This window comes from Cygnus olor, chromosome 3, assembly GCF_009769625.2.
Source record: "Cygnus olor isolate bCygOlo1 chromosome 3, bCygOlo1.pri.v2, whole genome shotgun sequence".
Lineage (NCBI taxonomy): Eukaryota > Metazoa > Chordata > Aves > Anseriformes > Anatidae > Cygnus > Cygnus olor.
In genome coordinates, this window is record NC_049171.1 from 112,169,007 (window position 1) to 112,457,364 (window position 288,358).

General features: G+C 42.1%; 3 protein-coding genes and 1 long non-coding RNA gene across 7 annotated transcripts; 2 read left to right on the forward strand and 2 right to left on the reverse strand.

The window, feature by feature from the left end:
• Nucleotides 1–1,041: 1,041 nt before the first annotated feature.
• Nucleotides 1,042–10,442, reverse strand: PROKR1 (prokineticin receptor 1). Its single transcript, XM_040553161.1, has 3 exons — nucleotides 9,546–10,442; nucleotides 7,364–8,032; nucleotides 1,042–3,363 (listed from the first exon to the last, which is right to left on the reverse strand). The coding sequence occupies exons 2-3, from the start codon at nucleotides 7,852–7,854 to the stop codon at nucleotides 2,667–2,669; spliced, it is 1,188 nt and encodes a 395-aa protein (XP_040409095.1). The 5' UTR covers nucleotides 7,855–8,032; nucleotides 9,546–10,442; the 3' UTR covers nucleotides 1,042–2,666.
• Nucleotides 3,370–63,910, forward strand: LOC121068127. 4 transcript variants are annotated; one of them, XR_005818636.1, is made up of 8 exons: nucleotides 3,370–3,907; nucleotides 12,633–12,704; nucleotides 12,834–12,946; nucleotides 26,971–27,013; nucleotides 29,015–29,219; nucleotides 34,504–34,725; nucleotides 61,430–61,607; nucleotides 63,791–63,910. It is a non-coding gene; the product is annotated as an uncharacterized LOC121068127 (long non-coding RNA). The 4 variants fall into 4 exon arrangements; XR_005818635.1 differs by lacking the exons at nucleotides 61,430–61,607; nucleotides 63,791–63,910 and adding exons at nucleotides 48,215–48,501; nucleotides 49,683–49,795; XR_005818633.1 differs by lacking the exons at nucleotides 61,430–61,607; nucleotides 63,791–63,910 and adding an exon at nucleotides 48,215–48,808.
• Nucleotides 63,911–72,186: 8,276 nt separating this feature from the next.
• On the forward strand, nucleotides 72,187–118,996 carry BFSP1 (beaded filament structural protein 1). Its single transcript, XM_040553140.1, has 13 exons — nucleotides 72,187–72,852; nucleotides 77,235–77,439; nucleotides 83,413–83,550; nucleotides 95,685–95,869; nucleotides 98,397–98,584; nucleotides 100,293–100,746; nucleotides 106,043–106,103; nucleotides 108,753–108,848; nucleotides 109,702–109,794; nucleotides 110,495–110,602; nucleotides 113,135–113,355; nucleotides 115,286–115,371; nucleotides 117,375–118,996. Exons 6-13 carry the CDS (start codon nucleotides 100,379–100,381, stop codon nucleotides 118,310–118,312), a joined length of 1,971 nt encoding a protein of 656 aa, XP_040409074.1. The 5' UTR covers nucleotides 72,187–72,852; nucleotides 77,235–77,439; nucleotides 83,413–83,550; nucleotides 95,685–95,869; nucleotides 98,397–98,584; nucleotides 100,293–100,378; the 3' UTR covers nucleotides 118,313–118,996.
• A 3,594-nt stretch (nucleotides 118,997–122,590) lies between these two features.
• PCSK2 (proprotein convertase subtilisin/kexin type 2) lies at nucleotides 122,591–223,592 on the reverse strand. The gene is made up of 12 exons (XM_040553141.1): nucleotides 223,211–223,592; nucleotides 204,419–204,523; nucleotides 176,165–176,278; nucleotides 174,387–174,495; nucleotides 172,080–172,117; nucleotides 153,222–153,298; nucleotides 147,167–147,255; nucleotides 144,271–144,446; nucleotides 133,607–133,822; nucleotides 132,195–132,295; nucleotides 129,466–129,693; nucleotides 122,591–124,915 (listed from the first exon to the last, which is right to left on the reverse strand). The coding sequence occupies exons 1-12, from the start codon at nucleotides 223,403–223,405 to the stop codon at nucleotides 124,429–124,431; spliced, it is 1,935 nt and encodes a 644-aa protein (XP_040409075.1). The 5' UTR covers nucleotides 223,406–223,592; the 3' UTR covers nucleotides 122,591–124,428.
• Nucleotides 223,593–288,358: the final 64,766 nt, after the last annotated feature.

A 288,358-nucleotide genomic window follows, 5' to 3' on the forward strand; every position in this document is an offset into this window, starting at 1 on the left:
TAGTCTTGCACTGCCCTGGAAGAGTTGATGCCGGGCACCACTTAGAGGAGTTACTGCTCTGCACCCTGGAGTAGTTTTAGTCTTGTGTGTAGAGCAGACTATTCCCTCTTACCCCAGGGGAAACATTGCCTTTTGTCCTGGAGAAGTTAATGGCTGCTATCCTGGGAAAAAGTATTGCTGTGCATGCAATTATTGTTTGGCCTTTGAGGAATCAATTCTTGCATGACCCCAAGGAGTTATTGCTGAACGCCTGTGAAGGACTTTTTTCCATCACAGCCCACGAGGAGTCTATCACCTCAAGGCCCTGGAGGATGCTTTTGAGAGCTTCCCTTTGGAATTTGGGGAATTTCCTCTTGTGGGGCACAGTGATATCCAAAATGTTAAAGCAACTTTTTTCCCCCTAGTTTTTGCTTGGCATTATATTATTTGGTGGGCATTGTGCTTTTTGTGATAACTCCACCTGTGGTGAATTCCCAGATGTGGAAAATTGTTGGTTGTATGGCTCTGCTCCCCTGAGAAGAGTCTAGGAAAAATAGGTGGAAGGAATATCAGGACACTAATAACAGGTAGTATTGCTAGCTACCCCCCAAATAGCTACTACAGTTTTCAGAAGATAAATGTGGGCAGATAGTTTCAGGAGAAACCATGAGATTTCAGGAGAAATCCCAACATTAAGGCTCTCGATGATGTAATACTGCAGGTCTCTGGTCCTTGTGATTCCTTTGGCAGGGTGGGAAACGAGTGGATTTAGTACTTTTCCCTATTTCCCTAAAAGAAGTCATTTAAAAGAATGATTTCAGTAATGGCTTTCCCAAAGAGAGGAAATTATGAGATCTCTCCAACATTCATTTTTTAAGAGCAGCTAATGACAAGAGGATTTGAGCACGGTAATGGATTTGAATATCCTTTTGCCGTTAAATTTAATTGGTTGGCCTGGCAGTTTTTCTTTAGCAGAAATTGGATAATTTGTGTTAGTCAGTTGGGTAGAAAAATGATGGCTAAGGGAAAAACAGAAAATAATTCAGAATGCTGATATCGACTGTGTGTTTACTGTTTTATTATCAGGGTTTGCTGCTCACTTAATATTCACAAGTAGACAAATTATTTACAAAAGCCATTTACTCCAAAAGTAGGTGATGCCACATGCTTTAAAACAGTAAGCATTTGTCATCACAATAGAAAAGACTTGATTTCAATACACAAAAGTCCATGATATTTTGTGTGTCATTCAAATGAGTATGTCTTACTGCTGCTGTCACCGGTTTTATCACAATTACCAGTTAAGAAACACTCATCCTGGAGCTGCACAAAATGAGAATAGTAAAAATGGCGTTGTGGGAGGCAATGCAGAACTTGCCTTGCGTTGTTGCCTCACATTTGACCAGACAATTTGCTACTCAACTCAAGCAGTGACCAGCTTGCTGAAACCTAGAGTCTGTCTCCATTGCTTGCAGTACAGATCATCTCCAGATCTTTGTATTATTTTGGCTCTACTTGTACTTTATTTTGAAGGTGTGCACAGACCTGGTGAGATCTCTAGGTGTGGATTTTTCCCACCAACCTGCTCTTCTTTTATGTGTGTCCCACTGAAAAGCAGGACAAGTCCCATGAGCACGAACTGAAACACCTGAAATTCCATCTGAGCATAAGAAAACCCTTTCACTGTGAGGGCTGTTGAACACTGGCAGCAGTCGCCCAGCGGGGCTGTGGAGTCTCCGTCCTTGGAGTCAGTTAAAGCTCTACGGGACACAATCCCAGGCAACCTGCTCTGACTAACCCTGCTGGAGCAGGGGGCGGCCTAGGCAATCTGGAGGTGTTGTTCACCACCTCTACGATTGAGTCTGTGATTCCATGAGGTGCTCAGTGACTCGTGGCAGCAGAAGCTGGCCGTAAGGTGCCTGGAGGTGAGAGAAGGGAACCAGTCCCTGTTACAATCCGTAGCTGTTCCGTTTCAAATACGTAACAAACAGAGTAACACTCTACAGAAAACTACAGGGCGGAATGCTGATAACAGATTCTTAAACCGGGTATCACATGAAGAGGCTTGAGGTTTTTGCTAGACTGCGAAGCAGTATTTAGCTTTGTAGGGAGTGTGCCTTTTGTAAGAGCATGCTACGCATTGGACAATAGAAAGCTGGTGGTCTGCAGACTGTGAGGAGCTTCTTCATGAGAGGTAAACTGAGAGGGTAAAGAGGGACGTGAAGCAAAATTGATTTTCTTTGCCATCCTCCCTATCTTGTGCGTCACTGAGCAGAAGGAAAAGGACACCGACCAGCTTAAGGGTAGAATGATAAGCTCACGAGAGTGAAAGGTTTCTATTAGGAAGAAATGAAGAGACATCATGGCTAGGAGCGGCAGTCAACTCTTCTGTCTTTGTAATATGTTTTAATGCATTCACAGACTTTTCTGTTCTCCTTAAGTTTTAAACAGCTCTAAAACGAGTGCCTACATCCCAAATTTACAGAAGGGTAAACTGACGCATGGCATCAGTCTGAATTGTGGGATTATACAGCAGTCCAGTAGAAGGGTTCTGGTGGAAACCCCCAGTGAGTTGCTTCTTCAGGCCTCTCACCAGTGGTGGGTATTTCTACAGAAGAGAGAGGAGCTTCCTTTTTCCTTTTTCCTGCCCCCCTTCAAAATATATGAGATTAGAAACTGCCTAAAACTTATTTCAGTTTTATGCAGTCTACCTCTTCTGTGACTGGCATTGCACTTGTTCTGAGGTCGAAATCTGTGCTAGATTTACTTCCATTGTACGTTGATCTCCATCTGAGCAACATGATTTTCTTGAAGTACTTCATGGTATTATTTTTTACAGTTACAAAACACATTGTGTTTATCATGCTGTTACTCATGGCAATGCATTCAACTATGTAAAAAGCGGTAAGGTAATGCTTCTCTTTCACAAAGATTGTGGGGAAAAAGTCACGGACAATGGTGAAGCCATAGAAGGGGGCCCAGCAGAGAACATAGGCAGTCAGGATGCACATCAGTACCATTACAGTTTTTCTTCTGCATCGAAGCCTCTTTCTGATCTGTTCTGTCTGAAATCCTGGTACAGTTTTAAACCAAAGCTCTCGAGAGATCCTGGCATAACATAAGGTCATTGTAATCACAGGTGTAACAAATTCGATGCCAAAGATGAAGAGGAAGTAGGATTTGTAGTATATCTGCTGGTCAACTGGCCAAATTTGACCACAGAAAATTTTTTCCTGATTTTTTACTATAAATAATACAGTTTCAGTAGCAAAGTATGCAGACGGGATAGCTACAAGTATGGAGACGATCCAGACCAAGGCAATCAGGATGGTTGCTGTTTGGTAATTCATGCGTGGTTTCAGTGGGTGAACAATGGCCAGATACCTAGAACAGACAAATACATGCAAAGTGAAGCCTGGAAACACTGTTAATCAGAGCACGCTTCAAAAAACAAGTGGACAGAATTAGGCAGAAGGAAATTCTGTGATTGTTAGACTGACATATTTATTTATAAGTGTTAAGAACAAAGTTGTTCAAAGTAGCAGTCTAGAACTAAGATCCTAAACCTGGACAGAAGTTCTGGAGAAAGTAGGTGAGGAGTCTGTTAAGACAGTGGGTACGTGACAATCTGAAAACATGAGTGTACATTTGGGTGCCTGAGGGTGGTTTTAAGAAGTCAGTCTTAAACTCCCATCTACTAATGAAATCAAACTGAGAAAACGATGTAATTTAATATCACGAACCTTTCCTTTTTTAACAGGGATCACACGTATGGAAGTTGTGGATAGACCAGAAGAGAAAGGGAGGGAATACTCCTATTACTGACAAATACATTTGCAGGAGGTAACACGATGTGCAGGTGGTGGTGTATCCGGGACGTGCCACGATACGGCAGCTCGAAATACTTTGGTGGACAGCACATGTACAGGTCAGAGTTTAAAACATGCATTAATATCCACCTAGTCAGGTGCAGATAAAAGAACAGATATGTAGAAGACTGTTTTGCCTAGACGTGTTTTGCCTATTTGAATAGCATTTCTTTTTAAACATACACAAGAGTGTTTTTATTATTTTCTTTGTTAATCCATGGGGTGAAGAGTTGAAGCTGATACTAATAATGGTTACAGCTGAGCATGTTTTCCAGCCACCAACAAAGTACTATGTATCCATTTTCTGCTCATGCAAATTTTTGTTTAGGTTGCTGGAGGTGACAATAGCTAATTAATCTTAAATATGCTGTGTTAGGTAATACGCCACCCTGGACAAGTTGAGTTAGGTGTTTGCAATCCTTACGGCTGTAAAGCTGCAAGAGGCACTGTGGTGTTTCATGAGGAAGTATGGAGAAGTAGAAGCACATTGCATGATCAATCAAGGACCCTCAATTCAGTTAAAAAGGGGCTAGGGCCAAATGTCATTCACTTGGTTGTTTTTTTCATTTATTTTTGTCTAGTTAGATTTGGGAGGATTTTTTTTTTTTTAAAGAAGCTGTAGATGTAAGAAGAGCTCTTGTTAGAGTGCTACCTCTACCCCAGAAAGATTAGGATGCTTCTGCTAAGAGGAATTTTTATCAGAGAAACTCCAGAGCTCTCAGTGTGATTGTGTTTGACACAAAGGACTGTTTCAAACAGTGGCATTACTCATTCATTCAGAGGCTTTTCTATCTGTATATATCCTATACATAGATAGCATCCGCAGGATGTACTTATTCTAAAATAAAATGGAAAGTCAGTGGAGCTTTTCACAAGCCAGATCTTGGAAGCAGATAAATTGTTCATTACTTTTAATACTGCAGGCTAGATGTCAAGGGACAGTAGACTTATTCAGCCTCATTATGGAGCTGGTAAATGAGTATTTTCAGATGGGGTCCTGGGGAAAGAAGGTGCTGGGATAATGTACGTGTATGCAGTTATAAGTATGCATATCAGCTCAGCAGAACGTTTGGCTGGATGAGGTAAATCTCTACAGTAGCGTCAGGAGGGAGCTTTTGTGGTGGCTTTCCTGGCTGTCATTGCCTACCACACTTTGGCTGCCACTGCAGAGTGGTGCTGGAGCGCACGAACTGGACTTAGATGAAACTGCCCTAAAGATGTGCTCCAACAATGTCCCTAAAACACACCAAGTGCCCATGAGCATTCATTCCAGGGGACCCAGCTAAAGTTAACCCCCCTGTAATATTTACAGTGTGGGCACTGGGCCCTTAGCACAAATTCTTGATCTTCAGACCCTCTCCTTTCACACTGCACTATTTTTTAAATATGTGTAATTCCTTTATGTTTTGTGCAAACAGACATCCAGAAAGGTGAGAGAGAGCCCTACCTGAGGAAGTCCTATAGGGCAGGATTACTCTCTCTATGCGGACAAACCATTTAAAATGACCTAAATAGGGGAAAAGTTTCAATAGTTAGCTACCCACATGACACAACCAACATGGAATGGTTGGTTGTGAAATGAATCAGCTTTCTCACTGTTTACCAGTTCAAAAGCTCACACATAACAGGCAATAAAACCAAAACAATGTGTTCTTACAACAAACTTCAGTGATTAATCATTTCCAGGGTTGTTTTTAAAGATGTGTGGGGAGATATGCTAGAAATCTTCTGATTTCCTAGCAGGCAGAAGGGCACAATGACTTGTATTACTTCATCAACCTGGGATGCAGTAGAAGGGCTTTCAAAAAAAAAAAATCAGAAGCTGAAAAAGATAAGTAACAGGAAATGGTAATGTGTAAATGACAATGTTTAGAAACTTAAGCCTGAGACCCCTGGGCTATGTAAAGGTTGTTGCGTTAGACACTGATTAAGGAATTGTTTCATAGGAGCTGGTTGTCCTTTCCCACACACACGGCAAAACATCTCTGAACTTCCATGGAGTCTTTCCACAGATTTTTGTTGACCTCGATGAAAGCTGAATCAGCTGTGCATGAGCTATATAACCCCCAGCAGGGTTAAACTGGTCCTGAGTTGTCTTTTGGGTCAGGTGCTAAAAACTAGGCAACATTCGACTAGAATATAAAATGGCGTGTAAGAGAAATTGAAGAAGAGCGTGTGTGGTGTGTGTGTAAATGCTATTATGGTGAACGGTGAAAAGTTCTTAAATGAATCATGCAGTGTGTATCTGATGAGGATATATGGAGATGTATATTATGTCCATACACAAAAAATGACTTATTTCTGTAAACAGTTTAGTCTGTAGGTCTCTGGCTTTCTGTGAATTTGTCATGTCAGACTTATGTCATCAAGAAGCTGATCCTCAGTGCTTGAGCCTGTCAGGGTCTGCAGTGCACAGGGCTAAGAGAACAGGAGTTGCAAGAAAGAATACAATTAAATGACATTGTTAAAATTCCTGGAGTGAGAGGCAAGCATAGAAAAATCCCAGGATCGCAGCTCAAAGCAGGTAGTGCAGGGTAGCTTTGTGTTCTGCTCACCCCATTATGAAGCGCTGTAAGAAAACCTCTGTGAGACTGCATTGGTGTAGCATTTTATCATTTTCTGGACGCTTCAAGCATCACTGTTTCATCATTAACATGGGTTCTGTAAATGACATTCGGATGTTTCCTGGCTCACTGCTCTGCCATCCTCAGAGAGGCATGTAAAGAGAGAGGAGCGTGTTTTAATGGAGCCACATCCTGGTCACAGTCACTGAGTATGTGCTACTGTGTTGGAGCATCCAGCAAAGACATCAGTACTATCAAATGGTTAATTTAGCGATTGTTGGGTTTGCTCAGTAGGGCATGACAGAGAATAATAACCCTATTTGGCAAGCTAGATAGAAGTCCTATCTTTTATTCTCTTTCACACCAAAACAAAAGCTGGGAAAAATACCTCACAGGGAGAAAAACATATCCTGTAAGGCAATAACCCTGTTAGGAAACTTAGCTGCTAAATTCTGTATTCACCAGTCAACTATTTCTCTCTCTGAAGAATATTTACTTCACTGTATGTAGAAAAGGTGAGACTGAGAAAGAAAAGCTGCATAGCCCAGTAGTAAAGGCTCCCTAGAGATACACAGTTCGGTCAGGTTTATATACTGCTGATGAACACCTTCCTGTCTGGACTACTGACTGTTTCTGATTTCTCTTTCTCCTCTTTCCTAAACTTCCTCCTACCACTGAGTCAGGTATATTTTTATGGAAAAGAATTGCTTTAATAAATGATCGTTCTTTTCACCCGAAAAGTTCAATCAGGAAATTTCCACTGAGTTTTCTTCAGGACAATCTCGTGACCACATGTGAGTAAGTTGCTATGAAACAAGATAGCCAGGTCTGCGTAGTACCTACCTTGATGTCAGCACATCCTACAGAGCAGCTGAGCTTGTTAAAGACCTGGAAAACGGGACAGGCAATGTCAGAAGCCATCTCCTTGTGCAGTCGTAGCAATCCACTTACCTGTCAACAGCTATAGCCAGGAGAGCATTGGTAGAAACGTAGAGGGAGACGGTGCGTAGGTAGTTGACTGAAGCACAGAGGACGTGGCCATGCTCCCAGGACAGCTGCCGTACCACGTAGTAGTCCATCTCAAAGGGGCAGCACACGATGGCAACAATAAAGTCGGAGATGGCCAGGTTGGCAATCAGCAGGTTGGTGAGGTTTCTCAGCTTCTTGTAGCGGGCAAGGGCCGCGATGAAGATGAAGTTGCCAATGCCACAGACCAGCATGATGCCAACAAGAGCCACCCCGATCACAATCTTGGCTGCAAAGAAGGTGCGTGTCTTGGTCATGTCGTCTTCGCTGTCCAGTGGCAGGTCGTAATCGCTGTAACTGAAATTGAAAGGGAAGGAGAAATTTCTCAAGGAGGTTAAGTCCCCATCGTGGAGATTGTAGATCGCAGCGAAGTTAATGGTAGCATTTGGATTATGTTCATCTTGCTCCATGGCCATGTCTGTCTTCTTCTGACACGTGGCTTGTCTGGCCCTTGGTTTGGGGTTAGAAATACCCAGGGTGTCAGGGCACAACAGTGGCAGGCAAGGGACCTCATCCAAAGTTTTCTTGTGAGCAGTGAGTCACCTTGTCTTTGTCCCCAAGAGACTATAGAGCAACAGCATCATTTATCTCTGTCTGTGGGAACAAAAAGAGTAAAACATTTCCTGAGAGGAAATTACAGCAAAAATACTGTGCTTGGGGGAAAGTAATATCCACCTGATTGCCCTGCGGCTCTGTTGCTGGCTGCACACAGTGGGAAGAAATACCCTGGGAAAGGATGCTTCAATTATCGTAAAATCCCTAGAGTTGCATAATACACTGGTTGTTACACCCGGCAGTCTTATTTACCCGATGAAATGCTGTTTTCAGCACAGAGTGAAATGACAGTATAGCAAAAGTGTACAATCCACTTCAAACTTCTGCTAGCCTTCAAGCCCACGGTACTGTCATCCTTGTGCAAGGTAAAAAAAAACTAAAAGGAGATGACACCTCAGTTTGTTGAGCAGCATCAGATGTCTCTCTTGGGCACAGCTTTTGCTTTATGCTAGTTGTCTCAGTCGGGACAATGTGATAGACAATAAAAAAAAAAGAGAACTGATGTCCTGGCTTATAAATACATTTCTTAATTAAGTAGGAGTTGCCAAGATCCAAGAAAAGAGCAAAGCCAGCACTTTTTTTTGGCAGCTATTAATTGAGTAGGGGGGCCCAGATTTTCAGCCAGCATAATCTATTACTGCTTCTCTCAAAGCAGTGGAGTCCTGCCAATTTGCATGGACAAGACGTTGTCCCATGAACCTGCTCGTAGGGCTGTGCTGTGAACACAAACCTGCTGTTCATAGGAACAGCAGTTCTGACAGGTTCTTGAGGTGAAAGGGAGAATCTTCCTCAAGCAAGACAAAAGTGCCTTGGATTTTTGAAGACAGGGAAGAACAGGCTTCCCCTTTTGTACTGACAGTTGTTCCAAACATTAAAAACGGATTTATTTTCCGCACAGAGGAAAAAATCCAATCTACTCCCTAATTTTTCCTCTCTTCTGTATCAAATCGATGAGAAGTCTGTCTTCTTGTGTCCTCCTCTGCTACATCTGGTAATCCTCCAACCAGACTCCCAGATGTCAGGACAGTCCCATCCCATCCCCCAGGAGAGAATCGAGGAGATTACTGCTTTTTCTGCATTACAGCAGTAACTCTTCAGGTCAGACACTCCTGAGCAATGCCTGTCGTGGCTACAAAGGACAGTCCTGCACAATTGTTGTCCTGCTTCCTTCCCTAGAACCACCCTCAGCCCCTGGTGTACCAAAGCTTAATAAATTTCTGAGAAAAACTCTGGTTCTGTCCAACTTCTGTCTCCACATTGCTTTTCAAACTGAGAGTTGCAGAACAACAGCATAACAGAAAGCCAAAGCCTGAAACTAAATAACAGTTCAAACAATTAACTGCTTTATAAGACATCCCCACAGCTGCCTGGAAATGTGAACGTTCATAGAAGAGAGGTGTTAAGCAATTACTTGGACACAAAATTGGTATGTTGGTCAAAACAAGGAGCAGTATCTGTTTCAGACAGGTTTCTCTGCAAAATACCAGGAAAGATCTTTAAAATAAATGAAAATAACCACCCACAAAGTGACATAACACCATCAGCTAACTACCTGCAGTTGCTCTCATCCTCTTCGAGGTGTCTGGCACTCTGGGTATAGCCTCCTGGTTCCTCCCTTGCAAATATGCTGCTGCCACTGGAGCGGAGAAGGGATTACTACAGAAGCAGCCAAAGGACTTCGCTGAATGATCATTTCTCTCCCAAGCAGGTCTGCCCTGTAGCTCAGGGGGAGGATAGCTCTGCTGCCTCTGTGTATGCATCTAAAGCCTTTTCTCAGTGGGAGGCACCTTGAAGCTGTCCGTGCATTTCTAATTTTAAAGAGGCAGTGCAGTGCAGAGACAATACAGCACAGCTCTCCTCACCCTTCTTTCCCCCCACTTTAACCCCCCTGAATGCTTGAATGGCAGAGCGTCTTTGTTACCAAATCTAAGCATGGAAGGTGTAAAAAACAGGTCTGCATTTGCTCTTTGAGTTGTGTCTGTGCTGGGCGGCAGCTACATCTACCTGCTGTGAAACAGAAGCAGCATACAGACCTCCCAGAGGAGATGAGGGGGAGGAAGAAGGGTGAACCCCTTTCCCAGGGACCTTTCTCTGTAGCTCTCTCCCCAGCTATTGTCCTTAGGGCTGCTGCTGTGGCAGCTTCAGCAGAAGGAGGGTCAAACATTGAACAGCCATAAATCAGAGGACCTCTGACAGCTTCCTTTGCCCTCTAAGGGAATTAGTCAGAGTGGAAAAGTGGCAGTGAATCCCTAAGGACTTGCTGTCCTTTGCATCCTTGTTGCTCTGAAGTGCTCACGCCCTGGGGAGCAGTCCTCTCGCTTCCCAGTTCTCCGGGGAAGAGATTCCCAATTCCTTCCAGAAAAGGAAGTGCACAGCAGATCTCCTGTCCTCTTCTGTACCTCCAGTCATATTCACAGTAGCTGACATTTTTCAAGGTGTGTAGCTGGGACACATTACATTGTCCCCAGTGGATGAGACTGTAGAAAGCTGTAGGCAGCCAGGAAGAGTGCAGAAGGTTTGCAGAGAACCTAAAATGTGATTTACAGTGCACACTCTTAAGACTCAGCTTTTGTGAGCTAGTGAGCACTTCTCTCTGGAAGAATTAACTAAAGAAAGCCATCTGTTAAGTACCTACAAATGTAAAATGTGTTTGGAATAAAAGAGCCGCTAATACATTTCTGCAGGACATTTCCAGGAAACCTGTGGAAGGCCACCTCCACTGTCTAGAGCCAGCATACATCATTAAGATTTTCACATCAAATACTTCATTTGGCTTTGTTTTGAATCAGTGTAGTAGGTGAAAAGCCACTAAGATTTGTTTAAAATACTGAAAGAGTCCAACCAAGTGAACAGTGAGGAAACTAGATACACTCTGTTGAATTCTATTACAATAAAATGTCTGAGTAAATAAAGGGAGAGACAAAATGAACGTACCTTGTACATCAGAACCAGGTCTAAAGCATCTCTAAAATGGGCCACATAAACCATAACTGTCCCTTAAGAAAAGCTGGTACACTAAAAGGAGCTTTTGGAAGCTTTACATTAGGAACACGCGTGTTCTCTTTAAGACTTGGTTCAGCTGTCTCCCATTAAGTTATCTAGTGAGTCAATCAAGTAACATGATACCCAAATATTTATATTCCTTTAGGCCAAAACCTCAGCTGCTGTAGAACAGTCTGTCCCTGTTGACTTGAGGCAAGTTGTCGCTGGAGCCCTGATAACTGCAGCCCCTCCAGATGTGCGCTTCATGCCTGGTGCAGAGCCTCTGCACAGCTGTTCATCCACTGTGCTCCAAATAATTGTGCTCAAGCTGTTTCTTAGAAAATACTTGCAATACTGTGAAACGATGTGAGTGGCATTTACTGTGCAAGGCGGGGCTTTGTAGTTACTGCACAGGAAGCGTTGAACACACAGCGAAACCCCAGGTCCCGAGAGCTACCCGTAAAGCCAAAGGGGCAGACTGGAGGCTAAAAGCTAGGTCTGGGGCCAGTACCTGGCCTGGTCACCTGTCCTACCACAGCAAGGCCTGGGGAAGGATTAAAGCCACAGGACATGTACGGGAGGATTTCCCAGCTGCAGATGCTATGAAATCTCAGAGGCCACCTTCCCAAAACGTCAGTCTCTGGTGTAAATGTGCACAAGGAGCAGCTCCCCGGGGCAGCCAGGCTGCAGCACGGCCCCAGAGCTGCCTGTGCTGGCTGGGAATTTGTTGTCCCGGCGCTGCCCAGACCAGGGGCTTTGTAGCCAACAGGTCTCCTCCTCGGAAGATGGCACAGTTTGCTGTGCCTGCGAGTGTTCCTTCCCCACAGCCCACACATGACCCCCGTTTATCACTCGGTTACACTCTATTGCATTTTTTTTCAAAGTCCCCATTATTTTGTAGAGTGCACGCAAGTCTGGTGGTGGATTTCTGCATATGAGTAGGTTTCTCCTTCATAGCTTTTATTGGGTGTTCCAGAAACTTCCCCCAAAGTGTCACCACATTTTAGCAGTGCATTTCCTGAGACCCCTGTTACAAGTCTGGCAAATTCGGTCTGAGAAACAAACAAACAAAAAAGTTGATTCTGAAAACTATTGTGTAAACAACTTACATTCCTGGGTTGGTTTGTTTGCTTTCATTAATATGTTCAGAGTTTGAATAGGGAAATTATTTACAGGCTAAATGATGTAAAAAAGATTGCACTGCAAAGTACTTGTTTAGGGGATTGCAAACAATGAATTTCTAAAACTAATATTTAGCCTGGTAACAGAGCTAAGGACTCTGGCCTTTTATTTTAAAACAGCAAACGCACCACCTATTGTCTAAATTTTCTAAATTGCTAAATAAATTGGACTCTGAGCTAGGTAATTAATCCTAGGGGACTTCCATAAGCTTTGCATAAATTATAACTGGAGTTTTACAGAGGTTGCTAATACAAATCAGTTGGTGAAATGCGACAAGAACCTGATCGAACAATAGCATCCTGCATCCTGGTGATGCTGTGGAAAAAAGAACAAAAGTTAGCAGCACGCATGGGTTACAACTGGCAGTGTATCTTTGCTCAGAGTCCCAGCCAGGTGCTCGGATGTTCCTGGTGTACTGGTATGGTCAAGAGGTCGCTAGACTTGCTTACATAAAGAGTTGGGTATATTTTTCTAGTGTGTGAAAACATGCTTCGTGGTACCAGAGGAAAGTGACTTTGGGATGGAGTCTGCCAAAATGTGCACACAGGTAATCCTGTGCTCAGTTCTCTCTGTGTTTGACCCCATTAATGGGTTGTGTCATCACGTTTCTTTCCTTTTACCACCTTTTTCCGCTTCCTTACTGAGCGTATCACTGCACTTCTCTTCTTCTGAACAGGGGCAGAGCTGCTGAAGGAGCAGTAGAGCAAGCTGTCAACAACCATACTGACACCCTGCGAAGACGGCTGTCACCGCTGTTGGAACAGCAGACATGGTGCTTTCATCCGAAAGGTCTTTTCCTTTCTGAGCTGCACAGGTTTCTGGGGACAGTGGCGTTCAGGCAGATCTCGCAGCCCAATGGCACAAGGTTTAGCAGGGCTGCACAGAGCTTGCTCAATGCACAAGGTGACCCAGGGGCAATCAGCAGCTTTCTTAACATTTAGAAGTTCCTCTCTTTTTACTTATTTCTTTTTTTTCACTTTTTAGTTCTGTGTATTTCCTGCTTCCATCATCCCTGTTCCTCATTTTGTGATCACATAAGATGGTGCTTGTTTTGCTCAGCTCAGGGTGTTGATCTGTGAGAAGCACGGCCCCTGCTCTCAACAGCAGCTCTATAAAAAATATAGACATAGATATAAGTAGTTTATGTTCCTAGCTGCTGCTAATCACCCCTTGCTAGAGAAGCTCATCTTACCTAAAATAAAAGTGACAGTATCTGGGGCAGTGCAGGGAGCAACCTAGGGACTGTGCCAAGTTTTGATGCAGCTATACTGTAGTGTGAATGGCCACAAAAATGTGTCAGTCGATAAGCATTCAACATTTGTTTAATTATTAGATATTACATGTTCTTTTTTCCTTTTCTTCTGTGTGTGTTAGGGTTTATTTGTGTTTTGTTTGTTTGTTTGTTTGTTTGTTGTTCTTTTTTACTTTGGTCTATGCCTGTTAAAAAAAACCCTTCTTTTGATCAGAAAGCCTCTGGAAGGCAAATGTTGAGTGCTTTTCTCCCCAAATTTTGCCTAGACACACTCATAGCTTGGTGATTACCGATGTCCCAGCTTTGGGCAGTGGTGGTAGGCAGCAACGTATATCCTTGCATAACAGCAAGGCAGAGGGTTCCTGAGGCTGTCTTTGCCTCTTACCAGCCAAATTTACCATCTTTGTTCTCTGCTAAGACTCTTCCCACTCCCAGTAGTCCCCATCTGCTCTGAGGGATTGCTTAATTTTAGACTAAGACTGTCAAACCCATTTCCAGAGATTCCTGGAAAGCCACGTCACTGCAAGTTCTGTTTGCTGTGTGACAGATGTACGAAAAAGCAAAGATCAGTACTTGGAAACTTCTTGCTAATTGGAGAAAAGGTCAATTTAGCCTCTTGAAATGTTTTATTTTAGCATTGGCCTCCAGGGAATGTTAGTAAAATTACTTGGAATTTCTAGAAAAGTCTTTTCAAAGTCAAGAACTGGAGATTTTAACTGGAAATGGGAAGTTTTCTTCCGCTTCTGCCTTTATGCCTATTGTACAAAAGAACGGTTATTAGGCTGGGCTTACAACTGCAATAGACAATTTTCCTTTATTTATAGCCATTGTTCTAACAGATTTAGTATGAAATAATATATAGCTCATCTAGAATAACAGTTTGGAAGGGGTTCTCAGAACTATATTCTAATTTATACCATTGCTCCCGGGCTGTACTGCATATACCCATGCAATTTCTGACAGAGGCCTGCCTGGCCTGTTGTTGTAGAAATTCTGTAATGCAGAGCTCGTGTCTTCTCATGGGGGACTGTTAAAAGTTTCTTAGCTGCACCAGAGGGAGCTTTAATGGTCCTGCTTTAAATTCTTCATTTTAATAGCTCTGATCCAGATCTAAGGTTTGCATTTGGCATCTTCCTCAAGAACTGGTTTACTTACACCCCATATTCAGGAGCCCTCGGATTTCAAAACATCTAAAAGGAGCTTAATATGTCCTATATCTCAGTCAAGCTTGTCACTCCTTCAGATTTTCAGAGATGGTCTTGTTTGGTTTGGATCTTTCTCAAAGATGCACTTAATGCATCTTCGCTTTCCGTGGGTGCTATGAGCTGCAGAATGTGTTTAGAAAGGAAGCAGCTTTTTAATTGATGTGTTTCACTGGGAGATACATCCTTTGGAAAACCTACCGACTTCTTTGTAGGCCTAAGGGGGAGAGGTCGGATGCTGCATTTCTTAAAAAATTTAACCCTCATCCATTACAGCTGCAGTCTTAGATTCAAGCTAAATTGTCACCGCTTCCCTTTGTCGCCGCTTTCTCTGCTGACAAAGCCTTTTGAATTGTATTCTCTTCAGCATCTCCTTTTTAATGCTCCTTTTATTCAGTGAACATCACTTTCTGTTGCCACAGACAATATCCTGCCCCTTCATTTCACCCCTTTTGAACATTGTGGTGGTTTTGCCATTGATATTTGTCACTGGCAGTTTGTCATTTCACCCTGGATTTTCATGTCGGGCAGAATGATTCCAAGGATTCCCTTTGCAATTCCCATAGCCCCACTTTACCTAAAAGACACCCTCCTTTTCCTTATGTCTACAATCTCAGCATAAACAGATACTTACAGACCAGAGCATGGTGCTGTGAAGCACTTTTACCTTTAGCAGCTTGCATCATGCAGTCTGGTTTATACTTAGGCACGTGCAGAGAGGGGTCCTTTCTGCTGCACGTCCCTGGCTTTACCCCACAGCAAGCCACAAAGTATTTAAGGCTCATCCTTCAGTCTACTGTCTGAATCATGTTTTGGTGCTTCATTAGAAAACAATAGTTCTTTTTTTCTCACAAGTTATTTGAGATTTAAATGGCCGTCAAGAGTTCAGTGTCAATCTGAGAAAGAGATTAACGTGCTGTGAAAGCCTTACTGCAGGTCACCTGTGCTGATTATTTCTGCACGCTCTTGAAATGAATTTGAGTCCAACAGAATAGTGCCTAATGGCAGCTTCATTTGAAGCGACTAAGAGCATGAAACCACAATCTTGGTGTCAGGATGAATCACGGAAAGCTGCTATCATACCTTATTTATGACTTGAAAAGGTTTTTATGGTTCTTCAATGCAGTGTCACAACTGCAGGGTCAAATCGGCCTTCTTCCCATAACATTTCTGAAGTCAGAGAGTGGCACTGGGGAAGCGATTGCGCTGACAGGAGATGAAAGCTATGCCTGTGTTTCCCAAACTCGCTGGAGTTGAGGCAAGTCCATCGCAGGAGGTGCCTGGCCAGGTTTTGACATGATGGCTGCGCCCACGCCGCAGGCGCTGGCTGCTGCGCGGATGGCTTGGAGCGCGACGGAGCAGGGCGTGTGCTGCTGCCTGCCTGTGGCTCCTTGCCCATGCAGGGGATGGGCGTTGGGGTCAAAAGGAGGTGGGCACTGGTGGGTGGGCAAATTAGAGGCAACAGGAGGTGGAAAGCGGCTACAGCCGTGTGGGAAGGGACAGCTCCCAGTTACAGGACTGCAAGGAAGTGAGGAGTGAAGTGTAAGTAACATCTGGAGAAGTGGCAACGTCTTGTAAGGTACACTGTGTAGGGACTATGGAGAATCACAGTGTAGCCAAACGAAGCCAGGAAAAACGTGCTGTTGAGCCAGAACTGCCATCTCAGCTCCACGGATTGATCAGCTAGAGTGTGATCTCTGAAAGTCTTTTAAAACGAAATACAGGCGTTCAGAGGCTGTTTGAGCACAGGCCTGGTGACTGGCGATACCAGAGTCAATTGTTAGGAGCTCACAGTGAGAAATAACATCCTGTGGCATATAATGCCCAGAGACCAGCATAGTAGATGTAATGCTATTTGGGAACCAGAGCATAAGTTAGCTGCTGTGGGGTACCCTCTGGAGGAGTTGCTGCCTATGTGACTGTGGAGGGAGGCAGGGGAGATAAGCAGGTAGCCCCAGCGGTGTGTTAGCTCCTGCTCTGGGGCTGCAGCAGGACGGCCTGCTGCTGGACAGCCTGCTACTTGCCACAGTGTTCTTCTGAGCAAATTTTTATTTAAATGCGATTGGAATTTTAAGCCCGAAGTTTTCCCAGAAGAGACATTTAATATAAGCCCAGCTGGCCTTTTTAGATGAAATTATTTATTAATCAATTTTTTGTCATTAGCCACCAGGAGGCACACCTGTAAAATCACTTTAACTATATAAAAAATTCACAGTTTCCCAGTCTCATAATTTATGTAATTTTGCTGCAGGGAGTTCGTTTTGAAGAGAAAAGGATGACAGATTGGATATTTGAGCACCACTCTCTCAAATTGTCACCAGATTCTTCTGTATCCAATCCCTTAAACATTTCCGTACCGCCAAAGGTTTCTGTCTTACCAATACAATAGTCTACCTTTTGTTGCTTTCAGAGATAACTCCGTTTTCCAGGTCTGTAGCTCCATGTTGAACCTGACACAGCCTTTAGCCAAAGATAAATACAGTGAAAGAAAGATGTTGAGGAGTTGTCCCCTCCCCTCTGGACACAGAGACATAAAGCAGTGTTCTTTCTGCCAGGGCAAATGGATTTTCTTGAGCTTTCTGCGTTGCTTTTTTGGGCAGAGGAACATTTTTTCTGCTTGCGTTTTTATTCTGTTTGGCTGATTGAGTTAAGAGGTCATTTGCTAAAACCCACAGGAAACTAGACCATGACTGAATTTACTTCAGCCCACTTAGTAGGGGAAGCACAGACATGATGGTGTGAAACACTGCGTGAAGGAGACCTTTGGGAGGCAAGGAGCCTACTCCTGTCCCCTCTAAAGACAAGCAGCTTCAAGTTACACCATGGAAGTCAGAGGGCCAGTGCTCCCCAGAATATCTCAACTGCCTCTTGTCTTCAGGGCATAATTTTTTTACAGTGAAACTTGGCATCCTGCAGCCCCATCTTGTGTAGATCTGACTAAAAAGATTAAGTCAGAAAATCTAACATCAGTGAGGTAGAAATGTGCCAGTCTGCTCCTGTGACATGAATGTTCCTCTTCAGCTGTGTTTGTACCAAGCATGGGAGAGCGTGGATATGGCTGACAAGACAGCAGCAGCAGAAAATCTTCTGCACCATTTCTTCTGAGTTGGGGCAACTTAGAGCAAAACTGCTCTAAGGTAGTTTCGATCATTTTAATGGTCGTTGTCTATGGGTTGAACCTTGGCATGGCTGGGCAAGGGTCAAACAAATTCTGCAGATAAAATCACAGGCAACACAAGTTGTTGGTCATTAACAACACTTCTGTGCTTCATAAAGGTGAACTATCGAAAAAAGATCTAATCAGGAAAGGATTAAAAATTAATCAAAGGAATTGGATTGCCTGAGGTTGCTCAGGGGTAGTAAACCTCTTCTGAGGTCCCACAGGCAGGGAAACAAGTTACTGCTAAGCTGGGTGGGGTGGAGGGAGGTGGAAGGGGGCTTTTCGGTTTAAGTGTTCTGTGGATGCTCTGGTACCATTGTAAATCTGGTGTAGATATTTTATGTTATGAAATGATAAATTTGAAGCCACATTGAAGCCCTCACTGCCTGTCAATGCCCGTTTCACTCCTCTGCCAAAGGAAGAGACAAAACCTGTCTTTAAAAAATTGATGTGATTTAAAGTTTAAAGAAAAGGTATTTCAGCTCCTGCATGGCAAATACAACACAATGGATTTCAGGAGTGAGTCAGATGTTCTTCATGGGATTATGTTACCTAATGCATAAAGCATAAAACCTCCAAAGCTTGAATTTCCCGTAAGTTTTTGCAAGTTGTCAATGCTGGATCAAACATTGCTGTTTATCTCCTGAAAGGTCAAATTTTACTTTTAATGGGAGGATGGCTCGCAGTTCCTAAAATATCATTTCAGTGATTCTGGTGGAATTGGAATTAATAGAGCCTGTCAGGCTGCGATACAAACAGCTGAAAAATCCCATCCCTTCACCATTCATCAAACAGTGAGCATGAATTTGCTGTGGTGCTGAATTCAGTATTCAGGTATTCATAACTTTTAAACACTGTCTTCTTTTTTTCCTTCTTTTGGTGGGTACAAATGAAGAATGAATGGGACAAGGCTTGTTGCACATTCCTCTCTTGTTCAGGGCAAACTACCAGGCCAAGATTTCTCAGAGCAGCTGGTGATGTTGGTCACCTTGAGGTGATCACTTCAAGGCAGGCAAAGGAAACGCACTTTGTAGCTCTAGCAATGTAGCCTCTGCTCTAAGCAGTACTGTTTGAAAAAAAAAGAAACAAAAATCACATTTTTAAATTAAGCTCCTAAAGCAGAGACGGTAAAAAATCACCCCCCAAAATCACACACATTTTTGCAAATGTTGATTCCATTCCAGTATCAGGGCTTTGCAGGTGCTAATGGCTCTCAGTGACCCTGACCAGCCTCACCTGGAGCCTCCACCTGCAGCCCCTACACATGGCCCAAGAGCCCAGTCTCAACTGAACCCTGAGCATGCCTCTGTGCCTCATGCCAGGCATGCTATAGCTGTGGCTGTCTCCTATTTCTTCTCTGTCCCTGTCTCCTGGATGGACCTTAATTTATGTTGTAGCCTTGCTTTTGGATTTATCTTGTGCTGTTCTGAATAGGCTTTGAGTTTTTGCCTGGAAAATCCCCCTTTGTTGAAACTATTGCTTTGAGAAGCGTTGTTTGGAAATGTGGATTTCATTCTGACTGTTATCTACAGACTCAAGAAAGACTTGGGTACCTCTTAGTTTCAAAGCAATCTCTTATGCTTTGTGTCCTGCTGTATGCTATGTTAGAAACAAATGTGAAGTAGCATGTATATGCTGGTTTTGGGAATGGCATTAAAATAGACAAGTGACAAAGTATTCTTATGGAAGAATTTGATGCTTGGTAAAAAAGAAATATTCAGTTATTTTTGAGATTAAGAGTTAGTAATGTTTTTTTTTCTCATGTATAAGGAAGCTTAGTAAAACACATTTACTTGATGTTGCTGTAATCTGGCATGTAATTTTGCCACAAGGCAAAGATTCATCCCAAATCAATTCAAAAAACTGCACAAGAAAGAAAGAAAATATACTAAAATATGTCACTGTATGTCTTGACATATGAATCAAATCCCTGGCCAAGGGCAGGGAGCAGAGGTCAGATGTTAGCTCTGCTAGTAGTGTTAGAATGTAAAGGTCACAGAAATTGATGGAGACTCCATCAAAATTGTATTTCTGATAATCTGTGGACTCTCATAGGTGGAGTTTGGGAATAGAATTTAAGAAGTTTTTTTCTTGGCTTGGTTACTGGTGGCTGTGGTTAATTTGCATGCTCCCTTGCTTTCCCACCTGTGAAATGAAAGGATAATGTCAGTGTCCTGTGCAGAATGTTTTAATACCTGAAGATGACAGGCACCATACAAGGCAGTTGTATTTTCATTTCTGTGAGCTGTTTAGTAAGTTTTACTCCTATTAAGTCTGTTACATGTAATAAGTTTACATTCCCCTTCGAGAAAGGAAGACATGTTCTTGGTTGTTTGCATGTTCAGGGTGTACTGTGTAACTGAGCCTGACAAATTTGTATTTGGGTGGTAATAGTAGCAACAATAACATTCAACATTATATATTTGGATTATGGTGAGGGATTTGTCTGTGGCTGGTGGAGCAAAGTAAGGTAAGGCTGGACAAGTCTTGATCTGGTGTGGGCACGATTGGCCTGTGTTATCCTCAGGAAAGAACATTTGGCCTAGAAAGCAGTGGCTTAGGTGAAATGAGGTTATATTTGGCAGCACATAGAAGTGGATAGCATTTAAATACAGTTTTTGGATTGCTGGAATATGAGAAAGGGAGATATTGATTGCTGGATGATACGCTGAATCAGACCAGTGTTGACCAACATATGAATCCATCTGCAAGCTGCTGGATCAGCAAATTCTGGCTTGTGCTAGGAGCTAGCATTTAAATTGATTTAACATTTATTTTCTAATAGCTAGGTACCACAGCAGCCAGAAATGTTTCTTCACTTGTTTTTCTATAATTATTTTGCCTGGGATAACAACGCACATTATTCTGTCCTGGAGATTGAATTTGCACAATTTGCAGTTGCTTCTGTAACTTTTTGCTTTTTTAAGGACTACGGAAGGAAATCTTCAGAAGCTGTTTTCTTTAAGCCCTTTGAGGTCCTTCAGAGTTTCAAATTATGTTTTTTTTTTTCTCTTTTTTTTTTTTTTTCCTCTATAGAAATAGCTCTTTAAATAGATTTATCCGTGGATGTGATGACTGACCCCTGGAATCACTGTAAATACATTAGGAAGTAATGACAAGATACTTGCAGATGTAATGTTGTTCAGCCTCTGGTAATATGGTGAGTTGCTGAAATGCTGTGATATAAATGCCAGGGATTTGACAGTGTTTCTTGAACAAAGCCATTGAAGAAGACAGCAAAGATGTGAATTAGAAAGGAAAGGGATGAAGATGCAACAGAAGGACCTACAGATCTAGAATATTGTTCTGCTGTGCTACCCTCAATAGAAGGCGATTTTTCTTTTTTTTTTTTTTTTGTACCCCCCAGAAATACTGATCAGGAAAATAGCATTCTTCCAGTTTTTTGAAATATAGGAATTAAATTACTTTGATTGTCTGCAAAAGAGCTCTGATATAGAGGAATTTGGCTGCCAGGAGAACAAAAATCAGCCTCAGGAGGAAAACAGAGCAAAACAAGCTAGTGGCTGGGGACAGATTCTGTTCTGGATTTTATACCTACTAATATTTTGCCCACCATCAGAAGCTGCCTTTCTAAAATGTCTTGCTGTGCTTTCATATTTCAGAGCTAAATTCACTGTTGGGCTTTCTTCTCCAGTAGGGAAGGCATATTCACAGGGAATTATTTATGTTTGGGGGGAGGAAATTAAAGAAGGTGTGTATCTTAATGTTAAATCTTATGCTCACTGAGCACCATTTTTACCATGAGAATAGCTTAAGCTAAAAACAACTTCGGACTGTTGAGGGCTTCTGTCAGTTTGCAACTTCAGGGCTATTGCAACACAAACCAAATTACAGGTAATTGTAAAAGGCAAGCTTCATTAGAGCCAAGCAACCAAAAAGACAGAACAGACTGAAGAAAGTCATCTGCTTCTGTTGGGCTTCTGATTAACTTGCTCATCTCTGGAGTATTGTTACAGATATTATGTTTTCACAATAGTCACTAGATGTAGCTAAAAACTCAACAGTTTATTAAGCCAAAAGCAATGTTCCATGAGAGCACTTCAGCTTTTGGCTGTGAGTAGTTTAATATGTTTGTTGCAGGAGCTCTCAAGGGTTTCATTCTTCGTGATAATATCAAAGTGATCTTGTGGTTGGTCCCTCTCCACTTGAGACCAGTTTTGCACCTTGCTGTAGGTCCCACCACACACAGGGTTTGGTAATCTTGGTGCTGGGCTCATCTGGTGGCTGATCTGCCACTGATGCTGAGCTATGGTGCGCATGCTTCATGGGTAGCAAACATCCCTGTCTGGGGGGGGAGTCAGAGTTGCTGTCCTCAGGCAGCATGAGGAAGGTTTTGGAAAGTCGGCAGTGAAATGTGTGCATTTCCGTGACTTCAGAAATCTGCACTACCTATGTGAAAGTGGAGGAGGAGTATAAAGTATTGGAAAAGATTTCCTGGGGAATGGATTTGGCTTTAAATAGGATGGTTGGTCACATAGCTGATGCTCCAACAAGTATTGTTGACATGAAGCAGTTTTTATCAATCATGTTTGATGGTGCAGAGTGGTGGTGATGCAGAGCTAAAGGTGGCTCTGAGCAGATCTGTTCCAGTATATAATGAATGATAAATGCTGCTGAATGCAGACAGTGTGGAAACTGTGTTTTCTCTTTCTTGCCAGAGCAAATAAAATAGTGTCCACAGAAACCAGACCACTGGTCTGTTGCGTTTGTTCAGCTTCAAAACTGGTAGTTTTATAAGCCTCTTTAGCATAGCACAACTATCCCTTTTTGCATTGAATCCCTGAGGTTTCCCTTGAATCACGCAGGTTTGCATGAGGAAAGATCTAGGTGCTCCAGGATGATTCCTCACAATTGCTCATCTCACTTTGCCTATTAATTTAACAGCTGCACTCTGAAAAACACGTCAGCAGAACAGGACAAATTAAGAAGTTTGGAAGAATGTCCCAGTCCTGATCAAGGAAGGACTAAATCTAATTCAGCCTCCCCATCTGTTTACGATGCCAAATAAACAGCTCTGTACTTCCAAAAAATATAGCAGGTCATAAAGAAACCATTTTGAAAAGCTGAATAAAAGAAATTGGAAAGTCGAGAAAATGACTTTTTGAAAGCTCTTCAATTGACAAAAGAAGCAAAAATCATAGAGCAGAAAGAGAAAATTGTGTAAGCATTATTAATCTCAAAGGGTGACTTGTCAGCAAGTGAACTGCACAGGAGATAAATGTGGACAATGGAAACTTCAATGTAGCTTATAAATGGGGACAAAATACAGTTCAGGCTGAAGTCTCAGAACCCCACTGGGGCAGATAACCCGCGACAGAAGTTCTCTTCAATTAAAACTCTTGGTGCGCTACAAAGGTGACCTTGAAAATGGCAATCAGAAAAGAGATTTTGTTCCTAAGGTGCTGATAGCTCTATTACAGGGATTGTATCTAATGGAACCAAATGTAGTATCAATCATGCTTATGGCTGGTGGCACGGCGCCAAGCGACTGATTGTAGCTTTTTTTCTGGTCATGTGTTTGTTCCCCAGCTCCAGAATGTTAGACGAACCATTTGGGGGTACGTAACAGCATTTGGCTTTTCTCTTGTGAGTTATTCCAAGACTTAGAAACACATCGAGACCAGAGTATAGGGGTCTGCAGTTCCGCTTGCAGTGCCCTCTCTGGTGGATTCTTAGGGGCACTTCACAGCAACAGACAGATCCCCGGTGTCCTCGCATCTGCAGTGCATTTACTCCTGTTTCCAATGATGGTGAGCACTACACTGGCAGAGCAGCAGCCTTCTGTCCTCAGCTGCTGCTGCTTTTTCTTGAACATAATTAAATAGAGTGCAGACATAGGGGGAATCAGCCTCTAGAGCCATATTTGCAGCTCTGAATTCATTTGCAAGATAAGAAAGGAAGTTTATAGAATCATTCCAACGCTCTCAGGAAAGATTAAGAAAATCCATGATGCTATGAAGTTAAAGCAAGTTGCACTCCTTCCCAAGGGCAGAGAGGTTTTTATAATGCTGTTGTATGCACCCTGTAAAATTAAGATAGTGTTGATAGACCTGATATTTAAAATCTCGCCAATATGTTATTCTTTTGAATGACTTTACTCATTTCCAACCTATATTATCCTCAGTACTGCAGATGATGGGTTTAACACATGGTGATCCTGAATATGCAGTAGTGATAAGGAATGTTGTAGGCACACTTACTATATTGAAAAGGTTGGTGTGGGGCTATGGGAATAAGGGGAGTGTTTGGTATGCTGAAGACTTTATCTCCATTTGCCTGTTTTCAAAAAGAAGGTTCAAATTTTCTTTGTACCTGAAAGAGGTTAAGGCAGGCATAAATGCCAATTCAGAAGACTTAATGCAGGTTAAAGAAAATGGAGATAATCAGCAAATAAAATTTATTCTCTTTCGATGGCATGTTTCTTTCCATGAAGTGTTTTCCATGCTATTTAGACACCTGGCTGCCTTGTGCTGACCATGTCACAGGCAGGACTCTCTTATTCTTACTGACACCTGGCTCTGCTGCTGTGTCCCTTCCTCCTGGATGAAAAGCTTGCTGCTCTCTTTCCTGCCTCACTGTTGGCTTGCATATGGATGAATTTAAAGTTAAATCTTGGCAGATAACATGGCCATCCATAATGCCTTGTCAGCAAGGCTTCTCCTCATGTTCCCTCACTTGACAGTGAGTAGTTCAAGCTGGTTGCCACTTGTTTCAGGTAGAGAGAGTAGTATTTGTCTTCACCTGTATTTGTGGTTTGATATTGTTCCCTACCTGGCCTGGAAGCCCGGTTTGCCTGGATGCTGCGTCAGGCTACAAGAGAAATGCCATTGGAGGGGATCTGTGCGAAAGCTCCGTGGGACTGCTGTCAGTTTTGTGTTTAATCCAGTTGCCCAGCAGTACACTTAGCACAATTAGTCACTTAGCGGGGCTGTGGGTGGAAGGACCACCAGTTGTTTGAGATCCAGTCTGTGCAGGGGCAGGGCAGACATGACCACAGTACTCAGACCTGATGGCTTTGGTCCCAGCTGCACAGCTGCGTTAAATGATGGATGGTCTTTTGTTGCATTTGTCTGTTCGGATAAGTATGATCATGTTGTGACGGTGCCATGAGCACACAACTGGCTGAGTGGTAAAGGCATGCCAGGGAAATTATGCATTGGGAAGCTGTGCATGTGGAAAAAGTGCCTGAGGGAGTCCTCTGAAGCCAATGTCAATCTCTTCTGGGCTGAAACGCCAGCAGAGCTTCTTAACAGGGAGATGTTATGTACCAGGATCAGAAAAGCTACCGCAAAAAGCAAACCAGGTACATGGGCTACCTGCTCCTGTATAGTTCCAGTTCTCCCCACGGGCTGTACACAAAGCATTGAATCTGGTTAAAGCTGTAGTTCCAAATCCTGCACGTTTAGTGTTTTCTGCCAGAAGGGGGAGAAACAGAGTCAGAGCCTCGCTGAGAGCAGAAGCCTTCCCGGCTATGCCAAAGCCACGCGTGCTTTTGTGTGCGCTCACCTGGGTGCCAAAGCCACCCTCCCTCAGCTCTGCCCGGGGTCCCTGCGTTCACTGCATCCCCGTGAGGAAACTCCCAGCCCTTCGGCTGTGGGAGATGAGGCAGCATGTGGGGTGTTTAAGTGTGATGATGTTTTTCTGTGTGAATTTAAGAAGCTTAACCTTCATCCCATTTAAAGTGTGAGGTGCCTATGTGGTTCTTCACAAAAAGCCTCAGTCACCTCCCTCAGCAGGTGTGTGTGACTTACTGCCAGGTAATTGCACCTTTTGTAACAAAGGTTGGTGACTCTAATCCCTGAAAATGCTGCTTTGGGAAATGTATTTCAGTGGAATAACTCACTGAACTTCTAATTCACTGAAATTGCGTACAGTCTATTTTGAACCTGATTTAGTGGATTGTTTGGAATGGTACATGTCAATTTTGTGGAGCCTGGTGCTGTAAGTCATTACTTTATGCGTTCTGCAGCCCCGTGAGTGCTCCCAGGGAGTGTTCACATCATCAGTGTAGCCATTTCATGCAGGAAGGATCTTGGAGGATCTTGTGAATTTCATTAAATGTAGGATAAGCTATTCAGCTTTTCCTTCGTTACTGTACTGTATAAGCTAAATGTGCCACTGCTGTGAGTTTTATCTTGGACACCAAAAATATCTCTGGTAACACTGAAGCAGGACAATTAGTCTAAAATTTACACTGCTTGCTCCTGCTGCTAAAAAGACTAAAGTCAGTGTCTCTTCTCTCTGTTAATCTGATCTGTGTATCTGCTGCCTCTCCAATTAGCTTTTTTCCAAAAGTTAATGAGAGGAAACATTTTGATTTCTTTCCCCTTGTAAAGATAAGCCTGTTCTGTGTTTTAGAGCTGCCATTGTAGATTACTGGACAGTTAATCAAAGCTGAGGCTTAACACTTCAAATCCAGCTGTTTTTGGCAGCAAATGCTAGCGGGTCACTAAATGCACTTAGCCTAGATTAATATGCCTTTGAGCAATTCTCTTTGGGGAGGAAACAGTTTTCAAGTTAGCATTTATCTTCTGTTAATCATTGGTTTTCCTTAGACTTCTGAGCTAGGATGGTTTTACAGCGCTCTCACAAACTGCCTGGCAGGTTGCTTGCAGCCCGTTAGACACTCAGGATATATTCTTATTGTAGAGGAACAGGGGCAAATCTTCAGGTGGCGTAAAGCCATTATTGATTTGTTGTATTTGCAAAGCTATGTAGTAGTCTCTATTCTTAACAAAACATATGGCTTTTACTTCTCCCTGTTTCATTACTGATATTTCTGGAAATGTGAACAGCAGAATAGGGTTCTGATTTTTCTGTGGTTCAGGGTTGTTCCCTGGAAAACTTGCTATCTTTGTTAGATACCTATCACTTAGTAAAGCCAAGTATGTCCTAAAATAAAATTTCAGCTTGTTAACAAGCGAGTATAGGCAGGGATTCAGCACTCACTCATTTCCAGCATTTGGGAATACTAAGGCTCACCTTTGTCACGTTTTATCTATGCTTATGAAGAGATAGGGTTAACACTTGGGTTGCTGTGCCAAAAGAGTCTCTGATAATTTGTTGGGGGAGGAGGGTGAAATTAGAGTACCAGTTTCTACCTTTTTTTTCCATGTTTTTATAGCTTTACCCTGCTACATCTTGCTAAATAATTCCTATTGCTCTTATTCCTGTACAGCTAAAAAGACCAGAGTAGTACAGCATGAAAACCACAGATAATGGTATGAGTCCTTTCTTCCTTTCCCATGTCTATAATATGAAATGTCTTGCTGCTCCCTGCTCAGCTGATATTGCTACAGATTATTGGAGTGAAAAGCTGTAAAATAGATCCTTGATGATGCATGTGTCTGAATTTAATGGTTATGAAGAGATTAACCTTGATCCAAGAGGAGTGACAACCTTGTCTTGATTTATAACAAGCAGTTATGATACTGGAGAGATTTAATTGTCTTTAAATGTTCTTTGTATATGTATTGTATTGCATTGGCTGCTGTGCTATTTGCAGAAAAATTGTCAGGATTTCTGTGAGTAAACATCTAGTGACCACCTCCAAAATAGATGGTTGGCTCTATCTAAATCTCAGTATGTATCTCAGTGGAGCATCCAATACAGATGTGTGATAGCCGCTCATGATATAACATCTTTCTGAAGGCAGGTGTATATATTCAGAGCAGCTAAGCTCTGTTATTACTGTTCTGACCTTTCTCTGAATAAATCTCACTTTTCAGAAACTCTAGGATTTCAATTACCTGAAATACTGTAAATGGCAAGAACGTTGTAAACTTGGAGGGGTTGTATACCTTAGTAGTAAACAGATCTTAATGAAAGAGAACATCTAAACACAACGTTAATGCTATGACAGCATATCTATTAATGATGAGTTTTGGAAGCATCAGAAGACACCTGTCTGTACTACTGCTGCCTGGCAGCTTGAATGTTCACTGAACTCTGATTTTAAGTGGATTTTCAATTTAAAAAGCAAAAATAACTTCAACAGGCTGTAACACTAGGCAATAGCATTTTATTTCAAAGCATAGCCTATTGTGCCATCTCTTCACAATTGAAAACTGCTTTTCTTTAATTCTGCATGAGTGTGCTGAGAAGAGTAGTAATAACTGAAGAATATCTTATTCTCCTCAGATATGATGTGAGAAGCTGTTATTAAATTTGCCATTTTCAAAAATGTCTTTTGTTGAAGCTTGGTGACTGGCAAATTGCTATAAAATAATACCAAACAGTTAGGAATGCCATCTAAAAATAATTTTATTGCTCTGTTCTCACACTTTGATTTAGCTTTTTAGCCTTATTAAAATGCAGAGGGCGAGGTGGCACATGTTTAAATTTGCATACTGACCCATGTTACCTGGGAATTAAATCAAAGATCAAGCCCATAGTGGATACGTATCATTTCATTTGCAGCGTTGTGAGTTACTAGTTGCACTTCAGGTGAGCTCACATTACAATTTCCCTCCCTTCTGGTAACATCAGTTTTCTTGGCAAGAGGAATTTGAAGTCACTGATTAGGTTTTTAACTTGGCTTTCCACCACCAAATGGATTTATCAGGACTGAAAGTCTGTTTCTGCTTTCTACTGTGAGATGCAGGGAGGAGCAGGAAAGAATAGTTGGGAGTTACTGGAAAATCATGGGTTTGTGGGGAGCCCTAAGGTACCCTCCAGATTTCCTGATGCTTGTAAGGGTCAGCATGTCAGAAGCTGTTATTTATGCATCTGCTGATAGAAAATCATTGAAGACAAGGGCATCCCTCAACTTCCTTTGTAGCTACAGAAGGCTCCCAGTTGTGCTGGCTTCCAACTGGAAAGTTCACTAAGCCTGATGACATCTGGCCGAAAGGCAAAGGATTTCTGGCACACCAAAGTTATTTCAAACACTGTAGCAGTGTACTGAAAACATCTCACCTACTTTTATATTTGCTAGCTCTGAAATAAGCAGACGTGTTAATACCTAAGTTTTCCTTATGCATTCTTCAGCATGGTTTCCTGAGGGTGGCTGGCCAGTATTTTAGTTCGATGTTTGATTTCAGCTTTCTTTGTATTATGTGGTTGCTCACTTTCCCTGTTAAGTAATTGACATGTGCTTCTCTTCACTGCCAAAATGTTGGTGTATCTCTTCCTTCCTGATCTTACTGCTCTTCTGTCAGTTTTGAGGTCCTTCTGCATATTTTTGCATCTTTGAGCTTTTTGCTTTTAACTCTCTCTTGCAGTTGACACCATCTGTATCACACTGCATAGAAGCAGTCTGTCTCAGAGCGGAGTGCTGAAGAGATGCAAGTGCAGAAAGCCAAATGAGCTCCCTCACCACTCACTTCACAGCCTGGTGACAGGAGGCCATGCCTGACAGGGATTTTATCCAGATGGAGACATCAGCTGACAGCATTGGATATTGCAGTTGTTGCACACCAGCAAGAGGTCAGTTCTGAGTTTACCTTTTTGGTTTCTTTAGAAAACGGTGATTGGGATATATTGGAATTGAAGGTGAGTTACAGAACATTGCTTTTCACTAGCACTTGAGTTGCCAATAACTCTGTCGTAGACCAACGCTGCAGAAAAGCAGTTCTGTGACTACACTAATGCTTCAGCTACAAGCTACAGGGGAAGTAAAACTGCAGACAGTCTGTCTACAGAAGGGCTATTTATGTTAGCATCCTTGGTAGTACTTAAAATTTTCTACATCAGAAGAAAAGCAGATTTTTAAAGGATGCACAGATGGGACTGTCTCACAGCTGGATGTAGGCACAGCACAGTGTGTTGGCAATTCTGCCCCCCCGTGCAGTCAACAGAACAGCCCCTGCATCCTAGGGCAGGGCGCAGCTGCAGCCATCGCGTCCCCCGTGGGCTGTGGCTGTGCCCAGCTGACGTGCCCTGTGGTGGGGACCCAAGGATCCCGATATCCTGGCCAAGGAAGGACATGGGTGATTGTGAGGTGATGCAGCTGCACAGTGTCCTACATGGGGGTCAGTGAGCCTCTCATAAGCCTTTTCCACTTGGCTGACCAGAGCATGCAAACAGTTCATGTTCCAAAATACTAGTTTTGTGACAAAACTCATGAAAACGGGAAGAACTTGTTTCCGTATCTACTATTTGTCTGGACACAAGCCTATATTTTCCCATTCACTTGTTCTGCTCCCTTATAATCATGATAATCTTTGAAGCTGACTGAACTGGATTGCTTGTGCCTGTGCATGGGAAGCCCTACAGATTTTTGCCTGGATTTGAATTTGAAGGGATAAGAAATTCATGGGAAAAAAAAAATCTTGTGGTTTAAGATCATTGATGTTGCAGGGCACATGATTCACTGGCAATCCCTGTTTTCTGCTAGGCTCTGTGAATTTAACTGTGAGTTTATAGGATGTGGCTGTGTCTCAAGAACAGTGTCTGCAAGAGATGGAAATCCAATCTGGAAATGGCCTGCTTAAAAATATCCTTGCCAATCTTGACTTCAGTAACTACGCTTATTAGTTCAGTTACTGCTGATGGGATTAGAGATGTTGCTAGTAGAAAACATGCAATTTGCGAGGGCAGCAGTGCTGTTAGGAGGAAGAGACAGCCGCAATGGGCACTGCAATTCGGGATTTTTAGTGTCGTTTGAGCAGTAGACCACCTGCCACAAAGCTTCCCTTTTAATCCATGTAGATGTTATATATTGGTGGGGGAGAATTTGTTTTCGTACAGAAAACATTCAAGATGAATGGACCGTCTTCACTAACTCTTATTAGAGCAGTAAGCAAGACGTTTCTTCATGGTCATCTCCTAACTGCTCCTGTACTCTTGCTTATCTGCCCCCACAGCTGTTAAATAACCTTTTCAATGTTTCACTTGAGCTAATCTGCAGCATACACGCACCAAGAGATGAGGTGCAGTGCCCTTACTGCCTACCAGACCTGAACAGATTGCATTTTGGCACGTTTCGTCGGGGCTGACGAGCCCCCTGAGACATGCTGAGAAGCAGCCCTGATAGCAAATTGATCCGGAATGGCAGCGTGCCCTCCTGTGCTCAGTTCTTGGCAGGCTTTTGCTGGGCTTGCTGGTCACCACGATGGATGCAGCCTCTCTTTGAAAGGGGCAAAAAGTAAAGATCTTTATTTCTAAAAGGGAGTGGGACTGCCTCAAAGGCACTTGAATATTCATTTCCTCTTGGTACTAACAAAGAACGTTGGCAGTGACTTGAAAAGTTCAGACTACACTCTGAACATCCCGCTTCCACTCCACAAAACACTAGATTTTTTCATTGTTTTGATGTTTTCTATTCAAAGCCTGTGCTTTTCCTACCTGCTGAGGATGCAGCTCGTGGATCATACTAATTTGCAGCGGAATGCGATAGCTTCATACCAGTTTGACTCTAACAACATCTCAACACCGATGCTGCTGAGCAGTTGTCATGCCATTGTTTGCACAGTTGTAAATTACACAACATTGTTCATTGCTATTGTAACGAGAGCAAATAGTCCAGGCTGTGGCTGCTGTGTATGTCTCATGTTTCTAAGGAGATGGGGCAACTTTCAAACCTAACATAGGAAAGGCTTCAGCAAAACCGACGGTATGAAAGACTTCATACAGAGCTGGGTGCTGTAGCAGTAGAGACCCAGCAGAGGAGCAAAGAGGAAATCCAGTTGTCTCAGGGGCCTGGCAAAGGCCAGAGCAGCTCTGCAGCCATTGCAGCATTGGCAAGGGTTGGTTTGTGACATACTCTTCCTTGCTAAAAAGGTGATTGGAAACAAGATGGGATTTCTGATATGCTCAAGTTGCTGCTGGGGCTGAGCTATGAGGACTGGAGCCAGATATGTAGGCTGAGAACTGGATTCAAGGAGGGGCACTAAGGGTAGAGAGGATGCAAAACAGAGAAGAAGGTCTTTAGAAATATCCCCAAGTATTAGACAATCAACAATGAGCATTTAATCATCTGGTAATGTGAATTTGTTTTCCCAGGGAGGCTGAATTTCAACACTTTGTCTGCCCAGCCTGATCTTTTGTAATGATCTGATTGCTTTTGATTACTTGAGATTGTCATGAAGGGCATGGATATGAATAACTATAACTTGAGTGTTTTGTCAGTTGGAGGAGATGATCTGTTTAGCTATGCAGGCAGAAGAGCAGCTCAAGTTTTCACATAATCAGCTGCTCAGATGCAGACAGCCTTAAAATTGTGTGCGTGCCAGATAAAGGCAGCTTGTTCTGCGCGTTTGGCATTTGTGTAGATTTTGCAGGCACGTGTGTGGTGGAAGAGCTACCTGTTTAATGAGGGGGACAGGAGTTACTGAGTTTCCTATGCTTTATTAAACTTTTTTTCTTCTTGGGGGAAAGAGAGAGGACCATCCTTCATCTGTTGACCCTGACGTTGTCTGACAGATGAGAAGTTTCAGGCCTTGCTGTTCAGAAACGAGTGTTTTCCAAACAGCACGGGCTGCCATGCTACACACTTTTGTCTTCAAAAACCAATTTTCTTCCGTAGTTAAGATGAGAGTATTTCAAGAAAGAATTCTCAGCCCTGAGGAAACTCTCAGGGCTTTCCTCTGCTAGGAAAATTCAGTGGCACAACGTAACCATTGGTAGCTTTCTAATCAGTGAGAAAATTATCATTTTAAAAAGTGATGTTTTGGTACCTACAGGCAATATCTTTATTATTATTTCCGCTGTTGTTTTTCTCTTGCTACTGCCTTGTTTCTTTGTTAACAAGGATAGATTCAAATGAGTTTATCCCAAGCTTTCAGCTGGTTTTACAGAGTGTTTGCATACAACAGTGAACCACTTTGGGCTGAAAGTCTTACCCTTCGGAATGAATAAGACTAGAATGGTGTGTGTGCTTTATTGTAGTTATCGTGCTATTTCTGTTGTTTTTCACTCTGAACATCCTTCTACTGTGAAGGATACAGTGCAGTTTCTTTGACTGCAATTAATGCCTTTTTATCATTATGCCAGAAACGTACCCTAGAATGATTCTAAGAAGATTTAAGCTCATTTTTATTGAAGTTTTTGTCTTCTCCACAATTCATGACTATGAAATGTACATGAACTGTAGGAGCATGCATCTTCTGCACTTAGACGAAGACAGCTTGCGCCCTTTGCTCAGCCACTACTGTTTTAGACACAAAATGGATGATAGGAAGGGGGGGAAGGCACGGAAAAGTTGGATCCCAGGAAATAAAACACACGTTAAAAGTAGTTTCTTTTCTCAATATACACTTTTAGTAAAACATTTGCAGGGTTTTTGACAGCCTGGAGTTCTTTGCACAGGAGAAGTCTGACTTATAACTGGATAAACATGTTACTACAAAAGAGAAAAGGCTGGGGAATCCTACTGTTTTGGTGAAGTCTTTCTGTGCCATCCATACATGGTTTAAAAAGATCAAAAAAAAAAAAAAACCAATAACAAACTGAATAAAGTATGAACAGAAAAGACACAGGCAAGACCTTTCTTTTGAACTATTGAGCCACTGTTACAACTACTCTGAGACCAGTCTTGATCATTTAGAGGATTGTGCTGCAGAAAGGCAACCCCCATCCCACCCCTCCATCCCCCCCGCCCTTTCTTTCTGGCAGAAGCAGATTGTGTGAGCTTGTAATTTTATTGATTTTCATTAAATAGCTGCTACAATGTGAGGAAACCCCTCAGAACAGGAGCTATACCCCAGAGGCAGGAGGGCTGGTGGTTTCTGGGGTACAGCTTCAGGATGGGGCAGTAATGGGGCATAGCAGCAACCTGTGTGCCCCATCAGGAGCCTATTGACATGGGTGCCTGGCACCATTTGGCAGGGGTGTCTGGATTTAATAAATTCTGAAATATAATAAAAATAATAATGTCTGAAGTGGCAGCTTAGGTATTCTGGTTTGGGGTTTTGCTTTTTTTTTTTTTTTTTGTTCTTTCATGGGCATTAAAAACTAGATGGCATTTTTGCAAACTGAGTAGCACTCGGTGTGGAAACACACTTGCTCATCAGTGAGGATTAACTCCCTGCTGAGCTGGCACGCTTTTCCAGCCTCTCTGCATGCCCAAGCGGGGTGGCCAGCCGTTAAGGGCAAGTCAGGTACGGGCTGTATGCTTTCCCATAGCTTTGAACGCATGGAGAGTGCAGCTGTAACGTGCACCTTGTTGCTGGAGGCAGATCTGCTGCTCCCCTTGAGGTCAGTGCAAACATGCTTCTGCAGGCTCAGTAATGTCAAAGAATGTCAGTGAAAGGAGTATTGCAGGGACTGAGGCACTGCCTTTTATTCCACCAGGTGATGAACCCGAAAAGAGGCTAGGTTTGCCTCTTCTGAATGTAACAGTTCTCAAATAAAAGAATATTGCAGCTTCTGCAACCCTGCTTGGGAAGTGCAGGAACCAATTTTAAACGACTGTTACACAATTTGGAAACTACTTTTTTTTTTAATGATAGGCTTGTGAAACTTATGAATGAGAAATGGCAAACTTTAATGCAGCCCCCGCATATTCTGCACAATCCCAATTACAAGTCTGTTTTTCCTGTAAGTCTTCTATTTTTCCATTATCATTCAAGTATGCTGCATGATCATATAATTACATACAGATAGGTGCCAATTAGTAGTAATGCTACAGCAGACCCTTAAGTCCGTTTCTGACATGCATTTTTCCACTGTAGACATTCATTATTGGCATAATTTTTCTCAGTAACACCTCCACTGTCTAAGTGACAGCAGTACAACTCACCAGTTTGATATTTCTGTTGCATCTGTACAGGAAAAACTGCTGGAAAAGACAACCTATTATTTTAAAATCAGCATTGCTGAGTTCCTGCCGTGTGAGTGTGAAGTTATAGCAGAAACTGGAATAAGCAACACAGCTGAAAGCAGGTCCACAGCAAACATCAAAAGCCAGTCACTCAAGAATCAGTTGTGGGGAGCACCAAAACAAAATACTTTGCCTGTTTGAATACCTGTTGGCACGTTTCTTGGCAAGAAGGTAAGAGTGTTTTTATATTAATTATAAACTAATCATTTGTTGCACCCTTACGTGTATTTAAATATATCCTGTGAAGAGTGCAAACATGATGTTTAATGAGTAATGATGGGATTCAGTGATGTGCTAACACTGCTCTATAAAACTGAAATCTCAACAACAACAACAAAAATTCTTCTCCAGTTCTCTGGTCCAAAATGCTTACTACTTTTCTTCTACTAGAGGCTTCTGAAAATATGAGTGTTCTTTATACAGGATATTGAAATGTGCTGGAACATGTGTTTTTTCCTCTAGTTATTTAGTAATGGTTGCCAGAGCAGTAGTAAACCTCAATCTGTTTGACATCAGTCATTCCTTCATAAGGCTGAGAATATTCAGGGGCAGAAATGTGTAAGATGTTTGTCACAGATGTGCCATCCCAACTTCTGAGTCAGCCTCATTTCAGTAGGCACAGGTTGTTGCCAGGAATACATATAGAGGTATAAAAGTTAGTTATAAAAGACCATGTGTTCTCAGGCTTTATTTGTACATCAAAAGGGTAAATAAATACTTCAGTTTGCTGGATGTCAGATGGATACATTTTATGCAAGAGCATCCAGAACTGTGCTGCTGACATGGGTTGTATGATTTTTCTTCCTAAGGCTTTTGACGTTTTATTTTGTGAATAATCAGGTAGCTTGACTGAAGATACAAAAAAATAATAGTTCTAGTAAAAGGCTTGAGGATGTCGTTGTGAGGAGGGTGCATACATAGAAATACTAATTACACTTCTTTTTGAATGAATATGTGTGAACAAAATCATTCCTTTCATAAGAGTGTCTAGTAGCAGAAGCACACAGGTTGTCAAAGTAAATGGATGGTTATGGATGTCATTTACACATTCTAAATGCTTCTCTGAGGTGAGTAAAGGTACAGAACAGCTTCTATTGGATACATTGCAGCAGATTCACAGGAACACCAAGGATAACCCTTGTAAAATTAGATTAAAAGCAGCCTGCTTTGAATACAGGATTGGTCTGATGCCCCTTCCCACCTTAATTATCCTATAATTCATGTTTATCTTATGTGATTCTGAATGTGAAATCAAATTATATCTAAAACAGCCCCATCACTCACCCAAGTGTGTCTAGATGCCTCTTTACTCTATCCTGCAGTTCTGCTGTGACACAGTTTCTTAAGTACTTGGGTAGGAAATAAGGGAATGTAAGTATAATGAGAGAGCTTCTGTAATTTCCGAGTATGATAAGAAAGCAAGAGTTCACAATGTAGTGCCCAAGTGTTGTAACCTAGTACATGCCTGAGTTTTCTTTATATCAGATGTTCCACAAAGTAATGGTGCTTGTGTAATGTAGGAAGGTGTTTTTTTTTTCTCAGATTGCATGTTCACTTCTGTCATATTGAGCCATAGCACCCTGCTCAGAGAAAATGTATTCTTGTGAGCCTTCGTTCGTGTGCCTGCAGCTTAGCTCCTTGTTGTGCAAACAGAAAAATGGAGAACCTGGAGGCAAACTTCGCTACATGTTAATGTAAGAACTGTGCTGAAATGTAGTAACGAAACACTTTGGAGTTAACAGATCTTTCCTAACACATCTAGTAACCCAGTCAAACATGGCATTTCCTAGGGGGAGAGAATATGTTGATGAATATAGCCTTCAAACCTGTGTAAGACATCCTGACTACTGGAGTGAATGCTAATTCTGCTTCAACCACAGCTGAGAAGTACTGCACTGGGTGATGGAGCACACTGATGTCTTAGCTCCTGTATCCATGTATGAAGTGAGCAGATTGCTTCACTCGTTTCTGGGGAAATGAGCAGATTGCTTCACTCGTTTCTGCGCCCATCCCTTTCTGTTTAGCTGGGGTGTGCTTGGGGCTTTTGCTGCAAATATACTCAGGACAGTCAGTACAGGATGCTGTAGGATAAGTCATATGTTGATACCGGGATAAGCTCATGTGGACCCATTTATTCTGTTCCTCGCAAGCCGCAAATTGCAGCGGGTAGTTTATTTCTGGCACCTGCTCCAACTCCTTTACCTCAGTGCTGTGTTGATGTCTGCAGCATCAACAGATCTGTAGTTGCTTTTGATGACATACCAGAGAGGAGCCCTGGTTTCAGCTGGAGACCACATAAGACAGATCAGAGTTGCTAAGCAAAAGAGGTATAGCTTCAATTTAAGAGGAAAAATAATAATAAGTAAATAAAAAATACCACTTGGAAAATAGTCAAATGCAGATTGCCAGTGCTTTCTCCACTGGCTTCTCAGGAGAGAAAACTTGCCTCCTTCCGTTCTAGTCACCCAACTTAACATTGGGTAGAGTCGATGTTAGGATATGTGGATGGCAGCTCTGTCATGGCACTGAATCTGTTACTTCACTGGGGGGTTTCCTGGTGGGCAGTTTCATGCTACATGAGCAAACTTCCTGTGACTTCAATAACAAATCACCAAATTGTTTATGTTCTGTGGCTTTCCTCTCATTACTCAGATTAGAATATATGGCTTCATAGAAACACATGTTCTTTGTTCCTTCCTAGTCCTACGCATTCCCGTTTGTTAAAAAAAATTCCAACAACACAAATCGGGGGGGGGGGGGGGGGGGGCTGTAATTTTGATTGACATATGGGAAGGGGTAGGCGGAAACAGAACAGGCACTAAACAAAAAGAGAGCATGAGGAAAATATTGGTCTCTTAATGAGCTGGGTAGTACTGAAGCAGACGAGGGACTGTGTGGATAAAGCTGAATAATTTACAGCAGTGGGTAGGATGAAGCATGTAAAAAAAACTAATCTGCCTTGAGTTCCTCTAGGTTAAACTTTGTGCTGCAAAGCAGCAGGCCTAGACTGGCATAAATTGGTGTGAGATGGGGTGTATCCCTGGTCTGATGGGCTTTCTGTCTGAATTATGTAGGCAGAGCAGAGCACACCTCTTGGGAGTAAACTTGGTTATAAAATATATGGTGTAATTACTTCCTGCAAGAGGAGCAGCTCTGGTCCCTGCAGGCTTAGCGCATCTGGTGATGTAAGGCTGGATCTTCTAGCCCAGCGTTTTCCCTTTGGGATAAGGCATGGCCATTAGTTGTCTCTCTCTGCACCTTCTGGCAGTCTTTTGCCAAGTGCTGATGGTGTGCCTGCCTCTTCAGTCATATCAGTTGCTGAAACTCATACTGGGTGGGGGGCAAGTTCTGAAAGCCATCTACAGCTCTGGATGGAACAGTTCCATTCAGTCTTTTACTTAGTGATTTTTGTGATTAATTCTTTAAGCAAATGTATTCGTTATCCTCCTCCAAAGAGATTCGAAGGAAACCCTGCTTGAGTTATGACACTTAGTTCTCAAAAAAAATAAAAAACATGACTTGTAGGGTTTTAACATACTTTCTATAGTAGTTCCATGGCTCTTAAGTCTATAAATACTACATTTTTCTTTGCTGAACATCTCTTCTTCCTAACAGCTTTGCTGAAACTTGAGTTTTTTCCAGTTCTGCTCTCAATTCTCACACACAGATCAAGCTCATGCTACAGTTCTTAAAACACCCAGGCACCTCAGTTGCTTTCCTGTCCAAAAAAAGCCCCCAAGAAAACAAACAACCAGGCAGGATAGCTGTCTGCTGACCACGGTTTTTATTCAGCCCTGAAGGTTTTATCTGTTCTTATATATACACAATCAAAATAGATGTAGGCACTTGAGGGGATTTTGCTCTTACTTGCCTGTGTGCATATCTCATGCCTTTGGAGCTCTCTATGATACTCTAGTAATATAAGGGACCTTCAAACATTACTGCCTCATTTTGACGGATTACCATAAAATAAATGGCTTGAGTGTAAAGAAGAATCAATTTTGTTGTGATTTTAGTGCGAATCAAGTCAGTGTAAACTCGTGGTAATCCTGTTCTGCTATTCACATTCATGTAGTCATTAAGAAGGGATTTTTTGTTTCCTAAATGGATTCTTGCAGCCTCCGCCCTAGGAGCCCAGATCCCAGGGTGCTGTGCAATTCGCTACAACACTGGGCCTGTGCAGTTTTCAGGGGAGATGAATTTTCTAGCAGAGAGTGCTGGAAAATAGTGGGATCAAATTTTGGAAGCTCCTTGTGGTGAGTGAAATATTTTTCTACTTAAAAAATCTTGCTCAGGAGGTTGTTGTCTCTGGACCTTTGTCTCCCTGAAAAATCAATGTAAGTTTTGGTTTCTTTCTAAAGCCCTTGGAGCAGTGTTAGGAATTCTGTGTGTGTTGGTACCAGAGTAATGAATAAGCTGGTCATCTTTTCTGTGCCTTGATGTCATCACTGCTGCTTGAAAGTTGTTTGATTCAGAGACAGGAAGAGACTCATTTGTACACAAGCGCTCTGGCTTGATAATGATTTTGGTATGAAGTTCTTGTTTGGGGAAAAAAAAAAAGGCAGAAGGTCAATTTTAGGTTGTCTATTTGAGCCATAATTTCTGGGCCAGTTTACCTGCTGCTTTGGAGGAGTGTAGCAGAATAAAAGGCAGTGGTAGAAGCTGTTCTATGTAGTAGGTGGACACCGTGTTTTTGTTGTGGCATTTGATTTTACGGCTTTGACAATAAAATAGCATTTCATTATCACAATGTATGGAGGACCCTATGGGCCTATTTTTAATACTGACACCGTTTGCTTCTGTCACAGTAAGAGCTGTCCTTTATATTTTAAGCAAGAAATAATATTCCTAGAAATTACATTTTAAATGATAGAGAACTATAAGCAGATTGAGAAATTGTTCTCTAAATCTTTCTACTTCTATGCAATAGAGTAAAAATGTAAAAATACGCAAAAAAAAAAAAAAAAAAAAAAAACACAATCGTGATCTCTCAACCTCCAGCACGGTATTCTCTACGGTGTAAGCTTCCACAGAGCAGCTTATTTTCTTCCACTTGGTAGTGAAAGTAAAGGGTTGGTTTAAATTAATTGTATAGAAAGCTGAAAAGCAAGCTCAGAGCTACTGGTACACTTATCCTGACTGTGGATGAAAACGGATTTTCAAACTTGAGAAAATAGAGTTTGCCAGGTTTGGTCCGAACAGCTCTCCTGGGCCAGTACCCTGCCTCCAAAATGCCTGGCTTCCTAGCCAGGAGTAAGAACCCTTCTCCACCTTATGTTTTGTCTTGTGTGTTTTTTCTTCTTCCTAGAGTCTGGCATAAGCAGTAAGCTGTATTTGCATTCCAGGACTTCTTTTTGTTCTTTGTGTTTAATACCCATAGATTTCACTTCATTATTATCATTCTGAAGATTAGAGTTGGAATGAGATTTGCTCCTCCTTTAAATCCCCTGTGTAATTCTTCATCTTTAGTGACATACTGAGGCAGGGAGTCCCATGTTATAACTAACCACTGTGAGAACAGACATTAGTGTTTTGCCTTTGGGGAGGGTTTGTGTGACCTGCAGACCTCATCTGTACCACATTTTTTCTCTTTCCTATATTCATAAACAACTTCTAAACAGGTGAGGAGGATAAAGCCACTGTCAAAGAACTAGTGTGTGTTTGCCTGTCTGCTCTCTGAACATCTGTTTGGTGGGGAAATGGGGGAGCCAGGCTGAATGCATGAATATCAGGCAGCTAAAAATCCGTTTTACATGAGCACGTTCTGTCTTGTTGGCTCTCTAGGTGTCCAGAGTCTGTTCATGTTTGCACATACCTTGTCTTGCAGAAGAGAAGATAGGCAAGGGTTGGAAATGCTGTTACAACCACTTGAATGGCCTTGCTCCACTGTGTCCAACGTTTGCCTGTCAGGATGCTGTTAAGAATTAGAGGGGTCAGAGAAAAGTTGAGGGATTAAATCGGCAAAAGAATGCTTCAGACTGGCCTGCAAAATGTGGGATGAGAAAAAGAAATCAGCTGAGGCTTATTCCTACTTGGATAAAAGGTGTTACCACCACAAGCAGGCTAAAGGTTAAAAACTGGATTACAAACAAAGAAATGTTGGTATCAGACAGCTATCAGTAGTTAAACGTACCTGTCTGTATCTGTACCAAGTGCTCCTGTGCATGGTTAGAAGTGACCTTTATTTTCAAGGAAAATAGCTATAATGTCACTTAAAAGTAAGTGCTGATATTAAGAATACTTCCACTTCTCCGATAGTTGCCTCAAAACACCTCTAGTCATATCTTGTATGAATTAGCCTCTGAATATCTAAATTTTCAAAAATGGATCTAACATTGTGCAAGGCTAAGATACAGACCAGTTTGCAACTGTGTTCATTCATTTGAAATGTCATTGTTTAAGCAATAAGCACTTCTTCCATCCTGTCTTCTATATGCTTTATAAGATAGTGTCTTTCACTTTGTGTTCACGTCGGGGGTTCATTATCATTGTGATCACAACAGTGATACCCTCTTTGTGTGAGAACAACAGCTGGCCGCAATGTTTCATGAGTATATGCAGTTTAAAAAAAAAGTGCAAAACAATGATTTCTATAGACCTTCCCCCTGCTTTTTATCATCTTTCAGAGGGCATTTCAATGCACTCCTTTCACATTTTCAATCCTTTATTTTTGAAGAAAGGAAATCAGTGACATTCTCTCAGTTATGGATGTGCTGAGCTGACTTTAGCCAGAAAACTGGTGCATCAGAGCCGCGCCAGGGGAGCTCTGCAAATCCTTCTCAGCGGCATCATTCTTCCACAAAAATCAAAACAATCCTCCTGATTTTGGAGACATCACTTCTATACTCCCTGATTTTAAACAAACGTGCTGCAGTGCTTTGACTACTGACTGTCCTCTCCACTTGGAGTTTTATCAACAGTCAGGAGAAAGATGCTAGCTCAGTAATTAATCCACTTCGCTATGATACTTGGCCACTTTGGGGAGAAAATGTTACTGTTTAGACTAAATGGGTTTTTTCTTAAACTGACTAGATTTTTCAAGAAGAAGCCAGTGCAGCTTCCCCAGGATCCACAGTGCACTAGAGCCAGCAGGAGGTTTTCTCCGACATAAATACTGTTCTAATCTTCTTCACACCAGCGCTCTGCTTGATATGTTTCTCTGGCTTTGGGTGGTTTGAAATCACCTTGTTTTTTCCTTCAAGTCTTTGCATGAGCCAGATGTCAGTTCTGGGAGGCTGCCCTAGTCACATTGTGCTTGTCTTGAATGCCATGTTCTTCTCTGTCAGTACTATGCTGGAAGATGGCCACAAAAAGTTGGGATGAGCATAAATATTCTCTGGAAAAAAAACCACGGAAGTATAGATATTTTGATCCTGATTTATGTCTATGGTAATGTTTGGGGGTTTTCTTTTGAAAATATATTTTAAGTTCATGATCTAGCACTGAAACTTCCACAGCTACTTAAGGAACTGCTTTAATGCCTTGTAGAGGAGTCTCAGAATCCCTTTGGGACTGTAGGGTGTAACACCGGTACCTCGTTCTCTAGAAGATGGCAGGTGACTTGTGTTGGCTTTCTGTAGTACCTTGAGATGGGGTAGTGACTGACGTCAGATGGCTGCAGTCTTCCTGTCTACACACCACTGATTTGACCTGCTCTGCATGTTAGGATCTTGATGTTACAAGTGCTAATGAATGACTAGGGGAAGGAAAAAAAAAGGCAGCAGAATAATGAAAGAAAGAAAGCTGAAAAAAATAAATGCCTCAGACAACATTTTATAGGGCAAAAAGTTGTAAAAAATTGATAACCTTTCTTGGAAGAAATGGGTAAGCAACAATTGCAAGTGTTGTTTCAAGTACATGGTCAATAAATTCAAGAGATTATTTTATTGGAAGAAATAATTTCAGCTATTTAGGCACCTTACTGGGGGTTACAGTATAAAAATACTTGCAGTATGCAAATGCACACACATGTGTGTGTATATATATATATATGTGTGTGTGTGTGTGTATATATATGTAAACTGGAAAGGCCTGCCAGATAAACAGCAGACACTGAAGAGCAACAAAAATAAGAGGATGCATGAACAATGGGAGGAAGATACCAGAGATTTAATGAACTAAAAGTAAAGCGTTTGATATAATTATATGAAGAACGCTTGTTTTTCCTCTTGTAATTATGATTGAATAATGAGGGCTGCAGTGTCTGCAATGAAATTGGAGAGTAAATAACAGCTACTTTCAAGAAGGGACATGATTTAAAGCATAGTATTTGATTTAAATAGTCTCTTTCTCAATTGAGGCACCAGGGAGAAAAAAACACAATCTGTTCAAGTCAGAGGGACCAGATCTCTTGTTAGTGTATGCACCAGTATCCTTGCAATTAATTTCAAGGCAGCTGTTTTGATTTATTCCAGCTATGTTGTGCAACAATCGTGGAGGCACTGGGCTGCCTCACTTGCGTGGAATTGCCATTCATGTCTGGGCTTCAATAAATCATCGTCAGGCATCCCAAATGAGGGAATGGGATTTGCTGTGTGGCCTTTGGATGGGAGGCTGTGGAGAGGGGAGAGGGGCCAGGCAGTCAGGGAAGGATGCGTTTCTCCTTTTCCTCCCTCTTCTTTGAGTCAAAACATTCCTCCACCATCACCAAGAGCAGGCTAGCTGAAGAGCAGTTACTGAGTAAGGTTCAGACAGCCCAGGGACTGCTGTACTGAGCAGTCAGTCTGGAAATTGCTGTGAGGTTGGTTTAATTACATAAAGATGCTGCTGTGATATACTAGGGTTGTTAGAGACCCAATATTCCCAGAAAAGAGGTTTGTCTTTAAAATCGAATGACTAAAAACAATTCAATTAAAGTTTTAGCACTTCTGGGAAGGGTTTTATGATGTAGCCAGAAACACTGGGTTTACTTCATCCTGATTCTTTGCCACCAAGCGCTGCCTTGTGGGGACTGATGTGTGCTCAGTGCCCCCCTGCAGCCCACACCACGCAACTTTGGCGCCTCCTGCACGGGTCCCAGCTGTGTCCCAGAGGCCCCACCAGTGGGGGAAAGCGGGACCCATCCTGCTGGTCCCTTGGGTGCTGCTGGACAGGCCTTGCCTAGCCTCCTTTTCTCACCTACACCTCGTGTGTGGTGGGTGAAAGTGGTTCCTCTAGCCTTATCCGCCTGTCGATTGGATGTCCAACCCTGAGCAGGCTGTCCTAGGCTGCACATTTCAGCCAAAAGTTCCCATCATCCCATAGCAGTCCCTGTCAGACAATGAAGATGGGAGCACTCCTGTGAGCTGGCTGACCCCAGGAAGGCAGACGGATGGTTTGGTGAAAAGGTCCAGCCTCAGCCGGCAGCGTGCTGCTGCAGAGCAGCTGAGCTGCACATGTCAAGATACCTTCCTGAGCCACTTGGGCTCTTTTCTCTGCATGACAGTAAGGTACATAGGAAATGGGTCTGTTGGAAGCTTAAATACTATATTTAATGCTTAACAGGAACAAGGTAAGGTTTTTTCCTTCAGAAATGTATGAATGGTATTTACCTCTTCTTCATTTCTAAGGAGGATGACATTTCTCCTAGGGAACTCCAAAGGCTGAAATGAGCTATTTTAAAGCTAAAACATTTTTCATCTTCAATCTACTTATCAAATGCCACTCAAATATAAGAAGCGGAAGGAGCGACATGCTGACAGTGAAAAACCTCCACCTTTCAAACCTCATGATCTGCTTAGTACCCAAAAGCTCCTCTGTCGTTCTGTGGCAGCACACAGCGCTGCTTTAAGACCGAACATTAGAATATATATATTTTTAAATTACCACCTCTTCTCCAGCAGAACAGGAAAGCTTTTAACCACTGTCACTGGGGCAGAAGGCAAAATCAATACCTACAATTCTTTGGCAAGGTGCAGCTTCTTTCACTTTGCTTTCTAGTAAATCAGAACCTTACAGCCATTTTCTTTTGCCAGTTCAGGATTTTAACATTTTCTCTCTTATGCAAGAAAATGCACTTAGCCTTACTGCAGATCAGGACAAAATAATGAGATTTACTAGTTGGATCCAGCCTTGCCATGGGTGTTTATGCTAGTAGTTGTGTCAGACTAGAGGTTTTCTATCTGACTGTGCTGGGAATTACAGCAGTTGAAAAGGTGTGTGTAGAAGCGAAGCTGTCTGTCTAGGCACCCCCTCCTCCCCTCAACATTTGCTCCTTTGGTGTTTCTCTGACAGCCCTTTTGTGGTGTTGAACTTTTGCATGAATGCAAGCTGGGAAGCTTGTCATCAAATGGGCTTTCAGTGTAGAAATGTTTGTAGCTAGAATTATCTAGATCCCAGATCATAAGGATTTAAAAGGGAGAATAAAAGGGATTTTTGGAGGCTGGAATATGTGGATTGTTTGCTGGAATTTATTGTGCTGATGAATTAATACAACTGCTATACTACGACTTAATGATAATACATGAAAATAACATCCTAATGAAATTTGAAGACCGCTTAACAGAAGTGATTAGTGTTGCAAATAAAAAAAAAAATTAGGCTTATGAACCAGTGATCCTAAGGCAACAAAATGAATATGTAAAATCTATAAAACACTGACTGTGCTTAAGGGCTCTCTGCTGGCTTTCTGGGCTCCTCAGGGTAGAGTTCTGGCCTCTGCAATCCTCCCGCTGTCAACACTACTAAGGTGAACAAACAAAGCTGCATTGCTATAACAGCGAAGACTGCTGAACATCTTTGTATTTCTGTGAAAGATATCCAGCAGGGCTAGCAAGTGTTAACTGGGTCCGATTTAACTTGAGTCCAGTCTGGCAGATCAGGTAGGCATGAGTGCATGTTGACACAGAGCTCTCAAAATAAGGGACATTCGTTGCATATGTTCCTGCATAGTGTCCTCATCTCCCTTCACCAAAGAAATGCCATTGACATGCTCTTTCCACTGATCTTCCCATGCAACAAAAAACCTTGAGCATTGCTGGGGGAAGCAAGTCATCTGAGCGTGCAAAAATAATATAGTGTGTTCTGTGGATTTGCATTTCATTCCCTATTAGAAAACCACTAGCTTTACTTTTTCTGAATGCATTTAAAATCTTTTTTTTTTTTTGACTTATAAGCACATTGAGGAGTATTTACTTACTAGAAGTGTAATGTGCTTTTGTGGTTTTCTATTATGACACCTGCCAAAATATTGAGAGTATTTTGAGTTGATATTTTTCACTTTTCCCAGCCCCAGCAGGAGGTATGCTAGTCCTGCTTCATACCTAGTTGTGGAGGTTCAGGGAAAGAATAACGTAAATATTTATCTACTGAGTAGCTATAGTATCCTCTATTCAGCACGAGCTGACCTTGATTTCTAAAATTATGTTTTAAAGAGATACATTTATCTGTTGTTGGTGTCAGTGCTTTAAGTACTTCTTCATCACAATAGCACCAGGGAGATGGTACTTTTGGCTTCTGTCAATGAACAGTTTAGCACTTTCAGTGAGTATGTGAAATCGTAAATGGCCTCTAGAGAAGCTACTTGTGTTCTTTAATTCTCTGATTACTCATTACCTTTTGCATGGGTGGAGCAGGCCCTAATGTCCCAGAAGGCAGGAGCACTGTGATAAGTCAGAACAGATTGTGCGAAATGCAGTAAATGGGTGCTCAGAATGGAAAGGTCAGAAAGTGTGATGCACTTGTGACTGCTGGCCCCTAAATTACCTTTGGAATTTCAGCCTCTGCATTGCTGAAATATGCCTTTTTCCATTAGCTGAACTGAAAGACCTTTGCCAGAATAGTAGGTGCCAGGGCTGTGCCAAATTCGCCGACATTATAATGCCAGGGCTGTGAATCCCTCTGGGTAGGATTTGGGGGTTTGTCCGTCCTGTGGAGATGAGGGCACTGGAGTCAAGTGCCAAAGCCCTGCTGAAGGAGGGGCTTTCTGGAGCATCCCTACAGTCAGCAGCTTTAGGAAACCACTCCTGGGCCTAGCGCTTTTGACGCTTTCCAGGAGCTATACGTAGAGACTCCAAAACCTGGAGCTACATCAAAGCTGTATGGCCCAGGACACTTCCCTGTCTTCTAATCCTATGGGGTTAAGGCAAAACCTGCTCCTGCCCTGGCCACAGCTTCTGCTTTTGTGTTGGGCTGGTTCCCAATCTGGGCAAAATTAAAACTGGGGTGTGATGTGTACCGAGGTGTGTACCTGGCAAGCAGCTTGGACGTGGTATTGTGAGGGTCAGGTGCTGAAAAATCAGGTGCAATGGAGAAGATCTTGCACATAAAACAGGAAAACGAATCTCCTTCCACTAAAACTGTAGCTCCCTCTGAGACAAGGAAATGGACCTGACTGGTGTGTAGAAAATGAGTTGTGAAGAAACATCCTTGCGAAGCCCTGCATTGCCTCTTCCCTTTTCAGCCAGTGTCTAACCCGTCACACAGGTTTGTACTTTAGCTGCATTTTGCCAGTTGTTCTTGCAGATAAATTTCCCCAGGGCTGCATGGGGCGAGGAGGAAGGAGCAGAATCACTTTGTTTTGATTCCTGTGATGTGCTAGGGGTACTGGCTGTGCCATGCTTTATGATACAGATTTAGAGTTTGATGGGCTGTAAGGCAGCAAAAGAAATGGGTTTGCAAAACCCATGTCTCCTTTGCACTCAGCAGTGCTTCTTTCCCCACCGGAGCAGGCAATGAGCAGGCTGTGTCCCAGCAGCCAGATGCAGGCAGCAAAGCTTTGCTCTACACAGATGCGTGGGCATCTGTGTAGGGCTCTAGTGTAAATCCTTCATACTTCTTCATTTCTTTCCAGAGCATCTAGGTTCCTCAGGCACTTAGTTGCCATAGTTTAAAAACAACAAAGCCATTTAAACCCCCCAGAACACACTGGCAATCGGTGTGATTCAGGGTCTGCTGTTTTTTTTGAGAAGGAGATCTGAATGCCTTAATCATTGAGGGCTTACCCAAACAGGTTCCCAATGAAGAGTGCCCTAAATATCCTGGCAGAACTGGACTGAGATGCTGAACAATGGACTCTCTGCCTAATATAAATCATGCCTTGGTTTTCCATGAAAAATCTAGAACATAAATAATAGCAGCCACAAAAATCAGGGAGCATTGTATCTCCCCGCCTTGCCCCTGCAGTATGTTCCCTTCTGGGTAAAGCAGCAGACATCCATTGTTAGCCACCGAGTCAGCAGTATGTGAGGAATCTGTCAGAAACAAAACCGTTCTGTGCCCCTAGCGCTGCCTCCAGTCCTTACTGCTGGCTCTGGTCTTCAGCAGACACGAGCATTTTGAGGCTGGAAGGGATGCTAACATTGCAGCATGGTTATTTTTGCAGGGCCATGCAATGTGTGGGTAGTTACGTCTCAGTGAGCGTGGATACACCAGCCTGGGAGTGCCCCAGGTCTGTAATGCCATGGTGTTGCAGAGAGGGGTTAGCTAGGGCCAGGTTATTTCACTTCTAAGCAATTTTACTTGTTTGTGTGTGTTTATTTCAGTTCAACTACTATACTTTTTTTCCCCCAGCTGAGCTGCTTGCTAGTACTGTGTTCAGAAATAAGTGTGCAAGTGATAGGGGGTCTTGCTGGGCAGTGGCAAGTCTTGAATCCCATTGAAGAGTCATTGAACGAAGTGCACAAATAATGAGACCTACTGTTCCACCCTGTATGTGCTATTAATTCATGCTTTGTCTCCCCAGGAAGCCAGACAGGCTGGTGTCAAGAACCAAAACCGTCCAGGATCAAGGACATCTTAGGCAAGTCTTGCAACAAGTAACCTTGGAATAAACCCAAGGCCTCAGCCTGGGCTTCCCTTTGCAGAGGGGAATTTCTCTGTGCTTCAGCTGCTGCATACAGAAGGTGCTTGTGTGGCCCATCCTGAGCTGGGGAAGGGGAAAAGAGGAATGTAACTAGCCTTTGCATCCACTGTAGTGGAGAAAGCCCGTGTTACGCTTGCAAACCATGTTTCTCTGAGGATCACTGAAAGGTAATAAATCCATCATTCATTGTAATTTGGGCAGATGTGTTACAGCAGCCGCCTGCAGCACCCTATCTCTGTGGAGGGAGCCGGGCTAATCTTTATAAAACCAGCTTTTTGAAAAGTAGGAATTATCCCTAGCTAACATAATATTTAGTTTCAAAACTGTCGCTCCTAGCAGATATCTGTTTTTTAACCATTCTATTAAATAAGTCCTTTCTCCTCTTCCATTTCAAATGGATTACTTTCATTAAATGCTTTCACAACTTTTTTTTACACAAATCAAAAGAGAGATCCTGGTTTCTTTGGAGACCTGTTAAACATCACAGACCACATATTTTTTAGTTTCATATTCAGTAATGTACTTTTGCATATTTTTAAGAGAGTAGGCAGAAGTATTTGCCTTACTTTATTATGTCTTTAATGGAAGTGAGAATTTACTGCTGAGCATTTTCATAAAATGAAAATAAAAAAAAATCTGACTAGGTTTAAACATTTTACTTTAATTCTGCTGTTTCTTATTTCTAACACTTACCTTCCTTTTAAATAAAATGTGATTTAAAAGCAGAAAGTAGAATTTGTCAGAAGTGTGAAGCTGTAGGAATAGTTTCTCTTCATAACGTAAAAAAAATTCAAATAAGAAATCCCTCAAAACTGAATTTCACCGGGATTAATTTTGTTAAAAAGCGATGAATACCTGTCAATAAAAACTATCTAGTAAGAAGGTAGAGACCAGAAAAAGTACTGCAACTTTATGCCTGTATGTATACCCCTTGTTTTCCCATGCATGTTTCAGGTGCAGTTTTCCGTGGGTAGGAAAAACTAGGGTACACCCTGCACCCTAAAACATGGGATCTGATGCCATTTGATTTAACAGGCTGTTGTAGCCCAGTGCACTGCTGGGGGTCTCCTTGGCCATGATCTCCACCCACGTAGGAGCACGCACCCTGTGCTGGAAGGGCCCCTGTCGCCCTTGGTGAGCGTCGGGTGAAGAGGTACGGAGCAGCACTAAATGAACTGACGAGAGCAGAGCACTTAGCTTTACCTAGATGCCGTTCGAAATTTCTAAGGTGTTGCAAAATATGAATTAATCTTTGCATTCACTGACTAGATAACTATTATTGCTATTACAAAGCCAGCACTGGATAAGAGCCATGGTACAGTTATTGCTTTTGCTATCTCTCTTCCAGATGTAGGACTTAGTCCTATCAAGTGGCAGCCTTCTCCATTAATGTGAAGCTTCATTTTGCATGGGAAAAATGGGAGATTTCAAAAACATTCATTGGCTGTCTAAACTGCTCCCACTGAAGTTCTGCCAACGCTATGTGCTTCAGAAAATTAACTGGAATGTTTTATACTTCGGGCGTTTTGGCCAGTTATGAAATAGGAAAAGAAAACACGAGAAGAAGCAACAAACTACATTGCCAACCCAAATGGGTTCAGCAAAAGTCTTTAGTTTATTTGTCAGTGCACTCTTTTAAAAATCTGTGACAGATTCATTTTTTATTTAAACAGGGCAGAAGAAAATTTAAGCTTCCAGTCCTTATGGCTCCAGGGAAAAATGTCATTATTTTTTTAGAATGGTTTGTTAGATGACTTTTTATTTTTCAGTTAATCTCGTGGCTTTTGGGAGGAGTTCACCTCTTGACTCTTCAGATCTGGTAATAACTGTGTCTGGAGAGGGACAAAGAAGCTTACCCGACTTCTTTGTCATCCCTGAAATGAGGCAAAGATGAGTGCTGCAGGGCTAAGACTGAGAGGCAAAATCAGGAAGATTGAAAGTGGATGTTTGGTCAAGTTTAGTCAATCTACCTGTATTCAAAATGAACTACATTAAATGCAGTAACCGTGTGATGGCTCCTGACCAAGGTTGGCTCTTTAATGGTAATCTAGACTTTAAGGGATTTGGTTTCTTACATCTAACGAGTACAAACAGAAATCACCTCCTCTGCCACATGTATGAGGAAATGGAGATGTCATTGAATAAATGGGTTTTGTGAGACTCTGCTTGCCTTTCTGCTACAAGAGTGTTTTGCAGCAGAGCTGTGTAACGATGAGTTAGAAGTGCTTCTCTGTTCTCTCCTTCTTCAGTTGAAATTCACTCCTTTGGAAGACAAGATAGATACAGCCCATATGGTGACTGTCCTATTCCAAGGCAGAACAGTACAAAAGGATCAACATTTACCTAAAGCAGCCCTGTTACTGGTTGCATCTCTAGTCTCTAGAAAGTTATCCATGTCTGGGTTGTTTTGCCCCTAAAATCGCAGGCTGTGTGTGCAAACAGATGGGGAAGTTTATATTTGTGCAAGTGGAAGCTTATTGAAGAATGGGGAAATCTACATTTTTTCCTTATATTTTAGCTGTCTGTATGACCAGGAGGCTGATTTTGTGTAACTAGGGGATGAATCTTGCTCCCATGTGAGTGCATGTACTAGACACTGCCACAAGCAGTGAATCCTGACGTGTGCAGGCGGCTTACAGAGCACTGACCACATAGATCTAAGTATTCTCTAGAGAAGTCTCCTTGCTGACGGCTTATATTCAACATCTAAGAGAGACTAAATTGTGGAGCTGTATTTATGGAGGAAGAAATGTAGCCTCATCTTCTGAAGCCATTTCATTGAGTAGTTCTTTGCTTTTCTCTCTTTAGAAGTTTGTTGCACACACTGTTTGGTTTTGTGCTTTGACATCCTGAGATTTAATACACATCTCAAAGCTACCCTTTTTTTCCCTCTATCTGTTTCTCTTTCTCTGCCTGGCAGGCTCAGATAACAAACGTGCAGAGTACCATTCTATGCCATAATGCCATGCTTCTACTGTTGAGAGCTCATTTTTTGTTTGATTTCTGGTTTCTGTGGTTACCATCTAATGGAGAAAAACACAGCAGGGACATGAAGAATAACATACAATGATGTCAGAAAAGCTGTTAATAGCAATTGTACAATTTATGCTTTCTGTGCCTTGGAAGTACCCAAAACATTAGTTTTCCTCAAATACCTGAGTCAGGTTGAGAATATTATTATTTTTTTTGGTAACTTTCTTTCTCGCCTTGCTGCATGTAGTCTGCTATGCAACTTCATTGGGTTGCTGGGTGGTTGCAACTCTGGTAGTGAGATGAAGCGTCTTCCCTGCCTCAGTCTCCAGGGAGTGCCTCTGTAAGGCTCCTCGACAGCACAGGCAGCTTGAGGAGCAGGGCATGTTGCCCATGGGTGGCACAGCTCACCTTTGCAATCAGCTTTGCAAGCTCCAGAGCATCAACAAAGAACCTAAACGTTTATTTAGCAGTCTAGAAATTAATTTAAAAACCTAAAACCTTATCAGCCTGCAAGAAAGTTAGAATTTTCTTTTTCCAGAGACAGCCTATTGTTTAGTGTTGGTCTGCAGTACTTTGAGATGCATCCTTGGTGAGTTTTGTTCTGGAAACCTGAATTTTCCTCTGAAATCCCTCCTAAAGAGATGCCATAGAATGCCTGGCCTCTGATGCAAGTAAATACTAAATAAATGCATCAGATACTGAGCTCTCAGTCGCTCTGTAGTTACCTCCAGGAGGGAAGGAAAGTGCAAATACCTCTCACGTTCAAAGAGTTTCACAGTTATTCTTAGGTGAAGCTTCTCTGTTTCTCCTGATGGGAAATCTCACTGGAAGAAGTCAGGAGATGCAAGCACAGGAATTCAATCTATTTATTTATTTATTTATTTTGAATAAAAGGCATTAGAGGTATTCCTTATTTTGTTGTAAGCTGAGAACTTGAAGGAGTAGGTGAAGTTATGCTGCAGACGAAGCTCATAGGGTGAGATACCATCTTTGTGAAGGAAAGGCAAGAAAATGAGCTGCTCCATTTCTCTCGTAATGCCTTCCGGCATGGCCCTCTGCTTGATGGGCTGAGTTTCGACTGTCTTTTCTAAATCTCATGCAGTACGAAGAAGTGTACTGTTTTCACCATCTTTCCCCAGCTCAAAAAAAAAAAAAGGAGGATTCAATGTGTATTGATCACGACATTATTTATTACATGTGTTTTCAGGCTTACTACATGAGGTCAAGGGAACCAGGAGCAATGGTGCTAATCACCGAGCTTCCAGTCCTGCTCTAACAACTTTACTGTTGTCATTTGCATGTAATTAACATTTATCATGGTATTTTAAAAGATCACATTAATCAGCTAGGAAGATTTATGGTATTTTCCAGGATCTTTACCATCAACATTCACAATTAATTATTTTGGTATTTGATTGTACACTTTTTTTCTTGGCAGATCAATAAGGCCAAAGGTAACACTTCAGTGGCAACAGTTTTTCTCCCTCTCTGCTTTCTTGCTAGATCAAAAAAACTGTGGAACCTCTTGGCCACAGACTCTTGTATTTATTGTGATTTCTTTTCTTCTGTTAGCCTCCTAATCCTATCTAAAAATTGAGCTGAAAAATAGTGGTCATTTGATACATAATACTGCAGTCAGGTTCCTAACCCGGACAGATGTCTGTTACTGCAGTTGCTTTTATAAAATTGCTTGTTCCACTTTATTCCTGATAGTGCTTTAATTCCTGATGAATTATTTTCTTTTGTATGTGTAGGTTTTTAAGTTCAGGAAATTAACATCCATCCGCATATTTTGATTCTTTGTTGTATAATTCGCTGGTTCACTTTTGCCTATTGCTCTTTGCAGTCTTCATTACTGCTGGCATTTCTTGGCCATTATTCTCTGTATAATTGACAAAATATTGATAATACTCCTAACCTTATGTCAAGACAGCAAATGTTATGGCCAATAGGTTTATCTCTCTGCTATCTTCCATGCACCACAAGACTTCTCAGTATCCTTTTGGCACTCTTAAAATTTGTGCAGCCTCATCTTTACCCATTTTTTTCACGACCCAAGTGGGATACTAAATCTAGCTTAATTCTAAATCTCACTAAATCTCAGCGATAAATGTTACAAGATCAATTTTTTCCTCTGGTTGCATTACCATACAGTGTGCAGAGCGTATATGTAAGTATTCCTTTGAGTCATAACTTCCATTCATATTTCTTTCATAGTTCTGAACATTTATGTAGCACTGCATAAACTGCAATGACTGGAGATATGAGCTGAATAGTTCAGGTATGGGAGTGCAATTTTTTGGTAGTGGGAGCCATGTTGGAAGGATTCCTAAGAGAAATGAATTTTAGCCAGATCTTAGAGAAGAGAAGGGGAGCATCTGGTTCACCAGTGATCCATATGGAACAATGATTTGGAGGGTCTTTTCATCGCTGAATCTTTCTATGCTTAAATCACAATTTTATCTAGGGCATCTGTCCTACAATGTTGTTGAATTGTAGGCTGCTCACAGTGTTGAGACCATCTACCCAAGTAACATAACTGTGATGTAAAGAAGTGCTGCAATTCCATTTTACGAACAGGGAAACAATACACCCACCTACACCGCAACAGATGCAGATCAAGCACTGCTCAGTAGCAATAAAACAGAAGATGTTAAATGTCTTGGGGTATTGAAAACTTCGTAGGAGAGGCATCTGCTTTCAGCTGGGGGCTCAGCCCTGCCAATACAAATGCCAGATACTTAAGGGAAAATATATTAACACCTTCATTAATGAGAAAGATTGCAAGGTTTACTGAGAGGTACAAGCTTGCAATTAAAGCAACAACAAACTCAGAGGCAGTGATGCCTTCTATTCAAATGGTGTCAGAACTGGTAAGTCCAAAGAAGCATATCCAGACGTAGTCACAGGCACCTGAGCCATTTTCTTCAGCCCCTGAAGTCTTTAGTACTGGGAGTTAGATGTGTGTGTGACCGTTGATCTATTATTTCACAGATGTGATATTTCAGTCCTGCAGTTCCTGCCCTTGGGTCTGCTTCTACGAGGCCTATTTTAGGACTGGCTTTTGAAATTTTATGTTTCGTAGTGCGGGGTAGAAGGATGCTTTTCGTACGTTTATCAAAAGGAGAATCTCTCCTACTTAGACATGAAAGAAAAGAGGAAAATGTCTTTCCAGCGTAGCATATGATTTAAAAGTTCACAAGAAGAAAGTTCTCAGAAAGCCCATTCAACTTATCAAAACCACTATCTGCAGAATTTGCTCTAAAAGCTGTGTAAACTCTGAGTTAATTAACTCAGAGATAATTGACAAGCCAAGTGATGTGTTACTGTGGCTACACAGCTACAATGGTGTGGGGGTAACTCAAGTATGCTTACTTCAATGATGGCACTGTGGAGATATTCACTAAGTTTATCAAAGCTGTAAGTCTCTTCTGGATACTGTAAATTTATCCAATTTCCTCTGTTTCACATTATAAAGTATATTTTCTGGAATCTGAATACCTGAATGCCTGCCTCTGAAACCGTCCCAAGATGGCAGCAGCATAAGCGCTAGAGCTATTCCCATGTAGTAATTCCTCGTTTCAGTTAGACAGTCATCTACTTAAACAAGGGGATTAATGAAGGGAAGAGGTTAATGAGGACAAAAGGTGGAAATGATTTGTGTAACAGGTTTGTACATTGTTGAAAAAGTTAAAATAAAATAACTTGTCTTTATTCCCATTATTTATTTCTTTTTACCTTAAATGCTATATTTTAAGGAAAACTAGTATTTCCATGAAATTTTTCAGTTCTTTGAAACGTTTAATTATTCTTGAATGCCTTGATGGTAAGTCTTCAGTCAGCTCTGACTATTGATCAAGTGGCTGAAAGCCAAGAGTTATTTACTGCCGAAGTGTTACTTAGGCCATAGTACACAATCAAGGGTTTTATCCCAATTATACCCTTTGGGATGATAACTTTGGAGGAAGATAGTGCCATTTGAATCCATAAATAATGCACTTCACCATCTTAATGTTGCGAACGGGGGCACTTGCGCTGAGTAACTGCAGACTGCTGAGAAATGGCTTTGGGGAGATTTTCAAAGATGCTGTGAAGGAGGCAGGCATCTGACTTCTGGAAGTCAGGTGACAAGTGGGTGTCGTCTGAGCGCAAACATACCTGATGCCTGGTTGCTTCTGTATTGCTGCTTTTTGCTGAGGACTGCCATCGCCTCGTGGTCTTTCACTGCTCTGGAGCAAAGCAGGGACTCAGAGTCACAGCTGCTGTGTGGACTTCCATGTGTCCTGGTGAAGGGCACTAACAGCCTTTGTCTTGCTAGACTTGTGTCTTTTTGCACATCCCTGCAGGCTGATAGTGTTACAGGAAAGGAAACTTCCCTGGGCTGCTTCCCTCCTTGCTCAGAGCAGCCCTGTGTCGTGGTGGAGATGCAGTTATCCCCGTGTCAGGCAAGTCACTCGCATCATCTTCTCACAGACAGACCTCAGGGCTTCACAGAGCACCATCCCCCTCCGGAGGTGGTTGCTTTCCCCTGCCCATGCTCCTGGCTTTCTGGGGGTCATAAGCTACTAGTAGTAGTATAGTCTTTTTGCTGGCATATCTGAAGTAGCGTACACAGTATTTCTTGAATGCAAATATAGGATGCACATTCTACTTTGCTTTTCAGACACTACCATTTATAGTGAGGTACTGAAAACTCTTTGAAATTTCGTTACCTGGAATTGTCAATAAATGAAATAACAAAAGGCTAGTAAAAACTTCTACCAGGGATGCCATATAGGAAATAAATTTTACACCTGTTGTTATAATTTTTAAAAACAATGTTCATATTCAGTTTGTAATTTCTTATCTGGTTTTACTTTATATCGATCAACCAAAGCTTGGTATTGATGAGATCTATACAAAAACAAGAGGAAGTGTTTTGTTTGTTTTGTTGTGTAGGTTAAGGTAAAGCTTTTCTGCTTATGGACACTAAGAGAAATTTGCAAATGGAAGAGCCCAAGCAAGACCTTACTTTCAGAAGTCCTGATCATCCCCTAGTCCCACTGAAATGAGTGGGAGCAGAGGGAAAAGCAGTGAGAAACACTTTATTTTTCTGTGACCATAGATATGTTTATGAAGGACTGAAATGAGGCTTTAATCATTTTAGTTCTCTTTCTGCAGATTACTTCGAGCTGTGTCACGCTGAGCATGTGAGTGGGTGCCTGAGAGTGCAGGAAAGCAACAGCTTTGTGCCCTGAAGCACTCTCCTTTCCAGACACAGCACAGCTGTAATTCCCAAGAATTATTTCAGAATCGCCTCAGTCCCTGGTATTTTGTTTTCCTCCATGACATTCTTAAAGAAATGCTAGCAGTTTCTTCCAAGCTTTTTTATAAATTTCTTGTTAGTGAAGATATGAGGACAGGTTTTCCACTTATCTCTTTTCCACTTCTCTTAACTAGTATTTCTGACGTTGGCCTCATTTCACGTGTTCAGAAGTTACAAAGAAAGTTTAGGAATTATCTGGAAAACCAAGACAAGTGTTGGGTTGATTTACGACACTGTGTCTGTTCGCATCTCCAGGTATACTGCATTCGTAGGCCGAGTTATTACCTATTTCTAGCTAAAATATTCATGGAGTATCTCTGAACGGTTTCAGAAGTCATTCATTATAGATTCAGGTTGTGGCTAGCAGTCTGTATTTACACTTGACTTGATGCACAGCAGGAAAACTTCTCCGCAGCTCAAGAGAGAGAGTAAACCCAGATGCTGCAAACACAGGCAAGGTGCGGTTCAGACATAATCCCCTGTGGAAAACTCTTTGCTCCCTTCCTGTGCTCTTCCCTCTGGTCCGTGGTCCTTGCTGGATCCTCCTCGTATGGCCAAGCACGAACTTCAGGGACAAATGAAGTCTTCTGGAGCAGGAAAGTGCAAAAAGAGAGAGTAAAATAACAAGGTAAAAAACAACTGGTATCAGGGGACAACAAATAACAACAATAAAGAGGACAGAGAGCAGCCCACCTCTGTGTTCACAATTAGAGGGTATTGACCTATGCAGGCCTTCACTTTGACCTCTTTTATCTGCTTTTTATCTGCTTTGTTCTGTGTTGGATTACGATTGCCGAATTTCCCTCGGTGCTGAGCAGACTGCCAGCCTGCAGAGGGCTGTAGCAAAAGCCCATGATTCTGCCGAGATGCCTGTTGGGAGAGCCGTGAGTGGTGCAGCAGGGCAGTAGTACCACATTTCTACCCACACTAGTCACTCTGTTTTTATTCACAGTCTTCTCATCAGCTTGTCTTCCTGACATCAAGATGCATCACCCAGATACAGTCTTCCTCGTAGGTAACTTTTTCTCCACTACTAATATTGTGCTTCTCAAATCCTCCACAGCCAGGAGGCTCCCCAGGGAGCCCTTTGTGGACCGAAGGGTATCCCTAAGGGTCCCTCTATTTTGGGGGATGCTAATGGGGCACAGGACCTCCCATCTGCTCTCAGCATTGTCTCTTCGGGTTCTGCTCGATGGTTTCCCAAACTCTGGGGCATCTCCTTTGCTCACAGTTTGAGAAGTGAAAGGCTGAGTGAGCCCCTAGATTAACATTTTCTGAAGGTGATGGGAGAGGAGGGGCTGCTGGGAAATAGGTAGCGTGAGGTTTTCTCAAAGTTCTGCTTTTCCAGTATCTGTTCTGTGCATCTCACGCCTTGGGGCTGATAGTCCTGACCTGTTTGTGACTCCTGAATTCACAGAAAGGTTTTAAAGTACGTTTTGCAAGTGGCTTATTGGGTAGAAATCATTAAAGAGACTTGAAGGGTGCTTTTCAAGAACACTCCTATGTGTACCCGTAATAATGGTTTCAGTTACCTTTTAAATTGCTCAATATAATGACGGAGTCAGTGGCTCAGAGGGAACAAGTGAAAGGTGTTTTCTACCTGTCTTTCAGCACAATAGAAGTATTGTAGAGGAATTGCATATAAATTTCCCCAATTCCCCAGGTTTGCCTGTTACTTTGATTAATTATCTGTTACTTTAACAAACCAAAAGCTGTGCCCCTATGCAAGGTCCTGCAAACTAGAGCTAACCACAAAAGCTTGGATTAAATGGATTTTAGCCAGCTATTGCTTCAAAAGAAAATGAACCATTCTTGATTACTTCTCTTTGGGCACAGGTACTTGCAAGTCATAAAGAAACAAGGGAAGAAATTAATTTCAGTTGAGGCATCCGAAACTCTAATCTTCTAGACAGGTGATTGTTGCTGAGGCCGTGAGGGATCTGTATTATGGTTATCTGTTACCATTTGTCCTACAGAAGCAGCTAAAAGCCTCGACTGAGATGAAAAGCCAAGTTCTGTGCTAACACCTTGAGAGACAGCGGCTACCCTATCAGATTTATGGCTTAAGCAGAGATGGGCAAATAACACAGCAAATGTGCAAGGAGCCTGTGGGGAACATGGAGATATTTCCTGTGTGGAAACATGGCCTGCTGAAGAGCTGAGTGCCCCTTGGGAGGTGGTTTGGCACCTTTGGTTTCCATCTACCAACATTTCTCACAGTGCTGCTGAGGTACATTGTGCCATGATGCTGTGCTTACCGCTGCAGGAAAGGGAGTTGGAGGGTTGACTCTGTAAACGCCTCCCTCCTCCAAAAGTGAAAACTGCAGCTTGCTGCCATCACTTTTTCACTTCTGCTTCCACTGATTTAAAATCTAGACAAAGTGTTTGTCTGCTCCGGGGCTCTAATTAGCTTTTAGGTGCTAGCACTTGAAAGATGACTGTAATGTTTTCCAGTTTCACGTGGGATGTCAGAGGGGTTCTCTGTCAGACAGCTGCTAGGAAGGTGTTACCATTTAGGAGTGGGTGATATTCATTTTGATTTTTATCACACCAGAAAAATCCACAAGTTAGCTCATTCGGAGTGAGTGAGAGAAGCATCAGTGATTAGTCGTGCCTGAAATAGGTCTAGTATTTGAATCTGACTGTAATTGCTCGCTTGCTTTTATCCTGTGCTTGTGGGCCACTTCATACCTGCATAACATTATAGCTCAAACAAACAAACAAATTGCTTCTCCTTGCACTGGGAAAGCACTGCAGAAAGCTGTGAGGAAGGGTGTGGACTTGCATCAACCTGAGGAAGATGTTTTTCTCTTCTAGTGTGAATGTTAGTTTTCAGATGGTAATTACCATTGTAAACTGTTTTATTCACCTACTGCTGGATGGCAAAATAAACACGAAGAAATAATAAAGCAGCTGAGACCAGATGAAAAAACTGTAAAGATGGAGTGAAAGGCATAAATCTAAACTGTGTATGAGGAGTTTTTTTCTTCAAGAGAAATACTTGGAAACTGGAGAAGAAAAAAAATCAAAATGCCCAAAGCTTTTGTATTGAGTAAGAATTAATTTGAACCACTAACCAGACTTGAAAGATTGTCTTTTACTGAATTGAATAAATGCTTCAGGGTTTGTTTGTTTGTTTTCCATCTATTATTGCTTTGACTTTGGTTAGCAAGGACAGTGAAATGCAAGACATTTAACTAAAGTCTGTTCCCATGAGATAACCAGCTTGCTTACTCAGTTTCAATTTTTATATAGTGTGGAAAAAGCCAGCTGTGCTCACCTTGTCGTATTTAGTTGATATGTATTACTGAACTATCTTTTGCTACATACTGCTCTCAATAGAACTTGGTCCCTGGTGACCAACACACTCTATAGTTTAAAATGGTTCTGAAAACACACATGGAGCTTCTGAACCCTGGGGATCGCTCCAGGTTAGCAAGAAGAAATATCCATTTGTGTGTTTTCAACTTCACATCTACAAAAACATCTAGGTGCAGACAGTATAATTCATTATGTTAATGACTCAGCTTGACAGAGAGGAGGTATTCACCTTCTTAGTGTGATGATTTTCTGATGTGGTTCTTTGCCCAGCTCCAGGAAGTCCTGCTAGATTTGCAAAGGTATAAACTGTGACCACAGTTTAGCTTCAGATCTCTGAGCTAGTGTCTCAAACTGATCTTGATCCCTTTCCTTTAGCAGAATGCAAATAGGTTAATTGATCATCTGCCTTATTTCTTACAGAAAGACTGCTTGCTTGTGTGAAGTGATCTATCACTTCGTTACCCTGTGGTGATCCGACAAAAGGAGTAGAGCTAGACATTTCTCATCCATTTATATTTAATTAGAAATAGCCATTAGCAAGTTTGGGACTTTCAATAATTATGTATTTCCTGGTTGCATTTATTTTTCCTTATGATTGCTTTCCTGTAACTCCTATATTAACCAGTAATGATATACTAATTGATTGTGAGGTTGCAAATAGATGGTCAGAGCTGGTGAGTGCTTTTGATTCAGTAAAGTAACAACAGGACTTCTGATAACTGAGACATGCTGCATAATACCAAATTTTTATGTGTTTACTCATACTAATTACACACTTTTGTTTTGGTACTTCAAATGGCCTTAATGGACCCTAATAACTGTCTTGGAATAACATATTTCTCCTGAATGCCACTTAGAGTGTCAGAATCCCAGCCTAAACTGCCTGCTCCCCAGATTTGCCCTATCTAGAAAGTTCATTAAAACATTGAATTCAATTCTCATAAATTTTAGAACAGTGCATTTTTATTTCAGTAAATGCTAAGCACCACAAAGAGGTACGTTGCTGTTAGTTACTCCAAATCAGATGGGTTTGGATACCCATCAAAAATAATTTGCGCTCATTTTAAAATAGTGTGATAATGAATTGCATTAATTGTTAATGTTCACTTTCAGTGTCATTACAGAACACATCCTAAATCCTTCCCCACAGGAAAACTAATTGGCAGTACGCACTAAGAAAAGAAATTCAAGAAGACTGAGTACAATTACTTTTTGTAATGGCTCAGGTCCCATTACTTACTTATGAGAGTGATTTTGCTCCTGCTTTCACCTGATGGTTTCTGCTCACAAACCACACTGATAACTGTTTCCAGGAGCAGTTGAAATAGAGCTGTCCATTATGAACCTGTTTGGAAGGGCTGAAATTCACTAAAGCAAAATCAAGAATGTTAAAAATGTTATGTTTTTGCTAGAGGTCTAAAATTTCAGAGGTAAATAATACGTTCATTGTAAACAACTTCTCTAAAACAGTTTAGGCCTATGAAAATCTTTTGCAGAAGCTCAAGTTAGATCCCTGGTTGACTGTACTTACACCCTGCCTGTCTGAATTGATGCTGGTCATCAGAAAGAAAAAGCCTGGGGAAAACAGTGAAATGTGAATGTGAGAGGCTTCTGAAAGCAACTCCTTGTATGGAACTGCCAGATCCAACTTACAAACTTCTCTGCAAACCAGAGGTCAGTCATTTGGGAGGGCAGACGGGTAAGGGAAAAGACTGAATGACATTTGGAAAAGGAAGAGAAGGTAGAGTAATGAAACAGTGGATGAAGGAAAATAAAAACAAAAGATGAAAAGATTAAGGTTCCAAGAGAAAAATGAGTGCCATGAGTACAGAACTCTTACACAGCCGACAGGTACCTTTAAGGCAAGGATTTTTGTCCCTTCAATTAGATGACAGAGGAGAACTGTATGAAGTAAGTAACTAAAGAGGCAAGTATGGGTGAACACTCCCAGAAAGTATTGTAAGGTCTCTTCCTTGTGGAGAAAATACAAGGCAAATTTGCCTGCTAGCTGCCTGGTGGCAGGACAGACAGGCAAATTCAGAAAACTGCCTTAAAACAGCAGGGCCGTAGGCTGCTCTGGAGTGTTGGCCTTCACATTAGTTCCTGTTGAAACTGGTACACTTTCCAGGACGGAATTAGATATTTGCAGAGCAGGCCAATATAATCTTTCTTTTATTTGGTTGCTTATTATCATTTATTAGCTTTTATTAACACACACAAAACCTGTGTGTTCCTGTCTGCGGATCAACTACCCTGAAAGCATAGCAGTCAGCAACACAGCAAGACAGGCGTGCCTCACTGCTGGTAGTTAACAGAGTCATGCTGGTGCCTAATTGCTTGTTATGGTTCAAACATTTGTTTGCAGACTGCCTGAGGAGCTGTAGACAGGGACACCAGCTACCAGATCCTTGGCGATCAAAGTCTTGCTGCCTGTCAGGATAGCAGATGCTGGCGTAGGCTGCATCTTATTAAGGGAGCCTCGTCAGAGTAGTCAGCCTGCAGACAGGATATCTACTACAAACAGCAACAATTCATGGGTAGGTGCATATGAAAATCTCTTCAGTCTTTTGCAGCCGATTTACGCTATCTGAAGGCCCCGCATATTCTTGATCTAGATGATTATTTGTACTCAATAGGTTAAATTCGGAGTAGGGTATGAGTTAACTGAAAGAAATGGGGCATATTCAGTAGGTGATGTACTGGCACACCATTGAGTTTGTGAATACACAGAAGTGGCTCATATGTGTAACTCGAAGGCATTCCTACTTAATTTTGGAAAAATGACACCTGGAAGATAAATGACCAAAGGAGACAGAATCAGCAATCAACAGTGAACACTTTCTCCAGTATGTACCATGATCAGATTTCAAGTAGGCTGCAACTAACCAGACATCATAAAGGCTTTAGCAAAGGTGTGAGTAACGCTGAAGCTCTGCACCATGAGCAGCACAGTTTTGTTAACAAAGGAGAGGTCAGTAAGAGCTGCAGGTGTTCACTATCTTGTGGGGTCTGGCTTAGGTGCAGCTTTGGAACAAGCAGACCAAATTCACTCAAGGGATTGACCTTTTTCCAGCACCAGCAGCCGTGCCTTCTCGTGCCAGAAGGCAAATATGTACTGTTTAAAGATGCCAGGCACATAATACATGTAAGATACTTTGCTCTTCAAAATAAACACAAACATTACAAGAGAGGACTGGAGCTGATAGTTATTCAGATGTTGGCCTGGTAGAAAATCATTTATTTTCCACTTCAACTTAGTGCTCTGGAACCTCGATATGCCTAGTTTCTGCTGTTATTACAGGCTGAGCTCAATGTGAGTGTGTGCTTATGCCTACACTGAAACAGCGCAGAGGTACTACTACTGGAAACACCATCAGGCCCTCAAGATGTGCTAATACCTGTTTTCACATTTTCAACACCTTTCATTGGTGACATGATATACCTAAGGCGTAACTCAGCCAAGAATTTACTGGAGGATGGTAAAAGTATCACAGGGTACCTGTTCTCATACTTCTTTGTGGTATACAGAATAATGGACTATTGGCCTGTGAGCCCTTTTTTGTCCTTAGTTGCACTCATGGTCAAAGCACTCACAGCCTGTCTCTCCTGAGAACATCAATAATGCTTTGCTGTTGACAGCAGCTGAGGACAACAGCAGAACAAAATATGAAGCATGTCCATTAAAGCACAGGACACAGAGTGACGGGCAGATAAATGGCTCAATTCAGCCTGCAAATTTCAGAGAACTCCCACAGGAAGCTACTCCTCCCACCAGAGCTGCAGCTTTGGGATGGAACTCTTTGTTTTACACTGCATGTGAGAAATATGGGTTTTATAAATCAGATCTCTCCCACCAGATGACCCAGTGGCCCTGTCCTGAGGGTTTGATCCTCCAAAAGGACCCACAAGGGAGCTCCAGTTTGACTGCTAGGTCCTAGCAGCGTTGAGGCTGCAGATTCTACACTTACAGTTCATGGTAAGGAATTTAGTGGTAAATAAGAAATTGCAAATTCATTTCCTTCCTCATGAAAAAAAGAATTTCAGTTGGCTTTCCTCCCTCTCCTTCCTTGGATGGCTGCATCGAATGGAAACGTTCTGCCTTAGAAATAGCATCTTCCAGCAGATCTGACAGTACTGTCAAGTTTTTATCAAAAAAGAGCCCTTGGCATAGATGAGAGAGCTTAGCTGTACCACTAGCCAGACAACCTCATGTGCCTTCTGCTCTGCCTTTGGTACCTCTTGCCACACCTTTTGACCACATTTCAGCTAATGCAGCTATGAATTTATCAATGAAACATCGCTCAGACAGCGCATCTGGCACCAGGAGATTGATCTGAGCCTGTTCAGTTCACAGAAGGGAAAAAAAGTGTAGGGCTGCTGCAAAAGTTATAGCTGATATACCAAAGGAGAGGGAAAAAAGAAGATCCTCAGTATGGGAAGGGGGACTGGGGAAACTGAGCTGAGCCAAAGACTCAGGGAGAATCATAGAAATACAGAATGTCTTGGGTGGGAAGGGACTTTAAAGATCACCTGGTTCTAACCCCACTGTCATGGGCAGGGATGCCACCCACTAGACCAGGCTGCCCAAAGCCCTTCTCTGGGTACCTGTTCCAGTGCCTCTCCACTCTCTGAGTAAAGAATTTCCTCTTAATGTCTAATATAAATCTCACCTCTTTTACTTTAAAACCATTGTTCCTTGTCCTGTCACCATCTGCCAAAGTAAAAAGTTGCTCCAAACACTTCTGAGGGAAGGTGGTGATGAGAGCACGAGAGAGAAAGGGGGTGAAGAGGTTTTAAAACCTTCAGATTTATGCCCACAGAGATAAAGCTTTTAATAAGGTTGCCTTTTAGCAGCACAGTTTTATTTTCCTTTAATGGTTTGCAGTGTGTTTATTGCTCCGGAACATGGCAGCCATAAGATGCCGTGTGTGCCGGGGCTGAAACACAAGTTAAAATAAAAGGCAGCTCACCGAATGGTCAAGGTTACAGCAGCTGTTTCCTTGTGATTGCTGCTTCGCTTCTAATTAGCCCTCAACCAGTTTTAAGATCATTCTCGGCTATGATTGCATAGATTTGAGAGGGTTAAAGAAAACACTGTGACCTGCTTCTGCAGGACCTGTGGTGCCCTGCAGCCAGCGCTGAAGTCATTGGGAACTGTAAGCAATCACTGTCCTTTGAAAAGTCCAATGTGCAGCCTTCAGTGAGTAAATTAAGAACAGACCCCTGAGCCCAGCTAAGTCACAGGAAAGCTGATCTGGGGAGAGCCTTCAGCTATGCATGTTGTGAACTAAATTATTTAGGTCTTATGCTCGGGAGGTTTTGCTCTCAAATTTAACAAAGCTGGAATAATTGTAATTTCCTGGTTTTAATTGTTGTTTGTTTCATTTTATCTTCAAGTTGCAAAGTATGTTTCCTAGAGCAGTCGCTGGCCGACAAGATATTCTCCTATTAGAAAATTTGGTCTTTGTAGGAATTTCTCAGCCTTTCTTAAGTGCCTGGAATGAGATACTGAGAATTTCTCAGGAGAAAGAGTGGAAATCATTTGTGAGCACAACCGAAGGAGGAAGAAAGAGAAGCTGTGACTTGAGGCAGTGGCAGTGGCAGGAGGGAGGTGTGCTAACACCTTTTCGGCAGGACAGGCAGGAACAGGAGGGCAGACCAGCAGCTCTTTCAGAGTACAACTCCCTGTGAAATGTAGTTCCCTTCGTAACAACATGAGAGCAGCTGTGCTCTCATGAACCTGTGGTTCAAGGCCAGCATTGTCCCCAGCAGTGGCCGTTAAGCAGGTACCTGGAAAGGAGTCATGACAAGGCTAGGGTAAATTAGACTATCCCCTAGTTCTCTTTCTACTTTCAGCTTAGGGAAGTTTGTGTGCAATTGTTAGTCCTCTTAAGAAATCTCAGTGCATCTCTGGCTTTCAAGCACATGTCCAGTCAATTAAAATAATTTTGATATTAAAAACAATGTGGGAAACAAGAGGTACCTGAAAAATGTTAAGGACAGGCTGTGAGTGCAGAGCTTCTAGTAGGAACAGCCAGGAACAGAAACCCATGACTAAATCTAGGTTTTGCTTTGGTGGAGGGCTACTTGGGTCGTTTCACAAGGGTTTGCTCACCAGACAGCAGTGCACCAGTTCCACATGTGTGAAGGGAATCAGCTGCTTCACATCTAGATGCTGCAGTTGTGCAGTGCAGCCAGGTGCCAAGAGCTTCAGAAGATGGTAAAAAATCCAGACTTTCCCACAGGAGTACAGAAACTAATGAGATACTTCTTTTCTCCCCTCTCATGCTTAGTTCTAGGAGCAAACTATCCAGGAAAATACCCATTCCATTCTTGCTTTCTGTTCTGTGAACAGTGACCCTCGTGTAGGTGTAAGAAGTGTTTTTTACACAAAGAATGATAACTTTACACTAGAGCAAATCAGTACAAAAAGCACAGAACAGGAAAGAAAATCCAGAGTTTTCAACAGTGACTGGCAGTCAAGATAAAAGTAATTGAAACATTAACAGATCTTCCCAGAAAATATATTCGCTGTTGCCACAAAAAAAAAAATGTTCACAGAAACAGAAGCAGTTATTCTGTGTTCAGTGATTCTTAAGGGGGAGAAAACAAAAGAGAGTGATCCTTTATGCTAAATCCTGCCCTCCAGGCTGATATGAGCAGGCTGTCGGACCTGAGCAAAGCCGATAAACCTTATCAAGAGTGGACTGTGATTGTACCTCAAATGGATCCACGTGTTTCTCAGCAATTATTAGCCACTGACATACTAATTTCCAAGAATTTTGCCACCTAGGATATGCAAGATTGAAAATGACTCCTGCATTATTCATGCATTTACTGAATGCTTTACTGTGCCATGCTTTGCTTTACATGAAGGATATAAAATGGGAGCTCTGAGATGGAAAATTGTAGATGGCTAGCTTGGAAGATGCAGAGGAGAAGGTGAATGTTAATTTTAAATAATGATGTATTTTCTTGATCCTCTCTTTGATCAGGTAGCTTTGACACAATGAGCTAAAGCATGTTAATATTTGAGCTCAAAACTAACAAGTATTTGAAGTCCGTTTTTGCAGTAAGTTGTTGAGAAGGTTCCTGAATAGCTTATGGTAGATGATGTATGATGAAGGGAGTGAAGACTGATTTTTGTGCCATATTACAAAGATTATCTGGCTTTATCCTCCCTCACAGCCTTACGGGTCAACTTTCAAAGCTCTGGGATTTTTCAGTGAATTATGCAAGCTTCTTCCATGTGTCTCTAGACATCTGCCAGCTTTGGAAGTGTAGTTATCACATTAGACGTGTTGATTTAGTACAGAAATCCTCCTAAACGTGTCAAATTCTGTATTGAAATGAATAAGCATTTTGTCTTAAAAGGTGCTAACAGAGCCTGTCTTGCTGACCCCTCTGAATTTCCTGTCTGTACTTCCCTCTATAAAAGCAAAACAGAAGAGAACAGAAAATGACTCCTATGCATTTTTCAGTAGTTGGTACGATGTCTGATTTTTCCATTGCCTTTTTAAAATGACAAATACAATCTGTTCGTACCGTGCATCTTTACAGAAGCCATTCCAGCATAAGTTACCATATTTAGTCAAGAGTAGACGTGAAAAGACTCCTGCTAACAGCTACCACCTTCTAGAAACAACAGCCCATAGGTTCTGATCCTTTTCACTTGAAGTGGCTGAAAATTGATCCAGCATTCACTAAGATTTAGCCAATTCACAGGGAAAGAGAAATTTAATGCACTGCATCATTCCCTGCCTTTCAGATCCTCAGGCATACTTTATATCAAAAAACAGATTATCAGGCTTTATTATTATTATTCACCACTTGCATTCACAGTATGCTTAATATCCACGTCTGTGGGATAGGGCCTGTGTCAGTGGGTAAGATGACAGTCCATCTGACAAGAGGTTACAAAGAATAGAAGTGGCCGCTGGATACAGATCTCTAGGAAGTATAGGAATAATGGGGGGGGGGGGGGGGGGGGGGAAAGGCATACAACAGACTTCAGACACCCAAAGCAAGTCATTTGGAGCCCCTTTTCAATCGCCTTGGAGATGAATTTCCCAAAGCTGTAATTTTAAGCCTTATGACTGCCTCCTGCATCCTTTGCAACACACATTTTAATGTATCCCAATAAACTGGAAAGTTTTCATTCTTTCTTTCTGCACCTGCTTATTAAAATATGAAAGGCTGGTTCATGTAAGCGTTTTGAAAAACCACCAGCTTACCTCATTATGGGCAACTAAGCTGTATCCAGATTGTTTTATATCTGACTGGAAAGTAACACGTAAAAATTTCCCTGTGGGACTCCTTTTGCAGGGGCAGCCGTTTCAAACGTGACAGTAACCTTTGTTTGTGCAGGATGGATCTGTGTGAGGTATGTTACGTGTGCTGAGTGGTGACAGTAATTTTGCCGACAACAGAGAAATGAAAGCTCCAAAGAAAACATCAGTGACAAATGTGCTAGAAATACAAAATACCAGCTGGCTGGTCCTCCCTGAAGGCAAACCTTTTATTTAAATTAAAAGGTCTTTCTTCTTAGGTGGCCCGTTTATCTGTCATAATTTGACAGTGTGTATAAATGATCAGAATTTATGTTTCAGAAGATAATTGCCCTGGCATTTAATCTCTGCGTCATCTCCTAAATCTTCCCAACACTTTACTGTTCTGTTCTTAGGCAGGTTCTGTATCTCCCAAATAAAGTGGTGTTTTCCCTCTCACAGGCAGTCACCTAGTAGCTGCCACCAAGGGAAAATACCTGCTTGTAGTGCGAGGTTAGCACAGCAAGGAAGAAATAGAGCAGACAGGCAATGAGGCTTGCAAGGCGTTTTGGAAAAAACTGTCCTGTCAGTACCTGAGGACTCTCTCCAGCATACTTCCCACACTGAGTGAAAAAAACACCCTTCTTTACAGGTTCCTTTGATGCTTGGGGAGCTGTTTCTGTGTAATGGGTGTCAGAAACAGCCACAGAGGTTGATCTTATGTCAGTCCTGGCCATCTCCTGGCCGTTCACCTTCAGGCCCTCCCATATTCGTCTAGCTGCAAGGGAGAGCAGAACGGCTGCAGGCATAGCTCCGGGACACCTAGCTGCTTTGGGATGGTGCCCAGCACTCTCCATAGTCTTCGTCCTGCCAATTCCTCTCTAGTTCTCAATGATGAGATGTCTGATCGGGTACAGAAGGTGATTAAGACTGCTCCTGACTAGCAAAAAAAACAAAACTTGCACAAAATTGTTTGGCACCAGGCACCAAAAAGGTTAATTGCCTTGGCTTTAGACTGTGAGCATAAAAAATAAATAAATCTGTGCTACTACTCTCAGGAGACTCGGATAATTTGATAAATAGTGTCAGTAACTGAGGATCTAAGCACAGTGGGTAATGTGATATCATTGACCCATGCAGGATTTGTGCCATGAGATAGTTCCTTACACTTCATTATTTTGCTATCCTTAGGTTAACACATTTCCCCTCTAACTGACCCCCCCCCCCCCCAAAAAAAAAAAAAGGTAATAGAAATTTTTCTAGGATTTCTTTTGAGCATTTTGCAGTCAGTAAGAGTCTGGCTTTCAGGTTCATCATATATTTTATTCAGCCCTCAAATTCTTTGTGCAGAAGCCCTAGGACCATCTCATTTGTTATATTAGATTACGTTTTGAAAAATATTTGGTGCTGACAGGTGGGGTTTGACATTCAGAACTGCTCAGCCATTGTGTAAGCTGTTTAGTAATGTAGCAGAATTTACAGTAGTGCTCAGCTTTGAGCATCTGCAAATGTACTTTTTTTTTTTTCATAGGAACAATTATGCTGCTCTGAGGTTTGACAATCTGAATCCTTTTTGAAATGCCTCAGTTGGTGAAGCTGGATGATGAAACCCCAAAATCTGGCCCAAAACCTGCTGTCATTTTAGTTTTGCTTTTTAAAGCAAGCAAAATTGGTGGGATTGTTCCAGTAAAGTGTTTTTTTTTTTTCAGTATAGGTAGGATATTTACGTTTAGGAAAGTTTAAAAAAATACTGATGTCCATTGATACTGTTAAGTCCAAAAATCCCCTTACAGTTCTGTAATGTCATAAACCTTCCCTATTCCCAGGTGCTTAAATCATTTTGTTATCTAATATAAAAGCATTTTTGAACCTTTAGCACCAAGTCTCACTGAAAGATACTGAGATTCTTGGTCCTACATGATTTTTGGAAAACGGAAGTCTTGAAAAATATTATTCCTGTAATTCTTTTAAATATATGTTACCAATTGCACTTTTCCTTCTTTTTTGTCAAAGCCTTTCTTTTGTTTATATTTGTGCTTTTCTGCAGAAAAAATCCAGGACTGGAATTCGGGGTTTGGCATCTCCTGCTAGGAAGCAGCTGTATGTCCTTTGCACATCTGTCAAGGCAGGCTGGAGAGATCTCCAGATCTCAGGACTGTCCCAGTAGGTTTCACTCCTGGAAATTTTTGTAAGTAGCAGTGATATATTTCATAACAGTACGCTTTTATTTGTCTGCAAATTTATCCTGACCCTTGTCTGCCGCTGTTGAAAATCACTGGGTTTACAGCTTTGCGCAACAGGGTTAGCTCAGGGCAGATCTCTGCAGTGCAGATGACGTGAAGATTTAGATGTGTGAGATGTTCATGAATGTGATGCACAGAGGGGATTCAGGGATCTTCACAGCTTGGGCAGCATCTGCTGATTTTCTCATGCCAGCAAAGACACGAGGATTGTGAAATGGAGCATACACATGGGGATGTGTGGAAGGAAATGGAGAAAATTAATTGGAAGCCCTGTCTCTCTCTCCGATTCCTACTGCAAAGAAATGCTGGTGGGGAATACTTTCACCCCATATGTGATGGAGTTGTACTGAGTAACTGCTAATTCTGCTCATAGTTCTTACCCCATTTCTTAGCAATTCTGCCAGGAGCTGCTGTGCGTGCAAGCAGTGAGCTGTCAATTTCCTGCTGTAAAAGAAAAGGAGCGTAAGAATAAATTTCATTTTGCGCAAGTCCGTTAATCATCTGTTAGTGGATTTTCCCTCCTGACTCGCTTCACTGTAGCCTTTGGCTTCTCTTTGCTGGTTTTCTCCTACTTCTTCCATTGTTATTGGTAATTACTCCAGTCTGCTGTGCTGCAGGGAAGCAACACCCAGCCCAGGGCAACAGGATACTGTTGCTTGTCTCTCAGCCTTGCCAGAGAGTTCCAGTTCTGAAATAGAAGTTTTTGTTTTCCTCTAACTAGGGTGCACTTGAAAAGTTCAGCCTTTCAGCCAGCCTGGGATGGGACTATTGCCCTGGATGGCAGTACTACGTCAGTGGGAAGGAGAAGGGCTGTGGTGACTGATTTTCAGAATTGCACACAGCTTTTGCTCACTGAACTCAGAAGCTAATGGCCAGGCAAGTACATACAGGAGCTTAGCTTATTCCTATAGCTTTTAAAGTTGTTCTGCTCCCTACAAAAGGCATCTCAGAAGCCACAAAGTGGAAACGTTCAAGTTGACAACCCAGTTCTATTAAAATCAGTGCCAAAATTTCCACTGACTTCCTCTGCTTCAGCCAGGGTCTGTACTGAAGTTTTCAACTACAGTCTGTTGCATGCTGATACACACGATACAGCTTTCTACTCAGATTTGTTGTTTAGGAAACATGTGTCTGTTCATTGTAAAAAGAGCATTGTAAAACAGCTTAAACTATTTAAGATACTTCGGAAAGCCTAGGTTGCTGTTGGAACTTTATTTCTATAATTTTTGTTAGCATTCAGTTAGTTCATATAACATTTAAAAAAAAAAGAACTTTGACTAATTTTCCTCAAAATTCTAGTTCTCAGGAAGATATTCTGCTGTTTGAAAATGATTCATACTGCTTTCACTGAGAATGTAGAAACTTTGGAGGCAGAAAAATAACAACCAAGGGACACAGATGTAAGCAGAACAGCATGTTCAGAATACGTGGCCATGCAAGATGAGAGCCCAGCCCACAATCTCTGCTTTTTTCCCTTTTATCTGAACGAATTTAGTCTATCAGCAAGATCCAACAGTTCATGATATGTTTCCACCCTAAAATGCTCCCCAAAATACTCTTCTTCTAAAAGGCAAGGGTAGTTTTAACAGATTGTGTTTGTGGATCTGCTTCCTAATGGGAAGGATGAGATCTTCGTATCAAGAGCTCTCCTGCTATTGCTTTATTCTCTCAGCATTACTGTACTTCTTAGCAGGCCTCTGAGCTCCTGACTAACAAAATGCATTATCTGTTGTACTACAGATTTATTTTTGCTGCAACGAACAGTGATGCTCTGTTATGACCAGCCCAGGCTAGCAGCGGTCAGAGTGTTTCTGTTAACTGAAAAGACACCAATCCTACTCTTCTGATGAATTATTAGCACACAGTCTACAGTGATCACCTCCTAGATCACAACATACCCCTGTGAAAGAGGCTCAGTCAGCAGCAATCCATCTCTCTTCCCAGCAGTACTTCTCCCAGGTTGCAGGTTTGAGGAAATAACCCCTAAAGTATGTGATACTGCCTCTTTTGGATCAGCTGGAATAAGCAATACTTAAGGTAGGGTAGTGCAAAGGTGGCTCAGCTTCAGGAAACACCTAGTTGAACCCAGCAGCCGCAGTGCGGTGGCAATGACCAAATGACAGCAACCTTACTAGGAAGTCAGTTCAACTAACACCACTGCAAACAGCAAAATAGCAGACAGCTACTCAGCATGGGAGGGAAAAGGAGGAGCAAATGAGACTCGGATGATGGTAATTAACATTTGCCTGGCAGAGAGGCGTGTGGTTGGCTCAGCAGTTGGAAGCTCTTTATCACAGATAAAATCCCAGCGTAGGGGTGGGACAGTCCCAGATAAGGCAACCTGTTTCTTGTGGTAGTGGGGAGGTATGCTGCTGTTCTGTGTTGATCTATATGCTGCAGTATTCATAGGTAAATAACGTGTTTGGTTTTCCTTTTCAGAAAATACATGCTTTGGGTTGTAGTTATGAGAAGTGTACCTTGGACCTCTAACATCTGTTTATTAGGAAAATAGCATCCTTAGTGCTGGGCTAGAAGCAAAATGAATATTCTTATAGTACATACTTGGGAAATTGTTTTTTAACATAAAAACAGATTTGGAATACTAGAATTTTGCTTGTTAAACCTATGATTCTTTTGGGATCTCCCCCACATATGTAAGACTAATTTTTAAATGTTGCTGTAATTACCTGCTTTTAATCTTCTCTTATGCGTCATTACAAATAATAAATTGATTAGAGCTTGATCCTACCTATTAAAATCACAGGGTTGCTTTTCCATAGGCTTTGATAAAAGATGAAAGAAGCCTTCCTCCTAATCTCTCAAAATATTTCGCAAAACTTCCCTCCTTGATTTCTGCTTATGAATAGTTAAAACAATGTATTGAAAGCTGCTGGGCAAAGCTCTGCTGTGCTGAATCTGTGGCAAGCTTCAGTAACACAAATATGATGTTGTCAGGCCATCACCGTAACTGGCACCTCTGCAGTCACTCAATAGGCTGAAAACAAAATCCTCATCTCTGGCATCTCAGGTACCAGCTTCTTCTTCAAACGATTCTTTCTTTGTAAGTCATTTCTTTGCCCCTAAAAACTCCCCTGATTATCTGTTACCTGTATTTGAAACAAACAAGACTATTTTTCATCTGTGTGACTTTTATCCTGTATTCAAAATGCTTGCTAATGTAAATCAAGAAATGGCACACTTCTTGGAGTTTGAATATAGTGTTATCCTGGGTGTGGTTTAATGAGAGGAGAGCTTCGGGGTTCAGTCCTGCTCCTGGTCGGCTGGACCAGCTCCCGGGGCAGGAGGTAGGAGCAACCTAGGCAGACCTCAGATGCACGCGGCCCTCATCAGCCTCCTGTCATTCTGCTAGACAGCTCTCTTAGTTGGTGTTCCACTACATGTATATCTTTTAACAAAATGTAGCTCCCTGCCTATTAGTAAGAAGGATTAAAAAAATAAATGTCTATGACTTCTCCTCGGGCCTCACCTCATTGCTCTGCCTTACTTTTATGGTTGGAATATCCCATCGTTTTCAGGATGGATTTACATCCTTGACGGCACACTTAAGCACATAGCTATATATCTCCAGTCATATGCCATGAAAGAAAGTGGTTTGGATGTAATATCAAGGGCGAATTCACCTGCTGTTACCTCTATACGAGCACATTATTTGCTGTTTCATATTTATAAAGCAACAGCATTTAGCAGGCACTGTTCGTCACTATTAACTAGCATAATTATTTATCGCATGCTCCAATGTGCGACTCGTTTTCAGCCATCACCTCTGGGAGGCAGTGGCACAAGAGTGAAGCCCCACTGTAGTGGGTGCCTGTGTTTGATGCTGCAGATGCAATGAACTGGGTGGGTGCAGGATGGGTCACCATGGCTGCTTCCTGCTCCTGCCTGCTGTTTTCCCTGTGGGCAGCTCTGTCCTTTATCAGCAGAAGCTGCTGTCCAAGAAATGTTTGTCCACCAAAACGTTCCTCCACTATTGATTTGGTTACAAAAGCTATTTGCATTTTTGATTGCTGCAAGGGCATGGAGTATCCGTGTCTGAGAGAGGAGACGGGTGAAGTATCCCATTTCAGAAGCTTCCTAACTGTGGTGGTTTCACTAGTCTTTATTTATTTTTAATCCCCCCACACTCCCATGGAAAAAAAATCTTTTTACCTGCCTTCTTGGTTTTTCCCATTCCTCATTTCTGAAATGGCAAGCTAGCTCATCTGTACTCAAAGTTAAATACAAGCGTAAACTCCACATCTCTTTTGACGTAGCACTAACAGAGTGAAGGTAAATTGAATTCAAAGTAGTGATCAGAAACCACTAAGAGTCTCTGAGCATTTTTAAGCTGTGTTTTCTTTTTTTGGAATAAAATCTACTCTTACAGAGTATGGCACTGTAATTGACTGATTCCCGAGCTAGAGTGACCATTAATTTCTATGCTTCTGGGAATGTAAAACTGAAGAAAGTGTTGTTTATTTGGATATTCATCACATGACTCGTTATTGTACATTAAACATTTTTATCTTTAAAATAATGGCTCAGCTATTATCAGCCACAAGATTCCCACTTCTCGGTGTAGTTCAAAGATTGGGACATAACTGAAGTTCTCCCAGGGTGACACTGAAGACTTAGAGGACTGTTTGCAGTGGGAAGTATTCCTGTTTGTCTGTGTTACACACACACACACACACACAAAAACAAAAAACAAACAAACAAACACATGCCTTTTAATTTCCAGACAGTATTCACCAGGCAGTGGAGACTAGTGGTGCAGTCCTTAATCACTCACACCAGAACTGATGGGAGTGGGTAAGGGTCCACAGAGGAGCCACGGATGACGGATATGGATATATAATGGATGTATATATAATGGATAGTCTCTATATTGCAGTTTTTTCTGTTGATGTTACTCGGAGCCTAATGCTGAATTCTTGGAGTGGCTGGGACAGGGAGTGAGGAGAGAAGGAAAGGAAGGAGTAGCTGCAACAACGTAAAGGTACTTTAATATTTTCTCCAAGCTAGCAGCCTCCTCTCCAAAAATAGGTTGTATAGACACCGTGAAGTCTGGTTTGCTGATAAATCAGGCCTGTCACAAACCAGATAGTGTTGGAGACAAACCATCCATCTGAGACAGTCCAGGGCCAAGCTGGGCATCAGCAGGGCCCCATGGAAATGCATGAGGTGGGACTGGTTAGGCCTGCCCTACTGCTCCTGCTGTGGCAGGTGAGAGGGAAAGGGGACTGAGCAAACAGATCAAAACCATGCTGGAGCCAAGCCCAGAGGAGAGGATGGAAGGAAACAGATGGAGTTGGAGGTTTTGTAGGATTTGGTTTGGATTAGGTGCTGCATCAGTGCATTGTAGAAACGTGTAGCAGAAGATGGTTTATTTGCTATTTTTGTTAATGTAATCTCTTCACAAGGTCAAAGGTATACATATAGATATTTAATCTATCACAGTATTAAAGTAGTTATTTGTAGTACTATGGCACGAGTGCCTGAAACAAACCCTGCTGGGCGCTGCTTACTCCCTGTCCACTCCAGCCAGGAGCTGCTAACCTGGGCAGGAGGCGGCCCTGATGCCCATCTCTTCCTTTTATATTCGTTCTCCTAAAACAGTTATGGGAAATTGCCATGCAAAAAGGCAGCTTAAAAAGCTGCAAAAAGGTTATTCTGCCTGCAGGCCAGGGCTAGTCCCTGTCTAAGGCTCAGTGTCTGTTGTGGCATGCAAAGCGTGTGTCACTGCTCAAGTATTTAGGCACACAGTGCTCTAGGAAAACTCACGAACAGCATGTGTGGTCTTCAGTGTGTCAAGAACAGGGCAATCCCCACAGAGTGGGGTCAAACACAGTAGCACTCAGAGCAAGCTATTTGAGTCAGGTAGATAAAATAAAAGGTTACTTTAATCAAGGGATTGCCAGAGACAAAATACTACTTCTGTGCTTTTGACATTCTCCTTTTGCAGCTAAAGAATATTGGCTGTCAGTTGTCTCTCCTTCACCTCTTTATATGATATATGGAATTAACCCCGGGTGAGTTTTCCCTTCCCTCTCCTCATCCCTCAGAGCAAGGGATGCTTAAAGACAGGTTTATGTGAAAGGACCACTGCAAAAGCAGTGTGCTAGGTCAACACAGCTGCCTCACTGTGGAGTGACTTCCCTACCAAAATGACTTCTCTCCTTCAGAAGCAAGATGCCTGAGGTAAGTCAGGCTGAAGTAATACCTAAGGCTCAGCATTGCCCAGATGGGAAGCTCGATGGGAGACATCCTGTAAGAGTTTCTGTCTCTTGTAAGCTAGATAGTAATCTTGGTTTGTACAACTTACTTTGTAAATTTTGCACCTTTTTGGCGGTGTGATGATATGTTGACTTTGGTGTGGGGAATTTTTTGTTGAGGTAAGTGAAGTTTGTGAAGATTGGGTGATGAATGTTGATGAATTTTAATAATTAAAAAGCAGTTTTGCTTTCCAACATCCAGAATGCTTTGTACATCTACAAGGAGCTGCAACTTTTGAGCAGAGGCCTTATACGAGTCGGAAGGTTTCCTGAGCCCAAGCAGTTATTGATGCCAGCTGGAGCTCTGGAGAAGCACTTCTCAGAGTTAGTCTGGCCAAATACAAATAAAAGTAACAGACCTGCCTCCTAGGCCCAGCTTTAAGGCAAAGCCCCCCAGAACACCAGCCTTTTTACCACTGGAGCACAGTTTGCTTCTCCCTAACACCAGGCTCAGCTCACAGCCCTTTGCCACTGAGTTTCTGCCATCAGTCCATGCCTCTGCTTGCTTTCTTACAGACTTCCTGGACCTGCAACTGCAGCAGCAAGCCAGGACCCCGAGGGCACCGACAGCTACATTACCCTGAACAGCCTCACCTGGGGCTCAGCCACACCTGCTGGCTCTAATTGAGATCAGCTCTGGGCATCTAGAACCTTCTCAGAGCTGTTGGGCTGATGCTTCACCACCTCTGTCTGCTGGATGGACCTCAGCCAAGCCAATGGTGTAAGTCTCTTTAATGCTTGTCAAAGGGCTTTGTTCTGGGGATAGAGCTGTTTTTTTTTCCTCCCTCCCTGCTCAGGTTTAGTGCACTTCAGCACAAAGCTTTTCTTTCTGCCTGGTGGTAACTCATCTGTCATAGCAATAAAACCTTGTGAAGAACAAGGACGTGAACCTGGTGGGGGAAATCTCCTCTTTCTGGTAACTCATCTGACTGCCTTGTAGGCGTTTAATAAGGTGCATCAGAAAATTGCATAAATTGGTTGCTAGTGAATTGTGAGCTGTTATCTTCTGGTAACATCTGGAATCCCATGGCAATGCACACTGCGTTAATATCCAGTTAACTGGGTAACCACATTGTTACCCTGTGTGGTATGTGGCAGGCAGCTCAGCTACGGCAGCGCAGGGTTTTAGTGATAGTCCGCTGATAAGCCCTAATTAGTCTCATTTCATTGAAAGAATGTGCTCTAACTTTAATTAAGGGAAATAGGACAGTCTGTGCAGTTTCCAGAGGTCCTTTTGTGACTATAGTGTATAAAGAGCAGAGAGTGGTGAGGTGTTTTTTTGTGTGCTGTGTGTGGGTGTTTGGCTTTTTTTTTTTAAGGGCGTGTGTATGTTGTAGCAGATTTCTCTACTCTGTCTTATTCTTCCCATCTGTAACAGAGAGACCCTGCTCCTAACTGAGAGTTAAGGTGAAGTCAAGTCATTCATTTACTTTGATAGATCTATGTGCATCATATATTATATTGAAACCAAATATACCCTTCTTTTAAGGGGGGAGGGAAATACACCCGCCCCTCAAAAAAACAGCAAAAAACATATGCTTGGTCTTCCAGAGGCTAAAGCTGGAGATTCGAAGTCTGGGGATCTGAAAGTACTAATCTGCAGTGCTTGGAGAAATGAATTAATGATAGGCATTTACAAAAGTAAAACTCATATCCTGATAACAACCCTGGAAATGAAGGACAAAGATGGCAAAAGAAGCAGTGCAACATGCTGAGGATAAGTTGTTTTTTTCATTGGGCTCTTGGGTGCTGAATTATTCCCTAATGCCAAGTCTGCTGTGGTTTTTCTTGATTACCATCCATAATTATGGACTACCTTACTGCATCCAGACATGCAACGCTGATGTTCTTCTCCAGTGTGTCTGGCAGGAGTCTGATTCCTGAGCATCAGAGGTCTGTGGCTGACCATAGTGGGCTGAGCACACGCAGAGTAGGGTTGAAATGCTGTAGTAATTAACTGTGGGTTAATCATAGTTACTGCAGCTCTGGTACGAGGTTCTCATGCAATGGCAAAATTCAAGGAAAATAAAAAGAAGCAGATTTAAGCTCATTTATTGGTAATGCAGTTTGGATAAGAAAGAGAATCTAATAAGCACAAACTCCCACTGCTCTCTCTTCTCTCACCACCTTCCAGAGCTGATTTGAAGACAAAGCTATTGGTGTAACAATAACTTCCTAGTTTACTTCTTAACACTGCAGTTCAGCTTCACTGTTTTCTGAGTTGTGCTTTTATGCCAATATGAAGACTCAAATGAAGTAGTTTGTTCGTAGCAATGAGAAAGAGGTACAGAAAGTAATGTGAAAAACATTCCCAAATTTTTCTTAGAGAAGCTGAAAATTTTCCAATGGAGATGCATTTCTTTTTCCTGGGGTAGTGGAGCACGGTCTGTGTGTGGCTGCTGTCCTGGCAAAAGCAGCAGGCAAAACCACAAAGTAAAGGTGGCACCCGAGCAAAGAAAGCAGGGGAAGAAGGTGGCCTCCCCTACGAGGCACACAGTTATGGACCCTGGAGCAGAATTAAAAACAAAGGCATTTGGAAGGCTAAGTCAAAGCGATTTTTTTTTCCTGTGCTTAATCGAAGAAATAAATGACCCTGCAGTCACACTGTATTTAGTGGGCAACATTTGTAAGGTGTCTGAGTGGCTCGAGACAGTGCTGTAGTTACTGCATTAATGAACGTTGTGAAAACTGGGTTCAGCTAAAAGTAAACTAAATGCGAATCTTCGCTTACAAGTGCTTCATACAGACGTGAATATAAATGGGGACAGAACTCTCTGCAGAGGTCACATGAACTAATAGGAATAGTGCTGTCAGGAAAAAAATAATTGTGATATCTGACAACTGACTAATGTAAAGTAACATCTGCTAAGTGAAGAGTTATGACCTTGCTGGTGCCAGCCAGCCACACAACTGGAGAATTAATTCTGCAAGTTGTTGTGCCAACGGTGGGACTGGTGTCTGGAAACATTAAAACAAAGAGCACAAATCTGCTCCGACAGCGTGAGTGGAGTCATCATGAAACATGAATAAGGCTGTGCTGGCCCTGTACACGCACCAAAATGCATCATTAAGGAATGTTTTTGTTTGCCAGTGCCACTGCTGATGGCAAGCTTTGTTCCACACCTTGGACAGGAACAGCAAACCCGGGGTGTGTTAGGCTCTATGTAAAACACTGTCTACCACACACTGATTGCTTTTGCATAGCAGTGAGCAATGCACGAGATTAGCTGGGTATCAGAGCAACGTCACGTGTTACCAGTAGCACTGGGAGACACAAGGCTTAAAGCAACCTCATGTGTCACTGGGGAAGCGTGTTATTTCAGATGTGCAGGTCTCCTCCTCCTGCAGGAGGACACAATGAGCATGAGCCCAATCTGTTGCACCTGGAGACCCTCTTTATATGGGCATGCCTTTGAGCAGCTGCTCTTGTGCTTTGCTTCAGTGTGGAGTCAGTCACCACACGTTTGCCCAAATATTGCTTGTCATTATGTACGTCTGTCCATATAATGAGTGCCTTTTGAGTGTTAATAATTCACTCCACACCACACTCTTTCTAAGGAGTACAGTGCTGCAAATTTTCCTGCCGGTTTCTTGGCAGTAGAAGAAATAGGCTGTACACAAGGTAATTTAAAATACTGAGCTTTTGGAAACCATCAGTGTTTGCAGCCCTGTTACTGGCCAAAACTGAAGGTTTGTGGCTGTTAATATTGCTGTAATAAACATGAAGCAGACAGCAGACCAAGAGAGACTTTACACAGGGAGATAGGGAGAAGTGAAAGCAAGTGCTTTCTGCAGCTCTTGTTCCAATTAGATAATTGACAAACCAAAAGCAGAGGAAAAAAATCACCCAGGCTCTCTGAAGTCAATGTGCAAATACTTTTGTGGCTGAGGATGCACCTCAGTGACCACTTGGTGTGAGCATGGTGCTTTAGCTGAGCACAGGCATAGATTGGTGCTGTGGAAATGCACAAGACAGCAGCAGTGTAGCTGCTCAGTGGGTGGACATCTGCTGTTAGGCTTTTGGCGCAGTAATTAGCAACCCAGGTTTTCCGAAGTGCTGAGTGCCTACTGGCTTCTGTCATCGTTAGGTGTTCAACGCTTTGAAAGTGTTTTTCAGCCTAGCCCTGCATCTGGAAATCCAAGTGTTGGCAGCAGTCTGCTGAACACTCCCCTTGGGGGCTGATCCCATGATCCCAGTATTGCTGTAAGAGCTGGAGGTAGGGATGGCGTGCTGGGGTGCAGGTATCTGCACACAAGTGGGCTTTAATATGAGGACTTAACATGCTGCTCTGCCATGTGACTCTCATCATTCAAGAAGACTGCTTCAAAAGGCTTTAGCTACTTCTCTGCATGTCCTGTCCTGCTCCTCACAAGAAGCTTTCAGCTGTGGTGCTCTGGCTCCTATAGTGGAGAGAGCTGGATAAACCATGAGGTTGGCAGGCGCAGATGCTACAGCATGAACGTCCAGGGAATGTACTGATAAAAACTCAGCGCCGTTCATTCTTTGACAGATGCTTTTTGAGAAAGTCTGGTATCAAAGATAACAGCAACTCTTTAGCAGAAAAGAACAAGGAACCAGTAGCTGATTTGACAGTTTGGGGGCATTTGTTGGTGTTTATGTTTCAGACAGAAAACTCAAATATGGTGAACTTCTTAACAGAAGAGGAAGCCAATAAAAGGGAAAGTAGAGGCTGGTAACTCAATACAGAATATTTTTCCTACCGTTTGATCAGTTAGATCTCTGTTGTTAAAGCTGCTGAATATTTCTTGTTAGAATTCTCTAATTGGACCTGCTTATAAGCCAAGCTTGAAGTATTTGGGGTGAAATTTGCTGTGTGGAGCTCTATCCTGAGTTAAAAATTAGAGCAAAATTTATTCTGTTGTTTGAAACCATTTTTTTTACTTTTTTTTTTTTTTTTTTTTGCATTACACAGAATAAAGAGCTCTGAAGGTTTACAGGCATTCTCTTGCTGGGGGGCTGGGGGGCCTCTCAGTGTTGTGTTTTTTTGAGATAGCTAAGTTGAAAGCTAATGGTGTCCTTGAACACTTCAAAATCTGTTGATGGCAAAAGTTATGACTGAGAAGGTATCAGTCCAGCTTAGCTTTTCCTCTGTGTATAGAGTTAAAGCTATAATGAATTGTAATGCAATTATGAAAGGTATGGCTCCTGGATACCTGATTGTGACACTGTTAATCAAACTGGAGGTGGAAGGCACTCAACTGTGAGCCAGGGCAATTTATTACACAAGGCAGAGATGGAATTAGCTATTCTTCTGGTGCCTCTGGTGGTTATATCTCCTCTAGTGAATGATGAAGAATGGAATTGTTAATGTGAAGTCACAGATTTTTGAAACAGAAGTTGTGGATTTTCTTGCACCTCAGTGGCAACTTGTGAAACTGCAGATTTATTTCTAAATTCTTACTGATATTTAATATTCCCTAATATCTTGTTATTTTTCTCCCAATAATTTGGACAGTGAAGTAAATGTGTTGCTTGCAGTCCTGTCCGAGACTTATATTAAGATAGTGGAGGCAGTTACGTATTTCAGCATAATACAGAATTATAAGTGTTTCAGATCTTAAAACTGGAATTCAGTTAAGAGTTCTGTTCTTCTAGCCCAGGCACTGCAGGATCTCATTGGTTTTGTGGAGAGATGACTAAAGGTAGGGAAAGCAATTATGAAATACATAAAATTCCAAGTGAATTGGATCTCAGTTCTTTGGGCTTCTTAATGAACCACAACCTTAATGAATAGCATTAATAGATCTTGCAAATGAAAGAAGCAAACAGCACACTTTTAACTTTATCACATCTCAGACTAGTATTGGACATAAATACTTTTATTTGTTAGCTACATATGCAATGAATGGCACCTTTTGTTCTGCCGGTGATCATCTTTTATGCTGTAGTACCAAAACTACTGCATGTTTCCCCCCCCCCAAAAAAAATGGTGAGTAAAGAAACTACAACATCAAAAATTTTTCACTGAAGATGATCTCAAGCAGAAATCTTAACAGTTATGCATCAGTGTTTTCACATCTATTGCACAATGAAGCATAGTATTTCCAGTATCTCAGACAACCCTGAACTTGGAGCTACCCCTGTCGCTTTGCACCAGTTCATTGCTCTCCTAACCCCATGGTCCCTCTAGCATCCTTCACAGCTGTAGTAAATTCTTATGTTGAAATAATCCATCATGAAACACCCAGGGTGTTATTCAGATGGAGACCAGTGCAATGGAGCATTAGGAAAAGTATGGCATTGTAAAGTCAAACATGAAAGGCTAAATAATGTCAGCCTCAGTCTAAAGTGGGTGGGAATGGAGGTTAAGAAATGTAACTAAACTTGATTAGAAGGAAAGACAAAGTAACAAGTATTAACCTCAGAGTTTAAATTTTTGGTAAAGTTATAAATAGGTAAAAGCGAGGTCCATTTTTATGAATTATCGGACACCTTTGATAGGAAGTACTTGTACCTGAGCTACTTATAACTGAATTTCAGTGAATTATTTTATGCGGTAGCTCATGAAATATTCACATTGACTGACACAGGAGCTTGTTCTGATGTATTGGTTAATGGCTGAAAGACTCAGCGAAGGATGACAAATGTCAGATCTGAGCTGAGCTAAAACATCTCTAGAGAGATGCTGTGGAAAAGGGTAATATCTCTTGTTCTTTTTAACACCTTTCCTAGCAAACGAGATGAGAAAAAGTGGGGTGAAACTGCCTGGAGATCTTACAGTGCATCTACTGCTACAAATGGAAAAGTTCATCCTGAAGGAGGGAAGGAGTGGCAGAAGATAAGATCAGCTTCACACACTCTGTGGAGGAGGTGGGTGGAAACAAAAGAAAGGAGTAAGACCTGCAGAAAACAGTAGGTGCAGATTTACAGGTCTTATTATTGGGCAGAAGGGAGCGGGAGATGCTGAGAAGCAAATCTGGTTCTTTTTCATAAATATAAAACCCATGTAAATCAAATAAAAATGCCTTGCGGCAGACAAAAAAAGTGGGAGGGAACAGAGGACTGTTTCAATGGTGGCTTCCTGCACGGATCACAAATTGTCCCAAGTCCCTCTATGTGCAGCAGTCTCCCTGCAAACAACAACAATTTCTGACTATTTAATTACCAGGGAAATACTGACAGGCTGGAGGATATTCTGGGAAGAGGAATAATTACTTTGAGAGTGTTTGGGGGGGGGGGGGGGATGATCCAAGTTGAAGGCCTGGAGGAGAAGGGAGGGAGACAGATGCCAAATCCCAGATCAGCCACCAGATCTGGCTCCGTTCTGGATAGGAACATCCTCCTTAAATACCATCAGTATTTTCTTCATTGCATGATAGTGTCAAATTACTTGCAGCTTTTCAGTATCTTCCTACTTGCTTTTCTGTCATCACTGCATGTGTTTGAAAGTGTCTCGAAGATGAAGTTATTTCCTGGAGGATTTCTTGTATGTTTTTCCCCCAGCAGTTCATCATTCTTATCTGCTGTATTGTCAGGAGGCAGCTTTTTTATTGTTGATTTGTTTTGTTTTTCATTTTTTTCTGCAGGTTTTATTAACTAGCTCCTGCCAAAGTTGTGACATTTTACTTTTCTAGAAGCTTGACTTTGTTTCTTTTCTTATTATCATCCAGATACTTTTTTTTTTTTCTGTAGAATTTATTTCTGAATTCCTCTCTCAATCTTCACTTGACAGAAAGGATGCAATAGCACTTATTACTCCATTTTAAGTCCCCTCTTCTGTATTGAAAGAAAGAAGAATATACTAATCTCTCTCCACTGCTAGGTAATAAAGGAAGCAAATCCCAGACATGAGTTTGTTTGAAATATGTCTTCTTGTAATGACACGTCCATCCAGATGCCGTTCATCAAAATGGAGACATCCATCACATGAGAGGCATGTCAAGCCAGGCATAAGGTTCTTGCATTTCAAGTGAATGTGTGAATTTCCCACCCGTGTTATGGGGTCACTGCATATTTTTCCTCGAGAGGACACAGATCAGATTATTCGTCTTCTCTACAGACATCCATTTCATATGTGCAAATTGTTATTGGTTGCCCCTTAGTGCTCTGAACATCCAACGCTCATGTATCATGTCCCAGTCTGATGCTTATCTCAGTTACAAATGGGAGGATACTGCTGGCTCCCATTGAACTTATCAGCCCTGTTATTACTATCAATCTTTTTCTGCAAAACTGTCAGCTACCTAATTGCTCCTCATCTCACATTTGGGCAGATGACTATTACAAACTAAATGTAGGATCTCTGTTTGCCTTTCTTTTTACACTTTTTTTTTCAGTCCATCCCTGCAACTTTGTTCTAAATTTTGTCCTTAATAGGCCTAGAAAAATATGTTCAGATTTACGTTCCAAATGAGAACTTTGAGGAGAATCACCACCACAGGAAAATCCAGTAGTCATTGTTAACGGGAAATGGAGGGCCCAAAAAAAGGAGCTAAGAAACACACAGAAAAACCTAATTAACCAGAGAGCGTGCTTGAAGAACTGACATTTCTAACTAGTTATTTAAATAAAATTAAAAAACAAGAGGCAGTATTGCTGCTAATAACAAGATGCATCATTCTAGGGGATGAAAAAAACCAACCATCCTTCAGTCATCTGCATTTTAGATAGCTGTCTGAAGTTAAGGAAACAGAAATAAAGGCCTAGTTGATAAAGGAACGTGTACTTGGAACAAATCAAGTTATGTGTGAAAAGACTGGGGAGGAATGATGTTTCTGAGAAACCTACGTGTATTGGCTTTGTTAATGAAGTTTGGAGTCATGGTAACACCTTTGTGCTTCATGAGAGTCTGATTGCAATGGCTTTTCTAATTACAATATGTTCAACCATTTCAGCAAGCAGACAATGGAGTAGAAATGCAACTCTGTGTGTTGATTTAAAGCAGTGGAGATCTGAATTATGCTATTGTAGGAGGGCCAACTCTTGGACTTCGTAGCAAAGAGTTTGCTTCTAAAAGAAAAGAATATATAGGCAAAAATACTGATTTTTTTACAACAAAAATAAATGTAGATGACATAAGTTATCATGTATATTGGACCATTGCTATTGGTGCAATTTCACTGCACAAAGTTAGTATGTCATAGAATATTTCTATCTATATATTCGTTTTTTCAAAATCAGTGGTGCAATCAGTGTCCTTTTTCTTTAACTTGAAAAAGATGGGGAAAAAATTCTGACTTCTGAAATCATCATATAAGGTCCCCACTGATAGCTGCAGGAGAAAAGGAAACACTAAATGAGGTGTTTACTAGCTTACAATTCCTAATTTTTGGTACCAAAGGCTATTTATTGTTGACAGTGTTATTTGTTTTCAGAAGGTTTAATTTGTTGTGATTTGGGGTTTGTTTGTTCTTGGAAAGGAATCATTGTATTAGTTTAGTAATTGGTAGAAGAGCTGCCTGAGGCTGCCCTCGTGGTATGCCCTCAAAGGCAAGCTCTGGATCTATTCTCTGTAGCACCTTTTGTTTTTCTGTCCTTTCCTGATTTGTGAGGGTATGAGCAGCCTTGGAAAACACAGTTCCAGGAAAAAAATCAAATAACAAAACCTCACTTCCATTCCACCTGAGGCAGCAAAGCACTAAAAGGTTGCTACTTAAAAAATAGTGGTATCAGTAGGGAGATGCTTGTGATACCAAACAGACACTGCCAAAAAGGGAAGACTTAAATGCAAGTATAGTTTTCTTTTAACTTGTGCCTAAATCCAGGGAACTCAGTGGTAGCCAAAAAGCTGATCAAATGTGAACAGAATCCAATACCTGCTGGGGCTATTTACCAGCTAGGGGCAGGCAGGCTCATGTGCTTATTGTCCTGGAGTTGATGAGGACTAAAAAGCAGAAGTCATCTGGGATTCATCTTCAGCATTGCAAATCCCTCCAAATATTGAAGAGCTGCTTTTTCTCCTTGCCACTGAGCCACTTCTCTCCCTTTTGTAAGGTATGTGGAAAGATGTGAGCACACCTGCTATCTGATGAGGGTCAGCCCTTGTAAGTTCAAAGGGAATAATAAGCAACAGGTGAACTGATAAACAAATGCAGCATAGACTAGTGATAAAAGACACAGTAACTAAGACTAAAGCTGTTTATTCAAAGTTGGTGGGCACTAAAACTACAGGCATAGCCTCAAAGAAGTTTAACCTAGACATTGTAACTGATAAGAAGAGGGAAGTATGATGAATACATGGTTTTGAGATAGTCAAAGGGCAGCTGTGGAAGTATGCTTTTTTTTTTTTTTAATAATCTTTGTGACCCAGAGACACTTAAATCTGAATATGTTACTGTAAACAATGCTAGCCATAAAAGGGTGTTTGTGATCAAAGATGCCTTGTAGATGGTTGTGCCATCAGTAACACTGTGTATTTGCAGGAATTACTATGTATTTGCATGCAGAGTGACTCTGGCTTGATTTGATTGAGTCCTGCTTCAGGAGCAGCTAATAAATCAAGAGTAAGGAAAATACAATCTGCTGGTGTGGGCGTGCTGCTCATTTCAAGTGCATCAGGCTCTGGTCTAAGCAGAGGGGGAACAGAAAAAGACTGCAATTACGTGAAACATCATGCTGTTCTGTGCACACTGGACAGGGCACGGTGGAGGGAATAACGAAATTCAGCAATTGTTACAAGGGATTGAATGCAGAACAATCCTGCTTTTCGCAAGGGCAGGGGATAGCCTGAGGGACGGGTTGCTCCCAAATGACAGTAGGATGTAACTGCACCCGATTCACCTCTTCCTGCCTTACACAGCCCTCCAACACTGTATTCACCATGATTTGGACGCCAACATGCACAAAACAGTTTGGTCTCATGCTATAAAGCATGACTGGCAGTGGCTTTCAGTACAACCCTCTACTTTGGATACTTGGAGCAGGAAAATCAAAAAACTACATCTCATGGCACTTGCAGGCCTTTTTTCTGCAGGCTTAACCAAAAGGGCACCAGCTCTTCCACAAAGCATAGGGGAACAGCTGCAAAATAGGAAAGATTCCACATATTGGTGTATAAATTTATATTATTCTTCTGCATGTAAAATAATATACTCTTTTATATGAGTAGAATGTTTCCCTTTATCTTTACAGAAAATCATCCCACCAAAGTTTGGCGCTCTTTGGTTTTACCTCATTCTCTGGTAGAGAGCAGGAAACCTTGCTCCTGTTAAAAGCAGAGAGAGATTTTGCACACACAGGCTTTCCTTTTCCCAATTTTCAGTCTTAAGAACTGCTGTGCTGGAATCACTTCTAGTGTCAATAGAGCTGCTCTATGCTAGCACTACTTTCACTTTAGCCTTAGGTAATTCTAACAGAAAACAAGCCTACAGCTCAAAAAGTGCACGGCGGGGTGTATTTACCCACAATTTAAACGAAAAACAGGAAGGGGAGCCTGCAATTTTTCCTGCTGAAGAGCTGGACAGAGCAGGGTCAGGCTGGCAGCTGTTGCCCACGCAGTGGTGACCCAAAACATTGAGCGGGAACCAAGCAGGAACACGGCTTTGTGCAATGTTCACACAGATGACTTCTTCCAGGAACTGGGGGTACCGGCGGCTACACTGTTATTGCTAAACACAGTCCCTGTTTTGTTCCTTTATTTTATTCCTTCTGTGGTAAAATATAATTGCATTCTGCCAAACCCAGGAGAGCAAACTGGGACAGTACATATGAAATCTCCGTGTATGTTCGGGCCCATTTTTGCCATCCTGGAGCTAGGCACATTTACATTTTATGACATTACCTTGGAGCTATCTGGACGCAAATTGACAGTTAAGCATAGCTGTGGGCAACTGACTTTTGGTGCACAACTGCAGTAAATAATTTAGAGTAATTTCTTTTGCTATTCTGTTATGTCAGGTTTTTAACATTTGTAAGCCATTTAAAATGAAAAGACATACTGGGGAGTTTGTTATAAACATGCCTCAAGATGCCATTTAGAATAATTGTGATGCTCCAGCCCTGCACAAACCTTTCACAGGGAGGAGATAAATATACTTTATTGAAACAGGAAACATCCACAGTGAAGGCCAACATTTATGTGACTGCAGGAAACAGCATTAAAATCACTTCTTTCAAAATTCAATGCTTTTGGTGAATACACAGCCTCCACTCCAATAAAATTTTGCCTGAAGTGCTGGATGCCGAACTCAAACCACTCAAGGAAAAAAAGTCCAATCTATCAATTATATATGAAAATTGGAGTTCATTACTTAGTGACTCAGTAGTTCAATAATATTTCTGTAGGAGAATGCTTGGTCCCTGCTTGAAGATCAGGAAGTGACTGGGAAATAAGTGCTCTCTGAGTTCATGGGACATGCTTCTTTTTATAAACAAACTTACTATACTGGAAAACAGTGTGTGTCTATCCTGAAGGGTGTAACTGGCTATGGTGTATGGTGGAACCTGGCTTCCTTACAGGTTTTGATTCTGGCATTTCCCCTTCATAGCACTCAGAAATCTGAAATCCACTCTCAGAACTGCAAGACATTTATGTGAGAAACACTGTGGAAGAACATTTCAGCTACTAATCTTTAATTGTTGCTGGAATTTCATCTAGATAAAAGCCAAGGAAAAATTGTATTCCAGTTTTGTTTTTGCAAAACCTTTTAATAGTGCCAGTGGAGATGGATCACAGACGATGTCACTACTACTCCCACTAATATCTATTCTGTGATTTATATTCATCTTGTGTAAAATTGATCTGAAGTCTTGGTGCTTTCCTAGTTTCCAGACAGAATGAAAAAACGCTTTGCAATGGTAGAAGGAATCAGATTACGGAGTGGAGCAGTTCAGTTCAAACCAATCCCAGTTAGTTTGGGAAATTTCAACAAGGCTGTTTAATGAATTACATGGGACATTGTAAGGAAGAGTGTGCAACAGTGCCTGATTCTTAATAATTCATGAATTTACAGTAAAACAAACAAAAAAGCGAATAAATGGTGTTCTCTCCAAAGATTGTAGCCATACTTCTATATAAATTATTTTATGGCATGAATTCATTTTTTACATAAAATGGCTTGTACCTGCAAAACCAGTAGTAACATTGAGAGTGAAAAGGAACAGAATTCAGCAAATGGGGTTATGGGTTGTGGGTCAGGGAATTGTGGAAATTTACAGCATTGCTGTGGGGGTGACAGTAGCAAGGAAGGCTGCGAATAAAAGCAGCAAGTCCAGCCCTGAGCTAGAAAGAGATTGAGTTTCTGAAAGCAAATGATAGGATCAAAACAAATTGTGCCATCCTAGAGCAGAGAGCGCACGGATGAGGTGTTGGGGATATGCTAAAAATACGTTATGCGAAAAGGATAAATTGGTACAGACACCTCAAGACAACTGGGAATATGTAACTTGGGAGCAGTCTGTTCAGATGCACAGCAGGAGCTGGAAGATGAGGGAAAGGCAGATAACAAGTGACATGAAGCGCTCCCCTCCCACTCCCAAGGACAGCGGGTACGACAGCGACAGCTGGGACCTGGCGTCAGCAGGAGGAGCAGCACTGGTGTCTGCAAACCCCAGCCCAGCCAGATCCTTCCACAGGTAGCCACGGCCGAGGACTACAACAGGAGAAGACCTGAGAGCTCCCCAAACAGCAGGGGGAATTTGTGGCGCCATCGAGAAAATGGAATTTAATCCAGAAATACACAATGCTTGGAGTCCTGTCTTTCAGCTGACACTGGGGACCTCTCTGTCCCTAACACAGCTCCTTTAAATCACACAGAAGGTTGCACAGTAGCAACCATGTCCTCTATTTGTATTAGGGGATTGCAAAATAACAAGGTTTGTAGGATCTGGCAGTGAACCCAGAGTAATTCTGCATGGCTGTGGTGGAGAATTTGTCTCTAGTGATTAGGAAATGTTTCTCTGAATGCTGATACGATGAATTTGGAGTAAATTATAACCAGTTTCCTTTTGTCAGGTGCTGGACTCTGATCGATTCCAGCATAGATCAGGGTGCAGTTCTTTCATGTGGGCTGTTCATAGCACAGACTTTGCTCCTTGAAAAACACATTGTCAGCGCGGGAGGCCATTGACTAATGCTGCAGTGAAGGCCAAGTGACATTTTTCATGCTTTGGAAAGCGAAGGCCATGGCGTTAGGAGCATTACTTCATGTGATGGCGCCTCCAAGTTCAGCACGTCTGCTGGGGAGAGCGTTGGTGGTGGTGAGGGCAGGCAGGGCAGTGAGGCTCCTCTGAAACAGGACCTCCCCTTGCCAGACACCTCTGCATTGCTCCCCTGCTTCCCTAGTATGCTCTGTGTCATGTATTTAATTCAACCTGCAGGATCTTGACATTTTTGCCTTTTTTTCTCTGCCACCCCCAGAGGACTGAAGATCATGGCCTAGCTCTAGCTCAGAACCAGTGCTCGTGCCTCTCGCATTAATTCAAGAGGCAACCGGTCCCTCAGCAGCTGCAAAACGCTTTAAATTGACCCGAGGATTTATTTGCATAATGATTTGGTCCATTTTGTGCTGAAATCAGTAGCAGCCTTCTTAGAAGATAATAGCTTTTTGAGCCTCTCTCTGTACCTTATTAACTTGATATAGGCAGGCAGCAGACAATGTTCTGTGTTTGTGTTTGTAGTCTCAAGCCGGATGATTTGTTATGACACAAAAAGTTTCTGTTTTAACATATTGGGCATTTTTTACATTCTGGAAGATTTACGATTAGCAAGTATTCACAGAGCGACGTGCATTTAAGTCTAATCAGGGAAACAAGTAATTATTTTTCTCAACGCTAGAGCAGCGATATGAGTGTGTTTTCACAGTGTGACAGGCACCTTGATAAACCCAATTAGAGAAATACTTGTGTTCTGATAGTCTGCATTTACTCACATCTCTGACCCTGTAGGGAAGAGATTTTTTCTCTTTTTTTTTCTTCTTTTCTTAAAGAAACAGAATTTTGTTTTTTACTTTTGCCCCCCCTCTCTCTGGAGGACCCCAAAAAGGAAAGAAAACTGTGATGTTTTTCACTGCTGAGAGGATTTTTCCTGATCCTGACTGAGTTCATTTTGGAAGCGTGATCCAACTGACAGCTGCCTCAGATTGCCACTGCACTTACTGCTGCTGGTGCTTAGATGTAGTTGAGACTGGAGGCTCGTGGACAGCCAAAAGTACTAGCAAGGGAGTCTCCGATGTCTCAGGCATGTGCATGGGCACAGGACAACCTTGATGAAAAGCAGCACAACACTTAAAAGGCTAATTAGGACCGTGACCCTGGAAAGGCATTTCCAGTACTGTTCATTTAGGCTGAAGCTAGAGACAGACGAAGGTATGCACTTCACATTGTAAGTGCTGCTTCGGGGTTTTCCAACAAGTGCTTTGTTTGCAAAGTACAGTGGCTTTAAAGTGTGTTTCAGAGAGATGGCGAGGTGCTTAAAGCAGATGGATCATAACGGGCTGTACTAAGACAAAGGAAAAATAAAATCAGAGTGCCCATTTATTTGTGAGGTGAGCAGGCAGCAATCACTAAGCAAGAAGATCCTGGCCATGCTGGCTCTTTCCCCCCCTGCCTCCAAATATCTGCACACCGCAGAAGCACGTGCAATATTACGTTGCAGAAGTGCCCCCCTGCTCTGCCTTACAGAAGAGCGGTGATGGTGTTACAGACTGGTATGGAGCAGCTGAGGGTGAGAGGTTTGGAGGTGAAATCCCATATTCAGGTCTACTTCTGCTGTCGCCTTCTTTGTGAGGAGCTGTGAACCCATAGGGTGGCCTTTTCCTTTTAATCCTCTACCTGTGTGCTTGGGGTTCCTTAAAAGCTATACCCCAGTGATGTAGCTGCAAAAAAGACCTTATAACCTGTTGGGATGGAGGAACATCCGGAGAGCCTAGGAAACACCTGTTGTCCCCAGGTGCTCTCTTCAAATACCCAGAGACCAGTCAAGCAAGGATTATCATTGTACCCCAGCAGGAACCAGTCAGAAACATGCTGGGAATAAGCAGGACCCTCATATTTTTACTTAGGTACTTGTGAATGCCAGTGGTTAATGCTGCATCCATGGCCAACTTCTCCCCGCTGCAGGAAATCAAAGAAGGGATAAACTGGAGACTTTGTAAATGGCTTTATCACATGGAAAACCTTGGATTTATGGTGATAACTGATGTGTTTTTTTCCCCAATATGCATCAACCTGATTAATTTCATTCTATATTTATACTTGCATGTCCTCTAATCTGTCATATGCCATAGCAACAATAACAAGCTGATTGCTGCACCATTTCCATCAACGTCAGTGGCACAGAACAGATGTATTGTTGCTTCAACAATAGCAGAGGCTTCATTTCGGAAAAATATCACTTGGGCCTTTTACTCCAGTCACAGACGTTATCTTTTGTTTTCTGAACTTGTAGTGAAGGAGAACTAACAAAGTGTTTTATAACATTTTCTGTTTAATGGAATTTGTGGTGAGCAGGATTGAAAGGCAATGCAAGCAGAAAGGGAAATAATTTTGTTTTCAGCTTTCATTTGCTCAAAATTCCATAATTTGTCCTTCTGCATCTATTACAATGCTCTAACGTTTCTCCTTTCATTTTCAGTGAAAAGAAATCAGGGAAATAGTAGAAGAAAACATTACTCATGTGCCTGGTGTTTTGCTGTTTTGAGTGGTGTTTTTTTAAAAAACTTTCTTTAGTTTGATCCATTTTGCTGCAGTCAGTGGGCTCTCAGTCTCCTGTCCCCAAGACACAAACCTCTGCTTTGCTTACTTTTCCCTCTCCAGGTTTCAGTTTGTTGCTGGACTGCCTTCGATAGCTGTGTGAGGCTGAGTGGTTGTCTGGACAGGCAGCGCAGGTTTTAAAAATTGCTTTTTGAATTACAAGCTGTCTGGTTTGCTTTTGCGATGATGCACAGAAGACATGATCCTGTAGAAATCATCCCTGCTCGGTACCTTTCATTACGTATTTGCTGCCAGAGAGAATTCAAGTATCTTAGCTCGTCTTGTTCACTTCCAGAAACTTAAGGCAGGATTTTAGCAGTCCTTTACTGCATATTCAAAGGGAGAAAAAGAAAAATCAATGACATGTTTTTAGAATTCAGTTTTCTCTGTGCTGAGAGTGTGTAATGCGTCATTTCAGGTCTGTGTATTCAGCTCCACACCAGACCTTGCTGAGAAGAAGCATCTGCCAGTAACGCAGTAAGGCAAGCAAACACCTCCCTGAACAGAAACCATTAGGAAAAAATCCCCTTTTGCCAGGGTTCAGAGCATGGTTTCCCAGGCAGGATAAAGGAGGAATGGCTGCTGTGGCCAGCGGCAGGGAGGAGATGCTGTGCATACCCTGGGGAGGGAAGGGAGTAATGCCTGGCCTCCCTCCCCACCTTTTTTTTGGCCCATTGGGGCAGGAGGGGCTTGTTGGCTCCGAATGCCAACATAACCCAGGGGGCAGGTGATTTTGGTAGCTGTAAGGATCAGAGACAGCTTTTCAGATTTGCCTGTGCTGGAATGCATGCGGCTTGTGGTCCCGCTCCTCTTCCTCAGTGAAGGTGGCTGAAGGCCCCCACCTGTCTGAATACAGGGCTCACAGTGAGCCACCCCAGGGCAGGGGCAGGGCAGGGACAGGGGCAGGGATTCAAGCTGTCCTCTGCTTCTCTTCCCAGCCTGCTGGAGGCTCCCAACCCCCTTTGGCAAGCCGGACTTGCCATCACCGTCACTTCTGAGACATAACGAGCCCGATGTCTTCATCACCGTTAGTGATGTCTTCATCGCTCCCCAAACACTGCATTGCCCTAGCCGCACAGCTGTCTCATACCAGCCCGCAGCCAAGGTTTCTCCTTCTGACCCCTTTCCAGGCTCTTCTCATCTCCCCTCCCCAGTTCTGCTCCTTCATTCATTCCCCAGCTATCTCCTCTGGCTCCTACTCTTATTGTTCTGGTACCGGAATTCAGATTTATCGCCTCAAGTGGAGTCCAGATTCAATGCAACTGCCTTTTCTCATTCTTCTTTCATAGCAAATCAAACAAACACCCTATCAGAAAGCTCAGACTTCTACTCTGTTCTGTTTTTCTGGGTGGAAGGAGAGGCCCCCTTATTTGTCAAGCACACCACATCCTTTATCTCCCTTGTATTGCACATTCTTCAGGGCAAAACAGTCATTGTGAAGTATATTATTGGCCCCATCAACATTATCTATTGATTATTTTTAACCCCAGAAAAAGGAAATGTGGGGAATGTTAAGTTTGCATGGAAGATTCTGGGTTGAAATGCTAAGTTTCTGGGAGACGTTCCGAAAGATAAGAAATGTTCAAATGAGTTATTTTTAGTTTTGAAGTACCAAGAAAATCATCAGAGTATTTTACGTAACGTTTTCTGAATCTAAATCCTAACAAACAAATGCCATTTCTACAATGACAAAATAGGTATTTCTGATTTTCATCAATTTTTCTTCAAAAAATTATGTTCTTCCAAATCAGCAGTATTGTAAATAACAAGGCACAGGGAGAGGGCACATAGTATGGCCTAATGAGGGAAGCTGAATGCCAGGAGGAACATTATGTGCAATTAGGTCAATTTTTTTTTCTCTTTATTTTGCCTTCTTCAGTTCCACTTTTTCTTAGGAGTCTGAGGTCTAAACAGCTGTCATCTTCCAGAGGCCTCATTGCTTTATGATATATCGTCCTTTGCTGTTTTGTACATTATTCAGAAAAGGAAACAAACAAAAGCATGTGGTTAGATTAAAAAGAAATGGGAAAAAGACATAAAACCCCTGAGAATTTACCCCATTTTCATCTTTGATCCTTTATTTGACTGAAAGGATATGTTTCAGAGTGGTGTTTTTCTCTGGTTGATAGCCAAAATGATGGAAAAAATATATATATCTAGCTTTACTTGGTCGAGCTTGTCTGTCTGACACTGGAATTGGGAAACTTCTGCTAATACAGACTTGCCAGAAAGAAAGTAGGCCAAAAATTTACAGCTGGTTTTAATTTTGTTCATGATTGCCATAGAAAATTATCGGTGTCATTTTCTTTGATCAGATTCCTCGTATTAATGTCCAGCTCTCTGAAGACGACAAACAGACACCTGGTGTGTGCAGCAGATCTAGTGCTGACCTGACCTCGCAGTGGGAGCTCAGCAAAGGACTTGTCCCAGGGCAGCTGTTAACTTCAGGGTGTTTTCCTGAGCTCGTTTCAGGCAATGCATGTCCTCAGCAATGCAGCAGGTACACAGCTTTATAGCACCACATGCACCACCCTCAGGGGACTGATCCCAACCCCTCTGATGTTTGGTCTCCTTGAGCAGCAGCTTGTTGCAGCATGTTTACTATTGCAATAAGGACAAATCCCAGCTTGTTTCAGAGCAAATTCTCTGCAGGAATCACTGGTGTTACTGAAGTCAGGAACTGGCACATGCGGTACTGACTATCTAACCTGCAGCCTGCTCCTGCTGTAGTACTACAGCCCTCTGGTGGTAGCTAATCGCATATTTTGTGGAGGGCTGCTTAACAGCTCTGAGCCCTGTGACCTTTAAGGTGCTGCCTGCAGGGATATGAATATTCCTGATCTCCGAGTTCATACATGAAACATGGCACTTTTTTTTTTTTTTTTTTCTGAATTCCCTTGGAAACAGATGCTATTCTGCCTGACTTGCAAATCCTGTCGGTTGGACAAATGTCCTGGTTTTGAGAGCAGTAATATTTAATGTTGGTTGATACACCGGGCTGGGCTTGGTACCCTTTGCTTAACTAGACCAGGGAAAAAAATCAAAAGGACAGGGTGCAAGTCAGCATTCAGATGTGTTGCACCACACTGGAAATCGCCCACCAGAGAACAATTTCTAACGCAAATAGACTGCATATAAAGGTCCTTAAGGAATGGAAGGGTATAGCTCTCACATACGACAGGGAGAGACCTCAGAAATCATTGCCATGGCCCTGGGGCACTAACAGGCCGGTAAGGAGCCCCCTTGTAGTGTTCTGAAGATCATCAGTAAACTCTCAACCTTCCTAAGATCAGATGAACAAAATGTCCCTCAATCCTGAGTGGTTTGCTTAGCCTGGTCTTTGAAGTGCTCCAGTGACTGAGATTTTGCAGGCTTTTATTCCGATACTTCATTATTCATCCTGTTAGGCCACTTTCCTCACAACTCATTCATGTCTTACATTGAACCGTTTAAACCCATTATTTCTTGTCCTATTCACCATGGATTTGGAAAAGAAAAGAAATCTGCTTTTTCAGTGTAATGGACTCTTTCATATTTGAAGATATGTCCCTTTGAGTCTTCTTTAAAGCTGGTCAGCCCAGATTCATTTCATCTTCCTCATTGGTCATGTTCACAAAGAAGATGTGCTTTGAACGCCTTCACTGCAGCTCTTTTCAGCCATACGACGTGATGTACTCGGACATGGCCTTTTGAGCATCAGTTCTCAAAATGAAAAATAACCTCAGTTGCTGTGTAATGAGACCTTGCTGTGCAGTGCTCCTGATGCATTTCGTTAGCACACCCTGCTCTGAAGTTTCATTTTGGACTACAGGAATAGGAAACTTGGGGCTATTAGAGTCAGGCTCTGCATAAAGCAAAGTAACTTCAAAAGACAGCAAGAGAGAAGTGCGTGCCTCAGCTGGGCTGTACTGGTAGAACCTCGCTGGTCTGTGATCGGTTCATAACAGCTGAATAGGCAGACCAACAAGCTGTCATACTGTTACTAAGAAAATAGTATGCTGGAAGGATTAATTTGAAATCCCTGAGCTGTCTGTGGGGATCTGTTTTGATTCTTAGCCTTGACCCGCTGATGTTAAAAGGGTTTCCCCCATAAGGAAAGGAAGCTGGAAGTCCCCCAGGTAAGCCACAGGCAGCACAAACTGAGCTGACAGACCACAGATATGGCTGGACCTGTTCTTAGCAGGAAGATAGGATTCATTTAGATTGTTTTGTTTGTTTCTTTCTTTCTTTTAAATTGTTTAGATTTAGCATGAGAAACTTATGTTGGCTTGGCTGAGCAGTAAGGCATACAAGCAGGTTGATGGCACTGGCAAAATCTATTGTGCAAAGGGATATAGCCAAGTTAGAGTGTGAGGGAGTTTATGGCAATCCAAGCAATTAAAGAGGAAATAAAAGACCCACCGTACCAGGGGTTCATTGAGCTGTGCAGCAGTAGGTAAACACTTGTTCTGGGGTGATGATGTACCATACAGCGTGTTTAAACTGCAAGGAGCTAGCCTTCAGATTGTGTCCTCACAAGAATAAGACTCACGTATTCTGGAGACAAAGAAGGAGAGATACAATTTGTTTCTTGCTGTTCTTTCTCATTTGTATTAGAGGCATCAGGTAAAAAAGGTTACATATTTTATATAGAAGTGATTTTTTATATAGACTCACTGATAAAAATCTAAAAAGCTTCCAGGCGGCAATTTATCAGAGGTTGCATTAATGCGTGTATAGCTAATCTTTCATTCTTTGAGCCTGTCTTAAGTGGGAAACAGCATGCAGGATCCCTGTGTAAGAAATTCACCTTGGTGGTCCATTAGATAAGTCAAATAATTCAGCGCATAACAGGAGGAGATTGATTTTTCTGCGTTGTTTTTGACATCCTGTGTTTGAAAGGAAAGAATAACAATTGCAGTGTAAGCCAAACTGTTTTTTTATTCTCATTCTTATTATTTATTCTTATTCTTATTCTTATTCTTATTCTTATTCTTATTCTTATTCTTATTCTTATTCTTATTCTTATTCTTATTCTGTTATTCCAGGTTGTGTCACACTGGTTTGCTGCATTTGAGTGATCATTTGAGCTCTGCGGAGGCCGGGGTGTCTCCTGAAGTTGCCTAACTAAAAGTCAGAGCCTCCGTCACAGAGAGTCAAGAACATAGAGCCTGAGTCACGTAAACTTGCTGTGGCCACGATAAAGATATATCTCCAGCAATGGCAGCAGCCCAAGGTGAGACCTTACTGAGTCGGGCATCCTACCTTAGAGAAATACGTGCTGTAGCAGAACTTGAAATTTTTGTGTTTATTACCTAAGGAGTTAAGGTGCGTGGTCAGCATGGAGTCAGTGTTGCCTCCAGCCTCAGAGGGAGGATTGGGATAGTACTCCCATAGGTTATTACTGTTCTGAAATGGTATCGAAAGCTCAAAAAACTCTTCCCGTAATAATACACTGCCCACAGTCCAGCAGGGGCTTTCTGATCCCTTCTGGAAGACTAACTTTGTAAAAAGGTCAGCAGCTGCTACATTGTTTTGCTGGACAGGCTTGTCCAGCCAAAGGACTGCAAATACTGACCTTTGTGCTGCTGTATGAAGATCCCAAATGTTTCTAAAAAAATATCCCCACTTTGATATTTCTGTAGTTGAGAGGCTGGGTGTAGAGCTGAACAATGCATGTGCAAAGCCTACTTTGATTTTCTGAAAGATCACTGGGTCTTTCCCCCCTGCACTTCCAAACAACCTGAAGCAAAAAACTTCCAATGGACATTTTGTTCCCTTAAATGCAGATCTGGTATCACAGGAGCCAAATTTTGGAATCACCTGAGAACCCTGCTTCTCTCTTCACCTCTGCACTTGCTGCTGGTGAGGCCACCCACCATCAAGGTTCCAAGACACACGATCTAAATAGTCATATTAGACGTGTCCGTTAAAAAATAAAGAGCGACTTTTACAGAATTACTATTTTAATATATTATCTTAATATATTATTTTAATGAATTATTAACAGAGATCTTAGTGTTGACAGTCTTGCTGCCAGGCTTTTTGGCTGTGTGTATAGGTGTGCTTCTGGAGGAACAGGCCCAATAAACAGTATTTTGGAAGGGGAAAGACTGAAAAGAACTGCTTGAGGAAATACATGCATCACTTTCAGAGAAACTAAAGCCTCTCAGGCATATGAGATTCAGTTACAGTGGGGGTGAAGGGATAGAAGGAAGGAAGGGTGGTGGCTCCCCCTGAGGTAACTTGGTGTGCACCATGTCATAAGAGGACATGACACTTAGCTGTTCCCAAAGAAATTTGAATCCCAGCAGGGCTCTTTTAGCATGGGACTCTCGGTACCTCCGTGCACCTCCTGCTTTGATGCCCCTCATGCCTCGTAGAAGTAACATGCAGGAAAGGCTGACGTGAAGAGCTATGAGGTGAGAACCAAGGGCCAAATCTTGTGCTTGGAGCAGGAGTCATACTGAATTTTATATACCACCACGTCATCCTAACCAATTGCAAAACTGTCAGATAACAAAAATCAGGCAGTGCCACCAACTCACACCAAAATCCTGGCTCAGCAGAAGGCCTCTCTGCACTGCCTGGGGACAACAGCAAGGACAAAGCTCTCCCCTGTAATGCAGCCATGGCAGGCTTTGAGCTCAGCCTCTGAAACTGCAGAGCGCTCATTTTGTTGTCCGTGGATAATCCCCCAAGCAAAAGCTGGATATTGCTCTCTTTTATTCTGGCTTTGCAGTTGCAATGCTCAAAAAGAAAGCCCCTCGCCCCCCACCTGCTGCTCATCTGAACTGCTTACACCCGGACAGGCAGCCCCAAGGCGGGGCCACTGGCATTTATTTAGCTCACTGCTGCAGGCCATGCCCTTAGTGCCACAAACCGCCCTGGAGACAAGTCCTAATCGTCTGGGGGGGTGATTATGGTCAATTCTTCCTCCCCAGACCCCCAGAAGTAAATCAGATCCAAACTGGAGAGAGAGGCAGGCACGCAAGAGGGGACGTGGGCACCGCGCAGCCCCCCCGAAGCCATGTACAGGAGCAGCTTCCTCCACGAGGTCCGCAAGAAGTATGAACGCTCGGACGCCTACAATGAGCTGCGGGGCTTCCCCGAATTCGACAGCTTGGCCCAGGCCCAGGGCCTGGAGAACCTGCAGGAGCTCAACGAGCGCTTTGCCAGCTACATCAACTGGGCTCGCGTGCTGGAGCAGCGCAACGCCATCCTGCGCAAGCAGCTGGAGACCTTCCAGTGCATGGACGAGCTGGTGGGCTTGGACGAGGCCTTCGCCGGGCAGAACGAGTTCAACCGCCAGCGAATGCGGGAGCTGGCGTCCGACCGAGCCAAGCTGGAGCGGGAGGAGAAGGATGCCCAGCGCATGCTCGATGAGTACCGCAACAAGTAAGGCTTGAGAAGGGAGGAAAATAGGTAGTGTTTGTTTCTGTAGTTATGTCCTGAGGACAGGTTTGGTCACTAGCTGCTTCTCTTGCATGGGTGATGTCTCTCCGTGCGTTTCAGACTTGTGGCCAGGGACAGCATGTAGGACATGGGGAGCTCCAGCTCTGTGTTTCATGGCCTTTCCAATCAGCCTTCCCTGTCTGTAGCAGCAGGTCTTCCCCGTGGTACCTGTTGGATGCTGGTGCTTGGAGGGCTGTGCTCCGAGCTGCAAAGAGGGAATGGCCCAATTAGAAAGCAGACATGGCTCAAAGTGAGCCTTGTGTCTGAGCAGCACAGAATTAGGAGACCCCAGACATCTGAAACACGTAGGACATCTCCAAGAAACTTATTTACAGGTGTCATAAGTCACCTGGGCCAGTCTGCTAGCCACTACAGATGTGGATGAAAAGAAAGTAAATTTTTTTTTTCCTGGTATGTGAAAGGGACTTGCCTAATTACCCTCCTCTTTTTCCTTGGATCCCAATAGTTCCATCTTGTGCTACTTAAGCAATACCTGTAAGAACAGTTTTTCCCTAACCATCTCTCTTTAACGTCATTGGCACAATAAATCAAAGGGCAGGAACATTAGGGGGCTGAGGCATCCAGGTGCTTCCAGACACGTGTGGTCCCTTCTCTCCAGCAACAGCCAGTTTTGGCTGTGTTGCTTAATTAAGCGTACAACAAGACTTGGTGAGTGCTGCTGATACAAGGACTGCTCACAGGAGAGAAGGGAAAAATTGGCAGCAGTGTAGAGGCTGAAGTGGAACTTTTCATCTTCCCCACCAAGGAGCGAGGGGTGAACTCTATATAACACACTTTAGTTTAGAAACCCTTCTCACTGACAGTGTTGGGAAGGAGAAAAAATAAATGTTTTCAAGAAACACAGCCTTGGTAGAAGTACTGCTGCTCCCAGGCAGTGCTCACTGCACTCATCAGAAACAGTTTTAATAAGGGAGAGGGTGAATCAGTGGGAGCAGCACCGCGTTGCTGCTGCAGATATACATGAGTCAGCGGAGATTTCATCTCTTGTCTCCGTCACAGACTTTTTGTCAGGCCTTGGCCAAATCACATCAATTTTCAGTCTGATCCTCTACAGATTTCCTCTGGACTAGTAAGTGTCAGACGGTTTGTCCTTCCCTTTTGTTTTTGCAACCATTTTGCACAATTGGAACGAGCCAGAAAACAGATGTGAGACAATTGACGTGGTGACCATCTGTGTCTTGAGGCCATGGTTTGGTGATACATCGCTCTCAGGAGCCGTACAGTCCTAACACACCCTCACCTGCCCTCTGAAGCTCTGCATGCTGCCCAGCACACACCTCCTGCTCTGCTAGATGGGGCACCTGAGAAGTTCATCAGGAAAATGAGCCAGCTAAAAAAAAATTAAATGTTATCTGCAACCCAGTGCAGCAACCTACCACACAAACGGCATGTGGGAGCTGGGAGCTACAATACAGAGAGAGAAATGCCAAATTCCCATCTCTGCTTGTCATCTGACAGCACAGGACAGCCTGTGCAGGGGTGCTGAGACTTTACACTGGAAATGGTCAGGAGTTCACGACTCAGTGTTAGAGGCTAATAAGCACCTGATGAGGTAGTTTTGTATTCCAGTAATTGTGAGCAGGCAATTGAGCTATGAGCCAGTGCTATAATTTACCTGTCTGCTGTGATACTTGTTCATTTGTTCTCATTACACAGCGTCGGTGAGATTTTGACTAAACTCAGTGCTGGCTGCATGGTAGTTAAAAATATGTGCAAACTGTGTAGAAAATACCTTTTGGTGGATCCCTGTGTCCACCTGGGCAGTCTGCTCAAAGCCATCCTGATAGCTATGCTTTCAGCTACTTAAACTCACAAATAGGCTCTCTAAACAGTATATGGGAGCAATAATTGTGATGTTAGGGCCTTGACATGCTCCTGAAGCCAAAATTATTCCCGTGCTGCAGACCTCTCCCACCCTGCTCCATGTTCAGCTGGCAGCATGGTGCTCTTGCTGCACTTGCAACTTAGGGGATTCTTGATTCATTTAGGGACATAAAGCACCTACTTTGGCATGTTGGGAAAAATGAAATCTGTTAGAGTGGCACGTTGTGTACCAGTTATTGACAAATGTCTGGGCTTTTCACTAACGTAAAAAATGTTACTCTTGCAACCCATTCATTTACTCACATTCACAGTTTGGGAAGTAGATTTATAACTATAACCAGACCTTTTAAAGCTACATTTAAACACAGTAGGCGCTGGGATGACTGTGTCTTTGAAATTAAATGTGCACGAACCAGTGGAAAGTAGATCTTATGTTTAAATTTATTTTTAAGTCTTCTGTAGCCACATTCATAGCTTTTCACATTAACATGAATAATTCAGACTGTGCCAGCGGATAATTCTTTCTCTTGAAGCTGCAAAAAAGCTTTGCTAAGAATTGTTTGGATGCAGCTCATAAAAGGGCTAATTATGCTAATTTTATTGAGCATCATTATTACAGCAGCATTACATCTGTCTGTGGGAAAGGACTGTATTTCTCTCTCCATGAGATCCGGAAGGATACTGAAACCCAGGTTTTAGCACCCTTGACTGAACAGGATTAATTAACTTCAGAAATTAAAAGTCCTGCTAATCGATCATTTCATTTAGAATGCATTCAGTGCTAATACTGTGGGTTTTGCCTGTAATACAATTCCCTGGAAGTCGCTAGGCACAGAAATTGGCACTTGGCTCTCCCATCGGCGCGGTGCAGTGATGCTCAGACAAGCTGACACGCTCTGGGGCCGCCATGGGGACCCAACACCGATGAGAGGTAACGAAACTCGACAGCTGGGGTGTGCAGAGATGCGGGGACTCCATAGCTGGTGAGCATGGGCAAAGCCATCTTCAAGCCCTGTCAGCAGGGGTTCTCTGCACTGCCACCACTTCTCTGGTGGTACAGAGAGTTTTATCAGCTGCAGGTGAGGAGGTCCTGCCTCCCTCCATCTACTCCTCAAGAGTGCTGAAATCTTGCACCATGGCTGTGAGCCACTCAATAGCAGCTTCTTGGTAATGCAGGTAGCAATGTGTTCACAAATCAGCAGAGCAGAGCCTGCACAGGGCTCATCCTAGCTTGCAAGGTATGAAATACAAGCATTAGTAGCCTGTCTGTCATCTTTGTAGGACCAGCATTTGCAGTCTGTGCTCTCTTTGGCACCCTAATTTCTGCTGTTTCTGTTGAGAGAAGTCTAGTGAAGTGCCTCGGAAACTTTTCAGTAGAAAATTTTTCAGCAAAAAAGTTTTGTCTTGGCTTGTGGCAGGCCAAGAAGCTTCTTCCTATATGGCTGAAAGAGTTCAGCAGAGTTCAACAGCGAGGCAGCATTTGTTCCCTCTTTATATTGAAGGCACAGGCTTGACACCAAATTGAGTATCCGGCCACTGAAGCTCACTAGGTGTGTGTCTTGTGAATGTTTTCTCTTTGAAGGGAAGCCAGCCCTTGCACTGTAACAGGGACAAGGTCTAAATAAAAAGAGCCTTGCTCTGCCCCATCTTTCAAGAGCAAACAGAACCTGTTTGTCAGCTGAAGCTGGGAGAAGTTATTTACAGCATTGCTGGAGCTGTGCTTCCCAGGTGAAGAACCAAGCCTGGCAGCAGGCTCCCCTCCTGTGTGCCCAGTGGTCTCACAAGGCCAGCACCTGTAACCATACAAGGGTTCAAGGGGCTTAGCAAATGTCTGTAAATCTGTAAGTGCCCCAGCAGAGAGCTGTTAACCTCAGAAAGGTGAGGTAATGGGAACCTTCACAGCTCTATTCTGCTCTGTTTGAACCTGGCAGCCCCATCCACTCCATTTCTTTTCCCCGATGCAAAAAACAATGAATAATGCTTTTTCTTAACACAGTCCAAGAAGGTTTATTGCATCCCTAAAACTACCTGACTGGGTGAGGAAGATTATTTTTTTTTCTTTTCAAAAAAGCAAATGAACCTCATGGCTCTGAAGGACCAGGAAAGACTGGCCAGCAGCCATGTAAGAAACATATGACCTCTTTTAAACATCTCCAGTGAATTACTCGAACATGGAAATCAGGTTTGAAGCAGCACAGTGCAGCAGTTTTCTAGCCACTGCACTTACATACATTTCAGCATCACAGGGGCATGTACATTTCATCATGAGGGCTCTGAAGCACTTCTAAGAGGCCCTTAGCCCTTTTGCGTTGAGCTTATGGCGTGCATTGAAAATCACTTAAAAGCAGTCCTTGTTCCAAGAGAAATCACACATTACTAACTGTATGTGCAGCTGAAGGCTGCCAGGTGGACTGATGGCTGTGTGACAGAGCAGGTATTTGGGTTGTTTGAGAATGAAGGAAAACAGAACTGAGTATTCCAGCCATTGGAAGAATTTTTGAGTGAGGACCAGCCAGATTGGAGCAGGCCTGAAGGGCATTAGGACTTAGACCCTGGCACTATTGTGGTTTTTTCTCTATTACTAGGAGTGTAAACCCAGCATTACAGTGCTGCGATACATTTAATTTTCACAAGCTGCCACAATGTGCTTTATTCTTTCCCAGTTGCCAGAAAGTGTCTAAGTTAATGAAGTTTTCCTTGTTGTTTTCCTTGTCCTTTCCTTTTCCTTGCACACAATTTATAAGGTAGAATATTGGTTGGAGGTGAGATACTTAATAAACAACAGATACAAAGGTAGTCTTGCTTTTGAAGCTGAATGTTTAGTTGTATCCTTGGAAGTGAAGCTTGTGTTACTACAATTTGGCAAAAAGACGTTGTTTAATTTTGTTAGAAAACGGCACTCGGCAGAGGAGGCCTGGCAATTTGTAGGAATGATGATGAAATGAAACCTCATGGGATTTATTTGCTTCTTTGTTGTTCACGATAAGAATTGAAAAGTCCGGTGACCAGCCCAGGTAACATTATGGAATTCAAAAGAAGGGGAAGTTGGGAATCCAGAGCACCAAGTCAAACCCTTTCCTTTGTTCTGCCAAGTTCTTCCGTCGTGTTCCTGGTCAGATCCCGTGAGTGAGCCCTTCCTGTTGGCTTTCCGAGTCATGCTGAAAGAGGTGGGAATAACATTGGCTGTTCATTCTTCAGGAGATAAAAAGAAAGGAGATCGAAGAAAAAAAGAAAAAAAAAAAGTAATACTAATGCATAAATAAATCTTCTGGCCCCATTCAAGGTTCATATTTCGCTATAGTGTTAAGCATATATTGTGCATGATAGTGCAAATAAAAATGCAGTTTGCAGAAGGATGTGCCACTGAACTTCATTGCCTTTGTTCTGTTTGCAGGTACAGAAATGAAGGTGAATATCAGCAGAAGCTAAAAGAAACCCTTGAACGACTCAATAAGGTAAACCTGGAAAAAAGGAAAAGGAAAGGTCTTCATCTTTTTTTTTCTGTGGTTTCATTTACTACAGCAAGCTGTTCTGAAGTCTGTATGACCTTCTTCTTCTGAAGAATTGCCTTAGTTCTGCAAAATAATTTGGGAATATGCCTCATTTTTTAGACCATTCTGAAATTCTCCTTCTATCTCATAAACCTTCCCCCTATTTTTTGACTGCTTAGGCACCACTGAAATTTTTGCTGGTGTCTAATGCTTTTTTAAGCCTTCAGGGACCTTTAGTTTAATCCAGTCGGGTCACTAAGTGGACTCCATTCTTTCCTATGGTCTGTTGCCCTATAGAATCCTAAAGAGTAGGAGCTGATTTCCCTAAATAAGCACAGTCTTTTAGTTGTAATTACACCCATGGGGGTGTAGATTTTGGTTCGAGGTTTGTGTAAAGCTAATTCTGCTGAAGATGAGAGTTTTGTTTGAGAGAGTTGCTGCTGGGATCAGTACAGCAGTGCAGCAGCTATCTTACATCAGCAAAGACCCGTTTTATTAAGATGTAACAAAAGGGCCGACTTAAAGCAAATTGCAGGTGCAGATGTCAAACTTTTTTCCTTTCCAGGCATCCCTCTGGGCTTCTTTAATTAATGCCTTACTTACCAGTGACTTTCAAACCTGTGGCAAGCCTTCATGACAAGCAGCATCACAGGAAGAACTTCCTCTGCTGAAACAATTTCAGTTTCCTTCCAGTTTGTGTCTGTGGTTCTCTGTGGGAGAGAACTGGGAGAGAAAGTGGAAGAAGAACCATTGCAGAGATAGTATGTATCATCCAAACTGCCTCCTGGGGAAAGCCAAAACAGTTATCTGAATTTGTTTAAAGCAAATATAGAAAAGATGTTATGTTAAAAATAGGAATGGAGGAACAATTGCAATGAAAGGTTCCTTCTTTATTTCCTTCCCGTTTTGTTGGCTTTTGGCCCCTTTCTCCTGAGTAAGCTCAAGTGGAGCTTTCTGTTCTGCTGATACACTGTGCTGTTGTATTATAAAGCATCAGCAGTGAAACCAGTCTATTTGAAAGCAAGGGAAAAAAAAACAAAAAACAAAACAAAAAAAAAAAAAACCAAAACCAAACAAACAAAAAAGTATTTTCCCCTTCGAAGGAACATTGGAAAGCCGAGTGCTGCTTTTGCTTATTACATGCAGAAATATTTGCTTACCTAGGGGCCTGGGGGCTTTTTTGGCTCCCCACAAGCCTCCTAACATCCCCATTGTTGTACTGATCTTCTTTTCAATAGGACAGCAGAGGAGTGCAGAAAAGCAGTGTGCGTTCGTGATGACTGGCTCCAAATGTGCTGGTCTGGATTAGCTGCTGTCTCACAAAGCAGGGAGATGGCTCTAGAGCACAGTGGGTCCATGGGTGGCCTTCGAACGCGTCAGCAAGCCTGGCTGGGAGGCTCGGCAGCATAATGAAACAGCTAACATCCACACATTTTTGGAATAGAGCATGCTGTGCATGTAAAAAAAGAAAAATCCCCTTCTACCAGTCACATGCTGCGCCCATAGATTTTTGTGCTTTATTTTCAATGCACAATCCACTCACTGAGGCATAATTGCAGGTGGTAATGACGTACGTAATTTTAGAGGGACACGTTTAAATCCTTCTATTTAAAATGTCTGGCTCTTAAAATGCAACATCTGGGGTGACACTCACTGAATTCTCCCTAAAATTTTCCTTTCTTAAAAAAATGGGGGCTGGGGAGGGACCACCAACCCTCCTATTCTGGTACAATGTCTTAGAGCTCAGTAAAGACTTTACAGCTATAAAGCATCATAGTCAGAATTTGTACCCACCAGTTTCAATTGGACAAACTACAGAGTCATTTCCAGTTAGGTCTTCTGTTAAGTACATTGAAATTTTCTTAGAAATAACAATTGTAGCAACGTCCAAGCTACCGTGAGTAATGCAGATTGTGAAATTCAGACTTCTTGTTCTGTTCTAGTCTATAGCACCGAGGTCAAGTTTGACTCTTTATATATATATATATATATATATATATGTATATGTAATTACACATATATGTATGTGCATATGAATATAATAGAAACTTCTGCAGCAAAGTGACTTTTTTGGGTCTTACTCATCTGTCATTTTTAGTTGCAGAAATGGGTCCAAACCATTTGTGATTTGTGAGAACACACCAAAAGGAGAAGTGAAAATAGTTTAGACCAGTCTGTTTATTTCATAACAGATTTTTTCTGGGAATAGTAAAAAGGTATCAAGATACTTTAGGTCTTATCATAAACACTGGAGAAATCAATGCCTTACTCTGCTGATGCCATCCATTTAAAACTCATGCCCCATTGCAAGATTTAGCATCACACATTGGTATTTCATAGTGTATCGCTTGGCTCCCAGCATTCATAAAGCATATGGCAAACGTATTTTAACACTGCCAATGCTAAACTGCATTGTACACTATTTGTGCAGAAAAGCAGGGTGTGCAATGGGAGAACATGGTGTATAAAGTGCCTGTTTGTTGGTTTCATAGCCCTTCTGTTGTCCCAGTAGGCTTCCCATACCCGTGCAGGTTGCTGCACTCGTGGGACGATTCCCGCTGCGGGTACGTGGCACTGCAGCTGTGGGTACTGAGACATGTCTCTGCCTTGCAGGAAGCGGATGAAGCGCTGCTGTGCAACCTGGAGCTGCAGATCGAGTCCCAGTTCCTGCAGGATGACATCAACGCCACGAAGGACAGATACAAGAAGGTAACCGGCTGGATTTGCTATCTCTTTCAGGTCTTTCTTCTGGACACACGTGTGAAGTTTTGCCCTTCTCCATGGTCTGTTCCAGTGGCCAATTAAAGCACATCCAGTTTGTGTTTTAGTGCATAAATGCAGCACTTTGTATATTCAGTGATCACAACGCACTGCAGTGGGGGATGGATCCCAAGGGCTGGATGGCTGCAGGTGTCCAAATTGACTCACTCAGGGTCCAACATAGACAGCTGTAGCAATGTTTTGCATTTGTTGACCTGTTATCATGATTCAACACAACAGGCTGGTCAAGCTGTCTTACATTTCATGCTAAGAAGCTCTTGCTTTCATAAGAGAGGGTTTCCTGATCTTCTGGGTCAGCATTCCAGTTAATCTGTGGCCATAAGCCTGTGGCCAGATGATTAAGCTGCAGCCAGCTTTAATACATGCAGCTCCCTTCTCCTTCTTGGGAGAGCTTCAGGGCTTCATACCAGGCCAGGGTCCCATCTTTGCCACTTTTAAAAGGAGAGGCTCACTTTTTTGGACCACATGCAAAGATATCTTTTGGTCCTTATTTTGCAAGTGTCCTGTAAAATTGGAAATTACATAGTCTTTAAGTAAGGCTGTGAAGTATATTGTCACTTAGACAAATGCCTGTAATGTATCCCAAATGTACTGAAACTCATAGCACCTGCAGTTGAAATCAGGCCTAAAACCTTGTGGGAAAAATAAGTCTTAACATGATCTGAACTTCTCTGTGTTGAAAGAACTAAATATCTAGGAATAAGCCCCAGAAATGTAGAACATTGCAGGAAGCACCTTGCTATGACAATTGCTGATGAAAATGTTTTTTACTTCACCCCAGAACCTTATGGAAATCCAGACCTACGTCAATATTTTACAGCAGATCATCCAGACAACCCCTCGCGTGTCCCCCATAACCACTGGTGTATCTGAGGTAAGCACTGCTGTCAGTAAACACATACTGCACAGTCTGTACTAAATAAAAAAGGATCTACGTTTATTCTTAAAGCCTTACTGATCCTCTAACTACTTAGCTGAAAACTGCAACAACTGTGATTAAATACTGGATTCTGAATAGGAGAGAAAACCTAACTGTAGCTTTGGAAAACTGAAGTGGGCAGGAGAAGAGGCACTGTGTTAGTTGGGTGCATGCCAGCACGGGTATCAGCCCCAGAAATGGCTGGGTCAAAGGTGGTCGAGTAGCTGTGCCTCCTGTCTGAGGAGGAGCTGGCAGGACATATGAGTATTTGCAGAGAGTAAATCTTGTCCGGAAGGGGCAGGACATGGTAAAAATTTGTAAATAAAATAAATTGCTATGGACAAGATGAAAACTCGGTGATTCTTGCCAATGTGAGTGGCTATGCTCACATTTATTAGCTGGAGGAAGATATGAACAGCTACATCCATAGGGTCTAATTTCAACATAAGCCATACTTTTACAGCGCTGCCACATGATGTCTTTTATTCTTAAAGTCATGCCACAAGGCTTTTCTCGAGGTTCACTGATGAGCTTTCTATATGTCTTTTGCCATTTTGTAATTGCCTTTATGGTTTATTTTCAGTAGCAATTTCTTTTGACTGTTTTTAATACAGTGAAACTTACATTCCTGTACACATTGTTTTCTTCCAACCAGGAAAAACTGATAGCAGAGAGGAGGATCCCTGTTCTACAGAGCCAGCTGGAGGAATACAAGAGCATCCTCTGCCAGCTACAGGCACAAAAATACAAGCTGCAGACAGAGGTACTGCCATAGCTAGCCATAAACACAACCACGATTCTTTAAACTCTTCTGTTTCTGTGGCCCCATGGTAAAATCTGCGCGGCCTTTAACAGGGTTTTGGGAACACAGAGGAGTTGGAGACCTGGAAATGTGTTTTCCTTTTAGTTTTCCATCTTTTCCTGCAGATGTTTCATTCTCATTCTCTTGGTGGCCCAAATTTTTGAGTTTAGATGGCCAGGCAGTGCTGTGCAGTGGGTGTTCTGGCCACAATGAAGCCATTTCAGCTTTAGTGGAGCAGCTGGTGGGAGAAGGTTTCCACATCACAACTAGATTTCTGTGGGATGGAGTCAGCAAGAGGCTGTGGATGCAAGGCTGGTCTCACTGAGGTCAGGCTGGAAGTTGACCCCATGAAAAGTGATAGGGGATCTTCGGGGCTCTGCCCAGTGCTTCCCAACAGTGCCACACTGAATGCTGAGCTTGCTGTGAGAACGACTGGGTAGACTTGGTAATCAAAACTGAATGTCCTTTGACACAGGTGTCCAGCTATGTTTGGCACCCTGCATTCATCCCTGTCACTAACGAGCAATAAATTAGCACCTGTCCTGTGCTTAGAAACTACCAACAGCAAAAACATCTGCTTTCTGCCAACTCCTGATTTGCAGAAAATGACTGCCCATTTCTTATTGCTTATTCATTTTTCTTATTGCTCCTGCACATCTCCCTGACAAGCCTGCCGTAAATCAGCCTTCCTTCTCCAGCCAGTGTCTGAGTGAGCAGTGCCAAGATGCAGGAGGCGAGGACAAAGGAGGCAGGAGAAGGAGTAGCAGCTGAAGGCTGCACTGAATAGAAACCAGCCTTGTAGGATTGCAAATGTCAGATCTACCTTGATGCAGCTGAATGTTTTCTTAGCAGATAAGGTGGGAGAATGACCACTTCATACATTCCAAGTGCAGCTTCTTTTGTGCCCCAGGCTGTCAGTCCTCTGTATGTGTGGGAAGGGGTGATATAATGGCATAAAATACCTTGTGGTGGGATTTTGGACTCCTCTAGATGGCTGTGGCAGCAGCTCAGCTCTAACTTCTTGGGCGTAACTTTTCTCACTAGGGTACATACGGACAATGGTACCCCCAGGTCTTTTCCTCAGTCTCTTACTCATGTCTGATGCTTTGTTGGAAAGGACAAATGTGCTCCAGCGAGGGCAGGAATCAATTTAGTGACAAGTGAGATCACAAATCAATATAGAGGCAGGAGGAGAAAATCACCCTTCTGCTGGCAGATGAAGAGATGTGCTCTTTGGGGAATTAATCGTGCTGCTTTCAAAATGAAATCTTCGTGTCCCATTTAGAAATAATTTATTAATTGATTCCTTCTCACACTTTGAGATTAAAAGAGTGAAATATATGAGTGGAAGGCAATGACATGGTTGCTTGTGACAGCAAAGGCTGGATCTGATAATGGAGTTGTCTCTGACAGCCTTTGCTCTCCTGTTTCTGAACACGACAACCACGTGGCACCCAGGTTATGGATTCCACCTTGTGACCACTGAATGCAGAAGGGGTCTGTACACCTGTTGGTGCACTCTGACACCACAGTATAAACAAATTAATGCCAAGGGACTTACCTCCTAAATTCAGGCTCTTAAAAGGTTTTTGAAAATCTTGCCTGTAACATATATGGATCAATCAATTATTAAAGAATCCATTAGCCAGTTATTGTCCCATTAGCTTTTTGTCTTTTTGTGAATGCATCTCTTTAAAAAGTGTTTGAAAAAGGAAAAAGAAAGTCCCAAGTGATAAAGAAACTATGATAAATAGCCAAAAACCAGCAGATTAAAGCAAGAGCAGAATTACACAAATAGCTCACCTGTAAATCCTGTCCCTTGCTTTTGCAAGGAACTCACGCCACCTCCTGGTTAATGTGCACTCCAATGACTGCTACTTAGGCCTTACTGCACAGTTTTTTGTTTGTTTTTTTTGTTTGTTTGTTTGTTTTTCCTACAGTCAAAAAGCCCAGGAATTAAATTAAAAAGGGTAGCTTTTTTTTTTTTTTTTTTTAAAGTAATGATCCTTCCTTATCCTCCAGTGCTTGGTCTGTGGACCACAGTTAAGGAAGAACAGGTTTTGCCCACACACATTTTCCCAGCTGTTAAGCTCTTTCTGCCTACTCAGAGATGAGAGACGGCTCCTTTTTCTCTTAAGACTCTGCCCGCTTCTCGCAGGCTGTCCACAGTGAGCTGCAGTTCGTGCAGTGAGATGTCAGCCAGCCCCATGCACACGGGGAAGGAGATATCACACAGCTATTTCCCTGCTTCAGACTGATCTTGTAATTCTTACTGTGTAGCAGGAGACTAGGGATAGACGAGGGGATGGGGATGTATTGGTTTTGAATAACTAAACAAACGCAGTGAAACTGTAAGTCAGCAGTGCAGCATCACACAGCTCAATAAAGCTGTTTATTAACAGTTAATACCTATTAGACAAAATACCTGTTAGGTGGGGATGCCAAATAATTTAGAGCTGATTCTTTTACTCACTCACTAACATTGTTTACCAGACAACCATGCTGGAGCAAGCGATTAAAAACACCCAGGAGAGTTACGACGACGAAATTCAGCTTTACAATGAGCAGATTGAAAACCTCAGGAAGGGGATAGAAGAAGCTGAGAGGACCTTGGAGAAGTACACGACCGACTGCCGCCAGCTGGTGATCTACCAGCAGTCCCTAGAGAACGAGCTGGAACGCTACAAACGCATCATCGAGAACGAGGACAGCCGGTAAGGGTTTGTACGCTGCCAAAGGGTCTGGTGATCTCTTCCATCTCATTTGAAAAAATGTCTGTTCAAGGGCAAATGTCCTGTAAAGCAAAGCACTCCTCACAGCAAAGCCACTCTTCAGGCAAGGGAGGAAAAGGATAAAGAAAAGTGCAGGTTGTGCTTAAATCTACCGAGGAGCACTGGCTCCCTCTAATGTCACCCATCAGCCTCACAAGAGGAAAGGAGCTGGGCTTTCACAGCAGTGGCTGGTGCCACTTGCACGGGCTGGTGCTGCAGGGCCAGATCTCTGGGTGCCCAAACCGCTGCCCTGAGTCATCCAGAAGATGCAGGGAAGGACACTAACTTATAGCCAATTCAGTATTTCACACGTGGGCAACAGATTTTTAATCTAACTTCCAGCATCTCATTTTGGACAGTGTTTTGATCAGGAGTATCCCATTAGGGTAATTCTCAGCACTGAAAGTCAAGATTTGGCTCTTTCTCCTGACTGCGAGAGGAGCTGCAGTGCTAAGCTAGACACAGAGATCTAGATATAAGTGTCTGCATGGTGTGTATGTCCTGCCTCCAGGCAAAAATCTTCTCTCAAGTTCTGGCAGAGCAGACTTGCACAGGCCACAGATATGGTAACTGGTTTGTGTGTAATCCAGCCTCTCATTTTTAACACTTAATACTACCAACTCCTCAAATGTTTTCCAAGAAAGACTGCTCAGTTTTCCTCTTGCCCTTCTGAAGTCAGGCATATGCAGGTGATATTGTAAATGCCACCAAATCTCACATTTTACTGGCCAGCATTTACAAGGTGATGGTGTCATTTGGAGAATGCATCCTGTGATGCTTCCAAAGAGGCTGTGTTGTTCAGGAAGGATTTGTCAGAAAAATCACATCCATTTCAGATACCTCAAAGAGAAAAATCCCCACTGTAAAGGTACCTCTGAAAAGCTTGGCCATAGGAGAATCTACATTTTACCACTGGAGCCATTTTTTTCATTTGAAATAAAGTTATTTTCATGCTTTAGAAGTTAAATAACAGATACAAACGTATGTTGGAAGCTACACACTAGGGCAAAAGATGGTGTATTTCTCTGAGAGACTCAGCCAGCTCCGGGGCGAAAGGCAGACAGAGCCACCTCACTGCAGAGTTCACTGAAGTGACTGACTGAAAGAGCTGCAGGTGCAGCTTTGCATTCCATTTGTAGCACTGGACTGGAAGTTGTTGCAAAAGCGTGTATGAATTGAAGCAAATTTTATAGGCCAAGACTTTTTCCGTACGCTGACAGGCTCAAAACACACACGGTCTGACTCACCTTGTGGCTTCTGATTCCTCTGTTGAAGAGGAGCTCTGCATGAGACTAGCTTTTTATCAGTATCTTGAATCTTTATTTTTTCATGACTTAGAGACTTATTAAGTCTTTTTTTCCCCCCACAACAAAGGGAGACACTCTTAAAAGTCATAAAAGGGAAAACAAACTGGTGCCTGTTGATGTGTGCTGTCTGCTTTCTCCCTCACATCGAAATGTACGGCTGCTTCCTCGGGGGCACACCCCTTGGTTCCCATTCTTGCTGAGGTACAAGTGGGAGGCAGAGGCACAGCTCCTGCTGACCTACAGGTCTTGGCAGGCCTGGAGTGACTGTTTGCCATCCAGAATCTCCCCATCCTTTTTAAGTGCTGTGGTAAAGTACAAACCTGTCGCTGTGGGTTTTTATTACCTGTGTACTGCGCCCGACTCCTGCTGGTGGAAGCCAGCCTGACTCCTGTGAAGGTGCTGTGGCTGTACTGATTCCAGACAAGGAACGGGCTCCCGTTGCTCTCTTTAACTCCTCACCCAGAGAAATACATTTCTTTAATCTCCATGTTTCATTTTGCACAATTTCACTTGCTCCTGATGGAAATGAGGGGAGAGGTCTGACCGATGCGCGTCTTCTCCGGCAGGTTAAACTCTGCTATAGCAGGAACGCCAGTCACACTCTTCACGCAGATCTATAGACCTGTCCAGCCTCAAGCCTCAAGGGGAAGAGGTAAACCTGTGCCACGTCTTCCTGTGTCTGTCAAAAGCAGCATCACTGTAATTTAAGCTGTTTTTTCATTTGTCTTCCATATGAACACCAGCCGTGACAGCCTGACTCAAGGCTTGCTCAGTAAATGCAGCAGTTTCAGCTTAGCTCAGCTGGCTTTGGGACAAGCTGTCAAAGGCCAAAGCCACAAGCAAATGTTTTATTTTTTTTTGCTTATTTTTGCAGTTTTCTACTTATGCCAATCGATAGAGCAAAGTCAAATGCAATTGAAACTGTGCAAGGAGCTGGGGTATATTTTGCTGGCTTGCTGCAAGTTGTTGTCCCACACTTCAGTCATGTGCAGGCAGCATCAGGACAGGGTTAGTGCGGCAGGCCGGCAGAGGACACTTCTTTCATCCTGTTTATGGCCTGTTTTCCTCTGGATGGGGTGCTTCCTCTGTGCTGTAGGATTGCCTGTTAGAGTCAGGATGCTTGTTCCATTTCCCAGTGACGTGGGAATGGCCAGGACTAAACAGAGGGGATGGCTTAACAAAAAGGGGAGTTTGTTGATAGAAAGGGGAGTTTGTAGTTTGTTACAGCACACAGCATCGCTCACTATAGCTTAAATCTAAGGTTGCTGGGTTTTTACTGGCAACAAACCACCCCTGAGACTGAAGATACACTGTCTTTTGTTGAATTAGGGCTGGGTTTTTTTTGGAGTGCAGGTGTAATTTGTCTAACTGTCCTGTGAAATGTAGCAGTTTTAAATGGAATGGGCCTATAAGGCATGAGGCCAAATCCTCAGCAGCTGTATATAACTGCTGTCCTGCGGAGGGTTGTTTTATACCCACTGAGGTTTCGACCCATCTCGAACCACACCTTTGCGTGTTGCCTGCAAGGCTCACATGGCATCTTACGTGCCTGTACCTGTGACACTGGCCAAGCACAGCTGCTTTGGGAAGGCATCTTAATATTCATCTGTCCCCATGTTCCTTAATTCCCAGAACCAACCTCTCTGCCTCCTCTGCTCTAGCTGCTCATGCCATGGATGTCAGCAGCCTCCTTGTGCTTCTGCTGCTCCTGAGCTACGACAGGGCCCACGGTTAGTGACAGGCGCAGGAAATCAGAAATAATGGCCGTGGGCAGAGGTTTGCCCTCCCCTTGGGCCTGGATCTGAGCATCAGAGGTCAGAGAGGCAGCAATGTTGCTCTGCTGGCTGGGTGGCTCCCAGCTCCGCACCCACTGCTGCTCGCTGCTCCCTCCTGATCCGCCTCCCTGCGTCTGCCCCCACCCCAAATGGGCAGGGGGTGCCTGGCTTGCTCTGAGTCCCACTGGGACCCAAAGCTGAGGCGTCCCCCTGCTGTCGGAGGCCCTGCAGGGGACACCCTCAGAGCCTGCCTTTGGGAACACGGGAGGAACTGGTGCTGGTGCTCACCTTTCCCTTCAGGTCTGGACTGCTCACCCAGCCGCTCTGCACGCAGTGGGAAGGCTTTAAATAAGATTTTTGGGTTTCCCCACACTCCCCCAAACCCCTCGCAGCTTGTGGAGCTGTATGAAGCCAGGCAGTCTTTTCCCACTGACTCCCACTGTTGGGCTGGTGCTCTGACTTTGGGCATGTGGCTTCAGTCTCTGTGTCAGGAGACGAGGTTTGCTGTCCAGCTCAGGGAGCTGCCATGATGCCTGGGAGGACGGTGCTGAGCGCAGCTGCAGCAGCAGGCTCTACATGCTGGTGCTGAACCCTGATACAGGCCTGGCGACAGGGGAGCGCGCTGTGCCGCTGCCTTTTGTGCTGCAAAGTCGCCATGTCCTCGCACTGTGTGTGGAAGGGGCTGTCTGAGATGCGAAATCGCTGCTTGGCTGAGAGGGGCCGGGTAAAGAAGCAGCTGTCCAATGCGCTGGGGAAGATGTGCTCACATTTTGCTGCCTTCAGTCTCCACCTATGGCAGTGAGGGTGAGGGATGGCTTTAGCGTTTGGAGCAGCTGTGCTCAGCACTGTTTGTTGTTTGCTTTGTTTTCATCTCCCCTAGATATCACCCAGGCTATGCAAGAGATTGCCAGTGTAAAGCCCAGACAAAAAGCGCTGACAAAGAAAATTTTCAGGAAAAAGGAGATCATGTCTAAAGACATAACCGATGGGCTCTCACCTGAAAAAATGTATGGAAGAACTCTGGAAGTTTTTGACCAAGATCAGATGGAGTTCAGGCACGAAGGCTCGGTCACATGTGAACCTGGGCAGGAGGGATTAAAACTTGTTGAAAAAGAAACAGTCCCAGAGGATGTACCTGATGGAGCCCAGATAAGTAAAGCCTTTGATAAATTGTGTAACATTGTGAGGGAGAAAATAAGAGTTTACAAGCGACCAGAAGCTAAAACTGATTCCCATCCTAAAGGGCGTTACGTGCTGGTAACAGGGGAGGGAGGCTATGAAGAACCTTGCTTCTTGTCCTCCTCCATCCCGGCTGGGGGAGGGATCACAGTTTCTACCAGCAATGGGAAGGTGACAATCAGCGGTGATGTGGAGCCCATACCAGAGCTGCCCGAACCTACTGAGCCATCAGAAAAAAGGGATGTCTGTGAAAGGAGGGAAGAGTTTGAACCCCAAGATAAACTGAAAGAGGAAGAGAAAGAAGACATGTTTGAATGGGACAAAAGAAGAGGAAAAATTGAGCAAGTCACAAAGTATCCAGACGTCTCTGAGCCTGAAACAACTCCTTCCCCTGGTCCCATAAGCCCGACAGAGCCAGGAGTCCTTCGAGAGATGGAGTATGACCGCGAAGATAAGCAGGACCTTCTCTTCAGGGAAGCAGGCTTGCCTGGCTCCATGAGCTATGAGAAGGTGGAGGTGGTGGAGTCCATCGAGAAGTTTTCCGATGACAGAATTCAGACGTATGAAGAAACAGCAATGATCGTGGAGACAATGATAGAGAAGACAAGCAAGAAGAAACCGGGTGACAAAGGCTCTTAAGTGACACGCACCCTCGGTAGTCAACTTGTCTGGCATAGTTATTAAATGATGTATTCTTTTTTCCTGACCGAATGATACAGTAGTGAGAGTTTTGCTGTTTGGTATGGACCAGATTGAGACTTTGATGGCAATCCTGTCTGATGTAGGCTCGCCTTTGGTGTAACGACTGTGAGAACGCTCCAGGACAAGGAGCGGTAGGCACATTCTGTGTGACTTATTTTCACGATTAGGACAAGTTGAAATTAATTACCATTACAGAGTTGCCTGGCTTGCCAAAGTATCCAGGGCAGGTTGCCAGTGCATATTCCCCTACTGCTCCTCTAGCTGCCATAAGATTCCTCCTCTCTCAGACAGCTGCAAATGTTAACTTGTGACATCTGGTTCCTTTAATAAAAGCTTTGCCTTCTACGGAAATACCCACTGTGGGTGTGTGTTGCCTTTACCGTTGCACGATAGGCTCCACTATTAAAAGTTACCTGACTGGGTATGCAGGAGTCCTTCCAAAGGAGGAGCTGAAAACCTGAGTTTTGTAACCTATTCCACACCTCTCTCATTTACAGTCTTTAACTAGAGGTGAGCTTGGCAGAATGCTCTTTTTGGATATGAAGAGAAACTCTCTGTGTTTGAAATAAGATCTTACTGCACATCTTCTCAGAATAAAAGTTGAAGTTCCACCAAAGTAAAGCAAGGAAAACCCTTATAAAATACACTAAAAGCATAATTTTTCTTTCACTAGCACAATTAAAGTATTTAAGATTGCCAACAAGCTTTTGAGCAGACTGCAGACAATTCAAAAGACTGCTTTTTGGTATTTCCTTGTTTGGCATTTCCTTTGACTGTAGCATTTCGCAGAGTTTAATTCTGCTACGTGATCCTGTTGTATCCTAGTCACCTGCAGTACCACAGGGAACAACAAGTGGTGCCTTCCCATGTCGCCATTCCTGGAGAAGCACGAGGCAGTACTTCTGTAACATCCTCCAGAGAGCCTTGACTCAGGAAGAAAAAAAGAAATCCTTGCGGATATGCTCTTGTAGAGGATGATTTAAAACTTTGCTGCAGTAAATCATTTAGGCCTCAGCTTGACTTTAGGTTTAAAAAACCAAAAAACCATTAAAGTACCCATTGACATGCTTTGCTGGGTTGGGCTCTGCACTTTTCCTTCTCCTGCCCCAGCAGAGTTCTTAAGTTTTATTTTCAGCTCGCTGCATTGTTACGGTTTCCTTTATAGCTCATTATGCCCATCAGCTGGGGAGGAAAGAGCCGGCTAGCCTGAACTTCATGACTGTCTCTCACAGCCAGTGAGAGTTTCCTTCAATATTGTTATTGTCTCCTTAGTAACTTCCAGTGCAGGTTTAGTATCACATCTGTTGTGGCTGTCCTGTCTGGTGAAACGGCACCTTATTTTTGAACCAGGGACAGGTGACCCCCCCAGTGTCACTTCTTAAAGTCAGGATTATTTTTGGATGATGTTTTATTGAAAAGCTGTGGGAATAGATGCCAGACATTTCTTGCTACAGGTTTTGGTGCTCTTGAGTTTCTTAGCACTGTAAATAACTGCGTAGAAGGGATTTATCAAAGCATGCACAGGCTGCACTCTGGTGAGCTGGGAGCAGCTGCTCAGCATTACCCCTGCTGGAAGCAGGTTGTGACTACTGCAAGTACAAAGAAGTCTGCAGCAACAGGAAGTCTGCTTAATAATTCTGTAACAAAACAGGATGCAAACAGATTCATGCGGCATGTAGCCAGAACTGGGTAATCCCCAACCATCTGATTTCACTGCAGTACAGAGAGCTTAATGCTCAGAATATAAAAAAAATCCTTTAGTCGATGGAAAGGAAGCAATATTTCAGGCGAGCCTGAGTTAGGTACCAGAGGTGTGACTATCCCCTGCCACTTCCATCTGTTCCGTGCTGTCCTGGCACACAGAGGTTTTTCTGATGCCAGTAAGCTCTGGTCAGCAGCTGCTCAGTGTAAAGGGGCTCCCGCGGCGCAGGAGTTGGGCGGCACGTGGTGGTACTGCTGGCGTTACGTACTGCGTTGCACTAGCAACAACGCGGAGGTGCAGGACTCAAACTGAGCTGGTGCTGAGTGTGGCACTGACAGCAGCCTCAGGGGAAATCAAGGACCACGAAGACCTAAGGCCTAAATGCTGATCCACTCGCTGGCCTGCCACACACAAACATGGTAGTGGCCCAGTAGGGCAGCAGGTGATGGGCAGATCCTCATCGTGAAATACAGATGGCAAGGATATAGAAAAACACTAGTACACATTGTTTGCAATGACAGTGCTGGCAGGGCTGTTAAAGCTCCTGATACATGGATTAACCACTGCTTTAAATACAGTTTCTCAAATACTAAAATGCTGAAGTGTAACAATGAAATACTTCTGAGCATCTGCTCAGTAAAGCCTGGGCTAAGGCACAGGTTCACACAGACACATTCCTACTCCAATGATAAGAGCTAGAAAAGGAGCCTCCCGGCCATCTTTTACTACTGCAGAAAGGGTACGAAATTATATTTTAAAACCACACACACCTTGTGCTATGGGATTATATGTGCTTAAAAAGTATCCAAAAACGTAAGTGGGAGGTAGGGAGGTAGAAGGAAACCATTTTTTTTGTGCCTCAAAAAGTGCTCCGAACAGCACAGAAAAACACTGCTGTGGCAGAGCCTGTTGTTTCCTCAGGGCCAGAACTGCCATTGCTTATGAAACACAGTGCAAAAGTGTCACTGTCCTCCTGAGCATCCACCCCCTTCCCCAGTGCGAGCAGCAGTCTGGCAGCAGCACAGCCTCACGCAGTTGCAGAGCTTCCCTTGGCACCTGGTCAAACCACGTAAGTAATGCCCAAGGCTGTTCCTAGCCTGTACCCATATTCTCCTGTGTCCCACCACGTCACAGAGCTAACATAAAGCCTGTTACCCTTCACCTGCTGCTATCAGCTGCTTCGTAGGATCGTGTTTGTTTTCTCAGTCTCCAACATGGGACACAAATTTCCTTATCAGTATGAAAAGTATAAAAAGCAGAGGGTTAGGAATTCAGCCCACTTTTATCAGCTTACCTTTCATGTACCTATGGGTAAGCAATGATGATCGGACCTGCCAGTTTACAACAGCTCTTTATTTTACTCAGATTATAAAACATCATCACAGGGCGTTAGTTAAACAATATTCACCTGTTTCAAACCATGAGCTTCATTTTCCCCTTTATTATAAATACTAACAAATTAACTTTATTTTCCATCAGCAATATCATAAAAACTTAGTCTAACTGGACATATTTTTTCAGCAATCCCGATGAAAAATCCTGAAGAATTTGCAGTAGATCTCTATATTGTATATACACTTAACTTTATATATACTTATATCAAAACTCACCATTCTGTTTATCATTGTTGTACTCTTTCACTTAATATACTATGTCAACGTTATGAAAATATGAACAACCATCTAGTTATTTTGTTGCTATATAAGATATTTAATGATGAAACAGCCTTGCAAAATCACATGAACGCAATGGAAAGGAATGTACACATTCATTTAAGATTTTTCACATGGACTTTTCTGATTCAAAACTTTTTCCACATTTTAGAAGTCCTTCAGTAACTTCCAGTTCTCTGTTTCTTTGAACACACAAACACAAAAGTAACAGTGTGTGTATGTATTAGACATTACATACCATATGTAATTCTGTAGATATTTGTAAGCAAATATATGTAACATACTCTGAATATACATATTGTATGTAATATGGGGGGGGGGGGGGGGGGGGGGAGAGATACCACAGGAGTGTTCTATGCATTTAGACATACAAGCATATGCATAAATAAATATATATGGTAAATTCTTCCCTCTGATATGTATATGGTGCTCTTTCTGAGAATTCTGTGCCTTCCCTGAAAACCTACTGAAGTCAGTGCAGTCCCTTCGCTTCCGAACACCCACCAACAAACCTGTCCCCCCCCATTTAACTTCACAGAGTTTGGGGTTATGCCTCATAAACTCCAGTTCATGGTTTGAAGTAGGCCCATCTCATCATTGGGGTAATTTTTAAATCACCACGTTGAACGCAACTGACACTATAATGTGTTTGAACAAATAACTAAGAGCACTTCTAAAATAAAAAATCACACAGTGCCTGATTCTTCTCCTGCTGAAATCTGTTTTATCCAAATGTGACTTGATTGTCTTAACGGACTGCTGCGTGTAACAAAGAACCTGTGAATGGTGTGAGACTGCTTGTCTTGGGTGTACAATGCAATTCACATAGACTTCAAGTAGGTTGAGCTATTTATTTGCATTTGGATTTGTAAAGGAAAGAACAGGCCTTGTGAAAGGATGAAAGATGGATATTCACTTGAAATAACAGAATAAATTATACATTCTTCAATGAAATGTATGCACCATATAACCTTTGGGTTACATTTTTGATTTGTTAGATAAATATTTACTTACTGAATACGTTTCTACCACTATGCACCTGATTACCCAGGAAAACTCTTATTAAAACACTTTAGATGAATACTCTGTATATTAAAAATACATAATAAAACTCTGAAACCAGTCACTGCTAAAAAGTAGATCTTGGATCCTCAAACATCTTAAGCACCTGCTTAAAATTAGTATTTGAGTAGGTCCACTGATTTTACTGTGAGTGCCTAAGCATTTGCAAAATCAAGACCCTTTATTATTCAAAGGTTCAATTTGGGATCTCACACCTGAGAACATGTAGTGGTTGTTAGCATGAGGCACCCCCCTTGAGGGAACATTATGTCTTGTGGCAATAGCCAGAGCAGACTCCATGAGCAGGAGAGACTGAATTTACTCACATATGAGAAGTGAAGGTGGGACTGACTCTTTAAACGCCAAAGAACAATGATTACTGACAAATCTTCCCAAACACACTACATTTTATTTCCCAAGAAGGCCAACTTTGCATTACATGTAAATAATGTAGGCATATTTTTCGCCTTAAATATATTTGTATAACACAAAAATAACTTTTTTTTCTTTTTTTTTTAGTGAAATCTGAATAAAAAATTGCTCTGGGACTGAAGCTGCATACTTCAAATTTTCCCACAGTAATTTACTGACAGCCAGGTTGTAAACCCCAGAAAACAGGGGTCTGTAATTGGAAATGCTGACTCAGTCTCATCTTCCACTATGCTGTAGAATAGAGCTTTCAGTATCAAGGTGAGCAGATAAACTTTTGCACACAGGTTGCCAGAAATCCTGCAGCTCATTCCCTATGTGCTTATGCTGCTGTAAGAGATGGTATATTGATTTAAATCGCCAACATTAAAAACAAAAGCCAAAAGTAAACTAAACAACAACAACAACAACAAGAAAAAAAACTTGAAATTTGTGCTTCTAGAATGCCCTGACCCTGTTTGCAATGCACTTCTTGTCACCTGGCTTCAGCATCACCTGACCTTCCTTATTGCATGCTCGTTGAACCATTCTGCAGCTGAAGTGCTAGTGTGTATGTTGTGTAAGTGTATATACTAAAGAATGCTCTGAGAAGAATTAGTTTTTGCAAATTGGATGGGTAATTTTTCTTCATCTGTGGATTATTTCTTTTTATAGGGTCTAGTGCTACTTTGGTTGAACCCAGTGGGGAAAGTCCCACTGAAGTCCATGATGCAAAAGGAGCTGTTAGACATTCAAAGACCTCTCCAGCCAACCAAACTCTTTGTGATTCCCTCTCTCACAATAATTTTTTTAATGCACCCATTATCACCAACTGCCAATGTTAAAATTCACTCTTTCTTTTTTTTTTTTAATACAAACAACATGTATCACAAAAATATGAAGGGAAAAGCCATAAACGTGTTTGCAGGTATTACTTATTTGTATGACACAAAAGAAAAATCATTTACAGTCACAAACTGTACATAGTATTTGGTGGGGGACAATATATTTGTGGTTTAGAGTAAAAAAAGGATTGCTTCAGTGGTAATTAAAATAATTATTGACAAGATATAAGACTTTAAAATCAAGAAAGTGTGATAATTTGGCTACAGAGACGACCATTGTAATATGTCTAACACAGAGGTTTGGATAGTAGAAAGGTGAATAGAGGGATCTGGGAAATGAAAGACACCATCATGCAGAACAGACTAGTTCTTGCTTAGTATACTCTTCAGGCTTCTCTCCACTGCTTCGTCTAATTCTTCCTCCAGCTCTTCCTTCTTAGACATGGCCAGTTTGGACTGATAATCTTTTACTATTTGGTCTATATATGGTGCACTCTGGGTCCCATGCAGCATCAGTGTCCACTCCTTCAGCACGCCCCGCTGTGGCACACCGCCGACAAACCCAATCTCTAGGACCCATGTGCCTCTGGGGTCTTCTCCCCAAGTGTGTGTGGTCATGAAAGGCCATTTGTCAAAACCCACCTTGGAGTCGTCATCCCTGGGACGCCGGCTCAGTAGAATGGATTTTGTTCCCATCGGCGAGGTCATGTTGATGTTGAGGTCTCCTCGCCTAGTTGAATTCACAGTTATAACTGCTTGGACGTGTTCAAGGTAACGGACAAAATTTTCCTTCCCCTCACAAGCATCAGTTGTAAGTGTGAGGAGCAGCTTGCCACTTGGTGGTATCTTTCTGCAGGTCAAAAGATAATTAAGCAAATGAAAAGGATATATGCAGCATGACGTGACTTATTCTAAAACCAATGTGTTTTGGTGCCTCACAGATGGAAAGGTAAGGAAATAATAGCTGCAAACTTAGCCAGAAAGAAAATATTATCTTTTTAGAAAATGGTATTAAAACTGTAATTTGAAAATACATTATGAAATGTACACCTACACAGTGAGAGAAGGAATACAATTAAGAAGCATATACTGGTATTTGAGAAATGCTAGCATATATTTAATAGCTGCCTCTACCGATCACTGCTGTATTGGGTAATTGCACAATTAAGTGTATAGTTGGTTAACGAGCCACAGGTGGTTGCGTCAGTCACCCTAAAAGATGGCAGCAGATGACTTTGGAGTCGCAGGAGCCAGTTGCATGGAATTTCAGTGCAGTCATATTCAAGTCTGGATCCTTGCTCTGATTTGGAAACAGACACAAAGGTTGGACCCCACTTTCAGCTCATTTGGAAAATATTTTTTTCCATGAAGAGTGCTGTCCTTGAACTGCTCCCGTACAGGAACACACAGGAAAAAAGTCGCACTTGTTTCCTGAGCTCCCAGAGTGCCAAACCTTGAGTCACAAATCTCCTGGTTGTTATAAGTCAGTCCTGAGGAAAGTGAACTTGGTAAGTGAAGGACCATTGTCCATGTGAGGGTGGACATAAGAGTTGTACCAAAAAACATACCAGATCCACAGATGGAACATAGGCTCAGTCCTGCAGCATTTATTTTGCAAGGACTTGTCACCCAGTGGAAGGCATCAACGCACTGGGCTCCTTTGCTGGCGAGCTGCAGGCATGGAGGATACAAGGCCTGGCAGCTCCCTTGCAAGAGCATCAGGCTGCCTCCCGCCCACTCTGTGGAGTCGCAGCTGGGACTGAATGAATGGTCTCAGCTGCAGCTGTCAGCAGGGCGAGTGCCACACAGAAAGGACCAACATTACCCTGGGCAGACAGCAGCATCGCCCCAGCACACCTCCAGCGCTGCCAGAAGAGGCGAGAGCATGCTGGGGGAGAGCATGTTGCTCCGGCACCTTCCCAGCTCTTGCAGCGGAGCCCAGCAGCCACTGTGCACTGGACAGCCCTGCTCAGGGCCCCGGGCAGCCCTGAGGATGCTGGTGCCTGGCCCACATACTCCAAATACTCCAGTCACACTTTACTAACGCTCCCGGTGCTTATGGCGTCTCTGTGACCTAGGTTTTGCAGTAAAATGAGGAAGAGTGTCACTTTTTAAAAGGGTGTCCCCTTTTAAGGGACACTGGCCAGACTGTGTTAGTGGAATGCCTTCTTTTCAAAAGAAATTTGAGTATAAATCCAACCTTTCCCCTTGCTACTGAAATAGTGCAGTCTTAAGAGAGCAGTGAAAGTGTTTCATTCAAGCCTAATTTCCAGGAATTCTGTTCTCCCTGAGGCGAGCTCCATGTATTGCTCAGTGCATTGCTAATTAGCTCAGGCCTGTCTCAGCCCCCCCCTTTCATAGAATATAGGCTCCTTGGGAATACTTGCAGTATAAAAAGACATTCACGCCCAGATCCTCAAGGCATGTAAACACTTACCTTAAACTGAAAAAAAAAAAAAGGTGGTGTTCTGAATTTAAGGATGCCCTGCTGCAGAAGCTGGTTTAACGTAAATATTGTACAGCTAAAGTATTTGAACACATCAGTACAATACCCTCAAGATACATTTTGTGTCCCGCAGCACAAGAAAAATGCACTATATGCCAGCCCGAGGTGAAGGATGTAATCTCACAGTTGCCATATGCTTGAAATTTCTCTGCATGGGAAGCAGCATCCTCAAAACAATCTGAATTGGCATCGTCTCACAGCTATCTCACACAAGGGACAACACAAGGGACAGCGCGTCGTTAAACAATGCTTCATTCTGAGAATTGTGATAAGTGCTTTGTATCTCCTGCAGCGAATGAAGGAGGACCCCACAGTGCGACTCTTTTCTATCTATCAACACCAAAATATCAAAGAGATAGGAGAACGTGCAGTGTTACCACTCCATGTGCTTTGCAGACAGCCTGACAGCTTCTCTCCATCTTTATGAGGGCTGCAGTGCAAAGTTAGCTCACTGAAACACGTGAGAAAAGGCTTGCTCCATTTGCCCCTTTCTATTAACTAGAATACAGTGCTCTCTGCTTCACTAGAATAATTACTCTAGGCCAGGTGAATTTCCCAAAAGAAACTAAAAGAACGAGGGGGTGGGTGAGCCTGCCACAAAAGGAGCAGAAGAGAAGACAGGTTTTCCACCCTTGGGGTACCACTGCCCAGTTGCACCATGTGTGTTTGCCTTCACTTGGAGCGTAGGACCCAGCTTCAGAGATGAGCAGGGGGAGCTAACCACCTTCCAGAAGCTCGCTCCTGTGCCTCCGTTCCACAGCTAATGAGCTATCACTGATTTAATCATCTTTGTATTTCCTTGGGCCAGCCACAATCATAAGATTTGTCCTTTTTTTTCTTTTTCTTTTTGCTGACCCAACAAAAATCCCTTCTCAGGGAAAGTTCCCATTGCTAACAAGCATTTCTCCAGGCAGAAGAGACATGCTGCACTTTCAGTACTGATTCCTCCAGCACTCTGCATGTTCCAGGCTGTAGGTAATTTCCTGCCCTGCTTCTGCCAATCAACAGTGCTGCTGTGGCACACACCTCTGTGCCACTATTCATCTACCCAAATATATAGGGAAAATATACATTTATATATACAAATATATTTAGCTATATAAATACATACAGAATACTTACAGTAAATGTTGCTGCAGCGAGACCAAACTGAAAAAATAGATCAATTGTTTATGGCAGAAATGGAGTTTTCATTTCCAGAATATCTCTGGAGGCATTAAAACTTCAACAGTTTTATTTACGGTGCAGTTCAAAAGATGTAAATTTGCAAATCATGATGTTTATTACCTGCTGTCAGAGACATTTGCATGGGTGGACATAAATACTATAGCAGCACCATTAACGTACAGATGCATCACATATAGGGGGCACCCATACCGACCTCATGCTAAGCCTTTATTGCAGTATCAGGAGGTTTCAGCAGAGACTGACTTGGTTGGAATAACTTCTCTGCTGTTGTATGCTTTTAAAATTTCATCCTCACTGATGTCTGTGCTGTTCTGGGCGCTGCTCTCAAAAGACACCAATACAAGCCCGTGTACTGCTCAACTCAAGTTTTTGGGGCAGTCACAGCTCTAGGGTGGCCTTACGACAGCGCCAGGTCTTTGGGACAGAGGAAATCACCCTTCCATCACCCAGGGAAAGCAACTCTTTGGAACATCCCATGACCTTTTCTATCCGACAGTCCATTCAACAGTGGAAATGGGACAGAAAAGCGAAGGCAGACTGACTGTAGTACTACTTATTGCCCAGCTCTGGTTCAGTCTGTTCCCAGCAAACCTCAACCACACTGCCTAATGCATGCAGCCAAACCTCCATAATGAAACTCATCCTCTAGAGTGATCTCCATTTCAAAAAATGGGGCCTCACCGAGATAGATGAAATGCCTTGTCTTTGCAAACACCATCAGTCTGCATTTAAATTAGGAATAAACTAGAAATAGCTCGAATTTAGCTTCGGCACCCTCTCATTTGTTTCCTACCTATAAGCATATGTAGGCCAGGTAAATTAAAACTCAGATCTCAGCTGTAGAACCTTGGATCCTGCAAATGCAAACCCATCTGGAGGTTCGGGGCGAACTTAGTCTTTGCCTGGCTGAGCTATCTACTAGGGCAGCATTTTGATTTGATTTCTTTTTCCAATAGAATAATGATGCTTTCAAAAATGGCACTGAAACGTCAAATTTTAAATGTTAAAGACATAAATTGGCCATTATTAGGTTAGTATTTCAAACAATTAAATTGAACTATAGCTGTTGTAGTTAATTAGTATTAATTAATTCACTTGTTGACTCATTCACTTTAGCACACAAAGGTAATCAGAAAATAATTTGACTACCTAGCCTGCAATTAGTGATTTGAAGAACATAAACCAAACACGGTTAAATGAGGTAATGTTGAAACTGAATCACTGCTACCTGTAGATGACTGTTTCAGTCTTCTGCAGATAAAACTGTCTGCTGGAATAGGTCACAAGGAGATATGACCTGGCTGACAGATATTTCATGTGGCAGCAGTTTATGTAATTTATGGTGCCAGCTTCTTGGGTTTTCCCTCTTGCACAGGCTGTTTATTCACACAAACTGTGGCATAAACACACCTGTAAGTACTTAGGAGAAATGGATGCTGCTATTAGCACTACTGGCACTCGCAGTGACACTAAAGATCAGCTGTCCTATGCGCTCAGTTTTCCTCCAGCAAACCAGGAACTGAAAGATCATGTCGTTCATTTTATCAGCTTACTGAAATATCTGGAATGCTACTGATAATGTTAAGCTTTCTTAGAATAAAATGTTCATTATGTTTCTCTGATTATCTTGTTCTTTGTCAAGATATTTGCCTGGTCTCTTCAGTGCTGGAAAGAGACAAACCACAAATACCAGATCATACACTTACTCAGGCTCCTGTATTGACCCCCCAACACAGTGGAATCGCTCGGGAACAGTCTTCCAGTCTTTTGCCATCTTAACCATCGCTCCTGCATCTAGGACACCGTAGCCAAACAAGTGGTTGAATTCCAGCCCAACGCCATTTCTGCGCCACTGATGAACTTCATCGTGGAGCTGGTTCCTTTTGGAGGTGAGGACTGTCAGATGCTGCATGTCTCTCCATGTCAGATCCAAGCTGTGGAAGAGTAACATGATACAGTTCCCACAGATATTAAAGAAACGCAGTGTGTTTGAGTAGGCCCGTTGGTAAAATTTGCTTCTGTGAGTCACACATAAATTGTATCTATATACATATCAGTAACAAGCTTCTGATGATTTCAGTGGGCAGAGGAATAGGTTTTAATTGTGTAGCACTTCCCCAAAATTACAAAGTCATTTCTGACAGCAACTGCTTTCAACTACACGTTAAATATCTACCATGCGATTTTTAAGCTAATAAAATGGGAGGAATATTATACGAGATGATGAAAATAATACAAAAAGAAAAGGATGATGACACAATTTAGTCTAACCTTCCTCTTAGATCTTGCCCTCTTTTCCTTGCCTGCTCCTCCTGCTTTTCCCATGGACCTTCCAAGGGTCACCCAGAGAAGCTCTGATCAGATGGATGAAGGTGGCAAGCTATAACGACGAGGTCTTGCTAATTTCAGCAGACTGTGAATATGGGTTATGGGCTGTGGGGGGTGCAGGTTTGCACTGTGAGGTATGATGGAGGCTTGTCACCAGTGATATACTAGCACGGATGGAGGCAGTAACGTAACGTTTGTCTAGATTCCATGATCATCCTTCATCATCAGCTCTTGTCTTCCTAGATTTGCAGTGATTATGATGACAGGAAGGGCACTTACAAGTTATTATTCTGGAAGCTTTAGCACTGACATTCTAATTCTACATAACTAAAGCTATTCCAGTTGTTTTATGATGAACTCTTTCAACATTACAATGTGTCTGATTCAAACCATCAACCCCAAAGGATCAGTTTTTCAGCTTTCTGTGCACCAAGTAATAAGCATGTGTGCGTGCTGAACGTATACCAGAATAGCCAATTACTTTCATTTCTTTGAGGTGACACAAGGTAGCTGAAAACCAGAGATCACTTGCATCATTCTTACTGAAACCCTTTAAGAGTTGCTATGTGTCTTAAAACTGTACTTTCCATTTCACAGATTAGCTAGTTTTTAGAAACAGTCAGATATACATGAGCTGGGAAACATTGCAGGCAAGAGGGAAATTGTTAGCCATCCCTGCCAAGGGCACTGCAACTCATCCAGGGTAACCCTGCACAACACAGCAGAGGAGTAATGGAGTCAGGCTGGAAGGAGAGAGGAGACACTGACAGTTCTTCGTCTTTTTCTTTTCTGTCTTCTCAGCAAAGGCTAGAAAACCAATTGCAGATTATAAGTTAGTCTAATTTTTACTTGTGATTTCTGCTTGTTTGGCAAGATTAATTAAGGTCTTCATGGACAGCCCAAAAGAAGAGGAGTGATCATCACTGAGATACTAGGGTTGTAGTCCAGGTTAAACATGCAGTGGTCAGGAAATTCATTAAGTCTGAAGACTTATTTTTATGGCCATATTAATTTATTACACTGTGGCTGTCCCACTGAATAAATTTGACAGTAGAAGGATTGATCATCCAAAGTTGAACATTTGGCATGTTTGTTTGGTGTGAATAAAACCTGAATAATGAGACTTAGTCCAAGTCATTCTCTGAGCACAATTGCTCTGCTAACAGTATAAACCTTGTCTCATTCTTCTATATACAGCTGAAGAAACCTATGTACACAGTGTTCAGTTTGTGCCAAGATTACAGCAACTGAAGCTGTATAGCTGAGCAAATGTTGTTTCACTTCATAAAACGACTTAACACAAAGTAAAAAGATGGTGTAGGTTATTGTAAGAAAACCTTTTCCTCATCATTAAAAAAGATGATGAATAAGAGGTCTCCAATGTCATGAATAGCATGGAGAAGGTAAACAGACAATGGACATTTATTCTCTCACGTAACGCAGCAATTATGTAGCACAAAAGCAAATTGCCAGCAATGGGGTAAGAAACAACAAAGGAAGCATTCCTCACTGCTGCCAAAAAATATTATTACTGTGGAATTGATTGCCACTGGATGATACAGATGCCAAATACACAGACAATTTGAAAAAGAATTGGACAAATTCAAGAAGGATAAATCTGCTTGCGGCTGTTAAAATGGGATAGGCTGACTGCTCCCTCTCCAAACAACTGATTGCCAAAGCTGCTTGGTGAAAGATCACTCTTAATCCCTGCTTGGTATTGTTGCTCCTCGGCATCTGTTATTGCAGACAGCAAGTGGGACAAGATGAACTCCCATAGGTTCATTCTTACATTTTTGTAAGTTGGGCATTCCCCACTGGGCATGTGGAGAAACGACATAACCTGTCCCTCAAACAAACCCCTGGAAGCTGTGGATGTAGCGGGCAGGCAGAGGGAAGTCAGCCAGAACGTACGCGCCTGGTGTATGGCTCTGGCAAGGCTGTAGCTCCATCTGTAAGTTACCAGCCGCGTCTCTGCTGTTTCAGGCAGCTTGTCAGCTGCTCGTTCTAGCGGCTGTGCCACAACCAGCTTACATGATGAACAATGTTAAACAAACCCCAGGCCCCCTCTTCTCTAGAGCTCAAAAGGAATTTCTTAACGGCATACTTAGCCTCCAGGGCCAAGGCGAACACTCCGGCTGCTTCAGGGGCAGCTGCAGACGTTCCTGAGTGACGCAGGGTGCAGTTGCCATACAAGTCTGTGGTAGCCTGCAATGATATTAGACTTAATTAATGAAACCAGCTAGGCCATTTTCCTTGCAGCTACAGACCCAGAAAAACATAGAAAGTGGAGTTTGTGTCCTTGTCCTTCAGATGAATTGTGTATTTGTTCCCAGGATCTGTTTTCTTCTTTAGACTTGTGTATAAATTTAAAAACGTGGTGAGAGACAGTTACAGAAGGTGAGAATGCAAGAATAAATTACAATGTAGGAAAACAATGTTCATTGTCACTTAGGACTTATAAACTTATATGGATATTGCTTAATTCCTATAAACACAGTTTAACCAGGGGCCTTACGTTTCCCCATGGTTATCATGCAAGTTGGAAACTAGAATTGGTAAGAGCACCGAGATTTCTAACATTTGTGCAAGTCCAAAGCCAGGATCAGTAACAGGCTGCTGCCTTCTATGCAGATTAGTCCCTACAAGGGACCTGAGGGAAAACTTACAAGTACGTTTTCTGGTGATAATGAAAAAGGTGCCACAGATCATTTCAGCTGACACCAGCACAGTGCCAATACCAGAACAGAAACCAGTATTTTTCCTTCTGCTACTGCACACCGGTCTTTAGGATGCTGCAGTGGACAAAGTCTTTGGGGTTTGAGACAGGCCACAGAAAATGTATAGCTGCCTTTGGCAAGGGCTGACCTTGAGTTACCACCCCTCCATTTGTCACTCTGAATTGGACTAAGTCCTGGCTACTGTGGAGGTGCTGAAGAGCAGTGATCAGTACAGTGGAAGAGAATCTCAGTTACACTCAAACACTGCCTATTTTCCAGTAGTAACTATGGCCCCAAAAAGGACTTGAGCATGATTCTCCATGCTGCTCTCACTATGAGACTGTATCTCTGAGGGTAATCTGAACCTCCACATTTCCTTTGTAGGTAACTGAATGTCTGTCTGCTCTGTGCAGCTTCTAGTGCAGCAGAAGTCTGGTTCTTGACTGCTCTGCCAGCACAATTAAGGATGATTTCAGATGTCAATGCTTTTCATTTAGATTTTTACAGAGACCTTTTATCACACTGTCCTCTGGAAAGAGGGCAATTGAACTTTTAAATCTGGTTTCTGATAAAGGAAAGCACCAACGATATGAAGCTCTAAGATATGGAAGATCATTGCTGCCCTCAATGTTAATCCCACATCTCCTCAGCTGACAGCTCTGACACGATCACATACTGCAGATGAGAAAAATATCCATCTCAACAAAGGACCATCTGCTGCTCCAAAGCAGACAGAGTTGTAATGGGTCGTGGGAGTGCAAAAAGACAGCAGCGACAGGACAATAATATCTGGACTCACCACACCAGCCTCCGGATTTCTCTTCCTCCCGTTACTAAAGGTGGAGGCTAGGGTTGAAGAGCAGCTTTCATCATACAGAGCTGTCCGTCCGTCATTTATAGCGGAATTGATGGAGATTGTCCACATGCTCGATGCATAACCATCACAGTTACAGTCATCGTAGCTGCCCCCATCTCCAGAAGCCCAGACATAGATGCTTCCTTTCCCGCCCCGGCCCTGTGAAAAGGGAAAATTGACCCTTTTAGGTTAAATTGCAAATAGGAAACAGCACCCAATTTGAACAGCACATCTAATTGTGAAGCTAGGCATCTCTAAAGGAGAAAACTGGTCCAAACAAAATATACATCAACCTTAAGCTGAAATAAAATGGACTTCTACAGGTTATTAAATCTAGTTAACTGGCAGCCACAGCCAACTGTGCAACTTCATGCACACAGAGCGTTTCCATTTATCTCCTGTTTTTCTTGATGCCCTGAAGGCTTCTGTGCCAAATGCTAAGACATTTTATGGATTCATTAGCACTTATGTCAAGGCCTAAGTGCTACGAGGAAGGTGTTCTTTTAAAAGGGATATAGGTCATCTCAGACACTGGGCTTGTAAGATCCAATTAGGTTTGGGCAATGGCTAAAAAACCCTGCAAAACTGGCACCCTTTTCCTCTCAATAGATTTTTCTCCATAGGTGTCATTGTCTCAGAGTTGTTTTTCTGGCAAACCAGCTTCTACCACTGAGTAGAAAATAAAGTTATGAGATCATATGAATCATCTAGAGAAAGAAAGCCTACTGAAACCACTGCACAGTCCAGAGATGGATGGAAGAGACTGAAGTTGAAGGGCAGCTATAAAAACTCTGACCTTCCTGTTGGTTAAAGGAAAGACATTTGTATCCTCTTCCTCATTTTCAGATAAAGAAGTGGGAAGGGATCAACGCAGCTCCTTCTCCTCAGCCCATGCTAAGAGAGAGGTAGAGGCTGCCTGGAAGAGCGCGAGACCTGAGAACCCCAGTACCTGAAGAAAGATCAGTGCCACTGAAAGCAAGGCTCGGGACCCCCACCAATTCCAGCACAGCCACAGTTTTTCTCCCTGTGTTTTGACTAATGTAATCCAATGTTTACTTCCAACAGCATCACAAGGGTGCAAGGCCTCAATTTAACATTCTGTTTACACAAGTTGGGCAGAAAATGAGAAAAATTATCTTCTGGCCTCTTCGTTGTCCAGCAGGAGATGGAAGTTAAGGAATACACAAACATAGCAACTTGCAGTGGTATTTTAATAGGGAACCTTTTCTGTAAGGAATTTAAATCAAATCTGAGCTCCCAGCAGTAGCTTCTATTTTTCATCATACCCCACTGAACAGAGCAACCTCATTATTTCAAGCATGTTAGTGAGTCGCATTATAATCTATTGAATTGCACAGCAGGTTTGCTGCCACTGGGGTACATAACATCTCAGGACAGAGATTTTCATAATAAAGATGATAACTATGAGAAAGCCTACTGAAATCAGCCTGAGAACTCCCACAAAGATCTGAGATCAATCATTTGTGTTCTAAGGGAAGAGGACACTGTTGCAAAAATACATAAAAACAAAACAATTCCAGCAAATTATTAAAAAAAGCAAAACAAACAAGCAAAACACCCTGCACAATGAAAACAGTTATGCTTTTTTTTCCCCTTTTTATATATCCCATCTTGCACTCTGACTGCTGTTACCTTACAGAGCCCAAATGTGGTCTCTGGACTTGCTTCCCAGGCTACATCACAAGCTTGCCATTGTGCCCACAGCCCCCATCACAGCACCTTGCCACCATCTGTGCCTTTTGGACAGCCTCAGGGGCAGCTGGAGCACGTTTCCGTCCATCCCCAAAAGGCAGGCTGCTGCCCAGCACAGAGAGCAGGTGGCTGCAAGTGCCAGGAACAGGACATTTGGCATGTTATGGACCCGTTCTTCAACAACTCTTTCTTTCCAGGGAAGAAGGGAGATGAAACACACCATTTTCATGCAATAAATTCACAGAAATAGTTTGGTGCCTGGAAGTTAGCCTCTGCCACATTCAGCGTAGGGAAGCAGACTTGGCCCTGCCTGGCAAATTGTTCCATGCTGCCAAAAGTCGGAATTGCTGCAAAGCATTACCCCCCATGGCTGGGGTTGGTGGCAGAATGGCACAAAACAGGCAAAACAGATGTTGGAGGGGTCGGGTAGAATCCAGAGAGGAACTGAAATTTGGGCTTGAGCGGGGGCAGGTTTTATGCATGCAATTAGTGTAATGGGAGAATGGTCTTAGGATATCACTTCTAGAGCAGTCACATCCACAAGCATGGCTTAGTGTTGTTGTTTTTTTTTAAAGGAAAAAAAAAAAAAGTAATTTACCTCTTAATATTCTAATTTCAATTTCATTTCCCTCCTAGCCAGGACCAGAAAGAGAAGCAATCAAACGCTATTGGAGAAAGCTGATGGCAGTCCAAGTGCATTATTTGCAATAATGCTTAGGACTTGTTTGCTTACATTTCCAGCTGCCAGACCTGCAGTAGCTGGATAGCTTGCACAGGCAAACTGTTTGTTGCCTGTTCTTAAGCATTGTTCCAAGTACAAGGCAGAAATATACGGCTTCAGGGCAAGTGAATTTTCAATTCTCCGGATGGTATTTGTCTAAACCAGAAAAATCTCGGTGGGGTCAATTATGTGTCACATTTAAAGCCAGCTGAAAGCTCCTATTCGTATCTCAACCTTAAATGAACCTCAAAAGTATCAGTGCTGTCACTCAACTTAGGCTGCTGTACATTTAGACCAAAAACGACCGGAGAAGCTGCCAGTAATGTACGGTAGAAACACCAGAGGGAGCCTGCAGGAAGATTTAGGAAGAAGAGGGAAGACTGCAAGATAAGATACATTTCAGAGAATCTTTCCTCCAGAATCCTGTTAAAACTTGCTCATTTCCCCCAAAAGCAATGCAGAGCAGGCAGTCACACTTCTGAGCCATCTGAAGCTGTAACTCACGCTTAGAGCTGAAAATGGATCTCAGTGCATTGGGGAGTAGCCCAAAAGAGGCCCACATTTCAACTCGCACTAAGCCAGAACTAAATCCTGGGCAAGGCTAAATGCTCAGAAAGTCACAGACAGTACTGAGAAGCACTCTCCGCAGAAACAGAAGGCTTTCTATTTCCAGTGTTCTTCGTGGGATGCTGTGCTACCGACAAAAAATATCTCTGTGAAACTTTATTACCCATTCTCATCTTCTAAAGAGCATAATCCCAGTAAAACATCTTTACTCAACTATCTTGCAAAAGTGAGCTGGCAGAGGAATGCAGGCTAATTCATTTTAGGTAACTTGAGGTACATCTTGGACTCTTTTTCCCTTGTTATTGTGTTCATTCGTCACGCTTGCTGGGCGAGTGCCTAAGCCAGTGTTTCTCAGTTTTGATTCCTGGATCACACTTTCTAGATAAAAACTGGTGGTATTTGACAAATAGATCTCCTCCAGCTTCCCTGACCTTTCCTGTCAAGGCTGCAAGTGCTCGTGTGAGTAACAGCTGGGCCTCTAACACGGCACAGCCTCTGCTTTGGCTCCTCTCATTTGTTTCCTCCAGAGCCTGGCCGCTGGGGTTGCTAAAGCTGGATGGAAGGAACATCGTGGTCTTTACAGCACATTTCTGATGCAGACCCTTCTCTTTGGCCTAATCCTTCAGTCATAGATCGGGATCAGCACTAAGTTTCCAAGTAGGACAAGCATGAAAACACAGAACAGACTCCTGCCACGCATCACGGAGTGCCGTGCAGATGGAACGGCAGCAGGGTTATCCTGCTCTAACTGGCTGCTGCTGGTGGCCCTTGGCTGGTCTGTCTCACCCCCGGGTGTTCGGTGAGGAGGGAGGACAGGCTGTTCTGGCAGGACCAGGAATGCCCTTCTCCCTCTTCATGGCCACACACTCGGCTGTTATGCAGAGGACGGCCATTACTTGGAGCTGCGTTTCAGTCAGGCTTCCTCGTGCTTTCATCTCATATTTTGTTGACTTCAGTAACTGGCTGACTTGTTTCTCCTAGCAGATTTCTAAAACTAATTGGGTCAAGTAATTATCACCCAAGTACAAAAGACTGTTGCATATCAGATAGTCAAAGAACTGGGCCCTGTAATTGTCAAACCCTAACAAAATGCTTTATGTAATTTACTCCAGTCTTTTATTAGGTCACAGAAGAGTACTAAACTCCCATCCACCAACCCCCAATTAATTGTGCAAATTTTAATACTTCCTTTGGCTAAAAATAATGCTTGAGCAATTTTCTATGCCTAAATTACTGTTGAGACTGGATAGACTTCTGTTATCCAAGAGAAACGAATGGAAAAATACAGTTTTGGTGAAGAGAGACAGCAGGGAAATGGGGAGGGAACTTGGAAAATGTTGAGAAAAAAACTTTTAATTAAAAATAAAATAAATCAGCCTGCTCAAACATTTCTTCTTTCTCTTTCAAAATTATTCTCTGATTTAAATTTGATCTGCTTCACTAAAGCGAGCAAGAACTCAATGACCTGTGAGAATAAGCAAAATACTTCAAGTGAAATGCTCTGGCTTGGCCTAAACTAGCCATGCCTTTTTGATCCTGGGCTGTGTTCTGCAAGTGATAATGCATTGCTCTAGTCCAGCAGTTCTGCAGGCCTAATTCTGGTACTGCTATCATAGGTAAAAACCAATCACATCCTCTCTTCAGTAGTTCTGAGCTAGACTTTCAGTAGGAAAAAGATTTTAAACATCCAATTTACTTTCCACCAGCGGTGGTGCTGGTTTCTATGTGCAGACTTCCCAGTGTGTGTGATGCTCCCTGGCCTCACAGTTTCACCTGTGGTTCTTGCAGCGCTGTGCAAAGGTTCCCGGCCTTGCTGGGAGGCAAAGGCACATGGCTGCTGAGCTGTGGCACAGAGATTAGGCAGAAAACATTCCTGGGGTCAGTGAGACAGCAAAATCTACATTTTGAGGCTAAATTAGCATCTTGTTTCCTTAGAAAAACAGTAATTTACATGTCAATAAAGACTATTCACATTTGGAACTTAGAAATAGTGCCATGTAGGCCCGCGCTATTGCAATACAGCAGCTTTGTGCTCTTTACATGAAAGTCATTTGACTCTTTGTGAAGGGCAATATTTAACCCTGTTGTAGGAACACACGAAGCACAAATGTTACAAGAGCCAAGGTCCTCAGGTGACCAAGGCATCCCTGAAGCAGACAGTATCACAACAGAAATCAGGGGCACTTGGGATTTGCTCCTGTCCTGTCCTCAGAGAGGCATGGCCATTCCCTGAGCCATGGCAGGAAAGCAGATGGTCACAGACAGATCTCCAAACCTGGACCATGTACACAGTGAAAGGTGGTGTATCCCAGCACAAGGTCAGAAAAGCTGGTCAGGCTGTTTTACCAAAGCCTGAAAATCCCTCCCACCTGATAAATGGGGCAGCTTCAGAATACCAAACAGATATAATACACTCATGTGGGGCTATAATGTGGTTTGATTTCCAGACACAATAGCAATGTGATAGTAAAGGGCTCCCAATGTATAAAGAAGCTTGTAAGGCTTCCTTAGAAATGGAGTAATCAGAAAGCTGCCATATCATAAACTAATTCCCCTATCCTCGCTTGGCTGTTCAGCCAATAAATAAAGTTAGAGGCATCTAACTGCATATACTTCAATAACACGCTATCCTCAACATATTTCAAACACAAATGCAATGTGCGTGGCCTTGAATGGAGGCAAGTGAGAAATATTTCATTTTTAAAGCTGTCCTTTCTTCCTTCATTGGTGAGCCCAGTTACAGAGCCATGATGAGACTATAAATTCTTAATATTGTTCCCTTGGGAATTTATACTCGTGCAGCATTTTCTTAGGTAGTACCATATTATGGAAGCAATAACACTTTCACCAGCACATGCACAAATGGATCATGGCTTATGTATTCTGGTTGAGCTGGCGAAGTCTCAAGAAATTAATTCAGTCCATGAGCAACTCCTCGCAACCTACTAATATAAAAGCCTACATCATAAAAATGCAATAGATAGAGACCAGCTTAGCTTGATAACTTCTTTTTACTGCTTTAAATTTCTATTGCTGAAGCTGAAAATACTGAAATCATAAAACAGCAAGAAAGAAATGTTTTCTGGGTGTTGCATTAAAGACGGGATGTACCCATAAAGCATGGGTGGAATTAGTTCTTGAGCTAGTTACCTCTTCCTTAGCTTACAGTATTAGATGTCTGCTGATGTGATTCTGGATATAAGGCACCAGAGAACAAAAGTCCATAATTAAGAGAATTAAGAGAGTTGTGCAACCACTGGGATGCCATCTACTGTCTCTCTCTGCCCCCCTCACCCCAAGTTGTCTGGTCCCCAGGACAGGGAAGCACAGGTCAGACAAGGGATATGTAAATCACACAGCATTGCTCCAGCCAGCCCTATCTATAAAAGGCTACTACGGACTCACTCCCCCTTCTCTGAAATGAAAGAACCTCTCACTCGGATGATATAGCTAGCTGTATTTGGCACTGCTGTATTTGGGCTGCTTAGTCCCGGGTCCAACACCATGGTTTCTTGCTCTGCTCTGAATTTCAGTTTGTATTTCTGCATCTGCAATAATACCCCTCCATAGCTCATAGAGAAAATACACATGCAAACGTACAACACATTAGGGGCAATGCAACTGAGCATATAAGCAGCCTGGTCTCAGTGCAGGGGAAAGCTATCTCAGGACAGCCCAGAACAACGTTAGGCTGGTGTCTTCCTGAGGCTGTAAAGAAACATATACCTTTTGTCTAGACGCCATAGCCTGCTGCTGTCCACAGATGGCGTCTAGAAGCCAGATAATAAAATCTCATGACATAAATCCATTGTAGCTCCTGGCAAATGCGTCTAGAGAAAGAGCGAGCAGCAGCACACGCTCTCTGGACAGCTCTTTCAACCGGCACAGCAGCGTTTGTCCCTGAGCCGGCTGCAGGCCACCCTCACGGATATCTGACTCGAGCAGAGACTAGTGCGGTCTCTTGTCACAGCTGGCAGCCAGCATTGGATGCCTTGCAGCCCAGGGATGTTTGCGTGTATGAAACTATTTCAACCTGTACTCTCAAGTGCCCATGGTGAGCTCATTTATCTTTGCAATGCAACTACCACTATTCGGTGACCTGGTCACACTGCAAACTACTGACCCTGAACAAAAGTCATGAGATAACACAGTGAAGAGCAGATTGCGTGAAAAATGCTTGGGATCACAGCTAAATAACAAAAAGCAGTTTGAGTTCGCTTCCCAACACCTCCTGATTGTGTGTATTACACCAACACCAAGTTCTCACACGTGCCATCCCATTGTGTTCAGCCGTAGAAGTGCAATTAGTAAAGAGAGCCCATAAAGGAATTGCCAATGTGATGGACAGATTCTCCAGGCCTTAATTATACTATTTACTGTTACCTTTATTTATGCTATTTATCTCACAAGTGAAGATAATACTAAAGTGACAGTTTGATTAAGATAGAAGGTAAGAATTATCTTAACAAATGCCAGGAATGGGAAATGGAAGAGAAAGAAGGTTTATCAGCCTTAGCCCATCTGGTTATGAATGCATGCCTTCAAGCCATATAAACAGACATAAACAGACACACAAACGAGAAGTCTCCAAGTTTCTGCAGTTATCATCATGTTAAAATTACCACGTGAGTGTTTACCCCAGGCATCCTTGCAGCTCTGGAAGGAGGATGCCAAAAGGACAAGACAGTGGAATGGAGTTTGGGGAAGGATGAAACCCTTGTGAGTCTCTCCTTAAGCTGAGTTCCCAAGTATGGTGGCAACAAGGCAAACGTTACCACTGTTCATCAGCTTGGTTAACCGCATATTCCCCATAAGAACTTCATATCACTCCCAATTATTTTTTAGTTTACTGCCATAGAGGCAAGGATATTAATCTTGCTCTGTGCAAGAGATCTTACATTTCCTTTCAGGACATTTGAAAGTATGGCTTTTAGTTTAACAACACATTTTTATTCTCAGCATGTTGCTTCCTTCCTGCCAATATTTCAGCTTCATCACTAATTCATGACCATCACTCTGGTGAGAATCAGCCCTAGACTAAGAAAAAGCGTTCCTACATTTATTTGTCTCTGTTTGTAAAAGATACCACTTTTCTCTTTAATAACAGTGTTTTGCTTTTTTTTAATTCTGAAAAATGATCATAAATTAGATTTACATTTGTATGGCCAATAGAGAATTTGGTGCATAGACTATAGATGTAAGCTAGGTAGAATGGCAATACATCAAAGGCTTGTCAGTCTTCCTTTACATGCAGGGAAGCTTGTAGTGGGATTTTCAAAGCACTGTGGAGAGTACCCAGCATCCACTGAAACCCTGAAATATCCTGGGAAACCTGGCTCTCCGTGAAAAGAAACTAGAACAAATTACACCCCAAAACTCTTCTATGACAGGAAACGTAATGCACATAACAAGGGTAGATAAAGCTATGACCACAATGCGAAGGGATTTATTTGTGGGGAGCTGTCTTTTTTTTTGTGTGTGTATTGCCAAGAGATAGCTGCGATACCGCCACTGTAAAATTAAGTGTAATCATTCCTCAACAACAATTTCTTTCTTAGGTAGAATGCAATATTATCCCTTCTGCTCTCCAATTCTGCAATGGCTGTTTGACAGAACTGTTTTCCTAATGCAGGCTCGTCTGTTCATTTTGTGCTTTCTGATATGGTATGAGAGCAATCCTTCCCAGAGGGCAGCTCACCATCACCATTCTGTCTTCTTAGCAAGCATTAACCCTAAGTTATCCCAGGGTCCTTCTGACCCTAATATTATAAATTATTTCTTAAAGAGAACTGTAAACACATTCAAGGGGAGGGCATTAAAAAAGCTGTATGCCCAACACCCCCAGGTATGGGACCATGACTAGACAATAAAACAGCAGAGACAAATCCCTTCTCTCACGCTGAACATTCCAGAAGTGTAATACCAGTGCAACTCCACAACCGAGAGAACATGATGACACAACAGCAAATTAATTGAAAACTCTTTTAAATATCAAGAAACTGAAAAAAAAACCACTAAAAATTAAAACCTGCTTCTCTTGAGAGGGTAAAATCTCTCATTTTTGATTAGTTTGCAGTACCCTGCCTGGGTTATTCATGCCTTTTCTGTTACTTTTTAGACTAGTTCTTCATGGAGCAGAATAACAAAAAAACAGGACAGGAATTTTTCTATAGCCAGATTCTCTGCTCCAACCAACATTGGTGGAAGGACGATCAAGTATCCACTAACTGTAAGACACAGAAGTGTTGCTAAACATAAAACGACCATGTCACACATCGATGAAAGATTCTCCCTATGACAGGAGTATTTAAGGGGATCAAGAAAATCTTTATGGAAACTCTAGACAGATGAAAGAAAGGTATGAGAAGAAAGCCAGCTTGTGTAAGTTGACTTCACGGGGACTTTGAGCTGGTCAGAGGTTTGTAAAGTTTATACTACAGAACTGAGAAGACTCAGGAGAAATTCGTGACAGGTCTTCCTGAGTTATTGTAGTATATTGCCAAATTTGTAGGCAAGAGCATGAAGATGAGCATGAAGATGCCCATAATTCACGTTATAGGCAAAACATTAGTCTCAGGATCTGAGACTGCTTTGGATGCTTCACCACCTACCACAGCAATAGATTTAATTATCATGTCACCAAACATGGTACACTGAATGTGCTGTTCACAGGGAGGTGGTGATGAAGAGTGGGTGAAACTGGCACAGGCAAGAGGAAGAAATAATTTGGATGGAAAATGAGTAATTGCAGAGCTCCCACACAAAACCACCCCAGATGTTCTGGGGAATTTCAAATCTTTTCATTTTGGAAACCCAACTATAATCCACAAAGAGAGAAGGCTCCTTCCCTACAACAGCAAGAGTAACTGTGGTTGTCACAACTGCATGACACCAAAGAGAGACAAGAGACATACAAGTTTTGGGTTTTTTTTGGACTGTTTTTGGACTGTTTTTTTGTTTCTTTTTTAACTTGTGGAATGCATTTTACCTGACATTCTAATATAGTATATATTTAACAGATTCCAAGATGCCATTGAGTGTCTTTGACAAAAAACAGAGACTGTCCCTGGAAGGAGCTGAAAGGATGGGAATAAAACAAGGAGGTTCCCACTACTGGGGAATAATATTACTCCACAGACAGGGTGGTACAATCACAGATGTAATTATGATCACATGAGTGATCTGTGTCCGAAATGACAATTAATCTGGTAGCACACCAAAACAGACAACGTGACGTCAGTAGTACAGCTGGCATCTTTCAAAGCAGGGACTATTTACAGGCCTCTGGAGCCAGGATGTGATCAGGCTCTTCCATTTTGACTGCAATAGCATGTGAAAAGCATATGTAAGCTGACTGGAGAAAAATACAGTTCCACGCAGGAGAGCACAGTATCCTGAGACTGTGCAGTAAAAAAAAAATCCCACAATAGTGCAGAGAGAACGTCAACGGACCTTCGAATATACTGAAAGTTGGGATAGTTTACACAACTGCATTGTGCTCTGTAACATCTATTGGAGGATCAGGTACGCCCCTGTCACTGGTTTCAGTGCAAGTGTGTACATACCATTCTGCCCCAATACCTTGATTAGTTAATAGGATTGTTACCTTGTTCACACCATCCGCCATCGCTTGCAGTGTTAGCTCTCTAGGTCCATCCACAGTCTTTCCATTATCGGTTGGTCCCCAGCTGGCACTGTATATATCTATGACTTGGGGCATATGACTGATAGAGGAAGCCTCAATAATGTCTGTCATAAATGGCTGGTCGAGCATTCGAATACCTGTGGATTTAATCAGCATAAACATGAATTATGCATTACCCAGGGCAAGATGAAAACTCAGCACCTGGTAAGTCTCCCAGTTACGGGTATTTTCACGCATTCAGCAATTCTGCACTCGTCATTCACTTTTCACCAGGGTGTGTTTACCCAGCAGGATGCCAGAACTTAAAGACCCAGCCGCAGCAATGCAGTGTGGTCCAGAAAGAGAGAACTCCTTACTGCTTTCTAATTACAGAGTATCTTTCACCTACTATTTGAAAACATTTGTGTTCAGCAATCTCACTTTTAATATTATTTAAATACTATAAAATGCTATTTAAATCATAGTTTGTAAGTTTGTTTTACCCCAAGTAAAACCACGACACAACTAAGGATAAGGATTACCACCACCACTCAACGCCCTGTAATTTATACTCAGTGATGTGTTGACACTTCATTTGTTTTTCAAGTCATTTTTCTGTTTAATTTGGTTCTTCTCCAGAATTTAATCAGGAAGGGGAAAGATAGTACACAATGATTTCCTGGAAAACTATCCATGTCTCAACATACAGACACAATAGTAAAGCATGGCCAGCATTTGTAGGAAAAAATAAAAAATAAAAATAAAAATAAAACCTGCTTGCTATAACCCATATCGCAGTAGAAATTGAGTTAGAGTTTATGCGATACTATCCAAGGACATGTTGACTTCACAAGATGTTGGAGAGCTGGCTGTAAGCAAGCCAGAGTGTACGACGAAGATGGCAGTGCAAGCCCTTTCATTCATCATACCCCTCACAGGCCAGCAGCACTGCTAGCCAACCTCTCGGCCTTCGGATGAGACCTGAGTAACCAGAGACACATTCCAAATCTCATTTATAGCCTTGAGTTGAAATTCAGTGTTTTTCCCAACAGCTTCGGGACAGAGATGTGACAGAAATCAATACCACAGAGCCAAACAGCGTGCACAGCCGTGGGGAGCCTGGTTGACAAGCCAGTGCTTTTACTGTATTCCATACAAAATCCGTGTGCCAAATATGAGGCTGGGAAGAGTGGTGTTTGCCAAACAGGCATGGTATAAACTTCAAATGGAAAACTGACCAAAGCTGAATAATTCCTGATCTGACAATTCAAGCTAGAAATGATTAAGTGAACCTCAATGGCAGAGAAATCCCCTGACATGCTTGTAAATTGCAGGTCTGCACTGGAACCACAGAATTAATGATTGATCCTGGGGAGACAGGGGACAACAGGGGGAGCCAAGCAATCTGGCTTGACTTCTGGAGAAAAAAAAGAAAAATAAAAAATAGATATGAGAATGAAAACACACATTTCCCCAGATCACTGCTTACCAACTTTCCAGTTCCACCTGCAAATGTGACCCCAAATCATGTCAGGTGCAGACTGCCAACTCAATTAACTTTTGATTTTCCACTGACCACAGGGTGGTGCTGTAAGTGCACACCATCCTCTTGTAGAAAAGGCTAGCGTTCCCAAAAATCAGTGGGGATTCTGCTACGAAGGGGGCAAATCTGAAAGACTATTTGTAGGCTATTGGTCATGAGAAAAGGCCTTCAACTCTTGATTTTTAAACAACCAGCTTGAAGCTGTAGATTTTACTATTAATACAGATGTGAACGTGACGAAATCCCATGCCTCAAATCACATTTCTCTAAAAACAGTTATTGCCAGAATGTGAACTCTGTAAAATGTCCCATCTGTGAAGGAGACATTGCCTCTGCTGAAGGAGAGGGAAAAGCACTAGACCTGCCTGGCCAGTTACTAACCCTCATATGACGTTTCTTGGGTAACAGCTTAGCAAACATTGTTTGGTGTCCTTCTAATGTGGAAGTTTGGCTTTGGATTGTGCAGTGACAGGTGAACGTAGCCTTCCCCAGACTCTTCTATCACAGCAGCGAACTGGGGACTGGGCCAGCAGAGCAGAGCTGCCCTTGCACACCCACTGCTAACCTTCCCCAGGAAGCAATGAGTGCATTCACACTGGAGTTGTTAGTGTGGATTAGGGAATGAAATTAAATTCATAAGCATCCCTCTCCACTTGCTGTGCCCTAGTTAATATCATGGAACAATTTTTCAGTGGGAAAAATGGGTTTCTTTAGGATGAAACTACACTGGCACATGCTGTCCAAGAGCTCAACTCACTCCAACCACTGCACTCAGTCTATCAGCACAGACAAAAGCTAGTTTGAAGTAAAAATACCCAACACACCTGAAGTGTGAATGCTGGGTGCTAAGCACCACCCAGTTCACTCTGTGCCTCTACTCCTACCGTTCTGCATCCCTTGTTACGAGAGAGGAAAGCAATGACTGCAGAGATTCCCAGCGCTGCAGGGCCTGTGCTGTGAAAGCCTAAAGAATACAAATGGCATGGGATTTGCCTTTTCAAGTACAGTTTCCAAGTGCGTATTTTACCTCCTGCAAAATGAGATTTGTCACAAATGATTCTGCAACAGTGCAGGGAAGGAGCACTGCAAATGGGTGTACAAACGGGATAACATAAGGAGGAGGTGAACTGTTCCTCTGCAATGTCATTAAAGAAGCAATATAAGGCCCTTAGATGAGAAGACAAAACCATGGAGAAATTCCTCTCTCCAGCTGCTGTGAAAAGTAATGAACACATGGTCCAGTGCCAGCCTGCAGTCCTGTCCTGGGCAATGCTACCTGTCCCTGCAGGAGCAGTTTTGCCTGAGGAGCATTTACACCTTGGATTGTGACTGTACCTGCCACCTTGGAGTTGTACGCGACTCCCACACCACAGATGTTGTTGTTGGCAGCAGCAGACACCTCTCCTGCACATCTTGTCCCGTGGCTGCAGAGGGGAAAACAGAGACACCATGTGAGCCCCAGCTAATTTGGTGGTCCACTGCATGTGCTGAATGAAGATGCATCACCCTGGTCCTGTTTTTGCCTCATTGTAGGCAGGTCCCAGAGCTTCAGAAGAAAACCTTTCCACGGCAAACCACCAAGTGCTGTGCTAGGATCCCTGGATGACCTCATTCCTTCCTGAAGCACAAATAATCAATTTTCCCTCTGCAGTACGAATGATGCTTGCTCTGAGGTTAACATGCATACTTATGCTTCATTTAGTCCTAAAGTTATTCAGCCCTTTTCTTTTTAACTCTGGCTGTCGAATTCTGTCTTGTTACCAACTATTAGGCAGCAGAAACAGTCCCTTGAAAGAACAGTGCAGAAATAAGATCAATATTAAGTCCTGTATTTTTGTGACTAGGCAGTGTGACACACCTGTTATTTTGAGCCCCACAGAACAAGGTCCAATTGCCTTTTTGCTCTTCAAATATGTATCAGGAGCATATCCCTGCCCACAACCAAATGCTATGCAAAGAGGTGGTGCAAGATCAAGCTGGAGCAGCAGAAGAGAGCCACGTGGGTCACTGCATTCCTCGGCACCAGAGCTGTGGCCTGGCTGGCCAGGCCCAAGGGCACCTGTACCCTCCTCTTCCAGCCCCTAATTCCCACGAGAGCCACAAGCAGACAAGGGGCTGCAGCTGTCAGCTCACAGACCTCCTGCTTTCAGCTCAAATGGGAAATGTCTCTGACACCAATGTCCAGGTTCAGGCTGACACGTGGCGTTTCAAGAACACTTCGCATCTCTGAAGTGTTTTACAGCTCTTAACAGAGACCCTGAAGCTGCTGGTGGCTTTGAGGCAGGCTTGCAAGAAGGCAGATCGCATTTTTCTTTCTCCTAATTCATCACAGAAATTAAACCACAGAGAAGATAAATAAAGGCAATATAATATAGTTTTAAAAAATAGCACAGCAGCAGAGCAACTAGCAAAATCTATGCTGATGACAGTTTTTTTAAGATGGTCCATCAATATGAATCCTTCCTACCGCTCACATCCACCCCTCTGTGCATTACAGCTGGCACTGCTCCTACAGCACGCTAAGGATTCATGCAATTAGCTGTGCTGTGTTGTAAAGGCTATACAGAGTCCCAGACGAACCATCCCTAGAGGCAGCAGGATTGTTTTCTTTTAATCAGCTTTTTTCTCCCTCTCTCCCTTTAAGCACCTCTGGCAAAGGTGAGTGTAAAATTAATAAAGGGGTGAGAAGCATCACATCCTTTTTACTGCTGCACTTGGAAGAGTGTGTTTTTCACGGTAGCTCCAAGAAAGAAAATGACTGGTCTCGTATGGACACAGTGTTGTGATCACGATCTCATGCAAGTTCCTTTTACAAAGGGGGGAGAGAGGTGAGTGATACAGACTTCTTATTCAGCTGCTGGAGAAATTTCTTGCAACATTCAAGCAGGTTTTCCCTCATGCCCTTGTTCAAGGAACTGTGAAAAAAATATACGGTTGCTAGGCATTCGTTATCTAGTCACCTGTGGGCTAGCTCGAAGCCACAAAGCAGAGTAAATGGCTTTGTTAAAAAATTGGCTTGACTGAGGCTGGGGCACAAAAAAAAAAAAAAAAAAAAAATGGTGATGCTGTCAGGTGAACTCTGTATCACAGAAGGAAAAACTGTATTAGGACCACCAAAAGGTCCTCTTCCCTACTTCTCTTCTCCACCAGTCCGCATGATGGAGCCTGCAAGCAGACCTGTTCCAGCAGCTCAGGGTTTAGACACCGTGGCTGACTGGAGGGAAGAAAATCACATGCGAGTTACTGCAAATGCATTTGGTTGAATTATTAATGGCAAATAACAGACTTTCCAAATCTAGCCCTTTTTGCTGTTCATGTATCATTGATAAACCCATTGTGGTTTCTATGAAGTGACCTGTGTCATGGGCCCAAATCACAGCTTCTCTCTCCAATGGTCATCTCCTCACCAAATTTCAATCTTTAAAACCAGGGGATAAAAATAATTAAGTCACCTGATATTGCAGCCTCTGAGCCTTTGAGTGTTTGCACATGGGGAAGCACAGCAGGAAGGGGGGCACTACTTTGGGAACGTGCCACTCCACCTGTATCCAAACATATGAAGAACCAGCAGTAGTGCTGCAGCTCTCCGTTACTCGTGTGGTAACGCTGCAGGTAGAAAGAGCTGTTATATCCCTTCATATGAATTCTCAATTATTGCGTGGTTTCCAGTGTATCGATTGAAAAACTGAGGAGGAGGGGAGCAGGTGTTTTTACCCTTTTAATGAGCGCTGTCTGGAAGCCAAGGGGAGACTCAATGGGATTTTGTTTGAATCCATAATAAATAAAGGCCTTTCTTTTTTCTTTAACATCTGAAGAAAACAGATTTCCAAGATAGTAAATAATTTTATGCCCAGCAAACTCTGATCTGGGTGAGAGAATATATTGAATACAGAGGCTACAGGAGTGAAAATAATTATTTGTTATTTATGTCCCCGCAGAAATTCATGATCTCGGTGCTGTGAGATGGGGAGCCTTGTGCACACTCACAACGAGAAGTCAGAGGGCTGTACAATGAGGCCGAGCTATCCCTGATGTGCACAGGTACCTCCGCACGGCACACTGTGATCCCTGCCAAGCTCCCGAACGTTATGTAGGAGTAGGTGGTGGAGTCACAGCTGCTTCCCAAAGTGGGCACCAGAAAACCACTCTGAGTGCTGTGGGGCTGCCTCTGCTTTTGGGAACTGGGCTTGGTTCAGGTTCCTTCACTGCCCTCACTGCTTCTCACGCTCCCACACAGCCCTGCCCTGTGTTGCACCCAGCGTCCCCCATCCCAAAACGGCGTTCTCCTTGCTGGCTTGGTCCCCAAGCTGTGCTTTGAACACAGTCAAGCAGAAAGTCCGGGGAGCATGGGAATAAATACCCTTGCTGCCCAGCCATCTGCGTGCTTCTGCTGGGAACAGCAGCCAAACTGCCTGCCTGCAACTCCCTGCCCAAAGCACCAAATTGTCCCCTTCCAAAACCCACCCTGCTTGGTTTCACAGGCCAGTGGCTCTTAGATATAGAGGCAAGAGTGCCTCCAGCAGCCTTAAAAAGCACCAACTGGAAAGGGAATCTGTACTTAGAAGCAGAGCAGCTGTGATTAATGAAATACTCCATGCAAAAACCTCTCCCTTTTTTCTTAAAGTCTAATGCTACTTGGCACATGCAGCTGGCAGCTCACAAAAGCCCCTTGGTTCATCTTTTTTAAAAACAGTCCTCTGCTTCTTGTTCCACAAATCACTTGAATTGCTTACACAGAAACATATTCTTTATGGAAAAAGGAATGCCCCGCTATCATACTTTGAGTGTGATCCCCCTGCATGCATAAAATTCAATGGGAGATACATAACTTACTGCAAACTGAGCAAAATGGAGCCTTTATTGGCTTCTTTGAATGGCAGTCCATATAACTACTGTCTATCCAGATGCACCTGTGCAGTTACACATATGGATAGACAGACCGTCACAGGCAGACAGTTGTAACCTCGCTGTAATAACAATTCAGGAGTCACAAGTCATGACAATAGCTTATAGATGGGCACATCAGCTTAATTAACAATATAGCATAGAAATCTGCAGAGAAAAACAGCCACAACTACTCCTGAACAACTGGACACAGTGTGTTGGTTCTTGTTTTCGTCTGGACAAAACATGAAATCTCACATCTTGAAGACTTCCTGAATTGTGCAGGCAAGGAATGGACTTGACATTGAAACAGTCTCATCTCTCTGTCTGCTCAAGAAAAGAAACAGAGAGATTGCAGTTCTGAATACCTGCATCATGCTGTTCTCAATAATTATAGATCAAGTTGCAGGCGACTGTGCTGCTTACTCTGGATTCTTCACTTGGGTGCCTGAAGTTAGGCAGAAGAATCTGGGGCCGGAGACCATAAGCCTTGTTGCTTCCAGGATGCTCCAGGCCTGTTTAAAAGACTTTAGGAGGTAACTCTGTCTGCAGTGCCACCTTGCCAAACATGTGAGGACCGCAAACTGCGCCCTGCTATAAAATATTTGATTGCAGCACAACTGGTGTTAATGGGGCTTGGCAGAACACACTTAGTTTTATGAAGTTCCACACTGAAAATGACACAATCTACCATTACCCACTAAAGCTAAATTTAATTTTCCTCTGTGCTGCTCCAGAGCTAAGTGATATCTTTCTCCTACAAAGATCCTTTGCATAAATAAAGCAAGAAAGCTAGCAGACCTTCACAAATTAGAGCCCTAGTCTTTCTCTGACTTTCCATTCACTAATTGGATTCATGCTAGTTTAAAAGTGTCAGATGTCCTTTCCTGATATGAAGGAGAAATATCACTGGCATCTTGCTTTTGCTGAAAAATGGCAGGACTATAAACGAGGACACCACAGCTCCTAAATCTGTTTGATCCATTCCAGGAAGCCTGTGTCTGAGGTGGAAGCACAGCTGCTCCACATCTTTGTTGTGCCACCCTGACTGAAGTAAAATTGATTTCTTTAGAAACAGAAACAAACAACAACAAAGCAATCTACATCCAAAACTCAAGAGGCCATTCATGCAGCCATACTAAGTCAGAGATGAAAACCACATCAAATAGGTCTAATGTATTTCTATAAGCACTATGACTGAGCCCTGAAACTCTTAAAATATTCCAACTTCTCAGTGCTGCTGTTATATAAATGCTGATGGCATCAATTATACTTAAATCTAGATAACATTTGGAAACTTCCTTGAAAATACCCTGAAACATGTTTTGCAAATCGAAGCCAGAACCTGTCCGACACCCTGGTGAGTATGCTGAAGAGCCAGAGATGCTGGAAGCTGAGATCACCAGGTACTAAACACACCTTATAGGTGCGCCTTGGACTCTGCACCCTTGACTATGTTAACATCTTGCTAGGAGCAATTTTGCCTGGCAGAAAGGGCATTTTATGGGATAGATGCAGAAGCCAGAGATTTTTTATTTTATTTTTTTAAGAACTGTCAACATGTTTCTGTTCTATTTTAACCAAAAATGAGTTTGGGGAAACAAAAAGTTTAGGTTTCCTGAAATCTGAAGCCTTTTCTTTTGGGCCATTCATATTAATACCATACCTTTGAGGACCAGACATTCACGAGCTGAAAAGTGGTTAGGTTCAGAACACACTGAAGGAAAAGTGGGTCTGGGACAATTACGCTGTGTTAGGGAGAAACAACACACAAACATAGCTGCACTGTTGATTCCAGGCTTAAAACCCAACAGAACAGGTTCCCAGTCAGTGGTGCATGGACTTTAATTCCTCCACCAGTCTGAAATATCTCAGAATCAAACCCTGAAATGCTATCCATGTACGCTGTCCTTAAATCATAGTGAAAGGATAGATGATTCAGAACTTATGTAAAATTTAACTGTTTTCAAGCTGGTTATTTTACACCACGCTGCTTTGTAGTCTTAGTTTACAATCAGGTGAAAAAGCTGTTCCCTCCCCCAAAGCCTTTTCCTGTCAGACTCCAGTTGCACAAAATTCCTCCTTGCCGCTTACTCTCTTTAAAATTAAATAGTGGTCATACTACATCAGATGCAATAGATGGGAAACCCATCAAGACTGCATTAAACCTACAGAGCTGGGTTATCATAAAGTCATAGACTAGCTCGCAGAAAATTTTATGTGGCTGTCACCCATACAAACAATGTAAATATATACTCTTCTGAAGCATCAGCTTCATCTAAAAACATAATGAAGCATTTATAAACTGCTTATGAACCACTGTTCGGCATTATCTAAAAAATAGAGTTAGAAGTAACCTCTAATTTTTAAGCTGTAATGAGATTGAAGCTTCTGTTTTGGCAACCACATAATTTAGTAGAAAACAGACATTCCACAAATATCAGCAAATACTTATCATTTCCTCTGCAAACCGCAGTGAATGGCAGGTCAATTGGAAGCCATTTACCTGTTAAACCAATCATCTGTGTAGCGGGGGTAAGGGTAGGGATCATTACTGCTGAAGTCGTAGCTGGCTTGGGCATTCTGCAAAACACAAAGACATTCAGTGATTTAGCAGAAAGGCAGACATGCAGGGCAAAGTGGGACACATTGCAGGAGCTGGGAGTCATTAGTAATCTTTGTTCTCTTCTTCAATCTCTGAGATGCATTTGGATGCTGGTCCCTGTAGTGCTGCACATTTCCCATACCAGAAAGCCTGGGGAAAGACGCTCTTTGGGGTGCAAAACCTCCGTTAGTATTGCCCTACCAGGGTGGCTTAGCATGATGTGCTGTGAGACCTCAGGCTACTTCTGAAGCACTGCAGGCCACAGCTCTTCTGGTCCACTCCCTTAGCACTGGGGATCCTAAATAGCTATTTTCCAAAGACAGTTTCCAAACTGAAAACCTCACACTGTAAGTAGTGATGTCCAACTGACAGTAATACCTTAGTCAATATATCCATGGGAAACTTCATTAGGTGGTTTATGGTTTTATTTCCCCTTGGAAAGAAAATGTCATCCCTTCTCTGATCCCATCCAAGATTCAGCAAGAGCCCTGATTGGTTACATTTCAGCGAGCATCAGCTCAGACACTGGACACCATTTCAAAAAGTACTTTATCCACTGGGATCTTAAGTACAGCTTCAGGTTAATTTGACCACCTCACCAATATCTACATGCATATTTAAGTGTTAGGTTACTCAGTGTGGCAGGAAAAAAATTAAAACCTATTTTTCAAACAGTGATGGAAATTACCAGACACTTGGGATCTTCCACCCTATAATTATCTTTTAAAAAGTAATTTGCATTACTAAGACAAACAGATTTCTACAATCATTTCAATGTCTTAGAACAAAACTTCTCAGAATTCAAGCGTGAAAACTATATTAATGGTCAGCACATACATCTGAGAATCCCATTTGTGTATTTTCTTGATCCTTCAGTTGCTTGAATAGCTTCACAAATGCGGCTTTCAGGCCCTTCTGAAAGTGCCATCCCATGCCTCTCCTTCCCATATAATCTAAACCATTCATTATTTTGCCCCATCAGCAGCATAAAGGCCACTCAGCAACTTTTTGATGCTATATTTGAGAACCAAGTGGAAAGTTTCAGAAAGTCAAGTGCCATCTTCTTTCTTCCCTCTCAATGAAAACACATAAATAAAGGGTGACTGAAAATTAAGCTTTTAAAAAATATTTAGAAGCTTCCTCTCAAGTGTATGATCACAGAGTTTATATTTTAATAAACACCATACTCAAGGAACAGAATTATGTTAATTCTTAATTAATGTGTATGTACATTCTTTGTAAGATTTGGCTGAGCGTGCTATTGAAGATAATTTGAGACTCATGTATGAATAGCTTTGCTCCTAAAAACATTCCCCTTCAGCAAATTCTCAGTTCCAGGGGTGCAGGAATAGGCAGTCCATTGGTAGCACCAAAGTCTTGGGATTTTAGATTCAGAAAACCCAGCTCCCAAAAACTTCTGCCAGAACAAAAGAGACAATGCTGTCCTTGTTCCTTGGAGGGTATAACTAAGTATCTTTCCAGTCACTGCACAGTGGTTTTTTGGGTCATCACTTCAGAAAGCCTGGCTCTTTTTACTCAGTATGGACAATATTCTGCGGTATTTGAATGGAGTTCAGGTTTGCAGAATGTCAATCACATGGTTCGATGCTGTTCTCCTGCTCAGATATAGCTTAGCTGAATCCCCTTGTGAGTATCTTTATTGATCTCTCAGTATCTCTAAACTAGGGCCCTGATTTTCAGCCTATAGCTGAAATTATTAGAAGGCATCTTAAGCCACAGATTCTCAGTGCTTCTGAGTCTCTGTGCTCAGGTGTATGTTTAATTTACCTCTTTTAATTAGCTCAATTGCTTATACTGCATTTGAAAGGCATGGATTTGTATGAGCGAAGAGTAAATAGAATATGACTTTTCAGCCAGGGAAAGAAGGGGAATTTGACAGTGATCTATAAATCATGAATAGCACAGAGAAGGTGGACAGGGAGTTATTGAGTACTTCTCATAATGTGAGAACTAGCGGGAATCCACAGAAATTACCAGAGGGAAGATTTAGAAGCAGCAGAAAACAGCAAGAAGTACTTTTCCACAGAACATGTAATGAGTTACAAAATTCACTGGCCCCCAGCAATACAGAGGTCAAAACCCTGGGAAAAAAAAAAAAAAAAAAAAGATTAAAAAAAAAAAAGAGCTTAAGACAAATTAATGGAAGATAAATCTGGAAAGGGTATTAGCTGCTGTGCTTCCTCCTTCTCCAACAGTCCACAAAACAACGAATGCTGGAAGCCAGGAGGCCACAACCTGGAATGACACAGCCTCTGACCTGGTGACTGTACTGCTCCCCCAGCAGCCCCTCTTGGCTGTTGTTGGTCCTTGGCTAAATGGCTCTGGGCCTCTTGCATTGCCCCCGTATGTGCCATGTCCTGTTGTACGGCAGTGCTGTGCTCTCCAGTGTCACAGAAGCTGAGGTACTACAGCTAGCGTTAACTGTGAACATGAAGGGAATGTCACCAGCAGCAGCTCACCTGGCTGGAAGTAGTCTAAAGCTTTTGCAGGTCACTGTGGCAACCAGAAGAAAGTCACTTCACCTTTCTATTCCTTTTTCCTGGCTTTCAAAGTGCTCCCAGGTACTTCTGTTAAGTGTAACCTGTATTCCTGTAACTACAGCTTGGAATAAAGCATGATGCTGGGGGCACAGCTTACACTGGGGTGCAGTAAATATCGCTACAGTGACAGACAGTACAGAAAGGTATCTGACCTTGTGCTAAAGAACAGTGCTTGCTAATCAGGTGCTGCAGCCCAAGACAGGCAGAAGCAATGTAAGAAGTAATAGATATCTTAACTTGGGCTGACTACTTCTCCTTTGTGTGGTTGCAAAAGGCTGTTTCTACCATAGTGGGAATTTCAGAAGTAACACCAACTCTTTTGTGGGATATGACAAGTCACACAGGAGACCGGGGATGTGCCGCAAGTGGTGGCCTGTGTGACAACGGCCTTGTGGCACAAATGTCCCCTGCCGAAGCAACAGAAGGGGTTTGCTATCTGCAGTGTCCAGGGGAGCTGTGACAAGGATATGTGCAAGGAGCAAGGTTTCATCCAACACCTGGCAGTAAAAAGAAATGAACATCAGTAAAAGGAAATGAGCTTGTTAATGGAAGATCCTGTCCTGTTCTTTGTTAACAAGCGCAGTATCTACTCCTAGCAGGACAGGTTGGAAAAATACCTCCTATGGTAAAGTCAAAATAGAAACAATTACTCTTTCGGAGTAATTTAATTAGAAGATAAAACCTACTCTGTCACAGAGTCTAGTCTAGGGTTGGCAACCTTTGGAGAGAAATGAATTTCAATCAAATTAAATAAACTTTTTATATTACTGCCTTGGACTAGACATGTCCTGGAAACTGTGCAGACTGCAGATAACTAAGCTTAGTTCCAGTGATTTGAGATCTTTTTCACATGGGTATGATATAACTGGGTACTAAATGTAATTACGTCAGTATATTGCCAGCTCCTTACTCTGTTTTCACTCTAGAAGTATTGTATGGACGAGAAATTAAACTCGGTTGTGGGATATTTTCCCTCCCTCACCTGGAAAGAATGCAGTCCTACTCACATAGGCCCTAAGTTCAAAGAGGGGCTGGTGAGGCTGATTTTTCAGGAATATATCAGACACAAAAGTGCCCTGTGGAAGCTATCAACCACTCCTGACTCTGTAATTCCCCTGTGCAGAGAATTATGGACAGAAAAGCCCTTCTAACTGTGCAGATATATCACTTGTGTCCAGAGTAGTGAGAGGCAAATGGATTCCATGAATGATTCAGCCCAGCCTGAAGCAGCCTGGATCTCTGCTCTACGTCCCATGTAGCCACCTGTCAGACTATGGAAAGGTTGCTTTAGGCAGGATAAAAACAAACTTGTGCAACACAAATCCTGTAGTTCTTATTCACTTCATTTTGGATCACTGCACTCAGAGGAAAAAATATCCAGTGTAGCAGGAACCATCCACAAAGTGCAAAATTAAGAAGAATCCTTGGAAAGAAAACAACAGCTGACTGCAAGATTTATCTTCATTAGGGTCTTTGAGAAAAGGCAGCAAGTTTCAGCTTCATGAACGAATATTCCGCCCACACTATGAAAGCAGTAGAACTGGTAATGAAACAGCAGTGACAAGTACAAATGGACTGTTTCAAGTTCCTAATTTAAAAGATCAAACCCCCAAGTATCTAAGCAAGAACCCAATTTGTTGGGCTTTTTCCTTCTTCCTCCCCCATCCCCCAGTATAACACTGGATCGAAAAAGGAACTGCCTCAGACCATAGCCAAAGTGTTTCATCTTGTGTTTTGGGAAGTGAATATTAAAATCTGTCATCTGCCATTCTCTTCCAAAGGCTGGAATTCCCAGCAGGCAGCTAGGGGCAGTTCATTGCCAAATCAGAGATGAGGTAGCAACCAAAACCAGTGCAAATGAGGATCTGCAGCAGCACAGTGAAATTAAAACATTTTGCCTTTCAACTCAGGTGGTTCAGTTTTCCAGTTTTAATGCCAAACCAGTATGACAGCAGGTATTTCTCATAGACTTGAAGTATCTAGTATTTAGTTATCAATATCGATGGCAGTTGCTCAGTTGTTTTTTCCTACCATCACTGGAGACAATCAGCTCCAGGGAGCAAGTCCGTGCTGTCACTCTTTGGCACGGAAAATAGACTTGGGCATAGCATTAGAATGTGATCAGTCCTATCCCCCCTGTTCAGTCAAAACCAGTTACTTGTTGCAAACAGAAACTGATGTTTATCTGTCACCATAATTATATATAAACAATGACTATTATATAAGAGAAATGGCTGTTTTGCTATTAAAGAGAGGTATTATCTTCTGTTTTAAGGCATATCTCTTCTTTTGATTTCTAGCTTTCTGCATCTCTATCCCCAATAAGATGCTAACAAATAAAGAACTGGATCAGATGATGAGATTCTTTCAACTGATTACTAAGTAATGCTTCATTTAACATGATACAAATAGATTACTTTTGCCCATGTATAAAATTCTGCTTTCCTTAAAAATAAGCTTTGACTGGCATTTCCAAAGAATTGCCTTTTACTTTTTAAAATACATGCAGTACAATCTTCTTTGTAAAACATTCATTCTGTAAAATATGACAATAACTGTAAATCAATTGTCCCATGTGTTGCTCAGATCTGTAATAAAATTATATATCTTGAATAATGCAGGAAGCTCATAAATTTTTATATGGCTTTATGAGCCTCTAAAGAGTAATTCACATAGAATTTTCTTTTTCTCCTTAATTCAAGAAATTTGCCTATGATCACATGAAAGTACGTGAGATAAACAATTAAAGACAAATGTCCTGCTGGTCACAATGTGATTCTATTTATGACGCTAAAGCACTGGTGAATTTAGCCCAGAGATTGGATCTTTTTGAACAAGAAAAACATTTTTAACGCAGGTGGCATCTGGTCTTACCCTCTTCAAGCAACTGCAATTCCTTGGAGATCTAAAGCAGAAAGATACCTTTTGCTCGTTCAAGCTCTTTACTGATGCGAAGAGCAAGCAAACCCCTGGGCTCAGATTACAACATATAACATCTTTGAGAAACTGTACTAAAATAACACTGAACGTCATGTGGTGGAAAAATGAAATTCAGTTTTGTAGACACAAGACTGAGAAAATGGAATATGCTCACCATGAGGCAAAAGAGGAGGCGACATGACATTTTGCCTAGGAGGGGTGCTATAAGGCTTAAAGGTCATTAATGAAAAAGTCGTGATTGCCAAGTCAGTAGTCATACAGTAAGCATCCCCTCTCTGCCAAGGGAAGCCTGCTGTTCTAGCTCCTGGTTGGTTTTGTTTGTTTTGTTTGTTTGTTTGAAGCAGGAAATAAAAAAATCCACAACTTCCTCAACAGCTCTGCTTCTCCATGAACCAATTTATGTGTCCCATATTACCATCCAGCAAATCCACAGCTGCATTCAAGACATTGTCAACACTGACAATACATCCACAAAGTAATAGGTTGTGTTCAAAAATATTAACAATAAAGAGCGAATTCACTGCCTGCGAACGCTGTCATCCCCCTCCAGAAGCATAAGCCTTTTACCCAGTTCTTACAGGCACATCATAGAAGGAGGAATATTCAGCCATACCTTGAATAATGAATAAGACAGCGACATTCTTTTCTGCCATCCTCCTTTTCAAAACACTCACAGAATAATAAATCAGGGTATCATTTGAAACAGACAGAGCAGAGAAGTATGCTGGGTCCTGAATAGTATCCAAGACGCCCATGAACTGTTCTTGCATTCCAGTTCCAGGTATTCATTAGAGGCTCTGCTTGTCCACAAAAATGAGCAAGAACATAGCACACCGCAGTGGTGATCTCACAACACAAAGCAAACCTGCTGCAGCCAAGTGGACTGCACCACCACAAAATACATAATTTAAAATAAAAAGGCATGAAAGAGTCCTGGAGTAGAGTTCTTGGACGCCCTTCATTTCATGTGTAGCTAACATCATTCTGTTGCTCCTCATTACTTTGTCTTACACATCTAGACAAGTGTGGCTTTCCCCATAATATTTGCTGCATAATGCTGGTGTATTAAAATGGAGCAGTTTTGGAGGAAGCTCTGATTTTGGTGAAATGATGAATGACCCAATTTGTCTCCTCAAGTCATTAGTCTTGCCCATCAGCAGCCTGTTAGCTGCTAAGGAAACCACTTTCTAGCCTCCTGAATCTGTTAGGGAGCTGAGAAAGCTTTCTTTAAGTGGACATTTTTGTAGTTATCACTGAAAAAAACTTCTACCTCAATTTCCTTTACACTCAAAAATTTGGGGTTAGGTCAAAAACTAAACTAGGGAAATCACAGCCAAAAGAGAATAAACTGATTATAAACAACACGTGACTGCTGCTTACAGTAAACCAAATGAAAGTCCAGATGTTTTCAGCTAAACACCATCTCTCTCTGTAGCTGGTTTTTGCTACTGCTTGGCTCAGAGGTATATAGTCAAACAGGACAAAAAATAAATAAATCACAGAAACTCAGAGAAAAATTAGGTTGGGCAGTTGTGGTTTTTTTTTTGTTTTTTAAGAATGGAGATTTTTTTTTTTTTCTTGCAAAATTTCATAAATATATCTGGCTTATAGAAATACCCTCCATTTTCTCTCTCCTGCATCTTCCCATGGCATAGTAAATAGCTTCAGAAATCAAGGCAGCCATAAGTCTTTATTAAAAAGCCAATATGAAAGCCATAAACCAAATGAACTTGTGCTTATAATAAAGAAGCTACTTCACAATTTAACTCTTGGCATTCTTAGCTCGCTCCATGATTTTCAGGATGATGTGGAAAAAACTTGAAGCTCACTACGAGTTGTTAATTACTTACAGTCAGAGCTCTGAAGGCAAAAGCAAGTTTATGTACAAAAAAAATGCAACATATTTCTGCTCAGCCAAATTCCTTAATTTTCAGAAGGGATGCACAAAAATCTCTGAGATATGCAGGGGACATACTGAAGGGGTACTGAATATTCACACAGAGACACATTGCAGAATACAATTAATAAAATAAATTAAGACTATTAACTACAGATAATGATTTTCAGGGCAAGTGGCAAATTTAGAGGTTTAATGTTTCAGCTTATGAAATGAGCTCCTTGGTTTCTTTAATTCAGGGGTAGGGTGTGTATCAATAAAAACCATGGCATCTGAGTAGCTAGAGACATAAAAGCCTTTGGATTATTTTATCATGTTAACAAATACAAAAAGCAAAATGAATTTTACTGAAAAATACTCTGAATGCACAGTCCAGCTGGCTTCAGTTTTCCATCTTATTAAAATCCTGGTCCACATTCCCTTTCCAATACATGGACTTTTTCCCCCTTCAGACTACTCTTGTTATGTATTAGTGTGACCTACTGAAGTTGAGAGACTAATAGAGGTATAAAGCCAGCAGCAGAAAAATGAGGTTCAGGTCCATTACTCTTAGTTATAATCCTGTAAGAAATAGCTGACAAGTTTGTTGGTACATCAAATACGTGTTGGGTGCTGAGCTGCAGTAAGGTTGTGTTTGCAGATCTGTGATAGCAGCCAGCACTTACAGCCTCTTTGAGGGATGAGCTGGAAGAGAAGGGGAGCTAAATTCTCTTGCTCCTATCAATGGGCTTGATCCAAAGCCTTCCAAAATCTGCCACAGGTTTATCCACCAAATACCATAGGCAGGATTTGGATCACAACCAACATAAAGGCCACTTTCTGAAGTGCCACGTGGTGGATAAGGGACAGTTTTTTCCATTGGTGGAAGAAAATCTGCAGCTCAGAGTTTGCAGTGCTCAGCACTAACTCAAACACAGGTCTTTAGCATGACATAAACAGGGTGAAGAGCTTGTGCTGGGAGAGCAAATGCTTCCCTGCTGCCGCACGTGGCCAGCAGGCACTGACACCCACATCACCCTCCACAGAGAGGCATCACAGAGTCGGTAAAAGCCGATCAATTATCAGCAATGCTTCCAGCAAAGTACAGAAATACTGGACATATGGTTATAATGGCACTCATAAAACAAAACTGGCAGGCTCTCGAGGCTGATCACTTTAACCAGTTACATCAATCATGCTGTTACAAAACAGGCAACTCTGGAGAATATGGAAATCAATGTGCCTTCGATGGTTTGGGGAGTTGGCTACAACAGACAGACCTAGCTGGTGGTGCTTGTGGAGAGGGAGCGAAGGGGAGGACTGGGAAACTACTCTGGTTATAACAAAACACCTGAAAGTAAGCACAGACAAGACAGACAAGTGTCTGTTTGTGGTGTTTTTTTTCTTGTTCTAAAAGGTTTCTCAGCTGACAGAAGAAGCAACTCTTAACAAGGGCTCAAGCTGTGTTTCACCTAAATTGCATGGATATGGAAGATGACAAATGGACACAAGAAAGGCATTGTAGGTGAATCAAAAGGAGGTGAAAAGTTTGGATAGGAGATTTAGAAAACGTAATGCAAGCCATTATCTCCATGTCTTTCACCACAAAAAGCAAACAGGTTGACTTACATGCCTTAGAGTTAAAAAGTCTTGAGGATCTACTCTTTTTTATTCCAGTTGCATGCTGACCTCGTTAGTGTAGTTTAAGAGCATCCCAGGGGAGTATTCATGTGACTAATATCCGGCAAGACATGCTGGGTTCTCAGGGATCTTAATGGACTAATTTATATGCTTTTCCATTAATTAAAAATCATTTGCATTGTTTATTCTGTGTGAAAGTCAGTGAAACCAATGGACAGCTAAATCCAAAATTTCAAGGAGAGAAGGTGGGCTCTTCAGGACAGACATTCTCATGTAACACTACACATACAATATATACAGTGCAGCCATTTATGCTTTTAAGTAGTACATGATCATTCCAGATTCTTCTCTTAAAGATTATTATGCTTGATTACAGCTAATGTTTCCACAGTAATTTATTGGATACATAAATTTAAAAAGTGTCCTAGACATCATTAGCTGTCTGAATGGAAGATTCACAATTACATCAGTCAGACATGCTATCACTGTTGACTAATTTTGCAACTGAGTTAAGTGCCACACTGAATTAGTGATTTAGTTTCTTACAATAAGCAATTCTAAAACACATGTGCTGGCATCAGAATTACAAAGTCCTTAAAGAGAGCAGTCTTTTGTGCTCTCCTTTGTACATACTCAAAGAGACATTTCCAAATGTGCATTTCCAAAGATCCTCAATCTCTATAAAAGCTTAAGAGCAAGTGTGACTGAGGTATGCACTAGCATATCCATTTAACTTCCACCAAACAACAGCTACACAACATGGGAAGTAGCAGAAGTTTCATCAAATAGAAGCTCTTGTCCTGTACTAAAAGATGTTACCCTGGACTGTCACGTTTCTATGGCTTTGGTATCCTTATTTGCTCAGTTGAAGCTAGGAGGCCTATGTCTCTTGCTGTGATCATTAAAAAAAGCAATGCACAGTGGAACAAATATTGCAAACCTGTTGTTTATGCAATCTGCCAAATTTCTGACTGCTCTGGACTTAATGAAAAAACTACCAGTGACTTCAATGAGGCCAATGTATTGTCAGACATTGTGCACTGCTATTCTGTTCCCCTGTAAGAGATGTTCATTATGTTTATTGCTTCTGTTGGGAATGCAACAGAAATGAAGAAAATTATATTTAAATTAAAGCAATCTGAAGTAGGGCAGGTATTTAAAAATATCTTAACTGCTTACATAGCATACGAGAAGATCTACTGAGAAGTAAAATATTAATACAGAGAACATAAGTACATACAACAAAAATCAAAAAATGCAAAGCAAACACCTGCGTCAAGATGAAGTATCGGGACAGACAAAATTGAACTAATTTCAGATGAACCTAAATAACTTACAGGCACAGCAAAGGAGAGGTTTTTAATTACTGGAGATCATCTGCATCTTTATCTACCATACCGAGGCTAGCATGGTTTTCCAAAAGAAAGCAGGCTCCCGTGCTTCCCTGCTCTCCTCTTCTGGAGTCTTATCCGAGTTTGGCTTATCCAAAGGGTTCAGCAAAAACTCTCTCTCTAAAACCAGTTGCATGGCTACTAATTAACAGTGGATTTGGGAAATCCAAAATGTAAAAATTAAAAAACTGCAAATGTATTTTTTTAAATTTTCAACTAAAAATGTGGCATTTTCATTCTGTGGAATTAGAAGCTCCCTATTTTATTTTGTTGCACTTTGTTGTAAAATTACATGGTGTGCACTGCCTCCTGGGAACTCTGTCTTCGAACCTGTCCTCCCAAGTGGACCATGCACCAGAGTGGTATTTTGTTGCTGCTGTTTTAATTCAGCATGTTTCAGAAGCCAAATGTTTAAAGTGAGGTTGAACTTAACCAAAATAAAAATATTTACTGTTTATAAAACACTCATTTCTGCTAGCAAAAAAATACTGTTCTAATTGCCGATTTCTGGCCAGTTCCAAAAGCGAATTGGTCTGCAGAAAGGGAGGTAATATAAAACCAAAACAGAACTATGCCAGGTCCCTCCATGGATAACAGTGAGGACTGACATCTTTCCTCTACTTTTCTTGTCCAAATAAAAGAAGAAAATAATTCCAGAAAAACTTACTTGGAGAAGCCCAGGAGGGAGGCACAAGCCAATTTCAAAAGCACCTGCCAGAACTGATGAAGGAACGTCCTTATCTGTTCTCTTCCACCCCCGTGCATTTCTCATTTCAACAGTCTTAGTTTACTTTCCCTGGATGATGCCTTAAGTGAAAATTAATACCACTGCTTAATGATTAAAGTGATTAGCCACCTTGCACTTTCTCAGTGTGCAGCTGATTAATTAAGTACATTGATTACAGAGAAAAATAAATGCTGTGGACAATGTGCGGTCTTTAGCTTGCAAAGTGAGTATCTTTGGCACCATGTCACATCGCCTGTACATCAGCCATGCATTTGACAACTATCCCTTTCAGGTCGTTATAATACAGCAGAAAGCTGGACACTTTTTGCAGCACTCATTGCTTTGAAAACAATCTCAGCCAAATGCAACTACAACTCATTAGTATCTTTCCTACTGTAAGGGCATCGTACCTTGAGGAGATTTTACAGCCAGTTCAAAGCAGCGGCCTGGAGAGGCCCACGTCTGTGGAGCAAGGCCAACTCCAGCTGTATAGCAGGTGCTAAGCACTGAATCCCAGAACTTTCCAAGTATTTGGGGTCCAGATCTCCTATAATGGGCTTTAGCAAAGCCATAAAGCCATTAGCGTAACATCTTTCGGTATGAGAAATCCTGTTTTCAGCTACAAACATGGCTCCGTGCACGACACAAGTCATCTGCTGCTAAGGCAATTGTGCTTCCTTCACAAGTTGCAGCCTCCTCTACAGCAAAAGCCTCTGTCTATGTCCTCTGGCCACATGAAATGATATGGAGGAGAAGGAGTCTTTAAATTCTTTTGGCTCTTCCATCTTTTTAATTGAGTTGAAAGCTAGAAGGCTTTGATAACATCTGTGATTACAAAACATTTTTCTCTCTCATGAAGTAAGAAGACACCAGTGTCTCCTTTACATAGCAGTGTCTCTCTCCTCTTCTCACTGACCATGTAAAGTGGCTATCAGATAGAGGAGAGGAACTGTACAGTCATCTTACTTAGCCTGCAGCATACGAGCTCCACTGTCACACGTACCTGCAAAACCAGTTACTGTTGGGAGCAGGGGAGGAGGAAAGGACCGTTTGAGGGACCTCATTATGTTTTCCAAGACGTGAAACACTCTCTGTATGTGGTAACCGAGGCCAGCCTTCCAAATACATAGAGAACCTCATTTGCCCGGCTGATCTCATCAGAGGAGTCATCCTTTCTTTTTCAGCCTTCCATATGTTCAGAGAAAAAAAACAGATTGCACAGAACAGAGAGATGAGCCCAGACACCGATCCTGCACAGAATAACAGAAAAAATTGCCAAGTCTGACACAGAGAACTTCATTCTCTTCCCAGTAACTTCTAATTTATGCCAGTGAGACATCATTGTCTTGTGTGTCTTTAACGATCATCTTCCAAACACTACAGCCAGCCTCCTAGCCACTAGAAGCCATGTGAGCAGCACAAGCAGAAGGCCACCGGTTTCTGTTGCTGAGGCGTCAGTCAGCCTGGCATTTCAACACTTGACCCATCCTTCCAGCTTGGCAAGAGAGAGGTTCCATTTCCTCTGCATAACAATTTCTTGAAATTTCTCCACAATCGACTTCAACAGCACCCATCAGGCTGTGCTCGCTGGATTTTCAAAGCATTAGTAGAAGGATGTGATATGAATTTATTCCAGATTTTGGTGGATACTTTTTAATTGCTACGCTAGTGTTTATTTTAGAAAACCTACTAGCAAAAAACCCAACCCCAAAGCAACGTAAGAAAAAAAAAATTAAAAGAAAGAAAGAAACCAAAACATCTGAAATTCAATTAGCAATGCACTGAACCATCTGAAACAGCTTGTTCTTTATTTTTTGATACTGTAAATGTTATTTTGACATTGCAATTAAAAATAGGTACCAGTAATAATGGCCAGCATGCAGAATTTGCCCATAAAATACGTTTGATGTATTAGCAGTAAAGCTTTATTGGCATTAAGTGCATAGTGTATGTGCTCAATAACCCTTTGAAATGTACTAGGAAATGGCAGTGCAACTGTCTCAGGCTCTTTTGAAGATCTTGCTGTAGGAATCAGATCTCATAACACTGACTGAAATCACTCACTGACGCCAGGCAGGGAGGAACGGGACTCTGCTATGGTTTGGCTTTAAGTTCCCTGTGGATCCCCTGGGCTGACATTAACAGTGCAGAGCTTGGGAGCTTTTCAAGGTCTTCAGAGGGTTTCCAACAAATTTCTGTCTTAGAAGGGCAACGTTTTTCTTGCCACCAGTTATAGGTGAACTGTTTGACTTGGGCATTACATCAGCTGGGATTTCAGTGGGGCGGATCATCAGGGTCAGAGGAGCATGGGTCAATAGCTGTCAACAGAGCTCTGTCAGCTTACAAAAACCCACAATTAGGCCCAGGGATTTTAGTGGAGATGCTGATGACTTACCCTGGCAAATCACTGAGATCAGGCTCACAGCCTCCAGAACAATTTGTGTGCCCTTTTGGTAGCACGCAGGGAGGGCTAAGGCACACACGGAGATTCATGTTAATGAAGGAAACACAGACTTTCTAAAAGAAAGAAGATCCTCTATGCCACTGCTATGCTTCACTGCACATATTGCAGTGGATACCTTACTGCCTGTACTATTTCTTCCTTCTTCTGTGGCTGTAAAAATTATTCAATGATGCTTCTGTTCCTCTAGCAAACAATGGAAATTGCAGGTCATAACAGAAGTAGAACATTTCCCTGCTTCGCTGCTTCTATGATAAGATAATTATCCCAAAAATATGCTTCTGTGTGTCTCCCAGCAGGGCAGGAGGAGCTGTTATTATATTAGCTGGTGACAAGTAACCAAAAGTTGTGAGGGAGACTGTTTTGTCTTTGGAGCTGTAATCAAGTGGAGAGAGAAGACAGGTAAGTCCACCAGGTCTTCACATTTCAATACAAAATGTGTTAGATGACAGAAAACATCATTTAACCCCGGGGTAACTCCAGAAAGTCTTCCCTCATTCCTTACACGAGGCCTGTTTTGCTCAGGAAATCCCTTCCTGCCTGCAGCTTGAGTGACAGCTGGTAAGGACCTTGGTAGATGGAACATAAGGTGTGCCAGAAAGACATACGTTACAGAGGAGAAAAGACAGAAAGTTATGGGAAGGACAGCCATGAAAACGCTGCTGGGATGACTGCATGTTTTTACACACTTTACGTCTCTATAATTCCATGGATTTCAATTTTTTTTCTTATCTGAATATCTTATATTACTACATATCACTATTACTAAGAACTGCTACATGATTCACATTTTACAAGTAGCAATACTTTCTTTTTTAAAAAAGTTTTCTGTTCATATAGTCACCTCCACTTTTCCCACAGCAAATGTTTGCTATGTGCTCTCCCTCCCGTTTTTTTTTTTTTTTTTTTGAACAAGCTTTTAGCTTCAGGCAGAGTTCAGACACTGAAACCAGCAATTTTTTAACTCCTGGCTTGAGTGTCTTGGTGGGATTCTGATTTTCTTCACTGCCGCTAATCAGGGATACATCCACGTGCCCGAGATGATCAGCTCCCTGCTGCTCCAAGTGGGATAATGCAGCTACACTGACCTTCACCAGCAGACACGGGGCCAAGTATAAGAGCTCCAGAATACAAACTGATGTGAGGGAGAGATCAGCTTATATTTATGTTCGTGGCACAAATCGCCATTTGCTCCCTTAGGTTTTGCTTTAAAACAACGTACTTAAGTTTGTCATCTACACCCCAGCAACTGCTGTTCTCCTCTTTTATTAGAGGCATCTAATATGCAGCCCTTGTTACTTCACTTTTCTTTTTCACTCAGATGCTGTGTCTTAGAGAAGCCAGTCCTGAAAATTGCTGGCTTTATATGCACAGTCTGAGTTGAAAGAAAAGCATGGAGTACATTAGGCTTCAGCTTTTTAATTATCAGTTCATAATGAAGGGTTCTCTTTGTGGGAAAAAATAATTTCCTGAAGGCTGAACCTCTGCAGGGTTTCCAAGGCTTGGAAGAAAATATCGATCCTTTGACAATGAGTCTCTCTGCATTCAGAGCGCAGAATGGAAAATTCCAGCTTTGCAATAACCCCCTAATTCCCAAACAGCAAGTAGCTGTGCTGCAGCTTGCTGGAGGGGTACTGGGGGAGCAGTCCATACAGACCATGAACACGCATGCTCCTTTTTAAGTATATAGAATCGTTTAGGTTGGAAAAAAACTCTAACTTCATCTAGTCCAGCCTTTAACCTAGCACTGTCAAGTCCACCATTGAACCACATCACTAAGCTCTACATCTACATCTAAGTTTTTTGAAGACCTCCAGGAATGGTGACTCAACCACTTCCCTGGACAGGCTGTTCCAATAGTTCCCAACCCTTTCAGTGAAGAAAGTTTTCTTAATATCCAACCTAAACTTCCACTGGTACAACTTAAGGCCATTACCCCTTGTCTTATCACCTGGTGCATGGAGGAGACAGATCCCTCCTTTGCTATAGCCTCTTTTAAGGTAATTGTAGATTGTGATAAGGTCTCCTCTGAGCCTTCTCTTCTCCAGGCTAAACAACCCCAGCTCTCTCGGCTGATCCTCGTCAGACTTGTTCTCTAGAAGCTTCACCAGCTTCATTGCCCTTCTTTGGGGCACCTGGATGTTGTCATATTTCGTAAATGTTTAAGAAAAAATACAAAATGATTTTTGTCTTTAGAAAGCACTTTCTCTTCCCTGACCCCATTATGTCTAAGTGCTAACCCCCCATTAAACAGTTCAAGCAGGAAACCAGCAAGTCAAAAACATAAAAGCCAAATTAAACCGAGTAACCAAAGCCAAGTGTTTATACTTGAAAAATGCTAACGTGCTGAAAACACCACCTTTGAGAGACTTTCTAATTGTTCCCAATTTTCCCTGAAGATGAACAGATATTGCCATGGCATGTAGGCATGTACACACCAGAGACACATAAGCTGTAGGCTTTTAATTTCCTAAAAATAAACAATGCAACTAAAAAAAAGCTGCCCCAAAGTGCAAATGCCAGCAAATGCCAAACTCGTGGTACAGGAACCATGCGAGGGTGATTGCAATTGTTATGCTGGCCTGAAGAGAGTTAACAACTCATTCCTAAGAGACCAACTTCATTCCATTTTTTGGTCTCAGCTAATCTTTCCTTCAGCTGAATTTAAGTTCTTGTCTTTAGTTCATGCCCAAATTCCTGCCTACTGGGAAAAAAGGCCCCCATGGCCTCTGAGATTCAGTAGACGCTATCAGAGCAGGCTCTCCTAGGACTCAAAGAGGCCTGCGTAGCCCTGCAGAGAGAGGAGGAGAGGCAAAGCATGGATGAACCAAGCCCTGCAACCACTGTGCTATGCTTCGGTGGGGGAGGAGAAGGCAGATTTTTGCAGCAGGAGCAGGAACAGCCTTGCTCACCTCTCAGACACAGCCACGGCAGCCGGCTTTGTGTGCGGAGGTGCCAGCAGCTTTACTGGTTACCAAGTTTACCTTTTTACTGTTTACCTTGCCCATAATGTACTAATTTATCAGTACATTTCCTTGCCATGTCCTCTGGTCTATTCAGCTCATATTTTTCTATTTCTGTATTAAAAACATTTGACTTATTGTCTCCTTTAAGATTGTGATCTTTCAGATGGGGCTTCTGCTGCTCCTTAAAGGATTATTTGTCTCACCAACCACTTGTTCCTCAATCTTTTCTCCCCTGTGTCTGGCTATTGAGCTGCCCTGCCCAAGCCAGGACCACCCCTGCATTTTGCATTGGACAGGCAATCTTCTTTTGTCCCCCAACAGCCCAATCATTGCTACACTACAGGATCACCCTTTGCTGGGTCAAAGCCATTGCCACACAGACTTTTTCAGATTCTCATCTCAAGATCATTCTCTGCACAGGTCTTTCACATTTACCATCACAGATTTGTTTTCCCTACTCCCAGCCAGCTTTTTTTCTCTGATTTTCAGCCCAATAGTTCTTGGTCTGTGTCCAGCTCCACTGCTTTCTGACTTCTAGCATCACCTCTGTGCATTGCCATTACATTCTCTACGTTATTTTCATTAATTTCTAAAATATTCAGTATTGCCACTCTAAAACCAATACATTTCTGCTAAGCCTGACAAGTATTTATCTATCAAACAGAAAAATATTCTTAGAAATAAAAGAGAAAAACACTGTAATACAAAGAAATCTATTTTTACTTTCTGGGCATGATCCTAGGTTCACTGTTAACAACAGAAATGTTCCCATTTGACATTAGATCAGATATGATAACACAGGTTTAACTTGTTTATTTGAAACATGTTTTTTAGGAACAGAATATTCTCTCATGCTTTGTTCATGCCTGCTGCTGTAAAAGCAAGTGAGTGAGTAAAAAGCACATTCTGGCCCTAGATCATAAGCTAAAAACACACATGCGGAGAACAATTCCTGCAAAGACAAAGGCTATCTTTTAATAACATCTTTATTTGTATCAATTTATGGAAGCATTCTACTGAGTTATTTCTCTTGGGTGAGGATTTTGCAGTTAGGGCACAGGTTTTAGTTGCCTGCTATCAAGTTAGTAAGCCAGTTCATACAGAGTGCACTTCACCTCTGCAGTAAAGCTTTTTCTCAAATTTCTTGTCCAAAGTCAACACCTTCTGTATCTATATAACCTCCACCAAAGGTGCTTTGATGTTTACTACAAGGAATGAGTTTTCATTCTGTGAAGTTTTTATTATTTTCCAAATTGCAACAACTAATGCATAAAAGAATTGTCTTAATCTTTCTCATTTTGAGCCGTTCTTCCTGAATGGCTCATGTTTTTACCAAAATTTCCATTTTTTTTTTAAATTTAATTGCAATTAAAAACCAAACCATGCTGTTTAGCTGAAGAAGCCTTGGCTTCTAGTGAGAAAGCCACTGACTGCAAGAAAATAGCAAGACCTAAAGCAGAAACACTGCAAGCCTCTAAGCAAAAAAGAGCCACAGCTTCTTGACTGTCACTGCCAGAGAACTGCCTGAAATAACAAGGGCAGCCCACAGTCTGAGGGTGCTGGGAGCCCTTGTAGACACCTGGAGACCGGAGCTAGTGTCAGTGAGGGGCTGGGGAGAGCCAGGAAGAATTAAGAAAGATAAAAAGCCTCAAGTCTGAAGGTAAGCCTGAGGTAGGTTTGAGAAACAATCAATGGACAAAGCATGTGCTGATAATACACGATCTGCCCTGCGTGTGCTTTGGAGCACTGGACCAAATCACCTGTTATAAAGAAATTAAGCTGTTCCTGGAGGTTTCAAAAGCTAATAAATGCTGGAGCCATGGTGAACAATAGCAGCATTGCCACAGCCCACAGCTCTGTGGCCCTCCAAGTGACAGGTACATTCTGCATCTTAACAGCAGGATTTAGAGCCAATTCCAGGTTACTCATTGCTGCCCTAAATCCAATACTGCAAACTGCAGCTTATTTAATGTGAGGCAGCACTGTCATTCCTGCACAAAAAGCCTTGTCACCTTTTCATTCCTTGCACAGGCAGTCCCATTTTTATTCTGCTTATTTCGATGTGGAATGTATCATCTGTAAGATCAATAGTTCAGATGTACTGTTATTTTACTCATTGTTTAAAATTTTGTAGCAAAGAGGGATCATAACAATAATAAAATCCACATTTTACAGAAAAGGTCAGCATGTACTTACATAATTAGAGGCAAGATCAGGATGCAGATAATCAATTCCTGCAATAAAATAATGACAGATTACAAACCGAAGGTTAACAGTTTCCAAAAAATATTTTCTAATGATCACATAACAAAACAAGAGTCCTTTGCAACCACAGGAAAACAATCAAGGCAAATAACGCAATTGACTGAAGTGCGATTCCAATTTTTACATGTTGACTTAAAAATTGCAGCATCATTTCTGATGCAGTCCCAGCTAGGAGTTTTAAATCATTTATGTCAAAATCCAGGTGCCAGTTGAGAAGGGGTGCTCAGTGACAAAATTTATTGGCCTGTTTTGTAAACTAGATCATATTTGTTTAGTAAGACTAGTTTAAATAACAATTTATCTTTATACAAAGTGCTGTGGGTGTCAAAGTATACCAAAACTATGAATGTCAGCAAGCACTGGATCAGTACAGAATATAAAAAAGGAGTAATTTAAACACTGAAAATGATAAACTAAGTAGACAGAAAATTACCTAAACTAGACCTGGGGAGATCACTCAGGCAAACATGTTTGACTATGTGAATGATAGGAAACATGTTGGATTAGACTGTTTTAGCAAATATCTGGACATAGGTTGCAGTCTGAGGTGTTGGCCTCATGAGGTGCAATATCATGACACTTAAAAATTTAGATTGTGATCATTCATATACATGGTTTAAAAAAGCTGACACAAACCAGAAATTCAAAACAAGTCAAATATTCACTAAGAGCTCGTGGACTTATCTGATTTGGACCTAGCACTACAAGCACTGAAAAACTCTTCCAGAAGGAACTCTCAAGTCCCCTGGATCTCTAAGCAAATCAGAGAAGAAAACAAAAATACCATATCCAAAGCTATCAAGAGCACGCACACAAATAGAAACCCTGATATTTTACACAGCATGAATTTAAATGGTGGCTCTGCACTTTGGTGGTATGCTAAAGCCTGTAACAAGGCAGTGGTGCGGAATATGCTCATGCTACTGCATTAAATCTTTCCAAAGATGGCAAATATACATATCCCCGTGGATGGAATAACAGAAGCAGCAGATCTACGCTCACATGGGATAAGCTGACCTATTACATATCCAGTTAAAATGTACAAAGAAAAGGCCACTAATCTCATGTTACATTTTGAACACTAGTGCTTCCAACCAACACTTTATTACGTGGTCAATTTTATCTGCAAAGAGAATGGCATGTTATTGCTATTGTTCTGATGAAAAAATTACCTCCCATTATGTAGGGTCCTTAGCATTAGATTTGCAAGAAGGGACCCTTGCACCTGTGGAAAGCCTTGTTGATCTAAATGGGAGATGGGCAACAGAAGTCTCAACAAAGAATCATTTTATTCAGGTGCTCTCTTCCAGATTCACTGAAAGAGAATACAAGACAAAATACTCCCTTCTCTAAAAGCTATATCTGATGGGCTAACACCTCTCAATAGCTTTATTTGACCTGAAGCTTAATTAGTTTGTTGTGATTCCCATTATAGTCATGCCTAGCCATTCTGAAAGCAAAGTCCTGCTTCTGTGGGATCAGTAAAAATGTGATTTCTCATGACATCAATATAACAGTGTGTGAATCTACTTTCGTACTTCCACAAGAGCCCTGTCTTAAGGGTGAGCAGATGAGGAACAGAAATGAATGAGGACACACCTCAGCTGACCCTAGAAAACATACGTGGATCCAGCCTTTTTATTTATTTTTAATATTGTTCAGTCACCATAAAAACAAAATTTTCAAAATTTAGCCCAAAGAGAACTGATGAATGACTACACAGAATTCCTGTACTTCAGCAAGAAATCCATGAGTAAAGCAGCTGTGACTTCAATTGTATCTTTTATCTTCATCTTCCCTGAACTTAGCCTCAAATTAGTAATGTATTTAATATGCAGGTCTTTATTGACATTCAGCATGAAAGTGTTTAATTATTTCAGCTGTCAAGTATGACTTTGAGAATAATGTAACCCAGAAAATGTTTTCTTAAGTACTTTTTGCAGGGCAATTATGTCCTCCAGTCAGTGCCTACAGAAGTCAAGGGGAGTCTTTCCTTTGGCTTAATGGTTGTTATAGTGTGCCCTGGAAGACCTCTGTTTGATAACAGCAAACTGCTTTTAGTGCTTTGGATATCCATGCGTCTGTATCCCTATTGAAGACTTTGTAACATATTTTCCCTGAAGGTTGGAAGTCTCAGCACTATAAGCAATCCATTATTACTTTTTAATCTTTTTTTGACTTTGATTGCACAGGAAAAGCTACTTTAAAATATTAAATTAGCATGCAGTCTTCACTTACCGTCATCCATAATTCCTATGGTAACTCCTTTCCCTGTGTATCCCAGTTCCCATGCTTCAGCTACATTAAGGTCAAGTCCAGGAGTCCCATCTGCTTGACCAGTGTTAATCTAATACATCAGTGAAAAAGAAGAATATTTTTTTACTTGATATACACACTACGACAGCCATTGATTTTTTCATTATACCTTCGCATGTATCTTTGGTATGCAAAATATGTCCAATTTGCTTTGGGGTACACAGCTATATGTAATCATATCTACTGCAATAAAGCAGGGTTTTAAAAAAATAAAAGGTGGTGATAGTAAATTCACTTCTTTGTGGCTTATAAGATTTGGTTAAACCCTGAATCTGTTCAACCCAAAGGAGGATTTTTCTACTCAAGTATGTCAGGGCAGTGGGTCAAGCTAGCAAAAGTTACTACAGTAGTTTTACAGAGGACTTTTTAATGAGCAGGTAATGCTTTTTTTCTTGAAAGTGGGGAGCTACTGAAAGTCATGACCAGTGGGTTTAGTGCCAGAAATGACTTCTTTGACAAACTAATTAGGCCTGCTTTGAGCAGGAAGGTTCAGCAGATGAACTTCAAGGGTCCTATCCAATATTGTACGTGAATATGATTGTACGTCAGGGGTAAGGGCAATCCCCTCTGTCTTCAGGCACTAGTCATGTTTACCAGTCTCATTCACAAATTTCTCAAGTTCCATGGTAAACATAATATGGATGCTGCTCTTCCAAATGCAAAACTTCAACTTTGTGTCAGACACATGGTATCAAAGTGCATTTTACTGCACTTTATAACCTAAAATCTACATGCATAGCTTGATAAAAAATATGGTTATTTTATCACCGCAACATTTTGATTGACTGAAGTACCACAAAGAAGTGAATTAATTCACACTTTAGTTTATTACTCCATCACGGATGAAGTCCCATCCATGCTAACATGCCTTCATTCATCTGGCAACTCTCATCTTAGAAAAAATTAACAGACATATTTGATGGATTCATAAAACATAGGAAATGCATTAAAAGGAAAGAGAACAAGAAACACTTTTCATAAGCAAAAAGAGCCATCTTAAGTGAACAAGATGGTATTACATTTACAAAGTATTTTACCGTAAATAGGCTGCAACGTCAAAACACCAGTTACTTTATCACATTTTTAAGAGAAAAAAAATCTTTCTTAGCTACTTTTATGTAAAAAAATATTTTTTATTTTAAGTCTAAAAACTTCTCCTTGTAAAATGGGACACATTAAAAATGCAACAACTTAGTAAAACAATTTATTTTGACATTGGCCTAAAGCCCAAATTCATCACTTTTCAGACGCTCTGCTTTTGACAGAAGAAAATCAATTAAACAGTATTCAAATTTCTACAAGAAAAGTAAAACCTCAACTTTTTCTAGTTAGTACACTAGAACTTTTTGTTATAATTCTGTAACAATGCTTTACCTGGCAACAGCTCAAAGACATGATTCATATGCAGTTTTAGGGGTCACATCAGCACACCAGGAATGCCCACAGGACACCAATACAGTTCTCTTTCAAGCCTTCTAAGGATCTTTCCATTGACTGAAATGAAATTTAGCTCTTGAAGTTTGCTGGGTCTTCCCAGCATAAAAGAGGTACAGTTAAAAACAACAGGCCAGTGTCTTGGATCCACTCCCAAGTTCTTGTGAGAGAATTGGAAAGAACACTTGCAAGACATTGCAATGGCATGGAAAAAATTGAACGCCAATTATTTAGTTAGGATTACTGTGATTTTCTTTCAAACTTACCAGATACCATTGCTTTGTAAATAAAGGATCATTCATGTTGATGTCAATGTCATTGATATCTCTATATCCTCTCTTTCTTCTGCTGAAGCCTTCTTGTTGCACGGCTTTCTTTACCTGGAAGGGTTAATTTTTACATTGTTAGCTCGATGTTCTTAACTACAAAGATTTTTTTAGCATTGTTTTCAGGAGAGAGAAGGCTTATGAAATCACATTATTTGTGGGTGTGTTATTCGTTCAAACCTGTGGCTGATTTCAGTTGAAATTTGCAAAGAGGCAGAGAGCTCAAGGACTAATACAATTCTTGGGAAGAAGATGGCTATGTAGAGGAGAGACACCCAGAAGTGTCCTACCTGGAGGAAAGCTAAAGATTGATCGCATTTTAGATACTCGAGAATCTGCACAAGAAATAGTCCCTATTCAGACATCATTAGTGTCATGGATCTTCTTGCCATGCTTTACTTTCTCCGAGCCATCAGAATCAAAACCACTGCCATTATTTGATGACAAAATTATTTAACTAATTCCCGACATGACTGTTCCAAGCTGCAGGCAATTGATAAAATGGGGATTCATGTCTGGGCCATGATGTCTTTTATTTTTTCAGATTTTAATCCACGTATTTTCAGAGTATGCCTTTTTTAGAATATACCTCTTTTGCCTTTTCTGCAAAAGAGATTTGTTGGGAGAAAAGTACCTGGGGCTGTGTGTTCCCATTGTACTTCTGAGGTTCTCAAAAACACATCTTACCGAGCCAATCACTTTCAGGGATTATCTTTGCAATAAATAAGTGATAAATAAATACATTGGCAAGAAAAACTAAATGAGAAAATGCCACTAAGTGGACAAGACTGGTGAAAGTGTAAGACATGAGAATACTGGTTATGAAACACAAGCAGACAGTTTTTTAGAGATCCTATTTTTTATGAACTGCAAATTCACGTGTAAACATAACTAAACACTATAGAAAACAAGAAAACTTACACAAATACCTTTGGATGCAGAAACTACAAATGTCAGACCATAATCATCTTATTTGTACCCACGTAAAAGGACTTTCCAAAAGGACACCACTAATTGGTTTAATTGTTCCAATATGTGTTAACACACCTTGCAGACATGCTCTCAAGTCTGGCATACTCCGCTTGGCCTAACACCTAGAACCAAGACAGCATGATAATCCCAGCATCTCGTTAAAAATCATCATCAGCATCATAAAAAAATCCATCCCTCTTGATCAAACAGAAAAGCTGAAAATCATTAACTGGGAACACCTTGAGAAGCAGAAAGAAGGCAGCAAACAAACTAACATTTCCTTAGGCATTTAGTTTAAAAAAAAATAATGAAAAAAGCAACAACAACAACAACAAAACACAGTTATTAAAGAAATCTCCTAACTTATGGAGCCATTTCTACTTGTGTGGCTTTGGCATTTCTGATTAAGAAGATGTATACAGGAGTTACCCTGCTGTGTCACAGTAACTCACGTAGTGTCAAAATCAGCAGAGGAGAAATTCATCCAAAGGCTAAATCAGCCCTTAGATCAGCTGATTCATTCTTGGAGGTGTCCTTCTATCTCCGTTAATTAAAGCGGGAGCCTCAAAAGACAGCGCTCAGTGAGGTGCCTAAGGCTGAGATGAAACTGGGATCTAACTGATTGGAGCTAAAAGCTGTTTTTCTCACAGCTACATTGCTTCATTATAACCCTGAAAGCCTAATACCAATGCACAGGGAGCAGGCTGAGGCACCGTGTAACTGACCCACTCTGACAGAGGGTACTGGAAATCACTGATCTGCCCTAAAAGGCTGTATCAATGTTTCTAAAAATCTACTTGTGTGAATTCCAACTCCTTAGCTAAAGGTACAAAATGATAAAATACTAAATTGATAGCTTTCATTTCTATGTGTTTCCATTACTTGTTCACATTCATTAAAAGCAGAGAAGACTGAAAAGAAAAACTAAAACAAAATAAGCTGAAAAGAGGACAGTGATTAAGCAGGAACCACATGAGGTGTACTTAGTGGTGCCAGGTATCTGTATAAAGAAAGGTATAAGCACACTGTTTGATACCTCTAAGATAAGGCTCAGTGATGCCATGGAGACAACAGAGCAATCACCTGTCATTATGCCTTCCTCCGTTACCACCCCTGCCTCTGTGCTTGCAATTGCAAACCCCGAGCTGTCACCACATCAAATAATTAGGAACAGAAGCCAACCCTCACTTAGAGGGATGCCAGAGAAAAAGATTTCATGCGTTTGTGCTCCCACACAAGCTTGCTGGCTCTGCAGGACCTGCTGCATTAAGGCACTGAATTAGGATGTAGCACAAAAGGAATTCTTCTAATTAAAAAGCAAGGCTTTGGAGCCATGGCTTTTCTTTAAGACAAGCTGGAGGAAGTGGAATTTGCAGAAATAGCACAGGCTGGTTTCACTCTTCAGGATCATCTCATTTGTCAGATTTGTTACATCTTTACAATAAAATATGATTTGTTTCTTGTATTATATTACATTACATTATATTATAATTCCCTGAGACAAGGAAATATATATGAAAAGGAGGTATAACCTTCTCTGAACTAAAACCCCTCTACAGGCTGTTTTCTGAATATTTTACATGGAGCTAAGGTGTACAGGATACTACCATCTAAGGAGTAACAGTCTCAGAAAGCCTGAGGCCTCTTACACTACAGAAAGGTTTTTCCACCTAAGTTCAGTAAAGGTGGTAACTCACACAATTGCATCCAGGAAAGATCAGGCTTTCCTGTCTCGAAATGGGTTGAAAGCCTTGGGTAAAGTCCTGGTACCTTCCCACTCTCCAGAGCTACAGACTGCCTCATCAGTCGCCTTGTGTAAGGATCTTACCCTGCATGAGAAGCAAGAACTTGCCTGATGAAAATGTGATCCCAAGATCTGGTAACATCCATATATTCCAGAAAAAAATCCCCAATCAAGCAAAGTTATCCTGGCAAAAGATGACACAATTCCAATAATTTCAGTGGAGAACTGCCCATTTAGCAGATAGCTGATTTGAGTGAATCCTTGTCCTCTTGCCAACAGGGTATCTCGATTAGAAAAATAGCATTTTTCCTCAGCTGAAAACTTGTGCTTTCATCCCTAGTCTAGAGAGGGACCACATCTGATTTTGCTTCTCTCTTAAAGGTTTCTTCCTAAAGAAGAGCAGTCCTTCCTGTGTTATCAGTAACATAAATGCATTAAATATCATGATGCAGGTCATATGTTTTAACAATACATAAAAGAGAGAGCTTAGGATCACATCTTTGCATGTGGAATGGTGGAAAACCACTGAAGAACATTCTGATAACAGCCATAATCCCGTGTACTTCTGTCATGATCAGACCTGGAATCCAGCCCTCAGTCGGATCCACAATGCACCCCCGTGTCATCTTTCAAATACTTATTTCTCTAACTGAAACAGGAAAATCAGTGTTTGTAAGATGGACTTTTGATAATAGCATCTCTAAAGGATTTGAGCCTGTGAAACATGATGCTTATTAGAAATTAGTGAAGGAACAAGATTTCCTTACAAAACTAGCCTGGTTTTTACTGTCTCAAATTTAGGCTTATTTGTCAGCAATAGCAGCTTGTGTTTATTTCATTCCTAATTCATTTATTCCTTCTTCATTATGATACAACCTTAAGTAGTGATCAAAATCTGAGCATATATTTTATTAGCACATGACTAAATCATGCAAAAGTTACTAGATTTGTCATTATCAGAACGGAGGCCATGGATCAAAGAAGGTAGTCCATGGATGATAAGACACTTACAAGGAAAAATGTTCAAGTATTGATTTTTAATATACTTGTACTTATGCATGGTGCATAAAGTCACTTGGATGATAATAAACCAGCAGGATACTGATGCAGAACAAATTAACAAAATAATCAATTGACTGCAATACTGCACCGGGAGGGCCAGAAACCACAGCACTCTAACTGTGCTCCATGCTCCTGTGAATGCCAAGACAATCAGCTCCTCATTTTGAAGGAACAGGGTTAATTGTATTGGTGAGCTCCTGCAGTTAAATGACTCTGTTATACTGAGCATAAATGACAGATTTACTAAATTATACCAGTGGGTATAAAAAAAAGTGGAACAGTGCACTCAGCCCCCAACCTCAAGAATCAAGAACTTCGGAACAGGAGAATTCAGGGCAAATTCCAGAGGAAAAAGACAGTCCCAGTGATGACATGCAGTAGGCATGGCTTGCATGGCTGTTTTAAAAAAACATAGCAGTGAGATGATCAAGGACGACCAGAGGATATGGTGGATCTTTCTTCTTTAAAGGCTCAGGGTCAACACAGGTGTGCTCCTGAAGATGAAGGATGAAGTTGAAAACCAACTGCCTGTATTTTTAAAGAAGTTAGGCTTAGGCCCTATCAATTGTGCAGAGGAGCAGTCTTCCATGAATGAAGGTGGCTCAGAACAGCGTGTCCAGATACCTTAAGGCATCATCCAACAAGCCTCCTCCAGCTAGCGGAAAGCTGTCCTGACTGTTGCTACCAAAGAAACATGGTGACAACAGAAGATGGAGGCAGAAAAATTCAAGTGAGCCTGAATGATCTGCACACCTAGCTGTCTTTAAAAAGGAATGAGAATGGAATATCAAGCACCTACAGCAGCTTGTCAGGGTCTTAGCCACAAATTACATCCCCTCTCTCTGATTTCAAACCCCATACAGAGTTAATGTGTGCTTAATTTTCACCTCTGATTTCTAAGTAAACACAGATGAAAACATTTAATCTTACTGTCCACTCCATCCATGTAAAATAAGAGAGAGATGTCTGTTAGAGAAATATTGCTCCCATTCACAGAATACATGCTCATCACCTGTACTGTCCAACAGATGCTTGCTGGTTGGAAGCTCTGAAGACGTCAAAGAGTACCCATCTCATATGCTTCCATGTTTTTCCTAAAGACTCAAAGTAATGAAGATTTGTGAGACTGACCACTACAAAATAAAAAGAATAACGCTGACCATCCTCACTAGGGAAAAAAAATGTACAGACCTACTTGAACTGTACCTATAGTCAGATGAACCAAACAAAACCGAATGACTTTTAAATGCCAGTGTGGGTGTCCCTGGGAATGGATGTGGCCAAGTATTGCTCCCAGATTATGGTGCATTACCCATTCTCAGTCAGCCAGACTTTCAAGGACTTGGCTCCCTGACAAATAGAGACAAATCTCGAAAGCAGAGCGCCTGTTGCCTACTCTTACCAAATGCATTTCATTTTTAGACCTCATGGTTGATTCTCCAATGAGCAATGGGAAGCTGAGCTCTCTGCCATACAGTCACAGGAGCTGTTTGTGGCTGAAGACACCCCAGGGGAGGGTCCAGGGAGCGATACCAGGGCTCCCAGGCAGAGCCAGGATCTCAGCAGCTCTCAGTTTAGAAAACTGAGACTTGTTCTTCAAAGTACACATTGTCCCTGGTAACAAAAATACCAGCAAATTATTAAGAGAAAAGTGCAGAGCACCAACACTAAAGGATTCCAGCTGCCATTTTCAGATTGATATGTATTCTTGCGCATGGCTTTCTACTCAAAAAACCTGTCAAATGCTAAAACTAGACATTTGAAAATAAATCTTCAGAAATCTTTCCCCACCTGCTGCATCCTCACAGAGAGGGAAGTGTGCTCTAGCCTATTAAAGATCTGCCTCCCGCTCGTGAAAAACAAAAACGCAAAACAAAACAAAAAAATATTTTTTTCTCCCAGTAATACCAGAAGGGATTGGTTTCCAGGTGTAGCTAGCTAATGTATCCATTAACAGATAACGTGGGGTGGTAAGGCTGTGAGACTTCATCTGGCCATGGTGCTGCAGAAAATTGATGTTTTTTGTCTTGATATCGTTGGATTCATTCTCTTGATTTTAAACCTTCGGAGCCTGTTTTGAGGCACGGAGAGAATAAGCAGAGATGTCAGGGAGCTTGAGAGTGTCACTGATCACCCAGTATTTACTAATTAAATGAAAACCTCTCCTCTCAAGCAAGCTAATAATTTTCAAAGATTCTCACCAGTCTCTCATAGCAATGAGTACGTAGCAATGGGTCCCTGTCAGTAACCGGAGGTGTCTCTGGTGCATAAAAGAGTCTCCAAGTGCCTTCTCTACCTACAATCATTAGTCCCTGGGGAGTTTTGTGTATATGGATTCTTTCCCCTGGCTATCCTGCCCCTCCTTGGTAGGTGCAATCAGAACAGCTACACCAAAGATGCAGCAGCTGTTGAAGTACAAGGCCTTTGAAACAGAATATTTATCAACACAACCATACCTGTGATTTCTAAACAAAAGAAACAGGAACAAAATTTGTTTTGATATCCAAGATTTCATGAAAGTTAATAATGCATTTCTTTCCATTAAAATACTGTATTATTTTTTGTTTTATACATTTAAAAATGGGTATTTTCATAATGACTAGCATAGACAGCATGAGAATTGCTTTGATTTCTAGAATAAGTCATGTTCACTATAAAATGTGTCCATCTTTCAATGTTCTTAGCCATTCTTCTTCCACCTTGCTGCTCATTTTTTATTTTGTTACTAGCTAAAACAGTGTCATCACATATCAAGGACCTGCTGCTTTTTTTGGTTTATTACTCTCAGATGTTCTGCAACAGTCCAAGAGTTTTCCACTTTCTCTAACCAGCCCCATTTGACTGCTCAAATGCGTCTGAGTTTATGTAGATCATCAGCAGATACCAAAACTTCTGGACACTGAGGCTGTTTCCAGTCATCACTCTTGGGATGTCTTCTAAGTTTTTCCTGGTTCCAGCTTGTGCTTATTGAACTTTCTTCTCCACTCTCTGGACACGTCACTGCAAAAATGTCATGCTCACAGTAGCACAAAACAAGGGTTAAACACTACTGCTGTTAAACTCTCCAAAGAATGACCATTTCTCACTGCCTCACACAGCAAAACTTGGCATACTTGGGGCTGCTCACTAACTTCTCTGCAAATATTGCTGAAAATTATAACAACAGAGGAACAGCCATTTAGGAAACTACCACAGAAGTTCAGCATCAATCAAACAACACTAAGACATTCAAGTAAACAGCCTCAACTCAAGGGGTCCACTCAGGCAATTAACCTTTCTTGATGGAAACACAATTTAAAGAACTCATGTATCAACCAAGTTCATATTAAAATAAAAAAATTAATACATAAATCCCAGAATCAACTTGCTTCTGCCTTTCTTTGTGACCTTTCATTTTCCCGATGTTAGTTCAGTGCTTGGTAAATAAGGAGCTTTCAAAAATAAAAGAAGGGAAAAAGAAATCAATATTTTTGTCCATTTAGCAGGCCTCTCACAGTTCAGTGACATTCAGGAAGCAGTGAGTAAAGAGACAAGGGATCAATGTGTAAGAGGAGGCTGCAGATCATATTCAACCTGCTCTGCTAAGCAATCAATAGTGCTCCTCCAGCTTCTACTTTGAAATGCAAGTGAATCATTTAGACTGCAATGTAAAATGAATGCTGAGTATAGATGGTCTGCAAAGGAAAATGCCAATTTGGTAAAACTGAAATTTTCATAGGGTCATGCCCTCTTTGACAAAGTTGTTTTTTTTTTCTCAAAATAGAATTTATTGAGGGGAAAGAGTGAAACAGAGAAAAGCCCTGGCTATCTTGATATCCAGTGCACAGCCTCAAGAGCAAGCAAACTCTGATTCACATGGCTGCTGTCTCCTCAATTTGGCATGAGGGTCATAGCAGGAATAGTACTATTGCAGGTGTTGGCTATTCTAGGAACACTGTTCTTATTTCCATTTTTTTTCAGTGCTTAAAAAAGCCAAAATGAGAGCAGGAGCATTTCTGAAATCTTAAGGTGTTTCCAAAGGAATAAAAAACTGTTTGTTATCCTACCTGGTGAAGCTGACATTACACTTCATGGTATATAATGACAGAAAAGTCAGAGTAATTTATATCTCAAGCAACGTCTCTTTGCAAGACAGCTACCTCAGTTATAAAATCAAAGATTGCTGTGAGAATGAAATTCCCCAGAGATGGGATGCAACTGCTTGCATTAGTCTCACCAGTGGGTCACGCTGCAAACCACAGGGACATTTTATCAGCAGCATGCAGGCAACTTTGCTGGCTCAGCAGTTACAGCAGGCCATGCAAATCAATCAGAACAACCACATCTCCGTGCAGGTGGAAACAACAGCATGCCTGGTGACAGGAAAAAAAATCGGGCCCCATGCATGTAGGGCACTCTATTTACTGCACACCCTCCCTTCTTAGCTGCAAAATCAGTTGCTGCAAATAAAAGCTCTCCCTTCTCTTACATCCCTTAGCCAGTTCCTACAAATAAACGTTTTTCAAAACATCATGCTTGAGAAAACCCACCTTATTCTTTCTCCTCAACAGTAAGAATCTTTTCAGGGACTTATTTTCTTTTATAACTAAGGCCACCATCAGTCTTTCAGCTGATACAGCAACCTCAAAGTAGGTCTAAGTTATATTTGCACTCTCTCTACGGTGTAAAAAGGTTTTAGTTTAAAAGGCCCAGTTCATCTTTAAGATTGCAGACCATTTGGCACTGAGAATGGCTTTTGGATATATTTATGCAGTACAAAGAAGAGTGATGCTCACATGATGCTGAATCTTCTAATTTAATAATTCCCTCTTTGTTGTCATTCATAACTTCGGTCTGTTTTTTAAAACCCTGGGCACCTCTCCAGCAAAGGACTTTCTTCCTGCTCCACAACAGCACACTGGTCCTACAAGGAGAAAAGTACTACACAGCCCACCTTTATATCACCTCCATTTACAGATCCTGTTAGTATGGTTGCTGCTCCCACACAAGCAATGAATATGCTATCTGATACATCCCAAGAGAACCGAAGTGCTCATAGGCTAAAGATTCTCCTAATTCTGTTGATTTTAAGATAATTTATTTCATGAAACAAATCTCCAGTTAAGTGGGGATTGCAGGAAAATACCACTTGGAGAAAATCTGTTCAGTTTAGTCCATATGGGAAGACTCAACAGTTAAAATTATTCTCTTCACTCAAGTGTATCCTTGACCCACCCTGAGGCAGAAGAGACTTCTTGCAAATGTGTGAGTATTTGTGGTAATGCCCAAACTCACTTCCAGTCTTAAAGCATCATCTGTTGCAGCTTTACCTCTAATGTCATGCATTTTCTTTCTAAAGATGCCAATTTGCTTTACAGACGCAAAGTTTAAGTGTGCTCCATATGGACAGCCTAAAAGAGCCTTGCAATATGCCTGTGTAGGTACACATCGCTCCTTAGCGAAACCAAGTCAGCAGGGAACGAGACCTTAAAACAAGTCTACAGCACATACTGGAAACAGCCCCCCTTATCTCCAACCCAATACCTCGATTTGCACTTAAAAGCTAGCTTCTGACCTGTGTCATAACTCAATATTTCCACTTCATTCTCCACAGCCTCCTTCCCACTCAAATTTCATCTAACAGCTCATCACTCGCCTTGAAACATCTGCTTGGAAAAACACAATACACGTTTCTGTCACGGAATTACTGGCATGGATTATCCCCTTCCCACGTCAGCAGTAAATATGCCATATTGTCACACTTGTTGAAGAATTACATGTTGCCCTGTCCTTTATGTGAGGATCTATTTTGCTTTCCATGGGTACAGCTTTTCTAAACAGCTTCTGATTAAGGAAAAAAAAAAAACAAAAAACATTTTGGTATAGCTGCCCCCCAGGCTCAATGTCAGTATTCCGTTGTGGTAACAGTGCTGGGAGCTGTTTGGGGTTCCTCTCTCACACAGTGGGGCTTAGAGTAAAAGTCAACTTCAGCTTCCTCTGATGTTTCTCGCCCTTCCAAGCAGATGGGTCCTGTTGGATCCAGTAGCAATGAAAAATCATCATACGAAAGCATTGCCAGAATCTCAGCCAAAGAGCAGCTTCCCAGATTAAACACTGTATCATGGCATTAGGAGGGAGGGAAGACGAGCTTATGTCAATGCCATTGTCCTATATACAGTCAAAAACCAAACCCAAATCAATTTGACTGAAATTCATTTCAGAAAGTTTGAATTAAAAGTTGGTTAAAACTAGCTGTGATTCCTCAAACTCATGAGGTGAACATGAAGAAAAGTTGGCTCCATCCTACAGAACACGGGTGTTCCCAATCCTGAGTTCAGAAAGGGCACAAATGCCTTTTGACTTCATTTTCCTGGCTGCAATCCCCAGAGTGTCCTGAAGAACGCAATCCCATGCTTTTATACCCTTCTCTGCATTGTCTTTGTTCAAAACAATTCTCCTTTCCCTATCCCTTCTATTCTGTGAGCAAATGTCGCACTTTAAATCTGTGGAGAATACCACTCTAAGAGGCATCTGGTTTAGCTGCAGCAGAAGGCAGCACCTCTGTGTAGGCAGAGGAGGTTATCACAAATGGCCATGCTCTTTCAGCAGCTCCTGCAGTCTCTGCTCTGACTTAGGTCCCCATTGCACCATGCCAGCAGGTTGCCGGCACTGCTCCCTGCCCAGTGCTGTCAACTCCTCCCCAGCCAGGTGGTGCTGACAGCTGCAGAAGGCCCACTTAGCTTTAATAAAAACCAAGCCTAATTTTACAAAGCTGCCTGCCTGCCTGGAGTGATATAGCAACAACTGTCAAAAGGTCAAAGCTTATTCTAATATTTCAAACCTGTAATACTTAAACTTCAAGGTTCACACAAGCGCTAGCGATATATTAGTGATCCTTTCTTGTCCGTTTGTAACACCTTCCAAGCTTCATTGCTACCTCAATGGAGATGAAATACGCGATCACACAACACCGACCTTCCTGAAGTGCTGCCTGGTGGGAATTAGACGGGCTGCACAATGTCTTCTCTCAGGAAATTTCATAACTAGAAACCAGAGACAAAACAGAAGCCAATCTCATGACAGAGGGAAGCCACAATTATGCAGCTGCTCACATCCATGTATCTGCTCTTGCACCCAGCAGCAGCGTGGTTTTGTGTAGCACAGCTACCTTTTTATTCTATTACCATAAATACACCGGGCAGAAAAGACAAGGGAGCTTGCTCCCATGAATGCCTTTCCCAGCCCACTAGGAAGTAACTGGAATTTGTATCGATCGGGCTGTACGCTGTAAAGCTTGCAATTGCACTTTTTTAGCTCCTAGATTCAGAGGCTTATGGATCCCCATCACAAAGCACGCTAATAAAATCAGCAGAGGTTTATGTATTTCTGCTGCACAGCATCGGGTTAGCAGCATATTGCTGCCAGTGACAGGCCATCTGCCACAAAGGATGCACCAAAACAGAAGGGCTTCCACAGACCAATTTCTGTATCGAGAGGAAAGGCAGGAAAAGCTGGTAAATAAGGGACTGGTTTGCAAAACAGTCCATGTCCTATGCATCTAGCTTTTACCCCAAACAGTTTCTAATTTGATACTTTCCAAGGAGTAACCTTGATGGTTGTCATGACACCCTGTATGTCAGAATCCTTTCTTTCAACCTTCAAATGCTTTCCTTTGATTTCCACCAGGGAGCTCGCAGAGAGCACAGCTGCAGAGCTCCCCAGTGCCTGGCACCACGGAGCAGGACCAAGGCAGGCAGCTCGCCACCGGGGGCTTCTCCCACTTCATCCCAGGACCTGGCTGCCACAAACTCTCCTCAGGTTGCCGCAGAGACAGGGCAAGGGAAGTGTAGGCTGCATATTCCCATTGGGTTATCTCGGCAAGCCCTTAGCAGAGAGGCTTTTTACATAACTGCCTGTCCCACTGGCTGCTGGTCAGGCTGCTTTCTAAAGCACATCTGCGCAATTAAAATTATTTTCAAAAATCTTAGAAACAAAGGAGTTCTGCCTAGATTGCAACGTCTGCCTGGTTCCGATTTGTCACAGGTCCCTCTATTCAGCCATCGCCTACAGCACACAAAAGTGGCCCCAGAAGACCACAAAACTCATCATTCATTGGAGTTGCATGTGCACGGCCATGGATTTTGGTGCCAGAACCTTCCCTTGTGCAGACTGGGTCATAGCACAGGCTGGTTTAAATGAAGTGCTAAAATCATCATCCTGCTACAAATTCTTTAAACTGCTGCTGCTTTTTTTTGGCCAGGAATGAGGGAGTATCTTTACAGTGAGGTTATTAGCATAAAATAATTAGACTTCGGAGTATCTTTTCCTCCCAGAGCATGTACATAATTCGCATCAATATTTATAGGAACCTCTATCCACACTCATTGAAAGGAGGCTGTACCTCAAGGGAGTGAGAGTCTAAACCCTAAATATGCTTTTGCTTATCACTGAAGATTTCCATACGCCCCTGTAAACTGCTATCCTCATTATCTACTACTTACTCTTCCTAGTTTATTTCCACTGAGACAAATTTTTAGCAAATCACGGAAGAAAATCATTTGCTTGGGCCTCACACACCAGACAATCAAAAAATGATGCATGCAAATTCTACGGAAATTGCTCTTTGTGTCCAAACTTTGAGACCCAGTTCACATTATAGTTTTCATGGAATAAACGGAAAAGCTTCCTTGATGAAATTACATTCCTTTGTTAGGAAAAGTGATAACTCTCTGGTTAATGCTAGCAGTGCCTGCTGCATGCCCGTTTACGGGATCTTCCTAGTCCCAAGTAGCCAGCATTAATCTGGGGTATGGCAAGCACTGAAGAAGTGGCTTGAGACTATCAGTGCTTCACAGAGTAATGGAAGGGAGATTTGGGGAAATAAATTCCTACAGCAGAAGGATTGTCTTTAGGATGGTTTGAACAGATACCTAGATGGGGATGTAAAATTTCATGTGTCTTGGACCGCCGCAGTCTAAAGTCTGAAACATCCAGTGCTAAACAACACAATCACAGACTTAGCAAGCTGTAGATGATGCAATGACATCAAAGAGAACGTCTCTTCTTCTGGGACCTTTCCTTTAGGAGAGAGGTGCCTACAAATGACCATAACAAAAGGGAAATGATGAACAGTGAAGTGCTGCCAAAGACACCGTAGGATTACGTAAAGAATGGAACTGCCAAAGTCTTGGCTCAAAATGTCATTTTATGAGTCTGCAGGTAACAACAGCAGTTTGCAAAACAGGGAACAATGAAAAAATAGAAAACAAGGTCCCTGAAAAGGACTGAAAATTACAACCACTTCCATTTCATCAAGGGCCAGCCCAATCGAAGTTACTCCCTCATTTCACCTCACCCCATGCCACCCCAGACTGAAATGCAGCTTAGATCAGAGAAATGCCCTAGCTCAGAAACAATTGTTTTCTTTGCATGGTATTTTTTAAAATGCAAATTCCTTTCCCAACAACAGCTATTTGTCTGAGAAGAAAAGTGGCAATGGTCAGAGGAACAAATAGTGAGGACGGAGGAGGCAGGACTATCTAAACTCAGAACACCGCTGAGAAAAACATCGGGTGAAACCACCATGGTGGAACAACAGCGCACATTTATTAGCTTCTTGGCTGAGATTCAATTCTCCAGAAGTGCAAAGACCCAGGTTCCATCTCTTCTTGCCCAACAGTAAATACAGACTCACTCCATTTATTTCAGTGAAATTACTTCAGATTTTCACTGCTGCAAATTGAAGCAATGTCTGTATCTTGTGTTTAACACCATCCCCGCGAGGAGAAAAACTGTTAAAAGCCTCCCTCCAGTTGAACTCAAGCTCAGTCATGCTGGGCTGAACTCACGAGGACAAGATATTATTCTTCGCTTCAAGGGCCAATGTCTGTTTCCAAGAAGTAACCAAATCAGAACACAACCCACCAGTGAGGAAAAGATGCTGAAATACTGAGGTGGAAAGAGGGAGCAGGGGTGCTGAGAGAAGCAGCACACAGTGCCCGGTCAGTCAGTATGTATTTCCAGACAGGTCCTCTTCAGCATGTCCCTCCTGGGGCTTGTGAGTGCTCACCACAAGTGTCTGTGCCCGGTTCCACAGAAATGCTGTAAAAATCCCAGTGCGATCCCCACTTGAGCTATGTGTTGTTGCTTCATGTACTTCTCCCTCCCATTTACGCCAGGTACCTTCTTCCACAGTTGCCTATAGGTGCTGAAAACTCTCCAGGGGAGTTTCTCTTCTCTGTGTTGCAACTCACCATGAAGGCAACTTTTAGACAGGCAGAAAGCACGAGTCCCTCATACCTTACACAAGCATGCAATGGAGGTCATGATTTGATCAGGGATGAAGGAAGCAGATGGTTATTTTGTTTGTTTTTCCCTAACATCTGTTATGTAAACAGAGTCCTGGAAAACTATTGTCTTGTCCAGTAAAATAAGTATCTGAGGTTCTTATGGAAAATATGTCTGAAAAGAAAAAATGCCCTTTCCTGTTTGTCAACCCTCACAACAAAAAAATAAAGGCACAACTGGGATGAAATGTCTGCTATTTGTCCCCCTCTTAAGTCTCCTCTCAGTTTAACTTAGAACTTGATTAAAAAAAAAAAAAAAAAATGAAGGAAATCATTCTTCATGTCTTTCATCCAAATCCCTAGTCAAAGTAGGTAAACGGCTGCTGTTTTAATCAGAGAAAACACAGTAAAAGAGGTTTCAAATTACCTCCTAAAGGAGATGAAAACTATTTTTCATTTCATTGCACATCTACATCTACGGGTAATGTCCTCAGTGGAGACAGAACCTCAGCTTGGAGGCAGTGCTAAAAAGACGCCTCGTCCTGGTGTTACACTGCTGCTGCTGGCAGCTGGGGCAGGAGAAGTGGAAGGAGCTAAATGCCAGCTTCCTCCTTGCAGAGACCCAAGAGAGCTACGAATTCCACGAGCAAACATTCTAATAAAACCTATGCAACACCTACACAACCCTAGTGCTGAGAAATCACTGATACATCTCTCTGACAAACCACCCCTTCCCCTGTTGATCAACACGTTTCTGGGGAGCCTGAAGTAGCACAAAGACACCGAGCTCCCTAACTTTCTTCTTCCATTGGAGAATGCAAGGGCTTGGGGGCTGGATTTTCTCTTCTGGAAAATGCTGTAGCTATATATGTTAAATGGATAAATTGTAGCATGTTCAGCCAAATAACTTGGGCTTAGTTTATATAAAAAAAGGAGTTACTTATTGAGCAGCAAAGAATGAAAATGTTATTTAGGTTACGGTCTCCTGAGCACAAAGACCCCTTACTCAAATCCCTACTAGGCTGGAGGCGAACGTGCTTTCTCCATCTGCTGCTGCTACCTAGGACAGAGATGCGCAGTCCTGAGAAAAGCTGGAACGAGCCCTGGGGAAGCAGGGACAGGAGCGGAGGCAGGACCACTAGTGCCGCATCATACCCAGGGACAAATGCTTCCATGCAACTCTGTTATTATTTTACGCTTAGATAGCCTCTAGCACAGTAATTTCCCTTGAGCCTCTAGATCGTGCATGTGGAAACACTAAATGACAACAGTAATTACAGTTTAAGGTTACTGTCCTTTGTTTAAGTCTTTCGGGCTTCAGAGGATCTACACTAATCTCTTGTTTTTTATTTTTTCCCCGCTGTTCTCATATCAGTTTTCTTATTGCCCAGGTGCTGTAAAGACCACTGAATACCACAAATGGCTATAATCCAACCTTTTTTTTTTTCTTTTCTTTTTCCTTCCTTTGGAACAGCAGACTGCATCTGGAATCTACTCGTGCTTTTGTTCTGCTTTGCTATATGCTGTTTTGGAAACTTTAAAATCCTCTCTGTTTATTGCCAGCATTTGTAAAATGGGCATAATCCATATCTGAAGCATGTTTTGAAACCTGTAGTTAATGATTAGTTCATTATATACTGTAAAATACCACAAATTATTTCAGATGGACAGGCTGATCATTTCAGTGGGAGATCTGCAAGTACAAAATCACCAAACCAGTCTTTTTCTCAGTCGTCTATTTTGCAGGCAGATATAAAGTATTTGGAAAGATTTATTGGAAAGATTTAATTTACTTTCTGGTTTAGACTGAATTATTCATTGTTTCAAGTCAGGCAGGTAATTCACCTTGCACACGCTTCTTAAGAACAGTGCTAATAAGAAAAACACAATGGGTAGATTTTCCTGACAAACAACATTCTCAGGTAGACGGCTGTCTTTACTGAAAGATGTCCTTTCCTTGTGCAAAAACATTCAGTGTTCCACAGCTAATGGCACGACACAAGTAGACTTCATTTTCACTCATGCTCCTAAAAGCAATGTCCGTCTTCATACCTTCTAATCCTAATCTGAAATTTGTGTTTCTTTCATACACTCAGATTTTTTTTCAAGCTTCCCCGACATGCAAAAGTGAAAACATTTCGTAATTAAATTCCAAATTGCTCCAAGACCCGCATATACCACCACTGCAATTAAACAAAAAATATGTATTTTTTTTTTTGCTATGGCAAGCTGCTGCAGAAGAAGTTTCTTCCTTCGATGACAATGAGTTCCCCTTTTCTGTGAGCAGAAGATGGCTGCAGTTCTGGACAAAAAGCAGGTGCTTGTTTCAGAGGCTGTCCCGTACTACCTACTTGTCCTTGCATGAAATGCAATTTTTACATCATTATGGAAAATGGAGTTAGACCTATGGATATCTGGAAATGGGATTTTCATTTTGATGGAAATACTGAAACTGAAGAAAATCATCAAAAGTGATCACAAAACAAAATCCTACAAAAGTTCCAACTGGAAATGTTGAAACAAACTTTTAACTAAATGAAATAATTTAGTGCAATAAAATATTTTTGACTGATTCATTATTTTGAGTATGAAAATGTAGGCTACGTTCCTGTTACTTTGTGGCTACACGATCAGAAATAAAGCCATTGAAATTTTCTTTTTTTTTTTCTCCTTTAGGAAAATAATAGTAATTTTGGTTTGATTGCCCTACGGAAAATTTTTCTTAAGATTTTCTTATAACATGCCTTGCACAACTGGGAAAAAGATCCTTGAGAATTATGTGATATGAATATGGTTAGGTCAGGAAACAAGGGGAAAAATATTTAATATGCAGGTTTCCCTTCTTCTTTTCAGAAAACAAGTAGTCCAGACAGAAATCCTCTTCCTATAGCAATCAAGGGAATCATTCCAAGAAAAGCTCATGTTCCAAAAGAAATAAAATGGATTCCAACGAACATTTTCCCATGATAGCATCACAGTTCATAAAAGAGAATAAAGAAAGCACTGTTCAATTACGGTAGTGTCTCCTGGCCTTAGAAAATCAGAATTTTTGTCCAAACTGTCAGAGATTGCTTGTTGCCCCACAGTGTCAGACCCATACAATGTGATAGGCAGGCTATTATAAGAAACGTTCAGCCTGTTTTGAGATGGAGAAAATAGCAATGATAACGGTACTTATAGGGCTTATAAAAGGTACCTCACATTTCTCAGACACTCTGCAGACGCTGCCTAGCATGCAGTTTCACCAAGCAGAGGGGCTGGGATAGCAGCTGCCAGCCAGAGCCAAGAGCTCCTTGGTTCACCAGGAAGCAAATGCCTCCAGGCACAACGACGCTGACTTTGGTTGAACCACGTGTAGGACAAAAGCAATCCAGCGATCCAGCAGCTCTGCAGGGGAAAGCTGGCTGAGCGCCAGGGAAATCAGTGGAGTAACACAGAAGATACGCTCAGGACTGAGTTTATCATATCTGCTAGATGACAAAGCCAAGTTAGATAGGAACAAATGTAATCAATCACTCAGCCTCAGCCTTCAAGACAAAACACAGGGCATCTTCTCGCCACTAAGGCTTATTTGATTTTCTGCTTTTTGACAAGGATGCAACCAATGCACCTGGACTTCCTCCAAAGAAAAGAAAGAGGAGAGAGTGTGTGGAGGTGGCGAGGAAGAAGAGAACCAGCTATTAATGTTCAGCATAGCACTGCAGTGTTACATAAGCTGGAGCCAAGCAGTAATCAGCTTAGTGTAAGACCAGTAGCATAGAAGAAACAATTAGATCTGGCAATCCTGGTTCTTCTGTGAAGACTTCAAGTTTGCAAGGCTCACAGACCCATAACTGTGCATTCCTATGTACGAAAGAATAAAGCTTGCAATCAATGAAGGTAAAATAAACGGAGACACACGATTTACATTTATGAAATATTAACTCTGTACGCATAGTAAGAGTGTATTTCTTCTCAGCAGTAGCCGTGTGTCAATATAGAACATAAAGCAGTATCTTTACTTAAATGAGGCCATTCAGATACCATTTCATGTAAGCAGACAAAGTTGTAATATTGACCAGAGCCCATTTATGACAGTGTGGAGCTGATATTGTGGACCTAAGGAGGAAAAATAAATAAATCACGTGGCGATGTTATGGTATTTATTAGCCTTTCCACAATGTTTTATTCTACCCAGTCCTGTCCTACCCCTCAGCATGGAAGTTTACAAGGCCAAGAAGCATTATGCAACTTCATCAACCCATGACATACATATTAGCATTTTAATTACTGTTGGCTATTCTCAGACGTTCGAGGCATCCATTTTACTGAGAAGCCATGTTCCAATGCAGCTTCAAATAATTACTGCAGAAAACTATTCAGAAACAATTTAAATTGAAACCTTTAATTCATTTCCATTCTATCTCCAAATACTGCAATCAACTTTCTCTGACCTTTTTAAACTCTTTTTTGTATTCATGGAACGCATCACGCATGCAAGCAATGATTTCACAGATGTATTTATAAATCCTTGGTGGCTTCTGGGCTGTTGAGTTTGTGGCAAAAAAAATTAATCTTATATTTGGGATACAGCACACATGCTTTGCAGATCTGGAAACATAGAATGCTTGTAGCAACAGCGTTTGGAACAGATTGCAAAAAACCAATAGGCTGAAATGACATTCACAAAGGAAACACTCATCAAATTTTAAACAACAGTAAAGCGTGTTAAATGGCATGAGCGGATGCACTACATAATACATTTATTATGCGATACATTAACTTGTACCATTATATCAATTCTTTTAGCTCAAGTCTCTTAGTAGAGAGGGCTTTTTATTTTGTTTTTAAACATCACAGCTCCCTCAGATATCCCAGAAACTACACCAAGGCAAAAAATGTTCCAGTCTTATGTTGCTTTTGATTTAACTGTTCATCCTTGTCAATAAGTACAAGGCAGTGCAGTGAATGTCATGTAAAATTAATGGTTCTGTACATCTCATGTACACATAAAAAGTCTGTTTTAACAGCTGATTTACTGACATCAAGAAAGAATAAACTGTTAGAAATTAATTTTTGTCCATTTTTAATCTGCTGTGGCAAAGTCTAAAATACATGGGCATCATATGCTATCAATAGTACAATATTTTGACTAATTCTAGATTATTCCCAATGTATATGTCAACTCATTTATTTCCAGTCTTTTAAAAGGATTTAACTCTCATGCAGTTTTCCAGTCTCCAGTATCCCAAATTTTGTGTTTGTATTAGGGATTTTCCAGAAGAAAATAGACTATGAAATGCCTTGTATTGTTCCTGGGGAAGTTCTAGTATACAATTAATTTGTTTACAACAAGAAAGTACAGCTGTACAGTACACAGGCTCTCAAAACTTAAAGTTAACCCTGAAGACGGGCTCTCGCATGGCAGTCTGGGTTGTATCACAGCTCGAGCATCAGTGACTTGGAAAGGGAGAGCACGCATTGCACCCTACCTTTTTGTCATCACCAAGCACGAGTGCTCTCAGGCTGCAGCTGAACTCCTCCAAGGCAATCCCGGCTGTCCTGAACTGAGCCTTGCCAAGAGCAAGGAGACGCATCAGTGTCAGCACGTGGGGCCAGTGCACGCCCGCACAACTGCAGCCTGGAGAAGGCCTAGCAGCAGCCACCTGCCTGCATCTCACCAGCATAAGCGGAGCATATTCTCACCACTGCTTGCATTACAACATTAAACAGACCCCATCAAAGAGTGAAAGCTGCAAGCTGCACAGGCAAATAACAAAGGCAATGCCCGTTCTAATGCTCAGACTGTTCTTGAGACAGGAAACCAGAGGGAGACAGAAAAATCAGAGGGAGACTGAAGCACGAGGGTGCTGTCAAGAGAACAAAGATCAGAAACGTAACTAATGCCAACTCAGCAATTTGCTGAGGGGAGCAGAGGGGAGGCTGAAGGTGGTCAGCTGTCTCAACAGCTTTCTAAAAATTACTGAACTTCCCACGTGGCTACAATATATTTCTGAGGGATAGAGCTCACTTTATCACCTTACTCCATGTTATCCTGAGTATCACTTTCAGCATTATGAAAATGATACAACATGGGACTGGAAGCAATGCCAAGAGCTCATCCGAACCCTCCCAGGCCTGGGGCAGAACCAGCCCGAGCCCGTTCCGACAGCTCTCTGACCTTCACTTCAAACCCCTGGCCACGTGGACTCCACGGCCCCCATGCACAAGGACTGCACTGTGGCAGTACTTTTATTTTTGGAAAATTCCACAGGAGTCTACAAAGCATTGCCTTCACTTACCAGTCTATTATCTTGCTGTACTTTTTTTTCTTTCTTTCCTAATAGCAATAGTTTTAGCTTACCCTGCAATTTTAGTTATACAGTATTTCCATAAAAACCACATGCATGTTTGAGCTCAGTGTCATTTTGATAGTCTGTTATTTTAATATGTGGAGCTAATGATCCTTCTTCATACAATATATCTATACGAGATTTCCAACTTTCTTTAATGCTGATGTTGCTGGATTGATTTTTGCTGTTCCCCTCCCATCCCCATAACTGCCTTTCTAGTTGCAAAGTAATAGGGCAATTCAGCTTAGCTTTTACATGGGGCTGGATATAACTGCATTCGCTCCACTAGCAAATTGTTTGAAATATTCTATTTTCTATACTCAGCAGTGTTGTGATGGTTTACATTAGAACTGCATTGCACATCACGGAAACAATATATAGCCTACATATACAAGCCAGCAACATTGCACTTAACATCAGGAATTCAAACTTGGAAACTGGAAATTCTTCACTATATGCTCAACAGACTTCCTCAGAGGTGAAGAAGACTCCTGCATCAACCTAAGTGACAGCTTAAGTGTCTGAGTGACTCTAGGCCTCAGTACTTTTATAGATTTCTTTTTACTCTTCTTATAGAAACTGGCTCTTATGAGGTATCTCCTGATATCTCAATTAAAGAGCAACTATGTGCCTTAAAGCTGGAGCCACTGTTGGTCATCTCTGTGAAACAGCTGCACAGGACTTTCTGTGGGCTGTTCATTTTCATCCAGCTCTTTTTGGGCACGTACAGAGTTTATAAGAGGCTGGGGACAGCTAGAAATAGGACCCCCTCAGGTTCAGTTTTCAAAAAGCAATCATAGGGAATTTAGCAATCACTACTTGCAGTGACAAGAGCCATGCACTGACAACAGTCATGAACCAAATTTACTACTTCACTGAATTTTCACTTTTCTTGGAATGGCAAAGATCTTATGACACGTCCAGCAGATTTCCTACCGTTACTTAGCTTTGTCCTACTAGCTGTGATTGACCACTATCTGCAATTTGTCTAAATATCATAAAAGCAAAATGTTTCATGTAAGTGGTAAATTCTCTCAGTAACAAGACATACACCAGACCACTTACCAGATTATCTAATATATATGGATGACTAGAGCTCATTCAATATTTTTTTCCCTCCTCTTACAATGCTTGCCATCTAGCTTCATTATGAATTAGAAGTACTAAATCTTGGAAAAGGACCCTGACCTGTATGGGAAAGCAAAACAAATACAGTTCAAGAACCTGTCAATCTGAGAAAGTTGTTAATAAAAGAATCAGGCCTCCCCCTGAACTGCAACAGGCTCGCAGAAGCCCTTCCTCACATGCACTGGATAAAGTGCAACACAACTTACTACAGGAACAGATAAAATGGTGATCCATTCATGGAAGACACTGTCTGTTTTCTGCCCAGCATGCTTCGTGTTGGCAAAGATGTCTTCAGCTTTTGTTTGGTGATCAAGCTGGCAATGCAGTTTTAATGAATAGCGTGTAGGTTGGAGGGTGGCTGGTTTTGTTTCCACATTGGAAAGAAGATATTTCCTCTAATGAGTTTTCCTTGGTCGTTCAATATTTATTACAGGTACTTAAACAGAGCTTTTATTACTTAATGTTCCATTTCCTTCCAAAAGGATAACACCAATGCTTGTGTAATACTGCCCAACAGTCTCATAAAATTGACAGCAGTTCCAAACTTTTCTTAGGCGTGATCCTACCAGCAGCATGTCAGCCTAGTCAGACCATATATTAGGGCAAAACTCCAAAGAGCCTTCACTGGGAAGTCTGTCACCTCTACCATCTGCAGCACCAATTTACATAAAAGAGCTGAAAATGCAAAGAGTTTTTTATCCTGCTATTCTCTCTGTCTCTATCCTCACACACACATCCACACCTCCCTGTGTGGCAGAGAACTGGCCGAGGGACCTGCCATTTTCCCCCCGATTTAAGATGGGGCAGTAAGTCTTGGGCACTATGCTCACTTTATATGATGCTGCTCCGCACCGAAGCTGAAAGCTTTCCACAGATCTGAGGTCACTGCTGTGATGAACTGCATGGAAATTAATCCCTCTGCCTGCAAAAGGGGTCATTAGCAGTGCACAGGCCAAGTGCTGCCCCTTTCCTATGGGATGGATTTGGGTACTGCTGCACCTTTGCTTCTGGGAGGGAGGCAGCTCTCTTCCCAGAGACAGGAAGCATCTCAGGATACCTTCCAAGCTTTGTTCAGGAGCTTATCAGGGAAAGACAATACTGGTCACTGGCCAAGAAGTTGGGAAGGCAAAATGGGGGACATGGAACAGGACTGAAGAAGCCAAATTCTGCCATTTTAATAAATATAATTAAAATGTTATTGCTATGTTTCGGGGACAGAATTGCCTGTCATTGGTACCAGAAGGATGGTCACACCTCCATCAGCAGTTACAGAGATCTGACCAAATCTGCAAGGAAAGCTACAGGGCAATGGCTCCTGCTGCTCGCAGCCCCGGGTCACTTTGCTCTACGCTCACTGGAGAACTGAGGAAAACTGGCTTCTGATCTCATCAGGAACATCTTGACTTCTGCAGAAGGCAGGATCTGTGCTGGCATCAAGTGGAATGGGATAAAAGGCTCCCTCTTTAGCCGATGTCAAGCCTCTCACTACTGCTGCCAGAAAGGCCACTGAAAGTTGGCTTATGCTGCAGTGCCATTGCTGAGGGCAGCTGCCTGCAAAGCAGCACTGGCTCTAACCAAGCTGCCAGCTCTCCTTCCCCCCATTGGAGGTGACCGCGGATGAAACATGCAGGCTCTGGCAGCACGGGGCACTTCTGCCTTCATGCAGCAGGCAAGTGGTGGGGCAGCAAGGGAGCTGGGTGCCATGTGTCCCAGCACAACAAAAAACAGAGAGCCAAAGAGAGAGGAAGATAAGACTACTGAGAGAGCCGACAAAGACTAATGAGGCTGGTGAAGAAAAAGCCCAGCGCAGCACCATCAGTGCACCCGAGGCAATGGCCCAACCAAAAGCCAGTCACATTACAGGGGCACAGCAGGGAGCTAAGGTGAGGAAGGATATGGAAGGTTGTGATGTATTTAATTAAAAGCTTGTATCTTCTGCATTTATAGATCCCTTCGCTTCCCTTGTCTCATGACAGCAGCAGTTTGGGAGTACTGGTAACCCCGGGCATCCAGTAGCTGCACACCTGTACCGGCACGTGCATCAGCTGAGCCTCCCAACCTAACCCCTTTCAGAAAAAAAACAATTGCCATCCCCGGGATGTTTATTTCCAGAGAAGTCATCATCTAAGTGCCAAACTCACTCACTCTCAGTGGAAGATTTTCATTGCACCTTCCCCCTCTCCACACATATATATTTATTCCCCTAGCACCAACACAGATGCACTTGCATATAGATATCAGCAATGGGACTCAGCTCTGCTCTGTATATTAAAGCTGCTTTCTTGAGTGGGATTAATCTTGGCAGCTGTCTGACAGGGGAGACTGTGTGGGAGGAGAATGGTTTTATCTAAAACTTGAAAGAAAGCAAAAATAATCTTTGAGAGAACAAACTGTGTTTCAACTCTTGCTCCTTCAGCGGAAGACTATTTACTAACAGAAGATACCCAACAACAGCAAATATACAAAAGTATGGCTCTAAAAGGTAACATAAGGACTGTGTATTTTTTCTTTCCTTTTATTTATGTGGCCACTTTTCAAAACGTGTATTAATAATATAGCTTAGTCTTCCTATAGAGACCCAGAATCTGAAGCAGTTTTGAAAATGAAAATGAAGGAAATCCCATGGCTTTCTTTCAGCTATGGTGGAGCAATCCCATCCTGCCTCTGCTGTACTTTCAAAAACAGGAAACCTGACGAACAAGACAGTATGAAATATCTCCATATTTCTGATGTATTTCTCCAGAGCAATCACATTGCTGAAAGGTCCCAGTGCTCTACATAATGATAAAAAAGTTTGCTCTTACAGAAGCTGTATTTCCCCTTGCCCCCAGGGAAGTTTCACGTGGAAAATGTCACCTAGCTATAGCTGCACTGTTCCCTGTGCTCAGGAGGCAGCGTACTTTCACGTCAGTGTGGCTGCTCTCTTTTCAGTCCCTCAGTCTACTCCTGGGCTTCTCCAAGCCCTCCTCAGCTCAAGAGCAAGCTCCGTGCCCAATCACTCAACCGTTTTTCTGACTCTGGGCTCTTGTTCCAGCCCGTCCCACTTATTCTCTCCTCACCTTCATGCTGATGTCTGGTCCCATCCTGCTCTGGCTCCTCACTGGCTTTATGTCACTCCTGACACTTTATGACACTCCTGACACCCCTTGCTGCCACCCTGTTATTTCCTCCTCCCACAGGCCAGAGCAAGGACTGCCTCCTTGCTTGCAGCTCCAGGGCAAAGAACAGCAGCTACTGAAGTGAAGCATCCCAATCAAACCAAGCCTGATGGCTGACCTTTTGGTCTGAGAAATTTCAACTGAAAGAATTAACAGATAAAGGCAGAAGAAAATGCAATTTCTCATCGAGAGTGCTGGGTATCTTTCTGCTATGTCTTATCTCATTCAAAGTTCCAGCTTTCATGTGTAAACATGTTAAAGAGGCTTTTTTTCTTTCCCAAAACCTATTCAGCCCCAAAGATATGTAAGGAAAAATAACAAAATACAAGTGCACCTGCAAAATATGGAAATTTGCAACTGATGCAGAAGAGTTGTTTCTGAACAAACCTCTGCTGGCAGGTTCTCTGTACCTCGCAGAATGCAATTCAGTAACAGAACAGCCTCCCTTTGAGATAGTTCAACGCACTCTGGCATTTGCCATCTTGAAAGTGAGGGTCTCTGGAAGGACTCTGCTGGCAGCAAAAGCCACAGAGCTTCATGCACCTGCACCTCTACCTCAAACAGCTCAATAGCACAACGCAAATGACACTTTTATGCATGCCCTCACCTGCTGCCAGTGCTGCTTCAGGCTTCAGCAACACTAATGTATTAAATAATGTCAAATTAATCGTATCTGAGGCTGTTCCTCAGAATGAATATTCAGTTCTTACTGGATCTCTAGGAAGGCATCTTAATAACACTACGCGCCCGCTCTCTTGAGAGCGATGACTTGCCATGCAACTGCTCCGCATGTTTTGCAGATCTCCAAATTATTTTGGTAAAAACACGCAGCAAGTGTTATGCTAAAAAAAAAAAAAAAAAAAAAAAAAAAAGCTTTTTGAAGCATTTCAAAAGACATACAGAGCATGAAAATGATGCAGTAACCTGTTTGCATAGAGCTCTGCCATCTATCTCCCCAGACTCTTGAAAAACTGACATGGTTCCTCAAGGGACTTCCTTGATTAAAGAACATTAATTAATTGAGCGAACATCTGTGCTGTTTTTCAACTAATAATTAAGATTAACTAGGAACTGTAATCCCTGTAAAAGCGAAAAGTATACAGAATAACTGTAGCCCTCTTTCTCACAGAATTTGGGTAGGGATAAGCAACTGCAGCATGTGCCGTAGCGGTTCCTGAGAGGTTTGTAAGGCCCTGTGGTGCAAGCAGTCAGTTTGCTTCCTCGCTAGCATTTTATTTTTGGCTTCATGTGTTAACATATTAACCATGACAGTGCCGACATCTGTTGCTAAGTAAAATTGAGTATAAATGGTGTAGAAAGCAGCCATTAAACTCAGAAATTATTTTTGGAGTTTGAAATTAAGTACTGTCAACACAACTGATGTTTTCACTTATACACAAAAATGACAGGAATTTTAATGATTTCTCCAAACTCCACATACAAAAGCAAGAAGGAAAATAAAAGTAATTTTTTTAATTGCTCTCAAACTATATTACAAAAAGTGACCGACCTGTATGATATCATAAGAGCTCAAGGACTATCTAAGTGGGCAGAGTTAAGTAGTAGGGCTAGGTGAGAAAGCGTCATGTCACTTGTGGAAAGGAAATGTTGTTTCCATCCCACTCAGTGCTTCCATCTCCCACCGCAACTCACGTGGTCAGGATACACCCAGGAGCACCCTTTTCCTCACACAGTAGATATTCCTAGTTAGTTAGACACAGGGCTTTATTACTGAACCCAAGGAGAGCCAGGGCATTGGTATGCAGCACCAGAAAGAAGTGGAGATTAACGGCAAAAATAAGATTTTATTGCACATGACAGAAACAACTCAGAGCCTAGAGACCACAAATATCAGATGATTGCAAAAGACAACACTTCTGAAAGAGAAGACAGACTCATTTAAGCTGTTCTTAATAGCTTTTTGCTACTACAGGCACTAAGTCTAGAGGTAGTCAATGGAGTTGCCAGTCTGGAATTGGGATGGGACTGCTCAGCCATCTAATACTGAGGCTGCAATGGGAATTGGGGGGTTCATACAACTAGCATAGAAATGTTTGTTAATTTTTCAGAAGTTTACAGAAATATTTGTTTCTGGTACGGACACACTCTGGACAACGACTGTACTCAGCCAGTAGCTCGCAATGCACTCCCTCAGCTGTATGCCTTTTCTGACATGGCTTTTAACAAGATTGGTACAAGGTAACGAAACACCTGTCTCACAGTACATTTGCATAGAATTCACTAATTGTACATGGTTTCTGAAAGGTTTCCTTTCTGATCCCTGCTTGCTAAACAAAATGAAGGAAGCCTGAGAATTTCTGTTCTCGGCAGGCTGAATGGGTCTCTTCCTCATACCCCTCTGACTCCAACTGCTAACAGCTTTAGAAAAGGGAGCGAGGAAGAAACACAGCACTTAAAGACCAGCAGCAGTCCCAAGGAAGCTGCCAGCTCTCAGCACCTCAGGATTAAGTAAGTGATGGGGACAAGCAGCATTGGAAGCTCTGTGGTTCACTTGCACAGCTCCCAGCCACAGGAACAACTGGCCACGTGCATCTCCACTGGACCTGAGCCCAGAACCACTTGAAATTTCTGCACAAGTAGGAAAATTAAGTTGGAAATTCAACAAAACTTGCTTCCTGTGGTGTCACAACAATTACAATCCTATTTAACTTCTTTTTTTCCTCTTTTCTTCCTACTCATTTTTTTTTCATTTTCACATGTTCCAATAACATATAATGTCTGGCAATAAAATTCTGTCTGGATAAAATTATTCCCCCCCTATTTTTGTTGCTCACAGTGCACAGAGTTTAAAGCCTACTGAAGGATTAAAAAATAATCTATTTGCTGTCATGATATCATTCCTCAAGCTTATCTACTTTATTTGGGCAGTAAATACACTTTTTGTGCTACCTGGCCCCACTCCAGCCCAGTATTATAAAAATAAAAAATAATTTGCTACTACTAGCCCTTGTCCTGAGGGGTTTATGCTTCTGCAAATTGAACATACGACTTGCAGAATGAGAGCAGGAATCTCTAAAGAAGTACTTAAGTTTGACAGCGTACAACCTCAGAGCATCCAGGGTGTGCACTTTCCCTAAGAAAAAATCCCCGCGTGACCACAGAGGAAATGTCGCAGTTCACACCATAAAGTATTCTAGGCTGGATAACCCAGGGACCAGCAGGAAGCAGGAGGCAACTGTAAAGGGGACGTACCCTTTACAGCCCCTTTCCAAAGCGCAGGTACAGAGTGCGCTGAGATGCTCTGGAGGCTATGGCATCACTTAGTCTTATTGGAGAGGGGATATATCTCTGATAATGTGGGGTATTTGTAGTGTTACAATCTTACAATCAGACAATAGCTGAGCACCTTTGGAGGTGTGTGCATATGGCAGTCACCAAGCTTAAATAAAGCATGTAAAAAGCATGTAGGCATAACAACAGATTTGATTGTCATCTTGAGCTCAAAAAATAGGCTGTGTCACATGGGAAAAAAAAAGTGAAAATAATGGTGAAATAATGAAAAAACCACTTACCCTGGAGTCCTTTTCCAGGTGAAGCTTGTGTTGAAGACTGCGTCTTCTCCTGGCCTTGGCAATGCCATTGTGATAAAAGAAGTAACCAGTATCTAGAAAAGGGAGCTGAGGAAAAGAGAGAAAAAACATCATTAGGTAATGATGTTACCTAACAAGAATGACACGGAACATTTTTACCTGTGAAGTGACTCGGAAGTCTGTAAAACAAGACTTGTGAAGTTACACCAAAAGGCCCAAGGCACTCTTGAGAATGTCACTTCCAAGTTACTTTTGAAATGGGTGCCCATCAGCAGTAAGGGTCTTTGCTACAGGTTGAGGATGCGTAACTTTACTTGCATATGCTTGGTACTACTTTCACTTGAAGTTTAAGGGCAGAAGTGCCAATATTTCTGAAGGGCTTCCCAAATCACATCAGGATAATTTCCTACTTCCTGAAAAGGCCAGAGTAAAAGAACAAAATGAACTTCAAATGATTTGAAACTATCACAAGCCATCCTTCAGCAATAAGGTGTTACACAAGTGCTTTCCTCAGCCTTTATAACGCCCCGAGCTGATGCCATAAGCAGTAAGGCAGAAAGCAGAGTGATTTCTACTCTCTGGTATTTGGAATTTCTTCTGGACAATTTAAAAATGGAATACAGAAAGAACACCAAGAAAACAGACAGACACCTGCACAGTGTCAGGGTGGGAACAGTCTTTCACAGCTTTAAGAGACAAACTTTTTATTTAAGACATTTAAACAACAACCAAACACCTCCTGAGGGCCTTCCAGCCCACCTAAGGCAGATGCCAGGGAAGAAAGATACTCTTCCTTTATTAAAAGCACCTCTCTCTGCACGATTAGCAGAGAGCAACCAGAAGGCTAGCAAACACTTCACTTTGAGAAGGCGAACAGACATTTCCTTAAGAGAGTAACATACCACTTCCAGAAGTCTATTAGAAAGCTCCATTTGCATCTCAAATTCTACAGTTTTTCCTCATTCCAATTTAACAGGGACAATCTGGCTGAATGTTTAAATCTAAACAAGTAACTGCACATTCTTAAGCTAAGCTTCTACTTGTAGAAGTTGGGAAAAAAAAAAAGAGCTCTTGTTGAGAAGTTATATGTTAATGCTGTGAACATTTCAACTTCAAACATTAGATCACCCTGCATGTAAAGTAATTACTTAGAAGACATATTCCAGAACCACCATGACAGCCCTGTCCCTCTCTTTTTTATCGTCTATACTTCATAATTATGTAAACCTCTTACCAGGAGCTCAAATTTCTTTACTGAAAAGCTGATGCTGAAGTCTAGACAGAATATTCATTGTGAAAACCTGGGGTGAATAAGGGCAGCAGGACCTTGCTGTCATAAAAAAAAAAAATCTACTCCTGTATATGGGTATATACAGTTCACAGATATAATTTTCCTGACATGAAATTATCTCCTGTTTCATTACATTTATCTGTATGGTTGCTGCAGTTCTGCAAATATATTTTGGCATTTATGTGGAGTGGCGTGGGAATGGAAGTTTCACAGTGAATTCTGAAAGTTTTACATTTGGGCACATTCCAAAAATGACTAAGTTTTTATTTCTTCTGCAAAGCCTTCTTTTTAGGTTATTTCAAACACTCAATATCAATGAAATCAAAGCATTTCATTTTTACTTTTAAAATTAAATTTTAAATGCAAATTTTTGAATTAAATATTAATACAAAGTAACTTAAAAAAATCAAAGCATTCTGGTCTGATAAAAAGTCCTACTTTTACGTGCATATAGAAGGTCAAAGAGATTTCATCAAAATCATTGTGGTCCCTTGGAGCTGATTTGCAGGGGTGTCTGGAGAGCTTTTCTGGGCAAATAACCAGAATATTTTGTATCAGCTCCATACACATGTGAAGAACAACACAGCCGAGTCAGAAGGAGAAATGAGACTACAAAAAGCTCACATGAGTGGCCACAGAAGTCTCCAACACCTCACACCCACCCTCCTAGCCACACCTATTAAGACTCAAAGGCTATCTGGTTTTAGCTCTTCTTAAAAAAAACAAAACAAAACAGGTTTGTGTTCTATGTTTGAAAAGCCTAAACCTGGTGTCTTCACCAAACAGACAATAGGGTATTTCCATAATGCAGAGATTGTCAATAGGCGTGACTTTCCAGAAAATGGCTCTTCCTCCATGTAGGATACATTACACCTCAAAAATAAGCAGGAAAAATCTTAGTAGTCAGATCAGTTATGGCTTGAAATACATCTAGCTGTGCTAACCATTACTGTGCAGCAGAAGCTGTGGTCCAATTTCCCCTCTAATTCTCTCAGTGCAATCAGGCTGCTTTCCTTCTTTGTATCTCAGTATCAACCACTCAAATCAATGCCAGTCAAATATCAATCTTTTGTTCTTCCTTTAAGGAAAACTCTCAGCACTATTGAAGATATCTGGAAATATATGACAAGTATTTGCGGTTCATTTTCAGTGCAGGGCTAGTTCTATTACCAATCAGAATGAAGAAATCTATTTTATAGTAAACTTTTAAAGTCAATGTGTTCAATTCTGGCCATGTGTGAAAGCAACTACAGTTCGTATCACAACAGAAGAGACCAGATTCATGGATAAAATTGTGGAGAAGCTCGACTCACTTAAATCAGACTCTTCTACTCTTTCCACAAATGTCCCAGTAACCTTTGGGAAACTCAGACGTTTTATGATTTGCAGTTTTCACACTTCCTCAATGGAGTTAAGGGAGGGTAGACAGGAAGGGAGCTAAGTGAGGCAATATCTGACGCAGAACACGATCAAACACCACAAACTATGAATTCTTAATAGCAGAAACCAAGAGATGGGCAGGAAGAATCTAATCTCTTCAGAAAATCCTTAAAATTAATGAATGTGCATGCAGGAGAAGTCGGATGCCAGCAAAGTGCCTAAGATGTCGCCTGCTTTGATGACGATTTTGCAATGAAACCTGTGAATAGCATAAGCAGCCACAGAAGTGCTCCATTTATGATAAGCTCCTGTTACTGGCCCCGTAACTTCTCCGCAGCAGCGAACGCCAGGACACAGGGACCTCACAGCAGGGTTCACGATCCTGCTATTAGCTTCTCCGGGAGGTCGGCACTCATTAGGAGCTCTGCAGAGCAAGATGGACGCTGAACGCAATGAGGTGAAATGAAAACAGAAGGGCTCACGGGCATTACCAGCTCCAAAGATTCACCAGCAGCAGCTGCTCTGTAATATGCTCATAGTAAAGCTGGGACTGTATTTGAGTAAAATCCCTTTCAGCAGCAGGCTGTGCACATAACATGGGAGAGTAACATACTCAGCCTTGTGGCTCAGGCTCTTTCTGTAAGCCAAAGCTTCCTGCCCTCGCAGTAAAAATAGCAATTATGTAAGATAAATAATTACTGGAAAGCACTTGAAAATTAACGTAAGGAGGATTATTAAGAGTTAGGAGAGGGTCTACAATTGCCTTGATGTATAAATATGGCCCAATACAAAGAAGGACTCTGAAAACCTCAGGAATTATGGGCACTTTGTTACTTGCCATAATTTGTATAAAATTACTGGTGAAAAAGACAGAAGAAAGAAAATTCACAAATTCAACACAGCAAGGGGAGCAAGCTCTCATACATCAGCCCATTTCCTCCTTTTCTTTAGCTTTGAAACCGCCTTGACGAAGTACTACCTAAAGTAAAGATGAAATCCTGCTTAACCTCCTTCCTGAAAAGGATGAGGACCAGAAAATTACTTCTAAAATTTCAATGCTCAACTAAATGGAAGAAAGAAAATAACTCTTTAAATGGGAGAGTCTTATCTAGAAAGAAAAATGGCTAGGATGTACCATTCAGTATAGAAGGAAGCAGGGAATGCTTTGTGTCATGTACTGTTTCAGTGTACCTGTGGCTCTGAGGCATGTCTGCTTTTATCAGATTACTGCTGCAATGGAGCTGTCCAGGTGCAACTGTTATTGAAACAAAAAGAAGTTAAACTCATGGTTCCCATTCCTGCGCTCCCCTCCTTTCATTCGGCAGTCTTTCCTGAGCAAGACAAGAGAGGAGGAAATTTACTCTGTGTTAACCATGGGCAAAGAGACTGCAAGCAGAGCTTGCACGATTCTCCCCTGCCCTGCACTGCTCCTGGGCGGCTGCTCCCTGTTGCTGCCTTCCACCAGGTGACTGCTCCTGGCAGGGCTCAGGGGCTGCACCGCACCACAGCGATACGGAGGAGAGAGAAAGGCAGTCTGCTGCTGAGCCCCTGGCTACTCATCTGCTCCAAGAAGGAAAAAGCAGGCATAGGGCAGCCTCTTCCCCACGCGGGCCTGATCCAGGACAGGGCAGCAACCAGCTCTGGTGGGGCAGATGGCTCCCATCCTGCTCTATCTGCTTGACCGAGAAGGTCCAACTGCATTTCTTGTTCGGGCTTCTCTTGCACAATACACAGTAGCACCAGGCATAATTTTGTCTGTCTGAAAGCAAAAGACATCAAGATCAGCTGCACAGCGATGCCAGGGTTTAAAGAAAAGGAGCCACAGAAAGCCTGAACTCAGACCATCTCTTGCTCTAAACCGGTAGCACCTGGGCCACCTTGGGCAGAGCTAACCCTGAAAAAAACTGCAAAAGCATCAGTGTAATCTGGCCAGGGCATATCTGTAGCAAATGTGTATTGAAGCACCAATAAATGCTAAAACTAGAAGCTTAAAAATACTGACCAGAGCTGCCAGCGGGATCAGTGTTTTACCTGGCACTCGGTGAGAGGTCCAGCATTCACAGCCTGTCAGTACTTTTAAGAGGTGACAGATACAACACAAACCTAAAGAGGAACCTTGGCTCCCAGGCTTATCTTTCACACCAAATTTTACTGCCTCGCTTCAGGGCTCTATTTTGCAAGTCTCACAAGCAAATTATGGTGCATGCAGGAAATCCAGAGCAGATCAGACAGCCCCAGCCTATTTTAACAAGACTGATCTCTGCCCAGACTTCACAGGCAGCCTGTCCTGCTGCATCATGTAAGAACATCCCTCCAGTACTCCTCAAGCTTCTCGTCTGGCTTCCAGTGGTTTCTCCCTGATACCATGTCATCCTAAAGCAGCTTACCTGAACCTATTGCTAAGGTTCCTCTCCCAAGTTACCAGTGGAGCCAACAGTCCATAACAACTTATTCTGAGCAAAATAATTAAAAGATGCAATGTTTAATAACAGTTACCCCAGGGTCACTGTTCTTGATCATCGCTGAATTCAGTGTAATGGGATCTGTAGGTGAGTAAGAGTCACAAGAAGTCCTTATCCAGGCAGGCTGTCTGAGACCTTCCTGGGGGCTCCTTGCCTGCACAAATATGGGGCCAGGCATGTGGGGACCCAAACCAATGCTGGTGCTGAAGAAACCCTTTGTCTGCTCAAAAGGGAGAAAAAAATAATAATAAAAAAAGATAATAATAAAAAAACTATCCACCCTCAATTTAAATAATAATTAAAAAAAAAAAAGTACACTAACACAAAGCATCTCTCCTCCACAGAGCCTAAGCACAGCTCCTGACTTTAAAAGGGGCCATAAATCCACACAGGTGAGCTCTTTCATCCCATTACTGCTCAGTAATTACACCAATGGAAAATGCAGCCTAAACCTGGCACAAGTAAATGTGTTGGGAGCCTTCGTGGGCCCCACAGGCTCCACTCCTTCAGCTGCTGTTAGAGTTGAAGTGCAACAAAGTGCCTCACAGCAGAAATTAGAAACCTTTTAGAAACCTTTTCATCCCAGTCTCACCAAATGCACTGAGGATGCTTATAAATATTCAATATGAATTTTTCAACTCTCTTTCTCTCATTTTCCCTCACCCCAATTAGCATTAGAAATCGTTTTACTTTTAAATACACAGATGGGAGCCCAATCTGAAGTCAAAGGCACTCACTCACTATAGTGACGAGGAGCATGTAAGAGTAGAGCCAGCTAGAAATGCAGGCAGCCCAAGGCATGGAAATAGCACAGAACAAAGCCCGAACAAGAAAGGATTAATTCAGATGTTGGTGGAGGAGAAGTGCGACACAGCACAGAGGACTGAAGCTGTGCCAGAGCTTGCTCAACGTGAAATCCAGTCCCCTGTGTCCCCAAGGCCCCAGGCAAGGATTTCACACTTTCTCATTAGTTTGTTATAATTACTTAGAGCTTCAGCCGAAGGAGCTCAGGTGGAGCTAAGGATCCACACATGCTCCGAGCAGCTCAGGAAGCTGGAGCAACCAGGCCAGGCCCGAATGCTGTGACTCAGTCTGCCTGGCCCACTTTGCGTTGCACCTGCATCTCCACCCAAGTAATAACGAAGCCTAATCACGCTTATCTTGGCAAATCAGGCACATGGAGGTGTTAGCCACAGCTTCAACACTGCCAAAACATAAACCTCCTATTAAAACATCCCTCATGTAGAAGACAATCTCTGTGAAACCAGGTGATTAACAGAGTTCAACATTTCTCCTACAGAGTAATTCAGAAACGCCTGGCTTAGTTACTTAGAGATGTTCTCAGCTCTGTTTCACGTGCATCCAACCACCTCTCAGGGGAAACAGCTACAGGCAGCAATAAGAAAGGATTGTGACTACTTGGTTGGAGAACATTGATCTGTTCTTCCTTTGTCCTGAAGTCAATGGAAATATTGTAATACACATGGTAACAAGGACATGTTATTGTTTTTTAGGATATTGGTTATCCTGTAAGAACATGACAACATTGCTTAAAAGTTATCATTAGTCTTTTTCAAGCCAGCAATCGTGGTTTCCAATGGTTTCTGAAGTGTTATTTCCTCTAGAAACATGATAAAGTCAGGTGTGTGGTACCCAAATGCTGCAGAATATATTTGTTTGGATTTTTTTTTTGGAAGTCTTTTCTCTAGTCCTTTGGCATGCAGCAACCACAAGGTTAAATAGTCTTCCTGATAGCTGGACATGAGTAAGTGCAGAGAAATAAGCGGAAGAAATTGAACCAGTTTGGGGCAGGAATTACGCTTACATGTCCAGGATGTCCATGGGGAATTCATCTGAACTCCCCAGACAATTCACAGCAAAAAAAAGAAAAAGAGGCACTTTCAGAGCGTGATTCATCTGACCTATTTCAGGTGGCCACATTAACTGAGCAGAGCTGTGCCCCAGGAGCTTCTCTCTTGCTCCAGAGACCATAAGAGAAACACAGCTACACGCATTCAGGTAGGTTGCTTCTGATGTTCAAAGTCTAACTCTCATTTTCTCATTAGTTTTGTTCTCACACTAACAAAAATAGTGCTTCCAAGTGCTTGCAAGAAACTGCCTCATTGGTTTGTTTTCAACTTTGTGATACTTGGAATTTGATTTGCCATTGAATGACTCATAGAGGCTTAATGTTTTACTGTATTTATGTCACCGTTAAGTTTGTCACTGAAGAGCTTCATCCCACAAGCATGCAACAGTCATCAGCGACAAGGTTGGGGATTTGCTGTTAGTTTTATCAGCGAATTGGACAAGCCATTTCAGGCTTTTAAAAGAGTCGTTCTAGCTTATGTGAATGGATCTGTGCATTTTAGAGAGTTTTATCCGTTACTCCCTAGTAACCATAAAACACATTATTGATTCTACACGTGCATTGCTGAATCCAGCCAAAGCAGGATACTCTTCAGATTTAGAGAAGGATGTTCTTGCTTACACAATAACATTGCACTGTCTGGATTGATCCAGATCATCATTACTTGGAGTTGGCGATTGTTACTGTTGGGTGGAAAGGCTTAAATGAAGGCCTAGCAATCATTATGCCCTCATATGTCTTGTGAGAAGAGGAGCACCTCAGGCAAGTCCAGGCATTATGTTTTATGACCACAGGCCAACAAAACTTTTGCTGTTCACACTTGTCTCCTATTTGGAGCAATGGGGTAGTGCCTCTGGATATCCTGGCATTCTTTCAAGGCTCTTCTGTGTTTTCAAAGCATCCACCAAGACAGTAGTATTTTGTGAAAGTTTTCACACCCCAAATATTCTTCACACCAAGATCATTCTATCTATGAGCTTTTACTTTGCTTCTTTCTTCTACACTGTTGCTTCTCATGGTGGCAACCTGCTGCAGGACAGAGCCAGTGCTAAGACACCCAGGATGTGAGTTTTCAGTTCCTTGCAGCTCAGCCCCGGCCAGTGCTCTGAGAATCTGAGCTTCCGAGATGCTGGGCAACTCCTGTTTCTACTATTATTTGTAGAATTTCAGGCAATTACAGCTGTAATTGTCTTGTTTCAGTTGCATGTAAAATGGTATGGTCTAATAAGTACTTGTTTACTTATTTATTGATGGGATTAATTTCATTAATGTTTGCACAGCACTACTGAAACTATAAAACACCAAGTGCCATTGTCCACATATATTAATGGGTATGTCTAAACATATGTATCAGGTACCTCTTTGGCAACAGGTATTTAGTTAATATTTTAATATCTTTAAATAATACATTATGGAAAGAAATCTCTTCTTCATATCAGCACAACTGCCTTAGGGAAAAGTCACATTATAATAAATAAGTTGACTTAGTTACAGTCTGCAAATTTAAGTTACCATGGTATATTTCTAACAAAGCTGGTCCAATACTGCTGACAGCAATTAGCAGTACTAGCAAAGGTTGTTTTGCCTCCTTCCTGATCTACAATGCATCTCTCTGTCCTTTTAAGCACGTAGCCAAAAAGACTGACTGCTCTTGTCACACTGGGACCTGGTGTAAGATCAGCTCTAAGATCACTGACATAAAACCATGAAATAGAAGTTTGTTATTTGTGAAACACAGCATTAAGATAGAGTGTGCCCCTGCTGAAGATTACTGATACTTACATCTCAGAGATGGAGAAGGGGCAAGACATGGGTACTCACAGACACCCTGAATTTCAGCAAAGCACTTCAGCATTATTTTTTAATCTATGTCCATGCAGCAAAGCGTGTAGGACAAATGTGTGCAAGTGCTCAGCTAATGTAACACCTAAAAGCAAAGTCATGAACTCAAACTCTAATGAAGTAGTGCTATAAAAGCAGCGCAGACCAAAATTAGTTGGTTACTGACAAGAACGACTCAAGAAAGCACAGAAAAGGTGAACTGCACTAATGCAAAGATGCTAGTCCTTCCCAACACTTAAGGAAGATTTGTAGCTCTTTCTATACAAACCTTTTATTCTTTTCTTTTTTCTCCGTGTCTGTTTAATGCTAGGCTGACAAGCAGTAGCCGATTGATAGAAAGTGCTTCGCAGGGAGGTTTCTGTTGTTAGACCACACTGAAGAAGCCTCCCAGTTCCCAGAGAAACAATCAATTCCTGGAGAAAAATATATGCTTTATGGGAGAGAAGCTGATGGACAACAATCAGAAATAAAACTGTCACATTAAAGTACAGGAGGGCATGCTGTTTTTTGTTGTTGTTTTTAAAAGAAGAGACTTAAGGTAGTAGGCTTGAAAATAGCAGTTCAAGGAAGCTTTAAGAAAAATATTTTCAGTGGAGCTAAGGAAACCAGGAATTTGGGGGCACTGCTGTTTTCCTTGTTTTTGTAAAGTTCTTGATTACATTAATGGAAAGTCATGGTCATTAATCCCTGTTGTTTGAAGACCCCGTCAGATATGAATTAGGCCGTTACACCATTGTGAGCTGGAGACAGCTCACCTCAGCTCCAGCATGCCACAGCATGGTCATCACTTTGCAACTCGCTGCTCTCAGCGGGTTCAAGAGCTCTGTATTAGATGGTGCATAAAGGAAGAACCAAATCTGCCTTGAAGTTAGTGGTACTGTTGAGAAGGGAAGGAAAAGAGCACCACCACCTCTTCCCCTTCCTCCCAGGACCTACTTCCCTGACCTTTCAGCCAGCTGTGCAATGAGCCTCTTTACTGTTCGTTACTGCCAATTGACAAATGACAAAGTTTATTGCTGGCAGAAATTGTGGTCAATCCAGCATGTGCTGATATGTTATCATTCTTTATTACATCAGTCAGGCAAGGCAAATATAGGTTTTTAATTAATTACTTAGCATGTTTCAGCCTTTAGAGTCTGGAATACTGGCTTCTCTACCGAGGTATGATATATTTAATGTGAATAAAATATGTTCAGTTAGAAGGGAAGAAAAGGGATTTTACAGAAGGAAATTGAGTGTCTTAATCCCATCAGAAGGAAGAGAGAAAAACATCCATATCTGTTCTGTCTGGGCTTTATTCTGAACTATATTTAAGTTGTATGAGAAATTGAATGGTTTTACAACCGATAGAAGAAAAGTCTATTTGAAATTTGGGGGCTTAGATGGTAATGTAAAAATTAACAGGCTGAAATGCTGCGAAGATCAAACATCAGATGATGTCCAGACCCCCAACCATCATTCCACTGATGTTAACAAGTGATTTTTTCAAACCTGCAAACACGTTCAGGTTCCTATTTGTCATACTTCACCCAAATTCAGAATTGACGATTGTGTTACGACTGGCTCAGAGCAACTTCTAAATTGCTAAATTTCATTGGCACACATTTCTAAAATTAATTGACACAGGGAAGCACAAGGTCCCTGTGGGGACTGGTTAAGGTTACAGCGAATTCACCACGTCTTGGCTGTAGCTAAAAGCCTCAAGCAGAAGCTTCTGCTGCGCTCGGCGTTGCGCAGTAAGTGACAAAGGCAGTGATCAGCTGTACAGCTGATTTCAGACACCAATTAATTTCACTTGTGTTTCATAAAACATGGACAGGCAGAAAGGAGGATCCTCTGCCATCAGGAAAGGGGAGCCTATATCCCCCCTCCTTTTTTATTTTACTACCCATCTAAAATATTCACCTGTTTAGCCCCAGTTTGATACCGAATACCCTTCTAATAGAGCGCAAGTTTCTCTACTTAATAATATGTAAATATATAGTTATTGGGCTTTGGTTTTCAAAATGTGGTTGTATGCTCTAGGAGAAAGCAGGTCTGACATGTTACCCTTTTACTCATCAGGTAAGCAAATAACCCAGTTCAGTCAGGAGTATTGGGAACACGCTTTTGCTGACTGGTTTGATGCAAACACTGAGGTCACTCTTTCCATTTGCTTTCTGTGGACAAAGTAGTTAAGAACGTAACATTTACACAGAAGTGTTGTTTGAGAAGATAATACACGACAAAGAACGTTACATCCCAGTTCACTTCGTGAGTGAGCAAACTAGAGCCACCACCACCTAGTTTAGTTTATAATCCCTGTGTGCAGATGGTCCCTTTTCAGGTACAAGCTCAGAGGACCTGCCCAACACAGTGCTCAGTCAAGTTTGCCTTTTGAGCAACTCCATGTCCTAGCTGGATTTCATGCTGCCTGATAAACTGCCTGAGGTGGCCATACTGAATTTCTCACAGTACCGAATTCAGCTCTCCCTGCGGCAGCTCGCTGTGTCCCAAAGCACAGCCCAGGAGCTCTGAGCTGAAATAAAAGCTCCATTTCAGTGGTGGAGGGTTAGCTTTTCCAACGAACTTACAAGAGTTAAACACAGAGCTCTCATTGATTCACAGCAAGAGCAACAAGACAGCAGACGACTTCGGGTTACTTGGAGAAATCCCCTTCTAACAAATAGCCGAGCAGTTCGGCTTCCTCCCACCAGAGGCCAGTGATAGATGGAAGCACTGTGCTGCTCGCGGCAACATTTATAGCCACCGCACAGCCAGCGTCCTGTAGAGACCTGACCCATTTAATTATTTGAAAAAGTTGAAATGAAAAGAAAAATGAACAGGGCTTTCTAACAACTAGGACAACACCGCATGACCAAGGTAGACTTCAGGTCCACACACCACAGCAGGGTCAGTCACCGCAGCTCTTGTGGAAACTAGCCACCCGTCCTACAGACTGACCTGCACAAGAGGGTTTCCTAGGTATAATATTTTAATAAGAGCTGACAGAATTTATCACTCATTTTTATCGGTTCGGCTTGATTTCCAGCTCACAGAATTTTCCACAAACACGCTCACGTCTCATGGCTCACTAACTGAAACTATCTACCAACAAATTCTCCATGCATTTCTGCAACTTCTTGTGAAGTGCTTCATGACGAGCATTTGGAACTTGAGTTGCACAGATTAATTTTAATTGGAGTCATTCTAAAGATGGATGAGGGTACGGGTCACTTGCAATAAACGTGGAAATCCCACAGTTCACCTCAGTGCTTTCTGGAAGAACCCAGCCTAGCAGCACAGTCAGCCTCTAGGACCATTTGCCTGATGATAAGTAGATACCAAGGATGCTGCAGGTACTCAGATGGAAGCACTTTGAGCTGGAAGAGGATTGACAATTTATTTATTTTGGTCTAGGGATTTGATCTGGATTTGAACACCCAAGCTAGAAACAAAATGCTCTACCTCACGCAGAGTAACCTAAACCATCTGGTTCTGGCTGTCACACAGCAATAAGATCTGGCCTGATACCAAAAACCAACCCTCCGAGACAGCTTACTATTTGCAAAAGCAGTTATCATTTTGTTGTGCAGCCCTGCAGCCTCAGGGCTGGGGACAAATTTGGCTTTGGTGTAGGCAATAGAAACAGATATCCCTATCACCTCTTAGAAATGGCCACCCGGCTGCTCTCAACGCCTGGAGACCCTGCCCAGAGGAATGACAGCATCAAGTATAGTCCTAGGCAGAGACACAGCATACAGGGTCCTAAAGTTAAACGCATGCAGGCAGTTAATATACCTGTGTGATGGAGCAACCAGAGAGAGCCTGGAAGTCATCTGCAAGAGAGCTACCTGGGCAGAACTAGGAGATGCCAGGCTGACAGCAGGGTGGTGTAGTCACAGGCAGTGACACCATATACAATAGATAATCATTGTTTATCTATTGGTAACATGAAAATACAACTCAACTACACATTCCACAGCACGGGTCAGAAATAGCTAAGGAAGTGGCAGACCCGAAGCAAAGGAAACAAAGCAAGAGATCCATTTCCCATATGCCAAACCTGTCTATCCTGGTGCAAAACCTGAACCTACTCTTGTGGCTCAAACCTCCTCATGCCATCATGGAGGCTCACAAAGGAGAGAAATAACAGGGAGCTGATGTCTCTGCATGTGACACTTTAAAGGGATTTCCCAAAACTAGGAAAAGGAGCATCACCGGGGTGAGGAGATGCACCAGAGGGCAACAGGCTGTTTCCTGCCATGAGATTTCAACAAAGAACTCCTTATGGCTGCTCTGCTGGTGGCTCCCTCACGTTACTTACTCCCCAGAGCAGGGACTTGCAGGAAGTGAGCTGGGGACCACCAGGAGTCTCTGGGTCCTGCGGTGCTGCGCCATCCTGAATGCGCTGGCTCTGGTCTGGTGTGCAGGCAGCTCTGGCAGGAGCCTGCTCTCCCTTCCACGAGGCAGGAGGCACCGCTGGCATCCAAGCTTTAAGCCCCGATGCTCCTCAGCAGCATAAGGCCCTCACACCCTGAGCTGCATCTCGTGGCCGAAAGCCGCCCCGGTACCTCCACAGCGCACCACGACAAGCTTTCATGGGACAACGCTTGGGCTAGGCTGCAGGCTGGCACGCACCATGCTGCTCTGGTGTTGGGATCACAACATCTGGAAACACGGCTCTCTTCTTCATATGTTTTCTCTTTCTATTTTTCTCCTTGACACTGGCAAAGCTAAATGTAATTTAAATGAAAACAAATAACCGCACATCCCCAGTCGGGCTGCAGCACGAAGAAAACAAGCGAAAAAAGAATTACTAGCAGCACATTTCCTGGGTCTCTACCACATGTGCAATTTTGCCAATGAGTTCAGGCAATATGGAATAAATAAAATTATAAATGCAGGCAGCTTTATAAACAGCTGCAATTTTGTATCTTTGTGTTTACTGAGCTGTAGCTCAGTTTTACAAAACAAACTTATCTGTAAAGGTAAGGTTTAACGTGCGTGTTTTGCCAAGGAACAGAATTGTTCCATGTATTCAAAACAGTAATAGAGCAATTACAGAAGGGATCTATAGCAGGAGAGTCTGACCTTCTTGTTTTACACTTGGAATAAACGCTACGAGAAGCTGACAAGGTAATTATTTTAAACCTCATACAGAAGGCTCAGCACCAACAAGGAGTTGGTTTGGGTCCTGCTAGAGGAGGAGCTCGACAGGTACTGGCTTGGGGATGTACTTGAGTATGTGTTTTACATTCTTTGTGTTGATAGCTTACAGCTTTCGCATGCATAAGCAAGTACATTTAAGTAACGTGGGATTTTTTTATTTAGCCAGCTGAAGTGCTTGCTCCTGGGGCTGTTTCTGCATCCAAGGCAGAATGCAAAATAACAGAAAAAAAAAAAAAAGCACCGATTTGAGGGGAATACATTATTTCCACATATAAAGCAAACTCTCTACTACCACAATGTAACTCTGACTTAATTCCACGAGCACTGCTCTCAGGTGTAACAGCCAGGCCCCACTGACATGCCACTTGCACTCCACACACAAGGAACCCACAAGGATCCTCCAAACCCAGCTGCTCTCTCCGCGGTTCCTCAGCTCCTGCCTGGCAGGGTTTTTCTGGAAAGCCATCCATCATCTCCCAGCAGCGTGCCTTACCACAGCAGGATCAAACTTTTCCTAGTAGTTAATTGCTTTTTGCCCTTAATTTGAACACATCAGCTCAGAGTGTCTCTTGGAAACTGGAGCATTTTCTTTATGGTGAGGAGACCTATTGGAACACTCCTTAGTGCACTGTTAGCATTTGCATGAAATTTACTTTTTCTTATCTTAGTTATACAAAATCGCAACACTCCTAGGAAATTAAAGCTTTTGGTTTCCTTACAAAATTTACATTGTACCTTCCATTTCTAAAAAGGTTTTTCTGTTGCCATAATGAAGAATTGCTTTGTGCAAACAAACATCTTTTCCTCTAGGCCAGCAGAAGACACAAAGCTAATTCATTATTAAACGTGTTAGTGCACGGAAACGCTGCAGTCTGAGGCTTGACCTCGAGCCCTCAGGCTCCAGTGGGCCCATGTGGGAGGCTGGGCTCTCAGCTGCCTCTTTGCATGGGATGCCCCATTGCTGCAGCATCTGTTTCCACATTAGATGCAGAAGATGGGGGCTACCAAAGCAAGAAATCTGGCTTGTGTTAGGTCTTGCTTTCAATAAATCTGTGTTTATGCAATGTAAAAACACCCAAGCTCATGGTCTTTCATCCAGAAATTCATGGCCAGCTCCAGAAAACTTGGTCCTCAACCAGCAGCCTCCTAAGCAAAAATGGGAAGCAGAAAAGTCACACCGGCAAGAGTTACCTGTTTTTTTGCAAGATCTAGAGGGAGAGGTGACCGGGTGATAAATATCACAAGGAAAAAAAATAGAGAAAATTTAGGGCACATGAGATTCCTTATGTTTTGAAATCCAAGTTTGGTCTTCACTGTAAAATCTAAGGCCACTGAATGACAACCTTTTAAAATCCTTCACCTCAGTGCTACCAGAAGGGGAACATTTAGCTACGGTCGCAATTTGTAGACTGTATCGGCCTCAGTGTTGCTGATGAAAGGGAAAGAGATGTCTAAACTCTGATCTGCAGTTATGAGACATTTCCAAATGCTTCTTCCAACTCCCCTTGGTAGAAAGGAATTAAGAACGGCAAGGGCAAGATCAAACTGTGGCTTTTTTCAGCCTGCATTAAGAAACGTCTTCTGGTGGCAAGCACGCCAGAAGGAAAAAAAAAAAAAAAAAAAAGTTGTTCCTTTCCTATTTCTCACTATTTAAGATGATGTAGCTATGTAGCTATTAGGAGACTGCCTCCTGACTGCTTGAAGATGGTAAGACTAACCGTGTTCGTTAGCAAAGGAACATGCTTTATCACGGTATTTGTTTCACAAGGAATATAGAGAATTAACGGCATGTACAAATGGATTGAAAAATGGCAAATGTTAAAAAAATCAAATAGCACAATTAGAGCTACAGAAGCCTCTATTGGGGATTAATTCAAGGAAGGGTAAGGAAAAACTGGGCAATGTTTTTGAAACTGTGTCTCACGGTAGGGTTGTAGATCTAAATGTAGACACCTGTTTACGTGAGCACTGAGCCCTCCTTAATCAGTTCAACAGGTGCTGAATTTAAAGCCCACATTTCAGCCCACCTGAAATCTTACAGCAGATTTAGAACAACAGTAGGAAACTCAGCCAAGAAATCAATTAGAGAGCGCATTGCGCAGTTCATAATATTAATCTTCAAGGCAACGTTTCCTCTCGCATTCCTGCAGAAATCTCGTTATTAAGTAGCTGTGATATGTACTTGTGCTGTTTGTTTGTTATCAGGCAAAGCCATGTGCACTAAAAATGTGTAATTCAACAATCAGCTCCCATGAGGTCATGTTAAAACACACCTATGATACGCAACAAGTACAAAAGCAATCCCTCTCATCCACATCTTAAATCCACCCGGACAAGAGCTCAATCTGCCCTTGTGGCCCTGCTGGGAAAGTACCTGCACTGAAACAATGGCGATAGTTACAGCTCTTCTCCAGTATGGGTATGGGTAACTGGATTGCCTTTAGATAAATAACTCAGTGTATCACCCGAGCTACACACGTGGTTGAAGCATGCAAAGCATCACTTCTCCTTGCAGTGTAATTTGTTTCCTGATATTTTCAGAAAACACGGGCAGTGTATCTGTCTACACATGGTCCTTCCCCAGAGGGTGCCACTAACAGCTCTGTTTCCATACGCATGCGTGTCCACGGTCAACTTCTCGCACTGTCGGTACCACCATGAAAGCTGAGTCTGCAGACTGTAAGCTGAGATGCCAGACAAGCCTGATGACAGCAAAACAGATCAGGAGGCTCTTCAGTACTGAAGAAACACTGGAGTAGATGGCACAAGCTTTTATTGATGCCCGACTATCGCCTCCCAAGCCCCATTACCCATTTCCCCTGCAGATTGCTATCAGGCTCTAATGGATTATGCTCTGACACAGCCAGCTGAGCGCCAAACCCCGCAAACTCTTCCCGTTCCCTAAAATTGCTGCCTTGCAGATAGTAGGGTGCTATTTTCTCTTGCACTTGTGGGGGCAGGGTGGGAGGCTTTCGAGCTTTTCAGGGACCGGGATGATGTAAGCTGGAAACCACTTGGGACAGCATGTGCACGGTACGGGAGCCATAGCCTCCCCTGCCCCCTGCAGCTCACGCGCATCTCGCCACAGCTCTGCTTGGCTTCGCTTCTACAGCCACCCAGGGCAGGAACAGCCCCTCCACGGCATGCACTGGGCAGCGGGTACTCTCCTCCCACACACCCGAGGGACTTCCCTCCAGCTCTCGCCAGGACGAGCTCCAAGATTGATTTCCATGAGGAATCCGTATGCCTCCTAACGTGCTTGAGGAGCCCTGGGGAGGGCATGGCGGAGGGAAGAGGACTGTCACAGCCCGGAAGCAGCACTTCTTCGTCCTACAAAACCCCGGTCTCCTCCCCGAATGGGTCACGGGATCATTTCTGAGTATCTAGCAAAAGTAAGAAGAAATTCAGCTCTACAGCAAGGTACCCTCCTCTCCTCCTGAGGCCCTATCAGACTGATATCCCCAGGATAGCAGGGAGGGAGGGAGTGCTGACAGAGGGTAATAAGAAGGGAAAAGCATCGACCAAAGAGCCACGTCTAAGAAGTTTCATGTAACAAGACCTAATCCCCACAACAGATCCTTTCCCAAGGGCAGCAGCAGCAGCACAGCTCCAGCACTACCAGGACAAGGCTGTCAGCCCAAAACAAAGGCATCTTAGCAGCAGCAGGAACTGGCTGCGGTCAAAGCAGCACCGATCTTGTCCTCATTTCTCTAATGAGCTCCCAGCGGAGTTGAGACAAGGCAGCCTGAGGGAGCGAGTCTCACTTCACATGCTTTTGAGATAGGGATACCTGTATCTATTTAAATCAAGGGCTTAAATCATTTCACTCATTCAAGTTCAGCACGCAATTCCCATTCACTTCCTTAGATGTCAGAGCAGTCTCTCATTGCATAACTACCAAAGAAAAAAAAAAAAAAACAAACACACACACACACCAAAAAGCACCAAACAAGCAGCAGCAGCAGGAATGCTCACACAGCCTGGTTTCCCTCCACGCTCCTCCCAGCCGAGTGCTGTTGGGCATTAAGGCTTCCAGGAATTGTCCGGACCAGGGCACTCCACCGGCCTTTCCCTGTCTCCCCCAGGTCTGACTGCACCCTGAAGTATTTAGGGCTCTGCTTGTTACCTACACGGAGAGGTTTGCAGGGCAGCAGGACTCCCCAGGAGCCGGGCAGAGCCTCCCTGCCACGGCAGCTACCTGGGGCTTCCTCGGGAGCCCAAACAGCCTCCACCAGCACTTGAAGTTTCCCAACTTGTGTTAATTAGTGGCAGGCACCGATAGCTTATCAGGCTCGACACCAAGCAGCTTCTTTGGCCTGGGGACGCCCTATTTCTCCGTGAGAACAACAGGGATAAGAAGGAAGCCGCCAGCCTCACAAACTTAAGTGTCAACCCCCCAAGAAATCTTCCATTTACATCGCACGCGAGCTCTCCATGGAGATGCAGCTCCAATTCTCGGCGGCGCTCGGGGCGGCTGCGACTCCAGCCCGGCTCAGGAGGCTCCGGGGGGGCCCCGGCCCCGCAGGCTGGGAGCTCGGCGGGGCTGCCCCCGCAGCGAGCCCCAGGGCAGCGAACTAACGGGAGGCACGGGGGGGACCCCGGCTTCCCAGCCCGGGCAGCTGCCGAGGAGCGGTCGCAGCGGCTCCGGCACCGCTGCCCCTGACCCCGGGAGCGGCCGGGCTCTGTCCCCTCCCTGTCCCCGGGCCACCCCCGGGCAGGTCCAGGAGCGGTCCCCGGCTGCTCCGCACCCTCCCCGCGCACCCCCCCCGGGGTTTTACCTTGCGCACCCCGCCGAAGCCGTGCTCCGCAGCCAGCCGCTCGGCCTCCGCCTGGCCCCCGGCGTGCAGCTCCACCAAGAAATGGTTGGTGTAGACGGCAGCCCGGGCCGGGGAGCCGAGGAAGAGCAGGAGGAGGAGGAGGAGGAGGAGGAGGAAGGCGCCTCGCAGCAGCAGCGGCGGCGGCCCCGCCGGCATGGCCCCGCAGCTAACCCGCAGCCCGCCGCGCCGCGGGGAGGGCGCCGGCAGGGTGAGGCGGGGAAGCGGCCGAAAGCCGGGGGGTGGGGAAAAAGCAGGGAGAAAAAGGGGGGAAAGAAAAAAAAAAAAAAAAAACACACACACACCAAACCACCCCACCGGGAGGGAACGGGGCGAAGCGGAGCGGGAGGCGGGGAGCGGCCAGGCTGCGGGGGCTGCTCCGGGGGCGGGAGCGCGCTGCCGGCTCCGCGGCGGCTGGAGGGGGGGCACCCGCCGGGAGGGGACATCGCCGCGCTGCCAATCGGGGCCGAGCCGGCCCCCCCGGTCCCGTACAGCCCCCCCAATCCCCCACAGTCCCCTCCGTTTCTCCCCTATTCAGGGGTGCACCCCCCGAAGGGGGACGGGGTACAGGGTGCCTGGGGAGGTGCCCGGGGAGGTGCCCGGGGGAAGCCCCCGGGGGGGCGGACACGGGGTGGGCACGCAGGGGGTGCCCCTCGGGGGGGTTGGGGGGTACAGGGAGGCAGGGACCGGCCCGGGGAGCTTTGGTGGGACAGCCGGGGACCGGGGGTGGCAGGGGAGGGGAGTGCTGTGAAAATAACCCGCTGCTTTCACGGCTCCGAGGGAGGGGACGGAGTAGGGATGCTCCCAGCAAGGTGTGTGCCGGGCTGTTTCTGCAACTGGCGGCGGTGATTTGGCTGCAGAAAGTGAATTCTTTGCTTGGTCCCCTGGGGAGGGCTCGGGACACAGCGAGCAGGGGAAGGCAGGGCCACCTTGCGACCACACAGCCACGGGGTTGCTGGAACCCAGCCCCAAAGGGCCTGGCCGAGCACCCAACTTACAGCAGTCCGGGGAACAAAGGCAAACAAAAATCACAAGCAGGAGTCTGTTCCCGTTATCCTCAAATGCTTTAGAAAATGACAGAAAAGCTGACCGCGTGATTGTGAATCCAAATGAGCATCAGTTTGCCATGACAAATTATTGATTTCCTTCTTCTGGATTAAAGAAAATCCCTATTCAAACAGAAGGGAAATGGTAACTTGGAGCCTGATCCAAACCCATTTAAATCAACAGCGGTGCTGTAAATGAATGACTGACGTTGGGGGGAAAAATCAAACACCAGGGAAAAGTAAAACATTGGAAATCGCACGGCAGAGAAGGAAAACATCTTTGCAGCCTCATTAAGAGCCTATGTCAATAGAATTCTGCTTTTAGTACCTATTCTCAGCACATGCAGTTATTAAAAACAACTTTATATGTTATTTCTTAAAGCCGAGCGGTGTTTCCATCAATGCTCAGCACACCCTCCCCCAGCACCAAGGCTGCCCCTGCTGCGACGGGTTTCCAGGTGACTTGGGGCTGGCGAGGCTCTCCGATCAGCAACACCTGCTGGCGACAGCTCGCCAGCCAAGGCAGGCCCTACTGGTTTCCATCCTCAGCTGTTCCTCGTGACCAGAAGCTGAGGGAAATTAAAACAGAAGCAGCAGGGAGGGATTTTCTCTGATTTAAAATTTCCTGTGACTTTCTATATATTTTCTTCCCCCAATCTTCCTTTGCTTGTTGTGCCTCTTTCTGTTTTGTTGCCAGCCCGCAGAGAGAGGCCCATTAATAACAAAGGCAGCCGAGCAGCCCTCCTGGCTCCATCAGTCAGCAAGACAAGAGCCTGCCACGTGCAGGACCCAGGGCCGTGCCAAGGATCTGGGTGAGCAGCGTGACCACAGCAGTCACAGCGCATCTCCCGATGTCTCCCACTGCCAACCAAGGGTACGGCTCCACAAGTCAGTGCTGCCGAAGAACGTGTGTGGTGAGGAGATAGCGCCAACTGGTTCTAGCTTGTAAACCTCGTAACGTTGAGCTTCGATAGCTCTAATTATGTTAAAGAAAGCCCCCAAAAAGAGATCAGATTAGGAAAGATCGGGTTAAAAAGTCAGATCTGAATCGTTCCAGGAAAAGTCAGTTCAAAGATGCCATTCACACAAAAATGGTCATCTTGAGTTTGTGATTGTAGAAGTTTTAGACCAGACGTGACCACTGGGATTTCTAGCCTAGTACTTTATGTAAGCTGTAGGACTTTATTCATTCTTGCTTGTGCCCATATTCCTTTTTTTTTTCCTTAATGTGATAAAACTTGAGTTAAAAATCAAGACTGTTCCTTTATAGCCACTGTGGAGATGTTCCAAGTGATTGCTTTCAGCCATTTGTAAAAACAAATTGTAACTCTGCCTCTTTTTAAAATACTAATTGGTCCCACATTGACATCTAGATAGTGTTTTTGTTATGAATTTGTCTGCTGAAGTGCTGAAATTTTACCGAACTTCTCCTCTCCAAATAGTAACTTCAAGGCTGTGATGAAAAAGCATCTAGCTAGCGCCCCCTGAGTCTCTTCATGTAAGGCACATTTTCCAACTCTTCAACAATTCCCGTTAAATCTCCTTGTTCTGTGAGCTATAACTGCACCAGATATTTCAGCAGGGGCCAGGCCAGTGCTAAATGGATGGTGCATCACATTTCTGTCCTTGCTGGGTACCCAGAGTTTCATCAGCCAAGGAGCCCGTTCAGTCTCCTTTCTGCAGACACTCCCTAGTGCCCAGCAGAGTACCCGTGCTGACTTACACACTGCTCTTCTACCTCAAGCCCTCTTCAGGACTGCTGCTCTCTAGGACAGGTTATTACATTTAGCATGGCCAATGATCTTTGTCCCTAGATACATATATATATATATATACATATACATATATATATATATATATAAAACTCCACTTTATTGAAATAGATAGATGAATAGATGTCATTTACTTGCAAGCAGCTTTCCAAATAATCCAGGTCAGTCAGCGCTCCTCCCTTTTATGGTTTATGACTTCCTTCTTTAACCTACAAACTTTATCAGTAATGAATATACATTGATGTACTGGATTTAGCAAGGTCTTACAAAGATCATTTCTTGGCCCCAGTCCTCTGGAACATCTCCAGAAACAAATCAACCTCAGCAATGATTCCCACTTTCTAATCATACTTAAGCATTTAATCAGTTTTTAGTCTGCTTCGCAAATGCCATTTTGATTTTGTATCCAATTTATTCACCAACATGTCGTGCAATATCAAGTGTCTCCCAGATACAAGCAATGTTGTAGATACGATGGATCAAAAAGCCTGCATATTGTTTTCCCAGCAGCATCAGTTTGTTCAGTAAAAGAGACTAAGTTTCCCCATAAATCTTGGCTCATTTAACAGAAGGCTAACAAACAAGACTACTAGTTTTACCAGTGAAAACTAAAACAGTGCTAAATATATATATATATATATATAAAATGAGTTTAACATTTCTAGTTCCCAAATGTGTTGCTGGCGACATAGTTAAGCAACATTAAATCATATCCCTGTGACTATTTTACAAGTAGTTGGCATTCAGTATGAGGTCAACATTTATAGGAGGTGTTTCTCTCCTTGAGGACTGCACAAGATACCATGCCAAAAAGGCCAGTATGTCAGAGGAAGGTGGAAGAACTCATTTTCTCACCATGGAAGTCACTGAGTCCTAAGAACAAGATTCACATTGCTTACATCTTCAACCAGTTGTCCTAGCAGGAGTGCGAGCAGTAGCATCCTGAGGAGGTGGCAGCAGAATGTTGCAGTAATTGAATCTCGCAAGGTATGAGTGAAACGCACGAACATCCTTTTGCACAAGTTTGAGTCTCCCTGAAACCTATCTTCCTGAGGCAGTGAACTGAGCAACCACCATGCTTTAACTGGACTCTGGAGCAGGCTGAAGGATAATACTTAGATGTGGAGCAACAGAAACGGGGCTGAAAGGGTATGAGGAGAGATTTCAAAGGGAAGAATTGGATGCCTAATTTATAAAAACAAAAACATGGCTCTAAGAGCAACAGTATTGCTTGACAGTCATATTTAGAAGTTACTAGGATGGGAAATTAGCAGATGTATTTGAAGAAAAGCAAGTAGATCCCTGTATTCTCTGCATATCCAGAACACCAGAGTATTTGTGTAATTAAATGTACGGTGTGAGGAGAACAGAGTACAATGCTATCAGAAATTTCCCTTTGACCCACTTCACCTAAGCCACTTCAGCTAAAGTCACTTCAGAGTGATTCCAGAACAAGAACGCTAAGACTATGTCTGTGTGGCAGCCCTGCTGTTGATCATCTTGTGAGAGCATTTAAGAGCAAGCTTTACACCGGCTTGTTTTGATGCTGAGCAGCACCCAGGTGAGGAAAGCAAAGCAGACCACAGTAAATTAGCCCAGAGAGAGCACGGCTACTACTGCTCCACTTTGGGCTGATTGCCAAGTCAGGCATGACTGTCTTGCAGAGGGTTTTCGTAAAACACATCTGGGCCATTTGAGCACGACTGTGCTCAAAAGACTGCAAATTGATGAAGCCGAGCAAAACTGGTGTTTTTGTGAGGAGGTTCTCGGTTAAAGAGGTTGGGGTAGTTATCTTTGATAATTTCGAGATCACTTGCCCTGCATAAAAATACCTATCTCAACATTTTCATTGCTGTTTACTGCAGGAATATTACTGTTATAAATACATTAACGACGACCGCATTATTTACAGTCTAATGGCTTCTGATTGCTGTATGTTATGTTAAATGTGGTTAGTGGAGAGAGAGGGTTACAGCAGGCACCACTTCATATTTCAGGTATGTGAACCTAGGCAAGTCGGCAGCCACCAGACACAGGAATGAAGAACCAGGCTGAAATGACTCATGCCATCACTTTGTGGGGCTGTACGGACCTTGCACGCTTAAAGGATACCTGAAGACTGGAAGCCTAGACCACACTTTTCTAATGACTTAGACTTTAAGTTGCAGGCATAATCCTCTCAACACACGTTTATCTATACAAGTGTCATACTGCCAAGCATCTGAGCGAACTGGAACTATGTGCACTAATTTAGTGACATGCTAATGCAAATAGTAAAGAAGAAGAGTATCGGAACTGGTTTGGGGCATTCATTGACTGCAGGGCAGGTGGGCTGAGCAGAGAGGTGCAATTTCCTCCCCAGTCAGTTTTGCGTTTCTTCCATTTATTACCTCTAGATGTAAGGAACAACAGAAAGGCTGGTAAGCGACACGGAGTCTGACAGGCAGAAGGTGAAAGCCATTGAGATGAGCAGTGAAAGCAGCCTCCTGGGCTTACAAGTTTGCAATCTGAAACAGAGAGAAATAGCTTATGTATAAAATACATGGTCACAAAACAGAAAAATAAAGCCCTTGAAAAAAAAATAATGTCCAATTGAGCATTTGAATATGTTCAAGTTTAGGCACATGCTGAAAGCTTGATGGATTTCCCTGGGAATACAGCATGTATGTCTGTTTGCTAAATGGGAATATGATTACCCATGTGCTGAAGTCGTTTCCTGAATCTGACTCTTAGCCTCTGCTTAATACCCACATAGACAAATGTTCAGCTTAGGCAGCCATGGCAGAGAGGTACTAAAAGTAATGAAAATATGTGACCCATTTATATTAAAAGGATATGCTGGTCAGGCTTACCAGGCTTGCTTGGGTTTTGTGCTACCGAGTTCTCTGCTGTAGATGGAGTCTGTCTGGAAAGGAGGTCTGTGCAAACGATATTAGAGAGCTACAATTGCTCAGCAGCAGAGTCAGTTTGAAGCAGATGGTCTTGGTGACATTTTAGGAGATAATGGGTGAAAGAAAGCTCCAAAGTGAGACCTGGAAATGCTAGTGTACAACAGCAACAACAAAACCAGCAGCAACAACAACAAAAAAAAACACAGCAGACTTGAGGGGAAAGGGCAGAAGAAAGTAAACAACATCTCTGAACCATGGGAACGACTGGGAGAAAGGAAAATGGCTGGATGTGTGCAGTTAGGGACAGAGATCATGCATCGGAGGAAGGATCGAAAGTGGAACTCAAAGAGAACATTGAAAGATCCAGAAAAATGATCTCCAAGAAATCCACCTACCTGGGTGATAAAATTTTAATGACTTACTAACAGATCTGTTTGCCTCAGGAAGGGAATGCTGGGCAGCTCCCAGCTGTGCCCCATGTGAATTACAGAGAGCAGTACTTGCAGTTCGTTCCACTTTCTAAGCCTTAGCAGTTGTTCATCTCTCTGATAAAGAGGAATGGGTGACACCATGCAGCTGTGGCACACCTAATAACCAGCTCTTCAGCTTTGTTGAAGTACTAGCTTGTAAATGTTTGGCTATTTTATGGCTGAAACACAGGACAACACTGCAGTTTATTGCAGTCAAAACCCATATGCAGCGTTGACAGTTGTCATGACAATTTTGTTGGGTAAAAACCAGATGCTTGATTCTTAATTAATGTTGAAAAATTTTGGCTTTATTGTTGTCCGTTTCATTTTAGATTTAATTCATTGAAACATGTTATGCTCCCATAGCATGCTTAATAATTGTCATCTCAGTAGTGAGCAATCATCAATGTGAAACAAAGATATACTTTCAGAAGCTTTTTTAACATTTCCATCTACTAAAATTTCAGGGTTTGTTTCCAAGCAAGAACAAAAACTAGTTAGGAAAGCTGTGATTTTTTAAAAAATTATTCTTACATTTTTTAACTCAAGTTCTAAAAAAGAGTTATGATCACAGAATAATTCAAGAAGGCAAGACTGAAAATAAAACAAGATGTTCCCATCTGAGCTGAGAGCTCTCTGTGGGCAGAGTTAAGGTTGCTTCCATAAATTACAGATGTGGCACCATATACTCAGGTAAATATAGTGTTCAACTTTATCTTTGAGACTCCAAGATTCAAAAGGGTAAATCAAACTCTTTCACAATTGACTTTACTCTCTTTGTTGACAGGAAAATAATTATGATAAATTCATTGTATAAATGTCCTTCAGAACTTACAAAATTTCTCTTTCTTTTCGGATTAAAGCCTTGCAGCCCACTGAAAAGCAGAGGTAAGTATAGACAATCAGTCTTAACTTGTAGTCTACAGTCTTCAAGAAGTCTCCATAAACATCTTGGAATGGCAAAGATTAAGTTTATCTTGGTTTTGGTTTGAGTCTGATTTTATTTTAATTTTGCTACATCATCAGATTTTAAGGAGTGAGAACCTATTTGCCACCAGAGCTACAGTCCTGCCAGGGGGAGGCCTTCAAGAGACTTCTCAATAATTTGGTAATTCTTTGTGACCCTGAAGTGTCATCAGTGTTCAATGGGAACAGAGCTGAAAATAGTTCAGCATCCAAAGGGAGGACTTGGGATTCAGCAAATTTCTGTTTGAATTTCAGTTTAGAGAGTGCAACAATGCCAAGGAAAGAGGAGAGGCTGACACTTCATTTGAATTCAACAATTTCAAATCCCAGACAAAGGGCTTGGGATGGGAAAGGAGGAAACAAAAGCTCTGGTCCTTACCACAGATTAGTCTTTGTACAGCTGCCTCACCTAGATTCATGACAGGAAACTGGTGTTGTTGGAGTCACAGACCACCATTTAAACCACAGCAAGAAAGAAAAGCATCGTGCTCCCTGCATGCTTATTGCTGTTTCGTCCAAACAGCACTTTGGCAGGTTCTTTTAGCCAAGTCCTGCCCAGGCTACTCTCAAAAACCATCCCCGTGGCGATACCTCACATGACAAAATTAAGCAACAGGATCACCAACATCATGAAGGGTATCACAAGACAAAAATAATCTCAGTGGGAAACATATCAATTCAATCTTCTTATGGCAGTGCACAATGTAGAACAGTCCACATAATTTTTCCTATTAAAGGGTCACAGTAGCACAGCTTAGATATTGAATAACTGTTCCGTTACCAGGAAATATAATAATGAAAAGAAATATGAAAAACAGAAAAAATGAACACTGAGAAAAGGAAAGAAAAGCCTGCAGTGTTCTATTTGCAATGTAACAATGATGCATCTTATCAAATCATGCCATTGTATCTCTGCATAGGCTCCTCTGTGTGATTATTGCTGAAATGTGGGAAGAAGTACATCCTATACTCTATTGATATAGACTGTAGAACATTAAGCACCGAATAAAAGGTTTTTATTTTTTTAATAAGGAACAGATGGTCACCTTATTCAAGCAGGTGTTGAGGAAAAAAATGATTCAGTATCAGGCATCGAAGGCTAAAGATGTTCAGATTCAGACATAGTTTCTCCTGCTAAGGAGTGGCATCAGCATTCAGCCACCAAGTGGTGTAAGGTAGGAGAAAAGAAGCGAGGCTGAGGGCTCCTCCTGGGCAGCTCTGCCCGCTGCTCTCAATGGTGTACGAGCCATACCAACAGATCTCAGCTGGTGCTGAGCAGAAGCTCTAACCATGCCTCAAAGCCTTTTGGATGTCCATGTTCTATGCTAACAAGTGGGATAGCTGAAGAGTACAATAAAGGAATAAGCATCTTAAAGCCTGTGAAATTAAAATTGAGTTATTTCAGGAGACTGTATTTTATCACTAGGTGGCATTGCTCTAAATCTTTCAGCGCCCGTCTTCTGAGCTCTTTACTGTATGGGTAATATTTAACGGCAGCTGAAGCATGCTGGTTGCACAGAGGTGCTGCCAGCCATGCTGCTGGAAATGCGTACAACGCTTCAGTGAATCTATCTGGTAAGAGATTTTATTCTGACTTTGAACTCAACTCTTTCATTTACTATAGAAATAAACACAGTCCATAACCAGATGTTCAATTATTCTGACCCAAAACCTTAGCCTATTCAGAAGTGTGTATAAAATGCTCTCAACCCCTTCTGATGGCATCCTTCTTCCACAATTCACTCTAACAAATTTTGCCACTGAGGACAACGCAAGTTGTTTTCAGCCCATGTTCAAGTGCCATCCAACAGTTATAAAGCCAGTGCTTTTCCCCAATTCACTGCACTGCTCTGTTGACTCATTGGCCCGTGGAATTTGGAAAAAATGAAAAAGGCTAAAAAGTTACTTTTGATTTTTTTTAGCTTTAACTGTTGAATGGTCTGTGAAAGCTGTTAATGGAAAGTCTGGTAGCATGAAATACAGGAGTAAAAAGCATGAACATTTTTGTTATCTTTACACTTGAATAAAGTTTTCAACAGCATAGAAGTGATACAAGAACTCAGGGCTCCATTTTGAAACAACCTTAGCAAAGCCTGTGTCCAACTCAATTTTGGAAACCACTGAAATCTCATTCTGACTTCAGTAACTAAATCCTGTGTATTGTATCCGGGGCTTATGACCCAACATGCATTGCTATCATATCCAGAAGAGGATTTAAAGCTTCAAAGATGCAAAATTTAGCCACGTCCAGAAATGCCATCCTTAAACCCCCCTAGCGTCTGTAATTACCTAAAGCATAGACATGGCAAAAGGACTGTTTATACACTTGATTTTTACGTATCACTGGACAAGAAATATAACAAGGTCTTGGAAAAGGGACTAGGGGCCAGAACTCCTCACTCTTAGCTGAGGACCACAGGCTCCCACTGAGAAATTATTATCCTTCCATGTTTACATTTTTAAGGAATACCAAGCGGGGACATTCTGCCTCACACAAGAAATCCCCGCAAATTTACTGTGTTAACAGCTACAGCCTCTGTACTATTGCTAGATTTTCTTTCTTGTCCAAGACAAACCAAGCTAAAACACATTCTGTTCCCTGATGGTTCTGTCCACCGATTTGATGAGCTGATTTGTATTTGCCTCTGTTTCAACACATCAGCTTCATTGTCCGCACAATGACCCTTCCCATTTTCCTGAGCTCAGAGCAGTGCCAAGTGGTCAGAGCAGCTCCATGAACAGCAGCGTGTGCGCCAACCATTCTTGTGCCAGGATTGCAGTGATTAGCAGCAGTCACACCGTTCAGCTTTAGGAGAAACACACGACCATTGCAGTGCCTTTTAAACCATTTCAGAGCAATGACAGAGTGCTTTTTAGCAGAGGAAACCAAGTCAGTCTAAAGAACTATTATTTTCATTTTCTATACTACACAGAGTGTTTTTCCAGAAGTCCATGAACTGTTTTATAAGAGCTTTTTTTTCTTCCTTTACACATCTCCTTCTGTGCCCTCTCACCCTGGCAGATAAACACACACAAGCACCTTCCAGCTCTGGCCAGTGAGAGTCTCGCGGGTGCTATCAAGGCACTTTTCCCCGATCTCTGAGCCCGTGCAGCCTGTGTTTCAGCCACTGGGCTCTCCAACAATTGCTTCAAGTCCTTGTAATTGGGTACGTGTAGCTGTTCAATCAGATTGATAACACTTACTCATCCTCGCAAAGCACTTGAGTTCTAGCGATGAAAGAAGCTTAGCACTAATGGCGAGTATTGTCTTTAGCCTACAATGGCCTTGAATTCAAGTCGGGGAAAAAAAAATATTTTTTTTTTTTAGCAATTTAACTGAATCAGTTTAGAAAGAGTTTAGATAAAATCAGTGAACCTCTCTTATACTGGCTCTTAAGAAAATGTGTGTAAATCAGTTTCTGAAGCACACTCAGTGGGAGCAGGAAGAGCTGCGTGCTGTGCTCTCAGCCCAAGGTGCGTGGCTCTGCGTTGGTGCACTGCTTGCCCAGGAGACACCACTGATGTCCTAATAAAACAGTCCTCCTGCTCTCCCTTCTCTTCTGAAACATACTCCCTGGCATGTACAGCCTGAAAGTAGAGTCACCTCCTTCAGGAAGGGTCCAGGAATTTTATTGGTTTTTATTATTGTTATTATTATTTTCGTTTTCATCCAATCCAGCGAATGCTGGGCATTGATGAGCATCTCATTTCCACTCCTGCTACCTTGCAGGCACCATTTCTTCCTGAAATAGCCCCGTGTGGATGGATAGTATCACTCATTAGGACATACGTTCAAAATCACATATTCAGTCACTGTGGCCAACAGGTGACTATCACAGCCTGACACTGCTGGATAGACGTGGGCTGCGTGTACATGATATGCTATTGAGGAATAATTAAGTAGTCTGTTAATAATCTTAAAAATGAACAGAGATTGATATTAATATATTAGGCATCTTAATAAAACTACCCACATATTCATGATAGATGATTATGCTGACAACAGGGTTTAAAAAGAAAAATGTGATGATAGAATGCCCTCAGCAAAGGGAGGTGAGCTCTGGGGTTCAAACAGATGAATTAAGGGACTGAAGTCTCTCCCAGGTCTGCCACTGACTTCCTGTGCGATAACTGGAAAGTGTTAGACTCTCACCTACAAAATGGGGACATTTGTGTTAATTTGGAGTATCTAATTTAATCAGGCAGTCCAGTATTGGAACATTTGCATGAAAAATTATGAGGAAATGCAAAATCCCACATTTGCTCCCTCCAGAAGCAACTGACTGGACTCTACAGGGCCCATAATGTTTTGGCAGAGAAACAAGATTTTCTTTCTCAAGAACAGAGCATTCTTAGCCATTTATCCTCCCTCCCAGCTGCCTGTGTAAGGTCTGGCATTTCCCTGCTCAGGAAGTGATTCCATTCATTTCTGCAGTATCCCCCAGGAGAGTCTCACCAGGACTGAGCACTGAAATGAAAAGTCACCAGGAAACCTAAGCAAAAGTGAGCTGTGATACCACAGCAGCAGGAGAGAAGGATGGCGTTGTGGCTACAGGCCCATGGGCTAATTGCAGATTTCTTGACCTCAGAGGATTTGGCTAAGATGTTAGATCTGAATTTCTCCTATTGAATGTACAAGGTAAAGTCAGGCAAAAGCTAGAAGCTCGAATGCCTTCTGGAAAGAAAACATAATTAGAACATTGTGGGAACTACTCACGCATATCCAAAGCAAATTGTATTTTAAAATCAGTATTTTCTGCAGGGTTAAAGTGAAGCAGTATTTGAAATTCTGAAGTATTTATCAGCTGTCTTTCTACTGACAGTTATTGGTAATTATTAGTTACCTAGTATTTCAGACAAAAACAGAGTCTCCCTTTAGTCAGGCATTTGATAAGCTGCACTGGGAACATTTGGAATAAAGTGAACAATTCTGGTCAGACAGATTCAAGAAAGACTGAAATTACTGCAAGTATCAAAAAATAAACAAACAAACAAACAACCTTACCACCAGCAATGAGGACACTTGTGGGAACAAAGAGTCAACCCGAAGGTTGCAAAGTCTGGCTGTTATTTTTCAACCAAACTAAGCAACAGAAAAGAAGAGACTGGGCTGCTCCGAAAAATCATGGGATTACAGAATCACAGAAAATACATCCTGGGGAAAACACTGAGAAGGAAAGGACACAAGACCAGGTGCAGTATTGTTATAAGAGCAAATGGGTATTAACCCATTGTGAGGAATGATTAGACCAAAAATTAAAAGATTAAGCAATAAATGGAAAGCATTAAAGGAGTGAGGTTTATAGATGGAAAATAGGTTTTAAGGTGCAGCCTGCTAAGTTTATGAAAAAGGCTGTGATGTGGTGCATTCAGCAAGAAGGGCTTGGTATTGCTAACCTGGTAGGGGACTCCCAGTTCTTTGTCCTAATGTTTCTCTTAAAATAAAAGAAAATAGAAAGGCAGGGTCATGTAAGGCAATTTTTCAAGAAACACACTTAAAAGCAATCTTCATTGAAGCTTTGTTCCCCTGGCTGGTTTGTAAGAAGTTTGTTAAACTTCCCCATTACAATTAAAACAACTGCTGTGACTACACGGTGAACAAAGGCAAAGAGCTAAGAGTAGGCATTTTATCAAAGGTTGGCAGATTTCTGAAAAGGCTGTCAGCAGTGCTTGGAGGCTAATGGATAAATTACAAACCCATGATAGATCATAACTAAGTTCTGTGGGTTGAGCAGATGCCAAAAATGGCAGCCAATTTTTTTGGACTACAGAAACTCTCCAAGGGCAGACGGTTCCCAACAGAATGTGTTACCCCTTGGCTCCTAAAGCACGTTCTACAGCACATACCCCTCCAGCAGGATAACACCAGTATCATTCCCAATGAAGTTTTCCAGTTCTACCTACATTAGATTTAGGGTCACTATCAGCAAAAATCCCCAAATACCTGGTATGTCTTTACCTGACCTGCTATACGAAACAGTACAGGAGACCTAAGTGCTCCTGAGTAAGTGATCTGAATACGACTGCTCAGGTCCTTACTGCACCTTGAGGACCTGCTTGGGAAGGAATGGCAATCCCAGAGCCTCTTGGAATAAAATATTGAACTGCAGCTCCCATTCTGAGCTGCCCTGTACAACAACTCTGCCTGGATCCATTAGTGCAGCAAGAACGATGTGCTGATCCTCTTGTTCCTCAGAGCCAAAAGGAACCTGGAGAATGCAGTGGTTTTAAGGTCTCCAGAGGCTTGCAGCCCTGTTCCCATTTGGATACAGTCAGGGCGATTACACCCTACCAGCTGGCCCTTGCATGTTGTCCAGGAAAACGTAGAGATGGGAGTAACGAAGGAAGAGGGGTGAGGCAAGGGGACTATAGAGAAAGAGTGTTAGAGAGAAAGGAAAAGCAAGGAGAGAAGGCAGTGGAAGTATAGAGTGGGATGGAGGAGGGTGGGTGGAGAAGTGAAAGATGGGTAAATCAAAAGCACTATGTAAAAGAAAAATGGCACGAAAGAGGGAAGAGACAGAGGAGAGATGGGGCCAAAACCCATGCAAAGCCTTACCAGAACAGTGTGAGCAAATGCTGTGAGAAAAAACAAAGCTGAAAGGACATATGAATGAGATGTTCTTCTCTTTGTCATGGCCAAAGGAAACCCCCTGCTTCTTGTCTGTCTCCTTCCAGGTCACTTCCCTGCAATAACTTGCTTTTCTCGTGCAGCTGACCAGCAGCCTAAATATTCATCTCCACATGTACTGATTTTAATATACGGCATAGTATTTTGCAAAGCACCTAAAGCCAGCTCCAAATATAACAAACCGTACTGCAGCCATTAATCACCTAGTGCAGCCCCTGCACATCTGGAAAGGCTGCAATGCAGCACCACTACAGGCACCTTAAAGCCTCTACATACAAATCCAACTGGTGAGCAGTCATTGATTTATCACACAGTTCCCTGGAGCCACAATGAGGTTGGGTCTGCCTACTAGATCCAGCACACAAATTCCTGAGAGGTGACTTGAATTACATCTAATCTTCGTTGTGATATGTAAATGTTAAGGTGGGAGATGCTTCCACTCATTAAAATGAACTAAATCGCCTCATTGCAGAAAGAGAGAAGATGCTGCATCAGCCTCACCACACAACACAACTCCTGCTGAGGTCAGCAGAAATTTCACTGCTGCAGTAGAGGCAGAATGGATTGCACTTCTGCACTGTTTTCATTTGGTAGCAAACATCTATAAAACAGCCTGTGGTCCAAATATACGCTTTCACACAAGCCTGGTGTTCCCCAGCAGGGCTGTTTATGTGAACAGAATTTGGCACTTGCTGTCTTGGGCAAAAGGGTGCAAATTTACTTCTTGTAAGCCCATGTTTCTTCAACACCTATTTGCTCCTGACTCCCAAAAGTTGCCATAAAACAGAAACTACAGCTTCTTTTTTTGTGAAATGGCAGAAAAGTGGCAGTCCTCCCAGCTGCAGAGCTGTGAAAAAATGATGGTTGTTAGATATATTCTTTCTGTGACAGGACTTTTACAGTAGGAAATTAGTGTGAGTATGCACAATCCAAGGGCACTTCCTCAAAGATAGCAGCTGAAAGCAGCTTCTGTTGAGAAACAGAACAGAGTTTCTCCTCTGGCAGAAGCCCTCCCTGTCTCGCAACAAATCCCCTAGGAATCATTGCTACAGACCCTGTCCTTCCTGGGGTACCTGCGAGCAACCATCTGGAAACACCGTGCCCCTCTTCTGGCAGGCAGCCCTCTCTCGTGCTGTTCCATGGCTGAGGGGACACAACAAAAACTCAGAGGTCTGTTCCTAGGAAACCGTTCATCCAGCGGGGCTGTGGACTCTGATCTGCTAATACTCTGTTAATTTGTTTCTCAAGATTACAGGAATCCCCCGGCTCTAACTACTTCTGCCGGACATGCTCTCTGCTGCTTGTATTTGAAGAGCTTGTGTGTGCCAGAAGCAGCTGTCTGAACTTAAAAAAAACAGAGCACTTAGACATATCTGAAGACACTAGTGGCACAGTATTCCTTGGCTCTCCCTTGGGCTGATATAGCATCAATGACATTTTTTATCTAGGGATGTAATGAGATGAAATTAAAGATTTTTCTAAATTGGTGTAGTATTTTAGCGACAGAACTAATGCAATGAAAAGTAAAATTCAGGCATGCACATGAAAAAAAAAATAAAAAAAAATTGCTAAGAGCCATAAAAATAGTTACACAGAGAGTTTCAGTCCTTACCGGCTTGTTAATACCTCCCCACCCCCAAAAAAGCTATGATTTCAAGTACTTCCTAGAATCAGGGTCCCAAATGCAGTAGGGTACATGAGCAATTTGTCTTTCAAGGCGACCAAGGATGTCAGTGAATGCAGAAATTGCCTATCTACTTTCTGAAATAATTTTATGAGCTAATGTGGTCTGACCAATCATCTCAATTTGAAAAACAGAGCACATACATCTGCAGAGATGGAGCAGATGCAAAGTGGGCAGGTAAATCATTTTTACCTTGAATCACACTGTGTTCCCACTGCGAAGTGATCTTTCAATCTTACCATTTACTTACTTGCTTTTCCCCCCTGACACTTTTGAGCACAGAGCAGGCTTATAAAACCACTATGCATCCTAATGTTAATCAACAACAAAAGCATCCATGGGCAACGGGTAGGATGCTGACCAGCAGCATTCAAGATTTAGGGTTCTGAAATAGAGACTAAATTTACCAACGATTTTGGCTCCAAGATCCACCCCAAGTGCTATGTTCCACTTAAATGAGCAACTAATGCCGAGAGCTTTCAGAAACATTTCTCCGAAGAGGTCCCATGGATAAATAAGGCGGCTGACCCAGGCTGTTAACCCTACCAATAAGGCACTGTTTATGAGGATGGTTAACGACATAACGAATGGCAGAAAAGAAAGAATAAAGCATTGGGCAAGGGGAAAAAGGTGAACAATTTAGGTAGCCTTTAATGTCTGATGCCATAAAATGTGAGTCCTTGCACACAGCAGGAGGTATCTGACATTTTCCTCTTCAGAGATTAGCACTTGCAGGTATTGATTTAAACTAGGATTTATACCATGCCTGTCATTTTTATGAAGGGCACAATAAGAGAGATTAGCAAGAAATTGCCAGGCACACCATCTTTAATCAGCTGCAAACTGTTTTCACCCTAAATCTGCAGGTTTGTCAGGAAAAGCAAAATGCACACAACTAAGTGAGGCAGCAGGAATGGGCATTCAGCATGACAGAATAAAAACAGCGACCAGAAAAAGGTGCCATTAGAGAGCTTTATCTTTTATTTTTAATCTGCAACGGATTCACAACTCATGTCACCTCTTTTTAAATCTTATTATATGGTTTGCATTAGAATTCAAGTTCCTTCTCAAACACCAAACTCCCTGTGCCCTCTTCAGGGCACCTGGGCAAATCAGAAGGCTGACAGGCTAACTTTTAATTACCCGGGTCACTTACTGGAGGCAGACTCAAGTAATATGCTTCCCCTCTCTCAACCCAGCAGTCTTCCATTTGCAGAAGTAAGTTTAAAAACACTCTGCATAAAGAAAAAACCCACCCAGCTCTGCATGAATGAGACTTGAAGGTTGAATATATCATTAAGAATTTCTTTGGCATGAATAGAGGTAAATGCCTCAGTCCTTTTGATTCTCAGTAAGAGCTGGGCACCTACCTTGCTCTCAGTGCAATCCCAAGTGACTTCCAACAGGCCTTGTTCCTCTAAACCATTCTGAAAACTCCAGCCTTGCCTCTCTGGCAGTTATGGAAACAAATGGTACAGCCAGGTGTATTTCAATTACAAAGGACAAAAATTGCAGGGAGAAAATATTACATTTTCTGCTTCTCTTACAGTGCCCAAACTTCTAAATTAAAAGCAGTAAAATGGATGCCTCTTTCACCACTGAAGTCTGCTTGAAAATTGCTTTCCCATTCAGCCTGCACTCTGGAATTCAAATTATTTTATTCTAAAAGTTAGAAAGCACCAGAGGTTCCTGCCTCCGTATGAAATGGATCTATATTTACAAGAACTGTATCTTTCTTGATAGGATTTAGTTCTGCACAGCCCTTTATTGGCTATGCTGCCCTGATAAAACAGAGCTGTTTCTGTTAGGGTTAGGTTCAGGCAACAAGCACCGCACAGCTTTTTTTCACTCTCTGCCTGGATGAGCTTAAAAAAGCACAATGCTGGTCCCTATGAGGTGCAAGTAATCTCTGGAATGGTAAAGAAAAAATGGACATCTGCTCTACTGTGTCTACAACTAATTAACATTTTACAATTGCTTTTTAATGCATTGAAGCATCTCCCTACCATTTGTACTGCCTTTTGAGTTTGTGTTATTGATTCAAAGATGACCAGAAGTGTATCTCCTGTAAAAAGAAAGCCATGAAGCTGGAAAAGCGAGAGAGCTGTCCATGCTGCTTGGTGATCACCAGGGCTTTACAGACACACCATCTCAACTGCTGTTGCATCTCCGTAGAGTGTATTAACAGCCCCCCAAAGCTGCACCTGTGCTTACGTCAGCAGCCAGCTCTGGTTCAAGATTTCTTCTCATCACCAGCTAAAAATGTCTAAGGCTTCTTCTGTCACAGGAATTGAGGAGCAAGAGAAAAGGAGGGCAAGGACAGAGACCCAGAGCCGCAGTGGGATGCCTGGCTGGCAGCTGGAGGAGTGGGCTGCAGCCACAGCTACCTGCCGCCCCAACCCGCAGCTTCGCACCTGCGAGCAGCAGCAGCCAGCCTCACTTCCCAGGGCTCTTGCCCAATTATAAGTAGGGAGACCTTCCTGCATTTTTTTCTCTGCGGCCTACATTTTGAGAAAACTGCTCTCCTCACCTACACCTGTTTGAAGGAAGCTCTCAGAGCAATGCTGTCAAAATGCAGGACACCTCCATGGCCCAATGGGGCCAATTTATGATGGTCAATTTATGATGGCAATTTATGATATGAGGATCCGACCAGCCCTGTCTCTCATTTCTCTGCTACTCAATCTGTATTCAAAATGTTTTGCTATCAGAGATTTATCTTACAAAATAGTAATACCATTCTGGTTTAGTGCCAAGGCTGGGCTAAGGGATGGCAATACATTAATGCTCCAGGTAATCAGCTCAGCAACTTCCAACTGTCAGTCACAGCTCTCTGAAATTATCCTGGCAATAGTACATGCTTTCAGATACGCTCCCTGCTCATGCCTTAAAAGCAGCATGCAGCAAATGTGAGACTTACTTTTCTGTGTACACAACAAGTCTAAAATAATTCCAGTGATCCAACCAACCAGTCAGAAAATGATTTTAGGTTTTGTATAAACGTCTATTGTTAAAGCAGGGATATACAACCAGCTTAGGGAGAACCCAAAAAACATTTTAACATTAAATAAAACATAACATAATCAAACTAGAAAATGAAGATTACTGTTGTGTCCAAGGAAAACAAAATGTTTCTGGAAAGGAAAAAAAAAAGTTTATTTTAGTAGGGCTGTACTTTTAGTTAGACCCCACTGAATTTACTGGAGAGGACTTTAAGAATAGTATAATATGGGAAATCATCCACACCACACAACCTTCTGTAGGTTTAATCTACAGAGAGCACAAGGTTTCATTCTCTGCTTGATGAGATAGGTCAACTCTAATTCTTACATAAAAGAAGTTTCAATCCAGCTTTAGGAGAAGAAAATTCCTGCATAAACAAGCCTTTCCCTGCAGCATATTTAATATTTCCTTGATCTCTTCCTACTGCCAAAATAGTTTATGGGATTCACTGTGCCTCAGTCCAAGGAAATAACAGCTACAGAAAGTTTGCTTGTGGTAGAAATACACTCGGCATTGTGATGGAGGAGAGATCAATATAAACAAGAAAACAATTGTTCATTGATTTTTTTTTTTTTCTCATAGGTGCTTATCCAATTACCAGTAACTGGTATGTTTGTATATACTATGACGTAAATCTAAATCTGTCTATCGCAGACATCTAACTCAAATAATATTTTACAACGACTTAACTGCAGCTTTGTGCTCCTTCAGCATCTGTCTTCCTCCTGAAGGACTGTCTCCTTTTCTAGGGTTGCTCTCTTCCATTTTGCTTTCCAAGTAAACAACCTCACATGACACCTTATTCATCAACCACTAATGGTGGAGAAGGTGAACGTGCTTGCACTCCTGATTTGCTGCTCTTCTTGTCAGACAGTATAAAGAGACTGAAGGCAACAGTTTTTGAAGCGCCAAATGGTTAACTCGGTGATTTGCAGTATGTTAGAAATTGTCCTTGCTTTTGCATATTCCACTGACACAGCAGCTGCCTGGCGTCTGTAATCACCTGCACTATGTTCTTAGTTCTCTGAGAGTAGCATTGACTTAGAGTTAGCCCTACCACTAAAGTGCAGAGTCTACCGGGGGGTGGGGTGGTTACAGGTGGAGTTTTGGTTACAGGTGGCCAGAAATCCCCCCCCCCAAAAAGAAAAGATCCTCACAAAATTAGAAGAGCAAAGAATTTGTTCTGCCCTGGGGAATGTGCTGACCAGTAGTACCATTTCACATGCTTCATGCTGCATTCGACTGTATTTTTCCAATCTAGTCTGAAACATTCTTAGTTTAGGTTGAGACTACTTGAGCTTCCCTACACATTCATCCCAGCAGTGGGATGACTGCTCTTCAGTGTTTACCTTTCGATTACCTGCCTCCAATATCAACTCTGCAAGCAACCTGCCATTTGCTGAAAACACACTTGTTTTCCTGTTCACATGCATGGCAGCTTTTAGTTAATGTGTCCCCAGACCAGAGAAGCCATCAATGAAATACAAATTTGTTATGCTGCTTGAATTACAGTTCAGGCTAGCAAAATTAAAAGAAAACAAAAAGCTGAATGCTGTCCCACATTGCTCCATAAGATTAAAGAGAATTAAAGAAAAGCCCCAGGGTCAGTGACATTGGTGTTCAGCAGGAACAAGTACCTAGGGAGCTGCAGAAACTGTTAGCACTTGGGAATCTTGCACAGTTTCCCACTGTAGAAGGTGAAGTAATTAATCTATAGTCTATGTGCCTTGCCCAGCCCAAGAAAGGAGAGAGGAAATGGGAATAAAAATGGTCAAGCCCTGAAATGTATGATGTCTAGGATATCTCAAGAGAGCTGATTCCAGCGGAGCAGGTCTTGAGGAAGAACATGGAACTGGCATTCAGGACAATGGGTTTTTACTCTGTCCATGCACAGAAAAAGACATTTTACCTCTCTGTTTCCTTTCCTATAACTTTGTCTGCCCTGCTGATTAAGATTGAGAAGCTTTGCATATTTACAGTTTGGCACTCTGATCCTGAGCAAGACTACGAAGTGCAGCGTGCCATAAATAAGCATTATGTTATGCAAATGACACTGGCCTGGGAGGTCACTTCACATGTTGGGTCAGAGATGTCATTCCCACCATGTTTCAGGATAATAGCCTTTCCACAGGTAGTCTCATGCTCTGTTGGCCAAAGCAGACCTGACTGAGGTGAAACAGGGGCAGGAAGGGGTCAAAGTCCAACCTACAGTTCGGACCCTTTTATTTAAAGCAGAAGACTCACTCACCTCTAAAATAACCCACTAAAGCACATTCAGTGTAGATGAAAGATTCTGTTCCTCTTCAATCCAAACAACACATTTGGTCTATTCCAAACAAAAGGGGTCTCTTCAAACAATACTATGAGAAATTTCTGTAGAAGTGCTGGATATATCTCTAAGCAGAAGCTCTTTCCCCAAAAAGGCAAGAACAACTTAGATTTCAACACCAACTGCCAACTAGGATTTTTCATTTCTTCTTCAATACAGGCAGAAATGACTCAACAAGGTGAAGGAATGAAGAGGAGCTGGCGATTAGCTCCTCATGCTGTCTGTTGAGGCACGCCCAGTGCAGCCAAGGTAGCAATCTGCAGTCCCTCGGGTGAGCACAAAACAGATTTATAAACCTGTTTCTAAATCCTCTTTCCTAAAGTTCCCCAAGGAGAAACAGAGCTCAGAAAAGCCCTTTACTTAATAAAAACCTTTATCCAGGAAACAGTACACTGTGCAAGACCATACATCACGTAACATTGATTCCTGGTACTGATAACCTAAGATGAACACTTTGCTCCGTTTGCCTTTAATATCCTTAGGAAACCTCTTGGAATGGGGTAAATCATTAAGGAAGGGGACTCTAAAAATTTGCACCTGTACACTGTTATGTAGAAGCCAGGAAAGTTGCTTCTATATAGATGTATCTATATGTACTGTGTCTTTATATCGATCTAAAAATATAAAGCACTTATACTTCTTATTAGTTGAGAATGCTAATGCAGGGAGAAAATGGCACATCTTTATTTAATATGTTATTTGTGGAGCATATCTGTGTTACACTCACCATCAAAACAGCTGCGCTTTGTAGGCAAAAAAGCCATGGGACACATTGTGGTGATGCACTGCAGAAAATGGTGAGAAGAATCAATTCTGCCCAGCTCCGGCTGATTTATAAATAGTTTTGGTGTTCAACATGATAAAGGGACTTAGATTTTATGTTTTAATGAGAGAAGGAATTAATTTTCAATGGACTTGGGGACCTGTGTAAAGATTACCTCAGAAGGGTAATTTAGAGGGTTGATTTGATTTCCATCTCCTCCTTTGATCCCACCTTTTTATTCTCAGTCCCCTCCATGTCAACCCCCCTCCCCATGTTTGGCATGCCATATCAGCTTTTTGATCTCTCTCCTTCTACACCTTTCCACAAAGTGTAACTCCTCATTTAAATCTGGCTCATTTCTTGACATGACACAGAAAGGTAAGCCAATACATTTTAGATGAAATTCAATGTCCACACTATTGCAATTTGTTCAGTAGCTATTCATTAATCTATTAAGAAAAACAGGACCTACTAAGAGATGCAGACTGAAACTTTTCCAAGTGTATATTAAACAATTTACCCAGATCACTAACAATTTTGCAAGATCAATAGAAAAAGTGACTTACAGAATCAATATCCATTCCCTCTCTCTCAACTCTAAGCCTGGAGAGCAAGCCATATTAAATTTAAAGCTAACCTGATCTAGGCATCGTGCTCCCTCTCTAAGGGCAAAGAATTCTGTGACATTTGGAAATGGCAGCTACTTACACACCATTCATTTTTCAGTAGCATCCATTTCAAAGTGATATCATTACATGAATGAGCTCTACCTACTGCTTGTGGAGAGCTTTGCCTGGGCTGGTTTTGTTTTGTTTTTTTCTTTGCAAATGACTGTGTAGTATAAAGCTCTGAATAGCATGCATTTATGAATCTGAGTCTAAGTGTGCTGCTATTTTCCCAGGAAAACTGTCATTATAAAAACAGCCAGCACAGGGCCTCATGGCACTTAACTTCATAAGACAATTGGTTTCATGGAGCGAATACCAGCAGCTGCATTATCAAATAACCTGAAGATTGAGCTGGAAAAACAATAAAAAATGGATCTCAGTGTGAGATGCGGGAGATGGAAAGAAATTAATCTTTGGAGCTCATCTTGAACATCAAATAATATAACTGACCAATGAAAATCCAAACTGAAATCTTATTATAGCTGCACATACAGACAGCACCTGAAATCAGCACCTATTTTTATGAGGTAATGTAAATACACCCATAAGCACTAGAAGACTGATCTTACCTCATAGTTTCCAGATCTGGTATTTAGCCCAAAGTCTTTTAAAAGTCTTCCCAAACTTCATATATCAGGTGTAGACTATCTGCAGAGAAAAAAAAAACAAAACAAAACAAACAAACAAACAAACAAAAAAGACAGACAACTGTAAATATACTGAAACCCAATAAAAATGCAATGTTCCCAAGTGCATACATATTTCATAAGCAACACAAAACCACTCTTTTTAATGCACCCTGTAGAAAAAGAGAAGGTTTCAGTTCCTTGCCCTTACTGCCATGAATATTCAGCCTAATTTTCTGTCCCCTCTAAAAATGTTAAGCTCTGAAAAGCGAAAGAATACCTCAGAAGATGAACAACTGATTATCTTGAGATATCTTGAGATAATCAAGGGACTTAACAGTGACCTTGGTTCTTTGTTCATTGTGATTTCATCTATTCTGCCAATGGTTCATTTTAGCCAGTTGGTAACTTGTTAGCCATAAATCCTGCTTAATTATTTCTAGCTAAAAACAAACAAAATGTTGATTTGGCATTAAACAAAATTCATCTAACAAAGCTTTCATGAAATTAAACCTATTTATCCCTTTGTCTGCTAACTGAACCATCAGTGATTCTTTCTCCATATACTGCACGAGATTTTAGCTATTATTCTAAGCAAATGAATTCAGGACAAAAATAGAAACAGCCATTAAAAGATAATGCTACTGGATAATTCTTCCTTCTAGCTCTGTCTGCGTATATAAGCTTAAGATCTTCATGATACTCCAATCAAGCTGAATTAAATGCTTTCCAAGTATAATTTTGTGCTATATAAGCTTGTCTCATTAAAATTGTGGGGGGACAGCCTTGTGACTATGAATTAAAATATTGCTGAGACTGCTTTGTGAGTACCAGGCAGCCTGTTTGTACTCTCACATTCCTTGTTTTTACAAATGGAAGAAAATGGTAATCAGGGTTCAGTACATTTATCCAAAACCTCCAAAGCAGAACCTTCAAGAAATAATAAGGCATCAAGCTGGCCTTGCAGAAACCTCTCATGCCCCAAATGCAGCAGCACTGACTGTAGTTCAAGGTGTCGAAGCGGCAGAAAGTGACCCTTGATCTGTACAATAGCTGCCTAATAGCTGCTGTTGTCAAAACAGTCCTAAGGGATTATAAATAATTATCACCCCCAGGAGATGTTTCTTACATGTCTCCCACTTAACCTTAACTTGATTATGAGGCTGTGTGGTGGTTTTGCAAACCTTGGTGATCTGAAACACTGCTCTGCACAAACAAGTTTTCATTTCCCAGTGAAGTGAACCTAGTAAGCAGCTATTCTGAGGTTTCTTTTTGTGGTAGAGACTCTGGGACCTGGGATGCCAGTTTTCATACTGCTACCGAAAGTCCCACGTCTATTCAAATGGAGTAAATTCCCCAAAGCCACACATAGTTCAAGCCAGGAAGGTTTTTGTATGCAAGGCTCCTGATGGTGATCACACAATGGCTGTAGAGCAAAATACATACCCCTGACCAATGGGATTGTCCTGCTGGTAGGGCAGTAAATCAGGGCTTTGAGTGAGCAGCATACTTGATCCTTTTTTTTTTTTCTAGTTAGTTTTAAGATGAGGGTAACACAATAACATATTGACTTCTTTCAATCCATTTTGTACTGTATCTAAAGTGGCTATGGCTGCCATTCTGTCTCAGGATTTTCTGGTTCTCTATTTTAAATGTCACAGCCAAGTCAAGACTCACTGTCAGGAGAACGAACATGCAGTCTCCTGTAGAAGAGTTAGCTCTGACAGATATTCTCTGCCTGTTGGTTGTCTCATCAAAACCATATCTCATCTCACCCTTTCGCCCTCAGGGATAACATGACCTCAACAAATGTCAGCTTCATAGCAAAACATTTCTGAATACAAATGCTCAGCCCAGATACAACAAACTCCACAACCCCAAGATGTGACAGAGCCGGTAAGTGGTGAAGTGTTGAGGACTCTATTAAGCACAGGCTCTTATCCACAACTGAACTTGCTTCTCATAAGGTGGTTCCAATTTGCTCACTTCCTTTAAAACCTTTTAACACTTGGCAATGCATACAGAGTCAGAAAATTATGGGGAAGGAAATGATGCTGTGTCAGAAATGGTGTCAGATGAACAGCAGCAGGGTACCTCACAGCCACACTCACTTTTGTGTGTTTAGCAGAACAGGGAACTAGAGCTGAAGGGCTGAGAGCTGTTGATATCAAGTTGGTGGCCATACAGAAGATGTGTATGATGATGCACAGACGCTTCCAAGTCAGTCTGTCCTTTCCTTTCTTCCGATTTCTCCCATCCAGGCAAGGAGGTATTCATAAGCTATCTGGCTGTTGGAGAACAGCAAATGAAGTGTTATACCAATGCTCTAGATCAGCCAGTGCAGCTGGTCAGGTAGGTGTGGTCAGCAGCTCCAGAAGTGACATTCAGACCACTCTTCTCAAAACTTTTCTCCTGTAATGTTTGCCAGTTCAAATACTACAGCTTAGTAATGACCTCCCAATCACTCCTCACTAATTCTCCTCTGACGAAGAGTACAGACTAGAGCAGGACTTCAGCAAAACACCTAAAAAAGGATGACAGAGAGTGTAGCTTTTCACTGCTCAGCACACTGCTGCTGTGTGGCTGAGTGCTCTCAACCCCTACAGACCAACCTCACACAATCACCATGTCCACTTGTGCTTGCTACCGCCACGTCTGATCGCTGCCTCTCTTCATACAGATGCAGTTACAAGCAGGAGTCCAAGCTGTAACAAGGAAGAGATGGCCACTTCATCACAGCATCCGCACAGAGCTGACCACCACACATCAGTCAGCCGTCAGGGCTGTTCTTGACATGGTCTCTGTATTGCTCTGAGCAGTAACAGTATGCTCAGCTTCTAAGCAGCTGTGTTTAATTGGAGAAGAACTTTAAAATCTCACTTGCTGTCAGATACACAAAATAAATCACTAAAAGGCAGGAAAACAATTGATGGAAATGGGTTTTCATCTTTCCATGCTGAACCGTGGGGTAGATTTAGCACATTTTGTGGAGCAGCAGTGTTTAGAGAAGCCAAAGGTCTGGTCCAATTTTTTGTGACTGATCCTTGGTCTTAATTTAATTCCCCAGAGCTGCACGGGGCTGAGGATGTCTCTCTTGCATTTACTGTCAGGGACAAAAGGGCTTGGCCCTATAGCCATGCTGATAATAATGTCACCTGTGATAACAGCATGATTAAGCAGGTACAGACATCGTACCTTCCTGGCAAGCTGACTTCTCTTTCCTCATGAAAGCAAAGCACTTGCTTCAGCCATTATCTTCAACACAGAAATTTATCATTTACTTCTCACATGCTTTTCAATTTTCTTGACATTTAAAAACAAAAGTACCTCTGGCCTTATTGGCTCCCCCGCACCCCCCCCACCCTGTTAGTACCCGAGACACAGCTCTGCTGACTGGGCATTCGACCTTCTGCTCCCCTGAAATGAAACTAAGGCTCTGCGGGTTTGTTTCCAAGGCAACCCCTTTGGATATCTGCATGAAGTTACAGTCTTTGGAGGGAACTTGCGAAGCTGCAGAATCCCCTGCAGGAAGGACACCTGCAGCTCGCTCTTTGGGGCTCAGGTGCAAGGGGCCAGATCCAACACGGGTTTAAGCTCTACCAAAGTCCTGTAACATCCCAACCGGATGAATGTGATGGTCTAAAACGAGATGAGCTCCTTTGTATGAAACTAGCAGAAGCTTGCATCCTGCTAGAGAGGATGAGAAATCTCTGCTAAACACTGTGCCTTCAAAGATACTGAGCAAAACAGACGACACAAGCAACATTTCTGCAGCCCAGGTGAGAGCCCGACCTGCAGAAGCACAGAATAGGAACAGAACAGCTTTGCAGGAGAACAATACAACTGCAGGAAGCAGCTACCTCTCAGATGTGGCTGTACAGGAGGTCCCAGTGGGAGCAGAGGTTTACTGGACACAATTCCAGAGGGTAATGGACACGTTAGTGAGAGCATCTTTTAATTTTCTGTGAAGGAAAACCAAGGTAAACATGAATAAATTACTCTGAAATGACTGAGTGCCAGAGCGCTCAGGATTTAACAAGGGAAAACTGACTGCCAAAAAAAAAAAAAAAAGAAAAAAGCAGTCCTATCTAAATAAAGCTCCAGTTGAGCAATGCTGAAAACTCCAGGGCATGGCAAAGAGAAAGAGTCTCTCTGGTGAGGGTTGGAAAGCAGTTATATCAAACATTGCTGCAGGTAACAGAAGTCATGAAAATGAGAAACAGATGAGATCTTCATTCCTGCTGGTTTAGTCCTTGCGTGAACTCCATGGGCCAAATATAATTCATGAAGCCAGAAGGATTTTCTATTACCATAAAAAGAGACTATTGTAAATTAGTTGTTTAATCCCGTTATTGTTATTCTTGCAAGGGAGGGACCACATACAATTCCAGTTGGTAATTACTGCAACTAGAATCCACCAGTGTTTCCCATTGTAAGATGTTGTTTTCTGTTGCTTACAACTTTGTCAAACTGCCAAAATTGCAGAAGCAGCCTTATTTTGGCATTTTAATATTTACATTTTGAACTTAGAACTGCATGAACTTACCTGCATTTTCTAAGAAAAGGCTGGGTTTGGCTTTGTCAGAGAAGGCTATGGCTTTGTCTGAGAACACAATGGCACATCCACTGCAAAATCAGGAAGCCTGGTGATGCAGGGGAAGGATAAATTTCTGATTTATTCAAGGTTTCATTCCTGATTCTACAGCAGGGCTTCTGTGCAGTTCTGCGTGGGTGAAACATCAGACTTGCCTGCATTCCCAAGGTGAAATGGGGCAATAATTCTTCTCTACCAGCCATTGTCTGTGTACAGCTAAATAAAACATTTTTGGCTTCTTTCTTTGTGAGGGTGCAAATCCCTACAGCCAACAAAGGGTGAAACAGGAGGTAGTTTGGGAAATGCCACCTCAGCCATAGGTGTGCCTTCCTGATGAACACTGAGGTCCTGCTCAAGATGATGAAATTGGCAGTTTTGTGCCCAAGCTAACTGGAAGGAGCCCATCTCAGCAGTGCTAACAGGAGATTAAGTGCTACAGAGAGCTCCAACTGTGGCTGCGGGTGGCACTGAGACACAAGGGGCAGTTACACCTGTAGGGTGGGGGTCAGCAAATCCAGAAAAAACAGCACATGCCTTACACTCGGAAAGGGGCAGCAGACCTGGCAGTCTCAGGGTCCTGAGCTGGAAGAGGGAAAGAGATGCTACCAAAATCAGCTTGAGTCCTTGGACCGACTGTTGTTACACCCCTTAGTTATGGCAAACATGAAGGAGCACATCTCTGCTACATAACAGCAGCGACAGCTCAAGCCTTGCACACCTTGCTGCTGAATCTTTTTCAGGAGCACAACTCTGTCCTACTCCATAACGCAGAGTTGCAGGGCTTTCCAAATAATCACCAACGCGATTGCTCCTGGACACAAGCTCTACTCCTTGCTGGAAAGTGCTTCAGCCATACGGAAACCTGCCTACCTCTCTTGAAACAAAACAAGACATTTTAGGACGGGGATGCTCTGCATCAATTCTTGTTTAGCAAATGCATTCTTGATTATTTATCTATATTATTCTTGATATCTTTCAAACATTGGAAATATTTGCATCTCTGCAGACTAACTGCATCAAGGCCTCAAGTCAGCTAAGTGTGAAAACAAATCTTTACAGAAAAGAACATACTGTTCCTTACAAGAGGTTTCTGACTTTAAGGGCATCTAGAAACAGCAGAACCAAGCCATCCCGAGTTATGGTGATTTTTTTAATTTTTTAATTAGTAGCATATTTGATCTATTCCTATAATCATCTTTGAGAGTCATTTGGGGGTTAGGTAAAAAAGATCTGTAGTTATAAAGTAGATTGTCAAGTCAAATTAAATTGAGTAGAGCCTAGCCATCCTCTGCTGCTGTTAGCAACCTTCAGTCATGCTTTCTTTTGGTTTTCATGTTGCTTCCTCCCCTTAACGGAATAAAGCCAGCATCTTTCACTACCAAGGGAAAATATTCAGTAAATGCAGTAGCCTCCAGCCTAACTAAATCCTGATGTTAGTTCACCCCAGCAGTGCACAAAGACCATCAGCACTGCTCCTGGTGGACTGTTAATTGGGTTCTCTGTCTTATTACACTCTATTACAGAAGCGACTGTAATCAAATGGCTGTGTACAAAGAATACATCACTGACCCACTGCATGCAATTTTTTTTTCTGAGATGTGCTCTTGTTTTTTCACCAGCAGCCACCGTTCCCTAGAGGTAAACAGAATCTGCACTGTCTATCAGACGGCACCTGAAGGAGACCTGGCTTTTTTTTTGTTTCTTTTCTTAAAGCAAACAAACAAACAAACAAAACACAACAACAACAAAAACAACAACAAAAACACAAACAAAAACACACAAAGCAGGTATTTCTGAGGGAGGAAAGCAAAACCAGCAGAGGAAAAGATAATGTTAAATTAAAGAGCACTGCTTGCATAATGGATGGTGTGTCTCATTAGAAATCTTTAATTGCTTTTCACCATTTGATCCAGGTATTCTCAGATACACAACCAACCTTCCAAAGATTTCCCTCGAGAGCTCTGTGGCAGAGCTGAGGCTCCCTCTGCCACCATAACGGACTACTCTCCTTTTTCACTCTCAGGCATATTTTCAATGACAAAGCTAAGCTGCACCAAACAAATGCAATATTTAAAGCATGGATACAGTTCCTAGGTTTAGATTTCACCACTTTCTGGTACTACTGACAGACAACCATTCAGAGCCCTTTATAATCTTAAGAGAAACTTAAGCATCAGGAAAGCAACAGATTCAGCCGGAGAGTGAAATAGATCTTGAAAGGCTCACATTTCTGGTGCTTGGACTCAAAATCACTTGCAGACTGACTAACAAACATGATCTTTTTCTCCCCTGCGCAATATGTAGTTTAATTCCAGAGCTCTCCACAACAGAAGGTTGCAGAAGCCAAATTATAAATAGGTTGAAGAAATTAGACTCATTCATCATTGGTGGATATGAATCAGGATGGCCCAGCCAGTCTCCCAGTCTGGAAAACAGTACTCACCACATTGCCAAAGGATAGAAAGAAATATGTATGGCAAGATATTTTAGGCACATCCTGTTTTATATAGTCCTTTCTGGAGTTTTTCCCAGTGTAGCTACTGGTTGAGACTATTTACAAGGCTGGATGAACTTTTGGACTGATCCAAAAAAGCAAATACAATGCCTCTAACACAGAAAGACTAAAAACTCTAAAATAATTCATTTTGTTTGCCCGCTTTCCAAAGTTTGAGCAGAGAAGGTGATCTGCAATTCAATAAAATTGTACTAACTTATCTGACATCTGCACTGTATCTAGACATTTTGCAGTGGTATCATGACACAAAGAAGATCATGGTCATGTAAGTTATCTCGTCCTTCCTAGAAGCCTTTCCTGATCTAATGAAAAGCAAAATTAAACACGAAGACAGGCGAAGTATGTAAAGAAAAAAATATCTTTATCAAATTCATATGCGGTGCAGAGCTGCTGAAAGGTTTGCACTACAGAAGCAAACCCAAAATTTTCACCAGGAAAGGAGTGAGCTTCTTTCCATTTACCTCCCATTGCAGCTACAAACATGTCTCAGCAGTCCTTTCAGATTTGCTTTTGCCAGCTATCTTAATGGCAACTAAGGAACTACAGTTGTAGGAACCGTCTTTCCTTGTGTGTTGCATTTCTTGTGCTGCATTTCTGAAAACATTATCAAGTCACAAAGAGAGAAAAACTCATGCAAACTGCCTTTGAGTTGGGCTGGGTACAAATCCAGTGTCCAACATGAGAGATAGTGGGTGTAATGTATTTTATAATACTGCTTTAATGCAAAACGTTGACAAAAAGACCTGAATCCAGATCCTTAAGTCAGGGAGAGAGAGAGATGCTCTCTCCATTGACATCATCTCAGAGTCTGATCCATGGACTTGAAAAAGAGCTTTATTGGGATCTTTGCTCTTGGAAACTGCAGGAACAGGTACCCCAGCAGTGCACACTGACCAGGCTGTAGCTGGCCAAAAGAAGTATTTTGTTTGTTTGTTTGCTTGTTTTTTCCCTCCAAAGCTTTTTGCTAGGAAAAATACAGTAACAAAAGAATGGCCTGTTTCTTCTGCAGCTGTGCACAGACCTCCTTCTCTTGTACAGTCGGGCAGGCTTGTTCTGATTCAGCAAACAAGCAAATAAGAAACAGCCATAGGGGAACAGGAGAAAAAGCACAGGCTGTGCAAAACTCTACCAGAAAAGCTGCGTGGGCAAATACCAAGAACAGAGAAAGCAAACAATATAAAAAGCAGTAATACAACTAAGAACATACAAGGCAAATATTAGCTGGAATTATTGCAAACTGAATGAATAAGATAGATATTCAGAAGAGTGTATGGAGAGCATCCCCTGCCTGTGCTCCAGGGAGGAGGAGAACGACCCCACAGAGCCCAAGCTCTTGTTGACAGTAAGTCTGCCAAACAGAACCCAGTCAAGAAGACTAAAATCGCCAGACGACGACACGAGGCCTTGCTAAAAAGCCAAATGGCTTTTTTCATGAAGGCACTGGAGAACTATAAAATTTATGAAGTGAAATTACAGTGGTATGAAAAGAATCAGCGCTATTAAGCAAATTGTATGCCAGTAGGGAGGGGAAAAACTTGCAGGGAAAAGAGGTGAATGGAAGTCACAACAGGCAAGGCTTATAACAAATATCACATACTCCCCTAGCGAGCATCGCTACATTCCTGAGCAGATGAAGCAGGCAGTGGTGAATTAAGCTAACCCATGCCGACAGAGATGGTGGAGGGGCACTGCTTTATTTACAACCTTTTCATAATGCAGATGATAGATGGAAGCGCATTAAGGCATGCATTTGGTGGATATGACCCGTTAGCATCATCACTCTCAGATTTCAGCTTTCTCTGGATTGATGACTTAGACTCACGGACTGTTTTTATTAGAAAGGAGCTGATCACCCATGTAGCCTCCTGAAAAGCATTCTGCATGTTTTACATGGAACATTTAGAGTATGAATGCTTAAGCTCAATGCATTTTGTCAGTTCTGCTCAGAAAATTCTTGGGTAAAACTAATACGAAACCCAAACCTTTCTTTATATTGCATTATATTGCATTAAACAGTCCAAACCAAGACAGTACAAGTCTTATCACAGCATAAAGCTTGTGTACAATAGAGCACATAGCTGGTGCAAAGTGACAGGCATCATTAGAATACACTTTAAACATTCATACGCTTGGATTTGTGATTATAAGGAAAGAAATTCTTCATTTTTTAGCTTAAAACAACTGCTACCGTCATGCATACTGACCCACTCTAACACTTTGTGAGAGACACTGCTATGTTCAAATCACCACTTCTCCTCTGCCCTCTCCATCATTTTTTACTAGCTCAGACCAAAGTTGTTCGTGCTGTGAGGGAACGCCCCCATTGGCTCACCTCTCATGGCAGGCCTTGTGTCCGCTCAGCTCCCAGGCTGACTTTGGGGAGGTGAGGGTAGGCCTGTGAGCTCCAGCAGGACCATGCTACCCCACAACAAATCAGAAAGCACGGCTAAGTTTGGCTTTCTTGGAAACGAAGAGACCACTGCTTGCTCTGCCAAGGCTCCCTTAGCATCAATACTGCTATTGTATTTGGGGAGCCTGAGATGGCAAGGCCTCCCTTCCACTTTATTTTTCTTCTGGTTTCTCTCAGCTGGTGGGTAGTAACATGCCTGTTTCTGAAGCAGAGAAAGCAGATGTCGCTTCTTTCCTTGCTGCGACAGTAATCATCTAAGAGGTTAAAGGCACAGACTCCATTGCTGACATTCATTTTTTTCAGTATATACAGGACCTGTCTCTTCTTCCCATGGTATCTCCCCTACCTTCCTTCCATTCACACCACCCTGCTTACTCCTCTGCCAAACTTTCCCTCAGGACTTCTCCCTGACATTCTGGCTCTCCAGGCTCCCTTTACCTGGTTCATTGCTGATGTTAGATCCTTACAAAGCTTTATTATTATTATTATTATTATTATTATTATTATTATTATTATTATTATTATTAATAATAATAATAATAATAATAATAATAATAATAATATTTTTTGCCAAGCCCAGGGCTTGGCACTGGCTTCCTGGCTGCAGTTGAAAGGACTGGGTGCCTTTTCTGTTTCTTTTGTCTGCAAAACAGGTTTAATAAAACTTGCACTCCTTTGTAAATTGCTTTATAACACAGGGATAAGTGCTACATGACAACTATGAATTACAATTACCTTATCACTCCAGCTTTTGGTGCATACACCCACTAGCTCTGGGACACTGCAGTCACGCATAGACACCGAGAGGTAGGTAGAGTCACGAGCTTGGGCCAGAACGTAAAAGCATAGCAGTCTGAGACAGCTGGTGACCGAGATGCTGTCACCAATGCCATCCTTGCAACAAGCACTGCCCTGGGCAGAGCTGTCTCCTCAGTGAAATCCCTGCGCTATACGGAAGACTGCTAGAGAAATTGAAAGCTGACATGAAATTTCCCTAGAGCTTGGTAAGACAATGAAGGAGGAAAAGTTTCAGTCAAAAACTGTGGAGTTAAAGAGATTTAACTGGACATTTTAAATCAATCTTTTTTTTTCTTCTCATTTTAAGAATTCAGTTGAAGCTTATTTTCCCTCTCCACATCAAGCAGCATTCTTCTGGGACAATGGAAGCCTTAACACGAGAGGATTCAGAGGCATTTCTATTTATTTTGTCACTAGTATGCTGGGGTGAAAGCACAGGTCTTGGGGCATTCAGTAGGCTCCATTAGATATGGCTGCTTTAAAACATGTTCTGCTTGCAAGATTAGCACTGAACAATGGCTCAGTAGCAGAGATTAAGATACAGAGAGATAGAAAGATGTAATATTTAGTGAGGTCTAATATATATCTGGTTTCTGTACTGGTTTAGCTGTTTTTGTTAGCTAACAGCAGCATTTATTACCAGACCTGCACAGAGAAGATGAATAAGTTAAGGCCTTGAAAAACATACGTGTGTCCTTTACAATAGTAAGAGATTTCTTTCTTGTGCGCTCTACTGAGCGAACAGATCTACCTACCATGTCTCAGCTGTGAAATGTTAACTATATATCACCTATTTATGACCTCCTAAGGTGGAGAGGAGAAAGGAAAAAAAGCAGGACAGAAGATGTACTGGTTTTGATCAAATTCTGATGCTTTGTGTTTGTAGGCCGTTAGTCTTAAAAAATGGTTTGAATATCTACAGACCAAGTGTCAGCTATTTGGGACCCACTGACTTCTGTGGACTTTGGATAAAATTCTTTTTAAAAAAGCGGTTTGTGAGAAAAGAATTAGAAATAACATCAGGTATATTGTTAACCATTAGAGTGGCAGACAGCACCTGTTAAAAATGGAAGGAGTTGAGGAGCAAGAAAATTAAGCAGCAAAAACTAAAAGATGAAGTAACAGCTTATTTTTCATTGTGGAAAGGGTACAAATAATAAATATTTATGAAAATGAAGTTTTGCCTATTAAATCCAGCAAAGGTCTGCCCTCTGAATGAATAAATATACACACAATAAAAATGGCTGAGATCCAGATTATTACTTCTTAACTCCATTGAATGTTATCTGCATGATGCTTTCTTCTTCTCTGTCCAACAAAAGCAGCAGTACTTTGGCTGCTGAAGACCCAATAAATGCTGAAGGTATTGCCAGATTGTCTAACAGGTGTAGCACACCTCCAAGTCTCACTGAGCTCTGACACCTAGAACTGACATTTTTGTTTGATAGCAAGAAGTTTTCATTAGTTTTACCTTCCCCAAACACAACCTATTCCCTGTCCCAGTGTTTCTCCTCTCTGATGATAACTGCAGCTGAAGCTTCATAGAGGATGGGTTCTCCATATCTAAATCTATGGTATTTCCTTTATCTCTTCTCTTTAGGAAGATTTACTCCAAATGACAGGCTTATTTTCTCTTGTACCTGCTGGAAAATCATTTGGGTATATGTCTTGCTTATGACTTTCAGTGTCCCATTCCCCTCCAGTGACACCACAAACACTGTAAGCTGTCAGTTCAACATTTCTCTTAAGGGTTCTTCTTCAGTGGGACACCCTTATTTTCCCAACAGCAGTGGAGGATTTACTATGGCGTTTGTTTTCATCATTATCTATTCTTCTTCTTTCCACTTGCCTTTATTTATTTTATGATGCCTTTAATTGCATCTAAGATCTAGATTCATCCCTCTGCTATGCCCATCTCTGTTAAGAAAACTTTGCTCAGCTAAGAAGCAGGCAGGTAACCAAGACTTAGCAAGCACTGATCCAGTAACCTTGTCTGCTGAGATGTTCAGTTAGTGCCTGAAATGACCTTTGCTTTGAACATGCTGTATTCTAGCTCAGAAAGATGGTTCTGCTGCCCATTTCAGTATTACTAATCATTTTCATATCTTTATTTCTATACAAAGTCACAATGGGTTATACTGCCCAATTGCTCTGTCTAGTCTCACAGCCACCCTCCTCTTCCTTCACAAACAGAAAGCTGTTCTACTTCACACAGCATTTCCAGCCTTCTGCTTCTTGTCTGACTCACATTAACACTTTAAATAAACCAGTAACACCTTCTTTCAAGTTAGCAGGACTTTTCAAATCTGCAGGAATTTTTAAGACGAGACAACAAGGTGGGTAGATTTTTTGTTTGTTTGTTTTGAAGTGCCCGCAGCTTAGGTGAGGCAGTGAATGGATACAAATTATTCCAAGTGCTACAAATAATTGCTTTGCATACATTTGGGAAGTGAAGAGTACCAAATCTCAGCTAGAGTAGGCTTTGGCTCAGTAATGAGCTGAAAGAGGCAACAATTTCCGTCATTCCTCCTAATCTCTCTCAACATTTCAATCTCTCTCATCATGATACAAACAAAGCCCAGCTGACCCTGCCCCACAGATAGATATATGTACCAGGCTGATAGCTTTTCTGCAGTGAGTTCATGTTAGGTGGCTTTGATCTTCAATCAACACTACGCTCCAGCACCAAGGGCTAGGAATTTAAAGTTTGGGACCATATTCAAAACAATGAGTAATTATTGCCTGGAGCTTAGAGTTTGTTTTGTAACAAATTTTAATCATTAGTCATTGATTTAATTCTGATCATGGACTTAAATGGAATCCTATCATTTACCAATGTCATTACACAAAATGTTCTTTAAACAGCATCTTTGTAACACAGTGTGATGTGAAAGCATTCAAAAATAACTGCTAAGCTCAAGCAAATGTGCAAATATCAAGTGCTGAAAGACTGAACTAAACACCCAAAATTTGGTCTATTGGAAAAAGAACTGAAAACTCTCAAGATTCATCTTCTCTGCTTCCTACTTCCAAGTGAGTGATTTTTGTGCCACTTACATTTTCGGGTACTTTCAGTTCTGGTCCAAGTCACACCCCAGAAATTCTGAGAAAACAAGAGATAAAGCATTCATCTAGAATGGTATTCATCATTCATCTAGCACGCATTCATCTAGAATGGTATTCATCATTCATCTAGCATGCATTCATCTAGAATGGTATTAGTAGAGAAAAACAAAACAAACAAACAAAAACATGGAAAAACTCTCTGCTATCATTGACAAGAAAGTTCTGTAGAACAGAAGTAGTTGTGTTTAAAATGATAATAAAAACTTACGTGCAATGTGATAGTGCAGTTTGGTTATCAAGTGAACTTTGATGTCCATTCATAACTGACTGTGTTGCAAGAGGAAAAAAAAAATGCAATCACTCCACTTCTCAGAGAATTTGTACCATGGGAGCATGGAGCATTTTACATACGCTGTATATAAAATAGTCACTTAAATTAAAGGAAACAATGTCAGCAGCAAAAAAAGCTCCCCATTGCTCCCTGTTCCCTCATGGCTTGTGATTAGGGTCCTGCAGGGAGGCAGGTCTTCCTTGTCCTGAAGAGATGCCCCAGCTACTGAAATAGCTCTAACCCCAAAAGAGGGGTAGGATTTTTTGTGTTTATTTTCACCCTGCCTGCCATTTATCATCAGTAGCCACAATATCCTAGTTGAAGAGAAAAGCGCTGTCTGCTCTCTCACTGAGTTCATGCCCTCTTTGGAAGAAACACAACCATTAACAACTCCTAAAATAGCAGGAGCCATTTCCAAAATCATACATACACAACAAGGAAAGGACTGCCAACCTACTCAGGTAAAACTGGCCTGATGGTAGGTAAAGAGGAAAACAGTAAATCAAAAAGTCAAAACCTTAGTCTCTATTATGATGGAAGAAAGAGAACAAAAGTTAGTTGCCTGCTCCACCTTGAATTCTGGGTCAAAAGAAACACATTGACAAAAAATTAAGACAAGACATTTACAGTTGCTATAAGCACACATTTATACACTGCGTGATGATGCTTCATTTTACAAGCCCCTATAAAATTACTCAAGGAAAACTCAATTTTAATTCAGTGGTGGACTGAGACTGATGTATTGAGCACCTATTTATCATTAAAACAGAAGTAGATGAAACCAGCAAAGCAACTTATAATTTTTTTTATTTTTATTTTTTCATAACAACTCATGTTCCTGTCCCTCACACATACGGTTTGAGGATTCACCTGGACAGCAAGTCTCAGCCCCAAAGATCCGACCTGAAGGGAAAGAAATGGATGAAGGAGGTAAGAACAGCAGCTGAACTGTGGTAGCAATTACTGCAAGCCTCTTAGAGTAAAGCAAGCCCTATATTTGAATTCAGAGAATGGCTGCACAGCAGTGAGAAGTATTGGCCAAAAATGCTGTTGGAACTATAAACATGACACAGCTGCAATGAGAGGTTGTACAACAATCTTGAGAAATCTTAAAAACCTATCCAAAGCATCAATTAATGTGTATGCAGCTTTCCAATTAACATGTATGCAGCTCTCCATCACTCGAAAAAAGAACTGTGGGAAGAATTGAGAGTGAGGGATGGTTTTGAACTACCTGATCTTTGAACAGTCTAGGAAGTGGGAAGACAGAGAGAGATAAAGGTAAGAAGAGTCAGATTAAAAAATAAATAAATGAATTAGTGACAGTCAAAGTAAATGTTGAGAAAAAATAGATGTGACTTTATAAAGATCAAGACTAGAAACTAGAAGCTAAGGATGTCAATTAATAATGGAGGAGCTGACTCTGAAGACCTCAAAATTACATCCTCCCTGGTTTTGCTCTGTTTTCTAAACTCTCTGTCCTTAACATGAAATAAAGTATTTGCACAATTTTAGTAGACTATATAGTATTTTGTAAACAACCTACTGATAGCTACATTATAAAGAAATTCTAAGAAAATGTCAGGATAAGGAATCAGTGGTATCACTTGAAATGGCCCCTGGGGAAGGACAGCCATCCAAGCACTGAGGCTGATTATATACTCCCATTTCTGTTTCAGAGTATCAAAGCTGAGAATCATACTGTCCTCTGTTTAGGTCACGTAGCAGGCTCAGGACAAGATGAATTTCCTACTGATACTATGTTTGAGGAAATTGCTCATTGCGTGTTCTCTCAGGCTGGATGCCAAAAGGAAATTAAAGATACATTGGCCAACTCAGCTGCTATGCAGTAACAGCATCTGAAAAATACAGCTCATGATCTTTGCCATGTCAGGGCAACCTCTCTGCAAATGAAAGCTAATAAGATTTGGATTGAAAGGAGCAGTGATATAGAGTTTTTAATGTCTGGGACAGACTCTCAGCTGCTGGTATGGTTGTAAGAGCCAGGATAGAATACTTACTGAGGACCAGGACCCACAAAACTGTCAAATTTATCATCCTCCTTTCTACCAAATGATTTGCAACAGGGAAGGAAAATGCTGCAGCTTGCTGAGGAGCAAGATTTTGTCAGCATTCAGAACAATGCCAATGTTTTTTAAATGGGACCTTTTTGAACTGGTACCAAGTCAGAGCTTTCTGACAGCTGATTTCATTTGGACAGGGGTATGAAGGGAGTTGAAAAGGAAGCAGTGTGGTTTTTCTTCCATAGATGCAATCTTTCTTTAAAAATCCCTCTCAGATACATGTGACTGGACAATTTGTACACAGCTCTAAACAAAAATATCACATTATACCAGCCAGCTGTTGAAAAAGCAGCAGACAACAAATGACTAAATTATGCATCCAGTTGGAACAGGGACACCTGGATCCTCCTGCTTTCACATCACTGCATTCCTCTCAGAGGCAAATCTTCCTCTGTCACACAGATATTCAGCGAGGTCCCTGCCCTTTGAGATGCTGAACACTCTGTCCTAGTCCTGAAAAACACTCAGAGTAATCCTACTGACTCATTCACATCTCACATATTCTCAAGGACAAAGACAGAGCACTCCATGACATCCAGGCCTGAGCCCATTTTCTGCTGTGCATGGTCTATGTCACTGCGTCCTTCCCATCACTGCACCACTGACAGCCATCGACTTTTGTGTTGCTACTCCTGCAGAGCTCCCTCACTGAAAGGGGAAGAAGTCCAAAGCATATTTGTGCTCCCTTGGATCAGCTAGACATTTCTTCAAATGATGCTGCAGTCATTTGAATTTCCCCTTGAAATCTGTTCTTGGTTACTGTCCACAAACAAGTATGATTTGCAACTTTAGCCCTCAGATAACTCAAGTGTATCTAGAATCCTAGAGTATCCTGAGTTGGAAGGGACCCACAAGAATCATCGAGCCCAACTCCTGGCTCCACACAGGACCACCCCAAAATCAGACCTTATGTCTGAGAGCGTTGTCCAAATGCTTCTTGAACTCTGACAGGCTCAGTGCTGTGCCCACTGCCCTGGGGAGCCTGTCCCAGTGCTCGACCACCCTCTGGGTGCAGAACCTTTCCCTAACACCCAGCCTGGCCCTCCCCTGTCCCAGCTCCATGCCGTTCCCTCGGGTCCTGTCGCTGTCCCCAGAGAGCAGAGCTCAGCGCCTGCCCCTCCGCTCCCCTTGTGAGGGAGCTGCAGCCATGAGGTCCAACACAAAGAAATACATTAAAAAAAAGTGAAGGGGAGATGGATTATCATAGATTGCCTCCTTCTTACTGTTTTAGCCACAACACTAAGTGCATTGCAATGTACTCATACAGTGATACTTCTGTGCTGGACACGCCACTTACAGAGAGCACTCCACTTACTTTACAGCAGGGTTGGAAAGAACAAGCTTTTTTATTTTTATTATTTTTTCTTTTTTTGAAACAAAGGAAGGAACAATATCAATTTCAAACCTGCAGGGGCAGGCTGGAATTTGTGGCCAAGGAAAACCTTCTGCCTAGTCCAAAAGGAAAGGTCATTTAAAGCATAAGTTAAGGCTACTGCCAGCTTTATCAGGCTCGCTAACAATAACCTCTGTGAGAATGGGTCTCAGATGCAGAGGGAGATGTATAAATATTCTCCATGGTTACAGATTTCAAACCTAGTCATCTGAGGAGTGAATGCCTTTGTGTCCATTTAGTTTAATTAGAACGGAAGCTTCTTCAAAAGCAAATCACAGATTCTGTTTAGATCACAGCCAAAAATTCCAATTAGGCTTTCCATAACCGACCATGCTTCCCAGAAAACACAGCATGCTAATAATGAGGGCAATAAGAAGCAAGTGGAACATAAAGAAGGTATATATTCAGCATGGATGAAGGCTGGGCTGCTGTAATATGGCCAGTGTCATTAAAAAAAGCCATAGGTCAATTAGAAGATGATAAGAAGTCTAGAAGATATGACCTATTAGAGAAGAAGAAATTATGTTGAGTCTGCAGAAGAGTCATCTGAAGAAGGACATGAGATGTAAAAGCATTCAAATATCAAAAAATCAGTCACAATAAGAGAAAGAATCAAACTGAGAACTTGGAAGAACAATCCACTGCAATTTACTAAATAAAGAAACCACAACTGTCTCGGAAAATCCTGTGAGCCAAAATGGGTCTGGCCATGCTTTTGATGATGACAGTATCACGTACGCTTATCCTTTTCTTACTCCTTCTCAGGCACCTTGCTGTGACTGCTGTTGGAGTCAGATTGCTGTGTTAAACAGACCTTTGCTCTGGACCACAACAGCAGTTCTTGCAGCCTTCTGTGCTCTCCATGCCCACAGTGAATATAGGACAAAATGTTCAGACTTAAATCTACACAAAGGAAAATTCAGGCTAGTTAAGAAAAGAAGCATAAGTCTCCCTACCAAAAAGGGCAGCAATTCTTCTGACTGATTGCTCAGAGAAAACACAGGATGTCTATTGCAGGAAAATTTTGTTGTATTTTATAATTTTTTGTGTGTGTGGAACAATGGAAAGAAACTCTTGTCTTGATGGACATGGATCCTGCATGTGGAGAGAAGAATGTACCAGACCACCACCAAACCTTCATTCGTCTTATGATAGGAGGATTTAATATTGAAAGGTTGTTAACCCACCACCCTCCCTCCATAGAAGGTCTGTACAGTGGCTTCAGAGACCTGGGCTAGCTAGAAAATATCTGGTAGAAGCATACCTCTTCTATCATGCTGCAGTAATATTTCCTAGGTGGACTGCTAATTAAACAAAAGGTAGGGAAGACAGCTTAGCTACCTGGGGCTAGAGCTGGGATGGTTATTGAGCACTGAGGAATGTATGTCTGCCAACTGGCTCTATGAACCTTCTCTGCATGCTGAAAATATCTTGCAAACTCGTTGCTAGGTGCTCTGCTCCTTGACATTTACATGCTTGAGCAAAAACACATCTGCTGTTTAGCAAAACGTCATAATAAATGTCATTTTTAAACATTGTCTGCTGCAGTTCTGATTAGCTCTTAAGCAAAGCATTAGCATCATTTCAGTTCTTAGAGGTAGGTCCTGTTGTGTGACAGACTGACTTTTAAAGTGTTGGTGGGCTGGTGTAGCCACTTCTAGAAAGCAAGTTAAAAAAAATCTACGTTTTACTGACAGTAATACATCAACTTAAAAACTTAACCAAAATAAATGGTTTTGTACGGATATTCCTACTAATTCAGCACTTCTAAATAATGCAAGCTAAAAAGAATGATGTGAGAGAGCTCATGCAATCCATTACATTACCTAAAAATAAAGTATATCTTTTGATAGACATTAGCCTAGAGCTCAAGTAAAGAAATACATACTCTGTGTCTGGTCTCTGGTTCTGGCAGCTACACAGAACAACATGGGTTAACAGTAGCTTATTCTCCCAGTATGGATTTTCAGGTGACAGAGGAGAACAATGCTACTTTTGTCCAGTTGAGTTGTTACAGGGGATGTCTCTTGCCTTTGGTAAATGGGCATCTGTGTGTCTGCACAGAGGCAAACAGGTAAACAAACACTACTCGGTGCCTTTCAAAGACTGAGTCCTGTAGTTTTGCTGGACTGATAAAATGCAGACTCATATAACAGAACGCTGCAAAGTGGCTTCTTCTTGACAGCTCCTTATGTCAGTTTTGAATGGGGGAAGACATCACTTGCTGGGCATGTCAGGGACTCGCTGCTGTTATGGCTGGCCATAGCAGCAGCACAAGAAGAGCAGCCCCCTGAGGCACTGCCCCAGGGAGGAGCTGGGATGAGAACACGTAGTCCATATCCCATCAACTGCTGCTGAGCTGCAAGAAGCTGTGAGAAAGGCAAATGGAAGAGCAGGTCCTTATTTCATCCCTGCTGCTGCTGTTATACAAATAAATCGAGAGAGCAGAGGCTTTCACCTCTGAATCCAAGCCTGACTGACGGTGATTGAAAGCCTTTACCAGGATGGCTGTTCAGTGACAAGGCATGAGGGGAGGAGGTTGAGCAGTGTGACACTGGCTCCCAGGAGGTGGATGTCAGCATCGCAAAAGAGACTGACAGCCACCTCCTGACAGCAAAGGAATGAGTGATGAGCATGTTACAGGAGTTTTGGGCACCTCACATCCACGGCTCCCAAAGTACGGTTCTGAGAACAGCACACCTGGGCTAGGTTTGCAACCTTCAGCCCATTCTACTACTGGAGAATAAGAGAAAGGAACAGGTCTTGGCTCACGTCTTCTGGGAGAACAAGGTGATTTCAGGCAGCCTATTACAGACTGATGTGAAGGACTCAGAAGTCGTTAATAATGCTTTTTGTGCTAGTTTGGCTTAACTTCAATAACTGAAATCTTCTGCACCACTGCATGCATCAAACCACCCATTAGCTGATCAGATTTGAACTTAGTGACATTGAGGAGACTAAGCACAAGGGCCAGATTTGTCACAGTACAGAGGTTAAGCTGAAGAATCCTATTACACACTGAAATGTATAGACATCTCACCACACGACTGCATGCAGCATAAGGTTGAAAAACTCAGAAAAAATGGTCTTAAGTAGGAACTTGGCTTAAAAGGGAAGGAAGAAAAAGTTTTTATGTAAATTAGGGATTCTGGGAGACAGAGATGGTCATGGTTAACATAAATCTGTTCTAAATATGAAAGGTCATATAAACTACTTGTCAGTGCAGACTAGGTTTTTCAGTTCGTATCTTGCAATACTTTGTGGTTGATTTCAAGATCAAGTTCTTAGAGATGACAGACAACGTAAGAATTTCAACTTGTTTCTTGCAAGGAAAAGCTCAAAACTTGGGCAAACTCCAACTGTAGCCTGTGGGCCTAAACAAAAGGAACCTCCCATAACATGCAGGGCAGATAAAAGGCACTGTAAACATAACTATGGTGAAAATCCACCAGTGCTGAGATGATGCTGACTCCATCGCTCTTGCTACCATGCCTCTGGCTCAGACATTCTCTAGAAGAAAAGTCACCGTTGCTGGTGTAACGCAGGAAGCCAGCTTTGCCTGGTTGCCCATGCCAAGCCCAAGGAAGGGATACTCAAGCATCTTTCATTCATCCTTTAGCCACCATGCATGGACCCCATCCATATGCTTCAGGCATGCCGAGTTGCTCAGTTCTTGTGAAATGTACTTCTTCTGCAAGAGGAAAAAGGAACGATAAAGACCATCACTCTGGTTTGCATGTTCAGAGGATTGCAGCTGTGAAAAAGATCAGTGAACCTGCTCAAGGATTCCCCGTTCTGGCGTCTGTAGAGCAGGCACACCGCCAGTCATCGTTAAGTGATGTATTTGCTCTGGAACCTTACAGCTCAGTCTGTTGTAACAAATCTAACAGTAATAATAATGCAAACTTCCACTTCTGTCACAGCAGATGAAAAAAAGAAGTGCTGATAATCTGAGAAAAAGGTTTATCAATACATCTGACAACACGCATTTATAAACAATACGCATAATACTAACAGGAATTCAAGTGACTTAACTGCATAAATCTGTTAATTAGAATACAAACAGTTAGCAGGGGAGGTCTGTTTCACAGCATCTGATGTTTATGCATGTTTTGGGGACTATTTTTAAAAAGCTGAAGGCAGAGTACGATTATTTCAGGAACATTTCAGTGTGCTGTTTCTCACAAAGCCTAAGTGATTAGTGCTGAGGGTAATTTGTGTGGAGGTGTTTATCACCTTTGTGCTAGTATTTTTTACTACAGTTTTTCTATTAATTCAGCAATTTGATACTCAGCTGACATACTGAGAGCTGATACAATGGATAAACAGATAAATACTATAAATAAAGACCAGCTCAGAGTGGGGGCATTTGACTGACGCTATGAATCTACTCTCACTGAGACAATATGGTTTTTTTAGCTGCTTTCTGGAAAGACAATTAGCAGCAGAGAGCTATGTTAAAACAAGTCTAACTAAGCATACCAAAAATAAATTAAATTTCTACAAGTTATTGAAGGCCATGTATTTAATAAGCAGGGTTGGGAGGAATGGGAAAAAAACCTGAGATTCAGGATTGAATTCCTACCTTGTGCCATATTTTCTCCCTATAACTCTAAAACTTCATAATAATATAGTCAACTATATAATCGAAGATTGATAGTTTTGTCTACACAACAAACAAACATGAACTGGATTCATAGTTTAATATTAAGAAATGTGTATCCCATTTGGAAGGAAAAGAATCCTATATAAATTTTTGTTGTCACAATCCCAAAGATTTCCTTTATTACGAGAAAGGAGGACAGGGAATGGATATGATCTAGCACGAGCGCTAAAGAAGCCTAAAATTAAGACTGTAACTTGAGAGAATTACAGAAGTTCTAAATCGTACAATAGTCTTCCATGAATCAAGATCCATTTTAAGCAATCCTCTTCAGAGTTAATGGTAGCTGTTAACCAACATGTTTTAATTTATTGTAAAGACAATTCCAGTAAACCTTTCAGACTCATGTCAAAATACCTTATTCAGATGAAGTCCTTAAGAAGCTGAACTACACTAGAGAAGCTGACACTTGGATCACACCAAAAATGGAGTTTTGCAACTCTAATGGAGTTTTCTCAGAGGCACTTCAAAAATCAGCTCCAGCGTTTGCAAAAACAAATAAACAAAAGGCATATTTTGTAAAGTGAGCTGGAGAGTGCTTGTCCAGTTACTGTAACAAAGCCTGATGCTCATAACTCATTCCTTCACACCACCTATGCACAGAATCTCACGGAGGATGGACACAACCTTCATTCCATCTGTTTTAGTAGAAGCACAGTGGTTACTGCTGTGATTCTGCACTGTTTAGCTGATGTCAACTTTTCGGTCACTCTTCTGGATTATGTTGCAGGCCACAAAGGTTTAGAAACTAGGAATACATTGTTCACATTTTGGTCTATGTTTAAAGCAAAAGCCCTTCATTCATTCTGAGGTTAATGTATCACATGCTGGCAAATTCCACTTTGAAACTGCATTTGCTGTTACAGAAGACCTGGCATCTTCAATTCTGTGTGCAAACAGATCTCTAAAAAGCACAGAGCTGACTACTAGACTGTGTTGCAAAAATCTGACATTCATAGAATAAAAATTAGCAAAAAAAATTATTGCATTAAAGCATTACTTGTTAAGTACTTCATTAAAAAAGAACTGTTATTTGGAAAGATCTCTTATCACTTGGGAATTAAAAGTGAAAGAAAAGAAATAAGCAATGCTCCTGGGGCTTTTAATATAAAAATAGTCCCCTTTAAAAATAGTTTACATGAGCCTGTCTGTGATGAATAAACCAGAGACGCGAGGGTAATTTTTATCATTTTAAATAAATATTTTACAAAGTGTTAGAAAAATATTTTTCTTTTATAAGTGTTCTGCTCTGGCAATTTATTTTTCTAATTCACTAAATTAAAATAGAGAATAGGTCAAATTATCAAAATCTAATTTGTAGTGCAGAGATCACAGTGAGTAATCTTGCTTAATGAAGCTGTAATCAATGTCTGAGCAACTCCATTATTAGTATCATTACGTTATTTACTTACGCTCTGTATTGCTAAACTCTTCACCATAAACAATCTTCAAAAAGCAAACCTGCATAAGCTGAAACGTGTATTACTCCAGAGTTTTGCAGACAACCTCTTGTACGAGTGAAGTAGCTCTCATGCAAGACACGCAACACGAGATCCGGAAGGTCGGGCTCAGACATTGGTTTCAGTCAGCCTGCTTAAGAAGGTGTCAGTTATGCCTTTTTAACAACATAAGCAGCTAAAATAGGAAATAGTCTAACAGCAGTTAGAGTTGTGATGGGAGTTCATGCTTGCTAATGGTAATTATGACAGCTTTTTTTCAGGAGAGTCACTGCCTGGACTATTTTGTACTGACTGTGAGACCCTACAATACAGCCAGCCTATTCTCCCTTTAGAAGGGATTGCACTTGTGAACTGCAGGGTCCTTTTGGTTGAAACAGTCCCCCTAAATCTGCCCTGAGAGCAACACAGGAAATTCCAATGTCAGCAGTGAGAACAGCAAAATCCACTAAACAGTTGAGAAGAAGGTCTCAGGACAGTGGCTCTGAGCCCCCCAGGGCAAGGGGTCCCCACTGCCACCCTTGGAAACAGGATTTAATTTGTACTTTCCTGCTGTGGCACATGGGCAGTGGCTTTAAACATTCCCCATGACAATCACTTAGCCAGCAAATGAATTTCTCTGCTGTAAACAGGTGGTGTCAGTGCACCAAGTAAACCCATGGCTTCCTAAGCTGATTTCCTAAACCTGGAATCTGGTAGTTTCCCAAATTCCTAATGTTCCCTGTAGCAGGAAGGGAGCAGCTCTGTCACAATCGTTCACCAAGTCCCTACTACATTATCATTTCACCCAGTGCCACCTGTAGGTCACCCAGAAGACACAAGGTCTCCCCAGCACTAAGAACAAAATACGGACAAGGACAGCAGAAGTTGCTTAGTGCTGAAACTCCAGAATCAACTCTTCTAAAATATAAAGCCGTCAAAACATTTCCATATGCTTGTAAACCCCTAAGAGCCCCTCTTTACCAAGTTCGAAAAGATGCAATAAGGTTTGTTTTATATATTAAAACAGATACTTTCATTTTAATAAAAAATGCTCTCATCAGCTTTGAATTATTTTGTAGCAATAAACTGATCAAGGGCTTAAAAAAGGCACAGAAGTCCTGCAGGTTTATGGAAAAGTAATTAAATGTCTTCCTCAATTAACCTCAGACATGAGAGGTAGTGCTTATTTCATGAGAGTCAGCTTTACCTGGTGATATAGGGGCAAAGTAATATTTCTTTATCTCCTAAAAGATCATCTTATTCCAGTATCAGAATCTATACCCCGTCTAGTGATAAGAAAATTAAATGTTATGCTAGAGATATGTGCTTCTTAGTATCTGCAGTCTCTGTCTAGATGAATATTAAACAAAGGCTAACAAGAAATGGAAAGCAATTACAAAGCCTTGGAGACAGATCCCTGCTATACAGCACTGGAATAAATTAGCTGGTTTCAGCTGAAGAATACCACACAGATGTCTGTGATGAAGAAACAAATGTACCGACTGAATTTCACTTCTGGAGAAGTATTAACAATCCACTTCCATTGCAGCCTAGAAGTAACAGAGCTCTGCCTTTGCTTGTACAACTGCATGACCACAAGGTTTTACGGGAGCCCACCCATTCAGCACATTTCAAAACAATAGCCAGCAATGCCTTTATAAATTCACAAAGTTTGGTTATCTATCACTAGAAGACTTTGTGTTGTTGCAAACTAAATCTGCAAGGTGATTATCTGGTTATTCACTCTGTGGCCTATACATAACCTTCATGTTTATGCATAAGCTGCTGTTCCGACTCCTTCAGGTTCATATGAAAGGAATTAATTATCGATGGAAAATGAGAGCTTTAAAAGTGAAGCAGAGGGTCAGATCTTAAACTGGCAGGGAAAAGCTCAGCTCTGTTGATAGAGTTTAGCTGTCTCCAGTTAAACAATATGAGGAAGTGCTCTGTAACCGTTTCAAGTTCACCAAAAATGTCAAATCTGAAGGGGATGCAGGGGGAGAACAGCCCTCCTTTCATTCCAGACAGGCAGACAATGCTACATGTGAACTTTGTGTTCACTGATGTGATAGGAATATTACGTATGGACTTATTTTGAAATCACAGCTAGTGTTATATGCCATAATCCAGTTACACTGATGCCAAGTTTTCCCCAACCACTTTCATTTTCCAATGCTCAGTGTGACATTAAGCCCTGAGCCACGACAGAGATCTAGACTAACAGAACTATGGGCAAATACTATTTTATTTGTGAATAAGCATTAATTTAGAAGCGATACAGATAGAGATCAATTCCCTACAGCTTTGCATTAATACACACAGCCAACCCTGTCTTTCTAAATGCAGGACATTCATGTTCTGGAGCTTGCCTTCTTCTTTCAGGCATTCGGGTTTCTCACTCCCAGCAGACAGCTACAGAAACTACAAAGATGGGAGGGATTATGAAGCTGGAGTCAGATTAATACATAAGTAATCCAGCGTAGGGAGATTTGTCACATCCCATCTATGCAGTACTGCTTTACACTATGTTAAAGGGGTAAGAGTTAATATTGAAGTGCCCAGCATTGTCCATAGGCAGCAGGTTGCTCTCTGCTGAGCAAGATTCCCCTACCATATCCTAGCAGCTGTCCTTTACGTGAAGAGCATCAAGATGAATAAACATTCCTTAGCATAAAAGTATTCCTTAGCTAATTTAGCAAAACTGAAAATGAAGATGCTGTAAACATGACAGAATAATGCCACTGGCACATCCATCAAGCTGCAATGACCATTAGAAACAAGCACTTTATGAAATGACTTTTTAATCAGAAAGATTCTAAGAGAATAGAACATAATGCATTTTCAGTTGGCTTAAAAATATAAGCATTTGATAGCCTCATTTTTGTTATCTGATTTTGTTCTGTATCCTACTATATCCACATATCTGCACCTACAGATACGTGATGCTTCACTCATAGTAAGATGGCTGCAGAGGATGAAGCATGGAAGTTTACTGCTGCTAATGACTGTGACAGAAAAGCAAAAGAAGAGCCAAAGAAAAATCCAAACCAAACCAGAATCCAGCTAAGGAAAAACTATTTCTTCTATGAGATACGGAACTACTTTGAACCTGCTGTTTCAGGTGTAAATTACACTCCTGTAAATTGACTAAATGTTTATCCAAATTAAGCCTACTTAATGCAATAATGTTGTATACTTAACATCTGCTGATGTCAGTAACCATAACTGGCCCCAAAACGTTTCATTCAAATGTTAAACTGGTGCAGCAGAACATTGTTTTGCAGCAGAACATTGTTTTTAAATTCATTATTATAACAGAATTATAACAGAAGATGTTTAAAACAAATGTGGTGGTGAACAAGCGCCCTCTTAAGGGCATTTGGTAAGAATAATGTTCCTTAAAAACACTTACATAACTTAGAAGTTTAACACTGAATATTTTCCAGACATAAAATGGCAGCTTGACATTCCCCATTCCCAATATTTTGAAAGTGCTGTGAAAGGCTTAGAAATATTAGAGTCCTAGTCACTTCTTTTTCTAAAGAAAATCAGTCACCAAGGGTACAGAGTTCACCAAAATATATATATTTATATATATATATATGTGTATATATATATATAAAAAAGTGGTCTTTCTAGCCTATGATACTCACTCGTTCACTTTTCCTAACAGGAATTGATACTGGGATATTTTCTCTTAGAGTGTGTGTAAGTAAGTAGGGGGACAGTAGAATAACAGATTTAGTCTTCTGAAACCCTGTAGTAAGACAAAAAAAGAAATCTTACTAACTACTGATGTTGCAGATATCAGTAGGTTTTCCTGATCATATCAACACACCGCAGGCTGAGAGGAAGAAGAAATTCAACGCTTTATTTTGTGTATGCAATCAATAATAAAAAAAAGTGTGACAGACATGAAATTATCAGAATAACTAGAATACTTCTCACACTTTTCAGTGTAGATGCCTTTTCAGAAGAGACCCAGCAGCAAATGCAGAAAGCTGCTATGAACGCACGCAATTCCCAAGCCACCAGCCCAGTCGCACACTGCCACACCTACGCACGTCACCTTCTATTGTCAGCTGCCTGCGGCTCCTCAGACTGCGCGTACTGGATAAGTACTTGCCAAGTGTGTTACATAAACTGCTTTCATTTCTCTGATCAATGATTTTTCTTCAGAACATGCTTGTTTCAGGAACCCCTGCTGATCAGATGAGTAATCATCAACAATGACACCACAGTGAAAATTAATGTTTTACAGATTTAAACTACTAGGTTATAGAATCACTGTGGAAATAATAAAAATTACCCTCCCATAGGTGTTTTCACTTATACGAGCAAATGTTACTCAAAATAGTTTTTGAACAATTGTCCAGTTCAGCAGAGCCAGTCATCACAAACAAGAAAAGAACTAAAAGAAAAAAATCTGGTCTTATTGCATCTAAAAAGATATCAGAGCAAGAAAACTTTACAGCAGCATGATATTCACCGCTTGCCTGTTTGATTTGTGCAGGAGATATTCACAACATAGTATGCAACCAACTAGTCCTGTGATATTGTTTTGCCATTGCTAGTAACAGGCTGGAAGCTTTGTGCTGAGTTTGCAGGGCCCTGGGACTGAGATTTCCCAGGCTTGCTCTATCTAAAGGAGTTTTGTAGATGTATCCAGATGTAGCTGCTGGGTAGCGCTAGCAGCAGAGGGGACACTCTATCTAGCTTTGTGCCTTTTCTCTCAGGAGTCCTAGTCACAGTTCCAAAATTACACTGCTGTGGAAAAGCTAGTTTCATTTGCCATTACTCTCCCCAGTCTCTTAAGTTAGAAAATACAAGTGTTTTTTTTTTTTTTTTTTTTTAAAAAAAAAAAAGTCTGAGTTGTACTAATGTGATTCATGTCACAGAACTTAAGATACTATTTTTTTTATTTTTTATTTTTTGCAACTAGGACTCTACACCCAATTCTTCCCTGTGAAGAGCTTGAGCTAGAAAGGTCTTCAGGAATCTGAAAAATTATTCTACTTGTTTCTCTGTAAGAGAGGACTTGGAGAGTTAATAACTTCTAAAGTGTGTTCCTTGTGCCTTCGTAATTGTCTCTTAACTCTGCATCCATTACTGCGTAGGTATGCCCATCTCAGACAGAAGATGGTACATTCATGACTTCCTCTTCTGGAACTACGGGTTTATTCTGATTAAATGTCTATTCAGCAAGGCATTACTGATAGCCTAATGTTATCCCTCCAACAATTATGCACAAGGAAAAACGAAGTTTAGGAGATGCAAGTAAGAAAAGAAAGGCAGCTGGAAAAGCAATAGGTGTAAGTGACTAACGGACAATATTGCTCTGAATATATTCTGAGGAAACTTGCTATTCTTGCTGAAATTTGCTCCAAGAGATGACATTCTCTCCCACTCCCCCACACACTCATTTGCATTTTACACAGGTCTGACCAACAGTAACTGAGGAAGAGATATACTGTTATAGACAGTAAATGTGCAAACCTGACCTTTTCTCTAATTGGATAATGTCTCCTAAGACATTCGGAGTCTGATTTTGTTCTCCATTACATGGATGTAAATCAGGGTGAGTTTCTTCTAAGATCAGAAGAGTTATATTCTTAGCCTTTATGCCTTCTGGTGGTCTATTACACAAAAGCATGCATGTCTTTTAGCCATGGATAGCTGAGATACATGTCTGTTTGCAGCACGTTACCACTAGATCCTAGGTGAACCAGTCATCTTGATTGAGACAGAGGGTCAGATGGCAGTAGATGCTGAAGGTAAAAATGGATTTGCTCAGTCCTCGTATCATTAGTGATATGACGGGCATCTACGCTGCAGCTTGGTTGTAGGTGACATGGCCTACAGGAACATTGCTGTATCAGGAAACCTGTTTATGAGCATTCACATTCTCCAGGCAAATTTTTAAAGATTAGGTCCTGAAGGTAATAGAAAATTAAAAGACTTTTTAAGAACTGATGACAATTAGCCCCTAAGTCACCTGCACTGCTTAACACGAAAGTTTGTCTTTATAATCACTAGCTATAGACATAAAACTAGCACTATAATTTCAGACAGAATTCCCAGTTTTCTTCTGGGAGGAGGCTACCTCCTGGCTATAAAACTGCCAGCACACTAATGAGAGGCTTGGGAACAGTGTCTAAGAATGTGAAAAAGCTCTCTTACCAGAATTCAGCAGCTCTTATCTCCATCTCAGCTTTAACCTAGAAAAAAATGTTTTTGAAAAAGTGTTCCAATTAATTCAAAAATCCACCAAAACAGCATTTTTGATCAAATAGATGATGAATTCTCATGCACAGGGAAACACTTTTCCTAGTTAGTCACAGGAAGTGTTGCAATAGTCATTTTTAATGAGTGAAAAATAACAGATTCTGTAGAAGCAGACAAACCACTGAAAAAATGGAGCATGACTGAAATCCTGGTCTATAAGCTTGCAGAAGAATAAACATCAAAGCATTTTAGGACATTAGCAAATGAAGATGGATTTAATCAAAAGAATATTTACATATGAATAATATAGCTTGTTATACATTTAGAGCCCATCAATGGAAAATTAAATTAATTTGCAATGCAAACCAACTGGGTCAGCTATTGAACGCCTATGAATGATGAACACCACTAATGACAGAACTATATTTAATTGGTTAAAAAAAGCCTTAGTTCTTTTTTGGCAACTGCTTATTGCCTAGTATAAAGATTTTCTAATGTCACTGTACAATTGGTAAAGAGACCATTAAGAAAAAACACAGCAGGTTATGATTTTTATATTCACTTGTATATAAATGGGGTTTAGCTTAACCAACAAAAAAATTTAGAAGAACTAGTTAAAAAGATGTGAAAGCTTGGCAAAACTTGTTCATATCTGCTCAAAGAGGGCATCATTATGTGGAGACAGAATTTGCCTGGTGGCATTTCTATGCAGCTAGCAGACAGACCAATGATGATTGAATGGGAAGGAGAGAAGAACGGACTCTCACGTCCCTTCTCCACCTTCCTGTCTTTCCCCATTTGCACATTTAACGTATTTGAGGGCACTGTGATGAGAGGTTTTCACTGGTATGTGGTGGAGCACAACGCACAGAGTTTGAAGTTGCAGAAGGAAGCGTGACATCTCAGTGGAGACAGAGAGGTGGGAGGCAAAGAAGAAAAAAAAAAAAAAAAGGAAGTAACCCATCAGGTAAACAGCCTACCGTGCAAGCACCTGAGTGCAAATACCTCAGAAAGAGAGCACACTAAGAATTAGAAACACCATCCAGATGAACCAGCTCATCTTCTCCCACAGCAATCATCCTTCCATGCTGATCACCCTTCCTCAGAGTGGTCCAGCAGATGCTTGATAAATATTACATATTTGGAATATTTACACCAAATTTTGCATTGAACATTGTTGTTTCCACCTACTCCTTCACTGCTAGCTCACCAAACTTCTAGTATATAGAGAAAATCTAAGAACAACAGACAAACAACAAGTTTCTTTATAGAGGTTTTCCTACAGGTTGAAATGAGGCACAGAAATCACACAGTAGCTGGCTACTGAGAGATCAGTGCTAGAACAGCTTGCTGTCTGCAACAGCCAATGTAAAGACTAAAAATTACACAGCTCATGAAACAAAGTGTAGGTAAAGATCTTCAGATGCCTTTGCTTCAAGTAATAGCTTTTTTTTCATGCAATCGAATATCGTGTCCCCATATCTTCTCCAAAATCCAACAGATTCCTGAATCTTTTAGCATGCCCTGAACTATGTTTTCAAACTGTTTCAAGTGATGTGCAATGAAGGCAGCCCAAGATTATCCTTTCATTAAGATTTACACTAAGGCAAATATCATAAAAATAAACATATTATCAAACATCAGGACATACTTTGTATTTTCCACACTGTAGAAGCAGATATGGCCCAAGACATAAGATTGCCCCAAGATTAATTGTTGTAGCAAACAATTTATTAGTAGAAAGATTAAGATTTCATATCCCAGTCCTCTGAGGTTGTCATATCTTTGTTTCAAGGAAATCCACTTTAAGAAATGTTCCGCAAATATAAGAAGCAAGTTACAAAGGCACAGCTTAGTATAAAGTGTTACCAAGATATGTCAAGTTTTGGTTGGCTTATATTCCATGTTTCTTCATGTGGTGTTTTCTTGCCATTTTTACAGGAAGGAAATAAAGTTACCGGTGTGTTCATGACAATAAAAGCCAAGATTCAAGACACAACCAAGAAAAAAACTGAACACTGTGATCACTTCAACAACAGAACTGTGCATAAGCTTCTCCTGTACCTGCTCTAAAAGTGTCTCTTAAAGCAACATGAGCTAACGTGTCCAACCACAGAAATATCACTCTGAATAAAACAGCAAACACCCTCCCCCTGTAAATAATTATACCTTTCATTCATCAGTGAAACACCATGGTTAGGATTCACAAGAGCATATCAGGAAGCTGTTTTTTCTATGTACTCCCATCTGGAATCTTGTAATATCACCCACCTTCATTCTTTCTGGTTAGAGACCCAATAGTCCTTTACCGCCGCTCGTTGTTTCAGGGCTCCTCATGGCTATTTCATGACCCTGCCAGAGCGCCACCGGCTTGTTGTTGTTTGTTATGGGGGGCAAACAGCACTAATACCTGTGTGTGTGGCTGCACGTCCTGTGACATAAGGCATCTCCTCCCTTCATAGGCTCTTGTTAGAGGAATGCAGGAGCTCAAATTTGGTGTGCAGAAGGAAATGGAAATACAGTCCTTGGCAGTAAGTTACACGTGAACTCAATACCAGTTCCACTCATCCATGGCAATCAAAAGTTGCAAGGAGGCTGCTGTGGAGGCCTCTTTGTCCGACCCTAGGATATAAAAGGAAAGATGAAATTCCATTTTGTTATAAGTTATTCCAAAAACCAGTACTTAACAGTAGAAATTATGATTTTGTCAAAGCCCTCTTTGAGTAGGCAAAGTTCTGCTCAAAATCTATGACGAAATTCCCTCTGGTTTGAAAAAACAAACTCAAGAACATACGCATTTAAGTACCTTGAGATTGCCAAAACAGGTAAAAGTGCAAGAAAGGTTTAGTAGTTCATATGAATCTCTTGATAGAAACACTGTTGCCATAACAACAGCATATTAGAAGGATGGGGGAAAAAGCCAGAAACACAACTTTAATAATGAAAGAGATCTAGTCTCCAGTCTTCTCTATTATATGCTGCAGCTCATTTACCACAGCTAAATAAGCACAGACTGCACACTACGCGTTTCAAACCAGCAAGCATCTATTTTCTTTGCTACTCCTCACCTTTATCATATCTAAACACTTCAGAAAGCATTAGCCATTATAGTACCCTTGTGAGAAAAGTGGCTTTATCACTGCTGGCTGGCATTGGGGTAAGTCAATCAGAGTACCAATTAACCTGCCTAAAGTCCTGTTATGAACCTACCGCAGAAGCGGAACTGTGTCCCACACCCTGATGTGACTACACGCGACCTTCCCTCTGGGATATCTTTTCCCAACATCGCTGAGCAGACAGCTCAGCCCTCTCCCAAGACTCAGAAAAAGGTCACACGTGGATATTTTGGTAACAGAGAAGGCGCTGTACGGAATAACCGGTGCACTGAGCATTAAGGATTCCCTCCTGCATTTGTTCTGATTACAAAACAGACTCCCAGCTTTCACTAATAAAAGCAAAGATTTCCTCATTTGCACAGGCTGTACTTACGTGGAAGCAAATGCCTGGAATGGGATTTCTGTTTAAAGGGACAATGGTCTCTAGAGCAATTTGCAAAGCAAAAATTTATCATCTGTGTGACATTGCCTGAAAAAAAATGTCCCTCAATGCCAAGGATGTAGAACTACTGGTAAATGTCTTCTTTTTCTAGTTTTCCACACACACCCTCCCTCCTTTCTTATTCCTCTGACTGCTGAATTACCATACTTCTTTATTTCCCCAGAGTTCCTACATGCTATTATTATTCCTTGGATGCATGTGATTCAGAGCCCTGCAGCTTGCTTCCTGACAGGCTTCAGCATAGCCTTTCATTCCTGACACGGGAAAAATTCTTATAAAGGCTTTTTGATTGATTTTAAGAATTTTACATGGTGCAGAGAAAGCTGCTTTTTAGCCATGACCTATTGTACTTTATCAGCCTTCTCTCCTCATGTGTATTTAGGATGCTGTAAAGATTTAAGCAAGCTATTCAGTAAGCTTCTGTTAAGTATTCCTTGCGGCCATGGGAGCTTCAACTTTGGCATATCTGTCTTGCGGTCAAAAAACTAGCTGCCAGGTGGTGCTGAAGTCAATCCCATCGTGCGTTTCTGTTGTTAACACCGCAGGATAATATGGTGCTGGCAGGTAGTAAAAGCAGGGTAAATAATGCCTTTTGCCCATAACACACTACTATGGTGCTGCTGCACACTGCCATGGACAGGGAAGTATTAGTCAGTGAGAAGGCACGTAGTGCCCAGGACCACTTCTCCTCACGTTCTCTGCTCCCATTCTTCAGAGCAATTGGAAGTCCAGGTTCAAATTCCTGCTCCTCCTGAGGAGTTTTGACCCCACATCTCCCAGCTCGGAGCACGCGTACTGCTCCACAGGGCTTTCTGGGTGGAGAGGGGGGCCGTACAACTTGGGACAGGAGGCCGTGGTGCTTGGATAGGTTATGGTCCCTCACTCCAAAAGTACTTGTGTGCCCACCTACTCTCCCCTGAAATACAAATACAGAATCAGTACAGCAGTGCCCAAATCACTGCACCCAGGTTAATTTGCAGGAGCAGAGAGCTGGCAGCAGACCCTTGCCCAGATCTCCCTCTCTGTACAACAGGCAAGGGAAGCTCCGCAAGATGCCACGGCCCTTTGCTGTACTCAGCTCACCCTCCTCAGATGTTCCATTACTGCTGTGAAAAAATCACATTGCAAAGTGAGGAAGATAACGTCACAAAATCAGCTGGCAAACACTGTTCTGGACTAGCACAGGCTTTCAGATCACAGCCTGGAACTTAAGTAATAGGAGCAAGTCCTTTATTTTTCTAAACTTTAACTTGGGAGAAATTTTACTAAAGAAAAGAATCGCCAAATGCTTTCTCCTGCAAATGGCAGCAAGCCTCTTGATTTCTCACATCATTTCCTTGGTTGATCTGGTCACTCTCCATGGGTGATGCTTTAGAGAGCAAAGCTCTGTTATTTTGCTGGAGTTAGGTTTCCTCAAAATAGAGTACTGCTAAATCCTCCATTTTTCCTTTGCTGAGAGCTCCACAGGAATCACTAAAGCTAAGTACAACCACCCAAAGAAATCTCTTTACAAAAATGTTTGGATCACTGTTCAGAGATTTTCAATTTCTTGTGTACACTGAGGCTCGCTTGAGGTCACAGAGCATTTGTTGTCAGAGCCAGCTTGGTCTCCTTTTCCTAGGCCCCTAAATTCAGCATGTACAGTATTTTTCAGCTGTTTTTCACTCAATGTAAGATTTGGCAGTGTAGTTTTCCTAACTATTGCTACTACACTTGAACTTACCTTGTTTGTGTCCCTTTCGCCCCCCCCGTTAAGGGTGACGAACACCATTGAGGTCCTGCAGCAGGCCAGGTGTGATGCCACAGCTCACATGCTCACAGTCTAGATCTCCAGTTCATGAAATTTACTGAGAACTACAGTGCTTGCTCCGAACCATACACTGTCTTGGATTTCTGGTAACTGGGAATAGCCTACACATTGCTTCAGCGTCTTTATTGACATGCTTTTGTCAGTGTGGTAAAGTAAACATGTTGTAGCAGGACGACAGACTTTTGTGCAGTGAAATTGTCTCTTTCAAATCCCTTTCAGCAGGAACCCAGGTGCCAAGGGCAGCAAATTGTTTATCCCTCCTTGCCACTTCTTATGCAGCATTGTCCTGGAGAAACACTCACATGTCAGCCCGTAACATCTCCCCTGGAGCTTGGGCACAGTGTGTTCCCACTGCAAAGAATACCCTTCTCCTGACCCCAATGAATGATTACGGCGGAGCTCTGATTCAGCACTACCTTTCCTGCACTGCATCATTAAGCTGGAACACAATAAAATCATCTCTGCCATCCTCCACAATTCTCAGCAACCTCCACCCTGGTAAAAACTCATTTTCTGTTTTCTCCATTTAAAAGCATCTCTGCATTTCACAATGGAAGCAGACTAGCCAGTTTATTCTCCTCCACAGATTCACTTTTACATAATATCCTTGTCTCTTCCCAGACAATGAAAATCTTGATGCTAAATATCCAATCTTGCAAGCTTTATTCTTCTCCAGAAGAAATGCCTAACCTCATTTCAAGCAGCAGTGACTGAAGTTCCCACCTGAACCCCTATCACACTCCAGAACAATTAAGTCAACACTAACTAATTACAGTTTTGTCCCCTCCTTACCATGAATTTATCTAAAATGCTAGCTTTCTGAAAGATTTCCTACAATGACGTAACATGCAATGTATAAAGGAGATTAAACATTCCACCATTATACAGAAACAGTGAGCAATTATTATTCGCTTTCAGAGTCTTCCCAAGGACGACCCATAAATAGTGTGATGCCTATAAAAGGAACGCACAGGTCTTGAATTTCCACACAGACTCTCCAAATTTACACCCACAGCCCCACTTTTTAATATAAATTCAACCAGATTTCATAACAGTTTTCATGTAGATCATAGAAGGGTGCCAACAGACAAAATTAACTCACATTTGTCATGCCTCCCTCATTTACACCTACTCTGAGCTGGGAGAATGTTAAGACATGTGCATTGGGGCTTACTGTAAATGTCAGTCACCAAAGTACTTTGCTCTGTTCCCAGAGCAATCTGAGACTTTAAAAAACAGTGAGTTCTGGCCTCTTGTTTTCCCCTTGTACCTTTAAAAGCAATAAACCAACTGCACAATGCAATAAGGAAACTCACAAGGTCACAGTCAACAGAAGGATGGTTCAAAGCTATTGCTGTATCATTATCAACACCTGAAAGGAGCATTAGCATGAAGCAGGCAGTAATTAGAAACACCCTTTCCTTATCCTTCCAAGAGGCTGCCTGTCCCTAGTGTGAGGAAAGCACAAGATCTCCATTTCATGAATAGGGAACAGAGACCAACAAATAGATTTCAAAATGAGCGATTCTCTGCAAAAGTTGTGCAGGTTTGTCAGTCCAGCACACGAACAAGATCTGCATGCAAGAACCAGAGGTTCTGCTGGAACGCTCCTCTCAGACTCCCAGCTGAGAGGGGATATACAAGGGGGAACTCTCAAGACTCAGCGAACAGACAGCAAAGGATAATCACAGCACTTGAAAAATAAATCACGCTTTCAGCCTGATTTGTCATGTTCTACATGATGTTGGTAACAAAGAAGAAAATCAAATTAAAATGAAGGAAGCATGCCTTACAACATTAGAAAAATGCAAGTGTTATTGAGTTTTGCAGAAAGAAACATCAGTTACTTTGCCAAAATTGTCTTTGATGGAAGAAAGAGAATAAGACTCAAACCCCAACAAGGAAAAGTGACCAGTCATTTAAAAGCTTCTGAACCAATTCAGAAAGGGGTAACACAAAGACAGCATATAGTACTGTGCAGGTAGATAGAATGAACCCCAGGAGAATTCAGAGAATTTTCAGGCACATTCACAAGCCTGAACCCATCAGACACCAGTCCACAAGCACTGTTCACCTTCTAACATTTAAGAACAAAATAGGAGCTGGCAATCTGCCTGAAGAACTATGGGTATACTATTCACTTACACTGCTGTGTAAGTGTGTATCCTGGGAAACAGAGCATAGATCCCCACTCCCATGAAGCCTGGAGGTGCTTTCTTCCTCAGCATGGACCAGGGTAGGCCTGACAAGACACCAGAGGTGCTTCCCCTCACACCAGGCCCTGAGATCAGATCTCCACGCTGGAGGCCAGCTCCTCAGCAGCACAGATGGAAGCAGACCTGCCTGGGCAGCACCGACTTCCTAGAGGTGCAGCCCCATGGGCCTCGGAGGCACTTTGGCATTGAGAATTTGAGATAGGAGCTTTGTTTCACAAGAGGTAAGTGTCCAACATACCTCTGCACGCATGGAGGAAAGGAGGTGGTTTCCATGGCAATGCTCCTCTTAAAACAGCTTGCAGTTCATCCACCCCCCTCCTCTCTGCCCCATATCCCCAGCATGCCTCACTCCCTGTGCACATCAGGGCACTTGCGGGATGAGTACATCGCTGTGCACAGCTCAGCCCTCCCTGCTACCCATGGGAATCCTGCAAGTAGAGGGAAGGCAGAGGCCTTTGGGGACGTGCCTGAATTTTTCAAACAAAACGAGCAATTAGATACTGAAAGCCCCAGTGGGCAAGAGAGGATGGGGATATTTTAACTGAGCAGTTGTTCTAACTTCAGATGCCGTAACACAGTAAGACACAATGGTCTTGATACCCAGCCTCAGGTCCCTACAACCATTGCTTTGACAATCTCAAAGCATCTCCCTTCATCTCACCTGTTCATTCGTATTAGTACCCAAATTCTCTCACTCCTCTGTTCTGTTATTGGTAGGGGGCTCTAGTTGTGCATAAGGGTAAACAGAAAACCCCTCCAGTGTCTGGTTTCATAATAAAGTGTCTGAAGCTGTCCTACACAGCACATTTTGGCACAGCTCGATGCAGACTGGCAGAGAAGAGCAGCCCTGCTCTAGGATCCAACACACACAGAGTAGCTCCTGGGTCAGGACAGCTTTGGCAAGTTACTGCCACAGCACCTTTGCTCTGTTGGCAGAAAGCAGGTGTGTGGGGAAGAAAGGAGGTGGTGTCCTCTGCAAAGTACATTGAAACATACTGCTGGATATAATGCTATATATTATAAAGCTGGTGCCTTCTACACAACGATCTACAAACCTGATACTTGTACAAAGCAATGCTTCCCTTCCCTATAAGAAGCACGTGTGCCCCAGTCTTATTCGCTGTATGCAGAGTTACAACTTGTTACCGCACACAGTTTGCACTTTATTTCTTAAACTGGCTGCAACCGAGCAGCAGAGAAGCTGAGACTGCTGGAGTTCACATCACAACCCTTTCCCTCCCATTGCCATCCTGTTTCTAGTCCCTCACCTACCTTCCAGTGGCAGTACCACAGCATCTGCTCCACTCCCAATGACTCCTGCCTTTATTTCAAGTTACATGAGGAATAAAGAAGAGGTTTGGTTTGTTTGTTTTTGCAAGCAGCTGTATTTTTAAATGAAGCAAAGAGCCTGGGTGTGCAGGTTGCAGGCTGTAGATATAGCAAGACCCTCTCCCAGTCTGTTCCAGTGACTTGGGATACAGAACACGAGGCAACATCAGGCAGGATCCTGCTACCTCTGTGATCAGCAGCACCACAGAGGCAGCTGCTGCTGCCACCCCTTGCCTCACTTCTGGGAGGCACCAGTGCTCACAGCAGAACAGCAAAGCTCATATCATATGGAAACAGCTCCAGTAAGGCATGCAGCCATCTTTACGGGGAATTCATTTGCAACTATGAATTTCTAATCTTGCAGCATTGAGCTCTAAATACCGATGCTGTAGTGTGGGACAATCACCTCTCCTCCTTTTTCCTAGTCACATAAAGTATTCATTACATGTGTTTAAGACAGACGAACCATTGTCTAACAAAATGACCAACAGCAAATCACAGCTGAAAGCAAATGCTAACATACTAGTTATTTCTATAACAAATCAGTTGGCTTTTTTTTTTTTTTGTACGTTGAGTTTACAAATGATTAGCAGTAAAGAAATCTCACCCCAACTTTCCACAGTATAAGAGATCACGGAGGTGGTATTAATCAGTACAGTCAAAGATCACCATAAAGATATTTTTCTCAAGAACTTGCCTTCCAAAATAAAAGCAACACATCCTACAAATACGAGATGTGCCTTAGGTGACACCACAGAGAGAAATTGGATACTCTAGCTTTATAATCTACAGTGGTAATAATGCTGAGTAATTAAGTACAAAGGTGTTGTTTGGGACTGGAAAAATATGCATCTGCTCCCAAATCAGCAGATGAGACGTCAAAGACTTTCTGTAAATTATTAAAACTGCACAAAACAAGATCTGTGACTGTACTTCTTCCTACTCATCTTATGGCACTGCAGCTCCCGTCCAGATTTGATCTTTCAGACAGCACAGCCACAGCTATTTTGGAAAATGTCAAAAATATTCCGTATCTCCTTAACTTCAGTAAGGATAATACAGTATTTGTATGCTGTGTCATGATGACCTGTAGCTTCAATCTTGCAAGAGAAAAACCATAAATGGAAATTTTAACACTCTAAAGAAACTTTGTTTGCAATTTGCTTTCAAGCAAAAAGAATTTGTTGCATGAATAACTTTCAGAGATCTTAGTTAAGGGCTGGAGGGACAGAACACCCTATCTACATTTACACTGAAAGAAGAGTGAAATGGAACAGATGAAGGCTTTTATTGAAGACAATGTTTACCTTTTTGTAATTGACACCTCAGTTCTACCTTATGCTTTTCACAAGTTTTACAGTACAACCTAAACTTTAAAGGAAAAATAGACAAAAATAAGACTTAGTTTTCATAAAATGTAGTACTAAGGATCACATTGTTTTTAATTTACAATTCTTCTAAAGAGACTTACCCCATGGAGAAATTACGTGCTTATACTCAACAGGAAAAGAGTATGCTTGACAACTCATCTGCCACAATAAAATCTACATCCTCCCCACCCCCCTGTCATGCAGAATTCCCACCAAAACTCCTGTTTCGGTGTCATAAACTGTCAGGCACAGGGAAGTTTAAAGCAGTTTGCAAGAACTTGCAACTTTGCATCATGAAGCACTTCTTCACTACAGAATATTGACTGAATTGGACAGGAACAGGCAGTGATATGTCCTGTTATAAAACCTTTCTGGACACACCACTAAAAAAAAACATACAGAGAGCAGAGCAGTGTCTTTAAGTGACAAGTTCAGAAAAATCTCGATGTTGCTCCCCATTTCTGCAGTGCAATGTAAAAATATTTGCATTCAGTTCCACCCACAAAAAAAATACATGCAAAAGAGCCCCATGTATGATGGGAGATGAATTACAAGGAGGAAATAGCAAGAAGAAGAGTGTTAATCCATACACGTGCTATAACAGTATGTTGTGTTATTCTGTTAACCTGATATTTAAGAGTTGTTCTACCAATGTCCAGCACAGGCATGCCCAAAGCAGTACTTGGCCTGCTACGACACCTAATTATGAGAACTTCCAGGAAATAACTTGGTCTTGAAATTTTGAAAGTTTGATTGACAAGTTTGCTGTGTCCTGCACCAGTCCCACGCTGCAAATTAGAGTTGCATTTTGCTAAGCTGAGATATACTGAGCTTGACAACTGTTGCAAGAGCTCCTGATGTCACACAAACTGTTTATATGAGGTCAGATTCCCCCAGGGGACAAAATTGACTTAGTCCACGGAGAAAATCAGAACTGGAGCTAATTTATTTATTTATTTATTTTAATTAGCAATGCACCAAGGGCTAGTATTTCTCATTCTTGAACTGAAAACAACTTTGGGTGCTAAACAAAAGCTGTTTCCTCAAGTCACTTTGTATTCTTGTTTCTACTAATCTGCTGTTCTTCCTTACTTGCTTCAGTCTAAGGTAGGCTTTCTACAGGATGGAGAAAAACATGCAGTACTTTCAGTTACATTTGACTTCTCCCCCTCTTTCAGAAATTGCCATAATTACTAATTATGATTGTGCACATATCAGCATGTTTTCTTAAGAACGTTTTCTATGTAAAGAGATAAGCTAGCTCCCTACCTCATGCACTCACCTACACTCCAACTCCATTATGAAAGTAAACATACATTTTTCAAAGCAGATGACGAAAGTCTTGGGTCCCATCCCCTGGCAGCCACACTTGATAAATTACCAAATCATACAAGCTTTGCCTAGTCTGTTTGCTTTACTGAAAGTAGTTTATTTTTAATGTTAGAGAAGGAAAATATGAAAAGAAAAAATCTTATTAAATAAATGCAATCTGGAACTAAATTATTGGCCCTGGACAGAAAAGACAGTATGAGATTTCTGTATTTCAGATTGGAGACCCATTGGTTCATATAATTTTGTTTGCTAACATTCAATCTTTCCATATGACCTGATGTGAGAAAATAGACTTTGGTACGGAAAACAAAAATATCTACTTAAAACAACTATTCTCTGCACCTATTCCTAGCACAACTTTTGATTATGGTAGCGTTTTTCAGATCTAAGCAAGGAGAAAAGAGTACTTAATGTATGCTTAAAAAAAAGTAATTAAAAACATATTGAGGAAAACAACTAAGCAGTATAAACAGTGAGGGAAAAACATCCCTCACTGAAGATAAATGCTGTGTTGGGGGAGAAATCCATGAAGGTCCAGTAGTGTGAAGTAATCTAATGTGCAATATTGCATATATCTGCAACACTTTCAACCCAGACATTCCTTTTATTCCATTTCTATTCTTGCACAGAAGGATATAGAAATAAGCTATTATTGCAAAGGGTATTTACAAATACAAGCCTGTGTATAGAAGTATAGCTAGAGTGATTTAAGTTGTAAGACTTCCTGATTCCAGTCAGAGGTGGGAAGGTATATTCTTCTGCAATATCCTTCTGCTTCGAGACAGAGCTCACTGGCGTCCATGGGAGCCCACTGATTTCATAGGGTGCTAGGTTGGACCTACAGTCATGATAATTGCAGTAGTACAGTAACTGCCACAAGTCATTGTTATGCATTATTTGCTTACAAGCTTTAATTGCATCTTCTACTTGGGAAATGGTGGCTACAAGTGCTGCTGAAGCAAGCAGAAAGAGGAAAATTAACTAAACCAACACGCAAGTTCATGTTTTGACCTCCGCTCAAAAGCGTTTGTTTCTCTGCATGTACCTGGGCTTTCTCAGTGACTTACTAGCAAACACTGACTCTTCAGAAGCTGTCTTTATTTGCAGCTTTCATAACACCACCTATGGGACTG

What these genes read in the sequence shown, in the direction of transcription:
- PROKR1 (XM_040553161.1), bottom strand. Translation starts at nt 7,854, where the DNA reads ATGGCCATGGAGCAAGATGAACATAATCCAAATGCTACCATTAACTTC. An exon ending in CTGGCTATAGCTGTTGACAG is followed by an intron (nt 3,364 to 7,363) that starts GTAAGTGGATTG and finishes TGTCTGTTCTAG; the next exon opens with GTATCTGGCCATTGTTCACC.
- PCSK2 (XM_040553141.1), bottom strand. Translation starts at nt 223,405, where the DNA reads ATGCCGGCGGGGCCGCCGCCGCTGCTGCTGCGAGGCGCCTTCCTCCTC. An exon ending in CATAGGAATTATGGATGACG is followed by an intron (nt 172,118 to 174,386) that starts GTAAGTGAAGAC and finishes ATTTTATTGCAG; the next exon opens with GAATTGATTATCTGCATCCT. An exon ending in GCCTTGGCCCTGGAGGCTAA is followed by an intron (nt 129,694 to 132,194) that starts GTATGCCGTTAA and finishes ACTCTTCCACAG; the next exon opens with CTTGGATCTGACATGGAGAG.
- BFSP1 (XM_040553140.1), top strand. Translation starts at nt 100,379, where the DNA reads ATGTACAGGAGCAGCTTCCTCCACGAGGTCCGCAAGAAGTATGAACGC. An exon ending in AATACAAGCTGCAGACAGAG is followed by an intron (nt 110,603 to 113,134) that starts GTACTGCCATAG and finishes ATTGTTTACCAG; the next exon opens with ACAACCATGCTGGAGCAAGC. An exon ending in ATCGAGAACGAGGACAGCCG is followed by an intron (nt 113,356 to 115,285) that starts GTAAGGGTTTGT and finishes CTTCTCCGGCAG; the next exon opens with GTTAAACTCTGCTATAGCAG.